Source organism: Pteronotus mesoamericanus, unplaced genomic scaffold (assembly GCF_021234165.1).
Source record: "Pteronotus mesoamericanus isolate MK-2021 breed Mesoamerican mustached bat unplaced genomic scaffold, CSHL_Meso_final contig_24, whole genome shotgun sequence".
Taxonomy (NCBI): Eukaryota; Metazoa; Chordata; class Mammalia; order Chiroptera; family Mormoopidae; genus Pteronotus; species Pteronotus mesoamericanus.
The window spans coordinates 26,013,572-26,301,929 of record NW_026555100.1 but is presented as its reverse complement, the minus strand read 5'-3'; the positions used below and the strand labels follow the sequence as shown (position 1 = coordinate 26,301,929).

Below are 288,358 nucleotides of genomic sequence, written 5' to 3'. Positions count from 1 at the left end.
ATAAATAAATTTTAATTTTCTAAGGGTTGTATTTCTGACACAAATATAATGGAATTTCTTTTTTTAATAAAGATTTTATTTTTAGGGAGAGGGGAAGGAAGAAAGAGAGGGAGAGAAATAGCAACTTGTGGTTACCTCTCACACGCCTCCTACTGGGGACTTGGCCCACAACCCAAGCATGTGCGCTGACTGGGAATAGAACTGGAAACTCTGGTTTGCAGGCCAGCATTAAATCCACTAAGCCACACAAGCCAGGACTATAATGGAATTTCTGCCCCACCTGTAATGGAATAATAGATACCATGTCTAAATGGCCTGAGGGGTGGGCCATAAAGGGATGCAAAGTGAAGTGGTTAAAGCCTTAAAACTGTTTTCAGTGATGGTCCTAGATCTAACCTTGAGTCAATATCACAGGTAGTCTCCTATCATTTAAGGTCCAACAAGGGGAAGAGAAACCAACCTGGTTGTCCAAAGAGAGGGCCTGTGGTGCAGGAAAGGGGAAGAGGCTAAGGGAATAATCAGAAAACAGCGGGCAATGCACAAACTCACCGCCACTTTTAGGATGGCATGGAACAGATAAAAGGTGGTGTAGTCCAGACCGGTGTGGCTCAGTGGGTTGGGCATCATCCCACAAAGCGAAAAGTCACTGGTTCGGTTTCTGGTCAGGGCACATGCCTGGGTTGTGGGTTCGGTCTTCAGTCAGGGTACAAGAGACAACTGCTCAATGTTTCTCTCCCTCTCTTTCTTCCTCTTTTCCCTCTCTCTAAATATAAATAAATAATCTTTAAAAAGAAAAGAAAAAGTGGTGTAATTGGAGCCCAGGAGATAAGATCACCCAGGAAAAGACAGCATCAAGGAGACCCCAGAAGAGGGGCAGCCGCTTTGAAGAGGCCACTCAAGGTAGAGAAGGAAGGAGGAAGCCCCTGTCATTCTCGCACCAGCGCCTCCCATTGACTAAAGCCGGCAGGAAGACAGTGATGCTGGACCGCGAGAAAGCCAGCCTGCAGGGGCCAGCCCTCTGGCCTTCCTGGGCATAGCAAGGGGACAGCGGGCGAGGGATCTGAGCACACGCAAAAGTAGGAGTCACAGAAACTGGTAAAAACAGATGTAGAACATTCTATTCTCAATAAAGTCAAAGCTCAAGTGTTAGAGCAACTTAAAAGAGCATTGCAATCAAAGGTGGGATATTTTTAAAACTTTCCTTGCTTTTCAGAGGTTCTGTTCTAGTTACTGTGATTTAAGTTACCACTTTTTTCATTTTTATTCCAGGTCATGGAAGACCAGCATGTTGGAGGACTTCTTTATTCTACGAAAGTACAGCTTCTTTCTCCTTCAGTTTTTGTAAGCAACTTTTAAGTATTTGAAAACCACAGAGGCAAAAGGCAGAGGAAACTCTGCCTCATCTTTGCAGCAGCTCTATGATATTGGGCGAACCACTTAAGGAACCACTGCAGATCTATTTTCCTCATAATAAAATGGACACAATATCTTACTTATCTCACTGGCTTATTGAAATGATCATAGTTTTTGGTTGTTTTAATGAGACTATGTGAAAATACTGGTATACAGAAAAGCATTATATAATGTTAAAACATTATACATATTAGTATGCTTCCAAATCCATCTCTCTGCAATTCCATCCTTTATTTTCTGGGTTATCTTTACTAAGATATAACCTAAATACAATCAGTTTCATCAAGGGTACAATTCAATGGTTTTGGCCAATACATAGCACGATGTAAGAGCAGTGATTCCCCTGACTCCTTGTTTTGCTCTTGAACCAGAAGTAGCAGTTCCCTTATACCAGTTTCCTTGGTAAGCTAATTCCAGTAAAATTTGGGGAGGCATCCCTGGGAGCCCAGCCTAGAGGCTGTTCCTTTAGTCTTTTTACCTAGTTCCCTCTATTAATTCATTTAATGCTGAAATGAGTTAAAGTAACTTTTATTATTTGCAGCTAAAGAACATTCACTATTCCGAGGGAATTTTACCTGGAAAACAGGGACGCTGTATGACAAATCTGAATGCTCTGAATGCTGGGACCCTAATGTACGACTCTCCCTAACACCGCTAACATGCTCAAAGGCTGTCACCAGCACCCCCAAAATACTGGGACTTTAGTTCTGAAGACATGACTATATATACATACATACCCACACAGATTATATATACATTTTTCCCTCTTTCATATGCTGGAATACTCTTCCAAATAGCTTTACATGACCGTTGGGATCTCAATCTCTCAACTCTCAGGTGCCAGCATCAATGAGGCTTCCTGAAGTACCCCCTTCTAAACTACCCCTGCTTTGTTTTTCTCTTTCACTTCATTTTTCTTTTATTACTTAATAAAGTCTATACTTATTTACTTGTACTTATTTTCTGTCATCCCCCGTCCATGCCCCCAAGAATGTACGCACCATGACGGGAGGGACTTCTTTTGCCTTGCTCACCATTGTAACCTCAGTACTTGAAATAGTAGCTTGCACATGGTAACATCATTTAAGAATATTTGTTGAACAGATATACAAAACAGAGACGGCCATAGTAGAGACTGCTATAGCTAGAACATTTTTAAAAAGTTGAAAAAAGACTCTTGGAAGGATCAAAGATATTAGACTGCAAAAAAATTTAGTGAGAAATAAAGGCACCCAATAATTGTTATGAAAGGCAATGCTACGCAGACTGCAGACTGTTTTACCAGGTATTTGCAACCATGGTGCAAAGTCTTCAGGTAAAGGGATAAGCACCGCCTTCTGGGAAGCACTATAGTTGAGTCATGAATTGTGCAGTTTCTACAGACCTGAGTTCAAATGTCAGTTATATATTTTCTGCTGTGTGAACTTCAGCAAGTTAATGAACCGTTATAAGCTTCAGTTCCCTCATCTAAAATATAAGAATAATAATAGTACCTAACTCACAGGACTACTGAGCTGATTAAAAAGACGGCACTGAGGTGCTCGCTTTGGCAGCACATATACTAACATTGGAACGATACAGAGAAGATTAGCATGGCCCCTGAGCAATGATGACGTGCAAATTCGTGAAGTGTTCCATATTTTTTTGACTGTGGGAGCGGAAGGTGGGATGGGCAGAGGAAGGCAAAGAGGGAAAATTGGGACAACTGTAATAGAATAACAATAAAAATAAAGACGGCACTTAGTGTGCTTAGTGTATGGCATGTAGAGACTCAATAAATATTAGATAGTAACATAATTTTGCTAAACCCAGTTTCATTCCTGAAATTATGCTTGGGGTTACTCTGATTATAGCTTACCAGATTTCTAGGTAGCCATACTCCATCCCCCTTCACCAAATCATAATTAGTAGGTGCTCAAAAAATAGTAGTGACTGACAGGAAGTTTGTTCATGTGGGGTGTGTTTCATTCCTGTACACAAAGTTATTACTGGTTGTGGCAGTTGCTTATGCTATATTTTTCCATCTCTGTTGACTGAGAAAAAAGTAATAAAACTTAAATAGGCAACAAGAATACTGAGTAGAAAATACTTCATCACAAGAGAGAAAAGCAACCGATATAGGACAGTAAAGAGAAAAAGATTGGCCTAACCTTTCTCCAATGGTTTATTCCAGTGAATAATTTCCTTAATTTGATTTGCCCCATTGAGAAGGTCAGAGTCAATTTATTCTTTCACTCAGCAAGTATTTAGGAAGTGCCTGCCATACTTATGATATAGGTCAGACTAAGAATACCTCCTCGATACTCACACCCACTTTAGCGAACTTCTACTCAATCGATACTCAGAATTCAGCTTCCATATCATTTACTCTGCTGAAGGTAAAGACTAAGCCAGGTCACCCTGGTCTGTGTCCTCATGACACTAGGAGCCTTACCTTTTTTGCACTTCACAGATTGTACTCACATCTTTGATTTTGTGGTGATTATGTACGCAAGGCCTGTCTTTACTGTAATCTAGGTAAGGGGTGGCGACTTCATTTTTGCTATAAGAATATCATCATCATATCTGTATTTTTAAAATATATTCCTTTTTAAGGTATATGACCCAGAAAGAATATAAGTAGGTCTTGCTTTTTTCTGCATATTTTATTTTACATGTTAAAACCTAGATGGGCAGGGCTTGCTTAAGGTGAAGGTTAAACCTTTATATGCCTGGGACATGACTACCCACCATGGCCTACCCAGTTAGGAATTTATCATCAGATAACCCTGTGAAGTTACTTCTGGTTAGATTTATTTGTAGCATAGCCCCTTTTTTGTTCACACCTCCCATGGCATAGGCGACATTTTTTTTTGCTTCGTTCATTGTTTCTCCAAGCAAAGATCACCTGCACCATAATCCCATTTAAAAACATTGTAGTTACTGTTTTATTTAATTTAAAAATATATTCTTCTTCTTCGTCATCATCATCATCATCATCACCACCACCATGCAGATACCTATGCTCCAAACCTACTGACTCAGTCTATCAGCCTTGGCCCAGAATCTGCTCTTAAGAAATCTCCTAGGTTATAGGTAATGTTCTGTTTCTTAGTCAGGTGAAGGTTACACAGGGTGTTTATTTATTGCAGAATTCATTGAGCTCTACCCTTAGGATATGTAAACATCTCTGCATGTATTATTTTCACCAAAAAGTTGACCAGGAAAAACTCCCTGGTTTACTCTCATGTACACTGGTGCTGGAGAACCCTTGATTTACTTCTGTCCAAGAATTTTAAGGCCCTAGGGTAGTGAAGGCATCTGTTTTAATGTCTACAACATAGTACACACTTGACAAGTAACTGGCAAATAAATGAGTGATTGAACAGAGGGAGCGAAGTGGCTTGTGGGTTCCCTCCTCCCTCACTCTCTTCCAAACATTACCTGTTCCATCCCCCGCTGGAGCACATGATAACTAACTCATGCTCAAAGTTGTACCCCCCACCCCCCTGCCCAAATAAACCTGTGAGAAGCCACCTGGCTTCCTCCCGGCCACATGTCAGGTGTAACTGATCCAGGATGCCATCCTGACAAGGGCGGGAGAAAGGAAGCAGGGGGAGGACATTCTGTCCCCAGGACCAGCACTTCGGCCCTGCCTGGATCTAAGCCACCTGGCTCAGGCCTTCCTCACCATGCCTGGGAATCAAGTTGGAGGGATTATGTCCTTGGAGATTCTGCATTGCTAACGCTTCTGATGTAAATTGCTACCTAAACTAGTCAGTTTAAATTATGTAGGAATTTGAAAGCTATATATTTGAACATTTACGAATAACAATGGATTTTTTTTTTAAAGCAAATTTACAGTAGAAAGTGAGAGACACCCTGGGTGAGATATCATCTGTCATTTATTCAGTCACAGATAATTACTAAGAGCTCCTTAGGGATACAACGATGGAGTCATTTTCCTCAATGGTGACTACAGTATAGTGGGGGGAGATGGACAAGCTAATAATATTATCTAACTTTTTCATAGTACCTATGATGTGCTGGACACTTCAAAGGTGTATATTTATTTCGTCATTGTAACAACTAAGTAATGTTCTATTATTATCCCCCATTGTAGAGTTAAAACTGATAGAGTCAGGAAGGTGAGTGTAGGGAGCAGGGAGTCCTAATCTAGAACTTAGGGTCAGGGAAGATTTCTCTAAATATAAGAGACTGAAGTGGAGATGTGAGTGAGGATTGAGTTTGAACCCAGTTGAGTTTGCCTGTTGGGTGAAGAGATTTTCAGGCAACGGAAACAGCAGATGCAAAGGGACAATCATTTGAGGAATAGAAAGGCTGCTTTGTAGAGGGAGCACAAGGAGCCCAAAATAAGGCAAGAAAGGTAGGAAGGGGCCAGGTCACCTAGGCTTTTTTTTTTCTGCCTTCAAATATAAGGTTAGGCAGGCGGATAATTAGGAGATTTGGGGCTTAGTCCTAGCTTTGCTCTTTTTTTATTTAAAAAAATATTTTATTTACTTATTTTTAGAGAGAGGGGAAGGGAGGGGGAGAGAGAGGGAGAGAAACATGGCCCACAACCCAGGAATGTGCCCTGAATGGAAATCAACCAGATCTTTCCGTTCACAAGCGGGCACTCATTCCAATGAGCTGCACCAGCCAGGGCTGGCTTTGCTCCTAATAACCTCAGCCATCTCTCTGTGGCTCAGTTTCCTTATCTGAGGGGAAAAAAACCCAAAACTGAGTGGATGGACTCTCAAGTGGGCACTGGTTCTAAATATCTGATTCTAACTAGGTAAGGCTGGGCTGGAAGGCCATCGCCAAATCTGATCGGCAGTCCCTAGCTGCTGCTGAATGCACGGAGGTCTCTGACTCCTCCGTAGATGAAGTACAAATGATGGAGAGCGTCATGCACAATAAATCACACAATAAATATGGATGTATGTATGGTTTGCTTCCCTTGTTTGAAATGAAGGGAGAACCAATAACAATGTAATAAGAATGATGACCTCTTTTGAGCTTTTACCATGTGACAGATTGTAGCAGGTACTTTTAGGTAGATTCAAAAGGTGAGGCCTCAGTGATTACACAATTTAGGGAAGGTCCTTACCACCCAAATTTGTCCTGCCTATTGAACTCACCCGGTCCTGTTTTGTGTGGCCAGGTGTGTTAACTTGAGCAGTGACTTTCTCTGGGTTTGCTCAGTGGCTAAGTTGAAATTTGAACCCAGTTTTGACTCCACAGTTTACGGAGTTCACTACCATTCGATGCTGAAATAGCATGACATTGTCTATTAAAGTCCTTTCTGGATGAGGGAAGTGCTTTTTATAGTTGGGACTGCTTCTGTTTACTTGGTCTCTTCCAGCACTTGTTAATTCTGCCTACAGCTGTGTCCTTCACTGTCCTTACACTGTATTCCTAGGTTTCCTCTCTGCAAAAGACAACTCCACGAGACCACATGGTGCTTGTGTTTGTGCCAGCAAAGAAATTTCACTCCTCTCCCTCTCCAAATCAGTCTAGCCTTCTAAAAATAATCGTTCTCCTCCCTCCCCTCAGGGCTGAGTAGTTTAGTCACTTAACCAAACACAGGCACACTCACAAAGGTTTCAGGGTGGGAACAACGTGAATGACCTTGCAAAGGTATCTGGCCCACCAGGGACAAGATTAACAAACCTGAAAGCTCTACAGATATCTAACGTCTTCCTCCTGCATTCCTCCGGAAGCTTCCTGCTCCTCTCTCGCCCGCCTCGCCCAGTCTCCCCTCGGCTTCCTCGGCTATACAAAGCCCAACCCGCCCATCTCTCTGCAAACCCAGAGAACTTCAGTCCCCATGTTGAAAGTCGTCGGCGGCGGTGGCGGGCAGGACTGGGCATGCTCAGTAGCGGGGACAGGTCTGGGAAGCGAGGAAGCCGCGTTTGAAGTCGCGCGGCTCAGGGATCCGGGGGAGGCGGGTTGCGGGGGCCCCGGTTGGGGGTGCGCGGAGATCCCAGATTCCGCGCCCGGGGCGGGCATGCTTAAGGCCGGTGTCGGGGGGACCGCGTGCGGGGGCCAGGACGCGGAGGAGCTGGGGGAGCCGGTGGGAGGAGGGGAGGAGCGCTCAGCTCGCCATCCCCCGGCGCCGGCTCTGCGGCTGCTGAATCGGAAGCCGCAGGGAGGATCCGGGGAAATAAAGACGTCCGAGAATGACCTCCAGCGAGGCCGTCTGAGGCGGGGCCCGCGCGCTGTCCCACCAGGCTCCGGCATGGGTGACTACGGTGGACAGGCAGAGCGCTCGGCCCCGCACACCCCGGGGACCCCCCCGGGCGCTGGCGCTGCTGCGGTGAACGGGCTGCTGCACAACGGCTTCCACCCGCCGCCCGTCCAGCAGCCGCGCCCCCGCAGCCGGGGCTCTACCGGCGGCGGCGGCGACGCCGCGCCCCCGCGCCTACCGCTTCTGCCGGAGCTCAAGCCGCAGCCGCCGCCCCCTCAGCACGACTCCCCGGCCAAGAAATGCCGCCTCCGGAGGAGGATGGACTCCGGAAAGAAGAACAGGCCGCGTAAGTCCCCTGGGAGGGGAGCGCCGGCTAGAGGCAGGCGCAGCGCGCGGGGCCAGGCACCCCGGGCGGCGGGGCGCGCCCGGTGCGCCTCAGCGCCCACCGCCAGGGGAACAGGTCGGCGGTCGCGTCCGGAACTAGTTTTTTTCCCCCGAGGGATTCTAAGTAGTAAAGCTCGCAGCCGGAGCCTGAGCTTTGCCTGTTTGCATCTGTAGAATGGGCCGATTGGACACGGAGCCTGAGCTGCTACTTAGGTCGATGCTCTATAGAAGGCAAAGGCACTGTCGGGCTTTGTAGTTTGTCGATGGATGGAAAAATGCACGCGTGTGAACATTTGATGGGGTACGGGAGTAAGGATAGAGCTGGAGGGAATGTCGGAACTCCCTTTTCCCTCCTCATAGCTTGTCTTTCTGGGGTTGGCGCTCCGGCAGCCAGCTTGTCCTTTGAATCGTAGAGTAGCCGTCAGAACCTTGGGTCTATTGGCGAGCGCAAGATCTGGAGGCGTGGAGTTTGACAACCCTCCAAATCACAGCCTATAAAACGCTGTTACTTCACAGCCAATGAAAGGACCTGTTGGGCCAGACACACCCACTGATACCATGTGGGCCGGAACTCTGTGGGCCAATGAGGATTGGAGGTGGATTTTTTTTTTTTTCCTCCGGGAGTGGAGAGGTAGAGTTGAGGTTTCTAGTGGTAATGAAACCTGAAATGCATTATTTCACAATCTAAAGTTTGTATATGTAATGTTACTTTGTAGAGCACCTTCCCAGCAGGGCGTTCTGGAATATAAGTTTGTAGGTCGCGTTTAGAACTAGTTTTTCCTATCTGAACCGATCCTCATCCAACTAGTTGCCTCTTTCTGGGTGTCTTTAATGAAGCTTAAAAATGGCAAAAAACAAAGTAAGTAGAATGCATGCTAATAAATGATTGCATTAAAACATGCACCTTTTGCATATAGGTTATTGTTTGATATAGGGAACTTTGCTAGATAAGTTTGGGATGTGCCTGTAAAAGCTTAGTATTTAGCAAACAACTTTAGTTTCTTCTGTGTCTGTTTATCAATTTGGACTCAGCTTTTCTGCATTCAGTTAAAGTCTTTGAGACTTTGGAAAGTATTTTAACCTGATTGGAATGTGGTGACTGATACTGTGTTCTGTAGGTCTGAAATGTTTAGGTTGAATGTTAAGATCTTGCCTTGAACTTTGAAGCCACACGGCAGATTTGGATATGGTTCTAGGGAAGACATCTAGCACCTGAATTTATCTTTACTTTTGTTTTTGAGATTTTTTAAAAGAAAAATGACTTTATTTATGCACTTAATGTTGTTACTTACGATTTATTAACCTGTTTTACTTATTTTGAAACCACATTTCACTCTTCTGGTCTACATTAACAAATTGTACAAGAGTTTGCAATGTAAATAGCTGAAATACAATGAAAGAACTGTATTGAATTTTTGTTTAGTATTGCTAGCTTGAATGGTCTGTGTTTAATTGAGGGTATAACACATCTTAAGATAATTTATGAGGAATTGAAAATACACTCTTGATAATGGCTTGGAGGCAGAGTAAAAATAACCTTGAGCCTTAACTTATGCCTGCAAATCCACAGGAATCATTATTTTAGAATATAAGAAAATATAACTTTATGCCTCTGTGCTCTGTGTCAGAAAGTGGTTTGTATTTTTTACAAAAATACAAATGTTATTTTAAGTTTAGTAATAGCACCTGATACTTACTTACTTACAAACTTTTTAAAAGGATTCATCAAAATTGACTTCTCATTAGATTCCGGCTTGACACACAGAAGTTATTCTGTAAATACCAGCTGTCTTTACCATACAGAACACCATCAACTATTAATCCATAGAACAAGACAGTTGAGCTGGCAGAGACAACCTCAGACTGACTTTCTAAGTTTAAAAAAAAAAAGGCCTAGAATAAGAAAGACCAAAAAGTTTTGTTTGATTAGCTGTAACACTCCTAGTCTCATAATTACTTTATTTTACCCTCCCCCCTCAACTGAATAACACAGAAATACACCAAAAAAAAGCAGGAAAAAGTGCCCATAGTCCTGTCACTCAGAAAACAGCTTAAAATGTGCCATAAAGGTAGTACTAAAATGACATTTTGATTACATTTTTATTTTAAAAATTTTAGCACAAGCATTTTCTTATAGTATTAAAATATCATTTTTAATGATTGCATTGTTTTCTCAATATCCTCTTATATGAATATACCATAATTTACTTACCCTGTCACAGAGCTTTGGGCTGCATTGGGTCTCTATGTCATTACTAGTGCTGCAGCACCACCTTTGTACATGACTCTATCTATCCCGTGTGATTTTCAAGGAAATTGATAAATACATGCATACTTTTTGGAGGAGGAACAGAAATGGCACAAAGTAGTATATAGATGTTGCCTTGAAATCCTGGATATTTTAGACCCCAACGTCACTGTTTGATAAGCACACTGGAGGAGAGAGGAGGAATACGTAAAGAAGATCATTGTTTGAGTTGCTGAACACTGTGCTAACAGGAGGGAAAATATTTTAGCATGTTGACAACGGTGGAGGATAGGAGCTGCCTTCCTCCTCTGTGTTGAAACAGGCAGGAATAAGTACTGGATTAGTGCATTGGCCCTCTGGGAAGGGAAGATCTGACTTCTCAGGTCATTCAGATAGAACACTAGCAAAAAATAGGTGAGAGTTCATTATGCACATAACACACTCAAGGGTGCAAACAGAATTAACCCAAATCCGTCACCAGTTTTAGCGAGCCACCAATGTGTAGGTACCAAGGCTTCAGTTTTCTAAATCTAGGGATATTTAGCTTTGGCACTTGGGTTTTCTACCTCTGAAGCCTTCAGAGTACCTCTGAATCAGGCTAATTAGAAAAAACAAAATACATAGGTAGCATTTTTTGGTTGAATCTGCACTGAGTGTGGATACATGTGCATTTTTAAAAATATATATAATCAGCACTTCTAGATGGATGAGAAGCATTGCAAGTTTAAGAACAAAAGACCAAAATGGAAAGGAAGAGCACACTCAGAGTCAAAGTGGTTAAGCCAGGTATCAGGATCTGGTAGACACATGAACACCGCTTTTCCTCAAAAGATCAGTAAGTGGATTTCAACATTAATATAAAGCATATTTTGTTTGGCATAGTAACCAAAGAAGGAAAGAGTGCTGTTAATTTTTAACATGTGGGACATTAAACCAGCCAATAAAGCAAAATCCATCGTGAGTTTGAAGACAGAATTAGTAGGGAAACACAAGAATATTGGTTTTAATTGAAAGGTTTTTGCGGGGGCGGTGTGTGTGTGAGAGAGAGATAGTGTACCTTTTAACTGTGTGTGTGTATTTTAATACCAGCCAATTAACATGAAAATAAAAATAAATCAAGGTTTGACTTTTGTTGTATTTGATTACATGTGCTTTAGCTTTAATATGTAAGTCAGTATTCACATTGGGATGACAATATTCGGAATCAGGTATCAAAACTGTTCAATGTACTCAACATGGTACACAGAATTTCTAAGTAGACTCTTTCTCTATATAGTGCAGGTGTCGAGCTTGGTATCTCATTACTGACAATTTATGACATTTTTTAGATGCTTAGGGTTGGCTAATTGTGTGTGTTTATGTGTGCATTTCTCCTTGGAAATACATTTGAAAGAAGCAGATGGTTCAGAGTTGAGGGAACATTAGTTTTAAAGGCAGTTACAAAATGATTGGACTTCTACAGATTTATTTATTTGTATTAATTTATTTATTTTTATACAATTATAAAAATATGCTATTACAGTTGTTCCCACTTTTTCTCCCTTTACCCACCTCCACCCAGCCACCCTCCACCCTCCCTAAGTCAGTCACCACATTGTTGTCCCTGTCTATGGGTTTTACATAAATGTTCTTTGATAAATCTTTACCATGTTTCCTCCCATCTGCCCCCTTCCTTTCTGGCAGCTGTCAGTCTGTTTCATGTATCTAATCTTCTGTTACTATTCTGTTGGTTTATTGTGTTCATTAGATTCCACATGTAAGTGCTGTTTGTCTTTCACTGACTGGCTTAATTCACTTAGCATAATATTCTCCACGTCCATCCATGCTGTTACAAAATGTAAGTTTCTTTTTTATTGCTTCATAGTATTCCATTATGTAAATGTTTTGTACCACAGCTTTTTTATCTACTTGTCTATTCCTGGGCACTTAGGCTGTTTCCAAATCTTGGCTATTGTAAATAGCACTGCTATAAACATATATTTTTTGGGGGGGGTCCTTAGGATATGTTCCCAGAAGTGGAATATCAAGGTAGAAAGGGAGTTGCATTTTTAATTTTTTAAGAATACTCCACATTGTTTTCCATAGTGGCTGCACCAGCCTGCATTCCTATCTATAGTGCATGAGGGTTCCCTTTTTTCCACATCCTCACCAACACTTGTTTGTTGGTTTATTGATGGTAGCCATTTTGACAGGTATAAGTGATATCTCATTGAAGTTTTAACTTACATTTCTCTGATGATCAGTGATGTTGAGCATTTTTTCACATGTCTGTGGGTCCTCTGCATGTTCTCTTTGGAGAAGTGTCTATTCAAGTCTTTTGCCCATTTCTTAATTGGGTTGTTTGTCTTCCTGGTGTTGAGTTGTATTAGTTCTTTGTATATTTTGGGATTAAACCCTTACCAGATGTGTCATTGGCGAAAATGTTCTCTCGTACAGTGGGTTTCCTATTTGTCTTGTTCATGATTTCTTTAACTGTGCAGAAGCTTTTAAATTTGATATAGTCCCATTTGCTTATTTTCTCCTTTATTTCCAGGGACTTAGGAGGTATATCAGCAAAAATACTGCTATGTGGAATAGCTGAGACTTCACTGCCTGTGTTTTCTTTTAGGATTTTTATATTTTCATGACTTACATTGAAGTCTTTTATCCACTTTGAGTTTATTTTTGTGTATGGTGTACGTTGGTGGCCTAGTTGCATCTTTTTTGTGTGTACTAGCCCAGTTTTCTCAACACCATTTATTGAAGAGACTGTCTTTTGCTCCACTGTATGTTCTTACTACCTTTGTCAACTATCAATTGATCATACAGGCGTGGGCTTATTCCTGGGCTCTCTGTTCTATTCCATTGATCTGTGTGTCTGTTCTTATTGCCAATACCATGCTGTTTTTATTACAGTGTCCTTATAGTAGAGTTACATATCAGGAGCGATACCCCTAGCTTCTTCTTTTTGCAAGATTGCTGAGGCTATTTGGCGTCTTTTTTGGTTCCATATAAATTTTTGGAATATTTGTTGTAGTTCTATGAAATATGCAGTTATTGCTTTGGGCAGAATGGACATTTTAATAATGTTAATTCTTCCTATCCATGAACACAGTATATGCTTCTACTTATTTGTATCTTCTTCAGTTTTTTTTCAGTGGCCTATAGTTTTCCAAGTACAGGCCTTTCATCTTCTTGGTTAACTTTATTCCTAGGTACCATATTATGATTACTTTTTGGTTGCACAAGTAAATGAAATTCTTCTTAGTTCCTCTTTCTGATAGCTCATTATTGGTGTATAAAAATGCCATCAATTTCTGGGTATTAATTTTGCACCCTCTACATATTTCTTTGTAGTTTGGAAAGAGAATGGAAAACTTAAGACAATAGTGGGTACCTACAGTAGTCACTTTGCTTGATTGAGTAATTGGACTAGCTATTATTGGGCAACAGTCATGTGCCTATTGTTCTGTCTGTGTCTGTACAAAAGCATGAAATTACCACCCTACTCTGCATTTGACAGATGGCGAAAGGGAGGCTCAGAGGAGTGAAGGCTCAGAGAAGTGAAGCAACCTGCCCTAAACCTGTAGTCATTGAATGGCAGGGTCAAAATACAAACCCAAGTCTGACTCCATTGCCAGCTAGCTGACATTCTTTCCTGCCACAGTGAGACTAGGATGTATTTATGTTGGGAGAAAGAAGTATGTTCTGTAAAACTTTCAGAAAAGATATGTGTGTGCGATTTTCACACCTTTGGCAAAAAGCTCACTTATGTGTTTGTGGAAGTAACAGTAGCATCAGACACTCCTAGCACCCTGTGAGATAGGTATTGCTGTAGATTGAATGTGTGTGTCCCCTCAGAACCGATATATTGACAGCTTAACCCCAAGGTGTTGGTGTTAAGAGGTAGGGCCTTTAGGAGGTGCTTATTAGGTCATGATGTTTGAGCCCTTGTGACTGGGATTAGTGCCCTTATAAAAGAGACCCCGGGAGCTAACCAGCCTCTTCTGCCAAGTGAGATCGCGGCAAGACCACGTCAGCTGGCCATCTAGGAAGCCGGCCCTAGTAGGACAGCAAATCTGTCAGCACCTTATTTTGGATTCCAGAACTGTGAGAAAAATTTCTGTTGCTTATAAGCTACCCAGTGTATGGTATTCCTGTAAAAGCAGTCCGAATGGAGTAAGTCAGGTACTATCATGACCCTCCTCTACAGGTGAAGAAACTGAGGGAGGCTCAAGTACTTGGGGTAAAACCATCTAAATTCAGATTTTGACTCTGTTGGGCCACAGGGTTCTAGTGGTTTCCTGGCAATGGTGGGCAATTTCTGGAGTGGAGTCACCAGACCTATATTCAGGTCCTCATTCTACTAATTATTAACATTGTGAGATTCTTAACTTCTTAGAAGCTTTCTTTTTTTTTTTATTTTTTATTTTAAAGATCTTATTTATTTATTTGTAGAAAGAGGGGAAGGAGAAAGAGAGGGAGAAACATCAATATGTGGTTGCCTCTCGAGCGCCCCCTACTGGGGACCTGGCCTGCAACCCAGGCAGGTGCCCTGACTGGGAATCAAACCGGCAACCCTTTGGTTCACAGGTCAGCGCTCATTCCATTGAGCCACGGCAGCCAGGGCAGAAGCTTGCTTTCTTGACTGGAGCTAAATGGTGCCTGTGTAGAAATGTAGAAAACATCAAGTGTATAATAGAATGCCTGGACCCTGGTAAGTGCATAATAAAGGATATTTTACTATTAATACTAGCTACTATTAATAAAGGGCATCTATTATTAATGTTATTGCTGTTAGGCACAGATGTATGTATGTCTGTATTTTAGAGAGAGAGAGAAAAGGAAAGAGAAACATCAATTTGTTTCACTTATCTATGCATTCATTGATTGATTCTTTTATGTACCCTGACCAGGGATCGAACCTGCAACCTTGGTGTATGGCAACAATGCTCTAACCAACTAAACTACCTGACCAGGGTGCTATAGAGGCTTTTAAAACTTTTTTAAATCTCAGGATTTCCATGAACTCATATTGTTCCAACTGTGAACCTTTTTGGGACTGGGTTTCAGCGTATCCTCCAACTTGAGCTGACATCACCGGAACGGAATCTCCCCTAATTCCCTCTGACATTTCTAGAAGGACATCTGACCTGTGTCACAAGTCTTGACCTCATTGTCACTTTCATAGATTGCGCCATTACGATGGCTGAGGCTGAGTACAGCCAGCCTACCCTGCATGAGAGTGATGTTGGCAACTTTGTAACAAGAAAGTATAATTTACATTACTGCTAATCTAGTGTCAGGAGAAAGTTCCTTTTAAAAACGGGATCATCTTCCTTTGATCTGTACTGTTTGATATCTTGAGGGAGGCCTTGAGTGAGGTAGATATGCAAAAAGGAGAAAAGGATTAGAAAAGGGAGCACTTTTCCTTTATAAAAGCTGAATGAATTGAACAGGGCTTCAGAATTCAAAATAGCTGCATCCAGTTCTTGGACCTGAGTTTTAAACCACAGCCTAGCATACTTCGTGGCAGATGAGGACACGGATATTTTGGGCCACCTGTTGCCTTCAAGACCAGCATATGAACCTCTGGTATTCCTGGCCTTGACCCTATGCTGAATATGAGGCCACAGGAACTTTAGATAGCATCTCAGGACAGTCTGGACCTTCGCGAACATCTGTGACCTGTGGCCATCCTGGGCAGTGCTGGTTACTAGGAATCCTTTGAGGCGTCTGGACAAATGACTTATGTCCAGCTTGAGGTCAGTGGTCCAGGAGTGAAAGAGGTTGGGGTGGACTTAGTTAACCTCAAGCTTGATATGTGTAAGCAGTGTGGTGAGACTTCCAGCAAAGCATGAGCACCCAGTAAATGTTAGCTATTGCTATGGTGGTGGTGTTAGGTGTCCTTTTATCAAGTCAAAATCTGCCTCCCCGTAACTTTCACCCTGTGTTCCTTGACAATACAGTATACCTAATGTTTTCTACATGACAGCTCATTAGATATTTAAAGACAGTTGTTTCGTCTTGACTTTTCCATGGGGTCCTACTCTCTGAAGAACCGAGACCCAAGCCCTGACTTGCCAGACCTCATCACCCATGAGATTCGGTGCGGGTTGTGTTGGGTCACTAGAAAGTATTGAAGTGCAGACTGCAGGATGGCTTCTTGGGGTTTTCATAAAGGGATCAGGTCAGTGTTGACCTGGGTGGCCTTGAACACTGAGATTTAATAATCCCTATGGGTTCCACGGCAGCAAACCACGTTTTGTTCCTTTGGGCCAGGCCCCTGGCTAAATTTTGGATGACACACTGAGTTGATGTGGTTCTAAGCTGGAGTGCAGCCTACAGTGGTTACTTGGCTTGATTTTATTCAAATGCTATCTATGATGGTTCCATAAGTCACTCTACTGTGGGTATTTGAGTCAGAGACTTGAACATAGTTGAGAACGTTACTATTTATACTTCCTCAGCTGCCTATGTTTGATGAAGAGATGCTATACATTCAGAGGAAGGAAGGCACTGTCAGTTGGGCCAAGGGAATGTCATATCTTCCTACCTTTTAAGGAAGATTCTTACTATGAGGAAGTGGCCCAAATGTGATTTTATTCTGTGGGGTGACCACATAGTATTTCATCAACACTTTTAAAAGAATGGTAACCCGGGTAGTATGTAGGTGTTGGCTCCTGCAGGCTCTGGGAGCTGGTTGTATGCATTACTTCCCAAGTCTGCATTCAGTGTCCTCGTGTTTGTAGCTTCAATTGGCCATAGTGGGTGCGTGAATGCTATGAAAATTGGCAAATGCTGACTTTCAGAGGGTTTTCTTTTCAGAGAGCCAGTTGTTAAACATTTACCGGTACACCACTGACTGGGATTCAGGTCACATGTCACCCAGAGAAAAGTCCCAGAGAGCATCAGTAATACAAACTGAATTATTTAAGCATTTGAGGCAGAGAAGGGGAGGAAAGGTCAACGTGTCCTCTCCTACCTAAGTGGGACAATGCCAGAAGACAAGTTGGATGAGGGAGCCTCGTTCTCAGGAAAAGACGGTGTTCCCTAAATATTTGAGGGCCCGCTATGGTGTAAAGGTAGACTTTAAATCACATTATCTGCCCCCCTCTCTCCCTCTTCAGTTCCCACCTCAGATGTAGTTCGGCTCAGTGCTGAATTGCCCAATAAGTAGAACAAGCAGGAGTGAGTCAGTGTACCAGCAATGCAGCCGGGACAAAGGAAAAGAGAAGAAAAGGCTATGCTACATGTCTTCATGATATATATATGTGTATATACGTGCAGCAAAGTATTAATCACAGGAAAAGCAGAACTTTGGGTTTCTTTATCCTTATCTCATGATTCATTTTTTATTTGGTAAAAGGTGAAAGATTTATTTGATCTGAAGAGAAACCAGAGTATCACTATTGTTATTTTGAATGACTTGAATTATTTTCAAGTTCATTTATTACTTATGGATTGGGAAGCACCAACATTTTTTTTTTCCTTTCAGTAGGTGTAAATCTGGCCCCAGTTGAGACCTGGCACCTTTCTAATGTATGCGTTGCTGCTGAAATGGCAGGGTGGAGTTGCCAGAATACCTTCATTTCATGTTTCTGGTTAGGACAGGCAAGTTGAAATTTGCCCCCAGCCAAGAGGGGAAGGAGCTTGGTAGGTTTGCTTCCCTAAATAGGATCTGTTAGGCAAAGGAACTCCCCCTTCATACCCATTGGCATTTAATTCCAAAGGAAAACTCGTTGTGCTCCATCCGACCTCTTACTGTCCTGAATGAATAACCAGAGAGTATTGAAATTTAAAAACAATCTTTTAATTTAGGAAAATTTCAAAAGTTACAAAAACCGGAATGTAGAATATAACTAACTGGTAGTTACTCATCACTCAGCTTCTATCATTATCGGCTCATGTTGAATCTTATTTTATCTATTTATTACACAGGACCCTTCTCTTCCCAAACTAATGATGTTGAAGCAAATCTCAGATATCATATCATTTCAGTGGTAAATGTTTTCATATGTGTTCCTAAAAGAATTCTTCTAAAGAACATAACCGTAACCTGTTACTTGATGAAAAAGTGAACACTGTACTGTATCCAGTTGAGAGATTCTAGTATTTCATGATGCACAATTAGATAATAAATTCAGTTATGTAAACACAGTTCATAGTATTACGTTCTGTTTGTTGATAAATGTCGATGATAACCTGATACTGTGTTGTGTCTGAGGATTCATTTTTTTGTCAATACCTGTTACCATTTTGCTTATGATCAGTTTTTAACCATTTCTTCATGGTCTGAGATTTGAAGCCTCATTCTTGGAATTGTATAGTCTTGTGCCAAAAAAAGGTACTTTGGGATCACCCCCAAAGCACTGGGCTAGAAGTGATTAGTATCCCCTCTGTAGTTTTTGTTTTGAGATTGAGAGATTAGGAATAATATGAAAAGAATCCTGCTCCTCTCCACTCCTCAAAAGTCCTTAGTGTGAAAAAGAAACCATTAGTGTGAGCAGGCAAGCGAACACCCAGGGCTGCCTGGGTGCAGGCCTGGGAGTCTGGCAGTGCTGGATCCGGGTGGAACCTGGAACAGAGACAAAGACCAGAATCTATTTAGGATCACTCTTGTTTGTCACGCATCCTTGGGGATCAAACCCATTAAATAAACATCAGTGAATTCGTACCTGTGGAGCTGCCAGAGCTGGTTGACTTGTATTCGTTTCGTGACTTTTTCAATTTTATGCAAAGTGGGCTTCACATGCATTTTATACACCCCTGCCTTCTTTGACAGAATAATGACTATCATTTTCTAATAAAATAGGGACATCACTAATACCAGTTTTTATACCAGATGGTATAAGTAAGGGTGTACAAAATGTTCAGTTTGCTCTTTTGTTTTCTGTCAATGGGTATTTGTTATGCATCAGCTCTGTACACGGTGGAACTTTCAAGGAGTCCAAATAATCCATTCAAAATTCTTTTTTAAAAATATGTTTGTCTATTTAAAAGCTATAATTAAAAAGCATGTAGGAGACCACCTAACTCACATTAGGGTGGGCTCCTTAACCTCTCTGAGTCTCAGTTTCTTGATCTGTAAAATGGGCACAACATTAGTACTTGCCTGCCTCATTAGAATATGAGAATTAAATTAAATATTTCATAGAAATGTCTTAGCACAGCACCTGGCATACAGTAAGCCCTTAATGGTAGTTGGTACATTGTCACTCCTGGGTTAACTCATTATTTATAGACATTGGAATAAGCTTCTGAATTCTTATAAACAGACCATTTATTGGTGAGTTTGTAGTGCTTCATAAAGTCTTTTAAAAAGTTTCACCTGTGCATGTAGGTCCACTAAATTTCACAAGGCAGCACACCACTTCGGCTCATGTGTACCAAACTTGATTAATTTTTAGGCTAAGTGTAGGGATTTATTTGCTTGGCAAATGTTCTCAGTCTGGCTTGGGTCAGTTACGTAATAACAAGTAAATGGGTAACCTGTCAAGTCCTGGTACTGCTGTTCTCAGAATTTTAACACTTGTAAGGGTTAGATGCTTTTTGTTTGATTTTTATATCTACTATAAGCAAAGCAAGGAGTTGTTAGATATTTTTAGTATTCAGCTTTTGTGAAACATTTTCAGCATATCTTTTCAAGCTACTGAATCAGTTTTGATTCAAGAAATCCCTGAGATTGCAGGGAAGGCTGTTTGAAAAACAGGATTTGTACCTCCTCTCTGTGAAGCAGGCTTTCCCCCATATTGTGTAATCCAAACAAAGTGGGTGCTGAAGTTCACGAAACCACAGCTGTCATTTGTAAGTGACAGTTTTCGAGTCCCTTTGTTCATCAGAACAGCATCGTTCTCACTGACTTTACATTAAATGTGATTTTTTTTTTTTTTGGTAAAATAAGCCAATGTAAATAAGATGTTGCTTTTTATCTCTTTCATATGTAAAGTCCACAGTTAAGATGTAATAGAACACAAAATTTCCAGTGCTAAAGAGTTTGAAAATCTCACGTTAATGATACAGGAAGGACATACGCCCCCAAACTAAATGGTGCCAGATAAAAAAAAATTTTTAATGCATATTTATACTTTTACGTTTTAATCTCTTTTCCCAATTAGATATTACATCTAGCTGTGCCTTTGATGAAGGTTGTTATAGCAAAAAAACAAACAAAAAAAAACCCCAACTATTTCTTACTAATTACAGTGATCATCACTCCTGGCAGCTTGTCACTAATAACCCAGAAAGCAGTTGAGAACCCGAAAGGAAGTAAACACCTTTGAGCAACCAAAATCAGTGTTGGAAAATAGGTAAAATTGGATCTACTCATGCATTTTACGCTTGGAATACTTCCTGTACTCTCTCTGAGTCTCTATTCTTATCAAACTCACAGTTTAACAGGCTTGGTTTTTCTGGTTTCTCTGCATTCCTTGCAGGTTTAGGATAGGCGTACTGCGGTAACACCAACAGCAGCAAGAAATGAACAGTTAGTCCAATAGCAGGATATAGAAAGCTATAATAAAGACAAAAGAATACCTCAACCATAGCAACCTGGGAAGCACAGGTTTATGTGGTTTTTGAGAACATCAGCATGGTAGGCACAATAACTGATTCTTATATGACCCCAAGTCATCAGAAAGAGCTAAAATTTTCTTTAAGAATATGGGAAAGTGGATCATACATTTTAGAAAGATTTCCTTCAAAAACTACTATAATTTTGCATATACATATTTTTTAAAGACTTTATTTTTAGAGAGAGGGGAGGGAAGGGAAAAAGAGGGAGAGAACATGGATGTGAGAGAGAAACCTCGATCGTTGTTTCTGGTTGGGGTGCCTCTCACAGGCGCCCCAGCCAGAAGACCGAACCCACAGCTGGTGACCTTCTGCTTCGCAGGTCGACACCCAACCAATTGAGCTGCACCAGTCAGGGCTGCATTTATATTTTAAATGTTATCTCTGAAAACCAGAGCCCTGTATATGTATAAAATCTGCTTTATTGAGATACAACATTTAAAATATTCACTTCAATGGTTTTTAGCATATTGAGTGCAACCATCACCACAATTTTATTTCAATTAATTTATTTTTAATTATGATTGATATACACTGTTGTATTAGTTTTAGGTGTTCCACGTAGTGATTCAACATTTATGTGACTTACAAAGTGAGCTCCACCCTAAATCTAGCAACTGCCCATCGCCATACATAGTTAGTGCAATGCTGGCTCCGTTCCCTAAACTGTACCTTACATATTTAGGACACTTTGGCATCCCCCAAAAAGCTCATTAGCAGCCACTCCCTCGTTCCCCCTAGTCCAACTCCAGGCAGTCATTCATCTTTCTGTCTCAATAGATTTACCTATTGTGGACATCTCATATAAATGGAATTATATAATATGTGGTCATTTGTGGTTGGCTCCTTTCACTTAGTTTGGTGTTTTCAGTGTTCATTCATGTATGTGTTTCAGTATTTTGTTCCTATTTATTTCCCAGTAATATTTCATTGATGGAGATAGCACATGTTATCCGTTCATTCATTAGCTGGTGGTCATTTGGGTTGCTTCCACTTTTTGGCTGTTAGGCGTAATGCTTCCATGGACACTTGCATACAAGTTTTTGTGTAGACATACGTGTTTATTTCTCTCGGGTATATACCTAAGAGTGGACTTAACTAGATAGCAAACTAACTTAGTTTAACATGCAGAACTGCCAGACTGTTTCCCAGTGACTGCACTATTTTTCATGCCTACGACTGGTGTGTGAAGTTTCCAGTTTCTCCATGTCCTCACCTACACTTGTTTTCCGTTTTTTTTTAGATCATAGCCATCCTGCTGGGTTTGAAGTGGTATCTCATTGTGGTTTTGATGTGCATTTCCCTAGAAGAGCTCTTACATCCCTCCAACACTAACATCCTGTGATTTTGAACTTTCTTCAGGTTTGACTGTCATCTCCAGTTTAATTATAATGTCCTTGGATGGAGGGGGTAGCCTGCATAGAGCTGCTGTTTCATAAATATTAAAGGATTGTTTTAATTAAGTAGTGTCTGGTACCAGGGCAATGTGAATTTCACTCAGCAGACTTTTCACTCCTTTCTGGACTTACTGATTAACAGTAAGCCTTTGCAGACTAGACTGTAAGGCCAAGTTCATTGCCACCTCTCAACTCTGCCACAGTACCTCCCACTGTCTAGGAACAAAATAAATACCTGCTCAATGGATCGGTGGATGAAAAAGCACATAGTTGTTCTCAGATTACTTGACGAGGTTACTTCTGACCTCTTTATTTCAGCCTGCACGCAGGCGAGCAGTTGGCGCGTCTTTCCTCGGTCCCCACTCAGCTCAGTTTTAGAGATTTGCCAGACATTCGCTGTCAAGGTAAAATAAATGAACAAACCTTGTTGTTCTGCCTGGCGGTGCCGCCTAGCAGTGCTGTTCTCCCCAAAGCCTCTTTAATTAACCATTCCCTGGTGTTAAATTGTCAGGAGCATCCCTGAAGTAAGGAAGCATGCTCTGGTGGCTTGTCAAGACAGAAAGCTAAACCTCCTGGTGGTTTAAACTGGGATTTGTTTAACAAGTAATGAGATTACCATCCTGGGCCGCAGTGCAGGGTGTTGGGTTGCTGGAGGAGCCGTTCTGGGTTGGAGTTGTGATCGGCTCTGGTGGCTGCCATAGTCACAGTAGAGATAGTCACACAGGTGCACTCGTGTCTCTTGGCATATCGCTGCATAGTCAAATCTATGGAATCTTCTTTTTCGTCCAGGGACTTTATCTCTGCTGAAGAAGGTGGTGTAATTAGAGGTGAGGACAACAGGGAAGGTTGACATCCACCTTCCCTTGCCTCTAGATTTGGCAGGACTGGCTGCTTCTTGGTGGGGAATAGAGATGATGGCCAGAGGTGTCTGTAATTGTGTTTTCCTCCCATCTCCTCAGCCTGAGAACATAGCCTTGAAATGGGAAACAAATTTCATGTGCCTTCCACTTCCCCTTATTAAGACCTGGAGCAGAAACTTAGGGCTTGACTGTAGGGATGATGGGGAGACGATGAGCTCGGCAGTCACTAGAGTGACCCCCTCTTTCTACTCTTGATTTCTCTTGTAAGGGTGGCAGGGAGACCTCCGAGGACCTTGGGAAAGAAACTGCACTTCACTGAGCCGCTCAGGGACTTGAGGAAGAGAATCATGGAAATGTATTTTTAACCTCATGGATTTGACATTTTGGATTCCCTTATCTCTAGCTCCATCTTGCCCCTGCTTCCTCGTGGTGCAGGTCTAAGAATGTCTCCCTGGAAAAGAATTTTTTTTCCCTCTCAAATCTTAATCTTAAAAAACGGGGGAAAAATGTAACATAGCTTTTATGTTGGGTTTTCTGTCTGTATCATGGTCAATCACATGGTTTTCAAATCGAAGAATGTCTGTCTACTTGACCTAAATACATGAGTACTGTTGCCAGAGCTAACTACTACTACTACTTCTTCTTCATTTTTATCCTCCTTCTCCTTCTTAAATTAATTTGAGAGAGAGAGAGTAAGGGAGAGAGAGATGGAGAGAGAAAGATCATTGGTTTGTTCTTTCACTTATATATTAATTCATTGGTTGATTCTTATATGTGCCTTGACTGAGGATTGAACCCACAACCTTGACATATCAGGATGGTGCTCTAACTAACTGAGCTAGCCAGCCAGGACCAGAGCTCACTTCTTTATGCAGGAATGCCTAGTTACCTTTCAAGTGGGAGCCCCTGGGAGAGAGGAGCACAATTACAAAATTTAATTATATGTGGAATGTCTCTACAGTGATAGCCATGGGGTTTAGTCATGGATAGATAATAACTGTATCATCCATCCAAAAGGTGTACTTAAAATTTGAAAATCACCTGCAGCACTCATGTAATAAATTGCCCATAAGTACTTTCATTAACAAGCAATTAGATGTGTTGAAGGCACTCATGGGAATAGGAACGTCACCAGGTCATTTCCATGCCTTGTCCTCGGCTGCCAGCCTGAGTCCCTCGAAGTCACAATCAAGGGCAGCTCACTCAAACTCCAGTTTCTCACTTGTAAGTTGTGGTCCACCTCCTTAAAGTATTCATTTGGATTCAGCCAGAACAGTGGTTTTGAGCACCACCAGAGAGAATTACAGACCCCTCGTTGAAAACGTATTCTCCAGTCCCACTGCATCAGAATCTGCAGGCAATGGTCTGGTGGTCTGGTTTTTATGATGAGGCAAATTTGAGACGTACCGTGTGGATATAGCTAGTCGTTTTCAACATAAATATAATCAAGTTCTTGACTTTAAAATTTAGTTGCACTAAATACTAAAATCAAAATTGCTTTAAGGAACTTCAGTTGTAAACCAACCATGGAGATCCAGTTCAGATTGCAAATGCAAAGTAGACTCTGGTATGGTATCCTGTTGGTTCTCACCTGGGCTGCGTGTGAAGCAGCGTGTGAAACAGGCCAGCTTTCATGGACCCCCTTCCTCCATAAAAAACAAATAAAAATTTTACCTTACTACTGTGTTGGTATAAAGATTACTGTATTGGTATGATATATAGTACATTTTTTTTTTTTTACCTGAAAGTTTATAGGTTTTCTTCTGATTTTACAAGAAACTAAAATATTTTCATGAGCGTTAAAAAAATACCACATGCCCTTGGCACTGAGCCAAGTGTGCCTCACAGATAATTTGGGCGTGGCAACAGTGGTGGAATCCAGGCTTCAGTTCTGGTGGCTGATGTGACATTTCTTGCCTCAGCAGTCCTGAAAGCAATCCTCACTCTTATCTTTTTCCCTCTGGAATATGAGAACATGATCAGCCCTTTTGTTCACACCCTTGTGTGGGTGAGAGGGAGAAAATTGATCAGAATCTAAGGCTGTGTCAGCAGGAGAAGGGCTATTGTCACGCCGGGGTGTGTGGCCTTTCTCACAGTGATCCTTTCCTGAATACATACCTCTGTCCCTTTAAGTGTGTTTTGAAATACCAAGTTTAACATAAGGGTTTTACCTGACAGTAGTGTATGTAGGTGGGTAAATCAAGGCCCTTCCTACCCTAAATTCCTACCTAAGAGAGACTGGTGGTGTGAGCCACCGAACTAGCCAAACAACTCAGATCTTGGGTGTCAGGCTTTCTCTCTCTCTCTCTTTCTCCAACTTACATATTATTTACTTGATTGAAAACCTTCTGATGGTATGTATGATGTTTTATATAGTTGATCTCAGCTTTGTTTATACTGACTTCAGTGAGTTGTATATGGGTTTTCTATACTCAAGACTCTGCTCAATTACGGCTGTTATCATTAATTTGTTTTCCTTCAGGATCAAGGTGGGTACTTTTTAAATCTTGTTTTTAATTCCTGCTCTGGCACTTTTTTTTTTGGATTCTTAGTTTTGCGTAATATCCCTACAGTGGAACCAGCAGCCTAAAGTCATTGAGATAAGGCCTCCCCGACCCCCAGCATCACATGATCTTCTAATTCGGCCTTCCTCTTCCCAGCACTGCTGCGGGACTGGGACTGCTGGGACGGCTGGGACGGGCCCAGCCTTCAGCCCCGCCCTGCCCTTCCCCTCATCCAGGAGGGCTTGAGTCTAAAGGCTAACAGGCTTGATACTGGTAGGGTATTCAGGAGAAGGGAAGGAACGTTGGAGGTGGGGAACGCAAGCACGGTCTTTTCCATGGCCAGAGCCAGAAATCAGCTATCTGCCTGTTGAAGCCAAGTTAAGACAATTTTTTAGTTTGCATCATTACAAAGAAATTTTTGATGGAGGGTTCTAAAATAGCTCTGATTATGAAGATTAAATGTATTGATTGTAAAAAATTGGAAAGCATCATGAGAAAATTCAGCAGAAGAAGAAAAAGTCACCCTAATTCATGATCCAGAGACAGCTGTTAACATTTTGGCCCAAGTTTCTCATGTGTGGTTTTTGTTTGTTTGTTTTTTGCAAATAGCTATTTAATATGTACACAAAATTGTAATCATATGAAGTATACCATTTAATCGCTTGACCTTTTCACTTAATCATACATAGTGAACATTCTCCCATCATTAAATGCCATCCTGCAAAATGGATAGTCAGTTATTTAACCAGCCCTTTATTTTTGGAAAATAAATGAGTTTTCTCATTGTTGGTAAACCTTCGGTGATTTTTAAGGTAAATTTTTGAATGCATGCATAATTATTTACTCAGTGTAAAGTGGAACTAATGTATCAAAGTGTGTAGCAATCTGGAGCTTTTTAATATATATTTTCAAATAGCCCCATGGACAGATTCCAGCAGTTTACATTCCTGTCAGTACTCTGTAAGTGCTTGTGTCCTTGTACCCTTGCCAACACTGGGTATTGCCATGTGACTAAAATTCAAACTAAAGAAATCTGGTATGCATTAATTTGAAAGAAACTGTGACTCACGTTTCTCTGCCCAGAGTATTTAATGTTTAGCAGATTGCTCTGCGTGCAATAATTATGGCTTTTTTTTACAGCGTTACAGAAACCCTTTTATTAAATTTTACATTTACCGCTTTTTTTCAAGGTCCTTAAATAGTTCTTAGGTTTTAACTCTTATTTTTATGCTGTTAAAAATATGGTTCTAAAGGGCTTTGTGTATATGTATTTAGGATGACAGACTAGACAGAACTTTAGTGATCAGTTAGTTCACCTGTCTTGCAGCTTAATTAGTGGCTCAAGAAAGAAACCCACAATCCCTGTACCTGTTGGGATGTTCTCAGTTGCACTTGACAAACAACTCAACTCCAACTAGCCTTGCAAGATGGGGGCTGTATTGTCTCATGACACTGAAAATGGACTCTGATGTTACCTAGCGTGACTGACCTTGGACAATTTCTTTCTCTTTCTAAGCCTTACTTTGTCTGTAAACAGAGTGTGGGACTCTACTGAAGGTCCATTCCAGTTCTTAAATGTTTCTATGAATATATTAGCAAAGAATTACATTATACTATCAACCAAATTTAGACATAGTGAGGGGAAGGCTAGCCCTCAGAGAGCAAGTTTTTAAAGAAGTACAATTCCGTTACACACCTGCATCAAATTTAAGAAAGTTTTTTCATCTTTTTAAAAACATGTACAGGTTCTTAGGCTAGTGTAAAAATATCTCCAAAGTGCTTTAAAAGTCTTTTTTTCAGTTGGTTACACAATCCTCAGACATCTTTTCCACCTATTACTTTGCTTAACAAATCTATTCACAAGTAGTGGGAAAGGAAATTCAGTCCTGCCACTTTCTATTCACAGCACATTATTATGACAACAAATTCCAGCTTGGTGGAATCTTGAGAGATGGATCTATTACACTTTCTGTGATGGCAGCTTGTTGGTGAGTCACATCTGTGCCCAAAGGAGCTAATCTTGAGTACTCAGTGCCTAATTTACATACAGGGAGAAATATTAGTTCTAGGGGACTTAGCCTCACCAAGAAAACCTTGAAACTTTGGCTGGTTGTCTAAGAGGAGGTAGATTTTTTAACGTCAGACTCCATTAGCTCTTTAAAATTGTTTCTTTGACTGTGGTGGTTGCTCCCCGCCTCCCCTCATTTTTGCTATTTGGAGCTCACTCTGTAACCTTTGAAATTCACAGCAGGAGGCATAAGTCCCCTCAGAGACTATTCTAGTGTTCTGAAAAGGTCTTTAAGAAACAGGCTTTGTTTTAAAGCCATGGACTACCAATAAAATTTTTTATTATTTTCACCACAATATTTGGAATATGGATTCATTTCACACTTTTAACTACTACCAGATTGCCAGCCTTGGATTATGTTTAGAGAAATTTTTAGACAGAAATAAATGCAGTAGGACGTCCATATCTTTTTATTAGCACTCAGCTACCACGTGTTTAGCAGCGATACTGGCAGTCCCTGGGTCTCATGCTGCAGGAGCCGAGGGGGTTTTAGGGAAAACACCGGCCAATGATTTTGATGGAGGGTATGTTAGTCAGGATCACCCTGCAGTGACAAATAACCTCCAAATGTTGGTGGCTTAAAATAACACAGGTTTATTTCTCATTCACACTATAAGTCCATTGAGGGGTGGCTAGGGGCTCCATTGTGGCTCGTCTTCATTCTGTGACCCAAATGATGAAGCAGTCCTTATTTTGAATTTTGCTGGTCATGGGAACAGAGAAAGAGTTCTGAAGGAGCTCACATGAGCCCTAAGTGCTCTTGCCTGGAGGTGACAGGCACCGTTTCCATTCACAACTCATTGGCCAGATTAGGAACACTGTTCATCTCTATTATAAAATGGCCAGGAGTTACAGCCTGACCCCATGGGCCTGAAGGAAGATAACCAGAAACATTTGGCCAGCAGCACTAGTGACCAGATAATTGGCCTGCTCTCCCAGGTGCAGGTGAGATACAGCCATCCCCTCCCCAAAGGAAACAACCCTGAGGTTCTACCCAATCACAGCATCTGCATGATACACAGTAGGCTCGAAGTTAAGGGATGATGCAAATTCATTTTGACATCGACTCTTGATCTAGAAACTTCTGAAGGACAAGAGGCAAGTTACCCACTGTTCACCACCCCCATACATTGTATATTATTATATAATGGTGAAACAAAGATTGGAAAACCCAATATACACTCCTATTTAGAAAGGGGTGTGAGAAGGACCTTAGTCATTCTAAATTTGAAGTGTTTCTGAAATCTTCAGGGCGTACTGCCTTGTAGGTGGAGAATATTCCATTGGGGTCCTGATTCTCCTCTCTGCAGGGCTTTCCCACTGTATTGGCGTTTTCAGCCCTTGGCTTTTCCCAGTAGCCTCTTTGATCACTTGATCACATCTTAAGTGTGTCCTTGGTAGGGGCTGAGCAGGTGTCTCTGCTGCTTCCTGACTTTAGAGAATTGGAGGCTCAAGAGTTCTTTCAGGCCTTGAACAGTTTTCCCAGCCATTTTAGGTTCAGACTTTGGTTCCTTAGCTAGTACAACTCTTTTCAAAAGGAAATAGTTCTCTTAACTATTTCACTCTAGTTTATTTCCATATGCCCAGCCTTCCCTTCTTGGTATCATACTTACATTCTCTGTATGGTGTTCTGCTGTGCTTCCAGCCTTTCTTAATTGATTTAGTCGATGACACTTTGAACCTGTCAGGCTTTGGTGGAGAAGCCACAGCTCTGGTGTCTTTTCCCCTGAGCTATTATAATTGAAGGAATTAACTAAGAAGCCACAACCTTAACTGCCTCTTTAGTGGGAGACATCTTAACCGTTTCAGAGTGTTAAGAGTGAGTGCGATGGCCATTTTCTTCCCCTGACCCTCACCCCACAGCTAAGTGCTAATTGATCTTTTTCACTCAAAGTCTCTCTGAGTTTTATCGTTTATATGTCAGGGCAGAGAAGCAGCTGCTTTTTTCAGCCCTGCAAACCTGACTTGATGGACTCTCTTCCCTTTCCTTTTTGTTTGTCAAATAGTCAATTACTTTCTGAGCCCATCTCTCACTCTTTTTTGGGTTACCCTTTCTAAAATTCAGCCAACAGGAGACAAGAGTCACCAACACACGCTACTAAATTTTGACCTTGAACCTCTTACATGAGGTCTCCTAATTCTTTTGGTATCTATCTGCCTTCCAAGTTATCAGACATAATGGTTTTGCCAAATGTTTTGCCAGCCTCCAAAATGTGTTTCCTCCTTGCTGCCTGGCCTCTAAGCCAGTGTCACATTTTTTGTTGCTGTTGAAGCAGCGCGCCATATCAAGCAGCAGTGAGAGTGCGCCGGGTTCTGTTGCAGCAACAGACAATTTCCAAATCTCAGTGATGTGAAGAGCAAAGGCTTATTTTGTGCTCATGCTGTATGTCGTTGAGGATTGGCTGTGTTCTCTCCCATCACTATGGGCAAGTTCTAGAGGGCCTCATGCCTGCACCCTAATGCCCTGGCCTGGAAGCGATGACCTACTCATCAGTTCTCACCATTAAAGCAGATTTCCTTCAGCATTGTTTTTGAGCCCTGTTCATCTTGAGATCTGTAAATCTAGTTATTTTCAACTACTTATCTATAGCACCAGGTTTTGTGAATATCAGCGTCTAGTTTAGATACACCTCATTATGGAAAAAACCATTTTGAATGAGTACATCAGTTTACTTGTTTGCTTAAGTCTTCTTGTGCAGTTTGAACTTCTTCTTCTTCTGAACATCTTTGATGAATATTCTAGAAATTTTAAAAAATGACACCTGGCATAAGATGGAGGAGTAAAGGATAAACGCAAACATTCTCTATTTAGAACTGCCATCACTTCTGGCAAATGTGGAACAGACTCTTATCAGTGATTCCACTGAATTTATCAAAACACCTGGATGTCCTGGATTAAAGAAAAAATGAGTGATAAGTGACAGCTGCTTTGGGATGTTCTTCCTTCCCTTTCTCTTCTGTCTGCATCTGCAGCTTGTGTACGGGAAGCTTAGATTTAGGGAGACCTTGACAGCAGGAAGATAAATAAAATTGTACATTTAAAAGTATGACACTGTTCTATAAAAGCATTAAAATGTGAATACAAGAGCATTCAGTTTTTCATGAAGGTAAGAAAGGAACATAGGTAAGTGAAAGCAATTTCTACCGCCATTTCATCGTATTCCAGTCCTATTCCCTTTTACCTTAACCAAAACTGCTGATTAACACTTAACTGCATTTTTAAAACTTGACACTTTCCCCCCACTTTTGTTGAGTTGCCAAAAAAAAGCTTTGAAATGGCTGAAAAATGAGCTGGAGGTAAGGCAGGAAGAAGAAACCAGGACTCTAAATAACTTATAGGTGTCCCCTGCTGCGTTTCAGAAGGGAGACTTCTTTGCAGTTGCATGTACTTAGAAATACTCGGCCAAACAAAAGGCTGTGCAGTGACTCTTCATCCCAGAGGGCTGGTGCCGTCTGTGGCTGGGTGAATGCCGGGTTTCTGGGACAGAACTAGATTATTTTCTGGGTTTCACGCTGCTTGTTCTGTCCATCCTGTGCTGAGTTATCTCCTAATGTTCATGATCACTGGGGTTTTTTTTAAAAATATTTATTTATTTATTTTTGTACTTCTGAATGTACTGGAAGATTTAGGTGTAGAATTTTCTCCATCCTCTCCCCTGATTTCTAGCCTCCGCCCATACAAGCTGCTCATCCTGCTACCCTCTAACGATAGTAACAACCTGGAGGGGTGGGCTTCTCTACATTTCTGCAGGCTCATATAATCATGAACACACGGGGGTCTTCTTTCCTTGCATCCTCTGTCCCTTCCCCTTTTTCTTCTCTTTCCCCCTCTCTTCCTTACCTCCTTTCTTTTCAAGTCAAGTAGGGTCAATAAATTACTTCTACTTTATGAATCTTTGGGTTTTCTCATTAACAGAAAATGGGGATATCATTCCAGACAGCTAGTATAAGTCTCATTTATTCTTTTTTAATGGGTACACAGTATTCTGTGGTTTGGAAGATACACATTGTATTAAACAGTTTCCTTGTTAAAGGGCATGCACTTCTGTTTCCAGTTTTTGTTTATTTTTAATTTGGCTGCTCTAAAGGGTGCTGCAATGGACATTCTGATACCTATACTTCAGTACTGGTGATTTTTAAAATAAGGTCCAGGAGAGGGATTAGCTGGGTGAAAAATGCATGTGTTCTTTTAGTTTTAATGTATGTGGCCAGTCTTTCCAAAATGCTCATCCTAGCAGTGTTCTGGAGTGCCTTTTCCCCATCCTACCAGGTGTAGGTGTGTGTCTACCCTACTTTGATAAGAATGAATTATAACTGCAACACTGATTGCATAGCTCGGCCACCTGTTGACATGCCATAGAGTATTTCATTAGAGTTCAAAACTAGAGCTCTGGTTAACCTATATGATGAAGGGTGGTTGTGATTATTTTTTATACTTCTTAAAGAATCCATAGAAAATTTATAGTCGGGAGGGAACCGGAGACCACTGTAATGCAATCCACTCTTCACAGCTAAGGGAATTGAGATCCCAGAGGTGGAGGGCTTTGGAGTGAGCTAGCTGTTTCTGGAGGGCGGTGGTTCTAAATCCTGTCTCGCGGCTTCGTTTCTTACCTACACTGGCCCACGCTGACAGCGAGGTTTAGCGAATGGACCAAGAAACATCATTTGTGAGCTGACTTGACTAGTAAGGATGAACTGTTTCCACTGTTCTATTATCTTCTGCTAGAAAGAGCACGCTTCCCTGCCTACAGTAGGCTGTGTGGGATTTGTTTTGCAAAGATAATAAGACATTTGTTAACTTGGTCTCATCAGTGGAATTTGTTGATCTTAATCTTTCAGGAGTTTGGAATTCTGTTTTTCCACGTGGGAGTTACTGCTTACCCAGTGTGGAGCACCCACAGCTAACTGACAGCAGCGATGCACAGGAAAGAAGATTCTGTGTGCAGGGATGGCTTCCTCCCATGTACCGCTCCCTCCTCCCTCCCCAGCATACGCATGGAGAGAGAGCAGTAGGGTTGCTTAGAAAAAAGGAACTTTTGTAGGTCCCACTTATGTTCCTGGCAATGTACTTTCTAAGCATAATATGCACAGTTTCACAAGGGATGTTCTCTAGGGCTACATAAAATAAACTTTTTGAAAACAGTTCTTTAGGTCCCTGGGTCTTATCTCGGTTTTAATATTAAAGTTTCAGATTTAGCCCCTGGTGTCTGCTGAGGGAATGAAAAGGGAGACTCCAGATTTTGGCTACTCCTTTGGGTGTGCTCTCTGCAGAGAATTTGACAGCACAGCATCGACTTTCCAGCTTGCGTCTAAATAAAGTCCGGCTGGTTAGGGAGCTCAGCCAATTCTCTTAATAACAGTAAAAATAATTACAGTGGAGATTCATTCTGTCATAAGCCAACAACTCCAGCAGATTTAAGTACTCATGTAATGTCCACAGTTTCTGTGACTTTAGTGAAATGACGTATAGTAAGCCCAGTTTTACCACATAAGTTCCTGTGGCATCTCATCAACGTTATAACAAAAGGGTGTTATTCGAAGACCCGCTGTGTGTGTACGTGTGTGCATGCGCTCGTTTATATAGTGCAGTGAGTTAGAAGATGGACCACAAAACGTCGTCTGTGAGGTACCCGTGTGTGCCTCCCTCTGAGGCATGGCTTTGCATTGCAGACCTGGCCCGGAGCTGTGCTTATTCGCCAGCCTGCCTGTCAGTGGCTGTGGTTATTCTGGTTTAGCATTTCCCAAGCCTGTAGATTGGAACCACTGGGGAACTTGTAAAAAACAATCATGCCCAGGTCCCACCCCTGAATTACATCAGAATTCATGGGAGAGGAGACCAGAAATTGGAGTGTTGAAGGTAATTGGAACACGCAACTGGATTTGGAACTTCTGGGTGGGCCACTTGAGATGGAACCACTGTCTCTGCTTAATGAAGAAAGAAAGGAGATGTAACAGAAGCTGTTCTCTTTAAAATTCTGCCACCCTGGGGATCCTTGTATCTGCCCATCATCTGACATAGCCCACTTTTTCTCCCTGCCTGCTTCCTGTTTATTCTGTAGATTAAAGCAGTGGAGTCATGCTTTATGAAGTCAGCCCACAGAGGCAAAAGTCAAATGCTGTAAAAATTGTCATTGAAAAGTGCCCTAGGAAGGCACCGTGAGGGTTAGAAATCAATACACTGCATATGGGTGCACCTAGCATAGCTGGTTTTTCCTCTGGCTTTAGAATAAGCCAGTGTTTCTTTGGCTAAGATTCTGATAAACCAGTTAGCCTTTGGGAGCTACGATGTATGCAAAATACATACCATTGAAGCATTGGAGCTTCACCCGTCTTGGTGAGATTTTTCAAGCCCTGAGGAGCTCTGAGCCTGGCTTAGGGAGCTGCAAAGTGCTGTGTCTCACCTCACAGTCAGTCTCGATGCAGACTCTGAGAGGAGTGTGGGCAGGATAAGGGGCACCATTTAACTTGTGAATTTCTCCTTGCCTGTTTTTTTTTTTTGGCACATAAAGTTGAAATCAAGTAAACTGAATGTTAAATGCGCATATAGATGTGACACCATGGCATTTCATTATTAAATATTTAAAAAATGGTGTATTTCCTTCCATGTATAGAGTTAATCAGCACTCTGTCTTTCCGTCCTGTAGCATTTCCGTGGTTTGGCATGGATATCGGTGGAACACTGGTTAAGTTGGTCTACTTTGAACCAAAGGATATTACAGCTGAAGAGGAACAAGAGGAAGTGGAAAACCTGAAGAGCATCAGAAAGTATTTGACTTCCAACACCGCTTATGGGAAAACTGGGATCCGAGATGTCCACCTGGAACTGAAAAACTTGACCATGTGTGGGCGCAAAGGAAACCTGCACTTCATCCGCTTCCCCAGCTGTGCTATGCACCTGTTTATTCAGATGGGCAGCGAAAAGAACTTCTCCAGCCTTCACACCACTCTCTGTGCCACAGGAGGCGGGGCTTTCAAGTTCGAAGAGGACTTCAGAATGGTATGTGTGTTTGTCCTTGTTAATAAAACCACCTCTTGGAGAAGGGGAGGGAGGGAGGGAGAAAAGAAAACTTCTCATATGTCCATAATCGTGGCATCTCATACCAAAGAATTAGGCTACTACTAGCCTTGGGGTTTTGGACAAGTTTACTTCACCTCTCTGCCTCAGTTTCCTCATCTATATGAATAGTTACTACCTCATAGGTCTGTTACATGAAAGATTAAATGAGATAATATGTACCTAGCACTTTGTTAATGCTCAGTAAATATTAGCTGTCATCATCACTTTTGTTATAATTACTGCTGCACAGTACGCTAAAGACAAGTTGATATAAAACTCTCTTCTTAGTTTCCCACAGACACTGCCATTTCTTGAAAAGCATAATCACTGTGTCAGTTTCATAGATACATAGACTGAGGCTCACAGGAAAAGCTTCTGTAAATCTTATTAAAAATTATTACTTCTGTCTACCTATTTGCACTTTTTATTTTTTAATTTTTTAAAAAGATTTTATTTACTTTTAGAGAGAGGGGAAGAGAGGGAGAAAGAGAGGGAGAGAAACATCTCTGCGAGAGAGACATTGATTTGTTGCCTCTTGCGCAACCCCAACTGGGGACCTGGCCCGCAACCCAGGCAAAGTGCCCTGACTGGGAATTGAATTGGTGACCTTTTGGTTCACAGGCCAGCACTCAACCCACTGAGCCACACCAGCCAGGGCTGTCTTTTTATTTTATGAGTGTCACTCAGGTTTTACTCACAAACAAAAATGAACTCTTTGATATTATTTATCGGTGAACTCCTTCCTTAATGAACACAGTTTGGAGAGAGTGGTGCTATGTAGTACAAATAATGCCGTATCCTGACTGGCAGTGCTTTCCAGCTCTGTGGTGCCCGTTGGGATCGGACAAATTTGGCTTAAATGGAAGAAATGAATGAGTGACGTGGAGTCCAAACTTTCTCTTTCATTTCGTAGTCCCTTAACACCAATGTGTTCCAGTTTTCCCATCTCTGCCGGCACAGTAATCTCTGTACTGTCCAGTCTCGTCTCACAGGGAATAAATTGAGAGGAGAAAAAAAGTAGGTGGAGAAAGTAAAGGAAGCTAGATTAACAAAAGTGATTGAACACAGGAGAAGGAAAGGTTGGACAATTTGGGGGTTAATCTTGCCAGAGTTAAAATATAGGAAGGCAAGATATAAAATACATTTTCTCAGAGGCTAGAGTACAAATTACTGGCGTTTTGTCATGGAAGTAATGTATATGTGCTGCTGGAGCGAGCACTGTCCTGGAAGTAATGTAATCCAGTCTTGTCATTATGTCTATCATTAATGAATAAATTAATGAATCAATGTGTTATTCATGGTACTAAGCTGTAAATGAAAATTTTATCTGCATTGTCAAAGCTAACATTGTTTATCGCTTCGATTATATACTAAGTAGTTTCTACTGAGGAGTCCTCCCACAGTACCCTAAGGGAGACGGATTATATTCAGGTTTTGGCTTCTTTCTTCCATGTCCCCTTTCCCTACCCAGCAGTAGAATTTGATGCTGCCACCTACTTAAATGATTCATGGGATCTTTTTCCCAGCAAAGAGGTCCAATGATCCAAGAGTTTTGAAACTGAGAAGGCTGAGATCCAGGAACGTGAAAATTAAATTTGAGTTCATAGTCAAAAAAGAATTGAACCTGAATTCTAGTCCTGTGTCTTCATCTAACTAACTGGGTAACTTCGGGTGAAATACAGCCCAGCCATGGACCTCCATTTCATCATCTGATTTTTAAGGCAACAAACTAGAAGGGATCTCTGGAAAACAGGAAGCGCGGCGTTCTTGTGCTATATGAATAAGAAAACTAAATCTAAAGAGAGATTAAAAGATTCTAGGAGTCCCTCCATTGGTAAGAGCTGGGATATCACCTCATTTCTGATTCAGACAGGAGGAGTGCTAACCAACACTAGTGCTCTAAGCTCCCTAGGTCACTCAGGGACACCCTACTGTCTATCTCCCTTGGGGAGCCGGAAGTGAACCCAGGTGACCTGGAGCATTTATTGCAATGTCTGTTAATGCCTCTATCCCTCCTCTGGGGTAATGTATGTTTTGGGAGGAAGTTACTCAATAGATGTTGGCCATGGGCAAGTGTGTTTCTCTAGGTTCTGAACTGAGAAAGATCCTACATTATTGCATTCAAGGTAGAGAAGCCTCTGCTCCCTCAGGCAGGCTGTTGGAGCCTAATGATAGACTGGAGCAGGGAGCAAGCTTGAAATACAGTCACGTGTGCCGCTTAATGATAGGGATATGTTCTGAGAAATGCGTCATTCGATGATTTCATTGTTATGCAAAAACATCATAGAGTGCACTTAACACAAATCTATATGCCATAGCCTACCACTGTCTTGTATAGTAGCCTGTTGCTCCTGGGCTACAAACCTGTTCAGCATGTTACTGTACAGAACAACATGAGATTAAATCAAGCACAAGAGAAAATGATACAGTCTTGAGACGTGGTAAGCACCGGATGTGTGAGGCTGCTGCTGGCATAACATGGCATACTGTTTATAGCTAACTTAGTCTTTTTAGCAGTAGAAAGCATACACTCTAAGGTGGCAATAAGAGTAGTAAATACATAAACCAGGAACATAGTCGTTTTTATCATTATGAAGTATTATGTGCTGTACATAATTGTGTGTTATACTTTTATACGACTGGCAGCGCAGTGGGTTTTTCTACACCAGCAGCACCCCACAGGTGCAAGTAATGTGTTTTGCAGTAGGACATCACCACGCCTATGAGGTCACTGGGCAATAGGAGTTTTTCAACTCCATTACATTCGTATGGGACTACCATCATTCATGCAGTCCCGCATTGACCAAAATGGTATGTCAAACGTGACTATATTAGCCAAACAGCCTGGCCAGGCGGAGCATACACCTTTAAAAGAAAGTACATGGCTGCCTTCTGTTTCCATGCTCAGTCTTGCCCAAAGTGAAGGCGGAATTGAGGAAGACCGATCTCTTCCCATAGCCTTTTGTCAGTGCACTACGTGATGTGCCCTTATCCTGCCAAAGTTTTTGAGGAAGAATAGGTTTCAGCATCTTTCCTCAGCATTCATTTACTCACTCATCAAGTATTTATTGTGCTCCTATGTGCTAACTACTGTAAAGAACAAAAGAAAACCCCTGCTCCCCTTGAAGTTACGTTCTAGTTTAGGGAAATGAACAATCATCAAATAAGCCAGTGAATATAGAATAAAGCAAATGGCAGTAAGTGGAGGGACAAGCAGGGCAAGAGGGTAGGGAGTTCTGGGATGGCCATTGTGTGATGAGGTAATGTTGCAGCAGGGACGGGAAGAAGTAACAAAGCGACCAGGCCAGAGTCTGGAGAAGAGCAATTTTAGGCAGAGAGAACAGTAAGGGACCCTTAGGTATGCTAAATCCAAGCTCTTCTCCTTTCCAGAATAGGAAATTGAAGGTGCTTACTTAGTTGTAAAGGATCAATGTATACTACTGTAAATATTAAACAGTCTGACAAACAAAATAGCATATTTGTAAAGTCCTGTCATTGTTATTGTATAAAATCACTGTTTTTGGTATAATACAATTTTGTATGTGTGTGTTTTAAAAATCTGAGTAATCAGCATTAACTAAAGATGCTCAGCAGACCCTGAATAGTTAGCAATTATGTCTGATAACTATATCCTTTTCATACGTAGTAAATGTACTTAAAGTTAACTATTCTTCATCCAATTTAGAAGGTACATGAAAGAGCTATAAACCATGAGACAAACATTAAATTGGAATCCCCACCTTTCAGCTGAACAAAGCTACATTTCTTTCTTCCTTTTTCTTTCCTTCTTTTTTCCTCTCTTTTCCTTCCTCCCTCTCTTCCTTCCTCCCTTCCTTCTTCTAATATTTTGGGATCACTATCACAAAAACTCCTGCCTGATGAAAGTTAGCCTTCAAAATTGATAAGACATTGGTAAGCCATGGATAATGCCACTGTTTAAAGTGATCCCCAAGCAGGAGGCCCCTGTGTGGCTGTACACCAGGACACTTAACACCTGGTGCACAGTTAACTTGTGTCTATCCCCACTGCTGTGACTTTTGTTTTAAAGAAGGTACCAGAATATTTTACATACCAAATCTAATATTACCACCCATAACTATACTTTCTAACTTCAATAAAACTATTCTTTAGAATGCAAAGTATTCTAACAATAAAAGAATTATAGAAAAAATTATCCTTTTTGTCCACCTAACTCCTCATTAGAATAGATAACTTGCCTCGTGAGTTTTTCAGTTCAAGACTAACATTAATTAGAAATTAGAAGTTACTTTTTTAATTACTTTAAAAAAAAAAGACCTGCCCTCTGAACAAACAGGATATAACAACAATCTCATTTGTTAGACATGAGATTTAGGGAAGAGAAAAAGATTTTCTGATTGTTTCATTACATTTTTTTTTTTTTTAAGGTGTGAGGACTTAAGAATGGGCCTTCATTGAGGGAACAGTCTAAACACAGTTACTAATGGTAGAAAAATCATCCAGAGGGAATAGGGTAATTGTGGATATATGATATTCAAAATCTAAGTTGACCATTCAAACATATTTATTGGTTTCTGTTATTAATCTGGGAACTGATTTGTGATAGTGCAGGAGCATAAGGTTCGGTAGACAAGGTCCTTTTCCACTTCATCCTGCCTTTATACTCTTGAGCACTCACTTGTGGCCCCTTTTATATAATTGGGTGTGTGAGGAGGAAGAAGCAGTCTTCCGGGATCTGTTCTGTTTCTCACTGACAATAGTATCGAACCTCTTGGGGTGGTTTTTAGCAGATTTATTTATTTCTTTAGGTAGTTATTTTTGACAGACTGAGTGGAAGCGCATAAAGAGAACCCCTTCCAATTGTATCCTGACCATGCTTTGTGTTTGGAGCCCATATTTTTTCGAATTTTAGAATACAGGGAATCACTGATAACAAAGAAAACTAAGCCCAGAGCAAATGTTTCTCTGTAGCTGGGATCTAGACATGCTGTTTTAGGCTTTCCACAAAGTTGGTTCGGTTGACTAATGAACTGCAAAGTCTGAACAGTAATTCCCGTCTTGTTTTGAATTGTAGACGGTGTGTATAAAACTGCAAGTAATAACTGGGCTCATTGCTTACATAGGAAAACCCATCCTTTTACCTGGATGGTGAAGGCTTCTGAGGGAGGTCTCGATGGGTCTCAGTGAAAGTGACTCATATTTCTGCTTCCCAGTTTGGAGATGTATGACCTCAGGCTTCAGAAACCTTCATCCCTCAGTAAAATGTGTAGAAGAGATGTTTGTTGCTAACACTTTCTTTGAAAATGATTTTGAGGGGAAAGGTGAGATAGCAATGTTTTCTTTGCTTAATTTGCCCTGACACGCTTTTCTTTTTCCCTAGCATAGTTTCAGGATGTCCAGCTGGACAGACTTTGTCCATGTTTGTGATGTTGTTTCTGGACATGGCTATCGATATTTTTGACAGACCTGAGTAATTATTAAGCGGGTTAACCTATGATCCCAAAACTGGCTGATGAAATTTGCTGCTCTTTAATTTGGGATGATCCAGGAAGTGAAAGCTTTCCTGTTTCAATTTAACAAATGTTTATTGAGCAATTGTTAGGACAGGCCTTTGAACATGGCACTTAGGGGCACCCAATGAACCAGAAAACAAGCCAGAATGTGACCAATGAGATAAGTGTAACAAAGGATGCTGAGGAATAGAATTTGTACTGCTGTGTCTCACTTTAGTCTTTTGGATCTGCAGGTAATTTTATACTTCCGGCATTACCCCTTTCAATGTATCTACTTGCATGCATCTCACATCAAAATTTCACTTGGTAAAAAATGAAATGTTTGAAATTACGTATGAGATGGATTTAATTTATAACCAGCTATCATTTAGAATGATTTTTTTCTGTTTATCAAGAAAAGTTCTACCACCTTGTTGGTAACGTGTTCTAACTAATTCTGTTCTGCAGGGATAGCTTCAGTGGATTCTGTTGAATGGGAAATTCAGACGAGTGACACAAAGTCAAAAGTTTTCTTCTAGCTGTTAACTTTTGTGATGAAGATGGTGCCCCTTTTGGCAAAATATCTTAGTACTTATATAAGTGGTTTCCAGACCTCAGAAGCAGTACCCTTTGTGAATGAGGACAAGAGAAGAACAGCAAGTCTCTGGGAGATATTTTGCAGGTTGTATCACATGGGGAAAGTTATTTAAGCTCTAGGAGCCTTCACCATAGAATGAGTACCTACTTACAGGGTTTTTGTGAGAATTAAATTATCTAGTACAAGTGCTTGGCATGGAGTAAACAATAAATACCAGTTATTTTCTTAAAGAGATTTTTAAAAATTTAAGTTAGATATTATAAATTATCTATTTTCATTGATTGGTGATTGCTACATTTTTTTTGGTCCATGGAAAATTAGTATCAACCCAGGCGTTTGAACTGGCAGCGATGCCATTCTTGAAGATCATGAATTAGACTTTTGAGGATGCAAAGTGGCCACTCACTCCTCAGGCTAGCCCATAGCCAACTCATTCCCCTTTACCTTTTTCCCCTCTGTACCTAGGAGAATAGTTTTGTCACATAGGAGCATGAAAAGACACTTTGAGACCACCCAGCTATTAATAAAAGAGCTAACATTTGTTGAGTCCCTTGTACATGCCACACCCTATGTAAGCATTATACATATGCTATTATTATCATGTCATCTTCACAATAACACTATGCAGTGGGTATTATTATACCCATTTTACAGATGAGGAAACCAAGGCTTGAGAAGTTAAGTAACATGCCTCACACCCCTCAGTTATGTAAGTATTAGAGCGAGAATTCAAAGCCAGTTCTGCCTCACTCCAAAGCTCAGGCCTGGGGAAAGGGGAGTTGGACTTTGTGGCCTAAGGAGATTGTCCCCTTCTCCCAGGCTCAACATGCCACCCTCGGGGACCTCATGTCCTGCCAAGGAAGTGTAGGATTCCTGATGCTTTCAGAACGTTCTCATTCCTCCCCCCTTGAGAAGCCCCTGTCTCAGTGGTATGTCGTATGTGTTTCCTGTGGCTGCTGTAACAAATTACCACCAACTTAGTGCCTTAAAACAACAGAAATTTATTCAGTCACAGTTCTGGAGGCCAGAAGACCAAAATCAAGGGGTCAGCAGGACCACACTTCCCTTCAGAGCGCCTGGGCAGTTTCCATTCCTTGCCTCTTTCAGCCTCTGGTAGTTATTGGCACTCCTCGGCCTCTGGTGCGGCCCTCCGGCCTCTTCCTTCATCCTCACATGGCCTTCTCCTCTCTGTCTATCAAGTCTTTCCTATGTGTCTCATAAAGAAATGTCATTGGAACCTCAACAGGTAATCTAAGATGTTCTTTTCATCTCAACATCCTTAACGTAATGACATGTGCAAAGACCAGTTTTCCAGATAAAGTAGCATTCACAGATTCCAAAAATTAGGCCGTGGACATTATCTTTCAGGCGCTCCCCTTCCGCCCACCTCACATGCTAACAGGATGCTTTTTCAGCAGCCAGACAAGCTGCCATCCTCTAGCTTGCACTGTGGGCAGACAGGATGGCCGGTGTCCAGCCAAGGCTAATTATCAACAAGATTTTACAACTTGGTATTTCAGGGTGTTTCTATACTTTTAACGTCAATAACACCTTTTAGGTCCAGCTTAAAGTCTCTGGTGCCCCCCTAGGGTTGTGGCAGCCTTCCTCACAGGTTTCGTTCTCTTGCAGATCGCGGACCTGCAGCTCCATAAACTGGACGAACTGGATTGTCTGATTCGGGGCCTGCTCTACGTTGATTCTGTTGGCTTCAACGGCAAGCCGGAATGTTACTATTTTGAAAATCCCACAAATCCTGAATTGTGTCAAAAAAAGCCGTACTGCCTTGATAACCCATACCCTATGCTGCTGGTGAACATGGGCTCGGGGGTCAGCATCCTAGCAGTGTACTCCAAGGACAACTATAAAAGAGTTACAGGGACCAGGTAAACATGGGTTTCACTAGGAGAACCTTTTTTACGCTTAAACCCAGGTCTCTTCCTTGAAGGCCAGTTTATGAAAACGTTATTTATATTGAATACATTTTTAAAAGAAAGCTCTTACTCTCTGTCAACCAAAAAGGATGTATTAGATATGTCATGAAGGTGATTTATATAAAGGTTAATACAATGCAGTCCTTGCCCTGTTGGAAACTGATCAGGTTGAGGGGTGAAAGGTCACACACATCAGTTTTCCCAAAAGGCCGTACATGTTAAGTCCCAAATGAATGGCAGGGACAGTAAGCACAGTCGAATCTGGATGGAAAAGTGCTGGGGATGGTTAGGGGGCTTCCAAAGAAGCTGTTTTTTGGAACCACCTTGGTGCCTAGTTCAGGATGAATTGCTTGAAATAATACATTGTTCTAATCATTCGAACAAACTGGTTTTATAAGGAATGCTTGTTACCCTCAGGTAAATGCTCCAGCTGAAAAGTGGAGTAGTTGGCGTAACTCAGGGAATTTTGGAATGTAATGGACAAGAAAACAGCACTGCCCGCTCAGTTGAGTAGAGGCCTTGTTTTTTAATGCAGACACACCGAAGGGAGGTGGGCTCAGCTTCCTCTTCATGGGGATTCAACATGGGAAAAGGATCTGGGGTCAGAAACCTAAGAAATCCTGGTAGAAACAATTAAAGAGGTTTTTCTTCTAAGAGAACAATTTGGTTTGAATGTTTCTCCAACTTATTGGACCACAGAACCCATTTTTGGGGGGGCAGCTTAAGGAACTAGTGCCATGTGGCATGTGGTTTGGGATGTGGTATTGAAATCATTGTTTTTGATAGATGAAGATATCATGTAAATGCTGTTGGCCCCAGTATCCTCAATTTGTGTCATGAATGGGGTTGTTTCTTAGTTTCTACAGGCTTTCAAGTACTGAAATTCTGTAGTACTATTCACCCATTAGGGTGGTAGTATTGCTTTCTACTCTTTTCCCATGACTTGTAAAGGGTCTATAGAAATATGTGGTTCCCTACTGGGGAAGGGAAGATTTATCTCCCCAGGATATTTCAGCAATTTCTAGAGACATTTTTTAGTTGTCCCAAATGGAGATGGGGTGCTACTGGCAACTCGTAGCTAGAGGTTAGGGAGCCCCCCCACTACAACAACTAAAAACACTAAGCCCTGAAAGTCAGTAGTACCGGTGTTGAGAAAGTGCGACACACACACGCACGCACGCACGCACGCACAAAGACACACAGACATTCTGATTGAATCCTGCTTGTGTCCAGAACATAGGCTTTGGTATGTAAGTTAATTGCCACTAGGCATACATTCTCTCACTGGGAATACAGAACAAAGCCCACTTGCCCACAGAAGAATCACAGCTGACCCCATGGCCTCATAAGGCTGTCAGGTATAATAGAGACAAATGAATGTTTCGATGGAGCTGGTTTTACCTTAGAGAGTGATCTTCTGATAAAGGTATAATTTTTCATTGATAGAGCTAATCCCACTGTAACAACAAACTAAATATTTTCCACAATTAGATATATTTATAATTTTGTTGCTCAATTTTTAAGTTCATGAATTATAACACAGGTAAACTTCCTCAAACTTGGAGCCTCCAGGGATTTGGGTCCTCTTCTTAAATAGCTGCTAATAAACTAATTATGGTGTTTGGCTTCTATTCCATGTGTAATAATGCCTATAAATTTTAGTTATTGCTAAATGCCCATTAATGACCAGTGTTTTGTGATCATCAACAAACCCATCTTGATGTCCAAACTTAGCTACAAGCTCCCTGTAACCAGTAGTTTTGGAAATGTGCCACAGGAGACTGCATGTGAACAGAGAGCCCTTTCAAGGGCTGCCACCAGCAGGAAGGAGAATGAGACATCAGTTCTGGGCTGTAGATCCTCCTTGCACAACCAGAATTGTCCTACCAAAGTTTCCTTTTGATCCAAATTAGAAAAACCACAGATATAAACTATTATGGTCAGCGGTGTACATCAGCATGTGGAACACACTTTGGGAATCACTGATCTAAGCACATGGCTTAAGCTTTAAGTTTTGCTACTACTGTGAACTCATAGATTAACTCCAGCTTGTTGTTATGGTTTTATACCCTGTTTTCTCATTAAGCATTTTTATTTTAAGAAGCTACATCATTGCAGAATGTCAGGTTTCTATTAAACATGATTTCTAATGCTTTGCTTCAGTCTTATGTGTAATTTTATTGCATCCTACATTGGGTAGCAACATTTTTTTTCTATTACACAACTCCAATTTTACTATAGGAGTCTATGAAAAAAAGAAGACTTTACAACTGATATTGTTAGAATGTGCAGAGTTAAAAGAGGAATGTAAAAAATTTTGAAACTTCAGAGAAAGGTGCAGTAAGCTTATCTCAGTGTTTGGGAATCTATTTTAAGGGCACAAGCAGTCAACAACTGAGGCTTTTTCCTACTTCTCCCTAAAATCCCTCACTATAAGGTTGTTGGGTTTAAAAAGAATGATTACATGTAATAGCTATTTCTAGCCATTTGTTTTGCCTCTCATTTGCTGAGGGTCTTTACTGTGTGTCTGCTAAAACAAACATGTGTCTGATCATGAGCAAGAGAATCACTTGATTAAATAATCAAGTTAGCAGTCTGGAGATATTAATAAAGTGCTCTTCTGCGACTCTGCATTCTTTCCTCCTATCTGCAGGTGCCAGCTGTGCAAATGCATGCTTGCTTTCCCCATTTGGCTCCGAGTCTTTGTCTGGAGTCACCTGTCATTTCCCAGTCATGCAAAGCACTTGTTCTTTTTCACTCATACCAACACATCAGTTGATGAGTTGCCTTCTTTCTAAGTCAGCCAATATCTTCAGTTGCCTGTGTTTGGAGTAGGTTGTTAAATGCCTTGACTAATACTGATACCTGATGTTCAAAGAAAGGTTGTGTGGACGAAAAATAAAGCTAGAAATAGGAGCAAAAACTTTTAAAATATATGCTTAGAGAAAACAAGATAAATCCAGCTGGCATGCGCACCAGAAGTGTTCCCATTAAACCACAGTAGCTTTTTGGGGTAGACTGAAACTGACAACACAGCATAACCCACTGTGTTAGAAGTAACTGAAGACAGAACTTTCTTAAAGGAAATCCAAAATCTCTACTGTGACTGTTGTCAAGGCAACAGTATCCATGGAGCTCTTTAATATCCTCATGGCACTGCGCTCACAGTTTGGATAGCTGCTACTGGTGGTGACTAGCTACAAATTTTTCATGAGAACCTTTAATTTCCATCAAGTATGTATTTTTTTAAGAATCATTAGTTAAGAAATATTTTACATAGAGTTTTGCTCTTGATGTGATTTAAAGACCTATGTGCCTGTCTACAATCTGGTACCTACACTTGGTAGTGGTTATGGACAGTAAATATACTTTACCCCAAATTTCCTTTTCCAAATTTAAGTTAAAAACAACCTTAATCTCAACCTGAATTTTCTTAGAATTAGAAGCCAGTATCCAAACACATAAGGGGTTCCCAGGCCGACAGCTCATGGAGCTTCAGAACAAATTGGTGAAAGCAATTTACTCTTCACATTTACTGTTCTTTGTGGCAAATGGAGAGTAAAACCCAGGGTCATGTCAGTGCTCCTTGTCCTACCTGGAGTTCACTAGTGATAGCTTTATTCCAAATCTGCTTTTCTTTCCCGTAGGTAACTTCGGTTTGTTTTTTGTTTTGTTTTGTTTTGTTGGTAACTTTGATATTAATATACAATTGAGTTCATTCTCAACTACCATAATCATAATTTTGTCTGTACAGAGGCTTTTAGAGGAACTCCCCCTACCACAAAACAATCAAAAGCTTTTTTTTTTTCTTAGATTTTATTTATTTTTGGAGAGAGAGGGGAAGGGAGGGAGAAGAACATTGATGGGTGAGAGACACATCATTCAGTTGCCTCTCGCAGGCTCCCAGCTGTGGACCTGGCCGACAACCCAGGCATGTGCCCTGATTGGGAATCAAACTGGCGACCTTTTGGTTTGCAGGTCGGCACTGAATCCGCTGAGCTACACCAACTAGGGCAATAATCAATAGCTTTTAAAACATAGTTTGAACCTGGGAGCCATTTTATGACATTTGTTACTGTTTTTGACTCTGGTAAGAGTGGTAAGTAAAATATTAGTAATTTTTCAGAGTCTACTAGAAAAAAATACAATATGAGACCAATTAGTGGCTCCCTTTCAGGAATTTCCAAAGAGGTTAAGTAGGATTATCTCAGCTAAAGCAAGGTCAGGTGAAAGATCCAGCTTTTGGGCTGGCTCATCCTGGCTGGGTCCTAGATCAGTTTTGACATCAGAGTTTGATTCCATAGATGCAAACTATGCTTCATGTACACACAGTTTATTTTTCTAAGTTTTTGTAGTCTCACTACACACAAGGTGGGGTAAATGTAGGTTTACAGTTGTTCCTATGGAAAATAATGCAATCATTAATAAATAATATAAGAATGAACTTTCACATACAACTGTAAACCTACTTTGCCCAACCCTGTGTGTGTGTGTGTGTGTGTGTGTGTGTGTGTGTAATAGTCATTTCTCTGATTATTTACTGCTTTCGGACCACCCAAATAAGAGCAATCATGATTTGGCCTCATTTTGTAGGTGGGGAAACAGAGTGGAGCCCTCAGGTCAGTAGCTAAGTTGAAGGTCTCACAACAGAAATCAGAGAGAATCTCTCTGGTTTTGCTCTTAAATTCAGGGGCGAGTTTTCCTTGATGTTTCTTTTTAGTCTCTGCCCTCTTATTTATCCAATCTACTCTAAAGCTCTTTTGTACCCTAGCACTTTAATTCAAGTGCCTCTTTGTTTTTTTCTGTTTTTATTAACCTATATTAGTGGTCTTGATGTCACTGGGGACTTGGGTGGGCATATTTAAAGTAAAATTTAAAAATAAACCTTATTATTCCTTCAGTCTTGGAGGTGGAACATTCCTAGGCCTATGTTGCTTGCTGACTGGTTGTGAGACCTTTGAAGAAGCTCTGGAAATGGCAGCTAAAGGCGACAGCACCAATGTTGATAAGCTGGTGAAGGACATTTACGGAGGAGACTATGAACGATTTGGCCTTCAAGGATCTGCTGTAGCATCAAGGTAGAGACGTTGTAGCCTCAAGGTAGAGACTAAGTAGCTAGGAACAGTAGTGACTAAACACAAGGCAACCTCTCCACCTTGGCTATTCATTTAGTTATTTTTAAAGTTCTTAACCCACCAGGTGCAACCATCTATGGGATCGGAGCTCTGATTTGATCTCCTGCCCTTTATGAGATGTTGAGCTCTTGATGCTTATTCTTAAAATAGGGCAGCTTTGAAAGAAGGTTCTGGAAAACTGCAGAAGTTTCCTGTTTCATTCTTGTCCAGATATCTAGAGGCATTAAAAAAAATTTTTTTCCCCATTAATAGCCGTGCTATTTTGTTCCTATTAAGAAAAGAGCAGCCAACCATTCATGCTGTAATCCTGTCTGCTTGTAAACCATGGCAGCGAAGTCAGGTCATTTGAGGTTGAACAGTTACTCATACAGCCTTCCACAGTACTGTGGTGGAAGTATGGGGTCTGCCTGAGGATGATTTTGAACACTCTCGCTAATATTTCCAACATAGCTTTGGCAACATGATGAGTAAGGAAAAGCGAGAGTCCATCAGCAAGGAAGACCTCGCCCGAGCCACACTGGTCACCATCACCAACAACATTGGTTCCATTGCTCGGATGTGTGCGTTGAATGAGGTAAGGCCTTAACCCAGGGAAAGCCATGTGCCATTAATATCCATTACCTCTGGCAGTTAACTGTTGGCCCTTACAAAACTACCACCCTTGGGAAACCTGCCCTTTGTTGTAATCACACCCTGTAGAACTAAAAGGGTGTGTGGTAGGGGAGGAGGAAGAATATGTGTTTTATTTTTAATTAGGCACTGGATGATAACAAAACCATCCCACTATGGAAGAAACGTGGTAAAATATCAGCCCATGCCTTAGCCTCTCGAACCATCATTATTACCATGTACCTACTGAAGTATAAGGAAAAGCTCTGTGCACCCTTGCAAATATTTGTGTGCGAAGCATTCCACTTGCAATATTTGATATTCTCTCTGCTTTCAGCTTCTTTACAGTGTTGCCTTGTGGCATGGAGTTCAAGCAGCATTGTACAGGGCTATCAAAGCACAGAGAGCTTGCTACGGCTAAGGCCAGCCAGAGCCCCAGGCACAAGAACGGGTAGAGCTGGTCACTGACAAAGCTTTGGTAACACGTGTGAAATATTGTAAATTTCCTTTGGGAAAAAAAAATGGAACCCTTTTCTGAAATACAAGACGTGAAAAGTGGACCAGCTCTTACTGAGCAGTATTAGGAAGACAAGAAAGAGAAGTTGGGCATGGAACGAGTGATAGGAGGAGTATTAATCATGGTAGCATCAGTAATAGCTTTTTTAAATATAATTTTTAACAGAAATATCACATACCTACAGAAGAGGGTTCAAATCATAAGTGTACAGTCTGATGAATTATGTAGGCACACCTGTTTAGCCACCACTCAGATCAAGAAATAGAACATTACAGGTACTGCAGAAATTCCTGCCTCGTTGAACAATGGAGGGCTTAACGGCGTGAGGCAGTCTTCATGATAGGTGAGTGCCGGCCCTGCCTTTGAGCTCTGGGGTTATAAGAGGGACGCTCTCCTTATTGAATAGAATGTGTCACTGGCTTGTTGGTCGCGGCCATACTTTTTGTAAATCCCTATTTCAGATGAAGATTAAATGTGAAACTGATACTCTGATGAAAGAATGTAGTCCAGAGACATACCTTTTCAAAGTCCACTTCAGTCATGGGATTCACTGTAACAAGAGAATTTTTTTTTTACATTAATCTTTAAAGAGAGTTGTTCCAAGTAACCATACACGCCCTAAGACTAATATGTGTGTAGTTGGCTGTACTCACAGACTCTCAAAGGTCAATCCAATGTGAATAGAGCAATAGATGCCCTTTCCCCTGCTTTCCACAGAGCTCGAGTGAGCCAGCTGGTTTGTTTTTACAGGTATCATAATCACGCCAGAGGAAGGACAAAAGATTTTATTTTTAACTGTTGATTTCAATATCAATACCGTTTATTTTATAACCTTAGCAAAAAGTGTTCTGCGATAGTTTAACTATTTTAGAAATTTCAGTGGAGTTGAGTGAATGAGAGGAATCACTGATCACCTCAGGCAAAAGCTCTGTTAGCTGGCACCCTGCCAGGGCAGACTCCCCGTGGACACACCAGCCACTGGCAACACCACATGTTCTGAGACCAGTGATGCAAGTGCTTCAGTCTTTGCTTTGCTCCCTAGAGTAACTGATTAGAGAGTCTTTGATTTCAACCACATGCACTAAATCTAAAATATTTGTGCTCTGCTTACTGGAGCGTTATGGAAAGCTTCTCCGTCAACTAAAAATGTTTTTGTTTGTTTTATTAAAGAGAGAATAATGCAAACACATAATGCAGAGTTCTGAAGACACTGGAAGGGTATAGGGAAGTGAATCTCCATGTCCACAGCTGGCCCTCAATGTTACCTCGCTAGAGGCAGCCATTGTTTTTAGCTTTTTTGTTTTTACTCTATATTGAATCCAATATAGGATAAACATGTCCTTTCAAAGGTAGCAAACTCTGTATAACATTCTTTTTTTAACAACAGTTTTATTGAGATATAATCACACATCAAACCATTCACCTATATACTGTTCTACATCTTGCTTTGGTTGGTTGTTCATCAAACTTTTAGCATGAAATTGGCAAATATACATAAAGGAGAGAGAGGAGTATAAAGAATCCTCATGTAGCCATCAACTGAGACTTGAAAGTTATTAAGACTTTGCCATACAGGTTCCATCTATCTCTGTTTTCTTACTCCTCTCTTCTTTGCTAAAATATTAGAAAGTAAATCTCAGACATTATGTATTAGTCTATCCTACATCCTACATACTTTAATATACACTTTGGGAAATGTTGCCTTGTACTTTTTTACATGATCACATATCTTGAGATTATTCATATAGATATATTTAGAATTGCTTTATTTTTTAATGTCCATATAGTGGCCTAACATGTAGATATGCTATTCTAGATTTGTTCATTTTCCTAAATGACATTTCAGTTTTTCTAGACCATGCTACTATTTTTTTAAAATTGATTTTATATATATATCCACATACACACATCACACATGCACCATTTTGCATACATGGAATTATACCTATAGGATAAATTCCTAGAAGCAAAATTGCTGAGTCAAGGATGTGTTGATTGTAATTTTGACAGATAGAGTTGGTTCTAATTAATTTCCCACCATCAGAGTATAAGTGTCTCCACAGAGGGTTATGAAACCTTTTTATTTTTTTCAATCTAATAGGTAAGAAATACTGCATTATTTTTTTTAATTTGTATAAGTGAGGCTGAGCGTTTTGTATCTATTTAATAGCCATGAATGTTTCTCCTTTTGCGTGTATATGAACTATCAATATCAATACTGTTTATGCATTTTTCTATTGAATTGTTGATATTTTTTTCTTATTGATTTGTAGATAATTAATACATTTTATGTTATATGTACTGAAAATATTTTCTGATAATTGCTTTCCATTTGGATTTGTTCATGGGTCTCCCAGAATAAATATTTGATTTTTTAAAATAAATATGTCTTTTTTAATGAATTCTAAGTATTATACCATTTCTACTTCAAAATTATTTTAAAAAGGAATCCTCCCATGTTTTCTTCTAGTCTCTTTTTTCTTTTCTCTCAATTTCCCTTTTAATTTAACATTTATGATTTTCACCTACCTGGGATTTGTTTGAAATAAGGAATATCCATCAACTTTAATGCCACTTCTATTACTCCTCTGGCTTTCTCCTTGAGTAAAGCAGGACTGGGGTTTTTGAGCAAGTCCTACATTGGACTCCCTTGTTTGGGGGGAAAAGGTGAAACCCCCCAAGTTCAATTAAATTCCTCTTTAATTCGAGTTCCTTCCTTTGAGTGTCCTTTGCCATCTCTCCGTCTGGGTGGTTTGTGGCTATAGTTCTTATTTGTGGAAATTTATTAATACAACCTCCCACCCCTCTACCCATGGACATTTTTCATAGTGGTTAATGGGTTAATGAACATGCATTGTTAAAATTTGAGACAGTTAAAAGGTAAAGTTTCCGGATGCTGTTACTCTTGATAGACTCAATAGAAAATAATGCCAGCTTCCAAAACTCTCTTCCCTTGATATGAGCGACCAGAGCAACCAGCTCTGTGAGTGAGTGGTGAGCAGCCTCTGCGTGGTAGACAGGCCTACCTCAGTGCTGTGTGGTGTTCAGGATGCAAGTCTATATCTATAACAATAAAAATATAAATGCATTTTTGTTACTATATTTTAATCCACATATTGACCAAACAGGATATTCTACCACATATTCTGAAGGTAGAGAATATTGTTTCTTTTTGTTCCCAGTGTTTGGTACAGAGCAAACTGAGAAAATGCATTAGAAATAACCCATACCATGGCCATTTTATTTATGAGTTGGTTATAGTAATATTTTATAGTCGGAAGTTTGGAGGATTGAAGACATACACAAGCAAATTTAGCTGAACTTAAATTCCAGTTACAATTTTATACATGAATATTGGGAGCTGAATTTCATATCAGACGTAAGGCAACCTAACATAATACCTGCAAATAAACCCAGTGTCATCTCTGCCTCCTCCAAACAAAATCTCATCCTCTTCTTTTTGTGGAATGCACTATGAGGTTTGCTCAACTCCATCTTGGAATTGCCAAAATAATTCCATATTTAATTAAAAAATTTACTTTGCAAGGTTCTGGGAATACAGTCATGTATAAAACATTGGGTCTTGGCTAAATGCCACTTCATTATGCCATGGTTCAATTATGTTTGGTTGTTTTTTTTCCCCAGAATATTGACAGAGTTGTGTTTGTTGGGAATTTTCTCAGAATCAATATGGTCTCCATGAAGCTACTAGCATATGCCATGGATTTTTGGTCCAAAGGACAGCTAAAAGCTCTGTTTTTGGAACATGAGGTAAGTTGAGCTTGCATGGACTACATTGTGCTACGGGGAAGTTTTTTGGTTTGTCTAGCATATGAGTGGGTCCCTTAGTTTGCATTTATTATACAGAGGATAGGGAAAAACAATATCTAAAATGGAAGCTCTCTTTATAATAATCAGGGTTTGTAATTGGTTAATAAAAAATAATCAGCTAAAATGCATAGTCATTAAAAAATATCTCCCAACTCTAACCATTTTATTTTAACACAAATTTATAAATGTTCATTCACTCACCAGTTTCTTGATGTCAGCCCAAGCCCTGTTATTGGGCATGAGTTCTGATGATTGGAACTGTGTAGTTGTCTTGTCTTTCATAATTTTTTTTCGTATTATTCACCTTTTTGGATTTCAGGTTTGTTTCTTTAAAGCGGATGAAGAAGTTAAGGATACTTATAAAGTAATTTGGTTGTAGAATTGTAGATTGTCCCCTCAATCTTTCATATGCGGCACCCACCTGAAGAGCATTGTTTGTGACTCTCTTTTTTAATATTTGCTTTGTTTTGGTTCCGGTTTTGTTAAGACATAATTGACATCAAAGGACTCGTGGACGTGGACAGCAGTGTGGTGATTGCTGAGGGGAGGGGGCTGTAAGGGGACTAAACGGTAAAAAATACAATAAGGATTTTTTAAAAAGATACAGTTGACATATAACATTTTCTAAGTTTTAGTTATAAAACATAAATATTAGATATATGTATATATTACAAAATGATTATCACAGTACGTTTATTCATCACCACACACTGTAACAAAGATTTTTTTTCCCTGTGATGAGAAGGTTTATGATTTACTCTCTTAGCAGCTTTTAGTATTAACTACCTTTTTCAATCTTTTTCAAGAATTTAACTGGATTTTTATAGAAGTGACCGTTTTATACTCTTTATTACTTGAGTTGGCATATAATTAAATTAGATTATTAAACAAACTATTATAAGCAAATTTGAAGGTAAACACAGCTGACTTTTGGCAAATAAACTACTCAGCTGGTGAGAATGGAAGCGTTTGGGCTAGGAAGGGGAGCTTTGTGGACTGATGGAAGGGTGTACCTGAGCATCAGCCAGCCTGCTTACAGAGGAAATGGAGAGTGTTGGTTACTTCAGAGTCCTTTGTATCGAGTTTATACACTAGTGCACGCCAAAAATTTCTGAGAGGGAGTGAGGGGCATCCCTCTCTTGCCACCTTCTCTGTCCGCACCTTGAAATTCAGTACTGTAGGGAGCAACTGTTACAGGAGGTACCTGATCACTTGGGTATATTGTAGCGGAACAAATGAGGGGGAACCGGTGTCATAAATTTCAACTGTAATGAATTACTACTGTGGCGTTTTTCTCATCGCCAAACTGAATTATTTATTTGGAAAGTTGCTGGTGGATTCGTAAGTGATTTAGAGCTCTCTAAGCCCATTTTGTTTTCATTAAAGCATAAAACAGTAGGGACTACTAAATAGTTAAGGCCTGATGGTAGAAATTAATACTAAAGAAAGCCTTTTTATTTTTTTCTTCTTTTTTTGAAGCAAGCTTAAGGCATGAAGTGATATAACTTATTGGGATGTGAGGGGAATGGAGTTCCATAATTTTCAGTTTCCCTAACCCAAGCAGAGCAGCTCCTTTTTTATCTGCTTATTTACTGATTTTCCACATAAGATTTTATTTGAAAAAGGAAAAAATTACTTCAGCTTTAAAAAAATAATTAAAATGAAAACCACCGTTCCAGGGCAGCTAGTATTGCCATATTTAATGATTAAAAATACGAGACATATTTATTTATCTGGCATTCATCTACCTCTTACCTGGCAACCCTAAGTCCAGATTCTACCCTATCTTGATGGCTGTGTTGATGGCCAAAGCTGTTTCATGCCTGGGGCACATAAAAATAAAAAAAAAGAAAATTACAATACTAACAGTATGCAGCGCTTCTATAGCACACACTGCGTACCATTCTTAAAAGCACTTGTCAACAGTTAACTTATTTAATATGTATACACAAATCCATATCCAATAAATTTTATTACTGTTCCATCATGTTTCATGGCAGAGTAAAGGTTTTAAATTTAGCTACACCATTAGGGGGCAGCATTCCTAGAGTTATTAAAAACAATAGGTATTTGGCTAAGTTTGGTTACACCGTTTTCCCATTGTTTTTGTAGGGATACTTTGGAGCTGTCGGGGCACTGTTGGAACTGTTCAAAATGACTGATGACCAGTAGAGATGAGCCATAGATGGGACAGAGACCTGGAACCACTGCTGGAGAAGGTGGAAGCCGCTGTGGGATGGAAGCCAAGCCATTCATGGCAGATGTACCTGCTAGATTTGTAAATAACTTAAAATCCTTCTAGCTGATCTTTTACTCTTGAGTTTTGAGCTTATGATTCAAAATGGGGAATACAAGAGTTTTTTCTGTATACTGTATTTTTAAGGAAAAAAAACACAACATTTTGTGCAGCGTGGCCAAACCTACCAATTTTATGCATTAACTTTGAAAAGTTGTATGATGTTTAAGAAGGACCTGAAATTTAAGTGCTGTTTATACTTCTTCTGGGGTTTACTGATCAGTGTGGTAATTTTAAATTCGTTTAGTAATTACTCTAGGAGATTTTACCTTTACTTATATTTTTCATGACGTTTCATGATTTGCTGTTGGTTTCAAATGAAACTACAAATCTAGCATGTTTTACTGTGAACACTATTTTGTTTGTTTGTTTATCTTTTATCGTCCTGTTTTTTTTTCTGTTTGAATGTCTTATGGAAAGAGTCTTCCCTCCTGTTTCTGTCCTCGGATGACTCCCCTTCGCCACCACACCTTCCTTTACTGTAATTGTTTATATTAATCAAGGTGCTGTCCAACTCAATACAAAGTTAACCATGAGACCCAAAGCTCTCAATAGTGCCCTCGAAGGGGAAACACTGAAAGTGTTCATGAATTTAAGGAGTCTGGCGAAAGTTGAAAATTATATGCAGTTTTTGTCATAGCCCTCATGAACATGTTCTATGATGAAATGTCCTCATCCACGCACAACATATCATGGCAGCAAATCCTTGTGCGAGACATTGGCATTTACAGGACAAAGTCTCCCAGAAGATTAACAGCTCACGTTGGGAGATTTAGAAGACGTGGATTGAGGTGTAGGTAGTTCATATCTTTTTGTTTTGTACATGTATATACCTAGGAGCTTTGTAACAAGTCATCTTAAATAATAATAAAGTTTTTTCATTTGAAATATTTTAAACTAAAAACTGTGTTTCAATCCTAGTTTCTACAATGAAAAAAAAATTATGATACAGATATGTATTTTTTCTTTTTAAAAGACATCATTGGGACTGATGGGTAACTTTCAAATGTGAATCTTAGAGGAACATTGAAACACATGTGACCTAACAATTAAGAACTAAATAATATTTTGAATTGAGCATATTGTTGAAAGGGATTTTGCAAGAGCATTGCTCCACGATGAAGCTTTCCTTCTCTGCCTTCTGAGCACCACCTTTAATTTCCATATCATCAAGTCTTGAAGTGGATGTTAATTGAAGTATTCACTTGTCTAGTTGAAATAAAGCCTGTTTCTGTTGTGATTTTTTTAGTGTATATGTTATTTTCATTTCCTAATCTTCATGTTCATATTATCTGCTTTTGTACCATAAAATGAATGTGTGTTGTATTTTTGCTACTCTGCATTTCATAACTTGAAGCCATTACATAAGTATGGTAAAGTCCGAAACACTGTGTCTTTAACTGAAGCTATAGCTCTATGCAGGAATTTTTTAAAAATAGTTTTCTTATTCTTATATAATTAACTCCTTATTCCCAAAATATCATCACTATATTTGGTAACTCCAAAAGAGTTTCAGAATTTGGTCATCACAAATACATTTTATCAACCTCCATCAGGCTTTCAAAAATCCAAATAACTAGGATGTTCTGGAAAAAGGCAGATGTAACAATCTATATATTATCTACGACAGTGCCTTTTTTAATTGTTCTTTTCTTCCATTCCTACACTTATCTGTCAGGGAATAGCACACCTTGGATCATGGTTCTGCAAAAGAAATCAGGGCAAGTTAGTGTGCCTAAATAATTTTGTTAACTATTTGGAATCACTTGATCTGTCATTAGCAATGTTTAAAACATTGGTTTAGCTGAGGAAATAAATTATTCTTTTATACAAAAATCAGTTAAATGTTGCCTGCCTAGAGTCAGTCTCTTTTTTACAATGAGGGACTTGTAGCCTGAGGATTGTTATGTTTACTTGAATGACAGAAACTTTCCTTTGTCTCAACATCATGAGGAGGCGTGGGAAGAATGAAGAATTTTTGTCTTGAACCATATGAAGTCAGGAATGTTAGGTGGCCCAGAGCATGGCCTCCAACCACAAGACAACCTGGGTCCAGCTCAGCCGCTGGCTCATTGTGCAGGCGGTCGCTAGCCCTCTAGCACAAGGGCTGATGCATAAGAAATGCTTCATTAATGTTAGCTATACTGAAAAGAAAATGGATGTTTTAAACTAATACATTAAATCAGTGATTTTTAGCCTTCTGGAATGTGGGGAACTTTTTTTTTTTAAAGGTTTTATTTATCTTTAGAGAGAGGGGAAGGGAGGGAGAAAGAGAGGGAGAGAAACATCAATGTGTGGTCGCCTCTCGTGCACTCCTTACTAGGGACCTGGCCCAAACCCCAGGCATATGCCCTGACTGGGAATCGAACTAGCAACCATTTGCTTCATAGGCCGGCACTCAATCCACTGAGCCACACCTGCCAGGGCTTGGAATGTGGGAGACTTATTTTAGCACAGAGGTACTGCACAGATCTCCATATGCTAGTACATATCTACAGCCCTCAGCCACAATTCCAAATCCCAAACTCTTCAAATTTACCTTGATAGCTCACTTGACAGAAAAAGTTACTTGAGCATTATTTTTCACACTTTGTAGAACTCTTCACACATTTTATTGCAAAGCTATTAATGTATTTGATTACACAGTACTGCCCCAGATACTGCTAGGGGTGTTAAGTAGTGAACAATTCTGAATTTTGAAGTTTTTGAAAATCTGGTCTCAAGATTTTCCAATAAACAGATTGTGGAAATATAGTTGTATTCCTCAGTTTATATAGTATGCATGGATTCAGAGTGCCTTTTTTGGGAACTGGCTACAGGTAACTTATACTTAACATCATTCAGTCACACAAGGAATATTAGGAAGTTACTTTGTGCCAGGAAGGAGCTAAGGAGACAGCCCTTGCTGTCCAGCAAGGGGAGAGCAGATGGCCTAAGCCAATACAGTAATAAAGGGTCTCAGGTGTCATTTATTCAGCCATTCACTCATTCACAAACATTTACAGCAGTAAACAAAACAAAGACCCATCCTCACAGAGGTTACATTCCTAGAAGGGAAGACAGATACATTAATAATTACATAATAAAATATTAGATTAGTACTACAAAGAGAAAGTAAGATAAGGTAAGGGGCTAGAGGGGGGTGGGTAATTCTGTTTAGAAAATAAGAAAGGGAGAATCTTTGGTTAGAGTGATCAGAGACATCTCCTAGAGGTGACATTTAAGTAGATTTGAGTGAAGTAGGAAATGCACCATGTAAACACCTGGTAGAAAATACTTTACTCCTGGCAAACGAGAGTGCAGGTTTGGAGGAACTGCAAAGAGGCCAGTGTGTCTGGACAAAACATTGGCAATAGCGGTGGGAAGTGCAGTTTTAGGCATAGCCATGGAAGAGGTCCTATACAAAGTCCGTAAGTGGGGGTAAAAGGCTGCCCTTGAATGAGGGGTTGGTTCCTTCTGGAGGAAGGAACTAGAAAAGTTTTCAGAGTCTTAACCAACATGCAGAGACCATGGAGTGGCCCAGGAGGGACAGGCTTCCCAAGCAGAGAGCAGGGTGAGAAGCATTGCAAGAACGAACAGCCTGGCTTATTCGGGAAGCTGGACACTTCGCACCAGCTGGAGCCTAGTTAGTGAGAGAGAAACCAGATGCTGGGAGAGAGGAAACCGGATTACGGAAGGCCTTGTGTCTCATACTGTGTGATGAAGATTTTGGTCTTTTCTGTAGTCATTGTGGAGCCATCAAAGAGTTCCAGGTAAAGTGAAACTAGAATTAACCTGGCCCAAAAGTGATACTCAAGCAACATGTCCTATTGAGGTCCATGTAATGAACCAGTTACTGTGCTTTTGAATGCATCGCACCACTCCATTATCATGTTTACTTTATTTTCTTTATTGTGCTAAATCTGCTTAGTGGACCCCGCCGTTTCTCTGTAACTAAGATGGTTACATACACTCTTGAGAATTTTCCCACAGGACAAAGGCTACTAAAAGCTACAACTCTACTGTGATTCTATTTGGTGTGTAGAAAGGTGTCAACACCAGTGAGCACCATCAACTCCACAACTCATGAGAACTGTTGGGAAGGAAGGCACTTTTCCTTCTGGTAATCAGAAGATGACCTCGAATTTGTGAGGAAGATTTAATTAATGTGCATTTTCTACAGGCTCTTCCTGGTGCTCATTCATTCACTCTTTATGTATTTAATTTTGACTGGATACCTATAATTTGGGAGGCATTGGGTAACATATAGGATCCATTCCGTTGTGAATAAGACAGCAAGCTCCCTGCTTTCATTGGGCTTACAGTCTCGTGAGGGAGATAGACTTTAAGTACATAAACCAATAAAACACCAAAATAAAAGATAGCGATAGAAGCTATGAAGGAAAAAGACAGGGGATGTGATAGAGAGGAAGAAGACCTCCTTAGATGAGCATGCGATACAAATACGAACAAGTTACGACTTCGGCTTTCGAGGAATGACAAGTTCATCTTGCTTTCATTTCCATCTTAATGAAAATAAAACATTTTGGGGAAACAGTTTGATACTTTATTTTCTTTTTATTTTACTTAGAATATTTAGTTTGCATATGCATTTAAAATTATATATTATGTGAAATATACTAATTTAGTAATACATTTTTGCTAGTCTTTTTATAAAACAATATTTGAACCATTCACTTGCATCTTCATTGTCAATGTCTTTGTCATGATCAGAGTCATTTAGTAGTTTCCAGAGCACACGAAACTTGACACATATCACTTTTGAATCATGTATGATATTGACACGGGATTCTTTTTAACCAAGCCACAAGCAGCTACTCCTATAGTGAGCTCTGTTATTTGTTTCATTTTCCAAAAGGTGTATATTGGTGATGCCACAGTGTAACCATTTATGTGGAGCCTTTTTAAAAGGCTAGTTTACAAGTACTCATCACTAGCAATACAAAAATAAAAGCAAATTTGTATTAAAACTCTTTGCCTCTTTTTATACTCACTCTATAAACTCTAAACACTCCAAACTAGAATTAATTGATGTTTCAGTTAATGTCACCAAACAATTCTCAACCGGTCCTCAGTGAGAATTTCTTTCTTTTAAAGTTAAGTATTTTTTAAAAATTTCAAGAACTTTTACATGCACATGCTATATGAAGTCAAATAGTTCCACAAGACTGAAAAATAGCAGTATCCATGTTTTCTTGTTCAGTTTCATCATTTTGAGCACAGCAGCTTCCCAGAAAAGGGTAAGGTGGGGAGAGAAAATTTTTTTTGAATACTTGCATGTCTAAAAACTTATAAAAATATTTTTATTTTACCCTCTTACCCAATTAATAGTTTAGCAAGGTATAGAATTTTAGAATAGATATTTTTCTTCAGGATTCTGAAGGCATAATTTTATTATTGCCAAGTTTCCCATGTTGTGAGAAAGCTGATATTATTCTGGCTCCTGATCTTTGTGTGTGGGTGACTATTTTCTCTCCTCGAATTTTCCTGGAAGCTTTTAGAAACTTTTGAACTTCTTGTTTCAGCTCCACCATGTGTTTTCAACACTATGTCCTGTCAACAACTATGTCAAATGCTGATCAATCCAGGACTCTCTATTTTTACATTTTGGCAGTTACTGCCAAACTGCCCTTCCAAAAGGTATGAGTATACACACTGTAAATATTAATAGTGCCTATTCCTACCTACTCACCCAAACTAGGTATTATCAATTCTTTTATCTTTGCCAATCTTATAGGTGAAAAATACCTTGTTTTAATATAAATAAAAAGTCTTTAAGATCTTCCTATTCCTGATGTTTTGATTCTAATGTTGGCCATTAAAATGAACTTATTGGATCAAAAAAGAAGCTATCCTGCAGTCTTTGGGAAGGCAATGCAGTTGAAAGAGTTAGCAAGAGCTCTGTAATCTGCTTTGGTTAAGGCGTGGCTATCTTGCAGGTTATCTGTGTGACCTTAGGTTGAGTTTCTTAATCTCTGAAAGCTTCAGTTAGCTCATCTGTAAAATGGGGATAAAATCAGTTCTTCCCTCATCTGATTGCGAGGATTAAATGAGAATGTAAAGAGCTGAGACCAGTGCCTGGCCTAGGTGCTTAGTAAAAGTCAGTGACAAGCAACCCCCAGAGGAAGGCACCGTTCACCCTGCCTCTGTCATTGCCTCCACGAGTCATAGAGGTGACCTGCATATTGTCTTTTGCAAATAATTGTCTTTTCATGTGCAATTATTTTCTTTTCATGCAAGATCTGTAGTTATGAAAATGTGTTAAGTCCATTTAATTTTCAAAATGTCCCATGTATTAGCAGTTTTATCCTATTAGTATCGTTATGAACTAGGAAAACAGGTAGTATATTTCTACAGTTGAGGAAACCAAGTCATATAATTAAGTTGTTCATAGATAAACATACTTCATTCCTAAAATGTCTAATGGTTTTTGAAAACTGCAAAATAAAATATTTTCCTTATCAGTGTATTGGAATTAATATTAGTAGTACATCCATTCTGCAAAGTAATAAAGTAAACTTCCATTCTATTTGTATTATAAAAAAAGCAAGTCAACCTAATTTGTACTGTTATTTAATAGTGAGGAGTGATCCTTAAAAATCTCAAGAGTCTCTTATAATATAAAACTTTCTAAAAACTACCTGTAAGAATTTAGGTAAGAATATATCCACAAATCTGGGGGTACTATTTTTTTTAAATCTAGAGAACACAATAATAACAAAGCCTCAAATTACATAAAACAAAATTTAATAGAATTGAAGTGAGAACTAGAAAATTCAACAACAGCTGGAGATTGCAACACCCTGTTTTCCATAGAGTTAGAATATCAACAAGGAAATATAAGACTTGAACAACACTATACACCAACTAGACCTAACAAACATCTGTAAAGCATTTCACCCAAAAGTAGCCGAATGTGTCTTCTCAAATGCACGTGGAGCATTGTTCAGGAAAGAAAATATGCTAGACCATGAGTTTAAAAAGCTTCAATGAGTTTAAAGGAATTGAAGTCAGACAAATTATGTTCTCTGTTGACAATGGAATTAAGGTGGATAACAATAACAAAAGAAATTGGGAAATTGACAATTTCCCAGTAAAAATTAAACAATACACTCCTAAATAATCAGTGTGTCAAAGAAGAAATTACAAAGAAAATCAGAAAATACTTTGAAATGAATGAAAATGACAATACAACATGCTAAAACTTTATTGGATGCAGCTAAAGCAATACTTAAGAAAATTTATAGCTGTAAACATTATTTGGCCATAAAAAGGATGAAGTTTGGATACCTATTGCAACATGGATGAACCTTGAAAATATTGTGCTAAGTGAAAGAAGAGAGTCACAAGAAACCATATATTGTTTCATTCCATTTATATAAAATGTCCAGATTAGACACATCTATAGACACAGAAAATAGATTAGTGGTTTTCTAGGGCTGGGGATTTGGAGAAGTAAAGAACATACCTATTACTGCCAATAGGTATGAGGTTTATTTTTTGGGTGAGGAAAATATTCTAAAATTGACTGAGACGATGGTTGTACAACTCAGAAATCACTGAAATATATACTGTAAGTGAATGGTATATGAATTATATTTCAATAAAGCTGATTTTCAAAAGCAAGTTAATTTGAAGATCAAAAAATTCTTTGAGTATAGTGCAAAAGAGAAATTATGTATGTTAATTGGGATTTTTTTTTTTTACAAACCTAACATATCATTTTTCAATTTTGTAAGATATTCTACTTGCTCTTTTTGATTTTCTACTTTCTTTCTTTGTACTTTCCTTAAATAATCACATTATTAGACACAACCACCAAGTATATTTAGTTAATTTGTGTGGTCCAAAATTGCTGTGGTTACAGTAGGGGCACTGTGATCTAAATGAGAGCCCAGTTGTCTAAGTTTTCCTTTGTTTAACAAATGGATTTCTTTTTCAATTTTTGCAGTTATAATTTATGAAGAGTTTTTAATTTTCCCTCAAGTTATAAAGCAACTAGAAAAAATAGACTTTTTCAATATGAGACTTCTCTCTTCTCTCCTTCCCCTTCACTCAGTTCATGACATTTTCTGCTATTTTAACCAGGTTTGGCATCTGAAGAATTTATACCATTTGGCTGCCATGACATGGCTAATGAATTATGTCTATTTTAGCGTGTTCCATTAGTGAAGCAGGTGGTTCATGTCTTCTAGTGTATCTTTAAGGGGTACTTAAATTTTAAAATAATGGTTTTCTGTTAACTACTCAAGTTCATTTACCCTGACAAAGTGGTTTTTTTCATAGTATGCCCTCAGACTACGTTTTCTAGCATTTATGTGACGTTTGTGTGTTCATGTATATGTGCTGTGTTAGGAGAGAGAGAGACCCCAAGTTAATACAGCAAGTAATGGATTTAGACAGTTTCTGTGAAAACCATAATTTAGGCAGAGTATATTTTTAAATTTAATATTGAATCACTTGTCAAATGCCACTTTGCTTTAAATATAGGTCAAGAATGTTTTTATATTAAGCTCCATAATTGTGTGGGTTGAAATTAGGCAAGTTAAATGCAAATCAGTTTTAAACAGGAACATTTTATAGCATTCTCCTTTAGGGTTTCATTACTATTTATACTGGATTCACAAATTTTAAAAGCAGTCACTCTTGTCTGTTCACAGGCCAGCATCAATACTGAGTCTGTCAAGTAATTATTTGTGTAATGTTTAGACAAGCAAAATGAAATGGAGAAGGGAGATAATTATCTGTAGATACTACCCACACAGCTTTCAGCAATTGTGGAGAAAATTGTTTGGTTGTCCAGAACAAATTGCGTTTTGTTAGCTATACCCTGAACATTTAGTTAATTACACAGTTCTTCCCGTTCTTTAGCCTGTGCTCCTATAGGTCAAGTCTGGCCTCAACTGTCGGTGGCGCTCGTGGCTGTGGTCATTAACTGTGAGGACTGTCTCAGCAAAATCAAGCTGTCAGGATCCCTGTCCATTATAAAACCTGGTCTCAGAGAACCTTAAGGATCATTTTATCTCTTTTAGTGGCCACCGAAAAGAACATTACCAAGATGTAACCTCATTTGGATGTAAGAAATTAATCTTTTTAATAATGTATATGGCATTAAGATTTGTTTAAAAAATAAATCACCCCACCAACTCCAACTAGTTTTTGGATGTCAAGCAAATTCTTAATATACTGGCATGCAAATATGAAGATGCAGAGATTTATTAACTTGTTATATAATATTAATTATCAATGAGTTAATACTCGTGTTGTAATGTGAGCTGCAAAAGAGACTTTGGAAGCAATGCAGTCTTACATTTCAACTCCAAAGGAGTTAATTTCGATCAGTCAAGTGATAGGTTGCAAAACTATACTAAGAGTCTTGCCCAAAGCAAAGTTACCAAGTATGAGACGTGGAAAATACACTTTTCACTATTATTCTAATTTTTAAATTCCTAAATGAATGCCGAACCACTGTTTAGGGAATATCAGCTAGGAAGGTGCCAAATTATTAGCCTGCTTTGAACTCTCAGCGGTTCTGACTTGGCACTGGATGAAGGGAGAGAGCTTGGAAGAGATATGGCCTTTGACATCCTTTCAAACCTGAGCCTCTGTGGTTCTAATAATTAGGCATTGAGCCTGCCCTTTACAAAGTACCACATGGGAATAAGGGGTGTTTACACAAAAAAAGAATTCATAACAATGACAGCCCTGATGGATTAAGACTTTCATGTGCTTGGCACTCTGTGTACTTCAGTAACCTTTAATCCACCAGACAGTGAATGAGGTGGGGATTCCTATCTACATTTTACAGGAGCAAAGACTGAGGCTTGCAGAGGTAAAAGAACATGCTCATGATTACCTGCCTGAAAGCAAGACACCTGAAATGGCCTTCTGGGGGAAGTCAGAGCTTCTTTGGGTCCATTCGATCCAGATGTTTGCTTCCATTCCCCACGAGGGATTGTGTAGAGAGGCAACATCTGAGTGGGTAGCTATCGCTCCTAGTAGTCATCTCATTGAAATTCCTTCGTGCCCGGACTCAAAATTTCACACTGGCTGCTCTGAGCTTCTAGCTCAAGTGCCTTCCTCCTTTGTTATTTGGTTAATGTTAACATTCTTCCATTTGGCCTTTTCTGTTTTTACCTTCACCGTCTTCCACCACACTCTTCCCAAACACTGATGCTAGACTTGTACATTCCAGGGTACCCATAAAACAACAAATAAAAATATGATTGGCTAAAACCTCTATTTGGCTAAAATAACATATATTTCATCTTGTCCAGGAAAAAATACTGGAGTCTACAAAACACTGACTTGTCACTGCAAAGATACATGCCGAAATTATTTTTGAAAAATAGAATGATTATTAATTTCTGTATCAATTTTCTCTATTATGATTTGAGATAAATAGTTCCTATGCTACTCAATAATTTGTATGTCTTAGTTGTAATATTACTTTTAAACTTTTATATTATTTATGAAACAAGTTCATCTTGATTTTTTTTTTTAACTAATCTTTCAATTTAGATTTTGGAAGAGAGGTATTTGGAAATTATGGTACTTGGCTTTCAGTGTTTCTCATTATATTTAAATTTTTAATGGTGATGCAATTTTTAATTTCAGCAAGTAAACCTCTTTTTTTAAATGACCTATCATTTTGCTTGATTACAGTTTGTATTACAATTTAGAAGAACTTGTCTTCTAAATGCATTGGTTAAAAAGGAATTTTTTATTGAATTATTTTTATGCCTGTTCAATTTTTTTGTCCCTAGAAATAATGTAGATGAAAGGTGGTTTTTTTTAAAAAAAGTAGAATCCTATGTTCGCAATAACTTAACCCAGCACAATTGCTCATGTAATTGTGGCATTTCAGCTTTAATTGAAAAAGATGCTCATAATCCAGGTATCTTTTTAAAACTTAAAAAAATTATTTTTAATTATAGTTGACATACAGTATTATATTCGTTTCAAGTGTACAACATGGTTATTAGGTAAATATATCCCTTATGAAATGTAATACAGAGTATCTTTTTAAAAATAGTTCATTTTTAATTTTTTTTCAATAATATAGAGTATCTTAAAGTGTGGTGTAGGCCAACATGCTTTATCATAGGTTTGCTTCAGATGACTATGTGGGGTCCCAAACCTTCAGAGTCAGAAGTTCTGGGAGAGGGGTCCCAGAAGGCATTTTAAAAAATATCCCCAGATGATCCTTACACACTTATATTTGAGAACCACTGTCTTAAATGTTATATTACTACTGGCATTAAAAACCATATTTGTTTCTGAAAAAATTAAAACTAGAGCTACCATACTACTCAGCAATCCCTCTTCTGGGTATCTAGCTGAAAAATATGAAAACATTCATTCATAAAGGTATGTGCTCCTATGTTCACAGCAGTGTTATTCACTGTAGCCAAGATATGGATTATTGGATAAAGATGTGGCACATATATACAATGGAATAATACTCAGCTATGTAAGAAAGGATGAAATACTGCCATTTGAGACAACATGGATGGATCTTGAGAGTACCATGCAAAAAAAAAAAAGAACAAAAACTATTTGATTTCATATGAGGGATATAAAACAGAGCAGCAAGTGAACAAGCAATAACAAACAAACTCATAGAGATAACACTATGGTGGTTACTACAGGGGAAGGGGAGGGGGTGGTGGTGGAATAAAGTGGGTACAGGGGTTCAAATAGGTGGTGACAGAGGGAGGCTAGACTTAGGCGGTGGGCACATGAGTAATATACAGATGATGCATTAGAGAACTGTGCACTTAAAAAAAAAACATAGCCACACGTAAAATAAACCTTCCTGATTGTCTGGTAGTCATACTCATTTTCAGGATAGTAGCATTGTTTTATGATCAACTACTCATTAGACAAACTCTGTCTTTACATTAAAAAGGATGGCACCCTACAGAAGGCGATCAATCACGGCGACCGCATGATGACCGGCGCCCCTTGAAACAATAGACAAGTGTGTCCTCTCATGTCCACTCTGAGTGTGCCCATCTAGTTTTCAGTTCCTGTTCCACTTCCATGTTTTTCTAACGCCTTCTTTGGCATAAGAAGGGAATGTTCTGAGATTAGTTTGCAGGGGACAAGGAATCTCTTATCTGGGCAGTTACTGGGCTCGAGATTGTCTGAAGGTCATCTCGGGTGAGTGACTACCCTCTCTCCAAGTATGGAAGTGGTAAAAGATATCTTCATAAGGTCAGCCTGCACGTACTTTTGCTGTCATCTCTGATTTCTCAAACACTTTGCATTTTTTTAAGTGCTCTGAAAACACGCTAAAAACTTTAAGGACAATTGCACGGAAACTTAAAGATTCCATTTCTCCCAAAAGACCATTATACTGAATGGCAGAGGCAGCGCCGCGGTGTTATTTTACCACAATGAATTATTATTTTGGGCTATGGGAAACAGCAATCACGCCTTATGATCATACAGTCCTTCTTCACTGAGGGGTCTTTCACATTTTCTCTGACAACAGCAATAAAAATCTATGACCAAAGAAGTCAGTTTCCTAACACAGGGCATGTTTATGAAGATCTCCTTGACAGAAGTTAAACTAAACCCTGTTTATTAATCCCCACTCCATAAAAGACCTACTAAATTCAGCAAGTATTTATTCATCACCTCTCATGAGCCTGGCACATTGTCTAGTCCCAAATCCCATCTCTGGATTGCCAGACCCCTCTCATTATCCCCAAAGGTGTCTTTCCATTTCCCTCACATTTCAACATAAAAGGAAAGTTATCACTTCCTCCTTTCCTGCTCCACCTTCGCCACCTCCTTCACCTCCTCCTCTTCTTTCTCCTCCCCTCTTCCTCCTCCTTCTTCAAACAAGTATTCCAAAAAATTGAGGAAAGGGATTGTTATAAATTCTTCAATTCTCTGGAATGTCAAAATTCCCAAATGACTGAAAATCACTTATTCATTTAGGTACATATTTATTTTACCAAGCTCTATTAATCTCTAGTATGTCCTGAAACCATGTTACTTTGAAAAACCTGAATTATATTAAAGATTATTAAAATAAACATATTTTCTTTAACTCTTACTATATGATTGCTAAAATATTTCTTTCCAGGGTCATTTAATTTATCTAGAACTAGAGACATTTCTTTTCCCCCACTTAATGAGGTGATAATAAAGTGAAAACATAAAGAAAAAAACACTACTTTTTGTGCTCTGTATACACTGTGTTATTTTGAAAATATAAGATCGTTTTGAAAGCTTAAGCTACATGAATCATTTCACTGCAAAGATGTATAGATATACCTATATATATATACAGCTGTTTCATAGACTTACAATGTGTGTTATAGATTGCTGTATCTTATTATTAATGAACATAGATAGTATATTAAAAACTCTACTCAAAGTAAACTTTTATTAATTGTTACATTTCATGCAATTATGACCTAGAGCTTCCTTGTAGCACTTAAACAAAGAGTCAGTGGGGGTGTACAAAATCCCCAAATAATTTTGACATCTGAACCAATCACATCACTTGAACCAAGACTCATTGTTTCTTAACTTAGCTGGCTGTTCTAACAGCTGGCCACCCACCTGGTCCCTGGAGCAGGGCTGTTTGTTAAGACTTTTGAGGTGCACATTCTGCTTCCAGAATCAACACTGCATAGTGATCGTTTCTCTTTCTCTCTTTCTCTCTCTCTCTCTCTCTCTCATTTGTTTTCTCCCAGCCCCCTTCACTTTTCTGAAGGTACTAATATGGGGAATGGGGTAGTAGACAGAGACCGCTTCTTTCAAAAAGAGTTAAACTTGGTATTTTAATCAACCAAAGGCAGGGGCTATAAAGAACATTCTAAAGATATGACCCCACCACATTTTTGTGTTTAAATTAAATCAGGGCTATAATGGTGATTAATAACACACATTGACTAAGAAAGTCAGCTGGCATGATTATGAAGGGCAAACTCTTTTGGTTTTAGTGGAGAAGGAAAATAAGCATATAATTGACCTTTACATTCCATTCTACTTGAGAAGGGCTCTCTAGCCTTTTAAAAACTCTTTATACTTCTGTTACAAATCAAACTTGGAATTATATGCTTTAAAAATGTGCTATTAACAAAATTTCACTTTGGCAGCTGGTTCAAATATTTATTTTAGAATATGAAGCAGTCGGGGCACTCATAATTTAAAACAGATGGCAGGACTTCAGGGGCACTCTGCATTAACAGCAAAGTAGTCCATTTGAGTTTTCTTAAAATGTCAGTGCTTTGAAGTTTGAGGGACATAATTTCCTCTCTTTGACTCTGTCCTTTGGGAAGCACAAAGAAAGTTTGGAATGCTAACTTGAAAACAAGGATTCTGAAGATGTGTTCCGCTGTTTAGGAGAGTGAATGTAAGGGCCATCACCCACAGGATTCTCGCCTCCCAACCCTTACCCGCTCACTTATTCTGTCCTCTTGTCAGGGTGTTTACTTCATTTTCTGGCTCTTTGGAGTTTTAGTGCTGGAACTAAGTGAATTCATTATCCTCATCAGAGAGGATTAAGAAAAGAATAGAATAACGTGTGGAAGCAAAATGCACATGGTCAGCATTTCTCTCCCCACCTCAGCTATTCAAGCCCCCAAAGTCCTTGTCTTGGTAGAACTTTAATGAGTTTAGTACAGAGTCCGGCTTATAGTAGGTACTCAGAAAATCTTGAACAAGTGAATGTTTCCTCGAGTTAGACTTTCCTTGGCTTATTTGGGCTCACTGGTAATTTTTATTTGTTCACTTATTTATTCAGTCTTTCAATTCATATACATATATATTTAAGAGCCTACTAAGTGCCCACTATAATGTTAAGGATTTGATGACTATTTTACGTAGATGCTAGGTTTCTATCTACAAGATTTCATTATAAAAATAAACATCACTTAATTTTTTAAGCATTCTTTCTATTTGGTACTTAGTAGTTTTCTCACAGCACAGGATACTTGTTTTGCTAATGAAGTCAAGAAACATCTAGATGTCTTCAGTCAGTTTAAGTCTGCTTAAATGTATGGTTCTGTAATATAGCCATTGATGGGCATAGAAATCACTTAGGGGGTTTGGTACACTACAAATTCCTTGGCCTTATCTTCAGATATTTCAATTAATTTGTTGGGGAAGGGGTTAGGTTGTCCGTATTTTTAAGTCTCCCTAAATGTTTCTAATTAGGGTTGAGAACCACTGGATTATGGGCAGCAAAGATTACTGAAGGTAAGCACTCATAATATTTCAGCATCGATAAACATTTAATATGAGCGCCTGGCTGCAGGACACTATGTGAGATGAAGGAAACTAGTAAGTTTTTCTGATTAGAAGGATGATGTGATCGATGTTTATTTATTTATTTTTTTGACAATTTAAAAAGAATAAAAGTTACACAACTCTTGGTAACAATTCAATAACACCTAAACGAGAATCCCATTTTACTACTTATTGCATAAGATTTTTTATTTTTAAATTTTAATTGCACTTTTTAAACTTTTCTGTTAAAAACTAAGGCACAAACACACACAATAGCTTAGACCTACACAGGGTGAGGATCACCAATATCACTGTCTTCCCCCTCCACGTCTTATCCCACTGGAAGACGTGCAGGGACAATAACACGCATGGAGCTGTCATATCCTGTGATAACAACGCTTTCTTCTGGACCGCTTCCTGAAGGACCTGCATGAGGTTCTTCTTAGGGAGGTGCCACCCTTTTCAGAAATATATCTGTGGTGGTTTGCTTGGTATGTTTCTTTTTTTCATCATAGATTTGCTCATAAGCAGATAATCCACCATATTGGCTGTGACAGTTCCTCAGTCTACCCTGTGTTTTTGAAAGTTGTAAGTACTGGACAAGCATTTTGCAGAATGTGTCTCACTTGGAATTGGTCTAATGTTTTCTCCTGATTATTAGACTGGGGTTATGGGATTTGGGAAGGAAGATCACAGGGGTAGTGTCATTCTTACCACATTGTATCAAAGGTGCATACTTTCAACATGACTATCACTGATAAGGCTCACGTTGGTCACCTGGCTGAGGGCATGCTTGTCAGGTTTTTCTACTTTAAATTTTCTCTTTTGTTCTTGCCTTTCCATAGTACTCTTTGGAAGAAAGTTACTATGCGAAGCTCACACGTAAGGAGTGGGGAGTTGCACTCCACCTCTTCGGAAGTTATTTGGAATTCTTCTGCATGGGAGATTCATCTCTTCTCTCCCATTTATTTATTCATTCATCATTTATTTATGTCAGTATGGATTCTTGCATTTTTTTGTTTATTCTTTAAGTTCTATTTCAATACTACTATATTGATTTCAGTGCTCAAATTGTTCCTGTTTCGGCCTTTGAGAGCTCTTTCAGATTATATGTTTGGTAATCTGCTTTGAAAAAAACAGCTTTATTGAGACCATTTACAAACCATATAATTTGCCCACTTAAAGTATGCAATTCAATAGGTTTTAGTGTATTCACGGAGTTGTGCGACTGTCACCATAGTAAATTTTAGAACATTTTCATTGCTCCTCCCCAAACCCATACCTATTAATAGCCACTCCCCATTTTCTCCCCAGCTGTTCCCCTAAGCCCTAGATAACCATGAATCTACTTTCTTTCTCCGTAGATTTTGCCTGTTCTGAGAATTACGTATCAATATAATTATATGTGGTGTCTTGTATCTGGATTTCACTTAACATAGTTTTAACAAGTCACTCATGTTGTATCATGCATTAGTACTTCATTTGTTTTTATTGCTGAATAATATTCCATTGTACAGATAATCCATGATTTTTTTTATCCATTTGTTATTTGATGAACATCTGGGCTGCTTCCATTTTTTGGCTTTTGTGAAGTATATGAACATTCTTGTACAAGATTTTGTGAATGGCTGTGGATTTAAGTTACCAACACTATATACCTGTATTATTCTGCATTCTAGGTGTCCCATTCATGCTAATTCCACCTATAGGCTTACACTATTTCATTCTATCTTTTAATGTGGTTATGACTATTTATTGTAGAAATGTTTTGTATTATAAATTTCTGTCTCTTTTTGTTCTTTTGCATTAATTTTACAGTATTATGTTGGTTCTTTTTTAAAATTTGGTAGTAGGTAAGTTATATTCAGGAATTTCATTTTAGGATAGGCAAAGGGAAAGGGTGTTGGATTTGATAAGACGGGCCAACACTGGCCCTCCTCTTTCTCCCAGTCAAACTTAGGTGCCCCCTCGCTGGGCACCACTATACTTTGCATGTAACATCACTAAAGCATTGTATGATAGCTGTTAATAGATCTGTTCTTCCTAAACTATGGGCAGTTGGTGGTCAAGAATGATGTCTTTTCTTAAACATACATATTTTATTGATTATGCTATTACAGTTGTCCCATTTTTTTCCCTCTCATTTATTCCCCTCTACCTGGCACTGCCCCTCCCTCCAACATTCCCCCACCCTTAGTTCATGTCCATGGGTCATACATATAAGTTCTTTGGCTTCTCCATTTCCTATACTATTCTTAACCTTCTCCTGCTTATTTTGTACCTACTATTTATGCTTCTTATTCCCTGTACCTTTTCCCCCATTCTTCCCCCTCTCCCCTCCCCTCTGATCTCCATTTCTATAATTCTGTTCCTGTTCTAGTTGTTTGCTCAGTTTGTTTTTGTTTTTTAGGTTCAATTGTTGATAATTGTGAGTTTGTTGTCATTTTATTGTTCATAGTTTTTGATCAGCTTCTTTTCTTAGATAAGTCCCTTTAATATTTCATATAATAAGAGCTTGGTGATGATGAACTCCTTTAATTTTACTTTAACTTTAACTTTACTTTATCTGCCCTTCTAAGAATGGTGTCTTTATTTTCATATTTCTAAGACCTAGACAGTTTCTGGCACTCAGTAAATATTTGCTGCCTGATAATAATGAGAAATAAATGAGACAATTGCCCAATGGTAACAAAGTAGAAAAAAGTACCAGGTGAGAAGAAGCAATGAGCATTGTAGGTTGATATCTGAATCTAGGTTCTGCACACTCACATCTGATCTGGTTCACCAAGTCAGCCTGCCTGGATCTGAGCTCCGTTTCAATCAGATCAAACTCTCCCAAACCACTGTCCTTCACCATGACCTCCCCGAGTTGTGTGTGACCAGGACTCCATATACTGCCCCTCACTCTCAGTCTAAGTGGCGCATGGTGGGAGTTCTCTTCTAGCTACTGGTCCAGGGCCTGCTAAGTGAGAGCTGCCTTTCAGAATATTAGTGCCTGGACCTCAGTGCTAGAAGAAGCGTCAGAGAGATGCACACCACTGTTTGGTGGGCTCGATGGCTGCATATTTAAATGTAAGCTCAGGTTCTCCACACAGTGCGTTGACTCCATCAGGCTCTAGCTATTATAACCTGTACAGGTATCTTTCCCGCACTGCCACCCTGCCTGAGCCCCCACTGTGAATCCCTTCTAGCCTGCAAACTTCCTGTGAGAAAGCAGCTGACAGAGTGGCCCACTCTTATCCAGTTCAGCAGAGTAGCTGTCTTTTATCTCTCTTCTGTCACTTATCAGGTTCTACCTTCTAGTGTTGTTACTCGACTGTACACCTCTTCACCACTGAATTGTAACTTTTAACGATAGAAACTGGGTTACATATCTTCATATACTCATAGCAGCTAGAACACTGCCTGAGTCAACAAGTAACAGGAAAGATATGGTTTATTGTATGTTTCATGTAAATGTAGATATTATCAATTAATATGTTCTATATATTTATTTTATTAAAAATTTGTCTGAATGAGGATAAATTCACATAATATAAAGTTGACCATTTTATTTTTTTGTTTTTTTAATTATATTTTATTGATTATGCTATTACAGCTGTCCCAATTTTTTCCCCTTTGCCACCCTCCACCCAGCACCCCTCACTCCCTCAGGCAGTCCCCACACCCTTGTTCATGTCCACGGGTCATGCATGTAACTTCTTTGGCTACTCCATTTCCTGTACAGTACTTCACATCCCCATGGCTATTCTGCAATTACCTATTTTTACTTCTTAATCCCCTCTTCTCTTCAACCATTCCCCAACAACCCCCTCCCATTTAGCAATCATCAAAACGATCTCTGTATCCATGATTCTGTCTCTGTTCTTCTTGTTTGCCTATTTTTTAGATTCAATTCTTGACAGGTATGTATTTATTGACATTTTATTGTTCATAGTTTTGATCATCTTTTCCTAAATTAGTCCCTTTAACCTTTCATATAATGATGATTAGGTGATGATGAACTTCTTCAGTTGTTTCTTGTCTGGGAAGCTCTTTATCTGCCCTTCAATTTTAAATGACATTTTTGCTGGGTATAGCAGTTTTGGCTGTAGGTCCCTGCTTTTCATGACTTCGAATATTTCTTGCCAATTCCTTCTAGCCTGCAAGTTTCTTTTGAGAAATCAGCTGACAGTCTTATGGGAACTCCCCTGTAGGTAACTAACTTCTTTGCTGCTTTTAAGATTCTCTCTTTATCTTTAACTTTTGGCATTTTAATTATGATGTGTCTTTGCATCCGTCTTGTTTGGGACTATCTGTGCTCCCTGGACTTGCATGCCTATTTCCTTCAACAAATTAGGGAAGTTCTCTTTCATTATTTTTTTCAAAATCATTTTCAATTTCTTGCTCTTTCTCTTGTCCTTTCTGGCACCCCTATGATGCAAATGTTTGAATGCTTGAAGTTGTCCCAGAGGCTGCTTATGCTATCCTCATTTTTTTTGGATTCTTTTTTCTTCTTGTTGTTCTGATGGTTGTGTTTGCTTCCTTCAATTCCAAAACATTGATTTGATTCTCAGCTTCATCCATCCTATGGTTATTTCCCTGTAAGTTGTTCTTTATTTCGATTAGTGTATCCTTCGTTTCTGACTGGATCTTTTTTATGCTGGCGAGGTCCTCACTAAGTTCCTTGAGCATCCTTATAGCCAGTGTTTTGAACTCTGCATCTGACAGATTGCTTATCTCCATTTTGTTTAGTTCTTTTTCTGAAGGTTTGATCTGTTCTTTCATTTAGACCATGTTTTTTGTTGCCTCATTTTGGCAACCTCCTTGTGTTTGTTTCTATGTATTAGGTAGAGCTGCTATAATTCCCTGTCTTGGTAGTGTGGCCTAATGTAGCAGGTGTCCTATAGTGTCCAGTGGCATATCCTGTCCTATCACTCAAGCTGGGAACTCAAGGTGTACCCTTTGTGTGGGCTGAGTACAACTTCTTCTTGTAGTTGAGACTTGATTGCTGTTGGCAGGTCAATGGGAGGGATTTACCCAGGCCAATCAGCTGCAAGGGCTGGCTTTGACCACTGACCACCAACCTCCACCCTCCATGGAAGATCAGCTGCGTGGGGGCAGGGTGGTGGTGCTCTGATGTGCTGTAGATGTCCACTGCGTGTGCTGGCTCTTGGGTTTCTCGGGTGGTGCAGGCTAAGATTAGTCCCCACCTGTGTTCTGCTTGGGGCCACCCTATCTGATCTATAGAACAATCTGAGATGGCTGCTGTTGTGTTGGGCTTGGGGGTTCCCAGGTGAAGCCAAGCTGTGAATCTAGGCTGGCTGCTGTTAGTGCCCGGCCTGGCACCACTAAGCAAGAGGTACAGGGGCTGAAGGCTCACTGAGGCTGGCTGTCACTTATTTGAGAGGATTTAGGAAGTTTTTAAGCAGGAGCTAAGAACAACCATTCATATGGAAAAGCAGTTTGGGTGGGCCCACAAGTTGGGACAAAGTCTCAGGATCTTCAGGGCAGGGCAAACAGTGTTAGCCAGGTTGACAGAGTCTCAGATGTGACACCAGCCTGCCAGCTCTGTAACTCTGTGGGGAGAAGGTTCAGAAAAGGGACAATGGCCTCTGCCTGCCTTCCTGTCTGTGATAAGCTGTCCCTAGCTCTCACCTTGGTGCCAGACACTTCAGTTCTTCCCCATATGACACTGGTGCCTTTCAAGCTGCTACCCTGGTGCTGGAGCTCAGAGGGAGTGAGCCTGAGTAGGTGAGTCCATGTGTGGGTTCTTTAAGAGGAACTGCTTGGGGTTCCAGAAGTTTCTTCCACTGACTCAATTCCCACTGATTTTTGCAGCTAGAAGTTGTAGGGACTTACCTTCCTGGCACTGGAATCCTGGGCTGGGGGCCTGGTGTGGGGCTGAGAATCCTCACTCCCAAGATATCTCTCCCAAATTTTTATCCATCACACGTGAATGTGGGACCAGCTCATTCTACATCTCTGCCCTTCCTACCAGCCAGGGTGGATGTGGTTTCTTTTATTCTGTAGTTCTCAGACTTCCATTCAACTCAAATTCTGATGGTTCTGAGTAATGGTTGTTTTATAATTTAGTTGTAATTTTGATGTGGTTGTGTGAGGAGGTGAGCCATGTTTACCTCTAATGCCATCTTGACTGAAAGTCCTAAAATTAACCATTTCATAGCAAGTAATTCAGTGGCATTTAGTATATCCACAACCCTGTGCGACAGCTATTTAGTTCCAAAACATTTGCATCACCCCCTCCTTCAAAAAAAATCCCCTGCCTATTAAGCAGTCTCTCCCTAGTTTCCTCTTACCCAGTCCCTGGCAAGCACTAATGTACTTCCTTTCTCTGAGGATTTACCTTTTCTGGATATTTCATATAAATGGAATAATACACTATGTGACCTTTTGTTTTGACTTCTTTCACTTAGCATGTTTTCAAGATTCATCAGTAATATAGCATGTACCAGTATTTCATTGCTTTTTATGGCTGAATAATTATTTTATATATTTTGTTTACCATTAATTGTGGGTACAGTACATCGGCATGATTTTTCCACTAGATGGCATTACTTTCCTAGGAGTTTCCTGGTCATTGCCCATAGTAATTAGTAAAATTAACTAAAGCGTGAAATTCTATCAGTTTGAGGACTGCTTTCATTGCCAAGCCAATTGGTGCCTAATAAATCAGCCATTATGCATGCTTTGATACTACAGCATGCAGTTTGTCATGGACCTAGCCATTGTTACAGGCAACAGTGGCTTCTGGGAAAGTTGACAATACTTTTCAAATTGTTTCAAAATAACTGTCTCATATTGAGAGAATTATCTTAACATGAAAAATTTTAATAAGCTGTCAATTAATAATAATAATCCTGTCAAGACAAATAACAAAATAGAGGATTTGTAATGTCATTGTGAAATCTACACAAGACTTGGTTGGTTTAGACACCTGACTCTACCTATTAGCTGCAGAACCATGGGCAAACTTCACTGGGCTTGCTTAAACCTCTAGAAAGGGATGAAAGTAAATATACCTTTCTTCTGGGGTTTTATGAGTATGAAATGAAACATGTTTGTGGAAATGCATTTTAATCTGGGAAGCACTATTCTAATTGTTCCTAATTTTGAGGATTTAAAACTTTACACTCATAGTTATTTATATCATGCATTAAAATGTTATTCTGCTTAGCCCTGGCTGGTGTGGCTCAGTGGACTGAGTGCCAACCTGCGAACCAAAGGGTCACTGGTTTGATTCCCAGTCAGGGCACATGTCTGGGTTGCAGGCCAGGTCCCTGGTTGGGGGCATATCAGAGGCAACCACACATTGATGTTTTTCTCCCTCTCTTTCTCCCTCTTTCCCTTCTCTATAAAAATAAATAAATAAAACATTGGGAAAAAATGTTATTCTGCTTAAGGTAGTCAGTATAATTAAGCTCAGAGCTTATCAAGGATTTTAACAATTTCAAAAGGAATTCCATTTTGAGCATCTCTTTGAGACTATTATTGAAGAGAGTGGTTTGAGACCTCTGTACTGGGCATTTCTAGTTTATTTAATTTAGTTAGATGAAGTAACTTTGGCTTCACTGAAAATATATTTTAGTGTGAGAAACATTTGTCCTATATAGTGTTAATAGTTCAGAGCTTCTTTAAACGTTTAGGGTACAGCACAGTTTAACATATAATAAGTCTTAAATATATAATGATAAACAAATACATGAGTTCTGTTTCCTGTATTTCTCCTTTATTTGTACTATGTATTCTAAAGGAGTTTCTTTAGAGTAATAATAGTTTTAATGTTTACCTAATTCGCATTGTCTAATAATGGCTGACCTTCAAAAAAAAAACACAAGAAGTATTTGTTAGATATATAAATTAGTAAATTAATAGATAAATATGTTACTCCTAAAAATGGAGAAAATATAGGTTTAGGGCACTTGAAGTTATGTGTTTAAATTAGTTGAACTTGCTGCTTAAAGCTGCCCAAGCAGTTAATATCTGTAAGCATCTTTTAAAAGATAAAACAAAACAAAGAGTTGGTATTCAAAGGTAGGTTTACATATGATTCATGTGACCTAAGTTTCTCAAATGCAAACAACACTTTACAAGTGTACCTGGGAACTTGAAAATAGAATGGGCAGAAGCATGGGGACATGGATTAGTCCACATGGATTAAATGAGATAATTCACACAAAGCATTCAAAATGGTACCTGGCTCCTGGCACTTTTGTGCTATTCAGGTAGAGACCTCTGTGGGGAGACACAGCCCTGTGGGCCTACAATTTGGCAAGCTGAGTGGGGGTTGGATTTCTGTCCCCTAGCTCCCATGGGTGGCATCCTTGCCCAGTGAACAACCTGCAAAATGATTTTTGAAGGGCTAGGAGCTCTTGTCATTGAGAGATGGCAAGACACAGTGGTCAGGCTTCCTCCCAGCTGGCTAGTAACAGAGCAAGCTCTCTGTGCCCTGGTCCTTCATTCATAAAGTTAGATGATATTAATATTGACTTCACTGGATGTTATGCAGACTAAATGGAGAGATGCATTTAAAACACCTAAGAACAGTGCATGGCACATAGACCAGTCCATAAAATGTTAGGTGTTACTATCGATATTACTCAGCCCACTTCTCAATAATGGACAAGACAAAATTGCAGGTACCAACACTGTGATGGCCTGAGGCATGGGATTTTAATGGTGAGGCTTTGAAGGAAAGATCATCCTCTGCACAAAGCTCTGGAATGAAATGCCATGGCAAAGTGGTCTTGCGAAGTAGGAGGAGTTAAATCCTACCAAGAACCGTCCAAGTTTAGGGGAGTGTGGAATTCTTCCTTGTAATTCCATGATCTTATTCTCTATCTCCATTCCAACAACTTCTATTTAGGCATTCAGTACATATTTGTTTGGTGAGTTTATGAAGTAACTGGAAATACCTACAAATCTGTGCTCTCCATCCAGGCCTGCTGATGGAGTCTGGTGATTTGTTAGGATTGCTAGTTTATTCTGAAGTCAGGTGAGGCAGTTTTCTCAATCCCTTCTGAGATGATTATTTACGGGTACTTTTGCCAACTTCTACAACATTCTGAAGCATATTCTCCTGTGTTTCTTGAGTTTGCTATTACCTGCTCCTTATTATCATGAATAATTCTGTGTCCAGAATGGCAAGGAATGCAAACAAGTGCAAGAGTTCTTGGAATGCATTCTGAGGAATTTTGTATAACAAACTTTCTTGTCCTGGGCTTAAAGAAATTAATAGGTTTTAATTTTTAAAGCACTTTAAGGTTCAAAGCAAAATTGAGTAGAAAATAAAGAGAATTCCCACACGCCCCTCCCCCACAACAGCTTCTTCCACCATCAACATCTGGCACCAAAGTTGTACCTTTGTTACAATCAATGAACCAACATCGACACATTATTAACCAAACTCTATAGTTTACCTTAGGGTTCACCTTGGTGTTGCACATTCCATGGATTTGGAAAAATGTGTAGTGACATATATCTTCCATTATATTGTTATACAGCACAGTTTTTTGCACTAAAATCCCCTTGTGCTCCACCTTTTCATCCGTCCCTCCTCAAGCCTCTGGCAACAACTGATCTTTTAACTGTCTCCATAGTTTTGCTTTTTCAAGAATGTCATATAGGTGGAATCATATACTATGTAGCCTTTTCAAATTGGCTTCTTTCACTTAGCAAACTGCATTTAAGGTTCCTCCCATTGTCTTGTCATGGCTTGATAGCTCACTTGTTTTTAGTGCTGAACTATATTCCATTGTATAGATGTATTACTATAACATTTATTTATCCAGTCACCTCTTGAAGGGTATCTTGATTACCCCCAAGTTTTGGCAGCTGTGATTAAAGCTGCTGTGAGTGTTCATGTATAGGTCTTTTGTAAGGATAGTAAGTTTCAGTTCCTTTGGATAAATATCATGAAATGTGATTGCTGGATTGTATGGTACAAACATGTTTAGTTTTGTAGAAACCACCAAACTTTCTTCCAAAGTGGCTGTACCATTTTGCATTCCCACCATCAGTGAATGAGAGTTCTGGCTACTCCACATCCTCGCCAGTATTTGGAGTCAGTGTTTGGATTTTAGTCATTCTGAGAGCTATGTGGTCGTATCTCATTGTAGTTTCAATTTGCATTTTCTCAATGATGTTAGGGTTGACCATCTTTTCTTATGCTTATTTGCCATTTGTATATCTTTTTTGGTAAGGTATCTGTTCAGGTCTTTTGCTCACTTTTTAAATTGGATTCATTTTTTAAATTCGGTCTCATCATAATTCTTTAAGTTGTGGAGACTTCAGTAAACGCAGAAGATCACGGGGAAAAAAAACAAAAACTTCTGTAACTTAGAAAAAACCCAGGCAGAGAGGTCTGGCAACACTTGAGGAGAGACTGGGGATGGAGGCTTTGAGGAGAGAACGGAGAGAGTGGCCAGCAGGATCCCAGTGCAGACTCCTCCCCAATACAGCAGCAACATGAGAGGACCCAATAACCCCGCCCCCAGGAGGGACTCCGCCCCGCCCTGAGCTATCTAAGGGGCCTGCTGAGTGCAGAATAAATAAATTAACAGCTGAAGGAGAAAGCTACAGCTGTTAATTAGATTACTGGAAGTCTCAAACAGATGGCCTAAGGTCAGACAGGGTCAACATCTGACATCATCACAAGCAGATCCAGAAAGTAAAAACAGTGGTCTCCAACCATAGAAGTTCACACCACAGAGTCGGGAAATCAAGACAGATCAACTTAAGAATCAGAAGCAAAAGAGAAGAGTCTCACAAAAAATGGGAGGACAAAGAAATACGCCCCACTCAGGGGGAAAGGAGGAATCCCCAGAAAGAGAAGTAAATGAAATAGAGGCAAGTAAACTAGCAGATATTGAGTTCCAAACAATGGTTCTAAGGAAGCTCAATGAGCTCAGTGAGCTCAGAGAAAATTACCAAAAACTACAGGGAAACTACAAGAAACTTACTGCAAACTATATCAGCATGAAAAAAGCACATCAATTGAAACTATCAATAAGAAACAAGAGGAAATGAAGAATACAATTTCTGAATTGAAGAACACAGTAGAAGGAATCCAAAGCAGGCTAGATGAAGCTGAGGACCAAATCATCGAGCTGGAGGACAAGGTACAAAAAAGCTCCCAGAAAGAGCAAGAAAATGTAAAAAGACTCAAAAAGAATGAAGAGGCATTGAGGGAAATGCAAGATAACCTGAAATGTAATAATATCCATATAATAGGGATACCAGAAGGAGAAGAGGACGAGGAAGAGATAGAGAACCTGTTTGAAAAAATCATGCTGGAAAACTTCCCTAATCAGAGGAGAGAAAAAGTCACACAAGTCCCGGAAGCACAGAGAGTCCCATTCAAGAGGAACCCAATGAGGCCCACTCCAAGACACATCATCATTAAAATGGCAAATATCAAAGACAGAGAATCCTAAAGGCAGCAAGGGAGAAAGAGGTAAGTAACATATAAGGGAGCCCCAATATGGCTGGCATCTGACTTCTCAACAGAAACACTGCAAGCCAGAAGGGAATGGCAAGAAATATTCCAAGTCATGAAAAGCAAAGGTCTGCAACCAAGACTGCTCTACCCAGCAAGGCTCTCCATTAAAATGGAAGGCGAAATAAGGAGTTTCCCAGACAAAAGACAGGTAAAAGAATACACCTCCACCAAACCAGCACTGCAAAATATGCTAAAGGCACTGCTTTAAGATGAAGAAAAAGTTTCTATGAATACACAGTTCCTTTCAGAGTTGCCAATACTTGATATTACCAATATTTTTAATACTTATTAATCTGATTGTGGCAATGTTATTTTAATTATTCCTTTATTATGTGTTGAAACTGAACCTGTTTTAGTATATTTCTTGCCTATTTCTATTATTTTTTTAAAAAAACCTTTAAATTACTTTTTGATAGTCTTTATCCATTTATTGATTAAAGATTTGTAGAACTCCCCCCCCAAAAAAACCCCTATTAACCATGTTTTAGATGTGTTGCAAATACTTTCCTATTCTATTCCTTGTGCTTTAACTTTTTATATATATATATATTACTATATAGTTAAATATTTAATATAGTCTTATTGTTAATATTTACTTTATAGCTTCTGGGTTTGAATATTTTACTTCAGGTCATGAAAAATATTAGTTCTATTTTCTTCTAAAGCTCCTTAGATTCTACATATTGATTTTTAACTCACCTGAATATTTCTTGTATGATGTGTGAAATAGGGCTCTCTATTTGTTTTATTTTAAGTAATAGTGGTCCATGCACCTTATTTGTTGAGTAAGCCTTATTTTACCCATTGATTTGAAATATCAACATAATCATATATTGTTAGACAAATATATATGTTTGTCTCTAGAATACTCATTATATTTCATTGATCTACTTGATTATTTCTGTGCTGGTGTCATGTTGGTTTAATTGCTGAGACTTTATAATGGTTTTAAATTTTTAAAAATATTTTATAATTAACTTTGACATTTTAAAAAAATAAATAAAATCAATCTACATATAAGAAAGAGAGAGAGAGAAAAAGAAAAAATCCAAACACTTTGTTTTATACCCTTTGAGCTTGTTTTTCTGTATACCTATATAAATATAGTTCTATATAATGTATAAAAAAATTAGGATGCCACTCGACAACTACAGAAAGGCCAGGGTTTATAGATGTTCCCCTGTAGAGTTAATGTTTCTATTGGATCCTTGGTCTTCATTTCCTCCTCCTTATTTGATTTCAGTTCCAGATGCTCCCCATGAATTCCCCATTTCAACTCTGCCTACCTCTTCATTGTGACTGAATCACTGACGGGTGAATTTCAATCTTTTTTTCCCTAGAATCGGTGATATCAGGCAATGTAAATACAGAATAGAAAGATTTTCTGTAAATCCTTACAGATAATAATTATTCATAGAAGAATTTGGAAAACTATAACAAAGCAGTTCCTAATTTACATGTCCAATTTACAACTTGGTGTAGTTTTGGATTTAGATAAATCTGGATTTAAATCCTGGCTCTGAGTGGTAAAATTAGCGTTATTTAACCAGTCTATTTTTATCTCTTTTACATTTAAAGATAGTAATGATGAAATCTAATTTGTAAGGTTATTGGAAGATAATGACAGATGATGATAAGCCTAATTCAGCTCATTGTCTGGCACTTAGTGACCTTTCATGATTGACAGCAAGTATTATGCACCAGCACACCAAGAAGGTACAACAATCTGGGTTGGCATTATTATGAGCTATTACCTATGTTATTTATTCACTCAAACATTATCTGCCTTAATTGTCTATCTTTTATGACCATGCAGGTGTTTACACATTGAAAATTTGTGAAAAAATTCTTGCCCTCAAGACACTTATTTTCTAGTGGGCAAAACAGATGAATAAGTCACTGGCTAGAATGCAGTAATGGACTCTAAGATGGAGTTATGCACAAGGTATCAAAGTTTTCTGAGGGGATGCTTGTTGAATCAGGGTAGGGGAGGTTTTCCAGACAAGACCATGATTAAGCTTGGCTTGAAGTGTGAAGAGGAACCAGCTTAGATAGGCAGGGGAGGCAAAGGCAATCTATTTGGAGAACTGTATTGAAATGAATCTGTATGGAGAGTAATGGTGTCTCAGGCAGTGTAGGAAATCAATCCAAAAGGTAGCTTCAGCAGACACCATTTTCTGACATACAATTAGCCTTTACCCTGACCCCACCTTATTTCCTACAACTTCCTCCCTGAGTCACACTGCTCCAATCCCATTGGCCTCCTTGCCTGCCCTCAAATACTGTATATCAAGTAGAATCCCAAATCGGGGTCTTCTCTTTGCCCAGGCTCATTTGGGATGTTCTCTCTGTAGACAGTTACAGATATGCCTCCGTACCTCCTTCATGTTTCTGTCCAAATGCTACTCCCCTGACCACCTGGCCACACAACCATTCTTCCTGTCATGTTTCTCTCCACAGCATTTATCACCAACTGATGCACTAGATATTGTATTAGTTATTTGCATATTGTTTGTTTCTGCCACCTTGCTCCCAATGATGGGTGCAGTGCCTGACCTGTGGTAGGCATCTCATATGTGTTTATTTTTAAATGAGTGCCACATCATTGCTGTTAATCTGAAGTTATTACAATATACTCTTTGAGTGATAGTTTTGTTTGTATTTAACTTATACATTTGATTTTGTTTTATAGTCATATAAGAGCTACCGACATTCAAAGTTCATACTTAACCTTTTTCTATGGACTAAAGCTGCAAACATTATAATTAAAAAAGGTTTATATGAACCAAATCTGTAGACATGCTTAAAAGCAAGATTTTAAAAGATTGAGAAAGTACTTCTGAGAATGGCAGTTTTGCATTTCTTTTTTTGAACTGAGAATCAAATGAGATGATGTAAAGGTTACATGAAATCCACTGGTGGTAGGTTATGGAGGCAGGAGAAAGCAAAGTGGGGTAGTCCCTAGGATTGGGTAAAAATGGAGAGATCCATACTTCTTTTACATTGGCAGATACCAGATGGCTAACATTTAGCATTTACAAAATAATAATGAGGAATTTCATAGTCTTATGCTTTGGTCCTGGATGTTGTGCCCCTCTCCAAATGGTCTGGAAACCAAAATTACTTTGACATATCAAAGCTATGCTATCTTGAATGCATAAAACAACATACAGTGCCGCTTATGGAAAAGACTGACCTTTGCTAAGGAAGTTATAGGCCTGGGAGATGACTAACCACCATCACCTTCCCAGTTAGGAATTTATGATCAGACTATCCTGTGATGTGAATTTTGATCACTTAGTTTATTGGGCCTTCCATATAGCCTCCTGAGCTTGTCAGGTCTTATGTGTTGCCCCTTTTACATTTAAAAGTTGACCTAGATATAATGATGGTAAAATTGATGAGAACTTTAAAAGAGGTTCACACATTTCTCACATTTAAGAAACACTGTTATAGTATCTTGGGTTGCTCACCTTCCCCCCCCCCCCCCCCCCCCCCCCCCAGTTAGTAAGGAATATAGAAGGTAAAAACTTTAGTCCAGGACTTCTGGTCAAGATGGCAGCATAGGTAAACACAACTCACCACTTCACACAACCACCTCAATTACAACTAAACTACAGAACAACCATTATTTATAACCACCAGAAGTTGAGCTGAATGGAAGTCCAACAACTACAGAACTAAAGAGGAAACCACATTGAAACTGGTAGGAGAGGCAGAGATGTAGAATGGGCTGGTCCGACAGCCCTACGTGTGGTAGATAAAAGTCAGAAAGGATATCTCAAGAGCAAGGTGTCCCAGCTCCACACCAGGCTCCCTGGCATAGGGTTGTAGTGCCAGGAAGTTAAGTCCCCATAACTTCTGACTATAAAAACCAGTGGGGATTAAGATTGTGTAACACAGAAACATCCAGAATCCCAAGCAGTTCCTCTTGAAGGACCCACACAGAGGCTTACTCAAACTCACTCCCTCTGAGCTCCAATGATGGAGCAGCAGCTTGAAAGGCCCAGGAACATATGTGGAGGAACTGAAGTGTCTGTCACTGTGGCAAGAACTGGGGGGCATCTTTCTTCTAGACAGAAGTGCTGGCAGAGACTATTGTTCCTTTTCTGAGCCATCTCTACACAGAGCTGGTAGCCTGATGCCATATGTGAGACTCCATAAACCTGGCTCACACTGTTTGCCCCACCCTGGTGATTCCTTGGGGCTCACCCTCAACCCAACTTGTGGTCCCCCATCCAACTGTTTCCAGTGGCTATTCCGTATGAATGGCTTGTCTTGGCTCATGCTTCAGACTTTCTTATATTCTCTCAAACAAGCAACATCTGCCCTCTACAAGCCCTGTACCTTTCACTAAGTGGCCCCAGGCCCTGCACTAGCAGAAGCCAGCTTTGGTTCACAGTTTGGCCTTGCTTGGGCACCTCCAAGCCTGGCACAAGTAGCAGCCATCTGTAGATTGCTTTGTAGCTCATGCTGGATGACCTGGACAGAACACAGGTGGTGGCTCACCTTGGCCTGCACCTCTGGCCTCAGAGCCTGCTTACCCAGTGGACAGCTACAATCCATGTCAGAATACCACCACCCAACCACCTTCACAAGTGACAAAATCAAGGGGTGGATTCAGCAGGCACAAGAGCCTTGCTGATGTGAGTTCTTTTCTGTGGACTGGGCTCCTGCACAGCTGATCCTCCATGATGGTTGGAGGTTGGTAGTCATTCATCACAGTCAGTCGTTGCAGTTGATTGGTCTAGGTAAATCCCTCCCATTGACATGCCAACAGCAATCAAGGCTCAACTACCAGAGGAGGGTGTACACAACCTACATGATCGGTGCACCTAGAGTACCCAGCTTGGATGATAGGGATAGCTGTGTCACTGGATCCTACAGGACATCTACTACATTAGGCCACTCTACTAAGCCAGGGAGTCATAGCAGCTGTACTTAACACAAAGAAACAAACACAGGGAGGCTTCCAAAATGAGGAAACAAATAAATATGGCCCAAATGAAAGAACAGATCAAACCTTCAGAAAAAGAACTAAACAAAATGGAGATAAGCAATCTCTCAGATGCAGAGTTCAAAACACTGGTTATAAGGATGCTCTGTGAAGTTAAGTGAAGAGTACATGAATTCAGAGAGAACTTCAACTGCATAACAAAAGGACATGGAAACCATGAAAAGAACCAGTCAGAAATGATGGATATGGTAACTGAAAGAAAAATTTACAGGGAATCAACAGTAAAGTGGATGAAGCTGAGAATCAAATCAGTGATTTGGAATATAAGGAAGAAAAAACACCCAATCAGGACAGCAAGAAGAAAAAATAATTTTTTAAAAATGAGCCTCTGGGACAACTTCAAGCATACCAACATTTGGATTATGGGGCTGCCAGGTGGAGAAGAGAGAGAACAAGAAACTGAAGATCTATTTGAAGAAATAATGACAGAATTCCCTAACTTGGTAAAGGAAATAGATGTACAAGTCCAGGAAGTACAGAGAGTTTCAAACAAGATAAACTCAAAGGGATGCGTACCAAGACACATCATAATTAAAATTCCAAAGGTTAAGTGCAAAGAGAGAATCTTAAAAGTAGCAAGAGAAAAGCAGTTAGTTACCTACAAGGGAGCTCCCATGAGACTGTCAATTGATTTCTCAAAAGAAACTTTGCTGGCAAGAAATATTCAAAGTGATGAAAAGCAAGCACCCACAACCAAGATTACTCTACCCAGCAAAACTATCAATTAGAATTGAAAGATAGATAAAAAGCTTCCCAGAAAAGAAAAAGCTAAAGGAGTTCAACACCACCAAAATGATACTATATGAAATGTTAATGGGTCTTCTTTAAGAAAAAGGGAAAAGATATGATCAATAGAATAACAATAAATACATATCTATCAATAATTGAACCTAAAAAATAAAATAAACAAACAAGCAGAACAGAAGAAACAGAATCATAAATACAGAGACTATTTTATGGTGGCCAGATGGGAGGGCGGTCAGGGGGAAAGGTGAAAAAGGTAAAGGGATTAAGAAGTACAAATTGCTTGTTATAGAAAAGTCATAGGGATGTAAAGTACAGCAAAAAGAACATAGTAGCCAAAGAGCATGTGTGCCTGGCCCATGGACATGTGCAGTGGTGTAGGCATTGCCTGAGGGAGAATGTGGGGGGGGGGTGGCTAGGATGAGGGGGCAAAAGGGGAAAAATTGGGACAACTATAATAGCATAAACAAAATATAATTTAAATTAAAAAATCTTAGCTTGATGACTTTCTAGCTGTGTGACCTTGTGCAAAATTATTTATCTACACATTACCTACCTGTAATTTTTGAGAGAATTAAATGGGATAATGCATGAGAAATGTGTAACATACTTACTGCTTGGGTATACAGAGTTCTCCATAAATTATGTTATGCTAATTATCTTGGGAGGCAGAGAATAAAGCTGAATGAATGATTAAAGTGCCATTTTTTTTTTTTTTTTGCCTCCAAAACAGTTACTGCAGTTTGAAATTTCATATGTATTTGAATGAGTCCATCATTGATGAGCGTCTCTTGTGAGATCTCAGGAGCTGTTTGTGTTTTGCTCAATGATGCCCTCTAGTGCCTAGCAAGATGCCTGGAGCATGTATGGGTTAACTCTCAGGGCTGTCTGCTGACAGGTGATGTAAGTTCCAACAGTAAACACAAGGGGGTAGTATTCTGTCACCTATTCTCACCTTGACTCCCTTCAGAATCACAAAAGTGCAATTTCTAAACCTAATCTTAATCAAAGAAGTAAACTCTTTATTCCTTTAAGACTTGGGCTTACTGGGTTGGTTTTTTTATTTTTCCAATACTTCCCAGAATACACACCTATCCTTCAGTAAAAATAAAAATACAATATAAAAATCTGACTATAACCAGGACATATTAAAAAACAAATCATTTAAACCAAAACACTTTAAGCTGGCTATCCCTCTCTCTTTGGTAACAGAAAATATAATACTGCAATTAAGGTGATTCTGTGCCCTTTTAAACACTCATTTGCTCTGTTAATCATTATGGACCTTTTCCAAAGGTAATTGCTAATCCTTGAATACTTCATTCCACAAATATTTTTTGAGTGCCTTTTAGATGCTAGGGATTCCTAGAGGATTTAACTGAAGACAGACAAAGTTTGTATCTTTGTGTTTAGGTGGTGATATTCTGTCAGGAGGGGAAGAAATGCCTGCTTGTGGAGACTTAGCACCATTGAAATATTTTTAAAATGTTGAAATTTATTAAGATGGAAGGGAACTTAGAGATTTCTAGTGAAAACTCAGGTGACCAAAAGGGCCAGACAGATAACATACATAAGCAAACAGGGCCAGGTGGGGATGGCCATTAGGTAAGGAGCAGGTGTCCAGTTAAGACTATTTGCTCCCAGCCAGAATAGTCTTATAGGTAGAATTTTCTTCTCTTCTTTTTTATTAAGTATATTTTTAATATATTTAAAAATATTATTGATTATACTATTACAGTTGTCCCAATTATTCCCCTTTTGCCCTCCTCCACATCATACTCCCCATTCCCTCCAGCATTATCCCCCCCCACCTTAGTTCATGTCCATGGACACGTATATAAGTTCTTTGGCTTCTTCATTTCCTATACTATTTTTAATATCCCCTGTTTATTTTGAACCTACCAATTATGCTTCTTAATCCCTGAACCTTTCCACCCATTCTTCCCCTCCCCACTCCAGCTGATAACCCTCCAAATGATCTCCATATCTGTGATTCTGTTCCTGTTCTGGTTGTTTGCTTAGTTTGTTGATTTTAGATTCTGTTGTTGATAGTTGTGAATTTGTTGCTCTTTTAATGTTCATAGTTTTAATCTTCTTTTTCTTAAATAAACCCCTTTAACATTTCATGTAATAATAGCTTGGCGATGATGAACTCCTTTAGCTTTATCTTGTCTGGGAAGCATTTTATCTGCCCTTTCATTCTAAATGATAGCTTTGCTGGCTAGAGGAACCTAGGTTGTAGGTCCTTGCCTTTCATATCTTTGAATACTTCTTGCCAGTCCCTTCTTGCCTGCAATTTTCTTTTGAGAAATCAGCTGACAGTCTTATGGGAACTTCTTTGTAGGTAACTCTCTGCTTTTAAGATTATCTCTTTATCTTTAACTTTTGGCATTTTAATTATGATGTGTCTTGGTGTGGACCCAAGTTTGGGTCCAATTTGTTTGGGACTCTCTGTACTTCCTGGTCTTATATGCCTATTTCCTTCACCAAATTAGGGAAGTTTTCTTCCATTATTTTTTCAAGTAAGTTTTCAATTTCTTGCTCTTCCTCTTCTCCTCTGGCATCCCTATGATTTGGATGTTGGTATGTTTGGAGCTGTCCCAGAGTCTCTTTAAACTATCTTCATTTTTTTAATTCTTTTTTTTCTCTTGCTGTTTTGGTTGAATGCTTATTTCTTGCTTATGTTCCAAATTGTTGATTTGAGTCCCGGCTTCATCTCCTCCACTGTTGGTTCCCTGTAGATTTTTCTTTATTTCACTTAATGTGACCTTCATTTATTCCTGGGTATTTTTTATGCTGTTGCCTTACTCAATGAGTCCTTGAGCATCCTGATAACCAGTGTTTTGAACTGCATCTGATAGGTTGGTTATCTCCATTTTGTTTAGTTCTTTTTCTAAAGGCTTGATCTGTTCTTTCATTTGGGACATATTTCTTTGTCTCCTCAATTTGGCACCCACCCCTGTGTTTGTTTCTGTGTATTAGGTAGAGCTGCTTTAACTCCCTGTCTTAGTAGCATGGCCTATTGTAGAAAGGGCACCTGTAAATTGTTTGGGGTGGAGCCTTAGGTAATTGTCAAGGCAGGGCCACCTGCTTCACTGATTTGTGGCTCTTTGTTTGGCAGAGGGCTCATAGAGGAGACAAGGCTGCTGCCTGGCTTCTGGAGGTTTGCCTAGCACTTGCCCTGTTTCCAGTCACTTCCTGTATTCCCCATATGTGACTGGTGCCCTTCCAGGTGTTGCCCTGGTGCTGAATCCCAGAGGGAGTTGGTCTGCATAAGTTCTAAGTCTGTGTGGCCTTTTAAATGGAGTCTCCTGAAAATCTGGCAGTTTCTTCCACCACTCCACCCCCGCTTCTTTTTTTCTTTTTACAAGAGAGGCAAAGGGATGGAGAAAGAGAAGGAGGGAAATATCAATGCATGAGAGACACATTGATTGCTTGCCTCTCACATCCCCCAACGGGGACCTGGCCCCCAACCCAGGCATGTGCCCTGACCAGGAATCAAACTGGTGACCCTTTGGTTCACAGGCTGGTGCTCAATCCACTAAGCTTCACCAGCCAGGGCCCCCACTGGTTTTTATAGCCAGAAGTTATGGGGATTTATCTTCCTGGTGCTGGGACCCTGGGCTGTGTGGTCTGGCTTGGGGTTGGGATCCCTTGCTTCTGAGGTATCCCTCCTGATTTATACTCACCACATGTGAACATGGGACTGCCCATTCCATTGCCTCTGTGTCACACTGTGTCTCTGCACCGTTCCCCACTGTCTCCACATCTCCACCGTCCCTACCTGTCTGGGTGAATGTGGCTTCTTTACATCATTCGTTGTCAGACTTTCATACAGAGCTCAATTTTCTGACAGTTCCGATTAATTGTTTAAAGGTCTAGTTGTAATTTTTTCTGTAGTCGTGTGAGGAGGCAAAGCATGTTTATCTATGCCTCCATCTTGACTAGAAGTTATTCTTCTTTCTTTTTTTACAACCCCCAAAGACCCACTCTCTTCAATACAAATACTCCTTCTTCTAAGTTGTCAAACAGAAAGAGCTGCCCTAGGTAGAGTCAGAGAACTGTGAGGGGTGAAGCGTTAAGAAAAACTACCTTGTACTCTACCTCACCCCTCCCAATTATTTTTAAGAAATACAAAACCTGTTCAACCCAAACAATGATAAATATTGAACAAGGCAAGACCACAACATGAACCATGACCAAAGACTATGGTCAAGGTGAGGTTGCTTTTTTCCTCTTTTTTCAAAGAATTTTCTAGGCCATTTAGAGAGCTTCCTTTCCTAAATCTGGTTCTTCTAAGTCTCTTGTTGGATTTTACCAGGAAAAGGGCACAGGGCATATCCATCCTCAGGTGCTATCTGGAGAGAAATGAGACGGGCTAGTCACCTCCTTCCCTCGTCATGTGTGAGTGTGAGAACAATGGCTGGCAGTCTCTGAGGCCAGATTTTTTCAAGGGAATTCAGATTTTTATTTTTCAAGAGAAGTCAGAAATCTGGAGTTTTATGGGGAACCTCCCAACTTTCAAAGCTTGCCAATGACTGAGAAGTTTTAAAATGCTGTGAAGGTCAATCCAAGCTTATCTGAGAGCTAACTCTCATTGCCTCATTGCTCAGTGGCTTAACCTAATTTAATCCCCTAATTTTATGGACTAAATAACAGACTCAGAGGAATTAATGACTTGCCCATATTATCACATAATTCGTAGTCTCTCCATTTAGTCATAAAACAGCCAAAGATAATGTGGAGAAAATGTCTGACAACTAGTGAGGTAACTATTGTCAATTTTAATTATGATGTGTCTTGATATGGACTCAAGTTAGGCTTGAAATGAATCATGCTACTTGGCAATGTTGGTGCTGAGACCGAATGATTTATACTAACAATGAATGTAGTACCTAGTGCAAAGAGTCATGATTATTGCAGAGGAACTAGTGAGAAAACAGAGATGCGCTACTCTGGCTGCCATCAATGACAAATAAGCCTCGTGATGGTGCTGTGAAATGTAACTACAGACACAACAGTGTTTTGGAAAACAGCTGCAGGATAACATCTCAAGAGATTCTGGGCAAGTCCGACATTCTATTATTCTATAAATCTAATAAGAGAGGTACATATGGATTTTACTATCAAGTTAAGAAAAAGTGACTCAGTATCACACAGGAAAACACAATAAACATGTGGGCATGGTGAAGCAGCTCAGATGAATGAGAGGATGAAGGGAGCTTCAAGTGAAGAAGTTGGGCCTTCAAATTCTGGGGCCATTTCAAATATAGCCAATGGTCATTGCATGGAACCGGTGACTAAAAATACTTTGGCATCATTCAAGAAAGTGCTATTTCTTTGATTGTTGACTGTATGGGCTAATTCTTGTGTCAAGGTGACATTCTGAGAGGAGAGCCAAGTGCTGATGTTGCCATCTGATTTTGCTGTCTTTTTCTTTCTTCCTTTTAAAGATTTTATTTATTTTTAGAGAGGGGGAAGGAGAGGGAAAGAGAAGGAGGGAAACATCAGTGTGTGGTTGCCTCTCGTGTGCTCCCTGCTGGAGACCTGGCCTGCAACCCAGGCATGTGCCTTGACTGGGAATCTAACCCACGACCTTTTGGTTTGCAGGCTGGTGCTCAATCCACTGAGCCACACCAGCCGGGGCTGATTTTGCTGTCTTTTTCACCTCCCTTTTACTGTGTCCAGATTCTGTTAGAGGAGAGTGAATGTCTAAAGTCTTTACTGCCATGTTCCCAGCTTAGTTCCTGGCACTCAGAAGGCCTGCAGTATGTGTTTGATTAGTTGGCCTGAATTGGCTTAGCTGGAATTGAAGAATCAGAAGTAATTAGAAGGCCCTTAGAGCTAGTTTCCGTCATTCCTATCCACTCCCACCCCTCAGAGGATGACAATGTTCCCTTCTGTAACACATCCATTCATGACAGGAAATCCAAGGTTGTGCCATAGTTGGCAAGCAACCAAATCTAATTCAGTAACACTTCCCCAAACTTCTCCAGATGAGATTGTCATAACGCTCTTGGCCAAAAGCCTATATTGTAAAAATGAGATTATATGAAATTAATATGACTTTAACATAATCATAATAAGTATTAATAATGCATACTGTGTAATCAACTGGCATTCTCCCCCAAAGAGCTCAAATTCTTATTTCTTATTGTGTTATCTTTGTACCTACAGATGAACATTAATAAATTTCTCTTCAAAAGGGAAAAACAATCTGTTAGCTTCATAGAATGTTCCCGGCAATCACGTGATCTAGCTTCACTGGGTTGGTAGAAAATGGGCTTGGGAATTTTAGATCACCAGTCACAAAAATAACTCTGGAATGGAATTTAATTTCAGAATGCACTTAACTCTCACACCACCCAAAATGGAAGTTTCTAACTTGTCTATATCAGGGACTTCCACACCTTGATAACTTTGGATCATTTTGTCCATTCATCCAATAATGGAGTTCCAAATATGTGCCAGGCCTCATGCTAGGTACCACAATGGACACAATTTGTGTGCTCATTGAACTTTTAGTTTAGAGCCAAACCAAACAAAAGCAAACAAAGAATTCATGTTGCGGTAAATGTTATGAAGGAAACAAACACATGCTAAGACAGAGAAAAACAGAGAGAGGGAAGTTTTTTTTTTTTTTTTTTAAGAAAAGATACTTTTATTTATTTTTAGAGAGAGGGGAAGGGAGGGAGAGAAACATCAATGTGAGAGAGAAACATCAATTGGTTGCCTTCCGTACATGATTGGTTGCCTTTAGTACACACTCTGACTGAGGAGTGAACCCACCATGTGGGTGTGTGAACCAGCGATTGAACCAGGAATTGAACCAGCAATCTTTAGGTTTGGTGGGATGTTACTTAACCAACTGAGGTACAGCAGCTAGGGTGGAAACTGGGTTTAAAGAGAATGGTCTTAAAACACAGCTTGGAAGTGACATCTTTGCAAAAAGAATAGCAATGCAAAGTCCTTTGGCCTCCTTGGCTTCTTGTGGAAAAAAAAAAACGGGTGAAGAGAATTATATTAAGACTTGGAGAATGAGATGTAAGATGATATAGAGAAAGACAGAGGTGTGACACACTTATGATCCATGGTCAGAGGAGCCGAGAATTTGTTTTAAAGTTTTGGGAACCATAGAAAGGTTTCAAGTTGTGAGGCAATGGGATTTAGTTTAAGTTTTGAAAACAAAACATTCTTGGTATTCCAGTGAGAATGGACTGAAGGAGGCTAAGAGCAGACACAAGGCAATGGCTTGAAAGGATATTGCAGGAGTAGGCAGGAGACGGCAGCAGACTGGATTAGGCTGTTGACAATGTAACTGGAAGAAAAGGAAGCATTATTTTGAGATATATTTTGCTAAAATGATTAACAGGACTTGCAGGTGGATTGGTGTGGGAAGTAAGGGATGACTCTCAGATTTCTAGTTTGATGACTGGAAGGATGAAAGCCCAATATCACAGAACCATAACGCAGATTTCCCTACTCAAAGAGAGAGAGAAGAGAAAGGGAAAGGCTGGGCTCTGTTCACCGGGGCGCCTTCCCCGTTTCCAATGCCTTTGGGTCTCCCTACATTACCTAGGTCCTGGCTCTCAAATTTTAGGTGCTAAGTTACTTGAAAAGCATGTTAAAATAGCAGCTGCTACGCATAGTGTTGCTGGAGCATAGCACTCAGAGCAGATACAGACTAGAATGGTTAATATGGATGTATCTGGTGACCAAGGATTTATGGCTTCTCTTAGAAACGTTTTTTAAAAAAATAGAAAGCAAGATAGCTTTATATAAAACTGTATGCTTTTCTATTCTTCATACTCTGTTGAAATAAAATATAACCAATGACTATTATTTATATTGCTAGAAACTCTTTGAGTGGTTCTTCCAGTGGTTGGGATGAATTGTACTTTCTTACTGTTGTTATCATGACATCATTTGTGACGATGAGAACTGATCAAGGTGAACGTGTAACTACGTGTCTCTGCTTAAAGAAGAAAAGACAATAGAACCCTGTATGTGTAATTTGTATAGCACTTAAGATGTACTTGCAGCATAGACAGTAAAAGGGGATCTGGCTATTGTTCATGTACCTTGATGCTTTATTTATTGGAGCTAGCTTTCTCCTTATCAAATATTTTCTTCAATTTGCACTTTCTGAATTTATCAAAATGAATAAAGGTGAAGTGGAAATTTGCTAATTAATCCATTAAGATTAATACAGAGACTCAAAAAGAGTAAAGCAGCCCCAAACAAAGCTGGCTGATTTTTCTTTTTACAAATATGGTTCACTGGCCTCCACGGTGTTTCTGTTGTTAACAGGTGAGCTGTCCAGCCAGAACCATGCATCCCTTCGAATGACTTTCAGAAGCCTGTCCTGCTCATTGTCATCAATTTTCTCTTGGAAGAGAATGTTTCTGCCCTGCTGGTGTACACCTCTCTCCCTTCTCTGAATGGTTATCACACATACATGACTCATGTGGCACTTGCTACATCCTGCTTAGCGGTCTACTGTGCAACTTTCTCTCTCTTACTGGACATTGTGGGCATTCCCCGAGGTCCAGTCTACCCTTCTTCTCTGGTTTCATCTCAGCTCTCTTGCACTGAAGATTTTCAAGCCGTATTTCTAACTTTGACCTTTCCCCTTGGCCCCTGACCTGAATTTCGAAGAGCCTGCTGGGTATTGCACTCCCAACTCAAGCTCCACTTGTCTAATAGTGAAGAGTCCACCAGCTGCTACCTCTCAACTTTATTTTTCTGTTAATGATCACCATCCTCCTGGCTGGAGACACACATGCTTCTCATGTCCCTTCTACTCCATATCTAATCGGACACTTTGCCCTATTGATTTTCCCTGTCTCATCAACATGACTTATTTACTCCATCCCAAATACACCTTGCACTTTCCCACTGCTAATCTGTGGTTTTACCTACCAAGAGAACCTTTCTATCTGCTAATTGAAATCCTCTAAGGAGTTCCAGCCTCACTTATGAAGTTAAGCTTCACCTAGGCAGCGTCTCTCCCAGGAATTTTATTTTTCCTCTGTATTCTCCTAGCAAACATTAATTTCCTTTATGAAAATGATCATGCATATTTTCTTTTGGAAACATAGGTTGTGGTGGAATCTAATGGATAAATTGAACTAAAAAGGAAAGTGGGGACAGACTCATACATGGAGAGCAGGATGGCAGGTAGTAGGGAGGGAGGTGAGGGGTGGAGGAATTGAGCAAAACGGAAAGAGGTCTCATGGACATTGACAGCAGCGTAGTGATTGTTGCCGGGAGAGGGTAATAAGGGGACTAAATGGTAACAGAAAAAATACAACAAAGATTAAATTTTAAAAAAGAAACAGCTTGTAGTGAAGGTATTCTTAAAGTATTTTATTGTTATTTGCATGGCTCTCTATATTTCAATTAGATTATAAATTCCTTGAAAACAGGAACCTTGTCTTAAAATACCATTGTACTGTAGCATTGTGCCTGGACAGACAAGACAGTCAAAAGTATTGGTTGATTTGTTTGCACTGAATTTGTCTGATGATAGAAATGGAGAGACTTGCATTATAGTTCAGTTTGCAATTTAGTTGCTCATTAAAGTGGCTCATTAAACAAAAAATAATTTCTCTTCTCTCCTAATATCTTGCTCACAACATGTTTTTTTTCCTCTTGAGTCATTTAAAAGAATGTAATAGCATGATAAAAACTTGAAAAAAAGACTTTTGATAGATGTGTCTGCAACAACTTTTCTTTGTATACCATCATAAAGAAAGATCGGCAGGCATTGTGAATTTATATTATTTACCTTTTGCTTAAATAACACCGCATGACAAATAACCATGACACCTCAACAGGTACGACAGCAAACCTTTATTTTTGTGCATGAGTGTGGAGGCTGGCTGGTCATTTCTGCTGATCTGCGCTGGTCTCAGTGGGCTCACTCGGGCCCTTGGAGTTGCTGTGGGGATGGTAGCCAGCTTTGCTGATCTTGGCTTGGCTCTCATTGTATCTGGGACCTTAACTGGGGTGACTGAGCTGCCTGAGCTCTGCCTCCCATGTTCCCTCACCTTCCAGCAGGCTGTGTCCCAGGCGTGTTCTTAGGGTGATTTAGGGTCCTGAGACAGAGAGCCCCTTAAGATCTAGACTCAGAATTAGCCCACAATTATTTTTCTCTCTACTGGATAAAATAATCATTAGACTATCCCTGATTCAGGAAGTAGGGAAGCAGGTCCCACTTCTTGATGGAAGAAGCTACAAATTCACATTGCGAAGAATACGGAAACAGAGGTGGACAGAGTCCTAGCTGCTTTTGTAATCCATCTGCTCCAGAGTTAGACAGACCTTGTTTCATATGCCAGCACTGTTTTATAGTTGAGCAATATTGGGCAATTTATTCAACCACTCTGAGCCACTTTCCCTCAATTGGAAAATAACTACTGTGAGAATTGAATAAATATAGACACAGGGCCTGGGACATCACAGGAACTCAATAAATATCAATAAATTCTTTACAACTCTCCCTCCAGCTGTTCAGAGAAGGGAAAGAGGTATATACCAGCTCTTAACATGATGGAAATTAAATAATTTTATTTAAATTTAATTTGGAGAAACAAAATGCTAAAACCAAACACATACTGCAGGAAAAAAGACATAAAAGTTTGAACAAAAATTGAAAGTTTTTTAATAAATTAACTGGGAAATGAAACCCAGTGTTATTCAAATCAGTAGGGCCTGTGCGCTGATCAGATGGGATCAAGAAAGGGTAGAGCACCAAGTCTGTGGACCGGACGACCGGAAATTTCTCCCTTTCTTTCTTCATATTCCACATCTGGTTGGGTAACATAAGTGGTAGCTTTTCTCTTTGCCCCACTCTCCAGTTAACACAGATGCACATTCTCCAGATGCACATCTATCACAGATGTTTTCTGAGAAAATGCTGTCTTGGTCAGAGAACGCTCAAGCTGCACAGCAGCTGTCACCTGGGGACACTGCTGACTTCAGGGGTCATGTCTTGCATCAGGTGTGGGGTTACCGTGGTCCTGCCCAGGGTTGCTGACTGACTTTGTCCAGAGTAAATACTGGACAAATTCATAAATACTAACTGAATGAATCTGAAGAGGAAGAACAACAGTGGTGAACAACAGAAGTGACGCAGAACTAACATTCATTCATTCTGCAAAACTTTACTGAAGTTTCTACTCTGTCAGCATTGGGGGGAATAGTATATGAGACAGAGAAGGTTCTGCCATCAAATATGTTGTCAAGAGAGGGGTGTTTGTATTTGATTTATTTTCAGCTAACATTTATTTTATTTTTATACCCCTCCCCGTGTTACTGAGATATCATTGCCAAATAAAACTTGAGGATATTTAAGGTGTACGATGTGATGATTTTATTTACATATATATAGTAAAATGATTACTACAATCTAACTAAGTAACCAACCATTACTTCAGTTATTTTTGTGCGTGCATCATGAGAACTGTTAAGATCTATTCGCGTAGCAAATTTCAGCATACAATACAGTATTAACAATGTCACCATGCTGTACACTAGGTCCCCAGAACTTATTCCTCTTACAATTAAAAGTTTATAATCTTTGACAAACATCTCCCCATTTCCCCTAGCGGTCAGTCCCTGACAACCACCATTCTACTTTCTGTTTCTGTGAGTTTGAATTTTTTATATTCCACGGATAAGTGAGACCATACAGTATTTGTTTTTCTCTGTCTGGCTTCTCTTTGCATAATGTCTTCCAGGTTCATCCATGTTGTTGCAAATGGCAGAATTTTCTTCTTTTTTATTATTAATATTCCATTATAAATATCTGTATGTACATATATAAATATATTACATTTTCTTTATCTGTTTATCTGTCCATGGATATTTAGGTCATTTCCATATATTGGCTGTTGTGACTAATTCTGCTAACATTTAGTAAGTACTTACTACGAGTCAGCTACTGTGCTAGGCACTTCAGAAGTATATGTCTTAGTTAACCTTCACAATGATCCTACAAGGAAGGAGTTGTTATTAAGCTCACTTCACAAGTTAAAAACTTAAGCTTTGAGTTATGTAACTGGCCCAAGGTTACCCAGCTAGCAAGAAGTGGAGACATTTGGTAACGTCTGAAGACAACTGTGATTGTCACGAATAGGAGGGTACTACTGGCACCTAATGGGTAAAGACTAGGGATGCTGCCAGACATTCCACAATGCACAGGCCAGCCCCACCACAGAGAATTATCAGGTCCTAAACGTCGTTAGTGTGGAGGGTAAGAGTATAACCTAATTAGCACAGAAGTTGGGATGAGTACTATTGAGCTTATTCTGTAGGTGAAAAACTCAAGGCTTAGGAGGGTTAAGAAATTTCATTAGTTTATTCTTCTAAGAAATGTCAAAAGTGGGATTTTTACTGAGGTCTTCTAATTCCAAATTCAATGCCTTTCAGTTATATCATGACTCCATGAAGAAGAAAAGTGGATTCAAATAATTTCATGGCTTCATCATATTAAACAAGAGAATTTTAGCACCAAAAACCAAGGAAGTGATGTCAGAGAAGAGAAACTGGAAAGTTTGGGGGGAACTAAGAGCAGATTGTAATTATAACTTTAGTTCCTGAAAGATTAGCACTTAAAGTGATGGGGTGAGGAGAATTTCAGTGACAATAGCCACTGGGGGCCTGGTGACAAGAATTGGAGTTCAGAGAGAGGTCAGACCTGTAAATGCACTGTCTTTGATAGGCAGGTGTTAGCTACACACAGTCACGACAAGTGGCGATCAAGATATGGGTTACCAAGGGAGAGCAAAGAAATAGTGGCTGCGTTATACAAAAATGTTTGTAAAAAAAGAAGTGAGGTTATTTTTTTTTTTTAAAAAGGGAACCAAGAAAGACAATAAAGAAAGTGGAATCTGGAAGGTGCACACAGGTGATCTTTTTTAAAAAATCTGAAGAATGAGAGTTTGAGATTATTCAGAAATCTGTATTTCTTGGTGTGTGGGGAAGAATTTCACTATTTCCCATTCTATGTGTTGTCCTAATCTGTATAATTGACACCATAGAATACATCTTTTTTATATTTTAAAGACTTTATTTATTTATTTTTAGACAAGAGGGGAAGGGAGGCAGAAAGAGGGAGAGAAACATCAATGCATCGTTGCCTCTCACGCGTCCCCTACTGGGGTCTTGGCCCGCAGCCCAGGCATGTCCCCTGACTGGGAATCCAACCGGCAACCCTTTGCTTCTCAGTCCAGTGCTCAATCCTCTAATCCATACCAGCTAGGGCTAAAATACATCTTTTTAATGTTGTTTGTACAACAGTTATCCTTAGAATCTCCATTACATTTTAGGTTTTACTTAGGTTCTATTTAGGTAAAAGCCTGAAGTTTCTGTCCCCAGCTCTCAACCTTCTGGTAGCTCCTAGTCTGACGGGGACACCCCAAATATCACATATTTGAAGCCAATGTTCTGATTTGTCTCTGCTGAGTCTACACACCCTTGTTTGACCAAATAACAGGAACAAACAATTCCTTCCATAATAAATGTACCCTAAGATTTCATGCTTCTGAGAACTGCATCTGCAAATTGATTCCCCTGTATCATGGTGCAACATGATTTTAATGAACCTGCTTGTTATTTATTGGATAGAAATGGTAGGGATTTGACCAAGCATGCTCTGCCTTCAGGCTAGTACAGGTAGGGCCCAACTCCGGATGGGGAAAAGAGCTGAGGGCAGGAGGGTAGAGCACAGCTATAAATGCTTGTGGAGGTACCAGAGCAACTGACCACACCAGCCAAAGGTTATTTGACTACTAATGACGCACTGTAGAACCATGTTGCCCAACTTTTTAAAATGTAAAATGACTATTAATACTAATACTGATTAAGATTTTTTGTGCATTTACTATGTGCATGGCATTGTACTCAGCACCTTCTGTGGATTATCCTAGTTTGACTCTCAGAAGAACTTGAATGATTGAGGTTTAAGTATCAATTCCTCTACCTGCCTTAGGGCAAGTGAGACTCTGACTAGGATTTAGAAAAGCTGGAATATCTGGGCTCACCTTCTTACCAAAATCCTCACCTCTAAGCATGGCTGTCCAATAGAACTTTCTGTGATGAAGGAAATGTTTTATATGCTGCCTAGTATGGTAGATGCTGGCCACATGTTGGCATGAAGCCCTGGAAATGTGGTTAATTCAACAGACTGGCACTGAAAAACATGAACAAAAACTGAATTTTAATCAAAATTTAAATGTAAATAGCTATTTTTGTAGCCCTTTTGAATGTCGCAAATAGTTTTTCTAAGGATAACTACAAAGAGCATTGAAAAAATACATTTCCACCATTGTAGAATGTCCATTAGCACTGTTTAGGAGAAATTCTGCTTGTTCTCCCCCTCCCTGTTGGATTTTAGGGCAAGCAGAAGGGCTTTCTTCTCCTCTTTCCAGCTCCTTCAACCCTCGGACTTCAGAGAAAGGAGGTTCCTTTTCTCTTCCCATCTTCCCCTCCTCCATCCTCAAACTGCCCACCCCAGGGCATCAGCTTGTTCAACAGTGTTGAGGGGAAACCCCAAAGGGTGAAGAGGTGGAAGTGACCCTTCTACATGAGGCACAGCCTGTGAGCATTAGCTTCCTCCTCCTCATCAACGATCTGCAATTACTCAACTCTCAAAAGATGAGAATCATTCTGCCAGAGATGGAATCAGGTAAACTAAATCTGAATACTCTAGGAATAAAAAACACACACACACAAAACCCAAACACAGCATTTAATGATAAAAACAAAATATTTGCTTTGGGCTTTGATAGAGCCCCTGTAAGTGGTGACTTGGAAGGAAGCCTGTAATATTTATTCTATTCTCCAAAATGTTTTAAACAAACTGGTTGTTCTACATTAGTTAAGGGGAAAAATGGGGCTTTTTTTGCCACCCAAAACAGTGTTTAACTAAGAGAAGTATTTTTCTGAATCACAAAAGTATTCAAGCCTTTAACCTAAAGACCTTCACAGATGAGAACTCAGGGCTCAACCTTGCCTCTACATTTATTATTCTATTTTCAATGCTAATGAATTCTTTTACAAGCTGCATGTACTCATTCTTTTGCATCTTTTAGACATAGATTCACTAATCATTACTTGTATATAACTCAAAGTTCTTTTGCAAGTGCAAAATAGGACTTAAATCCAGATTTATAAGTAGGAAATTTAGCAGAGAGAAAAAGACAAAATAGCCAAAGGGTAAAATGAGGAAGGACTGTACTAATCTATTTTAAAAATACCGTAAGGTATTAAGTAACCACTACACAGTAACTTTAGACCCCTTGTCAAATTTTCCAGAAAGTCAACTCATTTTGACACTTTGACGGAAAACCAACCAAATCGTCTAGGGATTTTTGTTAAAATGCAAATTATGATTTAGAGGTTCTAAGACTGGGCCTGAGATTTTGCATTTCTAAGCACACTCCCAGATCATGATAATGCTGTTGAGTAGCAATGATGTAGAAAGCCTTCCTTACGGGAAGGTGAGCCTGGAACCTGCCTTCCACGGGGTACTACTAGCTGGCAGACTCAGGCAGCTCCTTTTTCAGTCCAGGGGCAACCGTTTGGTAGCTGGATCAACCTTCGCAGTCAAGAGTAGTAAATTTTACTGGGGGTACGTTAAGAACGCGGTGCCTGTACCTCATTCATTTTGTCCTTTCAGCGACCACATGAAGTGGACACTATTATTATTTTCGTTTTACAGGGCAAGAAACTGAGGCTCAGAGACTTAAGGAACTTGTCCAAGGTCTTGAGCTTCTCTCTCTCTCTCTCTCTCTCTCTCTCTCTCTCTCTCTCTCTCTCTCTCTCTCTATTTTAGAGAGGGGGGAAGGGAGGAGAGGAAGAGAGGAAGAGACACAAGGTTGCAGGACCTTCTCTACCTGGGGACGAACCTGCACCCCATGCAGGTGCCCTGACAGGGCGTCCATTGGCAACCTTTTGGTTTGCAGACCGGACCCAACCAACTGAGCCACACCGGCGGGGGCGCGAGCTTTTCGGGGGAGCTGAATCCAGGTCCATCTAACTCCCAGAGACAATGCTTTTAAGTAAGCCTCTGGGGCCTCGACTTCCAGTTCTGTGAAAGGGAAAGGGCTGGCTGGGATAGTCCAGACCCACATACTTCTAAGGGAGTCCTTAAATTCTTTCTGGAGACCTTGTTCCTTGACTCTGCAGGAAATGCTCTTTCTGAGAACACCGGACCCCGTCTGCTTGCCTAGGTCAGGGGCACGGGATGGCTGTTCCTTAGGAAGGGTCGGACAGTGCTGGAATAAGCTGGCTCGGGACACCCCGGGCTCAGGCATTGCGTAACCGCGAGGCGTCCCACCCCCTCCGGGCCCCTTACCCCTCGCCAAGCCGCAGCACTTAGAGCGGATCCCAGGGATAAATCCCATTCGCCCGCTCAGCAGAGAGTCCACGACACAGCTGGGGGACTGAGCACTGAGATTTTCCCCGCCATCGCTGCCCGCGGCGCCCCGGTCCCAGCCCAGCCGGCGCCTCCGCCCCTCGCGCTCCCCGCCCCTCGGAAGCGCGGAGCGCGGCGCCTGGGGCCCGGGAAGGGGCCACCGCCCGAGGACACTGCACGGTGGGTACTCCTGGAGGCATGTCCGCGAGCCACCGCCGGGGCTGCAGCGGTCGACGCGAGGTGAGGAACCACCGGGGCCCCGCCTAAGGCCGGGGGTAGGGCGGAAGGGGGAGAGGGGTCTTGCGCGTTCTGGGAGGGCTGCGGGGCGCCCGTGTCCGACCCGCAGGTTGCCCCGCACGCAGTCTCCCGCGGGCAACTCCGGCGCGGGGATCCCCATCGCGTGGGCCAGTGAGCCGCGTTGTTTTACCCTTTTCCCGCTCCCGGCTCACCTGTGCCGAGGGCGCGTGGGCTCAAGTGACCCAGGCATCCTTGGTGGCGGGGCGGCGAGGCTCTAGGGCTGGTCTTGGTGGAGCTGGCGGAGGGCACTCCTTTCGCTGCCCGCTGCCCCAGCGCCCAGCAACGCGCCAGGAGCCCGCCACCGCAACTCGCCACCGCAGCCTGGCTCCCTCGGAGCGCCTGCTGGGTCAGGGAGGGACACGTGCCCACTCACCCGTCGGTTTCGGGCCGGCGCGCCGGCAGTTTCTGGGCAGGTGGCTGGAGGAGAAGCGGCTTTGATCCCCTCCCGTGGTTTTCAAATGCCGATTTCTTGGTGCGGTAAAAACGGCCTTCCTTCCGGATTTGTTTTGGATTTTGTTTTTAGAGTAATTTTAAAAATCTCCCTGCTGCCTCAGGCAATAATGTTTATTTCTTGTGTGTGGTGTTACTGCAAGCAGAGCAGCCCTTCAAACCTTTAATTGACTAAACTTCATTTTCCACTTGCTTCTTGTCCTCAAAGAAAAGCAATGATACCTATATTGTGGACTCGGGGGTAAAGTGTTCGCGGCAAAATTGCACAGTAAGGCACGATTCATGTCCTACGGCTATTTCGTTAGCCTGCCGTTTTCACAGCTCAGCGTTCTGAACCTCTTAAAAAATTTTTTTATTTTATTTATTTTATTTTTTTTACGGTAAGATAGGACCTACCAGCACACTGGGTAAACCCTTCCATTCTGAAGGGACTCTAATTAGTTCATCCCACTTGTTTCTTTGCTGGGAGCTGGACAATCTACTGGCACAGCCAGCTTAACCCAGGGGGGAAAGCCTGCCGCCTGCCACCTGCCAAATTTAGACACACGATCTCCACAGGTCCGCAAAATCACTAGCTTTTACAATCATCAAGTGCGCCTGCATAGTTTATACCCGCCTGCCCCCCCCGCCCCCCGCAAAAAAGTGTTATGAAAAAAAAGGCTAATGGGTCCTGACCCTCCCAAGGTGCCCAACGTATGTCTGTTGAAGAAATAAAGGATGGAAATTAGGAGTAGTAATTAAGTGACTGGATTTGGTCCCTTATAATCGCAGGACCTTGAAAACCGAAAAGAATTCTAGAGATCATCTGTTCAAACCTTCACCTTACAGCCCAGGAAGCTCAGATTCCAGTTGTCAAGGACTGGCTAAGCTCATGCTGTTAACTGGAGATGGAACCAACACCAGAATCCAGGCTTTCTTCTTCCCTTTTAGTTCCATTGTCAAAGCGTATTGCTAACAGGCATTTCGAACAAAAAATTACATGACTAGAATCCTCTAATCACGTCATTTTCCTCTTCTTATTATTTATCTTTTTTAAACCCGTGGGCTTCTGAAATAGATGAGAGAGGTTGATTTAGTCAAATCACCTTTGCAGTACCATTTTTATAAATAGAAACTCTTAATTTTAAATAATATTTACATTCTTATATGAAGATGAATATGCTGATACACCTCAGGTGAACTTTCCAAAAAAAGAGAATTAATCAAAACAGATGGACTAAATTTACCCCATTCTCTCCCTGGTCCGATTCTTAACTCCCTATGGTGAGGACTGGTTAGTTAAAGGTGTGATTTGACTCTGGAGCCAACTTTAGAAAAGTGGTTTGTATGAAAACCATTTGTGTTTGTAATTAACACCATGACCTATAACACAGCTGAGAAAGGAATTTTAAACAAACTTATTTAGCATTTTAGCATTGTATTGCACATTTTTTTTATGTTTTTCAATTGAACAGATACTTAGTGAGTTTCTACTATGTGCCTAGTGCTCTTTTGGGTGTTTGGGATATGTCAGCAATCAAAACAGAGAACTTTGATCTTGTGGAGCTCAGATTACAATTCATTGATTAGAATATTTCCAGGATTTTGTTAGGCAGATAGAAGAGAATTTCAGTTTTGCCTCACGTAGCGAGATAAACATAAATGTTCCAAATTATCTCCCAGTCCAATGCTTTTGCTCATTTTATAATCACCGGAGACAAACAAAGAAGCAAATTCAGATGAAGTTACTTTGACTTTTATGAACTGACATTCTACTGCACAAGAATACGAATTCCCACATTTGGTTATTTTATATATGTTCATTCAGAGTCCCTGAAATTACATTTCCTTTAGTGCAGGGACATCACTGTGGTGACATTAAACTTAATGAAGCATGAGAGGGTTAGTTTTCTCCATAGTGTTATTGCCCCATGTTAGTGTTGCAGTCTGTACTTGTATTAGTTTGTAAGATGTAGCTTCTTATTTATTTATGAGGATGGGGTTTTGCTTTTATTTTATCTTATCTTACATTTTTGTCCTCCATTCCCCTCTATAACAAGTTGTGACTTACTGGTAAATCCGTTACCACAGAAGTTTTTCTTTTTAACCAGACTTTGCAGTTTTAAGCATTTTCTAATTTTCTCAATTGCTTTTTCTTCAAAATGGCACAGTTTGCAAGCTCAGGCCTGTTTATTGTTTTTAACAAAGGCTTATCAAAACGAACTTGGCTGTTTTTCAGTAGTATACAGCCAAAAAAAAGTATTTAGTGCAGCTTTTGGGATTGTTTATGCATTCCTTACCTAACCAATTGCTTTGCTTTTTAAAAGTGCTTATTTGGAAGCTATGTTCTTATCAGTACGTTTCTAGTATATCTATAAACTCACTTATGAACATGATATAATAATTTAATTGAGAGAAAAACAAGTCCACACCGGAAGATGTAGGGAGATTTTTTAAAAAGGTTTTATTTGTTTACTTTTAGAGAGGTGGGAAGGGAGGAAGAAAGACAGAGAGAAACATGAATGCATGAGTGATACATCAACTGGTTTCCTTTCACAGGCCCCCAATCAGGGACGTGGCCTGCAACCCAGGCATGTGCCCTGACTGGGAATCAAATTGGTGACCCTTTGGTTCACAGGCTGGTGCTCAATCCACTGAGCCACACCAGCCAGGGCAAGTGTTCCTGTACAATGATTGTCTCTCTGCCTGTTTCTAATTTGTTCTGCATAAAAGGGCATCAGGAGTTGTTGTCTTATTTGAAAGTGATCTCTATTAAACCCTTGGAGGAGAGTCATGATTTTTGATGGCTGCCAGGCACCCACAGTAATTGGTTTTCTTCATTTGCCCACCATTTTGCTCTTTCGGATCCTTATCGCCCACTTCTTTTACTGCACGTTGATGAATGGAATGAGTTGCTTTAACCAGGTAGGAAGTTATAAATCATTAATTAATTACTTAACTAATGTGCTCATTCATTATTTACATAATAAATGTTTATTGAACATCTCCTTATTAAAGATTTGTGTAAAGATTGTGCTGTGAGCACCTCTTTGCCTGTGCTGGTGGCTGTAGGTGATATTAGGAAACAGAATCTCCCTCTCAATCAGCTAATACCCTGGTATGAAAGAAAAAACATTTTGTGACGAGCTGAAATGCCATTTATAACCACCGTGACATAGATAAATATGTTGGAAATTAAAAGTAAGGAGAGAGGACATATAAGCACTCTGAGGAGTCAAGGCTTAGGGAAGACTTTCTAGAGGGCATGCCTGAGCTGCTCCTTGAAAGATGGGTAGTATGGTAAAGCTTTTATAGAGGCAAAAGGGTACATCTATCTTTATGCGAACACATCTTTGCTTCTTTTTGAAGATATATACAAGACTTCCTTGTGGGGACCAGTAGAAGCTGTGTTGGGTTGTATAATAGAAACTTATCACCTCTATACCTTCTACTTGACTACCCTTCCGCCCTGGATAACGGAGTACCAGCCAACACTTAAATAACCCATTGGGTCAACCAGTCCTTTCCTTTCCCTCTGAAGCACATACTGGTTTTTGCTTAAAGCACATGACACTGTGGCAAATAACTATCATCATAAGAAGTGGCGTACTTTGCTTTTATCAGTTCAGTTGCACACTGATAGTGATGGTTGGTCATAGTCTTGTTTATTCCAGTAGTGCTTGCTATTATAATTTAATTAAATACTGTTTAAATTAATGTAATGTGAATGGCAAACAGAGGATGCTATTTCTATGGAAACTAAGTTGATTGCCATATAGGCTCATAAAAGTAAACCAGGTTAAAAAACAATATCAACACATGCTACAACATAGAGAAACCGTGAAAACATTATGCTAAGTGAGGGAAGTAAGACACAAAAAGTCACATATTGTATGATTCCATTTATATGAAATGTCAACAATAGACAAACCCATAGAGATAAAAAATAGATTAGTGGGTATCAGGGTATGGGCTTCTCAGAGAATTGAGAGTGACTGAAAATGTGTACAGGATTTTTTTGGGGGCTGATGGCTTGTTTTAGAATTAGATAGTGGTGATGGTTTTACAGAATTGTGAAAGTTCTAAAAACCACTGAATTGTACCCTTTAATTAAAATAGCAAATTTTATCTCAATTAAAAAGAAAACTATGAAGCTAAAAAAAGCAACATCAACAAACAAGCTATTACTACTTAGGTATGGAATAGATAGCTGTAAAAGATTGGAAAACTATAGTAAAAAAATCTAGAAGGATTTTGCACTCAGGTGTTTTCACAAGTGACGTTAACTTACAAGTGCTTTTAAGCACTTACTTTGTAAGTAACTGAAGCAGAAGGTAACTTCTGATCACGGCACAGGGGCCGCACAAGTTCCAGGCGCCGAGGCCGGCCAAGAGCGACACGGCAGCCGCCAAGGGCCAGAGGACAGAGGCGGCCTCGGAGCGGAATCGGGAAACGGCTGGAGGAAGGGGGCTGGTGTTACCTGTCACCCTCAAAAAGGCGGGTATTGTGCAGCCGCGAGAGCTCAAGAAGTTATCTCCCGGGACCTGGTGGTCGGCATCCGGAAGAAGATCAAGCAGGATGTGGTGGTGGAACCAGCGTCTGCCTGCCCAAGAAGCTGGCCCTGCTGAAGCCCTCCCACGCCCCTGCCCAGAAATCGGAGGCAGCCTCTTCCTCCTGCACCAAGGCACCTTCCTAAGGACGCAGCCTCTGTCTCCATGCTGGGACCTCTGCAGGTGTTTGTTGAATGAAGGAAAGAATTGTTTCTGCAAAGAAAATTTTGCCTTTCGGTGACTCAGTTAACAGCACTCAATGCATTGTCTCTATACAACACACCCTTCTGGCTGTCTGCTTCATAGCATTAGCATTTCCTTCTAAAGATTTTACAGCTCTGTAAATTGTAAGCAGCTGGCAGCAATATCAAACCACTCTTATTTGTATGTAGACTTGCAAATTCCGGCCCTTCCAGCAGAGGTTCCATTGAACCTTCCAGCAGAGGTTCCTCCCCCATGGTGAAACCAATATGCCTCCATATCACATACATCTGCCTGGATCTCACATGAGTTCAACAAAAATTTTAACACGTGTTCATTCTAAAACAAACAAATGAAAACAGAAATGGAAACTGGAAATCCAGGAGTGGATCACGCAAGAAAGCCATCACAGAACTCCAATCATGAGCCAAAGATAGAGAATGATTTTACTGTTATTTATGTGACTAAAATAGAAATAAAATATTTGAAATCAGTTTTTAGACTCTTACCTTTTGCTGACTTCCGATTGCTTCAATTAAGAAAGCTTTTAATACTTCAATTTCTTAGGGTAACAAGTGTATCTTGAAAATAGTTCATTTCTCTGTATCTGGAGGGAAATTACATGTTTATCAGGCTCCCTTATGGATGTAATATTAGTCATTTAAGACTATAGAGGTGACCTGAACCTAGTTTTCAAGTTCCAGATCACCCTAAAAATCACAATTCTTTTCCCTCCAAACTGTCCATGGCTCCCTAGTTCACGCATGTAAACAAAGTTGTAACATAAAATCTTAATTACACCGATACTTAAATATTTGTTGACATTATAATTTTTCAAAATATTTCTGAGAACAATTAAACATTTTCTGGTTTATTTAATATATTACAGATTATGATTGTGATTTCATATTTTGGGGACCAACTGAAATTGTTTTGTAATTCTACTTTTTTTTAAAAGAAATGCTTTCCATGGACATGAGCTCATATTTATCTGCTGAAAGTAATCGTATTTCTTGAAAAAGCAATTTCAGGTCTCTGAACCTATAACTTTGAAACACCTCACTCATAATCCAGGAAGGAACCACCAATCAATCAATCAGTCAATCAGCCTGAAACCCACACTCACAAGTCAGATCTGTTTGAAGAATGGAGTGCTGCTTCTTCAGTCAGGTATGGGTCCATCAGACAACTAGCAAAAAGCGATCTTAAACATCATTATTAACTAATCACAAATCGGAGGGGGAGCCCAAACTCACAGGCATCACTGCTGTCAAAAAGAAGTGGTTTGTCCAGGTTGATGTCTGACAACTGATGATCCATCACTGAGTTGAATCAAGTCTATACCCATGGTTCTCAGCCCTGGCTACACATTAGTATCACCCTGGGAAGGAAGAAATACTGGTTCCGAAATTCAGGAGGTCTCGCGTAGACCAGGACCTCAGTAGTTTTTAAAACTCCCCTAGAGAATCTCATGCAGGTGGGGTTGCGAGCTGCTGATTGATATAATACTTTTATCTTTTTAACTTGTTTTTTGCAATTTCTTCGTACAGTGTCTACTCAGTATATGGGAAGCTTTCTCAATGGTTGAATGAGTTTTTGCTGATTTTTCCCCCCAGGGGATTCACTGAACTTATGGCTGTACAATATCAATATATCCAAATCAACCAAATTGGTATCATTACAGTCAACCGACCAATCGACCAAATTGTTTCATGTTTTTCATGATTGTGGTATCATAGATATATTTCTTGAAAACAGTAATTTGGTTTTTTCCTCTACAAAATCTGTTTTCTCTACAATGCTTACAGATATGTCCTTGGTTATTATGAGTTCCCATAACTGATTGAGTTGTCAGTCCTAGTGCTCAGATTTTCCTCTGGATAATTTTTTTATTTGATTGAATCAAAATAGATTTTGGAAATGTGAGACCATTACATAAGAAAGCCATTATACAGGACTTATATAAGAAAGAGTGGTTTAAACCTGGCCTCATATGACTTAAAATATGACTAATTTCAGTTTTTTTTTCCTGTCATTAGTATCCACTGTCTTTGAGAAAACATGCTGAGGTGATTGACATAAACATAAAAAACACTGATCGCGCACACTTCTCTATCTGTAACGCCGTTTGTTCTTATTTTTTAATACTCATGGAAATTCTCTCCCACCATTACCACTTAGTTTTCCCAAATTGTGCTTTAACTGTTGATTCTTGTATTAAAAATAACACCTTCAAGGACCCTGATCAATATTTTTGAACTGTGTTTTGCAGATTTCTGGGAGTTTCGCCGAGCTTCAGGGGCTGTTATGGGGACAATGTGGTCGGGGCAAGATGTCTAGCATCAAGCTTAGGGTTCCTTGTGGTGGTTTCTTCTGCAACTGAGCAGGTGTGCTGTTCTTGATTTCACATTTTGGGTTCCAAATAAGATATAATTTGAACAGCCCTAGATGGTGTGGCTCAGTGAATTGCCAGCCTGAGAACCAAAGGGTCACTGGTTCGATTCCCAGTGTAGGGCACATGCCCTATGTTGTAGGCCAGGTCTCCAGCAGGGGGCGCATGAAATGCAACCACACATTGATGTTTCCCTCTCTTTTTCCCTCTTTTCCCCTCTAAAAATAAATAAAATATTTTAACAAAAGGTTTAATTTGAACAGGGGATTTCTTGAAAAAACAAGTTTGTAAATGACTAGGCCACTAGGTTCCTAAGTTTCTACTTCCCTTTCCCTGCCAAATGAGTTCTGGTAGCTCCTAATTGTTTTTAGCTACTACTGTGTATCTATGTTGAAAAAACAAGGAAAGACTTTGGTCTCATTAAGTTTATACCCTCCATGCTTGTAGGGAAAGAAAGCAAAATAAGCAGTTAGATATTCTGGGCAAGAAATACAGATAGGGTGCTATCAGCATAAAGCGTCTGTTTAAGTCATGCATGTGGAACTAATTACCAAAGGAGAGTGTTTATAGAAAGACATGAGCTGCGTCAAAGATAAAATCGTGAGGAAGAGCTATTTGGGGTCAGGCACCCTCCTCTATATTCACACTAATCCAATACACATTGGTCCAGGAAGTTTCCTTTTTTTATATTTTAACTTGCTGTTTTCCCACATGTGCTTGTGCATAGCTGTCAAGAGTGTTGGAACTGGAGTATACATGCGTGGTGGCCGTGGCAGACTGGGTCAGAGCACAGGCCTTTGAAATCCCTACATCCTGCACAAAACTTTAGGGCTCCTTCTACGTGGATGTTTAGGCGTGGAATGAGAAGATCAATTTGAGTGTTTAGCCATTGTAGTATTTTTGGCATAAAATGATTTGTTAAGAAGTACTGTGTTTCCTTGCCTTTTAAAATCCAGACATTTCCTCCATGTTTTTGTCCTTCTTTCTGGAATTAGAGCAGTGACTGCTAAATTCTAGGTGTGGTCCCAATGAGGCCCAGGGGCAAGCAGCATTCCGTGTGGGTCTGAAGCTTCATTTTGTTTCTTGGACACAGACCCTGCCTTCAGTGCTGGCCAATTGTTTGGCAAATCTAGTTACAAGGCTCACCATGCAACAGTGTAGTAACTTAATTTAAAACCACATAAACCTTCTTAGAAAAAGTCGAAGTACCGGGGTAATGAATAAATACATCTTATAAATAAGATACTGTCAAAAATATTTTACTTAATTGGGTGTTCTAATGATAAAAGGAGTGGTCATTTATCAAAAATTAAGCCCCACACATGTTTTTCTGTTCTGTTTACTTCTTTAGGTTGACTTCTTTGATTATCTTACACATTCAAAGAAGGGAAAATATAGGCAAACAAATACTAATTTTATTAGAGATGAAACTCTACTTAAATATTGAGTAGCTTATGCATGAAAATTGTCATTTAGAATCACCCCAGCACATTCACCTTTCTTTATAAATTCTCACGAGATAATACTCCCAATTGGCTGCAAATACAAGCTATGTTAAGGTAAAGTTTCACTTTAGTGTTTTATAGTTTTAATAGTTTTAAGCTGGCGAAGAGGTATTTGAATTAGATGAAATAGAATTAATAACTTTTAAAGTCCTAATAAAAAAATATTGTGATGATATAATGTTAAAATAACTCAGTTTACCCCTGGATGAGGCTGAGTGCCCAGCATGTGTCGCACACTGCCCGGTGCTGAAGGCCCACAGAGAACAGATGGGGCTCTGACTCAAAAGCTACAGTCCCCGGGGAGATGCAGGTGTGTGGATGACAATCACAGCATTGTGATGAGTCCCGCAAGTGACTACTTTCTATAGGGGTTTAGAGCGAGAGTGTATTCCACACTCTGTGTTGGTCAAACTATTAAAAGAATCACAGAAATCCATGAGGTGCACAACCCAGGGCAGCCTTTCTAAGCAGCAGGAGCAATAGGTGCAAAGGCGCTGACCCGAGAAAGTGCCCTGTGGACTGGGAGACCTGTTTGGTTCTTCAGGGTGAGTTGATGCAGGAGCTGGATCATTTGGGGTCCTGTGTATCACACTAAGATACAAGAAGTTTTGATTTTGTTTTGACTGCTGAGAGTGGTCCTTGAAGGCTCTGAAACAGAGAAGTTGGGCAGGAGTCAGGGTTTGGTGATAAAATTAGCTTGTGTTTCAAACTGATAACCCTGAATGGGGCTTCACGATAGGTCCAGGAGGGCAATAAACTAGGGGTCCACTGAAGCGATTCACATGGGAAATAAGGCTAATGTCTCATAGTAAAGACATAGTAAAGGCTTTTGCTTTATTTATTATTCTTGGTGCTTGCTGCGCTCTAGGGAATGTGATAGAGATGTTTGGTCAGCAATTTGATATTCTACGCAAGCAATACAAAATTTGGGCATCACTGGCGAATAGGCTTGGTTGAAATCCTGTGATTGGATATAATTACCTGACTTCTCTGGGAGTGTGTGTAGAAGGGAGTGTGTGTAGAATGAAGTGTGAAATGGGTCAAAAAATTGTGGAGAATAACTAATATGTGTTCACATTCGACACAGAGCGCCCCTTGGTCTTTAGGTTCGCAGACAGGGGCCTGGCTCTGAGCAGGTCGGCCTAGGGCCAGCGGTAGCGTGTGGGTTCTTGACTTCATGCAGGAAAGATTTCAAAACATGAGTCCAGGTGACTAGGAGGGTATGTTTATTAAAGCTGGGACAATGAAACAAGAGAGGGCTTAGCACAGAGGAAGCAACAGGAGAGCCTAGGCTGGGTTGCTGTAGCTCACTGAAAAGTCAGAGAAAAAGGGGTTTTGGGGAACAGGTTCAGAGGATTAGCCTGGGACAAGGCGCCAGCAGCCCACTTGCCTTAGAGTTTAGGAGATGCGTGCCTCTGGGGCTAGGAGACGGGGCAGAAGAAGGAAAAGGAAGTGGTGCCGGCTGCTCAGAGGGAGAGCCAGGGGCACAGCCAGCTGAGTCCTTTGTCTTCAAGCTTTTCTCTCTTTCTTGCAGGCGGGAATCTTAGGGGAGGCCTCAGGGGAGGGTCTCAGTAGAATGTTCATCAGTGCTCCAGGTGTGTCCTTTCAGGGTCATGGTCTCCACTGATTGGTCAGTGACAGGGCAGGGGGTTCTTAGTCATTGCAGTTGGTTCTGGCCTCGCCCACCTGGTTTTGCTGCTTTTCTCGGCCTGGAGCTGAAATACAATTGAGGCTTAGACTTTATCTCCAGGGAGAAAAAGCCAGGGGAGAAGAGGTTACCCTGGGGGTGAGGTCCTTGTTTTTCCAGTTTTGTCCCCTGCCAGGCACTCAGGGCCTTCCATGCTGGTGGCCCTCTGCTCCTGGCTGTAAATTGTTCAGCCACTGTGTTCAGCTCTGTGTCAGTTTCCCCATTCCACTTGCCAAGGAATTTTCCTAGCTTCTTGCTAGCTTGTCTCATATGTTCCGTCCTTTTTCTACTCTGGTTACCTTAGCCTGTGTTGATCTTTTTCACTAGACAAACTGTTAGGACAGGGACTGAGTTTTGTTTACAGCGTCACTGCCATTGCACAACTTCAGAAAGCATCGTTCCTCTGTCTGAGTAGTTGTGTTCCCTGTGCGTGGTGTCCTCTGGAGCTGTGTTTCAGCTGTCCCTGCTTAGGTGGTCGCAGCAGTTATCTTGATTCCTGACATATGGTAAGTGTTCATTATGTTTGTTGAATGAATGCATAAATGACACAATAAATAATGAGCGCTCAGAAGAAGAAGGAACTAACAAACGAAGTAAGAAGCACAGGTCTGTCAGGGAGAAGGATAAGCAGGAGACACTCCTGTCGTGGAAACTCCAGGAAGAAGGAGTTCAGTAATGAGAGAGAGGTCAACAGTGCCAAATGTTACAGAGAGGCCAGTTAATTAAGAATGGCAGAGTTAGGACTCACTGTGCATTATCAACAACAGCTTGAGCTTGAGCAGCATGTAAGGGAGGTAGGAGGGGAATTCCATTCCATTGAGGTGGCAATGAGAAAAGGGAGGAGGAGATAGTCAGCATGCACGGTTCCTTAAGAGGCTGGCTTCGCCGGCGGGGGGGGGGGGGGGGCGTGGAGGGGAAGAAAATAAGTGGTGGTATCGAGAGAGGCCAAAGGGGGTTTTCCTCTCTTGTCTTTCCTTTTCTTCTCTTTTTTTCTACCTCACTTTCTTTCTTCCTCCTTTCAAGATGATAGACATTTGAGTAAATTTATACCAGTGAAAAGGTCTAGGTTCAAAATACAGAGAAGAGGAGAAGGGATATTTAAAGGACATGTGTTTCTTTGAGAAAGGCAAAAAAGATGAGGATACATGCAGATATGAATAAACTGGAGCAATCACTGAAGGAAAGAAAATAGAGGAAAATCCATGCAACAGCCCATTCTCTACAAAATATTAACTACCATGTTTTGGACACCTTTTATGTTGTAAGCATGACTAAAATTACTTTAATTTGTTAACTCATAAATTTCTTGCAACAACCCTGGGAAGATGAAATTATTATTCTAATTTTACAAATGAGACAATGGAAGGACTTAGGGACTAAGCATCTTGCCTGAGGATACACAGTGAGTAAGCCGCAAAACCAGGATGCAGATCACCATCGTGTTATACTGCTGGAAACAATGGGTCTGTAGAGCACTTAAGATTTTGAATAACCGTTGTGTGCGTGAAACTGGTACAACATACAGTTGCTGAGTCACGACAAGAGCTTAGTCTGTGTTGGAAATGATAATTATGTTGCATCATTAAACTGCAAGGTTGAGAGATTGCCTCTAGCAAAACTTGCCTTACCAGTTATAGGAGTGGAAATGTTTGGACGTTTGCATTGATGTGGAATTGGGAATTGGCAACTTGGAAGGAGTCGGGGTGCCAGAGAAAGAGCAATTGATGTGATGGATCATGAAGTCAAGCCTCTAAGGAAAAGGAAATGAGAGCAGGAGAAACTGAGGAAATGGGAGAAAATGCAAGAGCAAAGAGCCTAAGGGATCAAGGAATTTGAAAACAAGGCACATTACTAGTTGAGGAGTTGGAGACTTGTGGAGGCTAGAAAGTTGGGGATAGAGAGGAATACTTAATTCTCTCAACAACCCTAGATTTCAGAAGTGAAGGCTGGCACCAGTGATGATGGGTTGATGATGATGGGGCTTTGAGAGTACATGACAAGTGGACTGGAGGTGAATCCTATGGGATGTGACGAGGTCAACAATGAGGTCTGCAGAGATGTTGGGTAGGTGCTGACTAGAATTTGTCTTTCATTGGAGAATGGGGCCCAGAAGCCCGAAGGTCTGGACTTTAGATAGCTGCAACTCACACATGTTACGGTCTTAGGGAAAGATATGAAAGATTAGCTGACACCTGATAGACAACAAAAATCACTCATAGTCTTGTCAAAGAACTGTTAAATAGCTTATATTATGAACTGTAGTTTTTGAGTAGAAGAACTTGAAGTGTTTATTGGCAAAACAACACATTTCACAAGTAACTTTGGATGCCTTAACCAAATGGTCATTACTGCCCTGGAAAGAAAAGACTGTGTGCTCCGAGAAAATCTCCTCTTCCTCTTCCCTCCCCCTCCTCTTTCTTTGTTCTGGCCAGTATACAATATAGCACTGTCTGGGCAGAGAGGCAGCTGAAGATCATCAGGCTTCCAGATGTAGAGTTTGTTGTCATTTGTGGGGGTGGGGGTCATGGGAGAGGGGCCGGAAACTTCAGTGGGAATCTCTGTGGTGTCTTTGCTTCTATAGATAGCCATGCGATGGGAACTAGCAATATGTTCCCTTCGTACAGCTGTGTGTACGAGTGTCTCCTTTTCTCTCCTGCCTAGTTAGGATTTAAGGAAATCAAAATTTGAGCTGATGTAAGCTTAGCCCCATATGTGAAGACATGGAGCTACTGCATAGAAGTAGGATATGTGTCTGGGGGTCTGATATGTAAGTGGCTTGTTTAAATTATGTATCAGTGGGATATAAGGAACAGAAACTCCAACCTGGACTACCTCCACTAGTTAGGAGAAAAATTCCTTCCCGTGTTAGAAAGTTCAGGTGCAGAATGTCTGGGTTGTGACTTTGCTTCTCTGTGGTTTTTTTGACTCTGTCCCTGCCATGAATTGGGTTCATTCTCAGCCTGATTCCCATCATGGTCCCAAGATGGCTGCAATAGTCTGAAGGGTCACATCGAAATAAGAAACATCCAGTGGAAGGGGAGAAGCCACATCTTCATGTCTCCTTAGTAGCAAGGAAACGTTTTCCCAGAAGCTCCCAAAAGACTTTTCCTCAAGTCATTGGCAAGGATTGAGTCACTGCCTTTTCCATCATTCAGCCTATGACTGGCAGGGGGAACAGGATTGCTGTAATTCTTGATTAATCAATGGGGAAGGACACGATGTTTATTTCCAAGAGAAGGCTGAGGCCATTATTGAGAGATTTCAGCCTTGTCAAGGGAAAAGAGCCTGGGTTAGTGGTCAAGTCCCTGACTTCAGCATTTGCTAGCAGCATTTGTCTGGCAGAACCTGGACAAATTGCCAATTTCTGTGAGTCTCTGTTTTCTGTTCAAGGAATCACTGTGGGACTTGAAAACACTTTATATAAACTTTAAGGAGCTATACAAATGCTAATTATTCATTTATGAATAATAATTATAACAACAACTATAATAATAACAACTTCCATTTACTGAGCACTTACATGTTCCAGGCTCTTTCTATGGGCTTAAATGCATTCTCTTTATTGCTCACTGAACACACATCAAGCACCCAGCATACTCAAGGCACTCTACTAAATGCTCTATTTCTGATCTCAGGTAAACTGAGATCTGGAACAGTAAGGCTCAAGGGAAGGGGCAGGGAATAGATGCGGGCTCAGATTTGTTGGCGGTGAGAACGGCACCAGGTTAGATGGGTGGCGTCAGACCAGACCTTGGTGCAGCAACCTTGGTGTTTGAGTCCTGGCTAAGAAAGAATTCAGAGACAAGACTCAAACTGTAAGAGAAGGTTTGTTTAGGAAGTCACAGAGGTAAAAGAAGTGAGCTGTAGAAGAAATGGGCTCAGGAAACCAGTTACAGAGGCAAAGGGAGGGCCCTCGGAGCTTAGGGGAGAGAGTGGCAAGGAAACCGCGCCTGGGGGAGGGGGCTGGGAAGGATGCTGGGTGCGCCCTAGGGACCTCAGCCTCACCGGGTCCTCTGGCTTGAGGGTATTTATCTGGAGGTCTCAGGGGAGGGTCCCAATAGACTATTCATTAACTTTCCAGGTGTGTCTTTTAGGGTGACGGTCTCCACTGATTGCTTGGTGCCAGGGCAGGGGGCCTTAGTGCAGTTGGTCCTGATGTCCGCCATGGAGTCCCTTGTCTGGTTTTGCCTTTTCTGGGCCTGGAGCTGAAACACGACTGAGGCCTGCATGTACTATTTTATGCAGGTCAGAACCTCATTGTCCTGGGGGCTTAAAGCCAGGGGGTTTAACCCACATAACAAGCAACATGCCAGGGCAGCGAAGGCCAGGGGAGGGTCTGCACTGCATGAACAGCAATATAAAGGTCAGGTTGTCTAAACCCCGTGACCAGCAGTAAGCTAGGGGAGGAAAGGTCACCCTAGGGGGGAGGCCCTTGTTTTTGCAGCTTTGCCTGTTGCTAGGCACCCGGGGCTTTCCGGTCTGGTGACCTTCTGTACCTGGTCTATGGTCCTTGCTCTGCTCAGACCTTGCTATGGTCTGTCTAACTGCCTACCACAGTTTCACACAGAGTTTCCATACTTTTTTAGTCTGTGTGACCAAGTAGTGGCCTCTGACAGTTGCCCTGTATATTTGCCACAGATTGTCTTTAGCTAACTAGTTCAGGGTTCACCGCTCGAGGCGTTTGCAAAACACAAGTTTATATGTACTTTCAGAACACCTGATGGTTTTCTTTCCGTTATTCCTTTATTTCCTCAAAGATAAGATTTTTTTTTTGCATAGTTGTGCTTTTGAAATCGTAGATGGATCTACACATGTTTATTAAGTCCTCATATGTATTGTTTTGTCTGTGCTTCATGAATTAGTAACATTTCTAAATTTCTTCCCTCCAAAGTAGGTTCAACAGTATAGAGGTACATAATAAATATTTTTAAATGAAGTATTGATTATTATATTTGTTATTAATTATTAATATATTGCAGGTACAAGCCAGGATTTTTATCACATTGAGGTTTAGTGGTCAAGAGACCTGCCAGTCAATGAAGTCAGTAAATGATGGGTTGTTGTTGTTTTCCCTTTTTTGGTGTGGTAAATTGCCTTGCTTTGAACAGCATTGTGGAGAGAACTTCTTCCGTATTTTGCTTTATATCCGTCTGATAGTTTCCTTGAAGGAGAATGGCAGATCAAAGGGTTTGTACTTTTTATATTTATTGGCTAGTTGGTTCATGGAAGGTTTTTGAGTGGTAAAAATGACACACTTGCGTAACTATAACAGGGACTGGCAACCCACCCATCATTCTTTTGACATTGTTTCTGGAAGCGTGGACTCTGGCTAATATGTAGCTTGTAGATGAACACACGTTTGTATAAGAATCTTAGGAACTTACTTCAAAAGAGACAGACTCTGACCTTCAGGCATCCCAGTTCCACCAGATTTGCTGACCTTCTTCAACTGTGGAGCCAGGATGACGCACATGGGACCATCACTTGCCTTATCGGAATGGCTTATGCTGGTCTGCACGTACAGAACTTCTCAACCCGCTTCGTTGATCTCTTTGTTCTGTTCCCCTCTCCCTCCTTATAAAAACCGCTGCCTCCACTGAGATGTGGGGATGGGCTTTGAGGTGTGAGTCCCCCATCTTCCAGACGGCTGGCACCTGAAAATCAACCCCCTTCCTTTACATCAACGCCTGCCTCTCCAATGCTGGTTTTCGTAGTGGCAGGCAGCCGGACCTGCATTTGGTTACACTTGTAGCGTTACTCTGCGATTATGCATTTTCTCATTCTTTTTTTAATTTTCTGGGCTGGTGTTTTCTTCATTTATTTTCTTTACTTTTATCATTAATACTATTCCAGATGTCCCCATTTCCCCCACTCTGCCTGCCTCCACCCAGCTCCCCACCCTTCTCTCTGGCCATCCCCACACTGTTGTCTGTGTCTCCGGGTTATGCATATATGTTCTTCGGCGAATCCCTTCGCTTTCTTTCACCTAGTCCTCCCTCTCCTTCCCCTTGACAGCTGTCAGTCTGTTCCATGTGTCCATGGCTCTGTTTCTACTTTGTTCATCTGTTTATTTTGTTCATTAGATTCCACATATAAGTGAGATCATATGGTACTTGGCTCTCTCTGACTGGCTTATTTTATTCTGCATAATAATCTCCAGGCCCATCCATGCTGTCCGTGTTTTCTCATTCCATGGTGTTTCATATGCCTGGGATGAAAAAATATGTCCAGAAAATCTAAACTGTTCTGATACCATGTAACTTCCTTTCCCCAGGCTCCCCTCGCAATTGTAATAAAAACAGTGTTTTTGTGGCTCAGCCTGTACTGGATTTTGAGGAAGTCCAGCCCATGTCAATTATTCCCGATTAGTTCCTAAAGTCCTGTGGAGACATGAAACTTGTGCATTTTTATTCATCTTTCTCTTATGGTGAGGGGCTGCTTTTGAGGCTTCTTGATCTGCATGCAAACACACTCCCTGACGAACCTATCTTTCAGACACATCTGCTTTTTATTCATAGTTCTGGCCCTCACTCTGGGACCTCTGCTATACTCTTAAGGCAATCTTTGTGTAAATTGATGGGAAAAATGAAGGGAGAGATACTCTTTTCTTGCTGACAAAGGATAAATCTGGAGTATTTGTTTTGGCATTGTGGTAGAGGTAGGAAGACTTTCATTCATGTGACTCCACTTCCCATGTAGTTTTTTCAACAATTCCTAAAATACTTCTCCCCATCTCTCTCTGTCTCCCACATGATATATTGGTGAATGCAGCTATGTAGCAATGGAAACTCAGAGGAAGGAACTGCCACTATTCTTAAACAGATTTTTTAAAAAAATCATAGTTGTAACCATAGTGTATGTGATATAAATCATATTTATGTTTCGTTCTGTGCCTGTACATTTCCTCAGATCGTTTTAAACACTAATGTGTCAGGTATGGTAATAAGCAAAAGCAAAAGACGGGGACCACCCCTGCCTTGGAGGGGCCCTTGGACAGATTGACCACAGAGTGTGACCAGGACAGTGAAGAAGATGGAGAGAGTGCTGTGCCAGCAGCTAGGCTGTTTGGGGAGGACCCCCGAGCAGCCCTGTGAAGCAGGTAGAAAAAAGAGGCCCAGGAAGCTACTCCTGACTGCTTACACGGGCACTCACTGGGAAGGCCTGGATGTCCACCCAAATCTTTCTACATTCAAATTGCAGAGTCTTCATTTAGTTTCTTTTTTCCAAATTTGAATTTTCAAACATTTCTAAAATAAGTCTGAATTCACAGAAGGAAATAAAGGGCATTCTGCTCCCCTCATCCCCCTTCCCCCCGGACCTCAGGCTCACACTGCTCGAAGTTTGCTGGGTGTGCTCCCAGGCCACCTTCTCTGTGTGTGCAAATCGCCTAGGGGAACCTCAGGTCTCCAGCCCAGACGGAACACCTGTGAGGGCGGAGGCTGGTCTCAGGGCTGTGCTGTCCTCTCCGGGGCCTGCCTGGGTGAGGTTCATGGCATGCTGGCCTCCAGGAACCAGGATGCCACCAGGTTTAGGAGCAACAGTGTTCCGGCAGCCAGCGCTTTGGGGCAGAAGAGCTGTTTGTGCTGCTCTGGCTTTCCACCTGCCCCTGACTGCCCTGAGCAGGGCCCCTTACCATGTAGAGGCGGGGGGTGGGGGGAAGCAGGGACCAGGGGCTGCCCCTTTGCTCATCTCTCTTTCTCCAGCAGCTGGTGCCCAGCTACTGTTGCATGAAAGGCATGAAGATGCCCGGGCCCTAGTTCTGCAGGTCCAGCCATGGACTGACTTTGGGTAAGTTGCTTCAAAACTAGAAGAGTCCAACCTCAGCTTCTCCACATCTAAGGTGCACTATTTCCCTCCTCATTTTTAATGTTTCTGAAATGAGATGGGGTTGGCATTAGATGTATGTAGTTAATATACTACTGTTTCTTAACTTTTTTTTGAAAAGCTGTTATTAAGTCAGTGGGGTAAGTTACAATTTATGTTATTTTGGGATTGTGGGAATGTGGTAATCTGTCTTTTGGGGAGTTTTTGGAGAATAGAGAATGCCTGATAACCTGCTTTGTGGATGGTGAAGTGCTACATAAATACAAGGCAGACCACTGCCCAACTGCTCCTGCGTGGTTATTTCCCAGAGATACCTGAGAAGAAACTTCTTGATTAAAAAATTAGTGACAGTTTTTTTGTTCAGTTAAGCTGGTATTCTACTTTAGAAGAATGTACATTTCTGATCTCTTCTTTCCTCAATAAGACTCAAAACCTATTTTCATTTTTTAATTAAAAAAAATAAAACATACCTCTTAAACGTTTGAATTTTATTTTATTTTTTTGAATTAGGCCTTGGCAAGAACAATTTGCCTATCATGGATTTAGAGGATTCCTGGCCCTTATTGGAAATATCAGATTGGCCACAAAACTGTTGTAATGGGAACAGAATGTCAATCCAAAGGAAGTGTTGTAGTTCCAATGAAAAATGACAATGTCACTTAATTCCTATGACATGCCTGGTAATATGAGAGGATTAAAACAATTACTTAGACTCTATGCCTGTCTAGAAGAGTATAATTTGGAGAGCCTTCAAATGGTGAAGGCTAGGCAGTGAGCAAAAATTTCCCCTTCAGCTCAATTCAACCAATTAGCCTTAATAACAAGTCTGAAGGAGTTTGCAATGTAGTAGGAAACAAAATGTTTATCTTGTCAGGGAAAAGCAGGGTGCTCACTAAGCAGATACCCAGCAGACACAAGATCACGGAGAGAATATTGATATTCCTACAAGAAATCTTACCAGGTACTTTGACAAGTATGTGGTCTGCCATAGCATTTAAACCACAGGTTGCGAAGTCAGACGTCTTTAGGGGCTCAAGTGTGGGTTTGCCGAGCTGTGACATAAGGCGGGTGCTGGGCCATAGCCAAATCAAGAGGACGCGTAAAGGTTCATTCTCTCACCCTTCAACATATAGTTAAGATCTGTCCTCATTGCAGGAGACATCAGTGAACAGAAATCCCTGCCCTTCTGGAGTTCATATTTGTTGAAAAACAAATAACCCCATTAGAATGATCTCCAAAGTAAAAGTAAACATGTCAGACGCGTTGGTCTATTTCTGTGATTGAATTGTACAAATTTCAATTTTGTTAGCTAATATTTCTGGATAGGTGATTTCTGGGTAAGCAAGATTACTGTATTTATAAGAAGAGGGAGCTTATTTCTGGCACTGTGCTTGGTCTGTTGCCTTAATTTGGCAAATAATCGCAATTATAAAATATTATTAGCTCTACAAGGCAACATCTGGTTTATTTCATTCTAGTTTGATATTTAATTGAAAACAAAGCATTGTGAAAAATCCTATCTGTCCTTGTACTGATTGTGATGACTTTCTACACTTACTTGGTGATGACTCCGTGCGGTGTCTGACCGCCCCGTCCAGGATTCCCTAGTGGGACGCAGAGCCGCCCCTTGAGCTGGGAGCTCCCCAGGGAGCAGTCCTCTCGCAGGCCTGGCTTTCTGCAGTGTGACTCTGATGAGGTCACTAGAATAACAAGCTGGGAGCTTGGACCTGGGAAACCATGTGGGAAAATGGGGATAAGAAGCATTTATAGCTGCACTTATCTCCAATTTCAACAACTGGAACTTTGCTGGGCCTGCAAAGTGAGGCAAAATTGATAATTTCAGAGAGAGAAAATGCAGGCCGCTGGCAGGGAATAGAGCCTTCCGACTCTCACTGTTCTGTTCAGTCTTCAGTGCCCTGGTGAATGTTTTTAGTAAATGGATGGGTTTTAAAGATGTGAATGTCTATGGCTCAGATTCCTGGAACTTCTCTGCATGTGCCCAGGAGCTCCCGCCTTCTCCTGTGTGTGCGGGTGCCGCACTGACAGAGCGGGGAGGCCGTGTGCCAGGCCAGGGTCTCAGCGCTCAACCTGAGAGACGTTCCGCTGGAAGGACCTGGAGTCCTCACAGGTCCTAAGTATTGAAGGAGGGGCTTTGGGTTGTCATAACAAGTCTGTGTTCAGCTGGCCTCTCCTCTGAGCGATTGGTGCCTCTAGTTAAATATTTTGAGTATTGCCCATCGTATCATGTTCAATGAGTAACATTTCTAAGTTTCTTCTAAAGTTTAACAGTGTAGAAGTACTTAATAGATACTTGATTTAAAATATTAATCATTATGTTTGTTATTATTAATATATTAAAGGTTCAAGTAGTTAATATATAATTTCAACAGTGAGGAAATTGAAGTTCTCTGATTGAAGTGCAAGATTTTCAGAATATGTGTGGATGATCCTAGTGAGTCCAAAAGAAGGATCATCAGGAATGTAGTCTGACCTGACGTGTTACGTGGTTGAATCATACAGCATATTTGGGGGAGGGAAAAATCAGAGGCAACCTAACTGTCCAACAATGGACAAAATCAATTACAGTATTTCATACAATCAAATACTTTGCAGTCATTAAAATGATCCAAGTACATTTATTAACATTCATGGTATCAAATTAAGTGAAAAGAGTAAATTATAGATAGAATTACTACAGTTTTGTTCTTTAAATTGTAGCAAGATATATATAGAAGTAAATAAATATATATAGAAGTAAATGAATTTACCTAGAATTCTTACCATTTTTAAGAGCACAGTTCTGTGACATTGAGTATATTCACATAGTTGTACAGTCATCACTGCCATCTATCCAAACCTTTTTTAATCTTCTCAAACTGAAATTCCATACCCATTAAACAGTGAGTCTCTGTTCTCCTTCCCCCCAGCCTCTGACAACCCCCATTCCATTTTCAGTTTCTACGAATTTGACTACTCTAGTTACCTCTCATACGTGGACTCATAGAATATTTGTACCTTTGTGCTTGGATTATTTCACTTAGCATAATGTCTTAAGGTTCATCCATGTTGTAACATGTCAGAATTTCCTTACTTTTTAAAGGCTGAATAGTATTCCATTGTGCACATACCACATTTTGTTTATCATTCATCCAGGCACTTGAGTTGTTTCTACCTTTTGGCTCTTGTGAATGAATAATGCTGCTCTGTACAAATGTCCATTCAAGTTCTGGTTTTCACATCTTTTGGGTATAAACCGAGAAGTGGAATTGCTATATCATATAGTAATTCTATTTTTTGAGGTACTGCCATACAGTTTTCCATAGTGGCTGCGCCATTTTACATTCCCCATGTACAAGTGTTCCAATTTCCTCACATCCTTGCTAACGCTCGTTACTTTCTGATTTTGTTTTTTGCTTTTGTTTTTTTTAATATTAGCCATTGTAATGGGTGTGAAGCCTTAGTTTTGTTTTTAAAAAGATGCATTTCCATACACATATAATACAAAAATAATTGTCCAAAGGATTTACTCCAAATAAAAACAGTGCTTATTGGGTGGCAGGATGTAGATGATTTTTCTTGTCTTTTGCTCTGTTCTCTTTTTTCCCTCTGCATTAAGCATGCATGATACAGGTAATTGAAAAGGTTGGAAACTCAAAATCAAGCTGTACCAGTTCAGAGGTTGGGGGTACCTCCCGTTTGCCCCAGCAGCAGCCTTCGTGGGGGAACTCATACTTGCTGATTTTGGACTTGACGCTGCCCCTGACATGGTGCCACTCTCCATGCCGAGGCCGTCCATGACGTTCCGTGTCTGAAGCCCAGCTGCTTCATGTTCCCCTGCCCCGCGAAACACAACCAGAGCCCCTTGGCAGTGGGTCAGACCGCAGCTACTACTCTAACCAGCATGTGGCTTTTTGGTGCCTTAGTCTACCTTCCACTTCTCTCTCAATTTTTAGCACGAAGAAATCTCCTTTTTGGGTCTGTGTTCTCAATAAGGTTACAGCTGGTCCTCTTAGTTGATTACAAATGAAAGGGAAGGGTACTTTCTTCCTATTCTGTGAAGTTATGGATTCTGTAATTTCCCATAGAGTTTTAAAGCTCATAACAAGTGCCTTTGTCAGCCAAAAAGCAGTCAAGATTGTATATGTACCAGTTTAGAAAGAAAATAGTGTTGTCTAGTTTACAGTACTATAACTTACTCTTTTTTTTTTTTCCAGTTACTATATTTGATCATGTGTAGGCTGAAAGGGTACGTTACAAAACATGTTTGTTTGTTTTTAAGAATTAAGAGAGTAATAAACCAGGGACAGGTGATAAGGAAAAGCATGAGTTAAGGGCTTCTTTACGCATGATTGACTCTTTTATTCAAGGATCGGAGAGGGGCCTTTTGTGGGCACCTTTTTCCTCGGTTTGCTTTGTTTTGACATGATGATTCTGGCCGCCTTGATTGAAGGCCAAGGATTTGAAGCAAAGTCAAAGAGACAGTTGGAACAGTCTGAGCCTGAGCTGTTAGGACTTGTGCTGATTTTCTGCGGATATGAGAAAAAGCGGTAAGACCTAATGACTCGATCTGGGACCTCCTAGAGATAGAAAGAGTTGAAGCTGAGGACAGATTGTTTTGGGGGAAGCACAAGAGTAATTTCATTTCTTAATCATATTACATCTGGATGAAATGCTGCCATTCACTTCATCTCAACATTTCTTCCTCGTGCTCGGTTTTCTCACACTCAGACTTCTCACAAGAGAAGCAGTAGATAACTCGGGGTTTTGGCTTTCTGACGCCTTCCTCCTTTGCTCCCAGCCTTGCAGCATGTCATCTCGTCATCCTCCCCAACCTCTTCAGAGGCCTGCCATCATTTCCATCGCCGTAGCCCCAGTCAGGACAGTTTTTAATAGCCTAAGCTCTATGAAGACAATTGCAAACACCATTGCAAATGCCCTCCCTTCCAGCTTCTTCCCAATGTGATCAGGGGGCTTGGCTTCTCCAATCACGCTGAGCACACCCACCCCTCCTGACTCACCTCGCCCTGTGGTCGTTTTCAGGTCACTGTCTATAATTCCTCTGGTCCTGTCTTCTCTTTCTTTAGGCATATCTACAAGTCCACGTGCTACAGGCACTTATGGGACCTTCTCTCTGTCTCAATGGTGTGAGCTTACTTCATGTTTCATCCCTTTCATCATTCTGTATCCAGGCAGCAAGCTATTAAGAGAGGTCCTTCATGGGTTAATGGGGATTTTACAGAGACCTGATAGAATTCTAAGCAGGATTGGGATAGCAACTATGGATTAGAGCATCCCATTTGTTGTGAGTTGTTGCGTTTTTTTGCCCAAGCAAGTCACCATCTTATTTTAAAAATCTTTTTCAAATCAAAAACATCTGTGTTTACATAATGAGATGAATCAAAGACCTACCACTCCAGTGTGGTATATTTCATGTCAAAGGAAAGTGATGTAGTCAAAAGTAAAAGCCAGTTCTGTGAGAAATAAGTCATTTGATATATTTATAATTTAATAAGATTTGTTATACGAAGAGTGTGGTGCCTTACCCTCTTTGATGCCTGATATTTTGAATGATACGTGTTTGCTTTTGAGAACATACCGCAGAGAAAAATGAGCTAAGGGCTTGTCTGTTTGATGAGACCAAATAAGAACCTCTGTCCTTGATCTCAGATTATAGATTTGATTGTGGGTAGAACACACATTTCCTATCAATCTTTGATAAAGAGATAGAGAAAGCTGACTGCTGGCTTCTTTGGATAGATGGAGGCCTAGTAGATAGGAAGTTGGAAAACTCTTGATCCTCTGCCAAATTAATATTTATAATTATTGGGTTGGCTTCAGTCTGTGGCAACCAACATGATTTGGTAGCTGGAAACTAACTGCATGCTCCTGATGGAAGGGGTATTGACTTTATTGATGCCTAGCAAATGTTCAGCCAAGATGACTGATGTTTATTTGCTTCTACAATCCCAAGGGCTTCAGACACTTGACATATTTTTGGTGGCCTTCCAGTCCATGGCTCTGCAGTGCTGCAAACTCCTGGGCAAGTGGCTGAATTCTGCTCAGGAGCAGCACCTGTTAGGTGGAGGATGCATGCGGGATCCAGTCCTCAGTGGGGTGAGGACTATTTCTGTGGGCATCCCTCTTGGCAGAATTCCAGCATCCAGCAGTGGTTGTACAGGCTGTCTGCTCACGGGGCTGCTTGGGCTGAGGCAGGGCTTTCAAGCAATTATGAAGCTCGGCTGTCTGAGTAGCTGAGCTACATAACTCAAATTAAAAGCAATTGGTGAGGATCAAATTGTCTTCAATTTATGAGGCAATTAATTTTTCAATTTCAGTGAATATTTATTGGGGGCCTGCTATATGTTAGGCATGCTTTAGGTGCTGGGAAATCAGCAGGGAAAATGAGAGACTTGCCTGGCTCGTGTGGTTCAGTGGATGAAGTGCTGCCCTGCAATGCAAAGGGTTGCCTGTTCAATTCCCAGTCGGGGCACATGCCTGGATTATGGGCCAGGTCCCCAGTAGGGAGCACACATGAGGCAACCACACATTGATGTTTCCCTCTCTTTCTCCCTCCTTTCCCCTCTCTCTAAAAATAAATAAATAAAATCCTAAAAAGGAAAAAGAAGAGAGGCTAGGTTTCTCTATCCCATAGGGCTGACAGTTTTGTAGTGAAGACAAACAATACACAAATAGTAAATGAGACAACTTCAAATGGTGATCAATGTGCTATGAAGAAAATGAAACAGCCTAATTTAATAGAGAGGTACTACAGGTTAGGGGGACATGGGACATCATAAGTTATTATGATGGTGAAGGGACTTCTTGTAAGAGACATTTGACCTGAGGTCTGAAAGACAAGGAGCCAGCTGTGTGAAAATTGTGTTGAGAGGCGTTTCTAAGGGACAAGTGCAAAGGCTCTGAGGCAGAAATGAGTTTGGCATGTTTAGAGAATGGAAAGAAGGCTTGGGAAGCTGCTCTACCATGGCTGAGGGAAGAGTGGTAAGAGATTGATGTTTGCAGGGGTCAGCTCATTCAAGGAGGTTGGATGGTATTCTCAGGGCAATGAGGAAACCATTAGAGAGTTTTAAGCAGTGGTGTGGCGTAGCCTGGTCAATAGTGCGCTGTCCACCTAACTTCACATTTATAGTCCAATCAAAAAAGCCCTCCAAAATGTGTCACTGTGCCTGCTGGAAGAATGCTATTGAAGATGTTAGTCTTGCACCACAGCTTTCTCTCTGATTAACCGAGGAGGTTGTGTAGTGGTTATAAGTGACTCTCTCTGAACACCAGCTTCCATTGAATTTGTAGGGACTCTGGAGCCAGCCCTCCAGGCAAGGTTTAACCATCTGTGTGACCTGTGAGTCATTAACTTCTATGTGCCTCTCATTTCCCCATCCGTAAACTGGTGCTAACAGTTTTTAGCAATCCCTTGGATCATTGTTGAGGAGAGATAATGAATGGAGCCAGGCACTACGACAGTGTTTACTATTATTATTGCTAGGAGAAATTGTCTGGCTTTAGGCCAGTTGGTTTGTCTTTACCTTAGACACTACAAAGTATGTAACCAGCTGGGTTTCCCTCTGTAGTCCATGTGCTAGAACTCTTAAGAGCAAGTTTTGTGCTTCCCCCCATAGGAAGTGGATCAGTTTTATCTGTTAACATTTTTTTTGTTCCATTTTACACCTTTGCCTTAGTCTTTCCTTTTTATATCTTACCCTTTTAAAAAATAATGTTCCAGATGTTTTGAAGATATTTTACATATTACACACGTTTGATAAAAGTCAGGTAGATCATGTATAGTTTTGCAACTTAATTTGTCCACATAACTATGTATCTGAAACAACCTCTCTTGTCAGTAATTATACTTCAGTTAATTGTATATAAATGAGAAACCATAGCTAATATAATCAATTGAACTAGAAATGTTACTTTTTTTTTTTTTACTGGTTATAATGGTAACACTTATTTCTTGTTAAATTTTCCAATAGTACTGAAGTAGATAACATAAAAGTTGTACCTACTTTTAACTTTATCTTTTGTAGTCTATGTGCCTTCATACAACCTTGGGGAAATAAATACTCAGCTAACATAAAATGTAGTTCGGCCCTTAATAGGAAAATGCTAGCTTATATCTTTTTAGAAAGGGTGTACTTTAATTAAGAGTAACACGCTCTTCATAAGATCACTTCTCCCTCCCCAGCTCACAAAGGCTCAGGACCTCATGGGGATGCGGGGCTCGAGCTCCCTGACCCCCAGCTGCAGCCACGAAAGGCGTTTCTTCCTAACCAGCAAATAGAGCACAGTTGTGAGCTTAGAACCACAAGGGACCCTTGGAGTGGTGGGTCCCCCAGCACCCCAGATAGATCGGAATACCTGGGCTCCATGCCAGTGGGCCAGGCTCCGTGTCAGAGCATAGCTCTGTGGCTTGTACAACTAGACCGCTCTGAGCATAGGGGAGGAAGGTGTCGACAAGCTGGACAACCTCTGGAGAGTGGCCCAACTTTGTATCTTCAGGGCTGTGTAACAAAGGGCCCACTGGTCTCTGTTCTCATGTCACCGCTGGTTCAGCTGACTGTGTCACCTCTGTGAGTCACTTCGCTGAGGGCCTTGGACTATCTGGGGGGCCAGTCAGGTAATGTGTGGAGGCCAGCTATTGTTGCCAGGCAGCAGTGGGTCTGTCAGAATCTCCCGATTTTTAAAGCAAAGCAAGAAATCTGGATTCTAATATGAAGTCATCTGGTCTTCAAATACTGGAAACAGTTTCTAATTTCTAAAAATTCATCCTGGAGGGTCAAAAAAAAAAACATGTGGGTAAGCCGTATTTGGCTGGTGGATGCCAGCTGGGCATACATTCAAGACCTATTTGATTCCTGGGGTCTCTTCTAATGCTCTATAAATTTGTGGTTCTTATCTTCTGCATGTGTTTAATGCAGCTTTACACGGATGGCCCGGCTTCCCTCCTAGAATCCAAACTCCAGGAGCAGTGGGGAAGAGGTGGGATCGGAGAATGGGCCTCCTTGGGATTGTCCTGTGCCCGACGGCATAAGAATGTGGATAATGGGGGCAAGGAGCCTTTCTGTGGATTGCTCTGTGCAGCTGTGAACACACTCTCCTGTCGAGTTGGGGAGGAGAGAAATAAAACATTCTCTAAATTTTCTTAGCCCTGAGGACTGTGTTTTCACCATTAAAGAGGCAAGAGTCAATCTGAAACATTCTTTTTAAAAAAGTTTCTTTTGGCAATACTGAATGATCAACTGTGATCAAGTTTCCTTTAATGAAGTGAGACTGATTCCTTGTGTGACTTTGTAATAGCATGTTTTAATAAAAATTCTAGATATTCCTTCATTTTAATCTGACAGTGAATGGAAATTTAATACAAATGAATATTTTTACACATAAAAGTAAAAATATTACTTTTTTTACTTTTTACTCTATTACAGTTGATATTCAATATTTTATATTAGTTTCAGGTGTACAGGATAGTGGTTAGACAATTATATAATTTACAAAGTGATCCCCCTGATATTTCAGGTACTCACCTGGTACTGTACATAGTTATTACAATATTATTGACTCTATTTTCTATGCTGTACTTTACATCCCTCTGACTATTTTGTAACTGCCAATCCATACTTCTTAATCCCTTCCCTTTTTCACCCAACCCCACAACTCTCCTCCCCTCTGGCAACCATTAATCTGTTCTCTGTGTCTATGAGACTGTCAGAAACATTCTTTAATGCTGTGGGAGGGGGGTGTGGCGCGGAGGGGGCATAGTTATGTTTTAGAACGAATTTTTGTTTTAGAACACTTTTTTTTGTTTGAATTGCATTGACCATAACCCGAAGTTTCTGGTGCATTATCAAAATGGGCCTATGCACAGTCCTTCTTTTATTGTATTTTGTTATTTTTTTACTTTATTATGTTATGTTCTTTATCTCTTTACCCATTCTCAGTACCGCTCTTTCCTATGTGTTTTTTTTTTTCAAATATATTAATATTAACGATCAGGTTAAATATAGTGCCTAAACTTCTTGCTACTAGTATAATAAATGTTAAATCACTAAAAAACTGCTTTAAACTCATCATACCCCTATACTTTGTAAAAGTTACAGAGTTGGCAGAGTCTTGTTGGTGCCTTTCTATCGCCGTTGACAGCTAACCCTCACTTTGCAAGGTTGGCTCAGACAGAGGGCTCTCCTGCGGCCCTTTATGGAGATGGAGAGGGGAACACGTCACACAGTTCAGCGAAAGCATGTGAGGGATGTGATCCCTTCCGCCCCCTGAACTTTGCTTATTGATGTTCTGAGTTGGCTGCAGTGAGAATGCCTGATCTGGAAAGCGAAGATGACCAATAGTTAAAACACTAGAGGGGCTGGTTACATTTTCAAAGTGTTTGCTCTTTTCTTTCTTCTATGCGGCTCCCACTCAGATGAAGAAATGGAACGTTGCCAATATTTTAGAAGGCACCCCCCCCTTCCTGTGTGCCTCTCCCTGATCACATCCCTCTCCCCGCAACTAGGTAACCAATATCTCATGTTTTGTGGACTTCACTTCCTTGTTTTTCTTTATGCATTTACCATATATGTGTATAGACATAAATCATACAGTTTAAACCGTTTATGGAATTTATGAGCATGAGTATCACTGTTCATATAATTTTGGAACTTGTTTCTTTCACTCATTATCATGCTTGTAAGATTCATCCATGTGGATGCATATGGCTGTAATTCTTTCATTTTCATTGCTACATTGATATTCCTTTGTTCATAGTACTAATATTGATAGACACTTAGGCTTTTCCTATCTAGAGTTTTTGCAAAGGATGCCTGCATAAGCCCTCTCATATGTGTGCTCTGCTGCATTTGTGGGTGCATTTCTGTTGGTATACAACTTAGGAGAGGTCATGTGGAATGCCTGCCTGTAACTTTATTATATGATCAATGCCAAGTGGTCTTCCAAAATAATGGTATCAATTTACGGTGCACTTCCACCAACAGTGTATGAGAGTTCTCATTGCTCTGCATCCTTGCTAACACTTGGTGTAGCTAATCTTATAAAAGTTTGTATCGACCTGGTGTGTGTATAGTGTCATCTCATTGTGTGTATGCTTGTGTGTTTCAAGTCTTTATTTCTTAGAGCAGTGGTAGGTTTACAAAAACTTGAGTAGAAGGTACAGAGTTTCCATGTACTCTTTCTCCAGCCCCCATAGTTTCCTCTATTATTAACATCTTGCATTCGGTATGGTACCTTTGTTACAATTGTTGAACCACTGTTGATACATTATTATTATTATTAAAGTTCTCACAGTAGAGCTCACATTTCTCTCATTGTGTGTGTGTTTTTTTAAAAGATTTTATTTTTTTAAGGAAAAGAGGGGGAAAGAGAAGCATTGATTTGTAAGAAAAACATCCCTTGGTTGCTCCTCACACACACCCCGGTGGGGGACTTTGCAAATGAGCTTGAGTACCGTTTCCTGTGTTCACTGGCCATTGAATTTATGTTTGTGGGGACCTCTTGTCCAAGTCCTTCTTTTATAGGATTGTCCTCTTAATCATATTGCTATCTTGAAAGATATGTCCCAGAGTTAGAAACTTGACTGTTCGTGTGCTGGGAGACAGGTGGGGCTAGGGTTTTGGGACTGGGCTTCACCATCCGTATGATTTTCTTTTAATGTCCCTGTGTTCATATGGTGCCTCCTTTTTGCTTTTTCCCTAGTTGTATCTCTTACCCCTAATAACACAGTGTGTCACATTTCCACAGAGTAAATGCTAGTTTTTTCCAGAGAGGGGAAAAAATTTTAAGCACTTTCCATCAATTCTATTTTTAACCCCATCCCACACTTGCTGCCTTTAGAAGTCCTCCATTCCTTCCTCCCCAAGTGTTTCTTGGATTTTGCCCTTAGCTTATTTCTTGTATTCCTTCCATGTTGGATTAGGTTTCAGTCACCTTTGTTTTGCTAAGTCATCTGTTCATTTACTCCTCAGCTTCTAGAATTTGGTTCACATCTTTTATCTGCTGTCATTATTTCTCCCCTTCTCCTTTTGTGGTTTATTTCTTTTTTTAATTCTCTTAACTATAGGTGGCGCTTTGAGAAAGAACAAAGATAAACTTGTGTGTTCAATCTGCTATATTAAATTAGAAGTTGAATGTACCACAATTTACCCAGCATGTTCCTTGCTAATTCCTTGCATATTCCTTGCAAACACTTATTCCAAACGCACCCTTATACAAGCGTATCTGAGCATTTGGGGGAGTACTACTATATGACAAATTCCTAAATGTGGAGGCATTGGCTCAGAAGTTTGGTTCATTTAATCTTTTGATAGATATTGCCAGGATCACTCCAAAAATTGAAAAAATTAATATTCCTATCAACAACATGAGAGAGAACACATTTTTATTAATAAACTAGCTACATGTCCTATTTGATCCTTGGCTGATGGATTCCTTTGTTGGATTTAAAATATGCTCTATTTAATAATCTTGGCAGGCTTTCATATTACACAATGAAAACAACTCAATACTAAATATTCCTGAATTTCAATTCTTAAACGAAAAAGTAGTCTGTGGGTGATTAATTTACCAGTAAGAGTGGAGTCAATATGATAACTTGGGTTTTATTTCCACTGTGTTCATGTGACTCACAATCCTTCAATTTCATGGGCTTCCAGAACTTTTAGCATTAGAGGAACTGATGACTGATTTAGTACTAGTGTGCTTTGACAGAATTACTTTTGAGAGAACCCTTCATTTGTCTGCTTTATGTTCCTAACGCATTCTCCTGACTCTTGTTTCTGAAATGGCTGCTGGCCCATCTGATTATTTGAGTTTGTGCAAAAAGAGATAAAAATGCACTTTAGTTCTGCAAAACACCAATAGCATACCTGTATGGAATGGAGAAGAGCCATTGATGGAAGCTTTGACAGCCTGGAGTTTGCGTCCTGGCTCAGCCACTTATTACTGCATGACCTTAGATGCTCATACAAGCTCTGAGCCATGTTAATAAGAATAATGATGTTTTAAAAATATTAGTCAGAATTTTTAGGTGCAAGTGACAGAAATCAAAGTCAATGTGACTAAAAGCAAAAAAAAAAAAAAAAAAAAAATTCATTTATTTACTTCACAGAGAACCCCAGGGGTGAGATTTAGATATAGTTGAATTCAGACACACAATTTCAGAAATATGAATTTCTCTACCTCTCTCTCCTTTTCTTTCCTGAGTTGTTGTCACTTTAGGTAGCCTCCCTGCAGGTGGAGATAAAAATGGCCACCTGTAGCTCCGTGCCTCCTCTCTGTGACTTGGGAACTTCCTCCCAATTGATCCAGCAAATGTCCCAGGGTTGACTATTTTTAGTCTAGCTTGGTTCATAAGTTTCTGAATGAGTAATTGTGGCTCTCATTGGCTAGGCCTCTCCAGAAGCATCTAGGTTTCCCAGGTACACGAAATGGGATTAGGTAAGATGCCAAAGGAAAACTGAAATGTTGTTGCCCAAAGGAAAGGGCATGGATGCTGGACAGAAAACAAACCAACCCAAGAGATAATGGTCACCCTTCTCTATTTTCCTGCCCTAAACTGCCTTACCTCAGGCCATGTAAGATTAAGAATAACTTTAAGGGAAGATCATATTGGCCAATGGGAGCCTACGAACACCACTGGCCAGGGAGCATCTGCCAGGGCAAGGTTGGCCTGGCACATTCTGACCAGGACAGAGATGGCTGTCAAAGTCATGAGTAAGCAGGGCTCTTCCAGACAATTTCAAGAAGTCCGCTGCACAAGGCCTTAAATCACCCAAACATCACAAGACTGTTTGAGGTGATTGACGCCAGGGAAACAGTATTCCTTGCTTTGGAGCATGTGAGCAAAGGGGACACGATTATCTGCAGAACCATAGCTGCGTTACTGAGAATGAGGCCCTAGGCACTTTCCGGCAGCTGGTATCTGCTCTGCGGCACTGCCACCGGGGGGCATTGTCCACAGGGACCTGAAGCCAGAGGACGCACTTTTTGACAGTGAACTTAATATCAAATTTGCAGATTTTGGCCTCAGCACCAAGTTTATCAGCCCCAAGCTGAGCATGTCAGCCTCCCTTTTGCCTCCCCAGAGCCCTCCCTGGACCCCTAGGATGGCCCTGCAGTGGACGAGTAGAACCTGGGAATAGCTTTATATAAGAGGGTCCCTCGGATCCCTGCTTTTCATGGGAGAGGACTTTAGGGACTACAGCAGCATATAATACTGAGTGGCCACTACCATGTCCCCTGTTCCAAGTCTTTTGAGTGTGAAAAACTCTTAAAGAAATTAATGACCCTTGACCTCAGTGACAGAGGAACTCTAGAAGAATTAATGAGGGACCCATGGGTAAATCTGGGCCAGGAGGAGGATCTCAGGTCTCACAGGGAGTCACCTGGTGACAACATGGACCCCCAGGGACCGAGGTAATGATGAACGTGGGTAAATCTGAACAGGACCAGATCCAGGGCTCAGTAATACACAGGCGGTACAGCAGAGTGACGGCCACGTACCCAATTCTGAGAACTAAAAAACCGCAAGGTGGAGGGCTACACCCTCACAGTAAGGCCCTTTCCCAGATTTCAATAGCCACAGCCCTTCCCTAACCCCGAAGGTTCAGCCATCAGGCCAGAAAGCCTGCCAGTCCTCCAATCGTCCTGGAATCCAGCACTGCCACTCCCAGCCCAGCCCCGCAGCGTGGCTCTGGGGCCTCTTCCTCCACACACTGCACTAGCAGCAGCAGCAGTGAAGTCCCAGAGCGAACCAACAAGGAAAACCCCCTCCACGCTGGGCAGCCCGAGGGTGGGACCCCAGTCTGTCCTTCTGGCCACAGCCAGGGCTGGCAGGGGTGGCTAGGAGGGTCTTTGATTCTCTTCAGATGCATGCTGTAGCCTGTCCATCAAGAAGCAGCATGGTAAACAGACCCAAGTGAAGCCAGTGTAATGTTTTAAATTGTGGGTGGCCAAGGCAGGGCCACAGTCAAAGACTCTGGGAAGATCAGTCCACATACGCCCTGTGTTTTAAATGCTGAGCTCCGGGAGGTCAGCAACGTGATGCAGGAGATCGGCCAGGGGCTGGACGCAAACAGCTGTGGGTAGGAACAGCACAAGAAGTACATGTTGTGTGTGGAGAGAAGGCTTGGTCCAGCGGATGATGGAGGTGTGCAATTTGCCCCAGCATTCTCTGCACAGAATTCAAATCAGGAGGGTACCCCACATCTTGGAGTACGGCCTGGAGCGCCCTGGGGGACAAGAAGAGAGGCCACCCCTGCCACTGGTTCACCCCTCAGCTCCCATATGGGTGAAACTTCAGAGACTTTTTCCCTGGGGCCCTCTCCCTGCCCCCACTCTTTTTTCTTCCACGTTTGTGGCGGTATGGAGACAGTTATTAAAGCACTAGGTTCTTCCAAATCTTGGAATAAACTGGATACTCCAGAAAGATGTATCTGATACTCTGTTTCGCATCTTTCCTGCGCAGAATTGGGGCTGTGCGTCCTCAAGTCTGAGAAGCATGTAATGATGTAGTACTTGGACTTAATCAGAACAATTAAGGGAGAATGACAATAGAATTTTCACGGGAACTCCCAACGGCAATGAATGCAGTTCCCAAGGGAAAAGGCTGTGAGCCATTAAGTTCCCAGAGGAAGGGGCACACCATACCATTCTGGGCCACACAGGAAAGTGCCAGGATTCATCAAGAGGCAGAGGGAACTATGAGAGGTTTTCCTTCCTGGGTGCTCGATGAGATGGGCAGGAATCATCTCTCTGTGGCTGCTGGCTTTGCTCGCTTCGCTTTGTGCCGGTGTCGTCTCAGCTGGGCTTTCTCTTTATGAAAGCAAGATGGCCGCCAACAGCCACAGGACCCCAACAGAAATAGAACTTCTCCTGCCCCAGGATTCTAACACTAAGGGCTGTGCCCCAGGACCCATTTGTGTTTACTGTAGTTGTACTCAGAGCACACACATTTTGTGTTCTGGTAATGAGTTAGCCCAATGACTTAGGCATTTTTTAGTGCTGCTCCAGTTCTCTTACCTTCCTTTGTAAAGGCTTTGTAATAATCCATAGACTGAACGTGCCATCTGTGTACAATTTAGGAAAACTCATTGAAGAGAGAAAAGAAGATGGACACAGATATTTGGTATATGGATAAGTTGCCTGTAGAGAATTTCAGTGCCTAGTTTAAAAGAAAGAAACAACTAAATACTACAAAAAAGTAAAAATTAATTTAAACGTTCAAGGAGCATGGTATTCCTGGATTGTTTTTCCTGTCATTTTCTCTCTGCCACTCCACCCATTATTTAACACTTTTGTGCTGTCTTTATATCATAAGGGGGAATTGACAGGAAGATGAAGTCGCTAGGTCTCTCTTGGACTTTTTTCTTTTGATACTCTAAGAAAATAAGTATGGGTACATTCAGCTATAATTAAGATATTTATTTACTCATAATTGCTAGTATTCGAATTATCTGAACTAGTAACTGGTATATATTTAACTTAGCTAAACATTTTCTGAGTGCCCGCTATATAGTTATCAAGTGTGGAATCGCTTTGCTTTTAAGTTGGGAAAATTATTGAAACCAACAATTGAAGATGAAAATGTATCTCCTGATATTAGAGGGAAAGAAATTAATATCTGTTCATATGAATATTTTAATAGGTATCAGGGGCTCTAAGAACCCCGGTGTACATAGCAGGAGGCTGAGATGCAGCCAACGAAATCATTGCCAAAGTCACACAGCACTTAATTGTCTGAGCTGGATTTCAAAGCCAGATATGTGTGACTCCATGCCCAGGGCACTGTTCTATGTGCTTAAAAATGTAATGCAGCATCCATGTTCATAGCATAACTTTAGAGGCCTTAAAGAGCAGTGGTAAAACTGAGGGGCGCTGGGGAGCCCTGAGAATTCTTTAGAGAGGAGTAGCCTGTCAGAGGAATGGGGCTTTCTTTTTCATTTTTAACAGGTTTTTTTTTTTTTCCTTCGGAGCTGTGTTAGGTCACTGTTCAGAGCTGCATCTTGGCCTAAGGGCCTCCTGTCAGCCCCTCCCCAGAGGAAGGCTCTTCCAGGACCCTGTTCACACCCAGCCTCCGATCACAGGCTCACGCCTCTGTGGGACATCTTTGGGGAGGACATGGTAATAGACCTTGTTTTGTAGTTTATGAAGTTCCACTTGATGTAACTGTTATTCTCCCATACTATCTTGATATCAAATATTATAATAATCATAAGATATTAAAATTTTAAATGCTTTATCTCTTTTCTAAAGCTCATGGAGGCAGTCTGCAACAACAGTAATAGTAATAGCTAACATTTATTTTATTTGAATGCTTCATATGGGAAGATTTTATGCTTTGTGAAAAAAAATGGATTACCTCATTTTATTTTCTTAACAAGTCCATGAGGGTAGGAATTGAGATCTGAAAAGATCAATAAAAACACTCATTTTCTCCCTCAGTTCAAAACCAGTTTAGAGGTAGAAATGGGTATCAAACAGGTGAGGATCGGAATGCCACCTTCAGTGCTAATAATGCTGAAAATTGGGGACCAAGGCTTAGAACCACCGGCCAAGTAGGAATGTAGTACTTTCCTCATAAAAAAGACAGACTTAACCAGCTGCAATCCTTCCCAGCCCCCAAACAGCCACAGGCCCACTTGCAAGGATGCCCGTCCCTATTTCATGTATAACATGGAAGAGCTGAGAAGGATGAACGCTCTCTAACAGGCAGGCCCCAGGTGAAAAACAAAAAAAAAGGAAAAGAAGGGCTAAGCAAGCCTGTGCAGGTGTTACTCCCAAACCCATGAATCAGAAAACTACCTCTGTCTCCCTATGGAGAAAAGTGAGGAGGTAGAGAAAGGCCAGGGATGCTAACACTACTGGAGCTCCTGCCACATGGCGTCACTGGGAAGAAGGTCTTTGTCTCCCATTGTGGGTACTATGCATGGATCTATCTGACGGCTAAGGAAACCACTGAGACACTAAGTAAGAACTCACAATTAGTAAGTGGTGTAGAAGTCTCAGTAGGGTCACTGTGTTTGTGGCAGAGTCAGGATTGAAGCAGGCGAGCTAGGACAGGCCCTGACTTCGTGCAGGTACAAGACAATGGGAAATTTTTTTAAAAATTTAAAAAGGAAGGCAGATGTGAGAGGGCTACAAGTGGAAGTGGTGAGAGTTGGAGTCATTATAAAAGTTGGGAAGTTGTCAAAAGAACTCAGTGTTCTAGCATGCCTAGTGGGAAAATAGTGAAATCGCTTAAAAAAATTTGTGTTCAGGAGAGAATAGCCAGGGTGCTCTTTTGGGCATGTGAGGTTGAGGTATCTTAAAGGCTGTTGGAAATTTGAGTCTGCATCTTGGGAGGAAGATTGGCAGCAGAGATGCAGATTTTGGAGTTGTCTGTTTAGAGGTGAGAGTACAAAAAGAGGAAGTTAGTTTCACAGTTGAGTTTTGTATTTGAAATATGCCAACAGATTTGTGTCGATAACCTTGAGCAACTAGATCTAGTTTAAAGGCAAAGCCCAGCATTGGCTCAGAGCTTAACCTCATTTTTCTACCACAGCCCTAGTGCAATAACTGCAAGCTTACAGGTTATACTGGTGTGCAGGACAGTTTCTATTTGCCCCTCGAAGGTCACTGTCCATACCATTTCCACCGTCTTCTCTGCCCTGAGTTGTTGACATATATGGGCTGTATCAGCTGGGTTGCCTTGGGTTCAGACTTAGTGGAACTTGGAAGGCAGGAAGAGTGTGAAGTTGATGCATTTATTGCCTTGCTTCTTTTACTGTCAGAACCTTGTGGATCCTTACTTTTCCCAAGACTCTCTACAGTGACTATGTAGAAGGTTCTAGTAGCTGCTCTCTCCCTTTGCCCCTAAGGCCTAAATGTGGTAGTGACTTCCAACTCTTACTAGCTTTAGAAACTCTACTGACCTTGTTAGATTTGTGAACACACTTGACACCTTTATAAATAATGTATTTGTTGAAGTCTCCCCAATTTCCCAGTTCTTACTGGGACCTTGAATAATTGATATACCTACTAGACCAGAAGGAATTTATGTTCGCCAAGGCATCGCCCTACCCTTAATAAACGGAGAGGCCTTCCAATCTGGGAGTCTCAGACCTGGGAGGAGACAACAGAATTGGTACAGGGTGTGCAAATCCACATGTACATGCAGCATGGTCAGTGGGCAAAATAATATCTTACACAGTTATGACTTCAAATGTTTATAAGTGCCTTACTAATTCATAAAACAAAAAAAAATTGAAAACAATATGAAATTCATTTTAACTGTTGTCTTTATATATTGATCAACAGATAACATATTAAAAATATAACTACTGCTGTGTTTGGCTAAGGGAATATTTAAATATGTGTAGAGTGAGCTCACATGCCAAAAAAAAAGTTAGGGAGAGTTCTGAGTCAAGATGGTGGAGTAGGTAAATTCTATACTTGCCTCCTCCCATGACCATATAGAAATTACTGTTAAATTACGGAACAGTCAACCTGGAGAACCATCTGAGGACTAGCTGAGCAGAAGTCCTATAATTAAAGATGTAAAGAAGCCACATGAAAACTGGTAGGAGGAACAGAGACATGACACAGGCCAGCCCCACACCCATGAGTGGCAGCTGAGAATCAGGAGAAACATCTCAGCTGCAGAGGTCTCCCCTGAAGAAGAGTGGAGTCCCAGCCCCACACTGGGCTTCTCAGCCTAGAGCACCAGTGCCAGGAAGCGGAGCACCCATAACATCTGGGTGTGAAAATCTGGGTTTTTTTGTTGTTCCACCCCCACTCCCCCCCGCCCCCCGCCACCTGGGTGGGATGGAGGGCTTCTGGAAACCCAGGCAACCTCTTAAAGGGCCAAGCATAGACTCACTGGCTTAAAGCCACTCACCCTGGGTTCCGGTGGAGGGACAGAAGCTTGGGAGGTGCCAGGGACACACAGGGAGAAGCTGAGTGTACAGCTCCAGGGTAAAGGCTGGAGGGACGGCCGCCATTGTCCCTGTGTTGAGCTCTCTTCCCACACAGCCAATTCTGAATCTGCATTACTCTAGTGAACTTTACTTGCTCCATCCTGGTGACTTCCTGAGACCCTGCCCACCCAACTCACATATCCACATACCCCCCCAGGACTGTTCAGCGTGAGGCACCTGGCTTTGGCAGTCCAAAAATAAATAAATAAATAAAACCACTCTCAGAGGTCCACAGGCTGTAGGCAGGCAGTGCCTAGCCTGAGTGTGCCTGGTGACTTTTGCTTAGTGGCCCCAGATTCAGCACTGGTTCCAAATCTAAATCCATATTAACCTGGTGATTAGCACTTGCCCTGCCCTCGTGACTCCCTGAGCAGCTGCCTCACCCAACTTGCACACTACCTGAGGCTCTTTCTAGCAGTTGAGTCTTAGGGCAGTGGGCAGGCAGTGGCAGGCTTTTGTGTGCTTGGTGTCAGTAGCTGAGCTGCCCCAGGCCTGGTACTGGTGGCAGCTGACCTTGGTTTGCAGTGTGGCCCCTTCCATGTAAATCTGGGTCCTGCACGGGCAGCAAACAAGTGTAGATCACCTCAAGTGACCTTGGGTCACTCACAGCCATCCAAACAGGAAAGGAAGAAGTAAAACTGTCATTATTTGCAGATAACTTGATACTATATGCAGAGAACCCTAAAGATTCCACAAGAAAATTATTAGAACTGATAAATGAATTCAGTAAAGTAGCAAGATCCAAAATTAATATTCAGAAATCAGTTTCATTTTTATACACCAGTAATTAACTATTACAAAGAAAAACAAACAGTCCCATTTACAATTGCATCAAAAAAATAAATACTTAAAAGTATATTTAACCAAGGAGGCAAATGGCCTGTACTGAAGAAGTTATAAGACATTGAAGAAGATAGAATAAATGGAAGCGTATATTGTGCTCATAGATAGAAAGAATTAGCATGATTAAAATGTCTGTACTACCCAAAGTAATTTATAATTTAGTGCATATAATTTAGTGATATGGGCTGTATCACGGAACTTGAACAAATAATCCAAAAATTTATATGAAATCACAAAGGAACCAGAATAGCCACAGAAATCTTGAAAAAGAATAATAAAGTCGGAGGTATCATGCTACTATATATCAAGCTATATACTATAAGGTTATAGTAATCAAAACAGCATGGTACTGGTGTAAAACACACATATCAATGAAACAGAATAGAGAGCCCAGAAATAAACCCACACCTATTGATCAATTAAAATATGACAAAAGAGGCAAGAATATACAGTGGGGTAAAGGCAATCTATTCAATAAATGGTGTTGGAAAAATTGGACAGATACATGTGAAGAAAATGAAACTAGAACACCTTCTTACAAGCTATACAAGAATAAACACATACTGAAGACTTTAAACCACAAAAACTCCAGAAGAAAACATATGCAGTAAAAATATTCTCAGTAATATTTTTTTTCTGATATTTTCTTTGGGCAAGGGAAATCAAAGGAAAAAATAAACAAATGGGACTACATCAAACTAAAAACTTTTGCAGAGCAAAGGAAACCATCAACAAAATGAAAGGCAACCTACCGAATGGGAGAAGATATTTGCTAGTGATACATTCAATATGGGGCTAATATTCAAAATTTATAAAGAACTCAGACAACTCAACCCTGCCCTCCAAATAAAACAACCAAACAATCCAATTAAAAATGAGCAGAGGGTCTAGATAGATACTTCCCCAAAGAGGACATACAGATGGCCAATAGGCATATGAAAAGATGCTCAACATCACTAATCATCAGAGCAGTACAAATTAAAACCACAATGAGACATCTGCTCATACCTAAAAGAATGGCTGTCATCAATAAATCAACAAAATAGCAAGTGTTAGCGAGGGTGTAGAGGAAAGGGAACCCTCATGTGCTATTGGCAGAAATGCAGACTCGAGTAACCACTGTGGAAGACAGTATGGAGGCTCCTCAAAAAATTAAAAATGGAACTGCCTTGTGACCTAGAACTTCAATTTCTAAGTTTATATCCAAAGAAATCCAAAATTCTAATTTGAAAAGATATATACACCCCTATGTTCATTGCAGTGCTATTTATAACAGACAAGATATAGAAGCAACTCAAGTGCCCATTAATAAATGGTGGATAAAGAAGATGCGGTACATACACACAGTGGAATATTGCTTAGCCATGAAATGAATGAATCTTATCATTTGTGGCAACATGGATGGACCTACAGGGTATTATGCTATGTAAAATAAGTCAGAGGAAGACAAATACCATGTGATTTCATTTATATGTGGAATCTAAATAGCAAAATAAATGAGCAAACAAAACAGAAACAGACTCATAGATGCAGAGAATAGACTGATGGTTGCCAGATGGTTGGGAGGTTGGCACTGGGTGAAAAAGGTGAAGGGATTAAGTATAAATAGGCAGTTATAAAACAGTGATATGGATGTTAAGTACAGTATAGGTGATATAGTCAATAATACTGTAATAACTATGCTTGGCATCAGGTGGGTACCAGAATTATTGGGGGATTACTTTGTAAATTATATAGTTGTCCAACCACTATGCAATATACCTGAAATTAATACAAAATATTGAATGCTAACTGTAATTGCAAAAAATAAGAGCACTACAAAAAATGATATTATCGAATGTCAACTGTAACTGAAAAAAAAGTTAGGAACTATTTCCAAGGCCTTGGAAGTTCACCACCCCTTTCCTTGGTCCACAACTAGAAGGATGTGGAATGAACTGGTTCACTCCTAACAGCTTCAACTATCAGGCTACAGACGAAGGTGACCACCCACATCTTGAAAGAATTTTTATGAAATTGTTTCTAACATTTTCATTTGCAGGAAGAAATTCAGGTCCTCAGTATTGCACAAGAGTCCACCACATTCTCAGCCTTGGCAACACCTTGTCCTTTCTGTGACCTGCTGTGTGGCTCAAGCAGTGAACAGTGTCTACAGAGCACAAAAGCAAACATCTCTCAGGGCCTGTGGAATTTGATGGCCTCTGCAGTGTGGGGCAGACGGTGGGCTGAGCGCCAGGCCCTGTGGGTGAGCCCTCCAGCAGTCCATGCACATTTTTAGCCACTCTGCAAACACAAGGAGAGAGGGCCAACCTGGCAGTGGAGCTCTGTTTCCAGATTTGGCCTGGTCTCGGGTCAGGGCCTGGCCAGGCTGCGGTGTACTGAGTGAGATATATTCACTTAGCACGCTCTTTCTCAGATGCTGGGAATGCTGGTTAATTTGGTGTGACAGTGTATAAAAGGAACAAAGATAGGCTGGGTCATTTCCTGCCGCCATTCCTCATGTGCCCCGTACCCCTTCCCGTGTGATTTGGGAAGCGTCCGGAACTTGAGAGTTGGAAGTGTTCATTCACTAAACACTTATTGCATACATCTTATCTTTCAGGCACTCTCCTAAGCACTGGGGACAGGGTCGCAATTGGGAGCATCAGGGGTGCCCCGCTCCTAGGGAGCTCCCAGTCTTCCGCCTGCACTTTCCCTCAATACCAGTCTCCACAGCACTCTGTGATGTGCGTGGTTAACTTGAAACACTTGACTGAAATACTTGACTGAAATATTTGACTTGCTACCCCTCCCATCTCAACAACATGGCGGGAGCAGTGATCACACAGTGAGGAAAATGTTGCGGTATACACAGGCAGCACTGTTCTTCAATAAAAGGCTCTCTATTGACTAACAAAAAGACTCTGTGACAAGCATCTCAAACCCCAAGTGTCTTCTCTGCAGCCCAGAAGTCTGGAATATAACACAGTCTGACCTAACAATTCCATATGCTGTGAAAGTGCAAAATTAGAAATAGAATTGTGCGAGGCCACTGAGTTAGACACAAAAGTTTATTCACTGATCCACACATTTTTTTAAGCACCAGCTTTATACTGGACATTGTGCTAGGTACTGAGATATTTGACTACATGTCATATTTTTTTCAAAGAGGGTTACAGCTCAGGCCTGTCACTTCTTTTACATGTACTTCCAACGAGGACAGAAAAGACCTCTATTACTGCGGAGAGTGGTAGCGGGTGGCAAGCTCCTGGCTATGAATTGTACTGTCAACAAACTGTTAGACTCAGAAGTAAGCATTTTTCTGATGTTGCCTAGAATCAGTGGCTCTGTGGATGAGGAGCTGACAGGGTGGGAAAGAATCTTGCTTTCTATTCTTTCTGCCAATTCTGTGAATCATGAGTGGTACCTTTTTCTCTCTTTCTGTGGACTAAATGCCATATAAATCACCGCTGTTTATTCTAGGTCTTATGTAAAGTATTCCTGTCCCAGAGTCTCATGCACAATGTAGAAACATTGGCAGCTTCATTAGCGAAGGTCAATGTTTCAGTTTAGTGGCCCAAGGTCCCTGAAAAACATCCAAAAATTTCTGGTTGAAGTCAGTAATCATTTACTCCCCTGTTACCAGGATTCGTCTGAGGACTGAACAGAGAAAACCAGAGTGTTATAAAAAAAAAGCAAATCACTAGGTTTCTTCATTTTAGGATAACATTTTCCCCTTAGCACACGTGTAATGTCTTTGAGTAACAAAATAAATAAATCCACAAGCATTAGAAGGCATCCCCAAGACCCAGACTCCAAGTGGAAATAACAGCTGGGTCCGGAGGCCAGAGACTGTGCACCTGAGCAGAGAGAAGGGGTCTCTTTACCCTCCCTCCAAGGTTCAGTCCTTTTCAGAGTTTGTCCCCAGGAGAGAATCTGCAAAGCAACCTGCAGGAACACCTTGCTCCACTGCTCTCAAGGCTGTGCAAGAAAGTGTTGGAATTCCCTCACGGCATACCTGGAAGATTGTCCTTCAATACACACGGTGTCCCCTGGGATTCCAAGCACAGGCCAGGATGTTAATTAAGGCCTTGAGTCCCGGGTTGGGGTAGGACCAGCAACAGATACACCAGGAGATATTTCAAAAATATTATCTGTAGTACAGGAATATTTTAGAAATGAGTAAAAAAGAGACACTGGAAAATTCCCTGATTCTTAGGTAAAAACAAAGAGGAGCTGTCTCTTCCTTCAAAGAGGTATTAGGTAATGAAGAGTAAAGTCAGAGTATACTGAGCATGTCCAGTCTACCAGGTAATTTACATATTGGGTAAAACACACTTAATAATCAGTCACCTGGTTTAAAGGATAGATGTCAGTAATTCGATGCCCTGGTTTTGAAGATGAAACAGTGGCACAGAAAAGTGACTGACACAGGGTCATACAATTAAATAGTGTCACTTGTACCAGTGGCCTTGATTACCACTCTTCATATCTTTCTGCCACATGCCTTTGCCTCTTTTGGGGATGCAAACAAATATAAATATGTATTTTTTATATATAAAAACATATTAATACATAATAAGATATAGTAATATATATTAGAAACAAACATATAAACAAATATATAAAGTTAAAGGTACTGCTAAAGCTGAAGGCACTGGAAATGGACAGATGGAGGAAAGACGAGCGGGAAGAGTGTTGGGAGCCTACCAAAACTAGTGGTTCTACGACCGACCGCTGTTGCTTTGTCTCCAGCTGTGTACTGGCATTTAGAAATGAATAGGTTTTCTACCGATAGCAGGGATCGCTTCAGAAAACTTTACTGCGGGCAATGTGGAAGATTTTTCCCACACATGGAATGCTTTACTGGAAGGGTATTGACTGTTAGCAAGAACTCTTTGCAAATGATTAGATTTTTAAATGTTTCTTGGCTTTTATTGGCACGTATTAAAGTCATATTATCCAAACACTGCCTGAAGAACATGTATTGTTCTGCAAAAAGTGCTCAAGGAAAAAAATGAGACTTTAAATCAGACATTCTTTTCTAGTTCATGAATTTTTGGGTTATAATGAGGGCACAAAAGGAGAAACAGAATACAGTATTAGAAAGATCAAGAAGCTTAGTTAAGAACTTGGGGATACAGTGATACTGAGGACATATCCTGGCTTTTACTGTTAAGGAGTCCCCTTAGAAGAACATTATAATATAACATAGCAACACTTGTTTCGAAAGAGTATTTCTGAATCTAGAATGAGATGCAGAATTCAGTTTTATGTTTTAGTGGTTGGATGTCAAAATCAAATAAACTGGAGGCTGGTTAGTAGAACGAAGAATTTCATGGTGGTAACATGCTTGCTTTACTTATAGTTTTAGGTATAGTATCAACTCGAAGATTTTACCGTATTTGTGTTCTATGAGGTGGGTTAATTATTCCCAAGGACACTCAGGCTGTTATTCTAGAGGAACTGCAAGCTGCTGCAAAGTCTCTAGGAAATGAGGTTAGCCCGTCTGACTTGTGCATTTCTTTTGAATACATCTGCATCTGCTGAATAACCTGTTTTGAAAGAGACTCACAGCAGTTGTTTTGTGAGCAGTTATATCCCTGTGCTAACCTTGGGGGCTGCCCTGCTTCCTCATTTTGTGGTCACTCACTGGAATAGGGTGCGTAAGCTTTGGCATTGCTCTCATGGCTTGTTGAAGTGCCCCATAGCAATTTTGAAACCCGGAGGGCAGACAGTCAAGCACACTCTATAAATTGCCCAGAGCTGCTTGTCTCCATTTGGGTTCAGATGCAGCGATATCAGGCAGGTCCCTTCCTTTCTCTGAGCTTCAGCTTCGTAGTGGTCAAAGGGGGACAGTAGGGGGCCCACCTCTGAGGCTTGTGAGGCACTGGGTGACTATTCATGAATAATACCTTCGCATACCAATGCTTTCAGAGAAGTTGTTGGAATCCTGTGAGGATGTTCCCTGTTCTGTGGTTTAACCCAGGTTGACCCGAACTGACAACAGACTTTTGTTCATTATGTTGTCATCACAGCCATGCTTGAGAGTGTTAAACATATTTTTTATTTGGACTTACGCCATTGCATGTTTTTGAGAGAGCCTCACAAATCAGTTCTTAACTTATAAAATGTGGGAGTGCCAAAGAGAGGTTGCTCAACTAAAATTAATGAAAATGGAATCATCTGTGGACAGCAGAGGCAAAGTAAAAATTAGCGATGCTTAATATTTTTGTAAAGAAACAGAACATTTTATTTTGCCAGGGACTTTTACCTGCAGTGTATCCTCTACAGTTCGTCTGCCTTTCCTTGTGCAGTATTAATTAAGTGATATGATATGGTTATACAAAGAAGATTTTTGTGCTTAGATTTACCCTGCAGGAGGAGACCTGAAATATCTAATAAAATTATATACAATTTTGAAAATGAATCATAAGTTAATTATATAATCCTGGTGATATTCCTTTTTGCATACTCTGCATATTCTTTGTGACAGTTACAAGTATACAACTTTTGCATGGTTTTATATAGCTTCTTTTACAAGATCTCACAATTTTAAAGACTTCTTTTTCACTTTAACATTGTGTCATAAATAGTTTTCCATATTCCAATATTATCTTCTTGTTTATAATTTTTACACAGTTGTGTACTATTCCATTTGTTTAATGTATCACAACTCTCTAAACACTTCCCAGTGGTTTAACCCTGAGGTTTTTTGTGTTTTACATATTAATCATAATGCAGCTTTTTTTTTTTTTTTGGCCTATACCATTGAGCTTCTCTTAAATTGTTTACTTAGGATAACTTCTCAGAAATGAGATCACTGTTCAAAGAATACAAATAACTTTCTAATTCTTGTTTCATTGCACTGTATTGCTTATCAAAGGGCTGTTGCACAGTGTTTCACCTTCCTTCCTTCCTTCCTTTCTGTATATTTTATTGATTATGCTATTACAGCTGTCTCATTTTTTTCCTCCCCTTTATTCCCCTCAGTCCTGCACTCGCTGCCCCACCAGCATTCCTCACCCCTGAGTTCATGTCCATGGGTCATACATATAAGTCCTTTGGCTTCTCCATTTCCTATACTCCCCCTGTCTATTTCGTACCTATCATTTATGGTTCTTATTCCCTGTACCTTTTCCCCCATTCTCTCCCCTCATCCCCTCCCCACTGATAGCCCTCTGTGTGATCTCTATTTCTGTGATTTTGTTCCTGTTCTAGTTGTTCGCTTAGTTTGGTTTTGTTTTTTAGGTTCAGTTGTTGATAGTTGTGAGTTTGTTGTCATTTTATTCTTCATAGTTTGATCTTCTTTTTCTTAGATAAGCACCTTTAACCTTTCATACTGTAAGGGCTTGCCGATGATGAACTCCTTTAACTTTACCCTATCTGGGAAGCACTTTATCTGCCCTTCCATTCTAAATGATAGCTTTGCTGGATAGAGTAATCTTGGATGTAGGTTCTTGCCTTTCATGACTTTGAATACTTCTTGCCAGCCCCTTCTTACCTGTAAGGTTTCTTTTGAGAAATTAGCTGGTAGTCTTATGGGGACTCCTTCATAGGTAACTCTTCTCTTGCTGCTTTTAAGACTCTCTCTTTAACTTTAATCTTGGGTAATTTAATTATGATGTGCCTTGGTGTGTTCCTCCTTGTGTCCAACTTCTTTGGGACTCTCTGAGCTTCCTGGATCTCCTGGAAACCTGTTTCCTTTGCCAGATTGGGGAAGTTCTCCTTCATTATTTTTTCAAATAAGTTTTCATTTTCTTGCTCTTCCTCTTCTCCTTCTGTTATCCCCATGATTTGGATGTTGGAACATTTAATATTGTCCCAGAGGTTCCTAAGCCTCTCCTCATTTTCTTGAATTCTCATTTCCTCATTCTGTTCTGGTTGAATGTTTATTTCTTCCTTCTGTTCCAAACCATTGATTTGAGTTCCGGTTTCCTTCTCTTCACTGTTGGTTCCCTGTTTCTTTTTCTGTATTTCACTTTGCATAGCCTTCACTTTTTCCTCTCTTTTGCATCTGTACACCACCGTTTCTGTGAGCATCCTGATTACCAGTGTTTTGAACTCTTCATGTGATAGGTTGACTATCTCCTCGTCACTTAGTTTTTTTGAGTTTTGATCTGTTCTTTCATTTGGGCCATATTTCTTTGTCTCAGTGCACCTGTTATGTTGTAGACTAAATGTTAATTTCCTCCCAAAATTCATCTATTGAAGCCTAATCCCCATATGATGGTATTTTGAGGTGGGGCATTTGGAAGGTGATTAGTGCCCTTATAAAGGGGGTGAGCCTTAGGTATCCACCAGGGTGGGGCAACCCGCTTTTCTGTGTTGTGGTACTGTATGTGGGGGAAAGGTCAGAGAGGGAACAAACACTGCTTGCTCGGCTCTCACCCTACTTTTAGTCACTTCCCCTGCTACCCACAAGGAAATTGGGCCCTTTTGGTGCTGATTCTTGAGTGGGTGGGTTTGTGTACATTCTAGGACCCTGTGGGTCTCTCCAACGAACTCTCTTGTGAGGCTGGGGATTTCTCCTGCTGCTGCAACCCCCAGTTTTTACAGCCAGGGGTTTTGAGACTTTGGTTTCCCATGCTGGATCCCTGGGTTGTGTGGTCTTTGGCATTCTTTAATAGCACTGGGTAGCACTAAGCAAGGGTGGTCCCATACTGGACATGTATGGGTAGGTGGATTTAGAGTCTTAAGTTGGAAAACAGCTTAACCTCAAGAGTTATTTTAATAGAAAAATCTGTGAAGAGGATAGGACTATACCAAGGCAGAGGTTTCTGAACTTTGGCTTTTTAACTTACATAACTGATTCTGTCATTTCCTGGCACTTGGCACCTAATTGTGTCCATTTGATGAGTTATTCCATCGTGTGTATGCAGGTGTAGGTAGAAGCGTGAATGCTAGTCCTGTTGAATTGTGAGAGTGCTAGGTACAAAGCATACACCATAAACATAAATCATGTAATCTGTGCAAAAAACTGATGTACAGCAACATGATATAGGCAGAAGTTGAGAAATTGTGACCTCTAGACGCCAGACAGATGCCCATGAGAGAAACAGCACTTAAGGAGACTGGACAATACAGGATGTCAGGGACAGATGGAATGGGGAGTACGGGTCTTTTTCCTAAGGAAGGTGCTGCTACTTGACTACAGCTGATGGCTGTAGTCAAAAGAATACTAGCCCAGTATCTTCAGTGCTTTCAAATTTTCAAGAGAATTTGGAAATCAGGATTTTTAGGAGCCTTAGTTCATTTGGGTTTCTATAACAAAACTACTGCAGACTGGATGGCTTGGACAACAAAACCTTCTTTCTCACAGTTCTGGGAAGTCAAGATCACGGCACCAGTAGATTCACTGTCTGGTAAGAGCCCCCCCCTCCTGGTTCCTAGATAGCAGCCTTTTCACAGGGTCCTCATATAGCATATGGGACAAGGGAGCTCTCTGCGTTCTCTTTATAAGGGCACTAATCACCTCCCAAATGCCCCACCTTAAAATACCATCATACGGGGATTAGGCTTCAACTGATGAATTTTGGGAGGATATTAACATTTAGTCTATAGCATTAGGTAAATCTCATATTTACATGTGGCAGCTAATTTAAATATTAAAAAACAACACTGCTGGCCTAACAAAAATGTCTTTAAGTTAGATTTGTTCATTGCTGCCAGTTTGTAACTATTCTTACCTGCCTTTAACTACAACCCAGTGAAGTTAGCAGAGAGTTTTTTGGTTTTTTTTTTTTTTAATAAACAAGGAGGCTGAGGCTCAGAAATAATTGTTTAAGAGTTTTTTGACTGCATGCCCCACAGGATGTATGCTTTATCAAGGCAGGGCTGTTGTCTGCTTTCTTCACTGCTTTAAGCCCTGCTCCTCAAGTAGTTCCTCATGCATAGTGGACACACAGTAAATATTTATTGAATTAATGAGTGATGAATAAATGAAAAGAAGTTAAGTAACATGGCAAATAATACCTATGTTTTGGTACCAGATAATCCTCATGTTTTTATCTCACTTTAATCTGCACAACATTCCATGAGAATAAGATGCCCCCCATTTTATAGATGAGTAAACTGAGACTCAGATAAAGTAAGTCCTAAGTTCATAAAACTCATGAGGGGGAGGGTCAGGACTAGGACCCAGATTTTCCTTTGATTGCTAGTTCTTTTCACTATTTTGAACTGCTGCTCTACCACCTAAGTCATAAATGTTGATTATCTCCCCCATCCCCTCCCAAATATTGGCATTTTAATCTGCAGACCAATGCATTAGATCTCCTGAGAACAGGGAGACTCTCTGAAAAGAGAGTAAATATTTTAGGTTTTGCTAGGCATATATTCTGTTACATCTACTCAGTTGCCATAGTACATGAAAGCAAAGACAAAATGCAAATGAATGAGTGTGGCTGTGTTTCAGTTAAAATTGTATTTACTAACAGAGGCAGCAGGCCAAATTTTGCTTGAAGGCTGTAGTTTTCCCATCCCTGCTTAATAAGACAAACAAACTGCCTTATTAAAACGGTGACAAGCTACCTAAGTTGCTAGTTCTCTGTATAGATGTTTAAATTCTTTCTTAGTTCTCTGGCTTTTCCTCATATGCCATAGAATTGATTACTGTATACATCTTAAATTAATCTGAGGTTGTAGTGTGCAAATAATTGTATAATAACTGGTTTTCTCAGAGGATGTAAAAAGTCTTATGTGTCTTTTGCCAATGTATGATTTTTGTGGGGTAGACACTCCACATGGCCAAATACTAGCCATCAATATGTCTTCACTGAACATGGCATGAGGATGATGAGATGCAGTAGGAGCTGGCTCCAGCACACCGCCCTTGGAAGGCATGTATCCATTTGGATTATTTTGGCAGGAGGGACAGAAATCTCAACTAGTTCCAACCATAGGTAAAATGTATTATGTTATCTTACAGACTAGATATGGTGGCTCCAGAACTGGTTAATTCAGTGGCTTAGTGACATCACTGAAGTCCCACGTTCTTTTCATCTTTCTGCTGTGTTGTCCTTGGCTTACCTACGTTGTCCTCAGGCTTCCATCGTGGTTAGGAGGTGGCTGCTGTAGTTCCATGTATCACATCCAGACTTGAAATGTCTTCAGGCATAAAAGGGGCTTGTTTTCTTTGCTGTCCGTTTTCTTAAAAGCAAGAAAACCTTTCCCAGAAGATGTCTGCCCATAGCTTATTGGTTAGAATGACTTCATATACCATTCCTAATCAGCCACTGACCTGGAAAAGGGAAACCAATCAAAACCCATTCCTTGAAACAATGGCTTGGGCCAGCCTTCCCTGAAGCAAATGGGTGCTGGAATGAGAACAGATAGAGTAGATACCTGAAAAAAACCCCGGGGTTATGGTAGAATGGAAGAAGGGTTCATGAACTATAGATTTGGGGTAGGCAACCAGCTCTGACTGTTGTAGTAGGTTTTGCATATTAAGGCAAAACTACAAGTATGGTGGATCTTTTAAATGGATTTTTTATAGTTTATTTTTTATTGTATTTTCCCATTACCATTTATCTTCCTCATATCCTCTTCCATTGCCACACACCTCCTCTGACCCCCGACCCCACAATTACCACACTGTTGTTTGTGTCCGTAAGTTCTTTTCCTATTTTGCTTGATCCTACTACCCCCCAACCCACACCCCCAAGAGCTGTCAACCTGCTTTTTATCTATGAGTCTGCCTCCATTTTGCTTGTTAGTTCAGTTTGTTCATTAGATTCCATATGTGGAATATTTCTCTGACTAGTTTATTTCATTAGCATAATGGTTTCCAGGTCCTTCCATGCTATTGCAAAGAGTAAAATTTTTTTTTCGGCTGAGGAGTATTCCATTGTGTAAATGTACCATAGTTGTTTTATCCACTCATCTACTGATGGACACCTGGGCTGCTTACAAATCTTGGCTATTGTAAATAATGTTGTGATAAATATAAGGGTGCATATGTTCTTTTAAATTAGAGTTTCAGGGTTTGTTTTTTTTTTCAAATAAATTTCCAGAAATGGAATCGCTGGGTCAAAAGAGAGTTCCATTTTCAATTTTTTGAGGAAACTCCATATGGCTTTCCACAGTGGCTGCACCAGTCTGCATTCCTACCAACAGTGCAGAAGGGCTCCCTTTTCCTCACAACCTTGTCAGCACTTTTTGTTTGTTGATTTATTGGTAATAGCCATGCTGACAGGGGTGAGGTGATATTTCAGTGGTTTTAATTTGCATTTCTATGATGATTATTGATGTTGAGCATCTTTTCATATCTCTGTTGGCCATCTGTATGGTCTCTTTGGAGAAGTGTCTATTCAGGTCCTATGCTCATTTTTAATTGGGGTGTTTGTTTTGGTGTTGAATTTTATGCATTCTTTATAAATTTTGAATATTATCCCCTTACCAGATATATTGGCTAATATGTTCTCCCATTCTGTGGGTTGTGTTTTCCTTTTGTTGGTGGTTTCCATTGGTGTAAAAACACTTTTTAGTTTGATGTAGTCCCATTTTTTAATTTTTTTCTTTTGTTTTCTTTTGTTTCTAAGGAGATATATCACATAAAATATTGCTATGAACAATGTCTAAGATTTTACTGCCTATATTTTTTTCTAGGATTTTTATGGTTTCGGGTCTAACATTTAAGTCTTTAATCCATTTTGAGTTTATTCTTGTGTGGCATAAGAAGGTGGTCTAGTTCCATCTTTCCCAACACCATTTACTGAATAAACTATTTTTAGCCCATTGTATGTTTTCGCCTCCTCTGTCATAGGTTAATTGACCATATAGGTGTGGGTTTATTTCTGGACTCCCTATTCTGTTCCATTGACCTATGTGTCTTTTTTTTATGTCAGTACTATGCTGTTTTGATTATGGCCTCATAGTATAGTTTAATATTAGATAGCATGATTCCTTGAACTTTTCTTCTTTTTTCTCAAGATTGCTGTTGCTATTCGGGGTCTTTTGCTGTTTCATGTAAATTTTTGGAATATTTGTTCTAGTTCTATGAAATACATTGTTGGTATCTTGATAGGAGTTGCATTGAATCTACAGATTGCTTTGGGTCGTATGGACATTTTAATGATGTTAATTCCTCCTATCCATGAACATGGTATGTTTGCATTTATTTTTATCTTCTGCAATTTCTCTCTTCAGTGTCTTATAATTTTCCAAGTACATGTCTTTTATATTCTTGGTTAACTTTATTCCTAGATATTTTATTCTTGAAGCAATTGTGAATGGGATTGTTTCTTAATTTCCCTTCCTGATTGTTCATTATCAGTGTATAAAATGCAACTGATTTCTGGATATTTTTGTATCCTGATACTTTCCTGAATTCACTTACCAAGTCTAGTAGTTTCTCAGTGGAATCTTTGGGGTTTTCTATGTACAGTAACATGTCATCTGCAAATAATGACAGTTTTACTTCTTTCTTTCCAATTTAGATGCCTTTTATTTCTTCTTCTTGTCTGATTGCTGTGGCTAGGACTTCCGGTACTATATTTAAAAAGAGAGGTGAAAGCAGACGTCATTGTCTTGTTCCTAATCTTAAGGGGACATTGTAGTTTTTGCATATTGAATATGATGCTGACAGGGAGCTTATCATATATGGTCTTTATTATGTTAATTATGTTCCCTCTATTCCCATTTTGCTGAGAGTTTTTATCATGAATAGGTGCTGGATTTTATCAAATGTTTTTTCTGTATCTATTGATACGATCATGTGGTTTCTAGTCTTCATTTTGTTTATTTTGGGGTATCACATTTATTGTTGTGAATATTGTACCAGACTTGCATCCCTGGAATAAATCCCATTTGACCTTGGTGTATGATCTTTTTGATGTATTGCTGTATTCGGTTTGCTAACATTTTTTTTGAGGATTTTAGCATCTATGTTCATCAGGGACATTGGCCTGTAATTTTCTTTCTTTGTAGTGTCTTTAAATGGTTTTGGAATTAGGATAATGCTGCTATTGTAAAATGAGCTTGGAAGTCTTCCCTCCTTTTGACTTTTTTGGACTAGTTTGAGGAGAGGTGTTAGAATGTTTGGTAAAATTGACCTGTGAAGCAATTTGTTCCAGGGTTTTTGTTTGTTGGTACTTTTGGGGGTTTTTTTGGTGTGTGTTTGTTTTTTATCACTGCTTTAGTGTCACTAGTTGTAATCTGTATATTCTCTTCTGTGATTCTTCCTGGTTTAGTTTTGGAAGATTGTATGTTTTTAGGAATTTATTGATTTCATTCAAGTTGTCCAATTTGTTGGCATATAGTTGTTTGTAATATTTTCTTACAATCCTTTGTATTTCTTCCGTGTCTGTTGTTACTGTTCCTTTTTCATTTCTGATTTTATTTATTTGGGTCCTCTCTCTTTTTTTCTTGATGAATCTGGTTAAAGGTTTGTGAATTTTGTTTATCTTTACAAAGAACCAGGTTTGGGATTCATTGGTATTTTGTAATTTTTTTTAGCCTCAATTTCATTTATTTCTACGCTGATCTTCATTATTTTCTTCCTTCTACTCAGTTTGGGCTTTGTCTGTTGTTCTTTTTCAAGTTCCTTTAAGTATAGAGTTAGATTGCTTATTTGAGCTTTTTCTTGTTTCTTGAGATTGGCCTGTAAACCTATGGATTTTCCTCTCAGGATTGCTATCCCTGTGTCCCACAGATTTTGGGTTTTTGTGTTCTCATTTTCATTTGTTTCAAGGTATCTTTTGATTTACTCCTTGATCTCATCGTTACCAATTCATTTTTCAGTACCATATTATGTAGTTCCATGTCTTTGCATATTTTTCAGTTTTCTTTTTATGATTGATTTCAAGTTTCATAGCATTATAGTCAGAGAAGATGTGTGATATGATTTCAATCTTTTAATTTTATTGAAACTTTTTGTCTGCTAACATGTGGTCTATCCTAGAAAATATTCCATGTGCACTTGAAAAGAATATACATTCTGCTGCTTTGAGATGAAATGCTCTGAAGATATCAATTAAATCCATTGATCTCATGTGTCATTTAAGGCTACTGTCTCCTTGTTGATTTTATGTTTGGGAGATCTATCCATTGAAGTCCATTGGGTGTTAAAATCCCCTACTATGACTGTATTTCTGTCAACTCTCCTTTTACATCCATCAAGATTTGCTTTACATATTTAGGTGCTCCTATATTGGGTGCATCAATATTTACTAGGGTTATATCCTTTTAAATTGTTCCCTTTATCATTATGTAGTGTCCTTCTTTGTCTCTTACTATAGCCTTGGTTTTAAAGTCTATTTTGTTGGATGTAAGTATTGCTACCCTAGCTTTTTTTCCTTCCTATTTGCATAAAATATCTTTTTCCTACTCTACTTTTAGTCTGTGTGTATCTTCCATTCTGAGGTGGTTCTTGTTTTCTTATCCATTCAGCTACCCTATGTCTTTGATTGGAGCATTTAAGCCATTTACATTTAAAGTGCTTATTTATAGATACATATTTCTTGCTATTTCATATTTTTAACTACTTTCCTCTGTTTTTTTCTTTCTATTCTTCTTAAAGCAACCCCTTTAACATTTGTTGCAATACTGGTTTTGTAGTAACAAACTCCTTCAGCTTTTTTTTCTGTACAGCTCTTTATTTCTCCTTCAATTTTAAATGATATCTTTGCTGGGTAAAGTAGCCTTGGTTGTAGGACCTTGCTTTCCATCACTTTGAATATTTCATGCCAATCCCCTTTGACCTGAAATATTTCTGTTGAGAAATCAGATGACAATCCTTTGTGAGCTTCCTTGTAGGTAACTAACTGCTTTTCTCTTACAGCTCTTAGGAATCCTTGTCATTAAGCTTTGCCATTTTAATTATTATGGGCCTTTGTGTGGGCTTCTTTGGGTCCACCTTGTTTGGGACTCTGCACTTCCTTGTCTTATGTGTCTTTTTTGTTCACTAGGTCAAAAAAGTTTTTGGTGATTATTTCTTCAAATATGTTTTTGATCCTTAGCTCTCTGTCTTCTTCTTCTGGTGTCCCTATGATGCAGATATTGTTACACTTCATATTTTCACTAATGTTCCTTAAACTATCCTTACTTTTGGAATTATTTTTTGTTGTTGTTGTTGCTCTTATTGTGTGTTTTTTTCCTATGTTTTCTTCCAAATTGCTGATTTGATCCTCTGCTTCATCTACCATACTGTTTATTCCTTCCAGTATATTATTTATTTCAGATATTGTATTCTTCATTTCCAACTAGTCCCTTTTTATGGATTCTATGTCTTATTTCATGCTGTTGAGTGAGCATCCTTACAGTCATTACTTTGAGGCCTATATGTGATAAATTGCTTGCCTCCATTTCAGTTAGCTCTTCTTTTGGAGAACTCTTGTTCTTTCATTTGGGGCCTGTTTCTTTATCGTCCCATTTTAGCTGCCTCTTTGTGTTTGTTTCTATGTATTAGGTAGATCTGCAAAGACTCTGGTGCAGACCTATGTCAGATGTTGCTTGTGACTGACCCTGGGCGATCTTTTTGGAGCTCTCAGCAATCTACACTTGTGGCTCCCTCTACTGGTTTGGGTGAGTGCATAAAGGACCAAGCTGTGCACCAAGGCTGGTTGTTACCAGCACCATGCCTGGGGTAGGACCAGCTGAAGTCTCAGAGTACCCAGAGATCTGTCTCCACCTGCAGGCTGTCTTTTAGGTTTAATTACTGAAAGAGCCTCCAGCTGTAGTCCTCAGCAGGGCTTAAGCTCTACAGGGTGGGGTGAGAGGGATTCCTGCAGGTGGGGTTATTGCTTCCCCCCAGGGTGGTTCCACATGAAGGGGACTGCTCTGCCTGAGAAAGATGGCTTCTGCAGTATGGGGAATGACTGAGCATAGGGATCCTTGCAGCTGACCCTTCAGCTCTTTCCCCAGAGCCACCATCCCCAGACTATCCTCATGTGGCTCTAGCCAACTCTGCCCTCCCTCTGCTGGAGCCCAGGGTAAGTGGCTGCAAATGAAACTTTATGCATTGACCATTTAAGCCGATGTCTGCATCTTTAGGTGTCTCACCCTGGTAGATAGAAATCCACTTCTTTCCATAGTTGGATATTATGTGGGCTTGTTTCCCAGTTCTGGCACTCTAGGCTGGGGAGTCTGGCTTTGGGTTTAGACCTCACACTTCTTAGGGGGAACCCCTCCAACTGCTGAAATATCCCTTCGAAATGTCTGTTGCCATTTCTGGAGCCCAGCCAGCCCTGTTGTGGCTTCACACTTCTTACCAGTCTCAGTGTGGTTGTGTGGTTTCTTATGTAAATTCTTGATTATAAGGCTTTTCTCCAGCTGGTCTTCAGTTTGTTATTCAGGATGATTTTTCTGGAATTTAGTTGGAATTTCAAATTGGTCCTGGAAGGAGGTTAGTGTAGCTTCCTCAACTCTGCTGTCATTTTGGATCGGATCCTAAATGAGTTTTTCTTTGAGTGTTTAGTTATGGGGAAGAAAGTGGTTGAATATTAAAAGTACTTCCCCATGACACAAAGTTAAGTGTTGCAGGGATTGACCCTGGAGTTCCAGAGTGTTGGAGAGTCCTTTTGAAAGTTGGTTTTGCTTTGAAATTAGAGATCATTATGTGATTGATCAAGTCACTGACTCTCAGGTATGTTTTAGGAAAATATCAATTGTACTGTTTAAGAGCTACATTTTTAGCTGCATTAGGCTGCAATTAAAGTCATCTTACTGGTGTGACATCAGCAAGAATTTAATGCACATGACTAGACAAAAATGTATATGAACTGATACAAGGAAATAAGGAAATGCAGTGGAACTAGTGTAGGGCACTGGTTAGGAAAAGTGGCCTTGCAGTATGACTAAGGTTCATACCCTGTTTCTGCTGCTGGGCAGTGTTATAGTAACTGGGCAAATAACTTAATCTCTCTAGCTTGAGGGATAATTATACCTACATCTGTGGTTGTTGTAAGGCATAACTGAGATACTATCTATATGCTATAAAGATATAGAATATCTATATGCTACTTAATAGCATATAGATAGTAGCATGGTCTGTGGGAATTGCTCTGTAAAAGGTAGCTCTGTGTTATTTTCACTTAGTGTGGAGACCAGGGTTTTGGCAATTACTCAGTCCTTAGGCCAGTGATTAGCAATAATATCATTTCAAATAATAATTTTGATTTTATCCTAATCAGTAGGTTAATATTTATACCAACACTACTCTTCTAATACATTTGATAGATTTATACTCTTCAGTTGTATTCCGTCTCCTTTGTCAGTCCCCTCATAATCACAGGATGGCTAATAAGATGAAGAGGGAGGCAAACCTAGATGATCTATGTGGGAATCTCCACTAAACCCCCAATGCCCTGAAACATGGCCTAACACATATTAAACACTCAATAAATGTTGGTAGTTGAATGAATTAATGTTGTTAATGTTTTTTTCCAAGTCTATGGTTTACCTTTTAGTTTTATTTATTATACATTTTGATGTATAGAAATAAATTTAAATTTTAATTAGACATATCAACAAAAATTTACCTTGTTTTTTTACATTAATTTGCATCTCAAGGAGTCCTTTTCCTCCCTAGAGATCCGACAAATACTTGCCTATAATTTCACCTATGTTTTAAAGATTTTTTTTCACATTTAACTCTCATTTATCTAGAAGCTCAAGACCTAAATGGAGAGTTGTAACATAATGTAGGGAGTAATCCTTTATTCTTCACCAATCTTTGCTACCTTATTTAATTATATTGAATTTTATGTACTGGCGCTTGATCTCCCTCTTCTGTTTCATTTATTTGTTGTTCTCTTCTTGTTTCAATTTCACACCTTACAGATAATAGCATTCTTACTCAGAAATGCCAAAGATGTTACAGTCAGATTCATTCAGTATAATAATTAGGACATTACCTAAGCTGTTGTAACGGAGAAACTCCAAACTACACAGGTTCAAATACAGATTTTATCTTTCTTCTAACAGTATGTGAAGTCCAGAGCTGGAGAGGCAGCCTTCGCCAAAGAGTCTTTTGGAGACCCTGATTCCTTCTACCATGTAGTTCTGCTAGCCCTAAGGCGGTGTCCTGATCTGTGTGGGTGAAGCTCTCCTGTCTCCACATCTATGTTCCAGTCTGAGAAAGGGGGTGAGGGCCATCCTGGGAAAGTGCCTTTGTCTTTTCTCTGAAGGACCAGAAGTGGCACATATTACTTTTTCTCGCATCCCTGTCATTAAGACCAAACAATGTTGCCACACCTACCTTCAGGAAAAGCGAGGGAAAATGGCATCAAACTGGGTACATGTGGATTTGGCTAAAATTTGAGAGGATCTATTATGAAAAGAAGGGGGATGGGCACCAAGGACAACTAATGGTCTTCACCCCAGTCCTGTATTCTTAGTTACAAATAATCATATGTAACAAGAAAGTATTAATCATTTTTGCCCTATGAAAAAGCAACTTTTTAAGATGTCAATAAAATACAAATATGTTCTGATTTTTGGTTTTAGATGGCCTACAGTAATCCTCGTGCCAGGTAGCATTTTATGCCAATCTTGAATGCCAACAGGAAGTCACTGGACGGGAAACTTCTAAGATCATAACTGGGCTGTTGGAGTAACTTGGAAAAGAAGCAAAAAGAATTGAAACCATGACAAAAGTTAAAAGAGTTCGGTCCACCTCCCCTCCAGATGGAGGGTGGGGCTGGATGATTGTGGCTGGCTGTTTCCTTGTCACCATCTGTACCCGAGCAGTGACCAGGTAGGTGAGATTGTCTTCTCGATGTATTAAGATGATCTGGCTTGTCTTTTTTTCTAAATCTGCTTCATTCTATTTCTGAACATGTCATTGTGAAAATATGTATGCATTTGTATGGTGTGTGTATGTGTGTATTTTCTTGGACTAACCAGGTGTCTTTTTCTTTGTAAGGAATGTGATTTTCTGACACCTAAAAGTCCTAGATTGTGGTCTCTTCTATAGTAGCTGATGTATAAACCCAAAGTATTAGGACATTTTTAGACCAAATATTGTGGCTATTCCAAGCCATTTGTTTTCATAAGCAGCTCATCCCCGAAAGGAAAAACATAATGTCAAAATAGTCCTTAAAACCTCTTGGGTCACTAGATAATGAGCTCTTGGAAGCTTAAAGATTAGAATTTAAATTCTTTTGCATCATTTTGAGTTTGGCTGTATTAGAGGAGACCGAGTTCTAAATTGAAGGAGAGAGCAACAGCGTAAAGACAGGGATTCTCATTTGCTTATGTCTTTTTTTCTTTTTGATATGTTTATATTTTGAGAAAATTTCTTGTTTTTTTAATTTCATTTTTCAATTACAGTTTACATTAAATATTATTTTGTATTAGTTACAGGTGTACAGCATAAAAAATATGGATGCTTCACGAATTTGCATGTCATTCTTGCTCAGGGGCCATGCCAATCTTTGTATAGTTCCAGTGCTAGTGTATGTGCTGCTGACAAGAGCACATCTCTCTCTCTTTTCTTTCATCAAAGGGCATAGAGTTGAAAATGCTTAAATTAAACGAGTATACGTTGAGACTCATTGGAACAAATACATACTTGAAATCTGCCTGTGCCAGCTCTTTCCTCTACAGGTGCTCCCGTTCAAGCTGAACTCTTTGTTCTTCTGTGGCAGCTCCCACTTGGCAGCGAAAGAAAACAATTTGCACTAAAAGCGTTATTTGATGGTAGTATCGATAAAAGCATTGGCATTAGCTTCGTAACAAATACATAATGCAGGAAAGAAGCAAGATGTTTGTTTTCATTAATTATGTGTCATAATAAGCTTGGGATTTGTTTTAAATTATATGATTGGTGTTGAGTTTGCTTTTGCTCCCATTTGTATTAGGGAGCTTGTGTTCTGGGTGTGAGAAGGTCATGCAGTTAAAAGGAATCTTTCATCTTGGTTTTTACATGTGAAACTTCCATCATTCCATGACAGGAAAGTTTTGGAAATGAGCTCAGTGCTTCATAAGGAAGGGCAGCGGGAAGCCAGAAAAGAGGATTGTGGCTGGCAGTGAAGGCCTATTAGCAGAGGTTACTGGGAGTGGCAGAGAGGAAGACACCTGAGCAGAATAAGCTTAGAGGAAGAAATGTGTGAAGATGCAACCTGCATCAGAATTTAAATGTCATAAACCAGGAAGCAGCCAAGAACTCCAGAGACAGACAAAGAAAGCAGCCGGCAGGGTGATTTGTCAATTCAGAGAATCAGTGCCTATTGGGTGTTTCTTTTTCCCCAGTTTTATTGAGAAATAATTGACATACGTCGCTGTATAAGTTTAAGGCATACACCATGATTGTTTTATGTGCATATATTGTGAAATGACTAAAACAGGTTCAGCAAACAGCCATTTCTCGTACAGATACAATGAAGAAAAGAAATAAGAAGAAAGGAAAAACAGGTTTTCTCTTTGTGATAAGAATTCTTAGGGTTTACTTTCTTAACTTCCCTATATATCATGCAGTGTTATCTGTAGTCATCATGTTGTACATTCCATCTCTAGTGCTTATTTGTCATGTAACTGAAAGTTGTTACATGAGAACCACTTACCCCTTACCCCTCCCTCCACCTCTGGTAACCACAAGGCTAACCTCTTTTTCTTTTAGTTTGGTTTTTGTTTGTTTTTAAGATTCCACATATAAGTGAGATCATACAGTATTTGTCTTTCTCTTTCTGACTTATTTCACTTAGTATAATACCTTCATGTTGTCCAAATGATAGGATTTCCTCATTTTTATGGCTGAATAATATTCCATTTTTTATACACACACATGTGCATGCACACACACACACACACACACACACACACACACACTTCTTTATCCATTCATCTATGGATGGACACTCAGGTTGGTGCCATGCTTTGGCTATTGTAAATAGTTCTGCAATGAACATGGGGCTGCATATATCTCTTCAAATTAATATTTTTATTTCCTTTGGATATATTCCCAGCAGTGAAATTACTGGATCTTATGGTAGTTCTGTTTTTAATATTTTGAAGGTTCTCCATACTGTTTTCCATAGTGGCTATACCAGTTTGCAGTTCTACCAATAGTGCACAAGGATTCCCTTTTCTCCAGCATTTGCTGACTCTTGTATTTTGATGATTGCCATTTTAACAGATGTGGGGTATTATCTCATTGTGGTTTTAATTTGCTTTTCCCTAGGGACTAGTGATGTTGAGCATCTTTTCATGTACCTGTTTACCTTTTGTACATCTTTGGTGAAATGTCTACTTAGGTCTTTTGCACATTTTTTAAATTGAGTTATTTGGTTTCTTACCATTGAGTTGAATGAGTAATTTATTTGTTTTGGATATTAACCTCTTATTGGACATATGCTTTGGAAGTATTTTTTCCCATTCCATGAGCTGTCTTTTTACTTTGTTGATGGTTTCTTTTGCTGTGCAGAAAGTTTTTAGTGTGACGTGGCCTCACTTGTTTGTTTTTTATTTTGTTGCTTGTGCTTTAGGTGTCATTTCCAAAAAATCCTTGCAGAGATCCATGTCGAGGAGGTTTATCCCTATGTTTTCTTTTAGGAGTTTCATAGTTTCAGGTGGTACATTTAAGTCTCTAATCCATTTCAGGTTAAATTTTTTGTGAGTGGTATAAGATGTGGGTCCAGTTTCATTCTTATACATGTGAATATTCAATTATTTCAGCACCATTTATTGAAGAGGCTGCCTTTTTTTAATTGAGTATTCTTGGCTCCCTTGTCAGTTATTGACAGTATATTATATATTTAGGTTTATTTCTTGGCTCTCAGTTACGTTCCATTGATCTATTTGTCCGTTTTTATGCCAGCACCATGCTATTTTGATAACTATAGGTTTATAGAATAGCTTGAAATCTGGAAGTGTGGTACTTTTTATTTTGTTTCTCTTTCTCAGTGTCTTTGGCTATTTGGGATTTTTTTGGTTCCATTTAAATTTTAGAGGTGTCTATTCTACTTCTGTAAAAAAAAATGCCACTGGAATCTTGATAGAAATTGCATCAAATGGATGACTTTTGATAATATTGACATTTTAACAATATTAATTCTTTTAGTCTGTGAACACTGGGTACTTTCCCACTTATTTGTGTCTTTTTTAATTTCTTTCATCAATGTCTTGTAGTTATCTTGTAGAGATCTTTCACCTCCTTATTTAAATTTATTCCTAATTATTGTATTGTTTTTGATGCTATTGAAAATGGGATTGATTTCTTTATTTCTTTTTTCAGAAGTTTTGTTGTTAGGGTATAGAAATGCTACTGATTTTTGTATGTAAATTTTATATCCTGTAACCTTACTGAATTTACTGGTTAGATCTAAGGATTTTTTTTTTTGGTTGTGCATGTAGGATATTCTATATATAAAATAATGTCACCTGCAAATAGAGACAATTTTACTTCTTCCTTTCCATCATACCTTTCCTTCTCTTTCTTGCCTGGTTGCTCTACCTTCCAGTACTATGTTCAATAGGAGTGGTGAGAGTAGGTACCCTTGTCTTATTCTTGATCTTAAAGGAAAAGGTTTCAACCTTCCACCATTGAGTATGCTTTTAGTTGTGGGCTTGACATATCAATACTTGGCCTTTACTATGTTGAGATACGGTCTTCCATGCCTACTTTGTTAAGGGTTTTTTTTTTAAATCATGAATTAATTTTGAAGCTTGTCAAATGCTTTTTCTGCATCCATCAAAATGATATGTTCCTTTTCTTTTACTATATTAATGTGATGAATCATTGATTGATTTGTATATGTATAACAATTCTTGCATCCTAAGGATAAATCCCACTTGACTATGGTGAATGATCCTTTTAATATGCTGTTCAATTGACACCTAGCAGCAACTGGAGAGGAGGAGAGTGAAATAACTGGTTACTATGGGCTACGGAAGCATAATGAGTTGGAGTGTAGCTCTATCCAAAATGACTGATAACCTCCTATCTCATCCCTGAGTAACAAGGCCTTATTTCTTCTCCTGAGCTCTAAAAGCTTCCTGTGCTGAACTGAGACATCATGCTAATTTGTATTAGGTTCATTCCAAGTTCCATGGTGATATAAACTATTGCTTCTGGATTACTTATGTCTTGTTTTTCCTAAGTAATTAACTGTTTTACAACATAAAAATGTCTCGGTCTCTGTTTCCATCTCTGACTCTGTATGCGTACCCCTGTCTCTGAAAAACATATATAGGTTTACGTATATCTTACATATATAAATATATATGTGTATATATATACACACACATATATAAAAATTCTGTCCAGAAAGTATTCAGCCATGTACTATGAAAAAGAGACATTTATTGAAGAAGATACAATGTACTAGAAACATTGTACATAGGACAATGACAACTCAGTCCCCTTCAAAGTAGGCACCTTGAGACCGCACACAGTTCTTCCAATCACTGTCAGCTGTCCTGCTGTATTTTCCTGAATTTCATTGATACTCTGAAATCTCTTCTCCTTCAAAGGTGATTTTAGTTTTGGGAAAAGCTAAAAGTCTCAGGGTGCCAAATGTGGTGTGTAGTGGGACTGAGTCACCTGGGCGATTTGATATTTTGCCAAAAAATTCTGCAACTTATGTGATGCATGAGTGAGTGTGTTGTCATGATGAAGCTGCCAGTCACCAGTTGCCCATAGCTGTGGCCTTTTGAATCATCAAAAGAGTTTCCATGGAGAAATGTTCAAGCTTAATGCAAAATTTGATGGAGATTTGTTGCTTTACTCATTAAGTCATTTTGAATGCGACAGCCACAGAGTTACACATGTTCACTCACTGGCTTCACCTGCCCTTACTGACTAGTATAGTGAAGTCATCATTGTTCACACATGCGCATTCCAGTCCACTCTCCTTGGCTTCCAGGTTACATCGATGTCACAAAAACCATACTCGTTATGTTAACAATGGCTGGACTTTTTCCAGACAGACCTTATATGTGTGTGTGATGTGTATATATACATGTATACGCACATACATATGTGTGTATAAGAAATCATGTTCATTGAAAAATAATTCAAAATGCAGAATAAAGACAAAAAATGAAATTATAATCTTACTTTCACATATAATGACTGGGTCCTTTATGGTTATGTTTTCAGGCTTTGTTTAAATTACTTGAATACATTTTTTTTTTATAAAAATAAGCCCTTACCATACGAACTATTTTGTAACTTGCTTTTTAACATTTTATCATGAATTTATTTCCAAATCACTATTTTTAATACCTAATAATATATCATTTTTATGATATGCCAATTTTTATTTAACCAGTTCCTTATTGGACAAATAAGTTGGTTACAATTTGGCTGCTGTAAATAATTCTCCAGAATATCTCCTGTTATGTGTATCTAATAGCATCATCATTGTGTTTATTACCTTTGGTTAAAACCTAGAAGTGAAAATGCTGGGTGGTATATAACTTTATTGTCAAGTTTTGACTTCTATAACAACCTCTTACATGTTACAGATGGTAGCTAAATATTAAGATGAATAAGAATCCATGCTTTGGCCTGCCATCTTTTTCATAAGACTTTTGTTACAGCAGTGATCTTCATATCCACTTGGCTTCAAAAGCTTCTCCAGTGGATGAAAGCTTGTTCTTACCTTTAGAATTGCCCAATGGCCAGATTCTGATTTCCCACTTATTATGGTCCAGCAAAATTCCACTGAAAACCAATTTAAATTAATGGAGGCTGGCACAGTTGATTGAACCAAAATTTTAAGCTCTGATTCAAATTCATGCTTATTCCTTTTTTCTTTTTTTTTTTTTTTTTGTATAACATGGACTCACTATATTTTTCAGATGTATTTCAATTTTTTTTGTGGAGTTCCAGACATACTTCACTCAGGATTATGCACAAACAGCATGGATCCATTCCATTGTAGATTGTGTGACTATGCTCTGTGGTAAGTATCACTTACCAGGAATAGACAATTACTGGCTCCTCTCAAACAGTACATGACAATGACCTTCTACTGCTTTTGGTTGTCAGTTTTCCTTAATAGAAGGACTATGGTAAAATTGCCTAAGACTAAAAGAAAAGGTTCATCCTACCTTCAGCCAAACCCAATCAGACACCTTGGAATTAACGATTTTGGCTGATATCAGATGGAACGGTGGTTAATAACCCAGAAGGATACATACCATTTGGTTCTTCCATATAAAGATAGGATGCTGGGCATCATAGAGCTTGCCTTGATTTTGGAAGCAGCTAACCATACAATAATATGCTTGGCTTCGTTCTTCTAAATGCTGTGATCCCCTCCTTCTCCAGTCATGCAAACAGTTCTTGGGTAGCACCGTGAGCCATTTCTACTTGATCTACTTAAATGAGTACAAACAACATGTGCATCACATTTCAGGTCTTGTTTTCATTCAAGTCAAGTTTTCATTCAGTTCCCTTCCCAGAGGTTCCAAACTTTGTCTCATAGATTTTGTTGTTTTTCCTGCATACATTTTTATTCTTAGACAAGTATTAGAGAATAGGATGGTGCAATCCTGAGATGAATACATTCACCATATGTAATTTCATTCAAGAAACCCCAAAGGTGTTATATATAGGGTCAATAGAGTATCCTCAAAAATAAATGGAATCTCTCATTCCATATATATAGTAGAGGAAAACTAACCTTGAGTTTGTTTTTTTTTTTTTTTTTTTACAATTTTCAAACCAGAGTTATTAAATTAGTGGCTTAGAGAGTTTCTGAGATTGAGTCCAATCAATAGGATCTATTTTCAGGCTAGACGAATTTAATCCTTTCATTGTGATGAATCCTGAGTATTTTAGAAAACTGCTCTCTCTTCAGCCATGTCTTTGTGGTAAAGGGTAATACTATATTATTAAATATTTGGTAACTTATAAATAATGCCATCTGATTCCATTCTAGGTGCTGGTTTATTTTTAGAAAAATATGTACATATTCAGGAATCAATTGAGTTATACTGCAATTTATTTCTTGGTTGGGAGGAATTTGAGAGCAATTCCAGTACTAAAAGGAGGTTTTGTGATAAGGTTAAACTGATTCTTCCTACTGATAACACCGGAAGGTCTTAAGGGATCAAAAAATAACATCTTTGTGTTTTCTAGCATATATTGAATCAGCAAGACAATCACCGGGTTTTCAGGGTAACATGATTAGTCACAACCTTTGTATGAACAAGTCAAGAGAGCTGTGTTTGCTTTTCTCAAAGGATACAGGTGACTCATTTCTCCCATTGTTATCTTTTGGAGAATATTTGTAATTTCCAAAAGAGGAATAAATGACCTTCAGTGACCAATATAGTCACAATGATTGTGTGAGACACTGAGCCAAAGCAGGGTCATGTTAACATAACCTTAAATATGCAGCATATTTAAATTCCATGCAACGACTTGAGGCCTGTTGTACCCAATTACCATATACATACTTGCTTACCTGGTAGCATTAGTTTAGTGAACAAGAGGCTGTAGAAGCACATCTACAACACTCATTGGGAACATATCTGCCATATGATAAACAGAGAAGTGAACATTTTTCATTGAAGTTGGTGACAATTTTGTCTCTTTTCCAATAACTATAGCAGCCACAGCCTGGAAGAGTAGACATGTTCAGGAGATTTGCTCATTCCTATTTCCAGAGGTTTTAAAAAGCCAGTCACTTTTTAATGAGACAGCAGACATCAGGCTGATAACTGATTCTATCATGTACATTTGAGTCAGACCCAGGTGTCAACCTGATCAGTAGAGAAATTATACTCCACGGGTACCTAGAGAACTGGCTCTTTTGATTTTGTTACTAGGATTACTGATGTCAGCATGAATTGTTCCTTAGAAAGAAATTCACATGCTTTCCTGAACCTCTCTTGCTGCCGTCAGCTTAGGAGACTCAAGGAGCCAGAGGAACCAGATTTCTCATCTATAGGGTTCCCTAAAGCCTGAAAACAGTGCCAGATTGTGACCTTTGTCTATTATTTCTCTCTCTGGCCTTTCCTGCATAACACTCCTGGCCTCCTAGTATTGCCCACTTTCCTTCTTCACCAGTCGACTGTCATGAATATTGCTAATGGTGTATGATCAACACTGTATGAAAAATATGAGGCATATCCCAGTGCAAGTGACGTGTAGTTTAAATAAGGAGTTCTCCCACTAAAAAAAAATCGTTAAAAAAAAGAAATCTATTGGTTTTGCAAACCAATGTCACACCAAAACATTCGATTAAAAACGGAAAAAAAAAAAATCTTAAAGTAAAAAACCCCCACAGTCCTGAGACTATGATTGTAGTAGAATGGAGAAGTGGAATGAGCACTGAAATGGAAGTCAGGACACTAGATCCTAATTCCAGCTTTGCTACATATTCTCTGTGTGACCATGGACAAGTCATGTCTTCTCAGCTTCCAAATCTGTAGGATGAATGTGTAGGAGGGTGGGGGGAACTTGATGCTCTAAAGGTCAGTTGTTTTCTACTCTGCCTTTTCACAGTGCCCTCAAGGCCCTTCTGTTGAACTGACTTATTATTGTTTTTGAAGCTCCACTTGGGAGTGTCGTCAGTAACCATTTATCTTGTCAAGTGGGAATCATGCTGGGTGGCTTGCTTGCATCTACTGGTCTGATCCTTGGCTCCTTCGCCACCAGCCTGAAGCATCTCTACCTCACTCTTGGAGTTCTTACAGGTAGGGGCACATTGTATTACTTGTCTCGCGAAACCTCATTCGGGGGGTTGTTAAGCACATCAACAGAGCAATAATTCATAAATCATTCACTTTGTTAGATGCGTAATTTAGCTTACCTAGCTTATTAAATAAGAGTTGGAATTGCAATTGATTGTACAACTATAGTGAAAATACATTACTACTTTAATTCAGTCACATGATAAAAGTGACTTCTGGCTTTCCCTTTGGCAGCAGTGTATGGCTGAGATTCTATACTAAGAAGCCATGAGCTGTTTGCCAGGGCAACATAAATTTTCAACAATGATCATTCTCCCAATATCCTTTACAAGACATTAAAATACTATCTGCAGTTGCCTCAAGTAGCCTCTGCTTCATAGTGAACACGACTGTCCAATAAATGGGGGTTTCCAACTTAAAAAAGAAAGCCCCCTGTTGTGAATCTTCTCATATTATACACACACTCTCAATATTATGGAAGTAAACTTTAGAGAATCAAAATGAACCTCATAGAAAGAGAAACAGCATATGTGCATTCCATAAGGGGACTGGGTTCAGGATGGGGTCGGCTGGCGGGACTGGAGTAGCATTTTGCCCCGTCACTCAGGGGTGTGGAGAGCAGCGCTGACTCATGTCCAGACACTGTGCCCCACTCTAGTGTGATCAGGCCAGTAAACGACATAATTCACAGAGAGGCTATACGTCTAGCTCTGTCAGCACAAAAAGGTGTCTGTCCCATGTAACCCACAGGGCCTGCCTGCTAGGCTGTCCAGTCATCCCAGTTTACGGGGGGCTGTCCTGGTCTTAGCACTGAGTTTCACATCGCGGGCACCCTTCAGTTCAGGACAGTTGGGATCATTGCTCACCCTGCACTGCAGATGGAAGCAGGAGCTGCAGGGAGTTCTCTTTTTTCCTTCTGTGACATTAGATGCCATGAATTCCAGGTTTAAAGCCCTTCAGATTTTCCTGATTTAAAAGGAATAGATGCTGAAGATCTTTAAGAGGCTTTCTGCTGACTTTAACAGATATTTTCAGGTTACTTAGGTGTACATGTGATATTCATGTATAAAATTAGCATGATGTTTTCCCATGATGTGAAATTACTCTGGGACTTGCATGGGGTAATATGTACTATTTACACCCAAATTCCAGAATGGTACAGATTAGCAGACTTGTGTGTTCATAGGCAGCAAAGATTTGAGGCAATTTTCTGGATAATTTTAAGTTAAAAGGAGGTGTTTGGGGAGAGAATAAGTTTCTTAGATCAGCATTATCCTGATTTTTTTGTTGTTGTTAATTCAAATTTAGTTTGTGTAACAGTTTTTAAGTTCTTCATTTCATTTGTTTTAAGAAGTCACATTTCCTTAAGGCTTTTCTTCTCAAGAAGAAAATCATATATATGCTATACTTTCCAAATGTGCAATGACTGGTGACGGGAGACTCCATTTTAGCCTGGTGTAGAACACAGTTTTAAAAGGGCTAATAGAAGGCCAGATTCTCTGTAACACACATAACTTCATTCTGAGATTATTTTCTTTCATTGGCGCCTCTTGGTACACCAGCACTGACAGAGTTCTCTTTATCCCCAGGCCTTGGATTTGCACTTTGCTACTCTCCAGCCATTGCCATGGTTGGCAAATATTTCAGCAGACGGAAAGCCCTTGCTTATGGGATCGCTATGTCAGGAAGCGGCATTGGCACCTTCATCCTGGCTCCTGTGGTTCAGCTCCTTATTGAACAGTTTTCCTGGCGGGGAGCATTACTCATTCTCGGGGGCTTTGTTTTGAATCTCTGTGTCTGCGGTGCCTTGATGAGGCCAATTACTCTTAAGGAGGACCCTACAACTCCAGAGCAGAACCATGTCTGTAGAACTCAGAAACGAGACTTTAATCGAGCGTCTCCCTGTTTAATTTTGACTAAAGAACGAGTGCAGACCTGCCTCTGTTGTTCTCTGCAGCAGGAATACAGTTTCTTACTGATGTCAGATTTTGCTGTATTAGCCACCTCTGTGCTGTTTATGGCTTACGGCTGCAGCCCTCTCTTTGTGTACTTGGTGCCTTATGCTTTGAGTGTTGGAGTGAGCCCCCAGCAAGCTGCTTTCCTTATGTCCGTGCTTGGGGTGATTGACATCGTTGGCAATATCACGTTTGGATGGCTAACCGACCGAAGGTACAATTTGTGAAACCACAATTGGTTCCCCATCAGGGAACTGCAAGTTTTGTGTTTTCTTCATCCCCTTTTCCCTGTCGGATACCTAGGTCTGAATAATGTTAACAAGTTTTCAGTGTCTGAAGGCAACTCCTCTGCTGGTTCTTAGAGGCTGGCAAACTTTCTCTGTAAGGGGACAGATAGTAAACATTTTTGGTTTCACATGTTCACCTGATCACAACTACCCAACTCTGGTGGTGTAGCCCCAAAGCAGCCATAGATAATACATGAAAATGGAAGTGGCTATATTTCAATACGGCTTTATTTTTGGACACTGAAATTTGAGTTTTTCATATAATTTTGTCAAGTTACAAAACACTGTTCTTTAGACTTTATTCCTCCAAGTATTCAAGAGTAGAAAACCATTTTTCATCCACAGATAGTGCAAAACAGGTGGTGGGCTGGATTTGGCCATAGTTGGCCAACTCCTGCCTTCAATGGTTTAGGATGGTAGGAATCTCTAAATTTGCAAACACTAGGGCAACTGTAAGTTCTGGTGATAGATTTAATTTCATCCTAAATCACGTTGGTCCTCAGGTAAGACCACTTATGGATGGGTATCATGGGTTTAGTTTCTTTGGAACCACTCCACAGACTGGCTGGCAGCAGAGAGGGGAGCAGAATCCAGAATAGGAAGGAGGAACAGATGCAGTAATAACCCTTATCTGAGGCCACATATCTATGTTTGACAGTGCAAATAGCAAATACTTACATTATAATTTTTGGATTAGAAAACCAAAGTTAGAAGAAATCTACTGAGTAGTTTTTTCAGCAATGCTTGTCGGTTTGAATTGAAGACAGCACATAACTCATATTCTCCTAAATGATGGACTCTTCACATTTGAGCTATGACCTATGACCTATGAGAGCTATTATCTATGAGGGCTTCTCTCACATATGTCTTTGGTAATTAATTAGGATCCCACTGCCATTCTGCAGTGTCATGAATATAATACTTAGGATTAATTCCATAGTTTTACCAGTTAAGGAAGAGGGGGAGAGCAAGGGGTATTTGTTTTTAGAATCAAGTAACTCAAGAGGAAGCAGCCTGGTGTAGGTCTGATAGAGGGATCTCTTGTCTGATACATATAACACCCAAGCTCTTGGGCTGGCGCTGCCCATTATTATCTCTGGGACCTGGGAAAATCACTTAACCCTCATATCCTCAAGGGTCTTCATCTGTAAAATGGGCCAGTGCAATATGTGCCTGTAAACCTCGTGGCATTTTGTGAGGCTCACATGAGACTCTGGGTAGAAAAACATTTTAAAGCATAAACTGCTGGTGCTGATAGTACACAGAGTCTTTGGAATAATTAATATCATAGATGGGTTTGGAGCTACAGTGAGAAAAGATTAGTGAATGTACCACTGGGGAAGTCTTGAAATAAGACTTTGTCCTAGTACAAGACCTTCATAGTCTCTGGCAAATCGTTTATATGTCTTCATATTGTATCTTTCTCTTTGCATAACCACTTGGGTTGTTTATTAAGTGTATATGTTGTGTCAGATACCCACAGATAACATATCTGAAAGCAACTAGTGTGATAGACTGCTAGAAAATATTAGTATCTTGAAATTCTACATGTTATTTTATGACTCTCTTTGGAGTAACCCTATTAAATAGGTAACTTTGCCTTTTTATTGCTAAGGAAATTGAGGATAGAATTAGGCAGCTAGTAGGTGACAGGACTGGATTCAAACTTCTTCCTAATTTTAGGGCACATATTATTTTCTACCACACCATGCTTCCTGGGGAAATAAATCTTACATTTGCATATGTAAACAGAAAGACACGGATACACCTGAAACTGATAAGAAATAATACTGAATGTCAGCTGTAATTGAAAAATAAAATAGCAAAGCTAGAAAGATAACATAGATAATGCATTATGGTGAAGACATCTCTATAAACAGCTGCAGTGCTTGCAGCTGTGCGGCCTGGTCCTAAAGTTCTTTGATAGAACCTGTGCAAACTGCACTCATTCTTGTTGTTCACATGCACAGGTGTCTGAAGAATTACCAGTATGTTTGCTACCTCTTTGCCGTGGGACTCGATGGGCTCTGCTATCTCTGCCTCCCACTGCTTCAAAGTCTACCCCTGCTTGTGCCTTTCTCCTGTACATTTGGCTACTTCGATGGTGCCTATGTGACTCTGATCCCAGTAGTGACTGCAGAAATAGTGGGGACCACCTCTCTGTCGTCAGCACTCGGTGTCGTGTATTTTCTTCATGCAGTGCCATATTTGGTGAGCCCGCCCATTGCAGGTAAGTTTCCAGAGAGAACGCCCAACCACCTCTTCTCTTTGTTGTATTGATGTGGAAATAGTGAACTCAGACACAGAAAATGAGTTGGAAGTAAGATGAAGAAGAGTGAATGGGAAAGGGATGCAGGAGCCGCAGGAACATCATGGTCTCACCTCAATCCTTGTTTTGTAGTCTTCTAACCAAGTAGGGACCCTAGCCTCCTTGGAAAGAAAATGTCCCAAATTAGGGTCTTGGTTCCATTCCACACTGAAGATGAGAGCAATGGAATGGAGCAGCTGTTCAGACTTACATATCAAGTTGGGCACAAGTCTGGCAGGAGTACAGAATTCTCATAGGAGACGGGTGGTGAGGCTGAAATAAGTCATAGTCAAGTGTCTTGAGTGCCAGTCAAAGGGGCTGGGGTCCTATGTTCTTTAGAGACAATGGGTAGTTTTACAGTTTTTGTGCAGAGGAGTAATATGGTAAATATTTTAGAAAATGTGATCTAGCAATTGATCTGGTCATTCAGGGGAGCAGCAGTTAGGATTCCGTTCTCATAGTTCAGGGGCAAACTGATAAAGGCCCAAACTAGGGCTGCTGCAGCAGAAATAAAAAAGAGCTCTGGGGGCAAGGAGGAAGTTTTGTAAACAACTACAACAGCAAAGCAACTGAATTTAGCATATGAGGGTGAGGCAGAGGAAGAAGTCCAGAATTATTTAGAAAATAATGGCATGGTTAAAAGAAATAAGGAAGTTGGAGGAAGTGGTCTTGTCAGAAAAAAAAATAACATTTAATGTTTAGACATATTGAGACATATAAAATACCCAATACAATGACCAGTAGAGCTTTTTAAGGATGAAATCTAAGCTTTTAGAAGAAGGCCGGATTTGACATACAGATTAAGGAGTCATCAGATAAAGCATCTAGAAGGTTTTGCAAACTGTAAAGTGCTATAAAAGTTTAAAGGGTGATAAAACAAGTGATTCAATAAATATCTGTTGCTTGGGGACACCACCACTGTGCTGGGGCTGTTGCTATAGCAACAAATGAGTCAGAACCTATTCCTCCTTCCTTGAGTATGTGGTCTAGACCAGGTTTCTCAGATTGAAGTCCTGGGGACATTGTGAAAAATGCAGATTCCTTGACCCTCCCTTTGTGATCTGAATCTTTGGGGGTAAATTTCAGGAGTCTAAACTCTCAGCCAGCTTTCTTGTGATGCTCAGTCTTACTCGATGGACGCTAATACGTCCGGATTATTACCTGCCTAAATTAAAGCCAAGAGTATAAAGGTCTCTGCAGATAGGCAAAAACAAATAAGCTGAACATTTGCGTAGAAGGAAAGAAGGGAATTTTTAAAAGAAGGCAGCATTTCTCCTTTTGCTGCTGTGGTGAGTAGATAGTTTAGGGTTATTTCCAAACCCCAGCAATTGCTAAAGCAGCAGCAAACAAGGGGACTCTGTGGCTGTTTGAAGGTTGCAGATGAAAATTCCTGGTCAGTTTCAACTCCATGATACAGGACTCTATGCTTAGTGTTTCTTTTATGAAAACTGTCCCCACGATATTCCTGTCCTCCTCCCTGCATAGCCGGTTTTTGTTTGCTAACCCTTAGGAGCAGTGTAATTCTGTTAAAAATTCATAGGACATAAGATGAAACTGGGATTCCAAGATCCTTTTTTCAGTCTAGGGTGTTTATTTGGCTAATCAGACAATTGTACTCATTGCTAGATGTTAGAGGATTAGCCTGTGAGTTCTTATTGTAATACTCCTCTTACTCAATTACCTTTAAAATGACAGCTCTACTCAGTAAGTCTCTTCTGTTTGGTGCTACAGAAACGCACAAGTAAATCACAAGATAACTAGAATATTTGAGAGCACTTTGGATTGCAGGAAAGTTTGCGAGGCTTATAAAAATTCCTACGTACCATTTTTGACTAATGGATTTGAAGTGGGTAAGAGGAGACGCCAACATATATATACATATATACACTTCTCAGGTGGATTTTTCTTGGCATATAAGTAACACTTAGAGAAATTTAACTTTTTTAATCATAAAATAATTGCCCACCAAAGTCTAATTTGACCCCATTGGTTCTCTGATCATTGCAGCCCGTATATTGCATAACTATGCATACCCTGGCTCTCCTAAAATTTACAGCTGGAATAGATGTTGCGATTAATCTTTTATAACAAGAATTAAAAAAAAAAAAAAGCTGTGAGAGCAGAACTGTGCTTTGTGAAATTTGTATTTGCAACTTTCTAAAATGGCCCAAAGTTCTGGTTTTCAAACTGGATGGGTACAGTGATCGGAACCAATTGAAAATTTGGATTCTGCTTTATCCAGAAGCATGTATTGAAGAGAGACATATGGCTGCTGGGAGTACTACTAACATTTTGTATGATTTTTTTCTCCTAACACCCTAGATAATTGATCCCAGTATCAATAATTGGAATGATGCTACTTTTATCTTTCTACCACATTTTATGGGATTAGTAATAATAAGTAATATTTATTTTGTGATTACTAAGAATGTGACACTCTTCCAGGCACTTTACATAATAACAACAATCCATTTTAGAGGTTTCCCTAGAAAATAGAATGCATTTTTACAGTTGCTGCACAATATTTTTAGGATATCAGCTTTTTGTGTCAAGATAATGGTAGCAATCCATTGTTATTATCCTTACAAATTACTAGATTTCAGAGTGGGTAATTGAATTTTCAACTCAACAATGTGATTTTGCTGTTACTTGTTACAGGATGGCTGGTAGACACAACGGGCAGCTACACTGCAGCGTTTCTTCTTTGCGGATTTTCAATGATATTTAGTTCTCTGTTGCTTGGATTTGCTAGACTTATAAAGAAGATGAAAAAAACCCAGCTGCGGTTCCTTGCCAAAGAATCTGATCCCAAGCTGCAGTTGTGGACCAATGGATCGGTGGCTTATTCTGTAGCTAATGAATTAGATCAGAAAGATGGGGAATCTGTGACTATTGCTGGGCCTGGTTACAACCCCACATGACCAATGGCCTTGAGCCGGGGAACCCACAGGGCTGAGAGAGGCGGGACCGCTGGATTGTACATATTGCTAAAGCCTTTTATTTTGGCAGAAGCATTGCCTTCCAAGGAAATTATTGTTATTGTTTTGTTAACATATTTATAGGGGGAAATAGCAAATAACCAAGCAAGCTGGACTAGCTGAGTTTCCTCATTTGGGGTTTGTATTCACAATGGAATTCACATCTTTCAGGCAGTGAGCATCACTCCATGGAGAATATTAGAACATAGCTGATACAATAGTTGTAATGAGGAGTAATTTCAAGGCATGACCAAAGCAATGACACTGGGCAGCAGCTTTGTCTCAAGCTGTGTGTCCCTCCATCTTCCTTCTGTAGTTAGAAGGATAAAAGGAAACATTGATATGTAGGTTTGCTTACTTTACGCTGTTTGGAGAAGGGGGTCAGCTTGGGTGTGGTAGTGGAAGGTGAAGATTCCAAACCTTTTTCATAGCAGAGCTTCTCATTAGGGTTTTAAACAGGGTTGTTGAAGAATACTTTAGATTCTTCAGAAGGCAGTGATTAATACCGAATGGGAGTGACTTTCTCCCCCTTCTTCCCCTGCCTTTACTCCTTAGCCACTCCTTGCTCTTGGCAATGGGTAGCCACCACTTCGAGAATCCAAAGAATCATGGAATGCCATGGTTAGAAATGACCTTAAGGGTGGCTGGTAAGATCTTCTATTTGAAATTGTGAACTGGAAACTGAAAGCTTTTTCCTGTTACTATCACATGCAATACTTAGGTCAAATTTAGCATAACACACCAAGTTGCAAGGACAGTTTTTACCTGAAATGTCAACATCAACACTTCCTATTTTTTTCCCCTTGGAAAAAAAGCTCTTACTTAAATTGCAGACATATTTCTGTTAAGGAATGGAAAAATGTTGGCAGTATTCCAACTGGCCAAGAGTTGAATTCTTGAATCAGCAGGTCTCTGGTGTTTTCTTTACAGATGAGACATTTAGGTCCATCATTACCCAAAATAGGATTTGGGGGTTTTGCCTGAAAAATACTATTCTAGAGATATTCTAAAGGTGAGACTCCTATCTCCTGTGTTACTTCCTGTTCATTTGTCCACTATTCATCTCTTCATGGATAATTATTAGAAACTTGGTGGACCTTTTCATCAGAATGGTAAGGCAACGGGGGTCAACCTCAGCGCCACAGCACTCTCAAAAACTATAGTTTGGTCAGGGGAGAGGGAGGAGAAGGTTAAGAAGGCTAGAAGTGTGATATTTCACTGGCCCTGAACAGGGAGCTCAGTTAGTTAGAGCATGGTCCTGATATACCAAGGTTGCAGGTTCGATCCCTGGTCATAGCACATAAGAATCAACCAATGACCGCATAAGTAAGTGGAACAACAAATCAATGTTTCTCTCTCTAAAAATAAAAAAAAAAAAAATCAATAAAAATTTATTAAAATAAAAACAAGAGAGCTAGTAGTGTGATATTTTACAGTTTGTAGAACACTTTCACATACCTTAACAGATTAGAACAGTTTACTAATTCCCAAATACTCTACTTTCCAGTGGTCTGTGATAACTTCTGAGTCTTCAGATTGAAGAGGGAAGGCATGGGGAGAGAAGAGATGGCCCGATCCCCCAGTCTGTCTCTAACTATTTTAAATACACAGAATGATAATCCTGAACCCCAGATTATGTTGCACTTGTATATATGGGCATGTTCTCCAATTGAAAGGAGATTTTAATTATTTAACATATTTAAATCTGAGTTTCAAGGAAATATTTTGTCCCCAAAGGCCTTTTAATCCACTGTCCCCCAAGAGGCCTCACAAATGCTATGCCAGGGGTGAGAGAAAAGCACAGCAGTGAGGAAGCTACTAGGTTGACTAAGCGTGTTCAGCAAGAGTCTTTGTCTCTACTGGATTATTTCATAAAATTACATATTCATATGTGGCTTTCAGAATGAAATACTGACTTGATTTGATAGGAGAAAACTAATATTTCATAGTTGTTTTCCAAAGAAATTTGGTTACTTTTTATCTTTTTACTTAGTTTGAAAATTTAGTTTTGAACTTTGTTATTTGTAATTTAAAACAAATGAAAAATATCTGTATTTGGAAAATATCTATAAAAAGTCAAAGTTAAAAATGAAGCTATGTAGGTTTAGAATAGCACTTTACACTAAATGTCATTTCTTACAACTTCAAGTCTAAAGATTTTTCGAAATCTACACTGTTATTAATATTATTTTACATACTTTTCCTAGTAATGATCATAGTAAAATTTTATCTGATCCTGAAATATAATTTCACTAAAGTATTTTAAATATTTATGAAAAATGATAGATCAGAGCTTTTAAGAAATTGTATAAAATATTTGGGATATTTTGACTTTATACATGCATAAATTTGTCTTTTATTTTCCTTTTGGGGACAGTACTTTTAAAGAACCAGTAGGAAAATGGAGATACTAGAGACTATCAGTGTCATCTACACTAAACTTCACTATTAAGGTTACATGTGCCTAAACTGTGTATTCTAAAATGGAGGAATTCATGAGACTGATATGTTTTGTAGAATCAAGGACAAAATTGTGGTGGAATGATCCTAGATCTTAAATATTTCTTTATAGCACTGCAAGCTCTACTCTGAAATTACCTGAATAGGAAACAAAGTACTGTAGATACACTGAACCATTCGGCCTCTTTTTTAGATTGTGATTTCTCTCATCAGAAATTTGTACTAATATTTTCTTATTTAAAAGCTTAATAAAATGAGTTTACAGTTATATTTGGAACGTTTTTTCCCCTGCATAGGGGTTTGGGTTGGTGGGTGAGCGGGCCGGCCTGGATCACACTAAGACACGGCTGGTACGTAAGGGTGTGGTGGCAGTCAACTGTAGGCTCTGGCACAAAGAGTGTCCCTTTTTCGTTACAAAAATCTTTCATTATAAAATCATAAGCACGCAATCCTGTAATAGAACAATATCACGCTCAAGCACACCCTATGGCATTTTAGGTGAAATGTTCAAATTAAAACTATAAATTATTGCACCCATATTATTACTCTACCAACCACACTGAAGCAGGCCCTCTGCCAGACCTTGTATTTCACAAAATTCAAACCATTTATTGAGCACTGCCAATGTGTTGGCTTCTGTGCTAAGCATGTCCTATGCATTGTCTTATTCAATCCCCATGATAATCTCCATCATCACCACTCTATTCTATAGGTGTGGAAACTGAGGCACCAGGTCCTACAGCCAGTGCCTCAGTAGCCACTGCACTCCAGTACTTCTAGTGAGATCCTGTAAAACTAAGAAGCTGTGTGATGCTGGAGGCTGCCTCCTTCCCTCCTGCCCACTTGGATTGTTGTCTTATGTGGACTTAAGAAACCATAGCCTAAGTTCCCATCAGTAGATGAGTGGGTAAAAATCAATGGTACGTTTACACAGTGGAATACTCCGGGCCACAAAAAGAAGGCAATTTTATCTTTTGCGACAACATGGTTGGACCTGGAGATTATTGTACTGAGTTCAGTCAGTCAGAGAAAGACAAATGCCATATGATCTCACTTATATCTGGAATCTAATGAACAAAATAAACTGACGAACAAAATAGAAACAGAGGTATGGACATACGGAACAAACTGAGAGCTGCCAAAAGGGTGGAGTGGGGGGAGGGGATAAAAGAAGGTGAAGAGATTAGCTAAAGCACAGGTATGCATGGCCCATGGACACAGACAGCAGTGTGGCAATGGCCAGAAGGAAGGGGGCTGGGGGCTGGGAGGAGGAGGGAAAAGGGAGGAATGGGAACATCTGCCATAGTGCCAACAAACAAATAAATAAATAAATAAAGAGAAGCCACTTGGAAATCAGGCCCTCCCTTGGGCAGATAACATCTTTTGGACTATACTTCAATCTTCCAATTAGTACAGACAGGAAGATTCCAGGCTGGAAATTTCCAAGAGTTTTCTTGAGGGTCTTGTCCTATGTATGAAGGACCCATGGACACAGACAATGGGAGAGGTAGGGAGAGGACTGAATGTGGGAGGTGGGGTGTGGGTAGGGCAGGGGAGGGTCAAGGGGGGTAAATGGGGACAACTGTAACTAAACAACAATAAAAAAAAATCCGGTTCTATCAAGATCTCTTCTAGGATAAATGATTTAATTTACTGTCTGTTGACCCAGGTTTCTCTTTGGAAACGTTTGTGTGGAAGGAGCAGGGAAACAGTTGGGGAGCACACTTTGTCACAAAGGGAGTTCCACTCTCTGCAGCCTCCTCACTCAGGAGTTGGGTTCTTTCTGAAGCTCCCACACCATTGCCCAGGGATGATAAAGATGGTACTGTCAAGTTGGTACTCACCTTCCTGGTTCCAATAGGTATAATTCTGAAATTGTTTATTGAAATGAAATAGAGTGAATTCAACATAGATACCTGAGTTTCTCTTCTCATACTTCAAAGTTTAAGTCATAAGAAAAAACAAAACTCTCCTGAACGATCGATTTTTATACCTGTTGCCAAAGCTGCTACCTGATTGAGAGCTGATGTAGAAATGATACAACTGTGTTCAACCCAGACAAACAGGCTTAATTAAATAGCTCTGTTGTACTCAAATGGAGTGCAGGGCTTGGGGATGGGGCGCTGCTCCCTCAAGGAGCTCTGAACACTGGGAAGAGATGGAACGCATGTGCCTCATGCATGCAAAGATGCAGTTTCAGGTATAGGCAGGCACCACACGTGTTTTTACTGTGCACGAAAACTTTATTCTAGGGTTTGGCTAGGAGCAGAAGTCCCTGACTAGAGTCTTTTGCCTAGTCTATGCGGGCCTCTCTCATATAGGGCACTACTGATAATTAGACAGCATGCTAACCAACCAACAGCTACCTATTAAGCACCTCCTCGGAATCCACCACCTTGTTGTGTATGTTGGGGAATTCAAAATACACATAGTGCCCCCTCGCCAACCTCAAGTTTATGCCTAATTGGTAAATTGAAACTAACACAGGTGAGAGCAACCTCAAGCATTATTAAATGCTGAGGCTAAGAGCAGCGCATACTCTGGGGGTTAGGTGGGGAAGAAATCATGTTCCAAAGAAATTTGGGGAGATTCTGAGGAACCTAGGCCAGGTATGGAAATCAGCCTCTACTCTTTTTAGGGGAAGAAGCTGGGAGTAAGGCAAAAAGATGTGGGGCAGCCACTGTATGTGGCTTTCTGAAGTGAGGTTCCAGCTAATACCGAAGGTCAACGCGGAACAAAACACAAGTTGACACTAGTAAATGTTCTGGTGAGGGGAGCCAAAAGGGTGCCTGGGACTTTGGGGACTGCTGGGATTTGGGGGTTGCACTTGGCTTCTCTAAATTGAAAACAGGAAATTTCAGGACATGGTATTATACTCCCATATTTACCTCTCAACACTAAAAAGGGATCACTTGTAAGTTTTCTTTCTCTTTTTTGGTGCGGTTGTTTTTTTATTGTTTGGTTTTTTTTAAAGATTTTATTTACTTTTTAGAGAGAGGGGGAAGGAGGGAGAAAGAGGGTAGAGAAACATCAATGTGTAAGAGATACAGAGAGATACATAGATCAGTTGCCTCTCACCTGCCCCCAACTGGGGACCTGGTGATCCACGCATGTGCCCTGACTGGGAATTGAACCGGCGACTTTCCGGTTTCACAGGCCAGCACTCAATCTACTGAGCCACACCAGCCAGGGCTGTTCTTCGTTTTTTATTTAAGTGTAGTTTGCACACAGCCTTACATTGGTTATGTTGGTTTCAAGTGTACCATACAGTGATTTTGACACTTTCATACCTTACAATGGATCACCCCACTAATTCCAGTACTCATCTATCACCATGTGAATTTATCACAATATCACTATATTCCTCTTCTCCTTGTCATCCCTCCCCCAGCTCCTCCATTCTGGTAACCATCTTTTTGGTCTCTGTTTCTATAAGTCTTTTTTATTTTGTTGGTTTGGTTGATCATTAACATTCCACATACAAACGAAACCACATGGTATTTGCCTTCCTCTGCCTGACTTATTTCACTTAGCATAATACCCTGGAGAGCCATCCATGTTGTTGCAAATGGCAAGATTTCATTCTTTCTTTGTTGCTATGTAATATTTCATTGATTTTACATTGTGTGTGTGTATCACATCTTCTTTATTTGTTTTTCTATCAATGGACACCTAGGTGGTTTCCATATCTTGGCGATTGTAAATAATGTTGGGTGCATATATTTTTTCAAATTATGTTTTTTCCTATGAATAAATACCCACAAGTGGAATTGCTGGGCCATGTGGTGTGTCTATTTTTAGTTTTTTTAGGAATCTCCATATTAGTTTGCATAGTGGCTGAACCAATGCGCAATCCCACCAACAGTGCACCAGCATTTCCTTTTCTCTCCATCCTCACCAACACTTGACTTTTTGATAATAGATGTTCTGACTGGCTTGAGGTGGTATCTTATTGTGGTTTTGATTTACATTTCTCTGATGATTCGTGATATTGAGCAAGTTTTCTCAAACGGTCCGGGAATTCAAGAAGTTTTTTTCTTCTTTTTCTTTTCTTTATTGGCACGTTATGCCGCACTGCCATCTGCTGGAATTAGTGAGACCACCTCCCAAAAGTCGGTGATGCTTCCAATTATAGTTCAAATGGACAGGGCCAGCCTTACAACAAACATTAATGTTTCCTGTTGTTTCATACTCTTCTCATCCCCAGTCCTGCTCATTACCCATCCCTCGTTTATCTTCTTCGCCTTGCAAGTAAAAATGTGGGAATAAAGATGCTGTATGGTGTTTTTGAGTAGCTTGCCCAGGTCTTTACCTGGAGTATCAAAGTTAGTATAATGATGATTTTGGTTGACTTGTCTATGAATAACCATTGGTAAAAGTTAATGGAAAAAAATTTTTGAGCCCTCTGCCTTCCTTGTCAACCCACGTTGCCATTTTGGGTCACATTCTTGGCCTCCCGCTAATGTGTTAATTGATTTGCTATGAGTAGACAAAGGATTCAGTTCAAGTATAACGCAGAATCTCAAACACATCAGAATTCAAATTTTGAGAAATGTTGAAACAAAATGACATAGGGGAATATGTTGTGTCAATTTAGAAGCATAACGTCATTCTTATACTATACACAAATCATAACATTGAATTTACTTTAAAATATGTAATTCCTGTGAAATTACAAGGAGATGCTATTTACTTATAACAATTCCCTTCAAAGGAGAGTATATCATGTTCAAATAAAAGACCTCTTTGTTGAACTAAGCAGTTTGATGCATTTGGTTATGCATAGATGGGTCCGTGGCTGAGTATGAGGATGAGAGAGAACTGAATCGCTGTTTAAGTAAAATGATGGAATTGCTTTATATTTCAAGAGTACAGCTAAGAAAAGCAGTAAGGCCTAGAATCATGGAAAGAGGCAGGAACATTAAAAAAAAGTTTAAGGGTCTTACCTTTTCTCTGTCCTCCTCCTTCTTTCCTTCCTTCCTCCCTCCTTCCCTCCCTCTCTCCCTCCCTTTCTTCCCTTCCCTCTCAGTCTCTCCTTCTATGCAGGCACTCTCTCTTTCAAAAGAAAACTACAAATTATCTAATAAGCTTTAAGTTGTAGATTCTCCTCTCCCAAAATCTTCTCAATAAAGGGTTTTTATACACACATTACCTATGATTTTTATTTTGGGGTTTTTTAGGTTTTGTTGTTTTGATGAGACTGAAGCACGAGGTTGCTGGAGTTAATGTGGTATGGAAGAGGGAAAGCATGTAAAGAGGGGTGAAGCTACTCTTAAACTCAATTAATATTCAGTGGAATTAGGGGCTCAGAGGCACTTTCGAAAGACACTGACTTGGAGGCTCGAGGCAAACCCAGAGGATATGAAGAGGCAGGCGATCTCAGCCTCTCTAGTGGTTACGGGTGGCACAGCACTCACACCCGCCTTCTTGTGCTGCTCCCCAGCCTGGCCAAATCCAGCTGTGATTGTGGTTGGTGTGTGCATGGGAGGTATATCCTTTTCCGTAAAGACAAAAGGCTGGGTGTCCTGGCTTCTAATTGTTCACTGGCTCCTCAGCCTTCCAAAGGAAGTTTGAGGAATGTATTCCAAATCTCTGATTTCCAACATCCAACTCTTAAGACAGGCCTCTTAGATTGAGTCCCTTGGTTTCTTAGGCCATTCTGTCCAGGCGCTTCGGAGCAGCTTTAACCCCAGCATCAAGGGTCAGCTGATGTGGACAGCTAGCTCCCTTTCATGTTTCTTCCCAGGGGGGTTTAGGGCTGTATGTAAAACAGCGTTGGGTGATCTATGATTGTAGTTTGTCTAGGCTCAGTGTGATCTTTTTTGCAGCATTCGCCTAAAGTTTCTTTAAAGACTGATCCAATCTTTCCAGTCTTCATTCAAAATTTTAAGACTATTTAGAAAATATCGCATAGAGATTAAATGCTAGATTTTAGCACCAGACTCCAGGGTTTAAATACTTTTCCGACTTCTCATGAGCTGTGTCTTAATCTAAAATTCAGTTTACTGATATGTAAAGGGAAACAATAAAAATGTCTATAGGACTTTCATGAGAATTTTATAAATTTGATCCATGTAATAGTACACCTGGTACATATATTATATACTATGTAAGAATTAGCTGTTTATTCATGTGTCACTAGGATCTATAGACGTGGCTGAATTAGCTTTTCCTCTAAGGGCTTTGCTTCAATCTGGTGGTGAGGTAGAGACATGTGTACATAAAGGGAACTGGTCTACAAAGCTCACTTCTGAGCTTCTTAGGTGTTCATCTCTATACCTTCTCTTTTACCCTCTGGTATAGGAATAGCTTTTTCTGAAGGCCAGGAAAGGCCAGTGTGCTCAGTGTTCAATCCAAGTGCCATCAGCCCATGCTTGTCCTTCAGAGTTTATCCATGAGGCACCTGTGTGCTCCCATAAGCACACATCTCTCTTTCACTATCTTGTTGCTCACTCTGCCTACATGCCACTGTGAAAGATGTTGGGAATTCTAGTCAACACTAGAGGACTATAGGGGAACCCTAGGTTTAGAGCAGACACGGGCACACTTGCATTTCTGTGTGTCTTCTGAGGAATTAGATACTGTTTTTAAAATTTACTTGAAATACAACAAAATGCTCAAAGAACAAATTTTTCTCTGAAACTGACAAAGGAGGTAGTAGTTCTGTTTGGAGAAATGATAAGGTGCAGGTGGATAGCTTGTTCACAAGAAAAAGTAAACTAAGGAAAAGAAATCCCATCTCATTAATCCAGGAACCTTGGCTAAGGAGAGAATGGGAGAGGAATGAGAGATTGTGGCCTTGGGAGAGGAACAGGGGAAAGGAGAATAGGGAGTGTTACAGTTAACTCATAAAAGACCGTGGCCATTAAATACAAACTGGCTCTGCTGTTCTGTGGGGAGGAGAAAGGAAGAAAGGTCGGGTTTTTGGGAGGATGCTATCCCAACTTGCAATGGGTGTCTATGGGGTGCTTACAATGCTCTTTCTTCATCTATTTATTGATTTCCTGCTAAGTGAGGATTAATTATTGAATTTAAGGAACTCATATCCCAATTCCTCCCATTTTTTACTTTCATTGTTCAACTTTTATTATTTATAATGCATAAAATTTTATTTCATCAAGTTTTAACTATCTCTTGACTTCCCTTTTTGTAAGACGAGTTTTTGTGGTCTCTAGCCTTCCCTTAACCTCCTTCCTCCCTTTCTTTTTCAAACATTATCAAAGTTGGAAAGATTGATGTTCTGTTCTTTAACCATAAGTACCCAAAAAGCTGAAAAATAAATGGCGTTTATAATATGTAAAGATTTAACGTACATCTAATGAGTCATCTAATTACATTTCTTTCACTAGATGAGTCAATTTGACCTCCAAAAGCAGACACCAGAAGAGTATTAATTAGAGAAAATTTATTGTAGCAACACCCGTGAAAGGAAATGGAAGGGGGCAGGGAGAGGCTGGGGGAGCCAGCAGACTGTGATGCAGGAGAGAGAGAAGGAAGAAAAGTTAGGTGGAAGCATCTCAGACCACAATATTGTTGTAAGGAAAATATGGCAAGGCCGGTGGGGAATCCTTGAGCACAAGTCACCTGTCAGAGGAATCCTGCCTCTCGCGGGTCGGGGCCTGAATTCACATCCCTGCCATGCTGGGAAGCCTGGCCTCAGTGCAAAATGCAATGATGGATGTCAGCGTGGAGCAGATGGGACCCTCGGTCAATGATAATCCTTGTTGCTGCAGATCTGAGAGGTGCTTCTCATGGCTGCCACATTAGGGTTACAAAGTGCTCCCCTTGAACTACTCAAAGGAGACTATTCTAATTTTCTAGGCCAATGGATTCTCATTTCTTATAATCCACCAATTGTAAAAAGAACATGCCACGTTTTAACGTTTTATATTTGTCATGTTTTTTAATCTCAATAAGCACACTCTATAAAAGAACCATCCTTGGACCTGCTTGTGTCACGGCTGATGTCACGTAGCATAATCACATCGTGACCAGATAAACTGTCAATTAAGGTTGAATTGGTGCAACAAATATTATTGATTATAGGTAGAAACTGTCAAATAGGGAAGTGATGCTGAACCAGAAGAAGGTAGTTAGTTATGAAATCTTAAGTCACATCACCAACCTGGATTCCAGCTTTTTTATCACAGTTGGCTACAGCAGGCATTTTCTCAGGGTTCTGCTCGTTCTGAAGTTCTGTGGGTCTACGCAGTTTTTCTTAAATTGAGATAATTTTCAAGGACTTAATCTAGAAAGGAACAGTGACTGCTTATATTGCCTTTGAAATTCTAGCAGAGAGCAAGTGATCAACTGCCAAGACTAGTTCCGCACCCAGGGGGGACAGACAGTATGATGAAGGGCTCCACTACTCTGAAGCCAGCTTTCCTGCCAGGTGATTCACTTGATGAAAGGATTTTTCTTAGCTTTTGTGAGGCTTGTAGCATAGCTTTAACTGTTCAACAAAAACAGTTTCCAAGATCACCTTGGAGATTTAAGAAAGAGGAACACTTCTCTAAACAGAAGGGTGAAATTATGCCGAAGAGCAACTATAACCACTTCCCTGGGCATATTTTTGGTTTGTCTAAAAAAGATTAGATCATTGAGGTACCTAAAGACAGACTAAAATATATAAACTTCAGGCCATAAGTCTTCAGTTAAATGGTGGAAATACATTTCTAAGAATATGGACTATCTAAAGATGAAAGTATCATTTATGAAGATAATTCAAACCATCAAAACTTGACGTTTTGATGGTTAATTGATAAAGGTGAACTCTGAGGTCTTTTTTAAACCCAAAAGCCTATGAAATTATTTCTAAATAGTTATAAACTTTAGGAAGATAAGTAAATTAGTGACAAAATTTAGTTATTATAAACATCACTTTTTGTTCAATGTTTATAGTTGTTTGTTATATGCTGATTTTATACTTTCTTAGCATAACTTCTTATACATTTCAATATTTTAATATCTAGTAAATTTTAAAATCATTTCATAGACCTCAAAGTCTAATCTTTAGATATCGAGGCTTATAGTTTTATCTTTGTTTTGATACCATAATTGTATTTTGCCACATGTCAAATGCCTACTTGGGAACATAACCTTGATTACAACATTATACCCAATGAGGGAAAACGACTTCTGCAAAATAATATATGCTAGTCTTGAATTTCTAAAATACTTAAAGATAATTCCCTTCCCTGTTTTCCTTTTCGAATGAACAAATGAGCAAAATAAACAAAACAACGGGGACTTAAAACAAACATTAAACAAATTTAATTCATGAGCTACACTGCAGTATATAAGTATGTTTGTGCATAGAAAAGCTATCTGGAAAGTATGTATCAAATTGTTACGTTTACCTTGGGGGTGCAGAATTGGCGTAGGGTGAAGGGAGTGCTCGTATTTTTAAATTCATACACTTCTGCATTGTTTGAAATTTTACAATGATAATTCACTACTTTTATAATAATGAAAACCGTAATAGAAATAAAAAATAAAAATAGCAACAAAAATTAAAACACACACACACGTTAGTTTTAAGAGCTACACTGGAGGTATAGAGAATTAAGTAACATGGCACACTTTTCCACTAATACTGGTGGTAAATATAATCAAAGAAACAACATCAGAGAAGTCACTTTAAGCAAATCCCAACTGAAAAAGTCCCTTGGGATAAAAGCCCTTCAACAGTGATCCTTGAAGGGAGATACTGAAACTGAAAGCTGGGCTTACCTATTCCCGGAGGATCAACAGGAAAATATGTCAACCTGAAGACTTCAGACAAAAGAGAAAGCGTCACAGAAGTAACCTGGAATTCTAAAACAGTTAACCAAAGGCCAGAAATGAGGGGTATAAGAACTCTACCCAGTCCAGACCCAATACTAAATCACTAGACTAGGGACTTTTATGCATTTGCTTGTCTTTCTTTCCAATTTCTCAACTGGTCTGATTTTTAATCTCAAATGATTATAACCTAAAAATACTGCAATTCTAATTTGAAAAAAAAAAACTCCATCTTGATTCAGTGTAAGTTTATTCTTCCAGTTAAAGAACCAGAGAAACTCGAGACTAATGATTTCCCATTCTTCATTTTTCCCCTCACATCTGTTTCTAGCTACTTAACATTTTGGGAGATAATACTTCTGATTTTTCATGGATCCCAAAGCTCTGTATTTGAGGAAATCTTTTTTTCTCATGTTCTAGTTATTTCTTTTATTGCAGTCATCAGAGATGACAAACTTTATTATGAACTTTTTTCTTCCAACAAAGAGGATTCTTTAGGTTAATGGTTAAATATCCTCTTCAAAGTCAGAACATCTGTAGCTGGGAAGATTCCATCTTTTACATGCTACATAATTAAGAACTTAATATAAATGGGCACCCCTGAAACAGTGTTCCTGAACTAGGTGTCAAAGATTTATGTAGGATTATTCTCACTGCATGAATATGGGAAATTTAACAAAACTTAATCAGAACATTATTATAAATAGCAGAGATAAAGGGGATACAGTCATAATGGCTATGCCATTTTTAAAAGTTACAACAGCTGGAATGTTGCTGTTCCTTAAAGAATTAGAGTATTTTAATTAAGAAAGTAGAAAACAGCCAATGATTCATCATAATGTATATAAAGTAGTTAACATAATGCCTGGTACACAATGACCATTCCCTAAAAATTGACCCTATAATGAATGGATTAAAACAATAAACAGAAATATAAGAACCCAAAATAGAGGGAAGAGCTTTAACACTGATTTCTTAGAGTATGTAGTTAAATGGAAAGTCGAAGCTCACAGAGAGCAGAGAGGAATTCTGCATTTTCTGGATCTACCTTTTGGGCCCTCTCATAGTACTCAGCAGCTTGCCTCTTTTCTCCCTCCAGCTTGTAAACAAACCCTAGGGCACTTAAACTCTGCACGTCTGAAGCATTGTGACTAAGTCTCTTGGTAGCCAGTTTCTTCAGAGCACTCGTCAGTTTGGTACGTAGGGACGACCTGTCTTTGACCTTTAAGGCTTCTAAGTAATGGTGGATGGCAGTATTTTCTGATTTACGGTGAAACTCCTGGAAACGGCCATAGTGGTAGTGGATCTGATGTTTGTGATCATCGGTTATGTTCTCCAGACGGAGGGCTTTCTGGAAAACGTCCTCAGCATCGCTATCCTGGCCTCCCTCAGCATACATGTTGGCCAGGTCTGTGTAGGCAAACGCAAACATAGAGTCTCGTTCCACAGCTGCCTTGAAGTGAAAAATAGCAGAAGCGATCAGCCCATCGACTTTCAGTTTGTCTTTTCCTTTAGGTCTGTTGCGCGTGGCCTTCTTGATTTGGATCATTTGTGCCCTATAGCAAAGTCCCATTTGGTGATGCAGGAAAGAAGAGGTTGGTGTCACCTCCAAGGCCTTTTTCAAAAGTTCCAGAGCTTTGTCCCAGGAGTTTTTTCTCCTGTAGAATTTGGCTGCATAACGGAGGACATAAGGTTCAGAAGATATCTGGTCCAGGATTTCTTCAATATACTTTTCCCCTTCAGCTTCTGCATGTACATCTTGAAGCTTCAGTGCCAGGAAAACCTTAATGTAGGTGTTATCTGGGTTCAAGGTAACAGCCTTCCTCAGAGGGCCCAGGGAAAAGCTCTTTACAGACCCTTCTCTGTCAGAATCATCCAGCCTATATACTGTAATGGCATAGCCGATGTTAAATTCTGGATTGTCTGGTTCCACTTCCAGAGCCTTCTCAAAAGCTGCTTTAGCCTTTTGGTAATACTTCCCTCCAAATTTCAGGAGTGCCCACCCTCTCTCACAGTCAATCTCAGGACACTCCAGTTTGTAGTTAGAAGGACTGGACATTTTCTTGCAGACGTTCCCTACCTTCTCTGTATACTTCTGCGCTTCTTTAAGCTGGTCCATGTGATAATACACCCAGGCGTAATTTCCCCAAGTGACCAGACTTCGTACCTCTTCTTTGTCTGAGTGTTCCCGCTGGATGATTCCTTCTGCTTGTTCCAAGCACTCTAGGGCGTCTTTATTTTGGCCTTTTAGGTGTTTCACATAGGCCAATAAGTTATAAAGAGTGAGTCTAGATTTTGTGGTAAGAAATTCAAGCTGTTGCCCAATTGTATCTTCCACTTCAAACAGATCAATGTCTTCCTTAAGCAGATTCCATGTAAAGTGACATTCTAACTCCAACAGAACGGCCTTCAAGGAGTCCTTAGGAATCTCACTGTCAAAAGACAAAATCCTTTTTAATTTTTGAATAAAGGAAACAATCAATTTTAAAACGTTAAATACTGTTCTTTGCTTAATAACTGCTTTTATCTTTTATTTGATCTTATAGTTAAAGCATAGGCTCCTATAACTTCACACTAGTTTCCTCTGTGTGCAGTTCTGTCCTAGAACATTTCATTAAATTCTCATTATTTATTGCAAACTCCTGGAGATGACAACATCTCCAGAAGGTTCCTATGTTACAGGACATCTATTTCCTTTTGGCAGTCACTATCCCACAAAGACCATGTGTTTTTAGAGAGGGGAATTTAAATGTTTGATTTACTAGCCTTGGAAATGAAGAACAATGAATCTATACACAAAAATTTCATTTCTGTGTTATGAGTAGTGAAGGGAGAGAAAAAGAGAGGGTGAGAAAGAAAAAAAAGTGCACTGAAGGCGACAGAGAAACCACACAAATATATCATTTATGAAGAAGAAAGAAAGAGAGTGAGTGAGAGAGAGAGGAAAGCCCACAGAGAAAAGGCACAGAAACAGAAAGGAACAGGCATGCCAAGAGATGGGCGAAAGCCTATGTTTGAGAGAGACAGAAAGACAGTCACAGATATAGAGAAAGATGGGAAAAAGGCAAAAGAAAACTTAGTAGGTTTTCATGTGAGTGCCACATCATTCTGACCTCTTAAGAGTTGTAGGCAACAATAAAGGCTGACATCTATTATTTACTTGTCATTTCCTTTAATATTCAAATATCTTTTGAGCTCCCTCTGTGCAAGGTGCAGTGTAACCTCGCAAGGCCCACTGGAAACTCTGCCCTCTGAACTAGGAAGACAAAGGCGGAAGGAAGAGATAGGAAATGTTTATTCCTGAGTGCCTTTTCTGTGCAAGATCTTCTGAATAACCTGAGGATGTAACTGTGAACCAGAAGACACAGCCCTGCTTATGCAGAGTTTATATTGTAAGTCAACAGTCAATTACATCTCAGCACTCTGATGAAGTTCTGCGGACACGATCCAGAAAGGGTGCACAGCCTAGTGCTGTGGCTGCCTGTGGTTTTTCCTAGGGGAGGATCCCTTCTTTTGGTTTTCCTTTGTGGGACAACCTCCCATCCTACTCTCAGTCCATGTGATTTGAGACAGGTGTCCACCCTTCACTCCACCTGCGGGAAGGCACAGATACTCCAGCCATTTCTTGGTCCCAGTGATTTATTTGAAGAATGAAAAATATAATTTTGCTAAAATGGGACTTTGCTGAAACGATCTCTCTTTCTTGTAAAAATTTTTCACTGATAGAATATAAGCTTGGAATGGCCATCTTTCCAAACTCTTGGGAAGGGCCTGCCTGATAAAGACTCTAACATAGAGGAAAGCAGAGCTTAGACAGGAAAAAAGACAGATGGGTAATAATACTGACTAAATAGGCAGATTCAGTCATGCCTGGATCACCTTATCTACCATGGGCTTCTATTAAGCAAATAATCCCTCTCTCTCTTTTTGCCTAAGCCACTTTGAATTGGGTTTCTACTGTGTGCAACGGACAAAATCCTCATTAATATACCTAGTTTTATTTGTTTCTTTGGCTGATGGTGATAGTGAGGCAATCAGGAAAAGTCTTTCTAAAGCTACTATGGGCCATAATTAAAGGTCAGAAGGAATGTACAAAAAATTACTTAGGGTTTCTCTCAAAAATGCTCTCATTAGGGGACGAACAGTATGTAGTATGTATTCCTTTTCTGCTGTACACAGGACCTCCCCTTGTATGTACAATGTAAGTATGTATTTGTATAACTGTCTATGGGAACTATCGTAGTATTTCCATGAACAAACATTTATCGATCACCTCATATCATACATGCAAGGCAGTATTCTAGTTGTAGTGGACACAGTAGTGAGCAAGACAGAAAGAGGCCCTTTCTTCATGGTAATTCCATTCTGGAGGAGAAAGGAACAGAAGGTATTTACAGAAAATAAACATGTATACATATCAGTGGACAACATAATTCCAGATAGTAGTAAGTGTTAAGAAGGAAAAAAAATCAGAGAAATGGGATTGCATCCTGGTGGGGGTGGGGGTACTTGAGTTATGGCTGTTAAGGAACAGCCCTTGTAAAAAGGGGCAACTAAATAACATCTCAGCAATGAAATGGAGGCAGTCATGACAGATCTGAGGGTAGAACGGTCTAAGTCAGTGCTTCTCAACCAGGGTGATCTTGCCTCCCCGGGGACTTTTGGTCATGTGTGGAGATAATCTCGATTGTCACCACAGAAGGAATGGCTACTAGCTTCTACAGGGTCAAGGCCAGAGAAACGGCTGAATATCTTGTAATGGACAGGTCAGCCCCAGCAACCAAGAACAATACACTCCAAAGTGTCAGTAATGCTGAGATTAGAAACCCTGGTTTGGGCTGAGGTGTCAGAGAGTGCAAAGGCTCTCATGTGGGAACAGATCCAGCATGTTCAGGGGATGGAAGAAAGTACGGCTAAAGCATAAACAAAAAAAGAGAGTGGCGGGAGAGGAAGAGGAAGCGGTAGGCAGGGACAAATGATTTAAATTTCACTCTAATTGCCATGGGAAACCATTGGAGAAAAATTTTTAAGTAGGGAAATGAAAATGTTTGATTTAGGTTTTAAAAAATCCTTGCGGATGCTCTGTGGAGAATGGACAATAGAGGGTCAAGAGAGGAGGCTGAGAAACTAGTAGGAAAGCTATTCAACAAATACTTATTGAGAGCTTACTATATGCAGGGCACTGTTCTAAGTGTTGGGGATAGAGCAGTGAACAAAACAGAAAAAAATGCCCTGACTTTGTATAGTTTACATTTTCTAACAGAGGGTGGGGTATGCCATAAAAAGACCAAAAAAATAAATGATAATACAGAGTATGTGAGATGGTAATAAGTGTGAAGGAGAAAAATAAAGCAGGAGAGGGAAATGGGTGGCTGGCAGAGTGTCCGGGAGATAGTTAAAATTCACACAGCACGGCCAGAGCAAATCTTCCTGAAAGAGACAGGAAGGCAGCTGTTGAAGGAATCCAAGGAGAAATGATGTGAGCTCACTCTAAGGTTGCAGCAGTGGGTTAGTGAGGACTGGACGGTTATCTTTTGGAGGCCGGGCTGACAGGTCTTGCTGACGGGCTGGGTGTGGTGAGGGCCATGAGGGAAAGAGGGGAGCAAGGATGATTCCTATGCTTTTGACTTCAGGAGCTGAGTGGATAAACCAAGAGGACCATTGGAAATATTAATTCTGAGACGTCTATTAGACAGACAAGTGAAAATGCAAGTATGAAGCTGGATATTAATGAAGAAAATTCTGGAGATGAGGAGGAATGAAGGTAGAACTTGGGACCTAAAAACTTAGTCATAGGCATGCAGGTGAACTTTAAAACCACGAGATCTAGAATGAAATTACCTTAGGAGTGAGCACAGACAGAGAAAAAGGTCAAAAACTAAGCTGTCAAGCAGAAGAGAGGGACCAGGAAAGAATAATCCGTGAGAAGGCAGGAACTTCAAGAAACGTGGTCTCATGACAGCCTGAGGAAGAAAAGTTTTATTTCAAGAAAGATGAATATTCGATGTGTACAATGACTCTATAAGGTTAGAAAAGATCACCTTTTCGGCAGGCGTAAAGTTACAAGGGACAGAGATAAGTGTTTTAATGAAATGGTAGGGATAAGAACATTCCTGGAGTGGGGTGAGGGTATAATGAGAGCAACCAAGTGAATATGGGGAATATAGGCCCCTCTTCACAGGGAATTTTACTATGAACGGAGTAGACAGATAGGGCTGCAGCCAGAGGGAGGCTGGGGGAATTGTCAAAAAATTCAATCATGCTATTTTAAATGACTTAATGATATACCAATGGGAACGATGTAGTATTAAGGGAGAAAATAATGCTTCTAGGAGAGAGGAGGGATAATTACAAGAAAGGTGGAATATAAAGGAGAAGCGAAACTATTTATTGTTAATATTCAAATCTTTATCTCCAGACCCAACACCTAACCATGGTCGCTGTGCCCTTCATCATCCGGCCCGCGGCTACCTCCCTGACTCACTGTATACTGCCCCCTCTCACACACTGCACTCCAGGCATACTGGCCTTTAAAAAATCTTTATTGTTTATTATTTCTTATGCCAAGGGTGTACCTACCTCAGGGCAGCTGTACCTTCCTTTTACTCCTTTACTCTGTGAACTTTTCCTAAGAGAATTCTAGGGCTTCCTTATTCTCATAATTCTGGTTTTGGGCTCAAATCTCAGCTCTCTGAAGAGGTCTTCCCCTGCCTATCTTCGATAAAGCTGCACCTCCACCTGGCCAGCCATCCTGAAGTCTAACCTATCATATTTTCGTGTTCTTCATAGCCCTTATCGCAGTATTCGTTGGGGGCTGACAAGGAGAGCGCTTTGAATCAAATAAGAGATTACTCTGAATTGGACTGAGTCTTTAGGAATTGGAAAGGGACTACCCTAGTAGCCAAAAGTGATTAAAAAAAAAAGAGAACTGGATTAACTATACAATTAGCGGGAGTGATTAGAAAAATAAAACCATTTCATAGTTCCTAATGTACTACTCTGCAAAATGTTATCCAATTTTTATAAATACCTAATGTAAACATTAATAGTTAACTTAATGTATTTAGTAGACATTTAAATTCGCTTATTGTTAATTTCAATTTTATAATTTTTTCATATTCTCTTTCTCTCTGGGTATATAAATATACACATACTATATATGCAGATCCCACCTTTTAGTGATTGCAGGTTATGGGCTAAAGCTTTCCAACAGAACTTCCTTCCACAATGGAAATGTTCTTATCCATGTTGTACAATACGGTAGACACTAGTCATACAGGGCCACTGATCTACTGAAATGCAGCTAGTAAAACACAGAAACTGAATTTTTAGTTTTATTTATGTGAATTAACTTTAACAGTCCCATAGGGCTGGTGGCTACTGTATGAGACAGAGACACTGGGCCTTAGGGCTTAATAGATGAGAAGGCCACTAGCCCAAGTGGTTAGAGTTCCCATTTAATTTGAAATTTCTGCTATTTCATTCAAGGTGAAGAGATAAATTAAATGGTAAACTAGGATATATTTGAAAACAACTTTATGCCTATGGCCTGGGTTTACTGCAAATTCAATTCAACAGTATAAAGATACACTATGTATAATATGTAAGGTCCAGCAGAAGTAATGCCTGCTTGAGTGTAGTTGATAGGGTAATAATATGGGTGTAATAATTTATAGTTTTACTTTGAACATTTCACCTAAAATGTCTTATGGTGTGGTTGAGTGTGATATTGTTATGTTACAGAATTACATGCTTATGATTTTGTAATAAATACAGGGTGTAGTTTGTGCTGGACCTTGGATACTGTCTAGAATCATGAGTACTCAAAAAAATAATAACTAAAGCCACCATTCATTGATGGTTTACTACATGCCAGGTAGTGTGCCAAGCACTTTATCTAAATTACATTTTATTTTTATAAAAATCTTTTATTATTTTCACAATTTTGTGGATGAGGACAGGCAGTTTAAATAACGTGTCTAAAGTTACACACTTATAAAGTGGCTGATTCAAAAGCTATGCCTTTCAACCATTATAGTATACTACTTCTAATATACAAACTGAAGGGTTGGCATTTTGTTTTTTGTTATTTTTTAAAAAAGAATAGTTTGCTTCAAAACACAGAATATATCTAATGTATATAAAATTCGCTTTGCCTCCGGAGGACCCAAAAAGAAAACAGGAAGGGATTTTAGAGCAGCTTAAAGAACAGGGAAGAGGTCTGTGGGACTGGCTATTGGGAAAAACATGCCAGATAATTTACGGTCTCAGATTAAGAAAACAATTTCACGTATGAGCCCTAAAAGTCATAACATTCTACCTTGTTGGAAGTGTTTTGAGATGGAGTTACTTCTCACCAGGATGTGCTTCACAGAGTGTTTCAGATAGGGAATGGCAGAGAAAGAGATTTACTTAGGAATAATTAGTGATTCTCTCAAACAAGAGAGCTGTGTAAAAATATGTTAGAAGTGATCCAAAGGAAGTGCAAGAATCTTAATTAACAAAGATATAATTAGTATTAAGAGAAGCGAATTAAAATACTTCTCTCCACAATCCAATTAAAGATTTTCTATTGTACATGCCAATGTCCTCCCGAAGTAGTTATTCTATCTCTAATCTATCTCCTGAATTCCAGACTTATCTAATTTTTTAGTTCACACATTCAATTAGAAGTCCAACTGGCATCTCAAAGAAACATATGCAATGCAAAAATTCGGGTCCCTTGAGTCTGTTCCCCCCTCAGCCTTCCCTATCTTTTTTGGCACCTCTTAGTTCTACAGGTCAAATAACTGGAGTGATCTTTGATTCCTCTTCTCTCAATCCTTCACCCACATCCTGTAGGAAGTCCTGTTAATTCTACCTCCCAGATACATCTCAAATCCACCCACTCTTCTCCATTTCCACTACTATTTATCTAGTTTTATCTTCACCTCGTCTAAAGGTAAAGTGCAATTACCATTCCTTTGCACTGGGGCAAAAATCTGGTCTCCCTGCTTCCTCTCTTGGTCCCCATACAGTATTAATAAACTTTTGAAAATATAAACCAGATGATGTCTTAAAATCTCCAAATGGCTTCCTGACACTCTTAGATACTCATCCAGGCACATCCTCCAAGTCCCTAAAGGAGGTGGCTCTGTTTACCCATCCAACCTTCTCTCCTGCTACTCTCTCTCGTCATTCACTGTTTTTGACATACTGACCTTCCTCCAATCCTGAACATACCAAATTCAAGGACTTTTCTATCTGTTGTTTTTACTTTGTTTGGAATGCTCTGGCCCTAAATCTCTGAGTAACTGCCTCTTTCCTGTAACTCAGCTGAAATATTCCCAAGTTAAGAGGCTGCCTGAGGCAGAGCTACCTAAAATAGCCTTCCATTCTAGATACCTCTCTTAGGCCATTACACTGTTTTATTTTCTTTATAGCTCTTGCTACTTTCTGAGCTATGTGATTACTTACTCACTTACCTAATGTTTGTCTATTTCCCCCATTTAAATGTAAGCCCCATGAGAATAGAGACCTTATTCCGACTTTTTAACCTCTGTGTCCCTCACATCTATTATTCCAGGCATATAATACAAGCTCAATAAATATGTATTTGTTGACTGAATGAATGAATGCATTTACGTACTGGTAGCTTCTGGCATGTCCAGTCCAGAGGCACAGGCTTAACACAAAAGCACCTGAATTCCACATGAAGGAATTCCTCAGAGTTCTTCCCTTCCTGCTAATGGCTCCAAGCATTTTTCCACTTCAGTCTTCCCTCTGCTATCTTTTTATCTTGGCATGCTCTCTGTCTGGCTCCATGTTTGGGTTTTGAAAATGGGTTTTGAACTGTTTCCTATGGTTCTCACTGGGAAGCCTGGCATGATTCCCCTTTGGTTCTTGGTCCTTTTTCTGGTGTTACTGTACCAAAATCATGGGCAAGACTTGCCATGTCCTTACCGGCCTGCCTAGATCCACCACAGAGTAAAATGAACACTGGCCTCTGTTCTGAGGGTTTCTATCAGCCCAGCTCAAAGGCCATGAGGAGGGCTGCCGGGGGTATTGTGAACGTGGAGGTGAGGTCCGAAAGGAGCCTTCCATCAGCCACTGAAGTGCTCTGCCCATTGGCTGCCCATGAGAAGTTTTACTTTTTAAACTTTACTTAATTTTTTAACTTTGGAAAGCCAACAGAGACTGGCTATTTTACCTAAAGAAGCAACATTTATCTTTCAGTAAATTTTATTTCCAGGAAGATGCAGTCTTTCATTGTCCTTGGGAGACAGGTCCCCGTGGGGTCCACTCCTCCACCACCACACCCTGCATATGTGCACATACGGTGCACCCCCCTTTCCCTCCTTGTTTCTTCAGGCCCTTCCTGATACCCCCCTCCCTTCTTACAAGTGTTACAGGTTAGGGACTTAATATTACTACTTCTAACAATAGTCAAATACCATTTGCTAGGCAGTCAATGAACCCTTTCCACAGCCCTCAGAGATGGATGCCATTAGTTTTTTACAGATAAGAAACAAATTCACATATCTTTTAAAAATCTGCCTTGCGTCACCCAACTAGTAGAACAAAGGGTTTTCTGCTTCAGGAGCTCAAGATCTTAACCTTTCATTCCTTAGCTTATTAAATGCACATGGTTCACTAACCACCTACAGGGTGGGATGCTAGCCCGGGGGATACCAAAGAGGGTGAGAAAAAGCCACCATCACCATAAATTAGTAAAGGAGGCAGATAAAGAAATTCTCATAAAATAGCCGATTGGGTAGAACAATAAAAATCTGTACGTGGATCTAAGGTAGTTCATTAAAGGGAAGAACTTAGACCCAGAAATCAGAAAGGCAAAATGGCAGAAGCGGACAAATGTTCAGCCTGGGGCTGTGGCCAAACTGCATCGGCCAAAATGAGGGAATGGCAGCTGCAGACTTGGGAAGCGGAGGAAGGCGACGGGCCTGCAGAGACCTGTGCCACGTAGACACCCCGTGGAACGGCCGTGGGCCCTCGGCCCTCCGTCACCAAACTCGGTCACCTCCGGGGCCTCAGGGTGAGGACAAGCTTCCAGGGCGCATCGCCTGGACGCACGACCCAACCAACAGCCCCAGCTGCGGACGCCTAGGAGAATCGGGACTCCGGGAAGGGTCCGTTCAGACACCCTCCCTGAGAGGCCCGATTTCAGATGCCCGGGACCTGGGCAGGGCTCCGGTGGAGCTTCCCAACCCAGCTGCTCGGTGCGTGGGGCTTGGCCTCGTGATGGGCCGCGGCAGCGCTGCATTGGAAACGGAATAAAAGAAACACACCAGTTTGCAACAAAGACCTACGCAGAGTTTGGGTGGAGAAGTGGTGAAAGCCCTTACCTCATGGTGGCTGGGCTCCGGGGGTCGTCCTGGCAGGCAGCAGTCTGCACTCCCCTCGGGGTTCCTCCTTAGGACCCGGATGATGCGCTGCTGAGCGGCGGGGAGCCGAGCTGCAGAGCTTGTGCGTGTGCGCAAGGGTGCTGATGGGCGGGCCCGCGCTTCCCACGAGGATACGCAGCGCCTCGGTGCCAGGGCGTTTGTCTTTGTTAAAGGCAGGACTGGAGCTGGGGGAAAAGGAAACTAGAAACTGAATCCGACCCCGACTAGGCGGAGTCCAGCTCCAGGAAACGGAAACTTGCTGGAAAGGATGAGTGGGAACACCCCCACCAGCTTTTCGGAGCTGGACTTAGGGGGCCGCGGAGGGGACCTTTGCAGACCTCTGGGTCGTTTAGAGTTGGATTTGCAGTTGGGCCTCTGGACGTTGGTCTGCCTGAGTCCCTGTGCCCCTCAATTAACCTTTTCTTTTCTTTCCTTCATTCTTTTCTTTTCTTTTCTTTTCTTTTCTTTTCTTTTCTTTTCTTTTCTTTTCTTTTCTTTTCTTTTCTTTTCTTTTCTTTTCTTTTCTTTTCTTTTCTTTTCTTTCTTTCTTTCTTTCTTTCTTTCTCTCTCTCTTTCTTTCTCTCTCTCTTTCTTTCTCTTCCCTCCCTTTCTTTCTTTCTTCCTTTCTTTCTAAATTTAAATGAAATGAGATTGTTCAGTGTTATTTTTGTCTTAAGAGTGGCAGTGATGCTCTTTCCAGCTTTGTGCATCCTAAGCTGCAATGGAAGTATCTGCTTCCAGTCTTCATTCAATAAACATTGCAATGATATGCATCTGTGCTATTATTCCCATTGGGTAAATTTAGATAAGTTTTTGGTTCAAAATGTATATGTATTTTACATATTGGTGGGGACTGCCGAATTGCTTTGTAGAGAGGTTTATACTCCCTCACTCATAATTGTATGGTGTTTGCCTTCTGTGTCCTTGTCTAAAGTGCTTCCTGTTATAGGTCCAGTGAAGATGGGGGTGGTATTGGCAGTGTAAGCAGAAAATGCCAAATATCCATACACTAAAATTTTTGTCCCCTTCGACCTCCATCACTTGTTTAATAAACATCACTGAAAAATTAAAAGCCACACATTGTTCAGGCACTGTTGATAATAGCGATGAATTAAACAGAAGAGGGATCTACCTTCCTGTAGTTAGTTTCTAGTGTGTGAGATGAGGATAAAGAACAAATAGTGTCATATGTCAGATGGTTCTATGGCAAATAAAAATAAAGCATAAAGAGGGTAGGAGTTCAGGGTATTTTGCTGCTATTTGTATGTGAGCGAGGGAAGGTTTCAGCAAGAAAGTGCCAGCTGAGCCAAAGAGTGGTAAATGAGTGGATATGGGGCTAGGGAAGTGTGTGCCAGGCAGGGGAAACAGGAAGTGGAAAGGCCTTGAGGTTGGAGCATAGTTGACCAGCGCAGATGGTGTGCTTGGAGTGGAGAGAACAGAGAAAAGTTGTAAAAGGGATCAGAGAGGCAATGAGTGTGTGGTGGCTTATAGGCTACTGTAATATTTATCTTAAGTAGGAAACCAGATTTTTTAAAAAAGGTGCTGAATGGTTTCAGTAGAAAAATAAACCCAGAATTTTCTTCTTACCAAGGATGTAGAAAAATTTAATAGAGCTCCATTGTTTGAAAACAATGAAAACAATGTCCAGTGCCTTGGTCATGTTTTTTCTCCCTTGTTCCCACTTCTTTCCCTTATTTTTTCTCCGCTGTATGTGAGACAAGAGATAGTCTCTGCTTATTAAGGTTTAAATGGATAACAAGTAATCAATGGTAAAAATCAAAGGAAAAAAACCCTCCTAGTTATCTACTTATATGTTTTAGAAATTCAAATTCAGAAAGACAAAAGCCACCTATAAAAATTTTAAAGAAATATACATTTTCACGATTGAAAAGAAACAAAGACCTGGCTGTTGAGTAGGTGTTTAACATGCTGAAATCACTAGCTGGAATTTTAGTATCAATCTTTTTTTTTTTTTTTCCACAGACTCTTGGATTAGGTGGGTCTTGGGCAGATCAGTAGTGTATTATCTTTTGGTTTTCTTCTTCAGAACATGTAAAAACCAGCAACTAGAGAAAAAGGGAAGTTTAAAGTAAAACATGGCCACTGATCTAAATCTGCTGGGGAAACTGAAACTTAAATAACAGGTTGTTACTTTTCAAGTTTCAGAATAAACACTCAGTTTCAATAACTCTTCCAGGAGATGGATGTGAATCAGAGTTTCTCAGCCTTGGTACTACTGATACTTGGGCTGGATAATTCTCTGTTGTGGAAAACTGCCCTGTACGGTGAAGGTGTTTACGCAGTATCCTTGCATATACCCACTAGATGTCAGCAGAGCCCTGCAGTGTGACAACCAAAAAAGTCTCCAGAAGTTGCCAAAAGCAATTTCTTTTTGCCCTGAGGGGCAGAATCCTAATCTTCGCTCTTACAAGGTAAGGTGAAAATCACTGCTACAAGTAATACCCCCATGTATAAGCCCAATTAAAAAAAATTACTCCTCACAGCACATCGTGCAAGAGATAGGAGGTAGACTTAGGTAGGAGAGGAAAAGTTGAACAGAGATGAAGTTGGTACTGGAATTCAGGAAGAGGCCTGGATGAAGGAAAAGACGGACATCAAGGAAAACGTCAGAGAAGGCATCCTCCCTTCTGCACGGGACCGCAGAGTGGAGGTGTCTGAATCACATTTGGTCTGGCTGGGAACAAAATACAGAGCTGTGGATAAACACTGAGGGTGGGTAATCCAAGCAGCAGTATATAGAGTAGAGGTCCTGAGTCCCAAAGCAGTTTCACCCCTAGCAGCATTATGAGAATGGAGACACCGGTGGCCAGGGTGATCCCCAAGGAGCTGGAGCCTGCAATACTCTGTAGCTAGCAATTAGAGCAAAGACCGGGGCTAGAATGTTGGGAAACTGCACTGTCTGGTTTCAGGAACTGTAGCCTCGCAAGAGGGCCCCAAGGCTGGAAGTAATCAAGGAGACCTTGGGAAAACAGGCCACTGAGGAGATGAAACCTGTCCCTCATATCACCCTGCTTGGCCCTGTGATGGTCGGTTGTTGATGACAGGTAAGTTCTCCCGTGAGGAAAGACGACCTAAGCCAGACATCGGCCCCAGTATAGGCAGCAGGACAAGGATTTGGGAGATACGGAGAAACGGCAAAGAGGTCCGCGCCCCTCCCCGTCCCCCTCCCCCTCCAGCTAGGACGCAGCTGGAGTCCTCATTCTACCTGAAAGAAGTCTCCTTATCTCTTGGTGGCTCTGCCCCGCCTGCCTTGGCTCAGGCTTGAAACAATACCAAAGGCAGGTACAACCCCTAAACTGGATCGTTTGGTTCGTGGGACAATCAGGCCTAGAAGTAAGTTCCTCTAAGCGTGCTTGTTCTTTCCTCAAAAGCAATAATAACTAGCTCAAACTGGGAAAGAGATTTACATTATTCATAGAGCCTGGCCTGATCTCTTGTGTTCCTCCAATTGTTATCTATGCTCTCTGTTTGTTTTCTGTAAACATAGCCTTTTGACATTGATTGATGAGCTTTGCATCCATACTCCTTTGCCTATGGTTCTCAAAGCCTTTGGACAAGGGGGTTTGGGGCCTTCTCCCCTAGAGGGAAGAGCCATGTCTCCTCTCCTGGCAAACAGAGAAAGTGCGACTGCTCATGTTTATTCCTCTTATCCGTTACAACCCCAGGACAGGGTCTGTGGGATTCAGAGCCCCACTCCCTCCTCACCTGGCTCTGGACAGCAACCCTCAGATCCAGGGGCCCCGCGTTCCACCGGGGCGCTCCCTGCAACGTGTTGCTCCCCCTAGATAGACACTAGGATATCTATCACAGTGGTGAATGGCAAGAGCTGTGGCATGACCTGATCCCTGAGCACTTGGGAGAAATTATGTGCTGGGAACTCTAAATAAGGACACCTAAGATAGTCATTTAAATAGGAGTGACAAGCTCGTAAAATTCAGCTATCCATTTAAAGAGACCTCTTGGTAATAATACCTGGATCTCCTCATGTGTAAATTTGGCAATGGTATTTCCAGTGCCAAAGAGCGTCTATTTTTCTGGATTTGCTGCTTGTTGTTTCTCTCTGCAAGCATCCAGGCTATCACACACTTTAATTTTACTGAGCTCTGGGAAGTGTAGAGATGTATTGCAGAGTTGGGAAGGATGGGACAAAGAGATGGTATTAGGTGATAAAACACACTAAGTAACTGTGATCTCTGGAGCTTGTCAAACGAATACATTATATAATCCAGAGACTTTGCATTAACAAGATGTGCTTTCTGGGTGCAAATGATGCACAGTAATGCCTGGGAAGAGTTGCCTAATAGTCAAGAGCATCAACCAATTCAACAATTTCTTACTTTTAATATTTCTGACACTGGGAGAGTTGACAGTGGTTAGACTTAGCACTACACAGCCTCCTTTCCCAAGCACAAGCACTTTAAGGTATTGTTTTTGTGAACTCTAATAGATCTCTTGTTTTAGCGATAAGAAAATTGGAAAGATTCTTTCTATGTAATTCTATACCTTCCCTCAATAGGATAGATTTTGCTTACTCCAATGCCTATAAAATTTCAGTAGCAATCCAAAGCCCAGCCCAATATCCCTGAAAATTCCTTGGGGAGTTGCATTCTCATGGATTTAGCAGTCTCCACCAAGAAATGCAAAGCGCCTAGAAGCTGGTTGATATACAAAAGGAATATCCCCGAGAGCAGGGGTGTCCACCCCGTGGGTTGCATGTGGCCCAGGAAGGCTATGAATATAGTCCAACACAAGATCGCACATTTACTTAAAATATTATTTCATTTTATTAGTAAGTTTTATATGAAGTTTTATTACTTAGGTGCATTTTCTTTATTAGTGATCACAAACTTGGGATCTGCTCAATGATTTTAACAGATTATCGAAAGGGCTACTGCACAGTTAGGATCATTATATGAGTCCTTTTTTGCTTATCTGTGGTGGCGGATATCATGAAAATTATGCACAGGCCTTTCTAGTTTTGCTCATCAGTTTTTGTTAGTGTTTGTGTATTTAACGTGTGGCCCAAGACAACTCTTCTTCCAGTGTGGCCCAGAGGTGCCAAAAGTTTGGACACCCCTGCCCTAGGGTCTCTGGAGGAAGTATGGCTGTGTCAATGCTAATTTTGTAACAGGGTGTGACTGAAGAACTTGGCCTGCATTTTAATAATATTAAAACGCCATCGCGCAGAGCCAGGGAGATGGGCATGACTCTAACCTGCGATGCAACATAGCTGTCACGGGTGGGGGGCAGGGTGGTGGAGGGTGGCAGCGGGGGGTGGCGGGGCGCTTTCTGGGCTTGTGAGAGCAGCTTGGAGGTGGCCTCTGCGACAGACTAACAGTGGCAGCCAAGAAAGGAACATGGAAGAAACTGGACTACGGGCAGGTATAGTCCAGTATGGGAGGAGTCGGAAATGGGGTTATGGAGGAGGTTCCAGGCTGGGATTTAAACAAAAAGGTGGGCCGCCATGTGGGATGGAGACAATGTGGGACAATATGGGACCCTTGCAGGACCATGAGGCTCAATAGTGGGTAAAAGGTCTCTTGCCAGCCGGTCGTGAGATGCCATGTGGTTTTGGATTAAGAACTGGAGATTGTGCGACACAGCTGATGGTACTGGGAACAGAGGGAGGCCTGCCCAGCAGAGCACCATTACTGGGGGGAACCTGGAAAAGTGAGCTCTGGACTTCTTTCCTTCTGGAAGGTGGTACGTCTGATTGGCATGCTCTGAGACTGGACTTACCGGGCAAAGGAGAGGAGGGCAGGACTGTGTGTTTGTGGGTATATCTTTGTTTCTAAAGGGAGTGTGATTTAATGGCAGAATTCCACCATTATTCTGAACCTGTATAACTTCTAATTAAATAATTCCTTTCTTTTTTACCAAACTCTGGCATTGAGAGCCACAGTTCCTAACATGGCAATAGGTATAAAGAACCTACAGTAACAAAAGACCCTCAGGGGCAGGGGGCTGTTTCTGTAACAATTTTGATCCAATGAAATCTGTTTCAGACTTCTGACGTACAGAACTTTCAGATAATAAATTTCTGTGTTTTTAAGCTACCAAGTTTGTGATAATTTGTTATAGCCACAATAGGAAATTAATATAGCCTCCCCAAAACCACACAGCAAAAACAGTCATATCACTTTCATTTTTTAAAGATTTTTAAAAATTTATTTTAGAGGGAGAAAGAGAGAGAAACATCAATGTGTGAGAGAAACATCAATCTGCTGTCTCTCACATGCCCCTAACCAGGAAACTGGCCAGCAAACTGGCCAGCAAACTAGGCCTTGTGGCATTTTGTTTCTGGAATGACACCCAACCCACTGAACCACACCAGTCAAGGCAATATTACTTCCTTATTTTTTCCTTTAAAAATATTTTTTGTTGTTCATTGACCTTTAATAAAATGTTGTAATCAAAGGTGATCGCCACAAATGGCTTCTCAGATCATTTTGCGTCTGTTGCATATTTTCTGATCTAACTATATCAATATTAGCAAGTGGCTGAATACATAGTGCTTCAAATAAACTGGCACAAAACAAGAGGAAGTGTTTGCAACATTAACAATGAACAAAATTTCAGGCATCTTCATGGAGAAAGCTGACCTTTAATGGACTATGTCCTTGTTTTACTGTCTGTCTCTCACTAGATGGTAAACCGCATGAGGTTTCCACAAAATGTCCAATTGCTTCACCAAAGAAAAGCAGAATTTTCCACCCCCAAATATACAACATTATTCTGACCTGAAGTTTATGTCTCTCTTCCTCTCTTTCACACACAAAAGCATACATATCCTGTTTCTGAATACAAATAATATTTTATCAAGTGTAATTGCTCAAAAAATACATGTTTCTAAAACCAGCAAACAGAAAAGATGGTTAGTACACAGTAACCTAAAATCAAATGAAATGTGAAAGTGGTCTGTATTTTGGAACCTAAGGAACACTTCCCAGCAGAGTTCTAAAAGCCAGCAGCCAACCTCAGGGCCTGCTCATAGTACTCCAGGGCTTTGTTCATTTCTCCTCTCGATTTGTAGACGAACCCAAGGATGCTCAAGTTTTCTATGTCTGCTTCATTTGTTTGAAGTTTCTTTAAAACCAGTTTCTCCAAAGCACTGAGACTTTTATCTCTTGAAAATGATGGCTTTTCTATTGTTATTGCTTTTAAATAAGAAATAATTGCATCATCTTCAGATTTCCTTTGGAATTCCTTAAATCGGCCATACTTGAAATATATCTCTTGCAATTTTTCTTCTCCATATGATTTCATGCTCAACACTGTTTTATAAGCATCTTCGGCTTTACTGTAGTTTCCTGCTTCTGAGTACATATCTGCTAGGTGAATATAAGCAATTTCCATTGTTGGTTTTTGTTCCAGAGCAAATTCTAAATGAGATATGGCTAATTTTGTTACTCTGTCAATATGTTCTCTATCTCGTCCTCTAGGCTGCCCCTTTGTAGCTTTCTTTATTTGAAAAATTTGTGATCTATAGCAAAGCCCTGCCTGGTGATGCAGGAACGCAGAGCAGGGTGTTGCCCGCAAAGCCACGTTTAAGAAGTGAAGAGCTTTATCTACAGAGCCTTTTCTTCGGTAAAATTTGGCTGCATATCGAAAGACGTAGGTTTGAGAAGACTTGTTGCTCAGTGCTTCTTCAATGTACTTTTCCCCTTCAGCTTCTTGTCCGATATCCTGAAACGTCAGGGCAAGGAGAGCCTTCATATATGCATCTTCTGGATTTAGTCTGATGGCCCGTTTTAGGATGTGCAGACAAAATGTCTTGTCAGTCTGCGGTGCTGTGTTGAATCCTTCCAGACGATACACAGCAATGGCATACCCTGTGTTGAATTCTGGGTTTTCAGGGTCCACCTCCAGAGCCTTTTCAAAGCAGGCTTTAGCCCGTTCATAATTCTTTCCTCCACATTTCAGCAAGGCCCATCCTTCCTCACAGTCCATCTCTGGACTCTCCACTGTGTAGCAGGAGGGACTGGCAAGCTGCTTGCAAGTGTTCTCCACCTTGTCCAGGTAAATCTGGGCTTCTGCCAGCCTGCCCATGTGGTAATACAGCCAGGCATAGTTGCCCCAGGTTACCAGCCTTCTCACGTCTGATTGTCTGGCGTGTTCTGTCTGGATTAAGTCTTCAGCTGCTTTCAAGCTCTGCAGGGCTTCCTTATTCTGGCCTGTCAGGTGTTTCACATAGGCCAGGAGGTTGTGTATCGCCACATTAAATTTTGTGTCTAGGAAATCAATTTCATCGAAGACCCTGTTTTCTAAATCAGGCACTTCAGCGTCTTCAATTACCAACTTCCATGTGAAATGGCATCTCAACTGCTGCAGTCTATCTTTGACCTGATCTTCATCAGCACTCTTACTGTGAAAACACAAGCAGATTTCCTTTGTTAGGTGAGGCACCGCCAATGGAAACACTCCTCCATTGGAAACGAGGGATGATAAAACACCCCTTGTTGTATAGCTTAGCCTTCAAAAGGTCACTCCTGCCTTGATTTTTTTTTTAATAAAGTTTCTCTATAGTTAACCCTTGAGAGACATAGGATTAAACTGTCTGGGTCCACTTATACCTGGATTTTTATAAAATTTAGTTGGTTCTTCCTATCTGGTTTCACATGCAGGGATCCAACCAATTGTGGTTGGAAAAAACTACTGTGTATGATCTATGGTTGGTTGAATCCATGAATATGAAGGGCTTACTATAGAGCTTAAAGTTATAGTGAGTTTCTGACTGAGCGGGGACAGGGGATGGGCAGGAGGGCTTGGCATCCTCCCTTCTGCGTTGTTCAAGGGTCAACTGTATTTCTAAGGTCTGTATGGAGTTTGAATGCAATTGCTTAGTTCCATAGCCTGGCTCCAGCACTTTCTCTCCAAGTAACCTCTTTGTGCCTCGATGTCCTACTTATAAAATAGGGATAATAGTAGTTCTTATCACACTGGGTTTGATGAAGATTAATAAGCCATATGTGCAAAGCACTGATATCATATTACATGGTATATAAGAATTTCCTGGCCCTGGTTGGGGAGCTGAGGTGGTTAGAACAATGTCTGGATACATCAAGGTTGCTGGTTCAGTCTTTGGTCAGGGCACATACAAGAAGCAATCAATGAATACATAAATAAGTAGAACAACAAATCAATGTCTCTGTCTCTCTCAAAATCAATAAATAAAATTTTTTTAAAAAGTTTTCCATTTTCTTACTAATATACTTTGGACAGAGCCCAGGTAGAAATGCAGAACCTCAGGACCTTAGTCTGCAGGTTATGCAACAAAATAAGACCACCTAAAAGAGATAATTTTGACCAATTATTTTTTTCCACTGTTTTTTGAAAATAATGATAAATTCACAGAAAGCAAAGAGAATACATAGTTTCAGTGTACCCTTCACCCAGTTTCTCCCAATGATTACATTTTGCACAATTATATATAGTATGAGATCAAAATTAGGAAATTGAAATTGGTATAATATGTGTATAGTTCTATGTCATTTTATCACATGAATAAATCCATGGAAACACCACTTCAATCAAGATACAGGGCTATCCTATCTGCACAAGTATCTCCCTTATATTATTTCTTCATAGTCACGTGTCTCCTCCTTCTCTCCAAAAAATCCCTAGTCTCTGATAACCACTAATTTGTTCTTTCTTTCAATAATTTTGTAATTTCAAGAGTGTCATATCAATGGAATCATATAGGATATGACCTTTTCAGATTGGCTTTTTTCACTTATCATGGATACTTCAGTTGTTTCAAGTTTGGGCCTATTACAAATAAAGGTGCCATGAACAGTTTTGTATAGGCTTTTGTCTGTACGAACATACAAATAAAGTAAATTTTTATTTCTCAGGGATAAATGACCACGGGTGCAACAGCCAAGGCATATGAGAGGTATGTGTTCACATTTTTCAGAAACTGCTAAACGTGGTGGACTCAAAGGGAGAGGTCGACAGCAGTGCAGCCCCAGTAGGGGACTTGAACAGCCCCCTGACCTCACTGGATAGACCTTCCAGACAAAAAATCAACAAGGAAACAATGACCTCATACAACACACTATCCACTTGCAAAAGAATGAAGTTGGACCCTTACTTTACAGCATAAACAGAAAAAAAGAAAGGAACACAGAAGGGATCAAAGACCTAAATATAAGTTCTAAAACTGTGAAAATATTGAAAGAAAACATAGGGAAAAAGCTCCACAACATTGTATTTGGCAATGATGTCTTGGAAATGATACCGAAAGCACAGGCATCATAAATGAAAGTAGATAAGTTAGACATCATCAAAATTTAAAACTTTAATGCATAAAAGGACAATATCAGTAAGGTGAAAAAACTCACATAATGGGAAAATTTATTTGCAAATTATGTATCTGATAAAGGATTGATATCCAGACTATATAAGCAACACTTACAACTCAAGAACAACAGCAACAACAAAACATCTGCTTAAAAAATGGGCAGATGATGAGAGAAGACAATTTCTCCAAAGAAGATATAGAAATGACCAGTAAGTACATGAAAAGGTGTTCAGCATCACCAATCAGTAACAAAATGCAACTCAAAACCACTTCACACCAATTAGGACAGCTATTATTTTTAAAAAACCAAAAAACAGAAAATAACGTGTTGGTGAGGACGTGGAGAAATCAGGAACCTTGCAGGTAGTGGGAATGTAAAATGGGGCACCTGCTGTGGCAAATGGTGGTGACTCCTCCTCCAATAAGTAAGCATACAATCGCCATAGGATTCAGCAATTCCATACCTGGATATATACCCAGAATAAGTGAAAATAGGAAATTGAACAGGTATTAGTATACTTGTATTCCTAACGGCATTACTCACAATAGCCAAAAGGTGGAAGCAATGCAAGTGTCCATCAATGGAAGAGTGAATAAACAAAATGTGGTGTATACATAGAATGCATATTATTCAACGTTCACAAGGAAGGACATTCTGATATAAGCAATAACATGGATGATTCTTGAAGACATTACGCTAATTGAAATAAGCCAGTCACAAAAGGCCACATATTGCATTGCCATGTATATGGAATATCCACAAAAGGAAATCCATAGAGACAGAAAGCAGATTAATGGTTGCCAGGGCCTGGGTCAAAGAAGGAGTGGGGAGTGACTGCTTAATGCGTGTGGAGTTTCCCCTCAGGGTGATGAACCCATTCTTAGAGTGGACACTGGTGATAGTTGCGCAACATTGTAAATGAACTAAACACCAGAAAATTGTGCATTTAAAAATAATTGAAATGGTAAATTTTATCTTACATGTATTTCATCACAATAAAAAAACATATTACTACCCAAAACAGAAATTCTTCAAATTATATATGCCTACTTTCCTAATACATGTTGAAATAAACACAAAAGGCATTAAAACATAAAAACTAATTAGTAGGGCGTCTGAAATTATCTCATAAAACCCCTACTGGTACCCTTTATGAAACATTGGTTTAAAGGTTAAATTAGGTGTCATTGAATAGAGACTCTGGTTCTTGTCTCAGCTCTATCACTTATTACCTATGTGATCTTATCCTTTTTTAAATCTAAGATTTATTATAGCACAACCAGTATGAGCACCTGCCTCCCAGTGTCTTTTGAGGGTTAAATGCAATTATTTACACAATAATATTAGAAGCCAGCTAGCACTTAATTAACATTCAGGAAGTGATGGCTACTTTTATATAATAATAATAATAATAATAATAACAACAACAACAATAATAATTATCAGTGATGACCCACTCTGTCTGTAGATCATACCTGGAGCGAGGGTGGAGGGAAAGAGGAGGAAGAACACTTGATCAAAGTCCTGTCATTGTACCTTTTCTGAAACTTTTGCCCCTTCAAAATGTTACTGATTGGAGCACTGAGGGGAAATTTGCAGATCAATATTGATTGATTAATATCTTTTCTTTTTACTCTGCTGATATCAGGGATTATTGGACTGTAGATTCAGTGTGGACAGTATAGAAATTTCCACATTATGTCCTTTAGTCAAGAAAGATAGGGATGTCCCCAGTGGAGGAGATCAAGGATCCTGCAGACCACCTGGCAGCTAATCTTAAATGCAGCCGGACTGGACTGGCCTGACAGGAGGTCAGCAATGCAGAGTGAGACCAGAAGCCTACAGAAGGCTTTGTTTTCTAGGTAGTGACCTTCTGCTACCACAATCCCACAATATTTCCCTCCAGACATCTGAGAGACCTCAAGATTGTCAGTCACATGGCTGTGTGCATCCTGCATTTCCTCCATGGTGAGGAACCAGCTAAAGGCAATGTCTCTACCCAGACAAACTGGGCCTTCCGTCCCTATGTGAGTCAGAAGTCAGTTTGGTGGAAAATAATGTCAGAGATGGGATCACCTTCTCCTGCAAAATTATTCTGCTGTATCTCTCCTTTTCTTTAGGCTTTAACATGAGGTAAACTTCCTCAGGGCAATGCTAACAAACATGAAGTTAATCAAACAGTTTATATGTGTGTATGATTGTACACAGACACACACTCAGCCCACAAGCCAATGCTCAAACAGAAAAGTGAGGAAACTTGACATCATTGAAACTAAGTCTGTTGAGATAGTAATGATTAACATTTTTTCCCCAAAACCTTAGAAAGGCAGAGAAGCAAGAAACTCCTACCTCATTGTTGCTGTGAATCAGGCAACAGCTCCACTACCTTTTGCTTAGCTGGATAGGCTCCGCTGAGATCTGCCAGCCTGCCAGGGAGATTTTCAAGTAAATGTAACTCCCGGACAAGGCTTATATAAGGAAGGTAAACAGCAACGAATTAAAACCTGTAGTCCTGTCCTTGCAAGAACAATTCGAAACTGATCTATAAACAGAAACTGGAAAGTGAAACTGACCGTGGTCAGAGTTCCTAGCCCTACTGAGACAAAATGAAACTAAAAAAAAGACTGCTTTCTTCGTTTTCTTTAGAAACGATTGAGGAAATGATGGTGAAGAACAGTTTTACTGATAAGCAAATTCCTCTCTCAGAGTATATATCTGGCCTTCCAGAGCCCTAGGAGCTAGGAGGTGCCAGTTGTGCTTAGCTCACTCAGCCCAGAGGCAGGGACACCTGCCACGACTGGCTGTGTGAGCCAATGTCCAGCGAAGATCTGCCTGTTTGCTCCTCTGGAAACCGAAATTGCTCATTTTATGGTATAAAGTCTGCAAATCTCTAAACTGGAGTCTCAACCCGACTTTGCTCCTATCTTCTGAGCGCGGAGTTGTGTCTTCCTCATTATTCTGTGCCTTGCGTACCCTTCTGGAGAATCAATGACAAGAAGAGGTCTATAACCTCTTCCTTATAGTGAGGGACAGAGAAATGTACGTGCTACCAACTCCAGACTTTACACAAAACATGTTAGTCCCGAATGCCAACAGTTTCTTACCTTTAGTGTTCTCCCTCCTAGATACATATGTTCTTGTTCACGTGTCAGTCGCCAGACACGACTGTTGTACCTGTGTAAGAGCACTGTCCAGTCCCCTTGGTGCCAATGGCACCTGGGCTTGGCCTACCTCAACCTGGACCAGGTCATCTTCTGTACTCGTGGTGTTTCCAGTAAGAGGTGGAGAAAAATAAGTGCTAGGGTGGGATCCTGCGTACAGGTTAGTCTCCTACTACGGGCGCCTGCTGACCTCCTAATTTCTCCCTAGTTTGGACTGGAAATGGCCCCACTTTCCCGATACTGTAAAAAAATGGTAATTCCCTAGTAGGTTGGCTTAGCAAACTTCTACTTAGCTAAAGTTAATTTAATCAGTTGAAGTGCCTATTGAGAGGAGACCCTTAGATTTGCTTTTCTGCAAAACCGACACTAGCAAGACTTGGACTTGTAGCATAGAAATATATGTACGGTCGTCATCCACGTTTTCCCATGCGGACTGTAAATAATAAAGTAAAGGAATTTTAGTCTCGGGAAAGACTGTCCAGTGACTGAGCCAAGAAAAATAGGGCACTTGAGAAAAGAGATGGAAAGGTGTAACGGCATCTCTCGTCCACAGCGTCACATGAAGAGTCAAGGGATAAGAACCAAGTGTTGCGTCCTGAGGTGTCCAGGTCAGGTCTGAGTTGTATGAAACCAGATCACCACTGACTAGACCTGGGGCCATACTGAAGGGCGTCCCTAGTGCTGCAAAAACCCAGTAAGTGGCCAGGGTGTGCAACCAGATCAGCCTCAGACCCGAAAGGACAACGTCGGCTCATTCCTGCTCATCCTGAACTTTGGTGGCAGAGTTCCAAAAGACTGCCCAGAAAAAAGGAAGACTTAAGGGAGGTAACCCCGATTTTAGTTTGCCTCAAATATGTGGAAGGACTCTACCGTAATATAAATATGTAATATGATATAAAGCCACTTCTAATACAGTGATCAGGATACTGTTACTTTGGGTTAGAGCTTCAAAGAAAGAAACAGTCCACCTTGATCAGGAATGAAGCTTATGAGCCAAATAGCAAGAGAACCTCTTTTACAACATTTTTCAAAAAATGTGTTTATTCATCGTAGAGAGAGAGAGAGATGAAGGTAGAAAGAGAAACGTTCATATCTTGTTCCACTCATCTGCACGTGCAATTGTTGATTCTCGTATGTGGCCTTGTTAGGTGGCAGCTAGGAATGAGCAGCAAGAGGGGAAATAAAATCATGACTCTCACAATCACAGGCTAACAAAGAACTTGCTACGGAGACATAAGCAAAACAAAGACACGTGTGACTGACTCACACTCAGCAGTCCTGAACTCAGCTTGAAAAGATTGCCACGTGTCCCGAGCATCGAGCATCACAGCAAAATGGCGCAGGAGGATGGGAGAATGCTTGAGACTGTGCTGAGAAAAGGGACTTCGGTAACAATCCTACAAAGACTGCGGGGTATTTTGAACATCACAAGTGAGAATTGCACAGGAGAAAGCAGGGGGCCTATGCTGGCAAAGGGAACCTCTGTAACAATGTCCCTAAGACACAGAGCCTTTACTAACTGAGGAAGAAAATGTGTGTAACTCTACAATATCCCCACGGTTTAGAAGCAGGAGGAGACAGGGGAACGCAGAAACTGAGTGAAGTATTTACCCCTGAACCTAGTGGTCTGCACACAGAGATTAGCTCAATGCTCACTAGTAGCCTTGGCTGAAGAGTTTGGAATACAATTACTAACAAACTTACTACCTGAGCTCCTCCATAGCTCATAACTAAACTTGCTATTTCATTCCACTCTGCAATTTGTCTTGCTTCAATTCATGCCTTCCTAGCAAGGCAGGAACCTTGGTCGGGAAGTCCCAGACTCGGGTCTCCCTGGTAACATTCACATTCTCCCTAACTGTAATTCACAGAACTCGAGTTTAAACATTAGGAGCTCCCCGGCACATAGAAGCATGCAAACAAGAGGTGATCAGGTACCGATGATGATGATGATGATGATGACTTTAAGTCTTCAAGTGAAAGTGAGGATTTCTTTTAAAGAAAGTTACCTGTACTTTGTCCCTTAAAATGAGACAAGAAAGAGGAACAGCTACAAGAGTATTTGTGGCTTAGAAATCCTTGATGGGACACATTGCCAGCCACGAAAAGCATCTTCTGCTCAATCTCTCCTACTCAGTTCATGTCTCATCTCAGCCCTCACCAAATCTAAAAGCTTAGTTACTGACACATTGTTACTGAACATATGGGTTTCATTTCTTGTAGCCCAGAGAATGTCCATCAAGGCAGCATATGAGCAAAGGAGGTTTATTGTTGGGAAACATCCTGTCTGGTTTCAGGAACTCTAACTGGCTGACAGGCTGGAGGGCCCCAAGGCTATAAACAGTCAGGGAGGCTTTGGAGAAACGGGCTCCTGAGGAGACAAAACCTGTCTGGCTGCAGGGGCGTGGCTCCTGCCTCTCTGCTTTGCCATGGAGGATTGGTTAATCAAGGATGGGTAAGTTACCTCAAACCGAGGTACAACCTAAGACAGATGTCAATTGGTTATTGGCAGCAGACTAGAAATTGGGGGACATGGAGCAAGGGCAGAAAGGCCTGCACCTCTCGGCTCCACGTGGACATGGCCGGAGTCCTCATTCTGTCTGAAAGCAGTCTCCTTGTCTCTTGGCAGCTCCCTCTCCCCGCGTGGCTCAGTCAGGCTGAAACAATACAAACAATCAGCCCCAAACCAGATCTGGCCTTTCCCGGGGAAATCGTGCCTACATGTAAACTCTTTAAAGTGTGCTTTCTTCCTCCCTCAAAAGCTCTAGCCAGCTCATGCTGGGAAGGAAATTTACATTTTTCTCACACCCTAACCCTATACCCTTGGGCACTCTTACATTTCCTATGCTCTCATGTTTAGTCATCTCCCTTGTTTACTAGTCTCCTCTTGGACCCATGGAAATCAATGTGTTCCTGCCATTTGTCTTCTTCAAAACATCACTTATTCTCTGTGAACATTAACATACTGATAGAACGAGATAACCTGTGCATTCCTGTGAACCTAGCCCCACCGATAAGCTTTTCAGCAAAAGCCTTTGGACAAAGGGCCTCAGGGCCTTCCCCACGAGAGGGCTGTGCCATGGGCCTTCCTCACTGAGAGGGAAGTGCCACGTCCGCTCTCCCGGCAAAGCGAAAAGTGTTCGCAGCAGCTCGTGTTCACTCCCCTCAGCCGCGACAACCCGGGCCGGGCTCTGCGGAATTCAGAGCCCTGCTCCCCGCTCCGCTGGCCCCTGCTGGTTTCCCTCAGGTTCAGGGGGCGCCGCACTCCCCGCGGCTCGCTCCTTTCCCCACAGCAGGGCAGCGGCTGCCAGGGCCTGGGACAAGTGGCGACCTGAGCCGCGTGGCCCTGCTGCGGCGTGCCTGCCTCGCCGCCCTGCAGCGCAACAGTGTATTACTTGCAGCAGTAAAGAGAGCCCTGAGGATGTCTCCCAAAGCAGCGTTTCCCTGAACAGAGGAGGGGACTCACCTTTACTGGGATTGGTTACACATACTCCTCAAAACAGGGTGGGCCACTGTATGCAGAGGGTGCGACATTCTCGCACAGGGGGCAGTCTGCTGACCCGCGTTTCAGGACACGTGCCTCTCCAGGAGGACAGCTCAGCAAAGACTGGTAGTTTCGCAACTCAGCAACACCTTGAACCTTACTCTGCTCGCCACAGCCTGATCCAGTCAGAAAGTTCCGCTAAAAAATTTCAGAATATAGAAAACAAGTTTATCCCTGTACTCTAATAGATATCAAAGTGTAAGCAAATGCGGAAATAAATGAATTAGAAACTCTCTCCTCTTGGGGAACACGGTGTCTTTGGAATTCTAGGGGACAAAAGCAGTTGGGGTTGTAACTTTCCAAAGCATTCGCAGGAAGTCGGAGAGGCAGACAGACTGCTTCCCTCGTCACCGCTGGGAACGGGCAGCGGTCTGGGTTCCACGTGGCTCAGGCTGAGTCGGTCTCAGAATCTTGCCCAGCGCCCTCTTGGGATCGTGAGTGACCCAAGATACAAAAGCACTACTGAGGGAGAAAAAGGACACAGAGTGAGAGAGAAGTGAGAGAGAGAGGACAGGAGAGGGGAGGGGAGGGGAGGAAGGGAGAGAGATGTGTGTATTGACACTTCGAAAAGAAAACAAGAAACTTTTAGACATGAGAATCAGCCCAGGACTGAGCGCAGTCCCAGGAGTCCAGCTAGGCCCCGCCCCCTGCGTGACTGACCAGTAAGGATCAGCCACTTCACCTCCGCGAGCCTCACCTTCCCCACCTGAGGAGCCCCTGACTTGGAACAGGCTCTGGGATCTCACCGCAGCCGCACACCAGAATCACCGAGGGACGTTTTCAGAGTAACGCTCACTAGGCCCCATCCCAGGCGAGTTGAAATCGCCTGTGGAAATGGGCCCCAGACCTTAATATTAAAAAGAAACCCTCAGGTGATTTTGAAGTTCAGGATGGCTGGCACCAGGGCCTTGCTGATCCCTGGTATCTCTTGTGTGACTGAAATTCCCTGAGTGAGGGATCTGGGACTCAATTCCTGAACATACTTCCCTTTCTCTGAGGCCCAGATCCAGGCCCTTCACCATGTTTCCTCATGTCCTGAGCTGCACAGTGTCTCTTTCGGATCCGCATGTTTAGGAAAAGAGTGGAATCTGGAGTGCTTTGACTACTCTAAACAAAGTATGCAGTTAGCTTTTGTGATTATTCCTAACTATTTCCAATCACATTCATGTAGAAGGGCTCAAAGATACCAGGAGCCCTTTGTGACAAATGGTCTGATGATTTTCATACCTTCTCCTGGTTCTTCAAGTGTGCCCTCAGCCCATCTTGACCCACAGTTTGGCTTACTGAAACATTCTAGTACTAAGTGAATTTTTATCGTTCCTTCTTCTACATTCCAAACATATTTTGAAGCAGTAATAGACTTAAGAGAAGTTTTGGAAGAGTCTTGTGTACCTTTCACTACTGTCGAATCTAGCCCGGCAAAAGTGACAACTTAAATAACTGTTGCAGAATATCAAAATCAAGAAATGACTTTGGTACTGTGTGTATAGTCTAAAGTTAAAACTGATCATGAGTTCATCTTACAGGTTCAAGTTTACACGATTTTTATTGAACCTAATTAAACTTACATCTGTGTATCATTTCTCCCAACTGAATTTCTCTTTCCTAAATGATATCAACATTCATATGATCTATTCCACCATATAATAATAACAGTCTCAAAATAGCAAAGTCTACAAAACACCTTCAAAATGATTGCTGAGTAGAGTTTCAGATTTTTTTTGCTGGTTTTTTTCGGGGGGGGGGGTTCAGTAAAAGTTACATTCTTCTAGAGACTCATTACCAACTTACAATGTATGAAAAATAAACTGAAAAACTTCCTGGCTGTATGGTTTTATCCTCTATGCCATATATATTTTCGTTTATTTGCTTTGTTTCTTATTTGCTTTCATTTAGTTTTCAGATATCGTTTTGACCTTTGCACTCTAACGTTTTATTATGAACATCGTCAAACACAGAAAAGTTGAGAGAATTTTACAAATGCTCATATACTCACCACCTACATTCTACAATAATATTCTACTAATTTGCTTTATTAGATATCTAGTCATCCATTTTTTTCTCTGTCTTTCCTACAACTTACGTTTTTGTTGTTGGTACATAAGAAGGCAGTCAGTACAATTGATTGATAAAATATTTCAGCATTCATGTTATGACTTTAGTCACCCCTTGTTTCCAAGGCAAAGAGAATATTCCTACCCTAGTAGTTTTCTACTGGTTCAATCAAAAGCCTGAGGTTTGGAGTCACAGCATTTTGCTCTCATAAATATGTGGGTGAGGAAAGGTTTCATTAAGAAAGGGTCAATTGACTGGCTTGCCACTCAGGGCACATGTCTGGTTTGCAGGCCAGTTCCTCAGTTGAGGATATGAGAGAGGCAACTGGTTGATGTCTCTCTCTCTCGTCCCTCCTCCCTTCCCATTGCTCTCAAAATAAATAAAGAAAATCTTCAAATAACACCCCTGGATGATCCAGCTCCTCTTCCAAGATGCCCTTCTGAATTGCTCTGCCACCAGAATGAGGTACTGTTTGCAGAACATGCCTTTCAATTTTTTGCTGTTGTTGATAATGCTCATAGACAACCCCTTCATCGCGGATCTTCATCCCAATATCGAAAGGAGGTTTCTCCATCCCAAAACCATTTCTTTATATTTAAAGTATATTGTATTGATTATGCTATTACAGTTGTTCCATTTTTTTCTCCCCTATATTCCCCTTTGTCCTGCAGCCCTCATCCCACCAGCATTCCTCACCCCCGCTTAGTTCATGTCCATGGGTCATACATATAAGCTCTTTGGCTTCTCCATTTCCTACACAATTCTTAACCTCCTCCTGGCTAGTTTGTACCTACCATTTATGCTTCTTATTCCCTGTACCGTTTCCCCCATTCTCCACTCTTCCCCTCTCCACTGATAACCCATGTGATCTCCATTGCTGTGATTCTGTTCCTGTTCTAGTTTTTGCCTAGTTTGTTCTTGTTCTTGTTAATTTTAGGTTGAGGTGTTGACAGTTGTGGGTTCGTTTTCATTTTACTCTTCATAGCTTTTATCTTCTTCCTTTTTAGGTAAGTTCCTTTAACATTTCTTATAATAAGTGCTTGGTGATGATGCACTCCTTTAACTTGACCTTATCTGGGAAGCGCTTTATCTGTCTTTCCATTCTAAATGATTTCTTTGCTGGATAGAGGAATCTTGGATGTAGGTCCTTGCCTTTCATGACTTTGAATGCTTCTTGCCAGCCCCTTCTTGCCCGTAAGGTTTCTTTGGAGAAATCAGCTGATGGTCTTATGGGAACTCCTTTGCAGGTAACTGTCTCCTTTTCTCGTGCTGCTTTTAAGATTCTGTCCTTATCTTTAATCTTGGATCGTGTAATTACGATGTGCCTTGGGGTGTGCTTCCTTGGGTCCAACTTCTTTGGGACTCTCTGAGCTTCCTGGACTTCCGGGAAGCCCATTTCCTTTGCCAGATTGGGGAAGTTCGCCTTCATTATTTCTTCAAACAAGTTTTCAGTTTCTTGCTTTTCCTTCTCTCCTTCTGGCACCCCTATAATGCGGATGTTGGACATTTAATGTTTTCCCAGAGGTTCCTAAGCCTGTCCTTATTTTTTTTTGCATTCTTCTTTCTTCATTCTGTTCTGGTTGAATAATTATTTCTTCCTTCTGCTCCAGGTCATTGAATTGAGTCCAGGTTTCCTTCCCTTCACTGTTGTTCCCTCTGTGTTTTCTGTCTTTCACCTTGCATAGCCTTCACTTTTTCCTTTATTTTGTGACCATACGCGACCATTTCTGTGAGCATCTTAATTACCATTTTTTTTGAACTGTGTATCTAATAGGTTGGCTATCTTTTTGTCACATAGTTCTCATTTTCTGAGTTTTGACCTATTCTTTTATTTTGGCTATATTTCTTTGTCTCCATTCACCTGATACTTTGCACGGGGCAGAGCTTTAGGTATTTGCCAGCGCGAGGCAACTCATGTCATTACGTTGTGGCGCTCTATGTGGCAGAGGGGTCAGAGAGTGGACAATGCTGCTTGCTTGGGTATGCCCCTGTTTTCAGTCACTTCCCCCACTACCCACAAGCAAATTTGGCCCTTCTCGTCTGATTCCCGGGTGGGGCGTTTGCGTGCATTCTAGGACCCTGTGGGACTCTCCAATGTAATGCCTGTGGACTGGAGTTTCTCCCGCTGCCACAACCCCCACAGGTTTTCACAGCCAGAGGTTCTGAGGCTTCCTTTTACCGAGCTGGAGCCCTGGGTCGCACAGTCTGTTTTGCTCCCCTGCTGTTCCTTCCAGTTTCTGCGCATGCAAATGTGCGACTGCCGGGCACCACCTTGCTGTGTGCCCCTCTGCCATGGCTGCCTGTCTCCACTCCTCTTATTAGTCTGCATGAATGTTTCTTCTTTAACGGCTCACTTATCAGGCTTCCATATTTTGATTTCCTGGCAGGTCTGGTTGTTATATTTTTAAGTTTGTTGTTGTCTTTCTCTTGGCTGTGCCAGGAGGCAAGGTGTGTACCTACCTACACCTCCATCTTGGCCAGAAGTCTCAAGCCCAAACACCATTTCTTTGAGCCAAACAGTGAATCAGGCAGTTTCACTTACAGCAGCTTTTAAGGCCTCCTAACTCTGGAGAGCTTTGCCCAGGCTATTGCTGCAACAGGGGAAGACACTGATACAATTCTGGTAGGATTATAACATCTCTGACCACATCAAGACTTTTCGTTGGGCTTGCTTGGGATGATGTCCCAAGAGAGTCGGACTGGCATTTGAAGAAGATACTGAAGAAATTCATCCATTTCTTGAGAGGATTTGCCCAGGATGAGGAGCTTGGAAAATCAGCAAGACGATGGTTGAGAGGGCAAGCAACTTTAACCTGGGGAGGGATGAGAAGGACCTTGAGGAACTCCTAGAGGCGGCTCCTGAGCAATTGCCTAGTGAGCAGTTGTAGGAACGGGAAGAGGAACACGGAGCTGAAGAAGCCAAGAAAAAACAAACTGCAGGAGAAGAAAAAGAAGAACGGCCCAGAAAATTTACTGTGAAGGCTTGAGCAGAAGCTTTGGCACACCTCAGCAAGCTCCTAGACTTTGAAAACATGGACCCTACAAATAAAAGGTTTTTATTAATAGACAACAGTGTTCATGGTGCATTATCCTTTCCATGGAAATCTGTGGTGAAAACAAGAGACAGTCCAAGCAAACCACCGTGAACATATTTTTGAATGGAGTGCCATCTCCTCAAGAAGAGCCTCGTGCTAGGTCCTTCGGGAGGTATGCCACAGGAAGGCAATGCTATCATTGGAGACGACAGCTCCACGCATCTTTTTGTCCCTGCAGAACTTCCAGTGAGACAAAACATGGAGGAGAAGTCAATGATATTGGTGATCCTGCCCCTGTGTAGGCGTAGGCTGATGTTGTGTCTGTGCCTTAGTTTTTAACAAAAAGTTTCTTAAAAGATTAAAAATAGAAGAAGCTTACAGAACAAGGATATAGAGACAGAAGGTATTTTTATAGTGTTTGTGTTTTAAGCAAAGCGTTACTATGCAAGAGTCAAAGTTACAAAAAATGAGAAGTTTATACAATAAAGAACAGAAGTCCCAGTAGGCTACGGTTAATGTATCATTCAAAAAAATGTATTTTCAAAAAGTGTAGCCTAAGTGTATGCTGTTTATAAAGTCTACAGTTGTGATCAGTGATGACTTAGGCCTTTTATTTACTCACCACTCAGTCGCTGACTGACTTCCAGTTCTGCAAGCTCCACTCATGGTAAGGGGCCTCTAGAGATGAAAGTTTCTTACCTTTTTTCCGTATTTGTACTGTACGTTATCTATATTTAGATATGCTTAAATGCATAGATGTTGACCATGGTGGTACAAGTGCTACAGTACTGAGTACAGAGTCATTCTGTGCAGGTGTGTAGCCTAGGTAGCAATGGGCTGTACCACATTGCCTAGGCGTGTAGGAGGCTGTACCAGCTGGGCTTGTGTGAGCGCATTCTAATGGTTACACAGGGATAAAATCCCTCAAGAGTGCATTTCTTAGATCTAGTCCCACTTGTTTATACTTAGAGCTTTATTTTATTTTTTAATTTTTTATTACAACTTTTTCCATCCCCATTTCGTCCCCTTATGCCCCACTCCCCCAACAATCGCTGCACTGCTGTCCGTGAGTCCCTTCTCCTTTTTGCTCAAAATTCCACCTCCTAACTTTCCCGCCTTCAGCTTTCATCCATGCCTCCATCTAGGAGCCCGTGTCTATTTTCATTGTGCGTTCAGTTTGTTCATTAGATTCCAAGTAGGAGTGAAATCACACGGTATTTGTCCTTCTCTGGCTTGCTTATTTCACTTAGCACAATGATCTCTGAGTCCACCCATACCGTCACAAAGGGTGAAATTCTCTTCTTTTTTATGGCCAGAGTGTACTCTACTGTGTAAATGTCCCATAGTTGTTTATCCACTCATCTACTGAGGGACACTTGGGCTGCTCCCATGTCTTGGCGATTGTAAATAATGCTATAGTGAACCTCGGGGTGCTTATGTTTTTCCAAACTCGTGTTTGGAGTTCCTTCAGATATATTCCCAGAAGTGGGAATCCGTTTTGAGTTTATGCTTGTGTGTGGTGTAAGAAGGTGGTCTAGTTTCATTTTCCTGCACATATCTGCCCAGGATTCCCAACACCATTTCTTGAATGAACTGTCTATAACCTATTGTATGTGCTTGCCTCGTCTGTGGAGTCTTGATTGACGAAAAGGTGTGGGTCGTTTTGTAGGCTCTCTATTCTGTTCCATTGATCTATGGGCCTATTTTTACGCCAGGCTCATGAGGCCCGTGCTGATTTGATCACTATGGGCTTATAGTATAGTTTGATATTAGGGAGTGTGATTCTTCCAACTTTGTTCTTCTTCCTTAGGTATATTGTTACTATGCAGAGTCTTTTGTGATTCCATTTCAACTTTTGAAATATTTCTTCTAGCTCTAAGAAACACATCATTGGGATCATGATAGGAATTGTGTTGCATCTACAGAGTGCTTTGGGTACTATGGACATTTTAATGGTGTTAATTCTTCCTGTTGATGACCACAGTATGGACTGCCACTTATTTGTATCTTCTCCAATGTCTTCCTTCCATGTCTTATAATTTTCCGAGTACAGGTCTTTTACATCCTTGGTTAGGTTTATTCCTAGGTATTTTATTTTTTTTGAAGCCACTGTTGATGGGATCTGTAGGGTACATGGAGGCGGTCTGGCTCCCTCACTCAGATGTGTGGGTAACAGGAGGGAGCAGCTCCTCACAGCCTGGAAGGAGTCTGATAAAGCAGCTTTCCCACAGCCTTGAGCCCAGGTCTCACAGCCTTGAGCCCGAGTGTGCTAAACTGCCCTGCAGCCTTGAGTAGGCTCACATGAGCGGCTCGTGATAGTTACTTCACCTTCTGGCCTGGAGCCTGCTTTGTTTAGGGCTAGTATTCAAGGAATACTATTCATGATGTGTCTCAGGGCAGGCCTCCTGTGTTCAGCTTGTTTGGGTCTCTTGGAGCTTCCTGGATTTGTGTGTCTTTTCCTTCAACAGATCAGGGAATTGTTCAGTCATCATTTCTTCAAATAGGCTCTCGATGCCTTGGTCACTCTCTTCTCTTCTGGTATTTCCACGCAGATGTTGTTACCCTTCGTGTTCTCGAAAATCTTTTGTAAGTGCCCTTCATTTCTTAAAACTTCCCTTCTCTTTTTGCTGCTCTGCCTAGGTGTCTTCTTCCGCCTGGTCCTCCAATCACTGATTCAGTCCTCTGCTGCATCTAACCTACTGTTTATTCCTTCCAGTGTATTATTTATTTCAGATATTGCACGTTTTATTTCTGACTGGCCCATTTTCATCGTGTCTATGTCTTTTTTCATGCTGTCGCATCACCTTCTAACCAGTACTTCATATTCTCTATCTGATAAACTGCTTGTCTCCGTATCATCTAGTTCTTCTGGAAAATATTTTTGTTCTTTCATGTGAGGTCTATCTCTTTGTCTTCCCATTTTGGCTGCTTGTTTGCCTTTGTTTCTGTGTTACTTATATCTGCAAAGACTCCAGTGTAGGTCTCTGTCAGAGGATTCTTGTGACAACCTCTGGGCAACTGGTTTGGAATTATCAGCAAACCACAGCCTGTGGCTCCCTCGGCTGGGCCTGGGTTTGTGTAGAAAGAACCAGGCTTCACACCAAACTGGTTTTTATCGGCACTTAGCCTGGGGAAGGGTCAGCTAACGTCTCAGAGCTTCCAGACATTCGCTTTCGTTTTTAAACTAACCAGTAAATTGCCTCAAGCTGTACTCAGCAGCCTGGCTTAAGCTTCACAGGGTGGGGCAGAGAAATTCCTGTGGGTGGGGCTGTTGCTTCCCCTCAGGCTGATGCCACCTGGAGGGGAGTGCTCTGCCTAAGATGGCTTCTGCACCGTGGGGGATGGCTCAGCACAGGGCTGGTCCTTCGGTTCTCTCCTCGGAACCACCAACCGAGACACTTCTTAGACATTTCTAATCCACTCTGCCATCCCCCTGCCGGAGCCCTGCTTAAGTGGCTGCAAACAACGTTCTGTGCGTTGGCACTTTAAGAGCCTCTCTGCATCTCGAGCAGCTTCTACCTGGCAGACAGAAATGCCACTGCTTTTCACAGCTGGATATGATCTGAGTTCCAGGTTCGGTAGGCCGTAGAGCCCAGCTTAGGGTTTAGATCCCCCACTTCTCAGGGGGAACCCCAGCCACTGAAATATCCCTCTGGCACTTCAGTTGCCACCTGTGGGAGCCCAGCTAGCCCTCTTGTGCCTCCCCCATACTCCCTACCAATCACGTGGGGGTGAAGTGGTTTCTTCTGTCTGTGTTTGTGTTACACTGTAGCTAGGAATGAGTGGTGAGAGGGGATATAAAAGCAAGGCCCTTACCATTGCCATCTGACAAAGCACTTAATACAGGAGGCTAAGAGCAAAGGAAGACGTGTCTCAGCCGTTGACCCAGCAGTTCTGAGGCTGGTTCGAATAGACTGCCAAACATTCTGAACAACACCAACAAAACTATGACAGTGCGGGGTGGCAGGGCGGCCCTTGACGGTTTTTGTGTCATGTGCGCTCGCTGGGAAAAGGAAAACCTTAAGACTGTATATTCATCCCAAGGCTTGGAAGGGGGACAGGGAGGAGATCCACAGGGAAGCCCATAAAACAACTTTGGTTAATTGCCTGCCTCCTGTCATGCATGTAAAATGAACAGATAGAGTCTGGAGCAAGATAAGGATTCAAGCTCTCATACCTCACACATAACTACATATGCGTAGCAACTTCACCCTGGGAAAGATGGCTCCACCATTACCTGTTAATCCATATGTAACTTCTTCACTCGTCTGCCATCCGCTATGTAAGTCCTCAGAACAAAGCACCTGGTCTCTTGGATCTTTTGCCCCATGGGTTGCCCATGGACACCTGGCCTCCACCAACCTGCTTTGTTCACCTGCCCTTTCCACCCTCGCTGTTGCTCTCCCATTACAACTTACCACTAAATAAACGTTACTTGCATGCTAACACGCTTGCTGAAATGTACTATTTTACCGTGTCAGCAAGAAGAACCAAGTTTCTGGGAGCTTCTCCCATAACATTTGGTTATAAGGCTTCTCTCCAGCTAGTGCTCAGTTGGTTCATTCAGGATGACTTCTGTACAAATTCGTTGTAATTCCAGGTTAGTGCTGAGAGGAGGTTGTGTAGCTTCCAGTTCTTCCTCTGCCACCTTGGGTCTGGTCTATGCTCATGTTACGCAACACATGACTGTACACGTTCTACTGTCTGTCTCTCTCACTAGGCTGTAAGTTGCACGAGCTTTGAAGAAAATGTCCGCTTTGTCCCCTGAAGGGGAGCAATATATGCCACTCCAAAGTTTGCCACTTTGGCCTGAGGACTATTTTAAGCGGAAGGAGACTGAGGAGAAGCAGGCACAGGTATCCCCGCTTTTCAAAAGTTCTCTTCGTGCTATTCATTTTTACAAAAGACTTATGTTAGAACTTGTTTTTGCTCATCGAACGTTTCAAAGAGGGCTTGTGCTTTTGTGCAAAAGGCCAAAAAGAATAGTGTTCCTCTTTTGTTTTGCCCAGCGTCTTTATAGGGGCAGCGCCCTCCCCCAGCAGCTACGCTCCTCCCCCGCTCCTTCCCCGGCAGGCACACTGGGCACCTCCGCGGGACACTGCCAGGCTTTGCACCGCGTCTGTGGGCCTCTCTGCTCTCGCTCCATTTCTTTTGCAAAATCTCTCCTAAGGTAGTTGCGTCTTTGCTATGGTGCATTCTTGTCTTACAAAAGCTTTCGTAGGAATGCTTTCCTTCTGGAGTGGGTTTGGGGGGCTACAGAACACAAGCTCTGCCATCTCCCTTTGTCCCTAAAAATCAGGGCATAATCCCCTAAAGTTGTTCCTCTTCCCTCCGTTCGGACAGAGGGGCCTCACCTGAAACTACTCCACGTCTTACCGGCCCAGAGTCACAATCAAAGGAATCTGCATGACAGACCTTAGTAATTAGAGACTGTCTTCCAGTAGTTCCCCCATATATTTGCCTTCCTATATATCTCCACCCTACATGCTCAGACTTTTTTCCTTTATCTTATCACTTCTATAAAAATTGGTTGTTTTTCTATTAAGACGCTATATATGCTATATATATAAGCATGCTATATATAAAAGTATATATATAAAAGTATATAAGTATACATATATAAGTGTATATATAAGTATATATAAGTATGTTGTTTTTCTATTAAGATGCTATATATATATAAGTTCTAACTATCTATCATCCAGTGATGACTCACTGCCATGTGATTTGAAATGCACATGTTAATACACTTTCAGTTGTTTCTCTCTTGTTAATTTGTCATTTCATAGTCTAAATCAGTGGGCCTCAGTGAAGACTCGTAAGACGGGTAAACAAAAAAATAAACTTCTTACATCACCATAGTATGTTTGGTATCTAGCACTGAAAACCGTCTGTTGACAAAATGAATGAATCATTTTACTCTATGCAAGCACAGTGTTTTATTTGTACCAAATCGACTTAACAGACTGTTATTTCTACTACATAGCATTCTCAGAGAAATGGCTTATGCCTATGCCTCTCTTACACATAGAGCCATAGGATTTTGTTTCACTGTTTTCTGGATTCAGGTAACAAGTGAGTATTCGCTCAAAAATAACATGAGTTGGAAATCAGCAAACAGAAAAGATGGCTAGAACAAGTTAACATAAAATCAGATGAAATGGGAAAGCGGTCCACATTTCTTTCAGCACTTAAGGAACATGTCCCACGGAGTTCTCAAAGCCAGCAGCCAGCCTCAGGGCCTGCTCATAATACTCCAGGGCTTTGTTCATTTCTCCATTCAATTTGTAGACGAACCCAAGGATGCTCAAGCTTTCCACATCTGCTGCATTTCTCCAGAGTTTCCTTAAAACCAATTTCTCCAGAGCTTTGAGACTATTATTGCCTGTAAAGGATGAGTTGTCTATGTTTATTGCTTTTAAATAATGGATAACTGCATTGACTTCGGATTTCCTGTGAAATTCTTGAAATCGGCCATAGCGGAAGTGAAGGTCTTGCTGTAGGTTATCATCATCAAGGACCCCCATGCCCAACAGTTTCTGAAAAGCGTCCTCAGCCTCCCCGTGGTGGCCCAGTTCTGCAAGCATCTCAGCAAGGTCAATACACGCCTGGTGAAATATGGGCCTTATCTTCAAGGCTGTTTCAAATTCATGCATAGCCATCTGAACTAATTTGTTGACATGTTCTTTATCCCATCCCGTCACCTGCCAATTGTTAGCTTTCTTTATTTGAATCATTTGTGCCTTGTAGCAAAGCCCTACCTGGTGATGCAGGAAGGCAGAGGACGGTGTTGCCCGCAAAGCCGCGTTTAAGAGCTGAACAGCTTTATCTACAGAACCTTTTCTTCGGTAAAACTTGCCTGCATATCGAAGCACGTAGGTTTGAGAGGACTTGCTGCTCAGTGCTTCCTCAATGTACTTTTCTCCCTCAGCTTCTCGTCCTATACTCTGAAGGGTCACAGCAAGGAGAGCCTTCATATATGCATCTTCTGGATTTAGCCTGAGGGCCTGTTGTAGGGTGTGTAGAGTCTGTGGTGCTTTGTTGAAGTCATCCAGGCGATAGACAGCAATTGCATAACCGGCGCTAAATTCTGGGTTTTCAGGGTCCACCTCCAGAGCCTTTTCAAAGCAGGCTTTAGCCCGTTCATAATTCTTTATTCCACTTTTCAGCAAGGCCCATCCTTCCTCACAGTCCATCTCTGGACTCTCCACTGTGCAGCAGGAGGGACTGCCAAGCTGCTTGCAAGTGTTCTCCACCTTGTCCAGGTAAATCTGGGCTTCTGCCAGCCTGCCCATGTGGTAATACAGCCAGGCATAGTTGCCCCAGGTTACCAGCCTTCTCACGTCCGATTGTCTGGCGTGTTCTTTCTGGACTAAGTCTTCAGCTGCTTGCAAGCTCTGCAGGGCTTCCTTATTCTGGCCTGTCAGGTGTTTCACATAGGCCAGGAGGTTGTACATTGCCACAATGTATTTTGTGTCTAGGAAATCAATTTCATCGAAGACCCTGTTTTCTAAATCAGTCACTTCAGCGTCTTCAATTACCAACTTCCATGTGAAATGGCATCTCAACTGCTGCAGTCTGTCTTTGACCTGATCTTCATCAGCACTCTTACTGTGAAAACACAAGCAGATATTCTGTGTTAGGTGAGGCACCGCCAACGGAATAAGCCTGGTAAAATACTTCACATTTATAACTAAGCCTTGAAAAGAGCACAGCTGCCTGGATTTTCCTCCCTCCCTCCCTCCCTCTCACCCTCGTTCCCTCTCTCCTTTCCTCCTGTCCTTCCTTTTTCTACCTCTATAGTTTACCTCGGAGCAACACAGGTCTGTACTGGCTATGCCCACTTATATCTACTTGGATTTCTTTCTACATAGTCAGTCCTTCCTATGAGGGGTTTTGGCTCAAGCAATCCAACCAATTGTGGTTCAAAAATACTGTAGTGTTTGATTTGGGCCTGCTTTAATCCGTGGATGTGAAGGGCTGGCTGTAGACTTTAAAGTAATAGTGAGTGTTTGACTCTGAGGGGAGGGGAGTGGGGGATGGGGTTGGCATCCCTACCTTCTGCATTGGTCAATGATCAACAGTATTTCTAAGACATGCTTGGATTTTGAATGCAATTGCTTAGCTCCATGGGCTGGCTCCAGCACTTTCTCTCCAAGTAACCTCTCTGTGCCTCAATGTCCTATTCATAAAAATAGGAATACTAATATTTCTTATGACACTGGATTTGGTGAGGTTTCATAAGCCATATGTGCAAAGCGCCTACAGCATATTATGTGCTTTTCCTAGAGCATATTATAACATTTTCTTGGCTCTTTGCTGGGTAGCTCAGGTAGTTCGACCAGTGCCTGGATACACCAATGTTGCTGGTTCAAACTCTGCTCAGGGCATATTCAAGAAGCAACCAATGAATGCATAACTAGCTGGACCAACAAATGGATGTATCTCTTTCTCTGTGTCTCTCTCTAAAGATCCAGAAATATGAAATTCTTAAAAAGATTTTTCTTTTTTCCTCTTAATATAACTTTTAGAGAGTCCAGGTAGAAATGTAGAACCTCAGGACCTTGGTCTGCAGGTTATGCAACAAAATAGGAGCACCTATAAGAGATGATTTGACAAATTATTTCTTTCACTTATTATTTGAACAGAATCATAGAGTCACAGGAAGCAGAGAGAACACACAGTTTCAGTGTACCCTTTACCCAGTTTCTTGCAATGGTTACATCTTACACAATTAGAGTATGATATCAAAATGAGAGAATTGAAATTGGTTAAATACGTGTATAGTTCTATGTCATTTTAATGCATGAATAAATCCATGGAACCAGCACCTCAAACAAGATACAGAGCTATCCCCTGATCATAAATATCTCCCTTGCACTATCCATTTGTAGTCACATTTTTTGTCCCTTCCCTCCAAAGAATTCCAGAGACTCTGATAACCACTAATTTGTTCTTTATGTCTGTAATTTGTAATTTCGAGAGTGTCACATAAATGGAATCATATAGTATGTGACATTTCAGATTGGCTTTTTTTTTTTTACTTCTCATTAGTACTTGAGTTGTTTCGAGTTTGGGCCTATTACAAATAAAGGTGCTATGAACAGTTTCGTATAGATTTTTGCCTGTACCAACATACAAATAAAATAACTTTGTATTTCGCAGGGATAAATGACCAAAGTTGCAACAGCCGAGGCATATGATAAGTGTGTGCTCACATTTAAGAAACTGCCAAACTTGGTGGACTTAAAGGGAGAGATCGACAACAGTATAGTCATAGTGGGGGACTTCAACACCCCACTGACTACACTGGATTTACAGTCAGACAAAATACCAACAAGAAAACAGTGATCATCAACAACACACTAGATCTCATAGATTTACTTGATATTTACAGAACATTGCATCACAAAGCAGCGGACTGTACTTTCTTTTCAAGCACACACGGAACAGTCTCACAGAGAGAACGCATGTTAGGACACAAAATAAGACTTAATGAATTCAAGAAGACTGAAATCATGTCAGCGTCTTCTTGGATCATAATGGCATGAAACTAGAAATCAAGTCTGCTAAAAAGAATCAAAACGTTCAAACACACGGAGGCTAAATAGCATGGTATGAAACGATGAATGGGCGACAAATGGGATCAAGAAGAGAGAAGAAATTACCAGGAAACAAATGCAAATGAACTCACATACAAAACCCAAAATATACGGGACACAGTGAGAATAGTCCTGAGAGGGAAGTATGGCATTACAGGCCTATTTCAAGAAGCAAGAAAATATAATATAAACAATCTAAACCAACCCTTAAAAGAGCTGGAAAAAGAACAAGAAAAACCATGAGTAGTAAAAGAAAGGAAGAAATAAATATCATGGCAAAAATAAATGACATAGAGACTAAAAAAAGCAATACAAGCCATCTTGGGTGTTTGGATTGGAGGGCTTGTACTGTGAAGATGCAAATACAACTCAAACACAGTCTCTAAACTCAATGCAATTTGTATCAAAATCTCAATGACTTTTATTTTTCCTAGAAATAGAGGAATGACTCCACCTTAAAATCCATATGGAATCTCAAAGAACCTACAATAGTCAAAACAGTCTTGGAGAAGAACAAAGTTGGAGGTCTAACAATTTCTAATTTCAAAACTTACTACAATGCTACAGTAATCAAAACAAAGTGGCACTGGCACAAACACAGACATATATTGAAGTGGAAGAGACTAGAGAGCCCAGAAATACACCTTCATATGTATGGGTGTCCTAGTCACTAGTCAGTGAAGAATACCATAGCAAAATACCATAGAACACCTGATTGAAGCAAAAGAAATGGGTGTTCTCATAGTTTGGGAGTCTGGAAGTCTTTGATCAGGGTGCCTAATGATTCAGTTCTTGTATGAACCCCCTTTTTGGCCTCTCCACATGGCCTTTCCTCCATGGAGTATGGTGTAGGAAAACGAGTGCTCTTCCTTTTCTTACTGGGACACCAGACCTGTGGGATTAAGGTTCCATCTTTATGACCTCACTTAACCTTCTTAACAGGCCCTGTTTCCAAGCACAGTAATATTGGGGGTTAGGGTTCCAAAATATGGATTTGAGGGGACACAATTCAGTCCGTAAGAATGGTCATATCATTTTTCACACTTATGCCAAGACCATTTAATGGGGAAAAATCATTGCTTCAACTAATGTTTTGGGAACACTGGGTATCCACATGCAAAAGAGTGAAGTTGGACCCTTACTTTACAGCATATATACAGAGAATAGAAAGGAACTCAGAGGGGATCACAGACCTAAATGTAAGTCCTAAAACTATGGAAAGAGTGAAAGAAAACATAGGGGGAAAACCCCATGACATTGTATTTGGCAATGATGTCTTGGATATGATACCAAAAGCACAGGCAACATAAGTAAAAATAGGTAAGTTAGACATCAGAATCTAAAACTTCAATGCACAGAAGGACACTATCACTAGGGTGAGAAAACTCACAGAATGGGGAAATTTATTTGCAAATCATGTATCCGATAAGGGATTGATATCCAGACTTTATAAGCAACACTTACAACTCACGAACAACAACAACAACAACGACAAAACATCTGTTTAAACATGGGCAAATGATGAGAGAAGACAGTTTCTCCAAAGAAGATGTACAAATGGATAATAAACACATTAAAAGATATTCAACATCACCAACCAATAGCAAAATGCAACTCAAAACTACAGTAAGATACCACTTCACAGCCATTAGGACAGCTATTATTAAAAAAAGAAAAACAGAAAATAATGTGTTGGAGGAGAGAGGGAGAAATTGGAACCGTTGTGCATGGTGGGAGTGTAAAATGGGGCAGCTGCTGTGGAAGATGGGGTGAGTCCTCAAACAATTAAGCGTACAATCACCAAAGGATTCAGCAACGGCATTCCTGGGTATATGCCCAACATAAGTGATAATAGGAAATCAGACAGATATTTGTATACTTGTGTTCCTAACGGCATTACTCACAACAGCCAAAAGGTAGAAGCAATGCAAGTGTCCATCAATGGATGACTGGATGAACAAAAGGTGGTATATACATACAATGCAATCTTAGTCAACCTTCTGACACATGCTACAACATGGGTGAATCTTGAAGACATAATACCAGCTGAAATATGTCAGTCACAAAAGGCCACACATTGTCTGTTTCCACTCATGTGGAATATCCACCATAGGCAAATCCATAGAGACAGAAAGCAGATTAATGGTTGCCAGGGCCTGGGTCAAGGGAGGAGTGGCGAGTGACTGCTTAATGGGTGTGGAGTTTCCCCTCAGAGTGATGAAAACATTCGTCAAGTAGACACTAGTGAATGCTGCACAACATTGCAAATGTCAGAAACGCTGCAAAGTTGACTATTTAAAAAGAGTTTAAATGAATAGTTAAAAATAAGTTGAATGTAAATTTTACCTTACATGTATTTTATCACCATAAAAAACATATGACTAACCCAAACGAAAATTCTTCAGAGTATATGTGTATATTTTTAGGTACATGTTGAAATAAGAACAAAAAGCATTAAAACATACTTATTCGGAAACCAACTGAAATGATCTCACCAGCCTCCAGAGGTCCTATAAAGCACTGTAGAGCAGGGTTCAAAGAATACACCACTGCCTGTGTATTATGCCAAATGAAGTAAATTATTTTGAATTACATTTAGAGACTTGTATTTGTATTATAAAGGAATTTTGGTGTTTATTTCCGAACATACCGATATAATTATTGCTTTCTAGAGTTACACTTGTAACGCATAAGCAAAAATAAAAGAATCAAAAACTTTTATATAGCTATGGAATTCATACTATCCATGTATCATATGCATCCTCATTTTTCCCTCAAAAAGTTGAGCACATAAGTGGTTTTTTTGCAAATACGGCAAAATATGGCTCTCCATTATCCATGGTTTGGGGGATTGGGTGAGTGCTCAAGAGGTACTTTTGTATCACTAGCATCTTGGCTGGTTTAACAGTTATGTTCGCTGCTATGCTGCCACTAAGGGCCCAGGAGTCGGGCATGACTTTGACTCATGATGCAGCCGTGTGCTTACAGCACCTGCACGAGGAGCACGGAGGCTGTTGCCCTGCCTCCTGGAGGCACGCCAGCCCTGACGAAGATGGCGGCACAGAGAATGTAAAGTGTACAGAGGACTGGCAGAATGTAGCCCATTGTGGGAGGAGTTAGGGATGGGGGGACATAGGAGACTCCGGGGTGGATTTAAACGAAGACGGGCAGCCACGAGAGGGAATTCGGCCACGCGGCTTGGAAGGGAAGAGCAGAGATATGGTGTAGCTTGTCGTCAAGGTAGGAGCCATGCGGGTTCTAGGAGCTGTTCTGCATGGGCTGGTAAGAAAGCAGGGAGGCCACTTTCATCGTGCCTGCTCTGGCAGACCTCGAAGCCATCAAGGACACTTCCTTGCAAGATGCTGACCTGCTGCCGTGCAAAGCAGGCTTCATCTGGACTTCTGAGACCTGTGCCTTTTCTGGACTTCACTATGATCCAGGGAACCACAGCACACGCTTTCCTGGGCTCTCACGTGGAGGCTCATGATGACACACCCCAGAGCCCGAAGGGGAGAGCTGCTGCGCCAGAATGGCCGCTGTGGTACCTCCCAGGGGGGCTGGAGAACTGTTTGCGCAACCAGCTTAAGAAAATGGGAACTCTCGGGTTTTCTATTAGCTTATAGCCCTTTGGGGAACAAGGCAAGTGCTGGGTCTTGTGGGAAAGAAGGGCTCTGAGCAGCCCGAAGACTGGAATAGTTACGATACAGACCTGTTCGTCCAGCATTAAATGTTGGGTCCTATACCAAAGCACCACGTGAACGGGCTCCTGTCTGCTCCCTTACAGTAGCCCTGATGAAACATTGGTTTCAAGGTCCAATAAGGCCTCATTGAATGGAGACTGTGGTTCATGTCTCAGCTCTATCACTTACTACCTGTGTGATCTTTCCATTTTCAAATCGAAGATTCATTATAGCAGAATCAGTTTGAGAACCTGCCTCACAAATGTCTTTTGAGGGGGAAATGCAATTACTTACACAATTTTGGAAGCCAGCTCGCACTTAATAAACGTTCAGAAAGTGATGGCTAGTTTTATGTAATAATAATAATGAAAATTATCAGTGACAACACACCGTGTTTGTCTGTGGACCGAAATGCAGGGAAGGGGAAGGAGAGGTAAGGAAGGAGAGTCGATTAAAGGCCCATACTTCTGCATATTCTGAAACTTTTGCCCCTTCAAAATTTTTCCGATTGGAGCACGGAGGTGAATTTGGCAGATCAGTATTGATCGAGTAATGTCATTTTCAAAAATCTGCTGATATCAGGAATTATTGGAATGTAGATTGAGTGTGGACTGTATAGAAAATCCCACATTAGGTCCTTCAGCTAAGGAAGATATGGATGTCCCCAGTGCAGAACTGCAGCCATGCTCCAGGGACAGGAAGCGATCAAGGCTCCTAACCTGAAATGCAGTCACATAGGATTGGCCTGACATAGGAGCTCAGCAGTGCAGACAGTGAGACCAGAAGCCGACAGAAGGCTTTGTTTTCTAGGCAGTGAGCTTCTCCTACCACGTTCCCACAGCCTTTCCCACCAGACATCTGCCTGCCTCTCCAATGTGCGTCACACAGCTGTGTGCATCCTGCATTTCCTCCATGCTGAGGAGGCAACTAAAAGCATTGTCTCTATCCAGGCAAACTGACCATTCCCTCCCTATGTCAGACAGAAGTGAGTTTGGTGGAAAGTAATACCAGAGATTGGGATGATCTTCTCCTGCAAAAGTCCTTTGCCATTTCCCGCTCCCCCGCCCCACCCTCTTCTTTAGGCTTTAACAGGAGGTAAGCTTGCTCAGGGCAATGCTAACAAAAGGGAAAATGCCTGAATTAATGAAACAGTTCATGCATGTATGATTGTACACAGACACACACTCAGCCCACGCGCAGATGCTCAAACAGAAGAGTGAGGGAACCTGACATCATTGAAACGAAGTCTGTTGAAATAGTAATGATTAGTAATTTTTATCAAAAACTTAGACAGAAAGAGAAGCAAGAAACCCTTACCTCATTGTTGCTGTGGTTCAGGCGGCAGCCGTGCAGTGTTTTCCTCTCTGGGTGGGCTCCTCTGAGATCTGCCTGCTTGACTTGGAGATTTCCAGATGAATTTAAGCCCCAGGGCAGCGCTCTGTAAGGGAGGGAAACAGCAACTGCTCTGCAAACCTGTGGGCGTGTCCTTGCAGGAACCACAGGGAAAAACTGGAAAGTGAAACTGACCTTGGTCAGAGATCCTGCTGCTGCTGAGACAACACGAAACTAAAAGTGACTGCTTTCTTTGTTTCGCTTTGAAAATGTTGGAGGAGAAGATGGTGAAGATCAGTTCTAATGACATGTGAATTCCTCTCAGAGTCTGTACCATGCTGGCCTTCCAGAGCCCTAGGAGCTAGGAGGTGCCAGTTGTGCTTAGCTCACTCAGCCCAGAGGCAGGGACACCTGCCACGACTGGCTGTGTGAGCCAATGTCCAGCGAAGATCTGCCTGTTTGCTCCTCTGGAAACCGAAATTGCTCATTTTATGGTATAAAGTCTGCAAATCTCTAAACTGGAGTCTCAACCCGACTTTGCTCCTATCTTCTGAGCGCGGAGTTGTGTCTTCCTCATTATTCTGTGCCTTGCGTACCCTTCTGGAGAATCAATGACAAGAAGAGGTCTATAACCTCTTCCTTATAGTGAGGGACAGAGAAATGTACGTGCTACCAACTCCAGACTTTACACAAAACATGTTAGTCCCGAATGCCAACAGTTTCTTACCTTTAGTGTTCTCCCTCCTAGATACATATGTTCTTGTTCACGTGTCAGTCGCCAGACACGACTGTTGTACCTGTGTAAGAGCACTGTCCAGTCCCCTTGGTGCCAATGGCACCTGGGCTTGGCCTACCTCAACCTGGACCAGGTCATCTTCTGTACTCGTGGTGTTTCCAGTAAGAGGTGGAGAAAAATAAGTGCTAGGGTGGGATCCTGCGTACAGGTTAGTCTCCTACTACGGGCGCCTGCTGACCTCCTAATTTCTCCCTAGTTTGGACTGGAAATGGCCCCACTTTCCCGATACTGTAAAAAAATGGTAATTCCCTAGTAGGTTGGCTTAGCAAACTTCTACTTAGCTAAAGTTAATTTAATCAGTTGAAGTGCCTATTGAGAGGAGACCCTTAGATTTGCTTTTCTGCAAAACCGACACTAGCAAGACTTGGACTTGTAGCATAGAAATATATGTACGGTCGTCATCCACGTTTTCCCATGCGGACTGTAAATAATAAAGTAAAGGAATTTTAGTCTCGGGAAAGACTGTCCAGTGACTGAGCCAAGAAAAATAGGGCACTTGAGAAAAGAGATGGAAAGGTGTAACGGCATCTCTCGTCCACAGCGTCACATGAAGAGTCAAGGGATAAGAACCAAGTGTTGCGTCCTGAGGTGTCCAGGTCAGGTCTGAGTTGTATGAAACCAGATCACCACTGACTAGACCTGGGGCCATACTGAAGGGTGTCCCTAGTGCTGCAAAAACCCAGTAAGTGGCCAGGGTGTGCAACCAGATCAGCCTCAGACCCGAAAGGACAACGTCGGCTCATTCCTGCTCATCCTGAACTTTGGTGGCAGAGTTCCAAAAGACTGCCCAGAAAAAAGGAAGACTTAAGGGAGGTAACCCCGATTTTAGTTTGCCTCAAATATGTGGAAGGACTCTACCGTAATATAAATATGTAATATGATATAAAGCCACTTCTAATACAGTGATCAGGATACTGTTACTTTGGGTTAGAGCTTCAAAGAAAGAAACAGTCCACCTTGATCAGGAATGAAGCTTATGAGCCAAATAGCAAGAGAACCTCTTTTACAACATTTTTCAAAAAATGTGTTTATTCATCGTAGAGAGAGAGAGAGATGAAGGTAGAAAGAGAAACGTTCATATCTTGTTCCACTCATCTGCACGTGCAATTGTTGATTCTCGTATGTGGCCTTGTTAGGTGGCAGCTAGGAATGAGCAGCAAGAGGGGAAATAAAATCATGACTCTCACAATCACAGGCTAACAAAGAACTTGCTACGGAGACATAAGCAAAACAAAGACACGTGTGACTGACTCACACTCAGCAGTCCTGAACTCAGCTTGAAAAGATTGCCACGTGTCCCGAGCATCGAGCATCACAGCAAAATGGCGCAGGAGGATGGGAGAATGCTTGAGACTGTGCTGAGAAAAGGGACTTCGGTAACAATCCTACAAAGACTGCGGGGTATTTTGAACATCACAAGTGAGAATTGCACAGGAGAAAGCAGGGGGCCTATGCTGGCAAAGGGAACCTCTGTAACAATGTCCCTAAGACACAGAGCCTTTACTAACTGAGGAAGAAAATGTGTGTAACTCTACAATATCCCCACGGTTTAGAAGCAGGAGGAGACAGGGGAACGCAGAAACTGAGTGAAGTATTTACCCCTGAACCTAGTGGTCTGCACACAGAGATTAGCTCAATGCTCACTAGTAGCCTTGGCTGAAGAGTTTGGAATACAATTACTAACAAACTTACTACCTGAGCTCCTCCATAGCTCATAACTAAACTTGCTATTTCATTCCACTCTGCAATTTGTCTTGCTTCAATTCATGCCTTCCTAGCAAGGCAGGAACCTTGGTCGGGAAGTCCCAGACTCGGGTCTCCCTGGTAACATTCACATTCTCCCTAACTGTAATTCACAGAACTCGAGTTTAAACATTAGGAGCTCCCCGGCACATAGAAGCATGCAAACAAGAGGTGATCAGGTACCGATGATGATGATGATGATGATGACTTTAAGTCTTCAAGTGAAAGTGAGGATTTCTTTTAAAGAAAGTTACCTGTACTTTGTCCCTTAAAATGAGACAAGAAAGAGGAACAGCTACAAGAGTATTTGTGGCTTAGAAATCCTTGATTGGACACATTGCCAGCCACGAAAAGCATCTTCTGCTCAATCTCTCCTACTCAGTTCATGTCTCATCTCAGCCCTCACCAAATCTAAAAGCTTAGTTACTGACACATTGTTACTGAACATATGGGTTTCATTTCTTGTAGCCCAGAGAATGTCCATCAAGGCAGCATATGAGCAAAGGAGGTTTATTGTTGGGAAACATCCTGTCTGGTTTCAGGAACTCTAACTGGCTGACAGGCTGGAGGGCCCCAAGGCTATAAACAGTCAGGGAGGCTTTGGAGAAACGGGCTCCTGAGGAGACAAAACCTGTCTGGCTGCAGGGGCGTGGCTCCTGCCTCTCTGCTTTGCCATGGAGGATTGGTTAATCAAGGATGGGTAAGTTACCTCAAACCGAGGTACAACCTAAGACAGATGTCAATTGGTTATTGGCAGCAGACTAGAAATTGGGGGACATGGAGCAAGGGCAGAAAGGCCTGCACCTCTCGGCTCCACGTGGACATGGCCGGAGTCCTCATTCTGTCTGAAAGCAGTCTCCTTGTCTCTTGGCAGCTCCCTCTCCCCGCGTGGCTCAGTCAGGCTGAAACAATACGAACAATCAGCCCCAAACCAGATCTGGCGTTTCCCGGGGAAATCGTGCCTACATGTAAACTCTTTAAAGTGTGCTTTCTTCCTCCCTCAAAAGCTCTAGCCAGCTCATGCTGGGAAGGAAATTTACATTTTTCTCACACCCTAACCCTATACCCTTGGGCACTCTTACATTTCCTATGCTCTCATGTTTAGTCATCTCCCTTGTTTACTAGTCTCCTCTTGGACCCATGGAAATCAATGTGTTCCTGCCATTTGTCTTCTTCAAAACATCACTTATTCTCTGTGAACATTAACATACTGATAGAACGAGATAACCTGTGCATTCCTGTGAACCTAGCCCCACCGATAAGCTTTTCAGCAAAAGCCTTTGGACAAAGGGCCTCAGGGCCTTCCCCACGAGAGGGCTGTGCCATGGGCCTTCCTCACTGAGAGGGAAGTGCCACGTCCGCTCTCCCGGCAAAGCGAAAAGTGTTCGCAGCAGCTCGTGTTCACTCCCCTCAGCCGCGACAACCCGGGCCGGGCTCTGCGGAATTCAGAGCCCTGCTCCCCGCTCCGCTGGCCCCTGCTGGTTTCCCTCAGGTTCAGGGGGCGCCGCACTCCCCGCGGCTCGCTCCTTTCCCCACAGCAGGGCAGCGGCTGCCAGGGCCTGGGACAAGTGGCGACCTGAGCCGCGTGGCCCTGCTGCGGCGTGCCTGCCTCGCCGCCCTGCGGCGCAACAGTGTATTACTTGCAGCAGTAAAGAGAGCCCTGAGGATGTCTCCCAAAGCAGCGTTTCCCTGAACAGAGGAGGGGACTCACCTTTACTGGGATTGGTTACACATACTCCTCAAAACAGGGTGGGCCACTGTATGCAGAGGGTGCGACATTCTCGCACAGGGGGCAGTCTGCTGACCCGCGTTTCAGGACACGTGCCTCTCCAGGAGGACAGCTCAGCAAAGACTGGTAGTTTCGCAACTCAGCAACACCTTGAACCTTACTCTGCTCACCACAGCCTGATCCAGTCAGAAAGTTCCGCTAAAAAATTTCAGAATATAGAAAACAAGTTTATCCCTGTACTCTAATAGATATCAAAGTGTAAGCAAATGCGGAAATAAATGAATTAGAAACTCTCTCCTCTTGGGGAACACGGTGTCTTTGGAATTCTAGGGGACAAAAGCAGTTGGGGTTGTAACTTTCCAAAGCATTCGCAGGAAGTCGGAGAGGCAGACAGACTGCTTCCCTCGTCACCGCTGGGAACGGGCAGCGGTCTGGGTTCCACGTGGCTCAGGCTGAGTCGGTCTCAGAATCTTGCCCAGCGCCCTCTTGGGATCGTGAGTGACCCAAGATACAAAAGCACTACTGAGGGAGAAAAAGGACACAGAGTGAGAGAGAAGTGAGAGAGAGAGGACAGGAGAGGGGAGGGGAGGGGAGGAAGGGAGAGAGATGTGTGTCTTGACACTTCGAAAAGAAAACAAGAAACTTTTAGACATGAGAATCAGCCCAGGACTGAGCGCAGTCCCAGGAGTCCAGCTAGGCCCCGCCCCCTGCGTGACTGACCAGTAAGGATCAGCCAGCCACTTCACCTCCGCGAGCCTCACCTTCCCCACCTGAGGAGCCCCTGACTTGGAACAGGCTCTGGGATCTCACCGCAGCCGCACACCAGAATCACCGAGGGACGTTTTCAGAGTAACGCTCACTAGGCCCCATCCCAGGCGAGTTGAAATCGCCTGTGGAAATGGGCCCCAGACCTTAATATTAAAAAGAAACCCTCAGGTGATTTTGAAGTTCAGGATGGCTGGCACCAGGGCCTTGCTGATCCCTGGTATCTCTTGTGTGACTGAAATTCCCTGAGTGAGGGATCTGGGACTCAATTCCTGAACATACTTCCCTTTCTCTGAGGCCCAGATCCAGGACCTTCACCATGTTTCCTCATGTCCTGAGCTGCACAGTGTCTCTTTCGGATCCGCATGTTTAGGAAAAGAGTGGAATCTGGAGTGCTTTGACTACTCTAAACAAAGTATGCAGTTAGCTTTTGTGATTATTCCTAACTATTTCCAATCACATTCATGTAGAAGGGCTCAAAGATACCAGGAGCCCTTTGTGACAAATGGTCTGATGATTTTCATACCTTCTCCTGGTTCTTCAAGTGTGCCCTCAGCCCATCTTGACCCACAGTTTGGCTTACTGAAACATTCTAGTACTAAGTGAATTTTTATCGTTCCTTCTTCTACATTCCAAACATATTTTGAAGCAGTAATAGACTTAAGAGAAGTTTTGGAAGAGTCTTGTGTACCTTTCACTACTGTCGAATCTAGCCCGGCAAAAGTGACAACTTAAATAACTGTTGCAGAATATCAAAATCAAGAAATGACTTTGGTACTGTGTGTATAGTCTAAAGTTAAAACTGATCATGAGTTCATCTTACAGATTCAAGTTTACACGATTTTTATTGAACCTAATTAAACTTACATCTGTGTATCATTTCTCCCAACTGAATTTCTCTTTCCTAAATGATATCAACACTCATATGATCTATTCCACCATATAATAATAACGGTCTCAAAATAGCAAAGTCTACAAAACACCTTCAAAATGATTGCTGAGTAGAGTTTCAGATTTTTTTTGCTGGTTTTTTTCGGGGGGGGGGGGGGTTCAGTAAAAGTTACATTCTTCTAGAGACTCATTACCAACTTACAATGTATGAAAAATAAACTGAAAAACTTCCTGGCTGTATGGTTTTATCCTCTATGCCATATATATTTTCGTTTATTTGCTTTGTTTCTTATTTGCTTTCATTTAGTTTTCAGATATCGTTTTGACCTTTGCACTCTAACGTTTTATTATGAACATCGTCAAACACAGAAAAGTTGAGAGAATTTTACAAATGCTCATATACTCACCACCTACATTCTACAATAATATTCTACTAATTTGCTTTATTAGATATCTAGTCATCCATTTTTTCTCTGTCTTTCCTACAACTTACGTTTTTGTTGTTGGTACATAAGAAGGCAGTCAGTACAATTAATTGATAAAATATTTCAGCATTCATGTTATGACTTTAGTCACCCCTTGTTTCCAAGGCAAAGAGAATATTCCTACCCTAGTAGTTTTCTACTGGTTCAATCAAAAGCCTGAGGTTTGGAGTCACAGCATTTTGCTCTCATAAATATGTGGGTGAGGAAAGGTTTCATTAAGAAAGGGTCAATTGACTGGCTTGCCACTCAGGGCACATGTCTGGTTTGCAGGCCAGTTCCTCAGTTGAGGATATGAGAGAGGCAACTGGTTGATGTCTCTCTCTCTCGTCCCTCCTCCCTTCCCATTGCTCTCAAAATAAATAAAGAAAATCTTCAAATAACACCCCTGGATGATCCAGCTCCTCTTCCAAGATGCCCTTCTGAATTGCTCTGCCACCAGAATGAGGTACTGTTTGCAGAACATGCCTTTCAATTTTTTGCTGTTGTTGATAATGCTCATAGACAACCCCTTCATCGCGGATCTTCATCCCAATATCGAAAGGAGGTTTCTCCATCCCAAAACCATTTCTTTATATTTAAAGTATATTGTATTGATTATGCTATTACAGTTGTTCCATTTTTTTCTCCCCTATATTCCCCTTTGTCCTGCAGCCCTCATCCCACCAGCATTCCTCACCCCCGCTTAGTTCATGTCCATGGGTCATACATATAAGCTCTTTGGCTTCTCCATTTCCTACACAATTCTTAACCTCCTCCTGGCTAGTTTGTACCTACCATTTATGTTTCTTATTCCCTGTACCGTTTCCCCCATTCTCCACTCTTCCCCTCTCCACTGATAACCCATGTGATCTCCATTGCTGTGATTCTGTTCCTGTTCTAGTTTTTGCCTAGTTTGTTCTTGTTTTTGTTAATTTTAGGTTGAGGTGTTGACAGTTGTGGGTTCGTTTTCATTTTACTCTTCATAGCTTTTATCTTCTTCCTTTTTAGGTAAGTTCCTTTAACATTTCTTATAATAAGTGCTTGATGATGATGCACTCCTTTAACTTGACCTCATCTGGGAAGCGCTTTATCTGTCTTTCCATTCTAAATGATTTCTTTGCTGGATAGAGGAATCTTGGATGTAGGTCCTTGCCTTTCATGACTTTGAATACTTCTTGCCAGCCCCTTCTTGCCCGTAAGGTTTCTTTGGAGAAATCAGCTGGTGGTCTTATGGGAACTGCTTTGCAGGTAACTGTCTCCTTTTCTCGTGCTGCTTTTAAGATTCTGTCCTTATCTTTAATCTTGGATCATGTAATTACGATGTGCCTTGGGGTGTGCTTCCTTGGGTCCAACTTCTTTGGGACTCTCTGAGCTTCCTGGACTTCCGGGAAGCCCATTTCCTTTGCCAGATTGGGGAAGTTCGCCTTCATTATTTCTTCAAACAAGTTTTCAGTTTCTTGCTTTTCCTTCTCTCCTTCTGGCACCCCTATAATGCGGATGTTGGACATTTAATGTTTTCCCTGAGGTTCCTAAGCCTGTCCTTATTTTTTTTTGCATTCTTGTTTCTTCCTTCTGCTCCAGGTCATTGAATTGAGTCCTGGTTTCCTTCCCTTCACTGTTGGTTCCCTCTATGTTTTTCTGTCTTTCACCTTGCATAGCCTTCACTTTTTCCTTTATTTTGTGACCATACGCGACCATTTCTGTGAGCATCCTAATTACCAGTGTTTCGAACTGTGCATCTAATAGGTCGGCTATCTTTTTGTCACATAGTTCTCACTTTTTGAGTTTTGACCTATTCTTTTATTTTGGCTATATTTCTTTGTCTCCATTCACCTGATACTTTGCACGGGGCAGAGCTTTAGGTATTTGCCAGCGCGAGGCAACTCATGTCATTACGTTGTGGCACTGTATGTGGCAGAGGGGTCAGAGAGTGAACAATGCTGCTTGCTTGGGTATGCCCCTGCTTTCAGTCACTTCCCCCACTACACACAAGCAAATTTGGCCCTTCTCGTCTGATTTCGGGTGGGGCGTTTGCGTGCATTCTAGGACCCTGTGGGTCTCTCCAGTGAAATTCCTGTGGACTGGAGTTTCTCCCGCTGCCACAACCCCCACAGGTTTTCACAGCCAGAGGTTCTGAGGCTTTCTTTTACCGAGCTGGAGCCCTGGGTCGCACAGTCTGTTTTGCTCCCCTGCTGTTCCTTCCAGTTTCTGCGCATGCAAATGTGCGACTGCCGGGCACCACCTTGCTGTGTGCCCCTCTGCCATGGCTGCCTGTCTCCACTCCTCTTATTAGTCTGCATGAATGTTTCTTCTTTAACGGCTCACTTATCAGGCTTCCATATTTTGATTTCCTGGCAGGTCTGGATGTTATATTTTTAAGTTTGTTGTTGTCTTTCTCTTGGCTGTGCCAGGAGGCAAGGTGTGTACCTACCTACACCTCCATCTTGGCCAGAAGTCTCAAGCCCAAACACCATTTCTTTGAGCCAAACAGTGAATCAGGCAGTTTCACTTACAGCAGCTTTTAAGGCCTCCTAACTCTGGAGAGCTTTGCCCAGGCTATTGCTGCAACAGGGGAAGACACTGATACAATTCTGGTAGGATTATAACATCTCTGACCACATCAAGACTTTTCGTTGGGCTTGCTTGGGATGATGTCCCAAGAGAGTCGGACTGGCATTTGAAGAAGATACTGAAGAAATTCATCCATTTCTTGAGAGGATTTGCCCAGGATGAGGAGCTTGGAAAATCAGCAAGACGATGGTTGAGAGGGCAAGCAACTTTAACCTGGGGAGGGATGAGAAGGACCTTGAGGAACTCCTAGAGGCGGCTCCTGAGCAATTGCCTAGTGAGCAGTTGTAGGAACGGGAAGAGGAACACGGAGCTGAAGAAGCCAAGAAAAAACAAACTGCAGGAGAAGAAAAAGAAGAACGGCCCAGAAAATTTACTGTGAAGGCTTGAGCAGAAGCTTTGGCACACCTCAGCAAGCTCCTAGACTTTGAAAACATGGACCGTACAAAGAAAAGGTTTTTATTAGTAGAGAACAATGTTCATGGTGCATTATCCTTTCCATGGAAATCTGTGGTGAACAGAAGAGACAGTCAGAGCAAACCACCATGAACATATTTTTGAATGGAGTGCCATCTCCTCAAGAAGAGCCTCGTGCTAGGTCCTTCGGGAGGTATGCCACAGGAAGGCAATGCTATCATTGGAGACGACAGCTCCACGCATCTTTTTGTCCCTGCAGAACTTCCAGTGAGACAAAACATGGAGGAGAAGTCAATGATATTGGTGATCCTGACCCTGTGTAGGCGTAGGCTGATGTGTGAGTCTGTGCCTTAGTTTTTAACAAAAAGTTTCTTAAAAGATTAAAAATAGAAGACACTTACAGAACAAGGATATAGAGACAGAAGGTATTTTTATAGTGTTTGTGTTTTAAGCAAAGCGCTACTATGCAAGAGTCAAAGATACAGAAAATGAGAAGTTTATACAATAAAGAACAGAAGTCCCAGTAGGCTACGGTTAATGTATCATTGAAAAAAATGTATTTTCAAAAAGTGTAGCCTAAGTGAATGCTGTTTATAAACTCTACAGTTGTGATCAGTGATGACCTAGGCCTTTTATTTACTCACCACTCAGTCGCTGACTGACTTCCAGTTCTGCAAGCTCCACTCATGGTAAGGGGTCTCTAGAGATGAAAGTTTCTTACCTTTTTTCCGTATTTGTACTGTACGTTATCTATATTTAGATATGCTTAAATGCATAGATGTTGACCATGGTGGTACAAGTGCTACAGTACTGAGTACAGAGTCATTCTGTGCAGGTGTGTAGCCTAGGAGCAATGGGCTGTACCACATTGCCTAGGCGTGTAGGAGGCTGTACCAGCTGGGCTTGTGTGAGCGCATTCTAATGGTTACACAGGGATAAAATCCCTCAAGAGTGCATTTCTTAGATCTAGTCCCACTTGTTTATACTTAGAGCTTTATTTTATTTTTTAATTTTTTATTACAATTGTTTCCATCCCCATTTCGTCCCCTTATACCCCACTCCCCCAACAATCGCTGCACTGCTGTCCGTGAGTCCTTCTCCTCTTTGCTCAAAATTCCACCTCCTAACTTTCCTGCCTTCAGCTTTCATCCATGCCTCCATCTAGGAGCCCGTGTCTATTTTCATTGTGCGTTCAGTTTGTTCATTAGATTCCAAGTAGGAGTGAAATCACACGGTATTTGTCCTTCTCTGGCTTGCTTATTTCACTTAGCACAATGATCTCTGAGTCCACCCATACCGTCACAAAGGGTGAAATTCTCTTCTTTTTTATGGCCAGAGTGTACTCTACTGTGTAAATGTCCCATAGTTGTTTATCCACTCATCTACTGAGGGACACTTGGGCTGCTCCCATGTCTTGGCGATTGTAAATAATGCTATAGTGAACCTCGGGGTGCTTATGTTTTTCCAAACTCGTGTTTGGAGTTCCTTCAGATATATTCCCAGAAGTGGGAATCCGTTTTGAGTTTATGCTTGTGTGTGGTGTAAGAAGGTGGTCTAGTTTCATTTTCCTGCACATATCTGCCCAGTATTCCCAACACCATTTCTCGAATAAATTATCTATACCCTCTGATATGTGCTTGTCTCATTTGTGAAATATTAATTGACTAAAAGTTGTGGTTTTATTCAATAACTTCTTATCTGTTTCATTAATCTATGTGCCTGGTTTTATGCCAGTACCATGCAGATTTGGTGAGTATGGCATTATAGTTTAGTTTGATATTAGGTAGTGTTATTCCTCCAACTCTGCTCGTTTTTTCTCGGGATCATTCCGCAGAGTCCTATTTGGTTTCATATATATTTTTGAAATATTTCTTTTATTTCTGTGAATCACATCATTGCGATCATGATAGGAATTGTGTTGAGTCTGCAGATTGCTTTGGGTACTATGGACATTTTAATGGTGTTAATTCTTCCTATTGACGAACATGGTATGTACTTCCACTTATTTGTATCTTCTTCAATTTCTTTCTTCCATGTCTTATAATTTTCCGAGTACAGGTCTTTTACATCCTTGGTTATGTTTATTCCTAAGTATTATTTTGTTTGAAGCCATTGTGAATGGGATGATTTTCTTATTTCCCTTTCTGTGCATTCCCTCTGGGCATACAAAAATGCAACTGTTTTCTGGATATTAATGTTGTAATCCTGCTCCTTTGGTGAATTTATCAGTACTAGTAGTCTCTTTGGTGTAATCTTTGGGGTTCTCTGTGTACAGTGTCATGTCATCCACAAATAAAGACAGTTTTACTTCTTCCTTTCCAATTTGGATACCTTTGATTTCTCTACTTGTCTGATTGCTGTGGCTAGGACTTCCCATACTGTGTTGAATAAAAGAGGAGGAAGTGGACATTCCTGCCATCTTCCTGATTTAAGGGGAACGCCAGTAGTTTTTGCCCATTAACTATGATGCTGGCAGTGGGTTTGTCATATATGGCCTTTATTACATTTAGGCATGGTCCCTCCATTCCCAGTTTGCTAAGAGTTTTTATCATAAATCGTTGCTGGCTTTTATCAAATGCTTTTTCTCCATCTACTGGTATGAGCATATGGTTTTTACTCTGCACTTTTTTTAGATGGTGAATCACATTTATTGATTTGTGAATAGTATACCAACCTTGCATTCCCAAAATAAATCACACTTGACTACACTGTGTGATCTTTTTGATACATTGCTTGTTCAATTTGCTAATATATTGATGAATATAGACACTATTTTAGTGTCTATATTCATCATAAATATTGGTGTATAATTTTCTTTCCATGTAGTGACTTTAAATGGTTTTCGAATTAGGATAATGCTGGCCTTGTTAAATCAGTTAGGGTGCGTTCCCTCCTCTTGAATTTTTTGAAATGTTTGTGATAGAGAGGTTAGTTTTTCTTGTAATGTTTGGTAAAATTCACCTGTGAAGTCATCCTGTCCAGGGCTTTTGTTTGTTTGGAGTTTTTTGATTACTGTTTCAATTTCACTATGTGTAATCTGTCTGTTTAGATTCTTTGAATCTTCCTGGTTTAGTTTTGGAAGGTTGTACAATTCTATGAATATATGCCATCCATCCAGGTTGTCCATTTACTTGTTCATTATATTTTCTTACAGTCCTTTGTATTTCTTCGTTGTCAGTTGTCATTTCTTCTCTTACTACTCATTTCGTTTATTAGGGTCCTATCTCCCTTTATTTTGGTGAAGTTGGTTCAAGGTTTGTCAATCTGGTTTCTTTTCAAAGAACCAGCTCTTGGATTCATTGATGTTTGTATCACCTTTTTAGACTTTATTTCATTTATTTCATCTCTGATCTTCCTTATTTTCCTCATTCTAGTCACTTTAGGCTTTGTTGTTCTTTTTCAACTTCCTTTAAGTGTTAAGTTAGATTACTTATTTGAGCTTTTTTTTTTTTTTTTTTTTTTTGAGATAAGCCTGTAATGTTATCATTTCCCTCTTAGGGTTGCTTCCCCAAAGTACCACAGATTTTGGATTGTTTGTGCCCTCATCTTCATTTGTTTCAAGGTATATATTGATTTCTTCCTTGATCTTATTGTTAACCCATTCATTGTTTAATGACATATTATTTAGCTTCCATGTGTTTGTGTGTTTTTCATTGTTCTTGTGATTGATATCATATTTCATAGCATTGTGGCCAGAGAAGATGCTTGATATGATTTCAGTCTTCTTAAACATTGAGATTTGTTTTGTGTCCTAACATGTTGTCTGTCCTAGAATACATTACATGTGCACTTGAAAATTATATATATTCTGCTGATTTGGGGTGAAATGGTCTGAAGATATCAATTAAACCCATTTATTCTAGTGTGTCATTTAAGGCCACTTCCTGCCTTTTGGTTTTCTTTGCGGAAGATCGAGCCATCGAAGTCAATGGGGTGTTCAAAATCCCCGACTATCACTGTATTTCTGTCGGTCTCTCCCTTCACGTCCATCAAGATTTGTTTCACATAGTTAGGTGCTCCTATGTTGGGTGCATAAATGTTTACCAGGGTTATAGTCTCCTGTTGGGTTGTTCTCTTTATCATTATGTAGTATCTTTTCTTGTCTCTTATTAAAGTCTTGGTTTTAAAGTCTATTTTGTCAGATATAAGTACTGCTATCCTAGCTTTTATCCCCTTTCCATTTGCATGCAATATCTTTTTTCAACCCTTTACTTTTAGATTGTATGTATCTTCTGAACTGAGGAGTATCTCTTGGAGGCAGCATATATATGGGTTTTGTTTTCGTATCCATTCAGACACTGCATGTGTTGTGGTTGGAGCATTTAAACACTCACATTTTAGGTGATTATTGACAGATACATATTTAGTGCCATTTTACTGTTAGACTATTTTCCTTCTTTCTTTATTTCTTCTTCTTTTTAAAACATACTCTTTAACACTTGTTGTGGTAATGATCTCTTGTTAACAAACTCGTTTACCTTTTTATTTCTCTTTATGTTTTAAATGATAGCCTTCTTGGTAAAGTAACCTTGGTTGTAGGTCCTTGGTTTTCTTCATCTTGGATATTTCATATCACTCCCTTCTGCCTGAAATGTTTCTGTTGAGAAATCAGGTGAGAGTCTAATTGTTGCTCCCATGTACATAACTACCTGCTTATCTCTTGAGACTTTTAGAATTCATTCCCTGTCTTTAAGCCTTGCCATTTTAATTATGATGTGTCTTGGTGCAGGCCTCTTTGTGTCCAGCTTGTTTAGGACTATTGGAGCTTCCTGGACTTATGTGCCTTTTCCCTTCACCTGATTAGGGAAATTTTCAGTCATTATTTCTTCAAATAGGCTCTCAATCCTTTGGTCACTCTCTTCTCCTCTGGTATTCCCATGATGTAGATGTTGTTATGCTTTACGTTCTCCACAATGTTTCTTAAGCTCTCCTCATTTTAAAAAAATTCTCTTTTCTTTTTCCTGCTCTGCCTAGGTGTTTTCTTCCACTTTGTCTTTCACGTCATTGATTCGATCCTCTGCTTCATCTAACCTAACTGTTTATTCCTTCCAATGTATTCTTTATTTCAGGTATTGCATGCTTTATTTCTGACTGGTCCTTTTTTATGGTTTCTATGTCTTTTTTCATGCTGTTGAATATCCTTATAATCATTACTTTAAATCCTCTACCTGATAAACTGCTTGCTGCCATTTCATCCAGTTCTTTTTCTGGAGAGTTCTCCTGTTCTTTCATTTGGGGTTTATTTCTTGTCTTCCCATTTTGGCTTCCTCTTTGCATTTGTTTCTTTGTACTAGTTATATCCACAAAGACTCTGGTACATGTCTTTGTCAGACGCTCCTTGTGACTGGCCCCGGGGCAACCAGTTTGGTACTATCAGTGATCCACAGCTTGTGGCTCTCTCTGCTGGGCTTAAGTGTATTTAGAAAGAACAAGACTTCACAAGAAACCTGGTTTTTATCAGCACCAAGCCTGGATACGGGTCAGCTAAATTGTCAGAGCTCCCAGATAGCTACCTTAGTAGTTAAATTGGTACAACTTCGATATGTATTCAGCAGCCTGGTTTAAGCGTCAAAGGGTAGGTCAGAGAAATTCCTGTGGGCGGGGCTGTTGCTTCCCCTCAGGCTGATGCCACCTGGAGGGGACTGCTCTGCCTAAGATGGCTTCTGCACCGTGGGGGATGGCTCAGCACAGGGCTGGTCCTTCAGTTCTCTCCTCGGAACCACCAAAAAAAGACTCTACTCAAGCATTTCTAATCCACTCTGCCCTCCCTATACTGGAGCAGTTAATTGGGGGCAAACAAAATTTTGTGTCGGCACTTTAAGACACTCTCTGTGTCTCTAGCAGTCTATCCCTGGCAGACAGAAACACTGCTATTTTCACAGCTGGATAGGACCTGAGTTCCTTTCTTGACTCTGGTGCTGTAGCTGTGGCGCTCAGCTCAGGGTTTAGACCCCACACTTCTCAAGGGGATCCTCCAGCCACTGAAATAGCCCTCTGGCACTTCAGCTGTAACCTGTGGGAGCCCAACTAGCCCTCTGGCGCCTCCTCCACACTCCCTATTAGTCACACTGTGGTGAAGTGCTTTCTTCTGTCTGTGTTTGTGTTATACTGCAGCTAGGAATGAGCGGTGAGAGGGAAAATAAACACAAGGCCCACACCATTACCATCTAACAAAGAACTTAACATAGGAGGCTAAATGCAAAGGAAGATATATTTTATGCTTTGACCCAGGAGTCCCAAGCCTGGTTTGACAAGACTGACAGGCATTCTGAACAACACCAGCAAAACTATGGTAGAGCGGGGCGGCAGGGCAGCCCTTGAAAGTCTGTGTTATATCATCGCCACTAGCTGGGGGGAAAAAACCCTTTAGGTTGTGTGTTCATCCCAAGGCTTGGAAGGAGCAAGGGGAGGAGGTCCACAGGGAAGCCCATAAAACAACTTTGGTTAATTGTCTGCTTTCTGTCACGTATGTAAAATGACCAAATAGAGTCTGGAGCAAGATACGGATTCAGGCTAACATACCCCCACACATAACTACATATGTGTAGTCATGTCACCCCAGGAAATCTAACACTACATTTACCTGTAAATCAATATGTAATTTCTTCACCCCCGTTCCACCAACTATATAAGTCCTTGGACAAAAGGACTCGTGGTCTGGCCCTTTGGCTTCTTGGGGTGTCCTTCAACACCCCGTTTCCGGCCAACCTGCTCTTGCCATCCTTGCTGTTCCTCTCCATTAGAACTTAGCACTAATAAACTTTACTTGCACTCTGTTAGGCTTGCTGATGTGTAATGCTTTACTATGTGAGCAAGAAGAACCAAGTTTCTAGCAGTTTTTCTCATGACAATTGATTATAAGGCTTCTCTCCAGCTAGTGCTCAGTTGGTTAGTCAGGATGATTTCTCTACAGTTTTGTTGTAATTCCAGTTTGGTGCTGGGAGACAGTCACTGTAGCTTCCAGTTCGTCTGTTGTTTTGGTCTGGTCTATGCTCATGTTAAGCAACACATGACTGTACACGTTCTACTGTCTGTCTCTCTCACTAGGCTGTAAGTTGCACGAGCTTTGAAGAAAATGCCCGCTTTGTCCCCTGAAGGGGAGCAATATATGCCACTCCAAAGTTTGCCACTTTGGCCTGAGGACTATTTTAAGCGGAAGGAGACTGAGGAGAAGCAGCCACAGGTATCTCCGCTTTTCAAAAGTTCTCTTCGTGCCATTCAGTTTTACAAAAGACTTATGTTAGAACTTGTTTTTGCTCATCGAACGTTTCAAAGAGGGCTTGTGCTTCTGTGCAAAAGGCCAAAAAGAATAGTGTTCCTCTTTTGTTTTGCCCAGTGTCTTTATAGGGGCAGCGCCCTCCCGCAGCAGCTACGCTCCTCCCCCGCTCCGTCCCCGGCAGGCACACTCGGCACCTCCGCGGGACACTGCCAGGCTTTGCACCGCGTCTGTGGGCCTCTCTGCTCTCGCTCCATTTCCTTTGCAAATTGTCCCCTAAGGTAGTTGCCTCTTTGATTTAGGGCACTTTGCCTTAGAAAAGATTTCATAGAAATGCTTTCCTGCTGGATGGGGGTGGGGGCTGTAGAAGAAAAGTTCTGCCCTCTCCCCATCTGCCTAAAGAGCAGGACAGAATTTCCTAAAGGTGTTCCTCCTCCCTCCTCTCTCCAGGCAGAGGGTCTTCACCTGAAACAATTCCAGGTATTTATCAGCCCAGAGTCACTATCAAAGGAATCTACAGTTAAGCTTTGCTAACTAGCAGCTATTTCCTCACATATTTACCTTCCTACAGGTAAATAAATATAGGAAGATAACAGTTTGAGAAACTCAAACTTTTCTTTTACCTTATCACTTGTCTAAAAATTTATGTTCTTTTGTTACGATGTCATATAAGCCCAGATTCTAACCACCTTTTCATGTTACTGATCACTGGGTATTGTTATGTGTATATGAGATGCACATGTTAATAGACTTTTGTTTGTTTTTCTTTTGTTAATCTGTCTTTTCTTAGTCTAATTTATAGGCTTCAGTCAAGAAACCTAAGATGTATAGAGGAAAAAAAATGTCCTTACATCACCATAATATGTTTGGTATCTAGCACTGAAAAGTATTTGTTGATAAAATAAATGAATCGTTTTACTTTATGCAAGTGCAATGCTTTATTTGCAACAAATCTGCTTAACTAATTTTTATTATCTACTATATAACACTCACAGAGAAATGGTCTATATCTCCCTTCCTCTCTTTCACGCAGAAGCATGCATATCCTGTTTCTTTATTTTCTGAATACAAAGTAGTGGTTTATCAGTAGTGAATAATTGCTCAAAAAATACATGTTTCTGAAAGCAGCAAACAGAAAAGGCGATTACTACAAATAAATGTAAAATCAAATAAAATGTGAAAGCAGGCCATATTTCAGCACTTAAGGAACATGTCCCACGGAGTTCTCAAAGCCAGCAGCCAGCCTCAAGGCCTGTTCATAGTACTCCAGGGCTTTGTTCATTTCTCCATTCAATTTGTAGACGAACCCAAGGATGCTCAAGCTTTCTATGTCTGCTGCATTTCTCCGGAGTTTCCTTAAAACCAATTTCTCCAAAGCACTGAGACTTCTATTTTTTGTAATGGACGAGCCGTCTATGTTTATTGCTTTTAAATAATGGATAACTGCATTGTCTTCAGATTTCCTGTGAAATTCTTGAAATCGGCCATAGCGGAAGTGAATCCATTGCTGTAGGTTATTATCATCAAAGACCCCCATGCCCAACAGTTTCTGAAAAGTGTCCTCTGCCTCTCTGTGGTGGCCCAGTTCTGCATGCATCTCAGCAAGGTCAATAGATGCAGTGTGGAATGTGGGCCTTATCTTCAAGGCTGTTTCAAATTTACATACAGCCTTCTGAACTAATCTGTGGATATTTTCTTTATCCTGTCCTCTATGCTGCCAGTTGGTATCGTTCTTTATTTGAATCATTTGTGTCTTGTAGCAAAGCCCTACCTGGTGATGCAGGAGGGCAGAGGACGGTGTTGCCCGCAAAGCTGCATTTAAGAACTGAAGAGCTTTATCTACAGAGCCTTTTCTTCGGTAAAATTTGGCTGCATATCGAAGCACGTAGGTTTGAGAGGACTTGCTGCTCAGTGCTTCTTCAATGTACTTTTCCCCTTCAGCTTCTTGTCCGATATCCTGAAACGTCAGGGCAAGGAGAGCCTTCATATATGCATCTTCTGGATTTAGTCTGATGGCCCGTTTTAGGATGTGCAGACAAAATGTCTTGTCAGTCTGCGGTGCTGTGTTGAATCCTTCCAGACGATACACAGCAATGGCATACCCTGTGTTGAATTCTGGGTTTTCAGGGTCCACCCCCAGAGCCTTTTCAAAGCAGGCTTTAGCCCGTTCATAATTCTTTCCTCCACATTTCAGCAAGGCCCATCCTTCCTCACAGTCCATCTCTGGACTCTCCACTGTGTAGCAGGAGGGACTGGCAAGCTGCTTGCAAGTGTTCTCTACCTTGTCCAGGTAAATCTGGGCTTCTGCCAGCCTGCCCATGTGGTAATACAGCCAGGCATAGTTGCCCCAGGTTACCAGCCTTCTCACGTCCGATTGTCTGGCGTGTTCTGTCTGGACTAAGTCTTCAGCTGCTTGCAAGCTCTGCAGGGCTTCCTTATTCTGGCCTGTCAGGTGTTTCACATAGGCCTGGAGGTTGTGTATCGCCACATTAAATTTTGTGTCTAGGAAATCAATTTCATCGAAGACCCTGTTTTCTAAATCAGGCACTTCAGCGTCTTTAATTTGCAACTTCCATGTAAAGTGACATCTCAGTTGAACAAGTCTATCTTCAATGAGATTCCCATTTGATTCATCACTGTAAAAATAGACAATAATCATTTTTTCAGGAGCGTTTGACCCAATGGAAATTAGGCAGAACTTTGAATATTCAAATATTACCCCCACATGTTTTTGATCATTTTCTCACTCCTCCCCGGGCTCTGTGATTGTGTCTTAGGACAGAATGCAGGTTGACACACAAACCTTGAAGAAATGCTAATTACCTTATGGTTCCAATATGAAAGTTATGAGAAAGCAACCTGAAGGTGATTAGTCCTTCCCATGTCAAATAATTTCAGCATTACCCTCAATGTTGCAGAAACCTTTTCTCTTGTCCCTTCTCAGCATTGTAGAAAACCATTAACGTTATCTGAAGAAATGTGAAGGTTCACAGAAGGGTAGGTTCTTTACTCATCTTTTCCATATTCTCAACATATAAATATGCTTTGGTTTTCTTACTCCCAGGAAGGGTTCTGAGCAAAATATGAGAGCCTAATATTGTTTTGAAAGATGGGTTTCATAAATGCTTAACCTAGGGTGGAGAATGTGGTACCATCCTGATGTCTATGCCTGAATGAACTTAACCAATTCCAGAGAGATTGAAAAGTGGGTAGAACCACCTCACAGAGACAAACTTACTGTACACGCATGGGTCAGAAGTAGGGGAATGAATGAACATTGCATGAGGTTAGATGTGTCTATGCAAGGAAGCAGTAAGTCCTATTTTTCAAATTCAATGAGCTTTATGTCAGGCAATCCTGTAGCATAGTTATTAACATGTACTCAAAATCTCAACAATTATAGTGATCTTAGCTACCAATGGGGAAAGGAGAATAATAATGAGTCAGTGGGACAAGACATTTTTCTTTCCAGTATTTCATCCTCCTGTGAAATAGAACTGAAGTTCTATTCTTCCTCCAAGAACATGGGAGGAGAGAAATAAATGTCTCTAATACTTGAGAAAGTCATCCTCACATCTTACGTAGGTATATTTGCATCTGTGCCTTCAACCGATCACTTTATACTCTATACTTAACATCTATTCCACCCATTAGTCCCCAAGGAAAGATCCCAAAGGGAGCCTTATGAAATTTTTTTTTATTCCAATGGATAGAAATTTTTATATAAATCTTACCACCCTGACTCAATATCTGACCATAATCTAATAACAAAGCGGATTATGAAACATCCTTTTTTGAAAATAAAGGAAGAGAAAAAAAATTCACAAATCCAGGTGAGCAGAGGAGTCTAAGGCTCACTCTGCAAATATGGCTGGCAGCTTAGTAAAGCTCTCTCATTTTCCCCCAAGTCTTACTTCAAATACTCCTCACACTGACAAGGCCTAAGAGATGATGTCCTGTGTGAGTCTGTTCTTGCTTAAATGCATAACTGAGTGTTTGACCACTCAAGTGAGAACACGCAGTGGCCTTCCTTTTCATGACCTAACTGTGGTCAAGAAACGTTACCCAGTGAAGTGTACATGTAGGTGCGTGCGTGTGCGCATGCATCGTATTGGAAGGGGTGAGATTAGGGGTGCGTAAAATCAACATGGTTCCTAAGAATGCTCACCGAAAACACTTACCACCTCCAAAGGAAATAAAATCAGGAAGAGCTTTTAACCCAAATGCTCCACTTCTGCCCACTGCAGTCCATGGTATGATGAGGACAGACATTGAGCCAGGAAGCTTATTCACACAAAGTGACATGGCCTGAGAGAGCTGCTAGAATATTTGTGTATGAACCATCCAGGTTTTCTGGGTTTTTTTAAATTAATTTATTTTCAATTATAACTGACATACAGTATTATATTAATTTCAGATGTGTAACATAGTGACTCAACATTTGTATACCTTATGAAGTGGTCAGCACAAAAAGTCTAGTAGTCACTTGTCGCTGTACAGAGTTATTACAATGTTATTGACTCTGTTCCCTATGCTGTACATTATATCCCCATGACTTAAACATGTACCCCAATCTCTGCATTTCTGCCCAGCCAGAGCCTTTGTGAGAAGTCAAAAAGCTGGGTGATCTAATTATGGCCAGGGTGCCATGCATTAACAGGTGGAAATTATACTGTATTTCAGCCTTCTCCAGGACTGCAGAGCTTCAAGTGCACAACTTGAACAACCTTACAGGGCTGCCCTGGAACCTTCCAGAAGAGAATTTTTGTTCTTCCCTCTAGGTGGTTATTCATCAACATGTCATCTTTTACCTTGTTCGAGGCTTGGGCCCTGGAAAGACTATGGAGTAGAATGTCATCACAGAGGTATCTCACTGTCTAAAATAGGGATGTTGAGAACCTAAAGTCCTCCTGTTACCTAGTGAGCACACAGAATATACTGTCATTTGTAGTGTAAGTACTATTATCAAATTACAAGTATGTGCGTGTAATTTGCCCTCAAAACCCCTGACTTTATTTATAAAAATGTGTATTTATTCTCACATGTTCAAACTTCAGTCACCTTCAAAGTACTCTCCATCTGATGCAATATACCTACTGAGATGTTTTCCCACTGCTCCAAACAGTTTTTGTACTCATTGATTTTGATGCTTCTTAGTGCTTCTGCTGTTTTTTGTTTGACTTCTTCCACATAGGCAAAATGTTTCCCTTTGAGGACATTTTTCATTCAGGAAAACAAACAAACAAAAAAAAACGTTGCACAAGGTGAGATTGGGTGAATAAGGAGGGTGGGACATGGAGGTCATGCCATTTTTGGTCAAAAACTGCCGAATGCTCATAAATCACCATTATGAAATAGACAAATGCATTGAAAAGGTCTTCAAAAAAAGTTTGCTGAAGCCAAACACAGCCTCTCACAACAACACCAGCTGGCCCACTGATACAGATGGGTTCCCAGAACAGATACAGATAGGGGAAGCCTGTACTCCAAGGGGGCTGCCCTACAGAAAATGACTCCATGTTGGGGGGGGTCCCCCCTCGTACGTGGCAGATACACATTTTAATATGGGTTTTATTCAGTGTAGGATAGTCCAAAGCACCCTTAGGCTGCCTTATGTCAGGTGGTTCTACAAACATAACTATAGGCCACTGCAAAATGACTTAGAGAGCCTCACTCCTAGGGCTGGGGGAAAGGGAGGACTTGCTTTCTGTCAGCCCTATAGGTACAGACATCGCTAACATCAGTTTATGACCAGCAGTTAGTTATATTCAAAAGAGAGACTTGGTTACTCTAATGACAAACTCCATTGAAATCCCTCACTTGCAATCTTTTCACGGGACAGGTATAAGTATAGATGTGCACTGGAGAAGGAGTCCCGAAGGAGGGTCCCCTTTTCCTGCAAGCTCTTCCTCTCCCACCAACTGCAATGGCAGATGGGATTACTGCTGCAGTGAGAAAACTTTGGAACACAATATATTTGCCAGTTCTAACCAAACCAGAAATGAAAGGAACATGTACTCTTTGGAACAAAAACATCACAACACTGATAAGATTTCTTACTTTCTAACACCTAGCAGAGAGGCCGAGTGGCTTCTCAAATTTGAGCTTGCATCGTGATCACCTGGAAGACTTATAACACACAGATTGAGGCCCTCTCTCCCCTCCACCCTGAATTTGAGACCTGGGAATCTGCATTTAAAACAAATTCCCAAATGATGGGGATGCTCATGATCAGGAGACCACACTGAGAACAGCTGATTTAGCGAAGAGCAAATTTCCTAGTAATCACAATTGCATAGTTTCATGGTAATCACGAGGCTTTGCATCAATAAGAACAGAAAAATGACCATTGTAAAAGTAGCTGTTTCTCCTTTCCACCTGGAGATAACCAATGTTGCCTGAAAGAATCTAAATGCTGACTGGTCCCCACGCCGGTCTCCCTCTAGGCCCAGGCCTCTGTTATCTGGTGAACATTCTTTCTCTCAGTGTCCCTGGGAAACAGTCATGCATTTAGAGTGCTACACAAATGACTGTTTCGGAATTAAGATAGCGCTCTCACTGATTCTCTTAAGAGCACTGCTGCTCTTACTGAGCAAGCTCGGTGACGGGGCAGTTAGGAAATGTGCCTCTGTGCATAACGTCCATCTCACCTCTCTAGGCCTACCCTCCTACATTCTTTCCTGCGCTGTTTGCTCTCGGAAATGGACAGGATGGATTTCATTATCGGGACCTCTTTAATTGTTGACTTCCTTTTGGGTTTGGCCCACTGGCAGGCATCAGCCAGAAGTTAGAGCCCAGAAGGAGGGGAAGTTCAGGGTCTTAATTCCGAAATTCCCAATGTGCCAGGCTTTGGGTTGTCAGTGGTTGAGTGTTGCACCAAAAGCTTCTTGAGAAGCACTTCCCTACAGGTACAGCTGAGGGTCTGAACAGGCCTGGTGACTGCTTGCTCCCTTCTCCTGTCCTTGTGGGCCTAGAGGTGGTAACACTGTTGGGAGGCTCTGGGTTCAGTGCCATCTTCTGCTGATTTCTCACTCTGTCTTAAACAGCCCTCTTATTAAACTCTCCTCAGTTACCAGGTTATTATGAGTGCCTGTCAGAGTCAGAGGCATGAGTGAATTAGCTCCCCTGGAGCTAAGAACTGGTCCTTTAGGAAAGTCGGGGAATTTTAAAAGTCACAGGAACAAGATCAACAAAGCAGAGAAAGTCTTTACCTCATGGTGCCACAAAGCCACAGGCGCGGTGCTCAGGAGGAGAAGGGGCTGCCTGGAGATTTGGTCCCCACAGTTCTAACTCTTCTCAGATAAGCACAGTATTTATATATGGGAGCTATACCTAGGCGATTTTGCACTCCCTGAAGACCCAATAAGATTGGCAGGTCTCCATCCTGGTGAAAATGGATCTTAGAAAGGGGGGCTGTCTCTGCTTCGATCAGGAGTACATGCTCAGCTTTGGCAATTGGGAGGATGTTGGTGAGAAGCAGTTTTGTTGTGCAAACTCTCTATAGCAAATTCAATGTTGGCATAGAGCACAGAGAATACCTGGACCTTATGATAACTTCAGTATTGAGGAAAGATCAATGGGAGACAGAGATCTAGATTTTTGTGTGACATGTCCAATTCTTGTCTAGTCTGTAACTGTCAATAATGTACCCCTTGATGTGATTCGAGGGACATCTGCAATGGAAACTACCTGGACAAGAGTGAGTGGCTTATGACTAAAGGGATAATCTAGAGAGCCACTGTTAGTTAATTTGTGGGTATTGAGAGGTGCCTCATGTCATCGCTCTGACTGTGCAGTTGCTGGGGTGGGGTGCTCTGTTGGGAGCTTTGGTCCTGGGCAACCTAGATGATCCCATTCTAGGTCCCAAGTCAGGAAGCTGTGGACATGCCCACACCCAGAGCCTGGCATCCAGCCTTCTCCAAGGAAGGACTGACCTGTGGAGTGGGAGAAGACGTTTTAAAAGGGGTCACTTCCGGTCACCTATCACCTAGTCCTGTATCATTTGGAAAGCTGTTAGCAGGCTAATTGAGTTTTCAGGTGAAAATATGTTCTGCAAGACACCAGTGCTAACCTGGTTCTGAAAGAAAGGGATGGAAGTGTAAGTAAGTACTGAGTGAAGGATGGGAGGGCCGTTTGCACACACAGGGGTATGGTTGTGTGTCAGGGAAACAGAGCAAGTGCCCATCCCATGACATGTGTGAATTTGGCAACAGTGCTGACTCAGTGCTCAGTGCTGACTCAGGCTCAGCTGATTAGATATTTAGAATCTTGCTCAGTGTGTCTTTGACATAAACAGACCCATGAACCACACCTGGACAGAGAAGCATTAAGGAGAGACGCAACAGCCAACAAAGTCTGTAAATATGTCTGTGGGTGTGTGTGTGTGTTTACAAATAGAAAAGAGCAATGAAGACTAGAAAGAGCAATTAATTTCTAATGGACAGGGTTCCTTCCTGAGGAAATGAACCTTAAAAACTGAACTATGAGTTTAATATCTGGAGTCAAGGACCAGCTCTGTGTTTGACTGACAAGCTGGGTGAATTTGATTTAATTTAAAGTCTGTGAGTTGCTTTAACAGTTAAATAGATAGGTTGGCCTTGGATAGTAGTTTGCAACCCTGGCTGCAAACGTGAAAATTCCCTGAGAATCTTTAAATACATGTATGCCTGAGCTAATCTCTCATTCAATGAATCAGAATCTTTAGGAGTGAGGCCCAAGTATCAGAATTATCAATAATTAATGAAAACAAACAAATAGAAACCCCAACTTAATTTTGTTGTGCAATCATGGCTTAAAACCACTGAGCTAGATTTTTGCTACTCAGACTGTGGTCTGTGTACCAGCAGCATCAGCATCAACTAAAGCTTATAGGAAATGCAAAATCTTAAGCCTCTCTGTGCACCTACTAGCCTTCCGCTTAAAAAGATGTTCAGGGGATTTGTTGGTATTTTAAAGTTTGAGAGGTGCTTTCTTAGCTGAGTCCTAGGTACGTTTCAGGTTTAAATGCTATGGAGGGTGGACAGGGATTCATTCCTACCATATACCTATCTTTCTATGAGGCTCTGAATCAGTAACTTCATTTCTCTGTGTCTGGTGACCCAGTGTGCACCTTAATAACCCACATAATATGACAAAGGATGTAGGTGAAAGTGTTTTTACCTCTACACGGAGTGCCTGATGTTTGCTTTTGAGATTACTCATGTTTGCAAATAATGTGACAGTCAGCCACGAAAAACTTCTCTGAAGGTTTCAGTAATTTTCATACCACCTCTGGGGTCTTGGTAGCTCTCTCTGGCCCACCATTATTGACATTTCTGACTCACTGCTATATATTCCAGTTCTAACTGAATTTTCATGACTTCATTATTACAAATTAGATTTGTATCTGTAAGCAGGACATCATCTGAGACTCTGTTGACATCCTGAAGTGGCAGTGAAGTGATGTGTAGAGGTGCTTGGTCTTTCAGTGACATCTTAAGTCTCCTGCTCAGCCAGTCTCTCTGGATTGGGGTCTAGGGTATCTCCTCCTGGGAGGTGGTGCTTAGCCAATGCATGCTGGGGCTGGTCATTGCTCTAGAAGAGAGATTCTCAGCAAGCAGTGATTTTTGCCCCCCCAGGGAGGCCTTGGCAATGTCTGGAGGCATTTTTGATTGTCACAGCTGGAGATGGAAAAGCTACTGCTATCTACAGGTTAGAGGCCAGGGCTGCTGTGAAACGTCCAGCAGTGCACAGAACAGCCCGTCACAGCAAAGAATTATCTCGCCCCAAATGGCAATAGTGTCAAGACTGAGAAACATTAATTTGTTCTGAAAGAACTCTCTGCAGTGATGGAAATGTTCTAAACCTGTGCTGTTTAATGTTGTTGCCACCAGCCACAGGTTAGTATTGAATACTCGAAATGAAACTAGGGTGTCTGAGGAATTCTTTTTAGATTTTATTTTAATTAATGTAAATAGGTATGTAGTGGCTACAGGATTAACAGCACAGCTTTCAATAAAGGCCTTCACTGTAAGGTGCTTGGCTTGCTTCATTCACCTGGATGGAAACAGCAGATGACTTGGGAAACTGATTTCTTGAGTGTGCAGCTTTCACATCCTATGCAGTTCATTAAGTAATGGCCCATATCTTCTGGGTGCTGTGATATTTGGCTGTATTGTGGGAAATACACGTATGTATCCCTGCTAAATAGGAGATTAGTAATACCATTCTCTCTGCAATTTCTTCCATGTGTATATCCCAATGAGTATCCCGTTAAAACAAACAAACAAACAAAAACCAAAAACACCTAAAAGATCTGTGTTCTTGTGTCTCAAGACTTCATGTTCCAGGTAGAACTTGCTTAGAAGTAACAGATGATTGCAGTAGAGAGCACAGGCAGCTCACTTTACTTACTGAAAAGCATTATCTGCCATCTGTTGTTCATGGTATTCCCTAAGGCTTATTCTTTAACCTCCTTCCTTCAGCTTTTTCATAAACTTAAGTTTCTTGACAAAGATAACTTTAACATACCAGTTTTCAGAACTCAAGTCCATGGCCCAGCTTCTAGGGTTCCGGGGAACTTCATGGGTATATTAACCAGATTGTTCTTTGGAATTGCCAACAACCTGGGTTGTTGAGCTTCTCTTCCGGAACTTTCTTGAAACACATCTTAACACTTTCACTGTACTTTCCTCCTCATTATTATTCTGCCAATTCTTTCTCACAAGCAGTTTCTAGATGCTGTATTCTTTGACTTGAAAACATACTGCTAACTTTCTGCCTTGGCTATGTGAGTCTGTGTTTCTGAGGTCATATTAATTGATTTCGGAAAAGCAAAATCCAACATCTACTCATGATAAAAACTCTCAGAAAACGAGGAACAGTAGGGAACTTCCTCGCCTTGATAAAGAATGACTACAAAAAGCCTCTAGCTAGCATCATATTTAGTCACACTTACACATAATAAGGAGAAGGTAGATGCTTTTCCCCTAGGGTCAGGAGCAAAGCAAGGATGCTCCTTCTCACCACTCCTATCAATATTGTACTAGAATTCCTGGCTAACGCAAGAAGACAAAAAGGGAAATGAAAGATATACAACTGGGGAAGGAAGAAATAAAACTGTCTTTGTTTGAAGATGACATGATTTTTATACAGAAATTCCCAAACTCTTGGACCTAATGTGTAACTATAGTAAAATTTTAGGATACGAGTTTATTATACAAATGTCAATGACTATCTTATACACCAGCAATGGACAATTAGAATTTAAAATTCAAAACAAAAACATTTATATTAGCACCAAACAACATATGTACAAGGTGTGAATGAGAAAAAGTACAAAACTCTGATGAAAGAAGTTGAGAAAGATCTATTTCCATATTTATTGGCAGGAAGAGTCAATATTGTTAAGGTACCAGTTCTTCCCAACTTGATTCATAGATTTGAGGAAATCCCAATCAATATCCCAGAAAATTATTTTGTGGATATCAACAAACTGATTCTAAAGTTTTAGTAGAAAGGCAAAAAACCTAAAATAGCCATCACAATATTAAGAAAAACAACAACAACAAAGTCAGAGGTCTGATACTACCCTACTTCAAGCCTTGCTATGGAGTTATAATAATCAAGACAGTGTGGTATTGGCTAAAGAGGAAACAAATGGATCAAGGGAACAGAATAGAGAGCCCAGAAATAGACCTGTGCAAATATTGGCAACTGATCTTTGACCAAGGGACAAAAATAATTCAACGGAGAAAGGACAATCTTTTTAACAAATAATGCTGGCACAACAAAACATCCACATACAAAAATAAGAATCTATATACAGCCCTTCTACCATTCACAAAACTGAACTGCAAATGGATCATATACCTAAAGCTAAACACAAAACTATAAAAATTGTAGGAGATAGCGCAGGGTAGAATCAAAAAACCAATTTGGATTTAACTATAAGACTTTGGATACAATACCAAAACCATCATCCATGAAAGCTGGTGATAAGCTGAATTTCATTACTGATGACTTAGAAGCTATTAGAATTGAGAACTTCTGCTATGTGAAAAACACTGTTAAGAGAATAAAACCACAATCTTCAAGCTGTGAGGTTGTATATGCACAACATGTACCTGATGTAGGACTTGTATCCAGAATACACAAAAAATTCTTGAAACTCGATAAGAAAACAAAACAAAACAAAATTTTAAAATGGCCACAAGATCTAAACAGACACCTCACCAAAAAAGATATACAAATTGAAATAAGCATATGAAAAGATGTTCAATACTATATGTCATTGGGGTGTTAAAAATCAAAACAGCGGTGAGATATAACTGTACACTTCTCTGAATGGCTAATACCCGAAACAATGACAACATCAAATACTGACGAGGATGTGGAGCAACAGGAACTCTGATTCTTAGCAAGTGAGAACACAAAAGTGTCCAGCCACTTTGAAAGACAGAGTGGCAATTTGTTACTAAGCTTAAACAAACGTACCCTAGCCATACAATCGAGCAATCCTCTTTCCAGATATTTACTGAAATGAGTTGAAAAGTTATGTTCACACAAAACATGCACATGAATGTTTGGAACAGCTTTATTCATAATTGCCAATACTGGAAGCAATCCAGATGGAAGCAAAGCAGGTGAGGGGATAAACAAACGGTGGTGTGTCCAGACAGCAGTAAAAAGATATGAACTATCAAGCCTCAAAAAGACACAAAGGAATCTTAAATGGATATTGCTAAGTGAAAGAAGCATCTTAAAATGTTACATACTATATGCTTTTAACTATATGACATTCTGGAAAAGGCTGAACTATAGAAATAGAAAAAAGATCAGCGGTTGCCAGAGAGTAAGAGGGAGTGGAGAATGCATTAATAGGTGGAGCAGAGCGCATTTTTAGGGCAATGAAACCCTTCTTATGACAGTGTAACGGTGGGTACATGATGTTACATTCAAGACAAAAGTGAACCCTAATGTGAACTAGGGATTTTAGTAATAATGTATTAATACTGGTTTTTCAGTAGGAAGTACTACAGCACAGAACACAAGATGTTAATCAGAGGGGAAACTGCAGGAGGGGTGAGGGTGCGCAGCAGGAGATATATAGAACTCTGTACTTTCTCAGCATTGTTTCCATAAGCCTTAAAGTTTATTAAGCAGGAAAAAAAAAAAAGACTTGCAATAAGTTTAGGCCACTATTGCAAAAGAGGGAGGGTGACTGTGGCAATAGGGAAGTGGCCTTGATTGTAAAGCCTACAAATGTCTCAAAGATTAGTCAGAAAAAGGCTTTTCCTTTCTATAGAGGTGTAAACAATCCTTGAAAGAACTGGATGTGGGAAAGGAGGGAAAGGCGTAACAAGGTCTAAAAGCTGAGCAGGAAATGTTTTCCCTTGTCCTCAGCCAGATTTTGAGAGGGACTGTTTGGCATTCCAGTGTGTGTTTAATCTGAGGGCTCTGCCAGACTTCAGGGTCTGGTGGGGAAGGAGAGAAATTCAGTCAAGTTAAATGTTCAGGCATTTTCTTCACATTGATTAGTGCAGACAGATCATTCATCTAATCATTTATGAGACGCGGAACAGGAATTTGGAGGGTCTGTGTTTGGATTTGTCACAGGTAAGTAAAGAGGGCATGACCAGCCTTGTCTAACAGGGGAAGAGTATTTTGAAGTTTAACAAAAGAGCACGAGAGAAACTGAAATAGGGATGTTGATTACAGTAGGTCCTGAAGTTACGCAGGCAGGGCCGGGCCGTCTGCAGGGAGAGAGTTGGAGGCAGGACCTGGGGGTACAATGTGAGTGTAAGCCCTTTAGGCCTTCCAAGGGCTGCTTGGCCAAACAAAAAGGAAACCTATGCAGCAAAACCGTGGATTAGCTGAACAAAACTCTCAATATGTACAGTTGGGGGAAGGTGGGTAAATATTTTGACCATAGTTGTTTTCCTGGAGCACAGGGCTCAGAGGTAGTTCAGCATTGTCAACATCCCTCCAAATTGTCAGGTGCTCGGTGCTGCCTCCTCCGTGACCCCTGGCCTCTCTAGGATTCATGTGTTTGTGGAGGCAGGAGATACCACACTAGGCTCTGAAGCCTCAGAAAATATCGTCGTCATGTCAACAAGATCATTCTGTCAGGTTTGAACACCAGCCAAAAGGGATTAGATCCACCAGGGATTTGTCTACACTGCCTGCTAAGCCTCACTTGTCTGGTTGCCTCTGGGAGCCACTGTTTTCTTTGTGAACTCCTGTGTCTACGTATGCAATTAAAAGTATGTTTTTTTTCTCTCTCGTTAATATGTCTCTTAGCAGTTTGATTCATGTCCCCAGCCACTGAATCTAGGAGGGTAGGAGGAAAAAAGACTTTTCCTCTCCTATACTATCTAAAAGCCCCAGTTCTCTCAACTCCTTTGAGTTGCTCATTCCTAGTTCTCCCACTACATGTTAATAAACTTCTGCTTATTTTTCTGTTGCTAATCCGGCTTTGTCAGTTTAATCCTCAGGGCCCCAGGCTGAGAACCTGGTAATGAGGCAAGATAGAAAGAAATTAGGGGAAAGCCCTGACAAGTGGACTGAAGAAGTAGGAGCGGACATCGCAGGGCCAAGAAGCTGCCAAGTTCTTTCACCTGAGCCCCCACCTCAGCCATGATCAAAGGGAAACAGTCCAGGACAAGAAAAGTCCTGCCACGGTGACACAGGTCAACGATAGCAAGAACTGGCTAAAACCGTGCCAATCCAAGATGGAGGAAAAATGGACCAGAGAATCAATTCCAAAGCTCATTACTCCTTCATTATAATGAAAACTGACACCACAGGTAGAAGGCGGGCCAAGGCGAGGTGAACACCATGACACTTCCTGAACAAATCATATTCGGAACTAGGACACTCCCAAAAAGAACACAGGGACAGGATTTGGCCAGCACTGCCCTATTTCCTGCCTTTCTTGGCTGCCACAGTTAGTCTGGTCAAGCCTCGCCCTGTGGGGTGGAGTGAACCATCTCCAAGCTCTGACAGTCGTCATGGTAACTGGGGGAGCTGCCTCCCAGTTATATCCTAGGTTAAAGTTATGCATACCTTTATGCATAACTTTATGAAGTTCAAAGACCAGGAACAAGGAAAATCTAGGCACTGACTGATCACATGTGCAACTGACTTGGGCATTTGATTGCATCCACTCGGGTGTGCGCTTTCCCTTCTTTTACATCGGTGCCCTGTGAGACTTGGCAACCACATGGGCAGTGGGTGCTGGCAGCCAGTCTTGAGCTCAACCCCTGATCCTGTCTCCAGGAACCTGTGTCCTAGCCTCTTTTATTTCCTCTACCCGAAAAAAACCTTACCTGTTCTCCTTCTGACCATTCTTAAATTTTTTTCTGGGCAAGTTAAGAGCCTGGAGGTCACCTCCTATGAGGAAAGTCCTAGGCCATCCTGGGACTGAGCCAGTCCCTGACACAGAACCGGTTTCGTAACAGGTTAGAGAATAACTTTTTCTCCCTTACACTATGATAAATCTTGCTGATGATTATTACTACATGCTGAGCCTCTCAGCCTTTTTAGCAAATAAGCAAACCTGAGAGTGGTCTTGAATCGCCTTACCCCCATGTTAGAACCCTGACTCATGAAATATACTGAAGTATTGTTTTGGAAAAGGAAGGATGAAGGGGCTAGCAGTGACAAAACTTTGGTGCCTGGTGGCTCTGGAGTCATTTGTGGTATGCAATAGCAGCTGAGCTACTGTCTGTAGGTAATGGGGGTGTTGGTTAAAAGGGGCCCCAGCCTCCCCCCAACCATATACCTAGCTGGGGGAGAGGGGTGAAAAACAAGGAGCAGGGCCACTGAGAGTTACTTTGCATAACAACAGCAGGATAGCTTCATACCCCACAAGCGTGAATGGTTATTTTGCATATCAACAAGGCTAGACAGAAAGGTATGCATAACTTTAACCTAGGATATAACTGGGAGGCAGCTCCCCCAGTTACCATAACGACTGTTAGAGCTTGGAGATGGTTCACTCCATCCCACTGGGCCAGGCTTGACCAGACTAACTGTGGCAGCCAGGAAAGGCAGGAAATAGGGGAGTGCTGGCAAGTGTAATCGATTGTGGGAGGAGTCGGAAATGGGGTCACAGAGGAGGTTCCAGGCTGCGACTGCAACTAAAGGCTGGCAGCCACAAGGGATGGGGTAACAATGCAAGACCATGTGGGAAGGAAATGGGTGAAAGGACTCTTGCTAGTGGGGCCTGAGAAGGAGCCATGTGATTTTGGATTAAGAACCGGAGATCACGGCCACCCAGCTGCTGGTGCTGTGGGCAGGAGGCCTGCCCAGCCAATCGTGGATTACTGGGAGGGACTGGGAGGGTGAGCTTCGGACTCCTGGGTTTTTTTTTCTCTTTTCTTCTGGAAGGTGATACTTCTGACTGGAATGCTCTGAGACTGGCCCTACTGAGCAAAGGGAAGGCAGGTCTGTGTGTGTTGGTGGGTGTCTTAAAGGGACTTTAAAATTTAATGGTGACATTCTGCCATTATTCTGACCCTGTGTAACTTTTGAATAAAAATAGCTCCTTTCCTTTTCACCAAGCTGAGGCATTGAGAGCCATAATTTCTAAGGGTGGTGGGCAAAGAATCATAGTAGAGAGACCCTGGGGGCGGGGGCTTGTTCTGATAACCGACGGGTTCATACTGTAGCAGGTTGATAAAGAGGTTTAAGTTACCCATGGAGTTTGAAACGGAGGTATCTAACCACAAGAGAGTTGGCTTGAGTATTCACTCTCTGGCTGCTTTTGGCCCTGCTGGATAGAGTGAGGGGAAAATCTTGCAGCCAATGAAATGGTTTGGTTTTTATTCTCTCCTCCCAGGGGGAGGAGAAAGGGCTGGAACATTTCCTAAGGGGGAGCTATGGATGGACCAAAAATATGAAAAGTTTGTATTGTTCCTTCTTCCAAGTGTGAGGAAAAAAAAAAAAGATGAATCAGTTGGGGGGCTGAAAGGGGACTTTTTCTAGTAATTTCTTCAGCCTGGTGGCTGCTACTGTTGTAATAGCTTCCTCCTTCCCCGCCCCAACCCTTGCATTCCAGCCCAGGGCTCCCTTGCCCTCTAATGTTAACTCTTTAATGCAGAATTTACTGAGAGGAGTTTCAGTGAATATGCAATGGGAAATCAAAAAAGAAGATGGTTTCATTAATTTGTGGCTATTCCATCGGAATTATAATAGGTAGGTAAGTAGGTGATATTAACGGAAGAGAAGGGAGTCAAACATCCAGTTAGGCTGGATTAATCAGAAAGAGGCATCTTCACAGTTATTCCGGGCATCTGAGTGGACAGGAAAGACCAGTTTCCATTCTCCCCAGAGAACAACCAGTCTGTAGGTCTGCATTACTAGGGGGAGGGATAAACAGCTGGAGAGAAAGTCCTCTGCTGAGACATGCGCAGTAGAAGCCAGATGACGAGGCAAAACTGAGGTATGAGCATAGGAGTCAAAATGGTGACCCTAAGGGGAAGGAGTCTAACCTGGGAAATGCTGGCGGGGGGGGGGGGGGAATGGACAGAATAAGGAGTTGAAACCCGGGCGGATCCAGGAAAGGGATCAGGTAGGAGGCAGGCCCAGCAGAAGCCGGCAAAGGAGTAGGAAGATTGGTTAGTTTGAAAGAAAGCTTACACTTTCCCAAACTCAAGGAGACAGAATAAAACTTTAACAAAGGCCCCCGTGGTAGCACCCTCATGTGCGTGCGCATTTTCTCTCGCAGTAGCAGTTGCCTGGGCCTGGGTGTGGCAGCTGGTTGGTTGGATCTCAGCCAGGGTACCATTGGGCCTTGGTGGTGGACGTGCACTTGGGGAAATGAGACACAGAGACATTTTGCATTTCTGGGTCCTGGTCCTCCTGGACTTGATGGGCGTGGGTACAGGCCTGTGGGCAGAGGTTGGACTTCTTCCCTGGTAGTGATGGACCTGAGCCCCCTGGTTGCAGATGAGGTGCCATGGCAGCCCCTTCAAGGGCATCTATGCCCTCTTTGCCCCTCCAACAAGTATTGCTAATACAGCTCATATTCTCCTATGTGTAAGTCCCTGGAAGTTCTTTTCTCGTGTCTTTGTGAGAACCCGTTTCCAGGCCAGTCCAGCGGACCTGCTGAGGTCCTGGCCCACACCTGACAATGCTGGGATATATGATGAGATTAATATCAACTGTCATATGCTTATCATTTCAGAAATCCTAGTGGGATCTTATCAGGGAAAGCTTCCATAATAAAAGAAAAACATGTTAGTGGGACACCAGTTTTTCCCATTTTGCTGCTTATGCAGGGGCTGGAGTTCAAACTTGTTGAGTATTGAAAACAAAACAAGTCCCCTAAGGCATGATTTTTGCTATCATGCTCACCTTTGGTAGCCTCTGGAAAAAGGGAGACCATCTAAGAAGAGGAAATTTCCAGGAGAAAGCGGGTGTTAGTTGCTAATGAGCCCTTGTGAGATCAGATGCTGACACCTGGAGGCTGCTGATTTTCCAAGCTGATATGCGCATTTTTGAGTGAGCCAATTAGAATTCTAAGACTGACAAGACAGAAACGGCTTAGGAAAGCCTTGGAAGACCACGGCAGGCTGGTCCAGCCTTGTCCAGGCTTTGCTGCTGCCGGAAGAAAAGCAGTTGACTCTTGCCCTGACCGGTGTGGCTCACCTTGTTGGGTACGGTAGTGCAAAGCGAAGGTCGCCCTTCAGAGCACATGCCTGGGTTTCAGGTTCAGTCCCCGGTCGGGATGCCTACAAGAGGCAGCCGACCGATGTCTCTGTCTCACATGATGTTTCTCTTCCTCTCTTTCTCACTTTCTCCCCCTCTCTCTAAAAATAAATAAACTCTTTTAAAAAAAGAAAAAAAATCATCTGCCTCTTGGAATCTGGAACTTACAGATCCTAACTGCCTGGACTGGACTCCAAGCTAAAACCTGGGGGCTGTTGCTGAGTTGTTTTAGCTTTAGATTTTGCTGTGTTGACCTAAAAGAGGTCTCAGTGAACAGAACCTGACTCTGGGACCTTTGCACACATAGGACACCCCTCTGTGGAGCCCTAATTTATAAAAACATCAACTTTCTGGGACGATCAAATGTCCACAGGAAAGGACACTGCTCTGATGGACCATCTGAAATATAGCAGCAGATCAGCTCTCTATTTTTTATTGTAGGGAAGGAAAAAAATATTTTCCCTCTATCCATCTGAGGTTCTTTGATGGGGCCTGCAAATTAGACTGACAAAAAACACAAATGAACAAGAGAAAAACAAACAGAAGTTCAGTAACATGTGCATCATCCATATTCATGCAGGTACCCAGTGATGAGTCTCTCGGAGGCCTGCTTAGACCTTGAGCTTATATAGTATTTTATCAGAAGGACAATACACTTGTAGAAAAGTGACAAGACAAAGGGAAGAGACTTTGAACTACCAGGGGCTGCAAATTGTGGGAAGGTAAGCATATGGAGGAAATTATGGAACATAAGAACTAGGAAGATAAGGTTCGTTTTTGTGTATTCTTTTTGGTGCCATCTCCTGTCTGGTAATTAGACTGTTATCTCTTCCTGGTACAGAACTGGGCAGGGCAGGGCACATTTACATGGGGAATTGTTGGGAAACGCCCTGTCTGGTTTCAGGGACTGTAGCCCTGCTCACAGGCAAGAGGGCCCCAAGGCTGGAAATAATCAAGGAGGCCTTGGGAAAACAGGCCACTGAGGACACAAAACCTGTCCCCCTGGCAGGGGTGCAGCCCCTGCCTCCCTCACATCACCCTGCTTGGCCCTGTGATGGTCGGTTGTTGATGACGGGTAAGTTCTCTCAAGAGGAGGGAAAACCTAAGCCAGACATCGGCCAGTATGGGCAGTGGGAGAAGGGCTTGGGGGACACGGAGAAAGGGCAAAAAGGCCTGCACCCCTCAGCTCGGCTTGGACATGGCCGGAGTCCTCATTCTGTCTGAAAGAAGTCTCCTTATCTCTTGGTGGCTCTACCCTGCCCGCCTGGCTCAGGCTTGACACAATACTAAAGGCAGGTACAGCCCTAAACTGGATCTGGCGGTTCCCAGGGGGACAATCAGGCCTAGAAGGAAGTTCCTCTAAGTGTGCTTGTTCTTCCCTCAAAAGCTATGATAACTGGCTCATACTGGAAAGGAGATTTACATTATTCATAGACCCTGACCTGAGGCAGATCTCTTGTGTTCCTCCAATTGTTATCTATGCTCTCTGTTTGTTTTCTGTAAACATAGCCTTTTGACATTGATTGATGAGCTTCACTGTATACCCCTGTGCATATTGTTTTCAATAAAAGCCTGTGGACATGGGGATTCAGGGCCTTCTTTCCCCTAGAGGGGACGAGCGACGTCCCCTCCCCTGGCAAACAGAGAGGTGTTTGCAACGACTCAACTCATGTTTATTCCCCCCATCCGTGACAACCCCAGGACGGGCTCTGCAGGATTCAGAGCCCCGCTCCCTCCTCAGCTGGCTCTGGACACTAACCCTCAGATCCAGGAGCCCCGCGCTCCACTGCGGTGCTCCCCGCAACAGGTCGCTCCCTGCGACAGGGAATTCATCTGCTTTCAGGCAGACAGGGAATGCAGAGAGCTCATCCTGTGTCTGCTTTTTCTCAGGTGCTTTCAGCTCAACATAGGCCTCATGATACAGAAGCTAGCTGATTTCTGACTAGTGATTCTTCCTGAAAGCTGCAAGTTGGGAGAGGACACACTACAGGGAGCATGACCCTCTCCTCCCACTCCTGACAGATTAGGCCACGGACCTCTCTCCAGGCTCTCTCATTGCTGTTGACTTGTTCTTTTCAAATTCTCCACGTAGTTCTGGTCTGTGAGAATGGAATGATAGCTCAACTCCATGTCCCTCGCCTTTGTCCTAGTATGCGCACCCTAGTAAGGCACGTAGTCTGATTATTAAATGTGAGTGACTGCAGAAAGGTCACTCTTTTCTAGGTTCACCATAAAAACGATCAGGACAAAGGGTGGGGAGTGATATAAACCCATTCTGAAAATTTTGAAAAATTCAGGACTTTGGGCTCATTCCTAAACACAATGCCTCCTTCTGTTTAGGTTGTATAAAATGTTTTTCTGTAAAAACACTTTTGTCCCTCTTGCGTATAGCCTGTGCAGCTGAAAGGCCTGGGTGAAGGAGAATAGGGGATAATTGAAAGAGGATGAAAAGTTATGACTGTTGAACAAGATAGTTTGATTTATAACAATGAAGGAAAACAAAACTTCAGCAACTGGGGAAGCACGAGTCATTAATGATCATTGCTTAGGGAGAGCACCCCCATTCCGCCTTTCCAAACTCTGCTAGTGCTTTGAATTCGGACTGCTGAGCCAGTGAGCATAGCGGGCGGCAGTGCGGTGGCAGGGTGGGGGCCAGCTCCCGAACTTTCCACCCAGAAAACCTCAGGTGTCACCTTCACTCATGAGGCAGATGAACTGGTGTCAGGGATGAGCACATGTTTGGAACTAACTGTCAGGCAGTCCTTCTAAAACCAAGGACTCACCTGAATTTCTCTGACTGGACTGAAAGCTTTCCAGTGGAATGCTGCACCTGGGGAGCCTATTAACCTGTACTGTCCGACTAAAGCATGTTTTGCCTGGGATAACTGAACAACTGTATATTCTGTCTCCAGAGGCACCATATGCGTCTTCTGAGATTGTACTTATGTGTGCATCTGACGATAATGATAATGCTTCAGCCCAGGAAGAGAGCCAGGTCAGCTTACTGGCCAGAGCTGTGCTGTGCCACCAGGTAAAAAGGTACAGGGATTCAAAGAGGAAGTGACTTAGATTTCCAACATAGACCTTATTAATTAGTAGAATGACTGAATTCAGGATCTGTAAAGGGCAAAGCTGAGGTCCGTACTGCAAAATCCCACCTTCACATGGGAGATCCTACTGATAATACTTTGGCTTTAAAGACACCTTAGCTAAGGTACCAAGGGAATGAACTGTGCAGAAAAGCATTAGGCCAGAGACCATGATCTTTAGGAAGGCGTGCGTGCAAGGTTGGCCCTTAGCTGGCATCCGGGAGCTTGGATGTTTGGAGTGTTTCTACTGTTCCCTATCCAATAAGCATCGATATTGTTTATGCAAGTGCTATGGCTAATGCTGACACCTGCTAAGCATATAGAGGGTCCCTATAAAATTAGTCTCCAATGAAACCATTGGCCTTGGATCTCTAAGTAGCTTCACAAGAGGTGTCGCAATTTGATGCTGGCGGAATCAGGGAGACCCTGTATGACCCTCCCAGGAGAGGGCCTGGGTAACTTGCGCCTCATTGTCTTTATTCTCAGTCCCGTGAGCCTTTTTTCTGTGCTGATTTTGCTGTGTATTATTTTGTTGTCATAAATCTTAGTTGTGAGTATGACTCTTTTGAGGCCTGTGAGTCCTTCTAGTGAAACCTACGAGACCCTCAAATTGTTTTGGGGACTCCTGATGCTGACTTAGACTTTTCATTGGAAAAAACAATGCAAGAGCTATTAGGAGATGCAACTCCATCTGGAGGAGTGAAGGAGAGGAAAGACAGGCAAAGACTGGCCAAGTGTGGACCTCTCTCCAACCTACCCAATTTCTTGTGAGGATTTTCCTTTGTAAGAATCCCCTTCCCCAAATGGCTGCCCTTAGATTCCCAAACCATGGGGACACTGGCTAGGAACAGAGTATCATTCTTGAGCATACTTGGGATAAGAGTCTACCTCCTGGTAGATGCCAGTTGCAGGTATGTTTCCACACGATTTAGTACAGAGAAAGGAGCAGGGACATCAAAACTCTTCTCTTTAGTACCTCAAATTGGAAGTCAATGTTTCCCTATAATCATGGTAAGTTTGAGGGGGGAGCAGGGGGGCTGTGAAATGGTATTTAGCAAGGAAGCAATTGCCTAGATATTCCTGGGTGCCCCAAAACCCACATCTAGAGCAGCAGCTGCTAACTGTGCCCTGGGCTTGGGTGAGCTTCCTGAACTAGAATGAGAGTCACAGTTCTCATAGCCGTACGATGCGCTGGCTACAGAGTGAGAGTGTTAGTTCCAAGGAGGAGCTAAAATGGACATGGTGAGAATAGCATGGCATGGCTGTAGCAATTACCCACCATCTCAAAGAAGAGAAACTTGGGGAATTAACATCACTCTTAGTCACACATGCAAACCACACAATTACTTCTATTGTGAGTTGAAATTTTACAATTTATTGTAGCAATACTATCACTGATATATATTTATTGTAGTAATTGCTATCAGAAATACAAATATACACACACACATACATGGCTGAAGTCAAGAGCAACATGTAAAGAATACAGCAGGGTTAATCAAAAGCTAGTCTTTTAGGAGGCCGAGGAGGTTCAATAGTAATGGGATGAAGGATGTGAGATTCTGTTGGTAGGCAGTCACCAGCTGTGACCCTTGACAAGAAGGGCAGAAACGGGAGATTTCTGGTGAACTGAGTGCCAACTGGTAAATAATCACACCTTGAAGGTCTGAAGTGCTGGTTCTAGTAGTCATTTCTTATAAGACCTGCAGACTAGAAAACTGTGTGCGGCTGGCATGGAACTGGCGAGACAAGCATGAGAAAAGAACTAATTAACGATGTACCTTAAAGCCTCATATAAACAAAACCACCTCACTCAGCAAGCTCATCCTTCCTATCCTTCTTCCCCTCATGGCGGTTGCAGGCTCCCTACTCTCCTTTCCTTTCCCTCCTCTCTGTTTCAGCTCCGGAGTTGGGGAGCTCACAGAGAGGGGAGCTGTCTGTGCTCTGGCCCACTTCTGCACTGCCTTCTTCAAACTCCGATGCTGGCAGGAAAATCCTGCTTATGCCTGAAGGGCTGTCCTTCAAAAGGTGGCCCAGTTCCTTCTCAAAGCATTCAGCTGCTTGCTGCAGATCTCCATTCATCTTGTGAGTTAATCCTTGGAGATACCAAAAATTGGGTGTATTTTGTGGAAGCTGATTTCTGGCTCCGTTCTGTGGTTGGTATGCCACCTTCTCCTTCTCAGTCGATTTTGTGCTTATGGTCAAAGCATTTAAATGATGTAGGATGGGAGTGTCTTCAGGCTTCCCCTGATACTCCTGAAAGTTGGAAGGGCCCTGGAGTTGTTTCCTCTCAGCCTCGGGGAAAGATGAGTTATAACATTCTTCTGCTGCCAGCTCAGTGAGATCAGAAAATGCATATAAAGGATTTAGTCCCTTTTCAATAGCTTTATTTGAATAATCCCTAGCAAGTTTCCTTAGTTCTTCAATCTTCTCTTTATTCCTATTAGCTTCCGAGTCCTCTGCATTCTGAATTTGTTTCACTTTTGCCATATAGCAGCATGCAATCTGGTGATAGATGTAGGCATTGTTTGGCAAGGATTCCAATGCCTTTTGAAAGAGTTCAATAGCTTTGTCTAGATCACCTTTTTTTTGGTAAAATTTGGCTGCACTGAGAAGGACATCTGTTTGGCAAGGGGCTTTCTCCAGGGCCTCTACCACCAAAAGCTCCCCTTCGGCTTCTTTATTTATCGCTTGCAATTTCTGGGCCAGGAGAACTTTGACATACTGATTGTCAGGACTGAGCTCAATAGCCTGCTTCAGAACACTGACAGTGAACTGATTTGGTGGTTTCTCCTCCAGACGGTACATTGCGATTGCCAGCCCAGAGGCGAATTCTGGGTTGTTGGGTTTCTTTTCCAGAGCCTTCTCAAAACATACCTTCGCCCTTTCAGTTCGCTGTCTTCCACAACTTAGCAGGGTCCACCCTTCTTCACAGTCAAGCTCAGGACACTCAATACTGTAAGGATTGGAATACTTCTCGCACACCTGTTTGACTTTGTCTGTATAAGCCTGAGCTTCTGAGAGCCTGCCCATGTGATAGTAGACCCAGGCGTAGTTTCCCCAGGTGACCACACTTCGGATTTCTGCTTGGTCAGCGTGCTCTTGCTGGATTAACTCTTCGGCTTTCTGTAGGCATTTCAGAGCTGCCTCGTTTTGACCGCGTAGGTGTTTTATATAGGCCAAGAAATTGTACATCGTAGTTTTGAACTCAGTGTTTAAAAACTCAGTCTGGTTACACACTCTATCTTCTAGATCAGGCAAGACATCTCCCTTAAATAAGTCCCAGGTGAAATGGCATTTCAGCTGTGTGAGGATTTTCTCCAGAGAGTTCTTGCTGACCTCACTGTGGAGAAAATAAACATAGTCACTGTGATGAGCACACTGCACTCTGTGATGCAAATACAGGTTAACTGTGTGCGTCACTTTGAACGGGGCAGGGGATGCCAAAATACCTAGTTACACATAAGTCCTGTGTGTATCTCTGTTCCCAGAAGAGACCGGCACTTGAGTTGGTGGACTAAATAAAGCTGGTTGCCCTCTGCAGCATTCAATCTGTTGGGCCTGAGGTTGGGAGGCTGGGAGACAGGGGAAGAGGGAATCTGCTTCCTCTGCATGGCTGGTTGGGCTGGAACGTTGGTTTTCTCCTTCCCTCAGACTGGAAATGACACCATTGGCACTTACGGTTCTCGGGTTTTTGGAATAGGACTGGGACTACATCTTTGGCTTTCCTGTGTCAGCAGCTTGTAGGCAGTGGCTTGTGGCATGTCTCAGCCTCCATAATCATATGAGCAAAAGACTAATAATAAATCTCTCTCTCTAGCTCATTTACATAAATATGCATACCAGTGTTAGATGAGAATTTTTTACTGGAAAAAGTAAGGGTAGCATTTAAAAAAGCAGGTAACAATGAATGTTTACAAATTAGGTAGAAATGATACAAAAGAAGGTTAAAATTCTCAAAGAGGAAAACCAAAATGTCCAATAGTATAGAGCCTCTTCTTCCCTTGCAGGAAATGAGCATAAAGCTGAAGATCCAGTTTGGTTTCCCTGCTGAAAATACAAAATTACTTAGAAAAATCGGTCAAGGTCACTCGCTGTGAGCCCATTACTAGTATTCAATACCTGCCTGATTTTGGAGAATCCAAGATGGCTGCAGGGTAGGGGGCAGCTCTATCCATCTGCTCTGAGACACAGACCAGGTTTGAAGTCAGAACTCAGAGCAGAGAGCGAGTAAAAGTGTCTGTGAGGGAGAGCGTACGCGGAGGAGAGTGTGGCCAGTACAGGACTATGCAGACACCGGCCTGCCTGCGGGGTGCCGGAGGCCAACGGCCCTGGGCTTTCTAGGCGGACTGCCATTGCTGCCCAGCCCAGCCCTGCTGGCTGCACCGAACTGGGGTGGCTGCACATTGGCTCAGGACCCAGGAGCTACTGGGGGAGCAAGAGAAGGCCTGGGAGGTGCGGGCTTCAGGAACAGGCAGGCCTGAGGCTAAAGACCTCTCTAAAGAGGAGGAAGCAGGGACATCACCCTGTCATTGCCTTGTACGCTGTCACTGCCTTGTGTTATAGTAGAGCTGAGGGGATCTTCCCAATGCCATCTGAGAAAGACTCAGAGATAAACTTTATCTAAAATGGTCAGAGGCCCTCTAAGGAGGTGGCCGGCAGTGACTGTGGGAGACTAATTTTGGGGGGAGAGGGAGCACATAGAGAACAGGACCCCTGGGGACCCTCACTACAGCATGGGGCCGTAGAAACACTCTTTTAAAAAGGGAGCTGAGACGTACCCAAGGCTTAGCAGGGACCCGGGGGTGCAAGCCAGTGCATCCAGGCAGGATACAGCAGCTTTACTAACCAACATTTGTACACAAATGTTGTATAAAAATGGTGTTGGGAGATCTGGGCAGGTACACACACACACAAAAATGACACTAGACCACCAACTTACACCATACACCAAAATAAACTCAAGATGGATAAAAGACTTAAATATAAATCATGACACCATGAAAGTCCTCAAGGAGAATATAGGCAGGAAAATTTCAGATATTCCATGCAGCAGTATTTTCACTGATACATCCCCCTAGGGCAAGGGATATAAAGGAAAGAATAAACAAATGGGACTATATCAAATTAAAAAGCTTCTGTACGGCTAAAGAAAACATCAGCAAAATAAAAAGGGAACCAACTGTATGGGAAAACATATTTGCTAATGAAACCTCACATAAGGGTTTGATCTCCAAAATATATGAAGAACTTACATGACTCCACACCAGGAAGACAAATAATCCAATTAAAACGTGAGCAAAGGACCTGAACAGACACTTCTCCAAGGAGGACATACAGAGGGCCCAGAGACATATGGAAGGATGCTCAGCATCACTAGCCATCAGAGAGTTGAAAATTAAAACCACAATTTACATAATGTAATATTACACAGCAGAAAGAAAGAAGGAACTCCTACCTTCCACGACAGCATGGATGGAACTGGAAAATATTATGTTAAGTGAAATAAGCCAGGCAGTGAAAGACAAATATCATACACTCTTACCTATCACCTATGACCTAATCAACACAACAAACAAATGGGCAAAAGAGAACCAGATACATGGAAATGAAGAATAAACTGACGGTGACCAGATAGGGGTAGAGGGGAAAAACAGGGGAAGGAAGGGGAACATGTACAAAGGACCCATGGACAAGGACAACGGGGTGGGGATTGTCTTTGGGAGCAGGTGTTAGATGGGGCAGGGGAGAGCAATGGGGGAAAATGGAGACAACTGTAGCTGAACAACAGTAAAAAAAAAAAAGAAAAGAAAAAAAGAGAAAAACAATCAATACCTGCTTACTTTTGATCTAAGGAAAGGTGATGACCACAGTGCAAGGCCAAACCGACAGTAGAACAGCCAAGAGTGTTCCATCCTCCACTCACGTTCAACGGCAAACTGAAGAAAAACCAGCCCTCGTGAAGTAGGAGTTCTGCAGTTGCCTGACTGTAGCGCTCAGGATAAGTTTACTTGCTAGCCAGCAAAAACATGGACGAGTCTGGAACAGCATTTAGCAAATCGCTTTTGCCTCTTCCCGGCCTTTGTGGCTTAGGCCTGACACTGACCAGCAACATGTCTGTGTCTCTCCTGTTGATTCTGTTTTTCTGGAGAGCCCTGACGAATGCACACCCTTAACTCTTCCCAGACAGAAAAGCAGGTACTTTTCTCTTGCTTCATGGACTCACCTTTTTGTAGCTGTGGTCTCTGCAAGAACCCACAAAGCATATCACTTCCATTGTGTGAACATATATGCAGGAGGTAAAGTGAGGCGGATGAGACTGGAGCCCTGCAGTGAGAGCAACTGGGATTTCTCCTGCCCTGCTCAGTTCCTGAGTCAGGGCTGAGGCCTCACACATTCTGAGGAATAAGTTTCATTTCGCCTTCCAGTGACCTTTAGAGGGCTATTTTTTGTGTGTCATGTTGCTAGCTTTGCGGATACGAAGAAAAATAAAGATTGTCCTGACCCTCTCTGCCCTCGGACTGCACGGTCTGGTTAGAAGGAGCCATGAAAAGAAATGAGAACCCAAGAGATGTGAGCCACCATGCTATGTGACTAGTCCTTTGTACTTCATCTTCACCAGCACTTCCTACAGTCACACTCAGACCCAGGGAAGCTTGGTTTGAAGCAGTCTCCCTGACAGGCCAGATCCCCAGGGAGAATGAGTTTATTTCAAAAAACAAACAACATAGACACATTTGTGTTTTGTAGTTGGAAGATACCAAGGGAGGTCAGTTGCCTTACTAGTTGTTAGGTAAGTTACACAAGATCTCAAAGTCCGCTCTCACACCTGTATTTGCCTAGGCCCTGGGGCATGTTTACTGAGTTTGTGCTCCTCCTTTCTTACCAGCAGATGTTTGGCACCGTAAGATTGGAGAGAGCCTCCAGAAATTATTAATCACACCGTTGTCCCTATTTTTTGATTTCACAGACTGGCACGATTTCAGAAAAAAAATTAGGAACCAAATAGGGCTGCCAACTTATTTGGTAACACAATGACATGAGGAGAAATGTCATCCCAAAAGATACCAACACCAAGTCTTACCAACATTTTATTAAAAAGAGAGCAAAACAGCATTTTTGTTATCATTGACAACAGTAAATCCATAACTATCAGTACATACTTTCAAAATAAATGGGCTAAATTCTCCAATTGACAGATATACAGAGGTTGAATAGATTTAAAAAAATATGCAAGTATATGCTGCCATCAGGTGTAAGGACACATACAAACTGAAAAGTTAGAGAATGGAAAAAGATAGTTCATACAAACCAAAATAAAGCAGGGGTAGCTGTTCTTATACATTGAAAAAAATAAACTTTAAGCCAAAGACTGTAACAAGAAGCAGAAAAGGTCATTTTATAACAATGAAGTGGTTAATCTAAGAAGAGAATGTCATACTTGTAAATATCTGAACCCAATACATGAACACCTAAATATACAAAACAAGTACTAATAGACCTGAAGCAATACAACAAGAGCAGGGCCTTCTACACTCCTTTTTGACAAAGGATACGATCACCAGACAAAAATCAATAAAGAAACCTTGTACTTAAACGACAGGTTAGACCAAATGAAGTTAAACATTTACAGAACATTCCATCCAACAAGAGCAGAGCATATACTCTTTTCCAGCACACATGCAACATTCTATAGGATAGATTGTATATTAGGCCACACAACAAATCTTAATAAGAGGTAAGAAGAGCAAAATCATATCAAGCATTTTTTTCTGACCACTATTAGTCATAACAAAGACAGAAATGCTGCTATTTGTGCATCACCGATGCACCTTGAGGATATTAAGCTGAGATAAATAAGGCAGACAGAGAAAAAGAAAGACTGTATGATATCTCTTATATATGGAATCTAAAAAGTAAAAGTCGAACTCATAGAAACAGAGTAGAAAAGTGGTCACCAAGGGCAGAAGGAGGGGGAAATCAGGAGAAATGTGTATGTAAAAGGGAACGAGCTTTCTGCTGTGAGAGAGTAAGGGTCGAGTGCATCCCAGCAGGGACTACAGTCAACACCACTGCGCAACCGGAATTGCTAAGAGAGTAGAATTGAATGTTCTCACCAGAAATAAATGAACGACAAAAACGGGTAAGTATGTGAGGTGGTGAATGTGTTAATTAGCTACATGGGCAAGGGAATCCTTTCACAAAGTGTATGTATATCAAATCACTACAATGTACATTTTAAATAGCCTTACAATTTTATATGTCAATTAGACCTCAATAAAGTTGAATTTTACAAAATATTTTCTTAGGAATTCTTGTCACTTGTTCTTCTATGTAGTTTAAGTGCTTGAAATACTCTGCTTTTTCTTTTTACCTTCGATTTTCATTATATATTTGTTATATGTCAATTGAGGTATTTACATATTCATGTGTAATAGACATTTATGATAACATTAAGATTTAACTGAGTAGATTAAAAATAAGACGTTTGGAAATAATTCTAATTTAATTAAAAAATGCTATTGCCTTTCTAAAAATCAATACATTTGCCAAGGTTTCTTTACTTATTAGTTTACATCATGTGTTTTTGAAAGTTGCTCTAAATACTCTCTACATGTATATGCGTAAAATTTAATAAACTACTGAGCAATACTTAAATGAGATATTTGAAGGGAGGACAGCAAAAGTAGGTAGAATGATGGCTGCAGTAACTTGACACAGAGAATATCTAAGTTTAGGTGGAACGTGGGGAGGTGAAGGCTCTTCCTATCTGAAGACTGTGTATCTAGTAGAAAACATTGTGGGGGGATGGAAGTCCCTCTGGTCCCGGAGGAGGTTTCTCATGGCCTCAAGCTGCAGCCTTGAGGTTTTGCTAACCAGAAGCAGATAAAAGCAGCACTCCGACTTCTTAGGAAATGCCCAGAATCAAGCCACTGAGAGTATTTGCTCCTTCTCCTGCTCACCTACCTGGATGGGGAAAGACAGCCTTTTGATGCTGCACACAGACCTCAGCCTCATCTCCTCCCAGGGCCTAGTCAAAGCTATTACTAGATTAGTCTTGAAATTTTCAGAAATAGTTCCCATTTAAATAGAAAGGGTAGGAGTCCCCAGGGAAATCCCTGAGGCAGCTTGTACCACAGATGCTGTGGTATATGCACCAGCTGACATGTGAAGGAAGAGGCAGAACTCATGCCTGGTTATTTGGTCAGAACAGGCACAATCCAAGGAGCCCATCCCTTCAAGGAACTTTCCAGAGCAGTGCTTCTCACACTTCAGTGTGCCCATGGGCCAAATCACCTGAGGGTCTTGTTAAAGTGCACTTCTGAATTCAGCAGGTCTGGGTGCTGCCTTGATAACAACCTCCCTGGGGTGTTGGACGCAGACCACACTGTGAGTAGCCAGGGGCCAAGAAGACATCACTTTTTGGAAGTGATTTCCCATCACCGATTTCTCATCCCTAAATAGCCCTTGGAGCGTCAAGTCTATGTCAAGGTCCTTCCCTCCCTTCTGACTTGCCGCCGGCTCTGGGCTTCCCCCACTGACATTCACACACCTATAAGGCAGGGAGCAGTGCCTAGAAGTATCTGTGGTCCTCTTTAAATATGTATTTTTCCCCTTAGGCGTTATTTCCGATCAGGATTTCAGAACGCAGGGCCCAGTAATTTGCATTCTAATAGAGCACTCCGGGTTGGTTGTCAGAGGGGCTCTCTGCAACACAATTGGAAACTCTGCAACACTTTCTTCCCTGTTCACCGGGGAGGTCTGGCAGGTCTGTAAGAGGACATTTTCCTCAATTCTGAAAGGACAAATTGCAAGGTAGAGGGGACCTCATTAAAGATGGGAGTTTTGCAGTGCTGAA

The 288,358-nt window shown here is 41.0% G+C and overlaps 7 protein-coding genes and 2 non-coding genes across 19 annotated transcripts in view; 3 read left to right on the top strand and 6 right to left on the bottom strand.

The window, feature by feature from the left end:
* Positions 1–2,950: 2,950 nt before the first annotated feature.
* LOC129070045 (U6 spliceosomal RNA) lies at positions 2,951–3,057 on the top strand. Its single transcript, XR_008529064.1, has one exon. It is a non-coding gene; the product is annotated as a U6 spliceosomal RNA (small nuclear RNA).
* Positions 3,058–6,952: 3,895 nt separating this feature from the next.
* On the top strand, positions 6,953–58,455 carry PANK1 (pantothenate kinase 1). Of its 4 annotated transcripts, none has more exons than XM_054572825.1 (7): positions 6,953–7,928; positions 34,239–34,591; positions 42,350–42,603; positions 47,553–47,729; positions 48,237–48,360; positions 52,558–52,683; positions 54,856–58,455. In XM_054572825.1, exons 1-7 carry the CDS (start codon positions 7,223–7,225, stop codon positions 54,913–54,915), a joined length of 1,800 nt encoding a protein of 599 aa, XP_054428800.1. In that variant the 5' UTR covers positions 6,953–7,222; the 3' UTR covers positions 54,916–58,455. The 4 variants fall into 4 exon arrangements, with proteins under 4 accessions (XP_054428800.1, XP_054428803.1, XP_054428802.1 ...); XM_054572828.1 differs by having other exon boundaries at positions 6,959–7,032; XM_054572827.1 differs by lacking the exon at positions 6,953–7,928 and adding an exon at positions 7,935–8,825.
* Positions 58,456–104,122: 45,667 nt separating this feature from the next.
* Positions 104,123–181,601, top strand: SLC16A12 (solute carrier family 16 member 12). Of its 7 annotated transcripts, XM_054572818.1 has the most exons (10): positions 115,469–115,542; positions 122,743–122,824; positions 160,064–160,179; positions 162,580–162,688; positions 163,102–163,351; positions 169,399–169,502; positions 172,102–172,245; positions 173,832–174,411; positions 176,455–176,714; positions 179,451–181,601. In XM_054572818.1, the coding sequence occupies exons 5-10, from the start codon at positions 163,242–163,244 to the stop codon at positions 179,711–179,713; spliced, it is 1,461 nt and encodes a 486-aa protein (XP_054428793.1). In that variant the 5' UTR covers positions 115,469–115,542; positions 122,743–122,824; positions 160,064–160,179; positions 162,580–162,688; positions 163,102–163,241; the 3' UTR covers positions 179,714–181,601. The 7 variants fall into 7 exon arrangements, with proteins under 7 accessions (XP_054428794.1, XP_054428796.1, XP_054428795.1 ...); XM_054572819.1 differs by lacking the exons at positions 115,469–115,542; positions 160,064–160,179 and adding an exon at positions 104,123–104,215; XM_054572821.1 differs by lacking the exons at positions 115,469–115,542; positions 122,743–122,824; positions 160,064–160,179 and adding an exon at positions 104,129–104,215.
* LOC129070056 (U6 spliceosomal RNA) lies at positions 163,971–164,074 on the bottom strand. Its single transcript, XR_008529074.1, has one exon. It is a non-coding gene; the product is annotated as a U6 spliceosomal RNA (small nuclear RNA).
* Positions 181,602–191,327: 9,726 nt separating the features above from the next.
* IFIT5 (interferon induced protein with tetratricopeptide repeats 5) lies at positions 191,328–203,586 on the bottom strand. Its single transcript, XM_054572817.1, has 2 exons — positions 203,356–203,586; positions 191,328–194,445 (listed from the first exon to the last, which is right to left on the bottom strand). The coding sequence occupies exons 1-2, from the start codon at positions 203,358–203,360 to the stop codon at positions 193,002–193,004; spliced, it is 1,449 nt and encodes a 482-aa protein (XP_054428792.1). The 5' UTR covers positions 203,361–203,586; the 3' UTR covers positions 191,328–193,001.
* A 6,421-nt stretch (positions 203,587–210,007) lies between these two features.
* On the bottom strand, positions 210,008–240,231 carry LOC129070000 (interferon-induced protein with tetratricopeptide repeats 1-like). Of its 2 annotated transcripts, none has more exons than XM_054572815.1 (2): positions 240,114–240,231; positions 210,008–211,780 (listed from the first exon to the last, which is right to left on the bottom strand). In XM_054572815.1, the coding sequence occupies exons 1-2, from the start codon at positions 240,116–240,118 to the stop codon at positions 210,373–210,375; spliced, it is 1,413 nt and encodes a 470-aa protein (XP_054428790.1). In that variant the 5' UTR covers positions 240,119–240,231; the 3' UTR covers positions 210,008–210,372. The 2 variants fall into 2 exon arrangements, with proteins under 2 accessions (XP_054428790.1, XP_054428791.1); XM_054572816.1 differs by lacking the exon at positions 240,114–240,231 and adding an exon at positions 216,069–216,146.
* Positions 231,579–240,242, bottom strand: LOC129069999 (interferon-induced protein with tetratricopeptide repeats 1-like). The gene is made up of 2 exons (XM_054572813.1): positions 240,114–240,242; positions 231,579–233,125 (listed from the first exon to the last, which is right to left on the bottom strand). The coding sequence occupies exons 1-2, from the start codon at positions 240,116–240,118 to the stop codon at positions 231,706–231,708; spliced, it is 1,425 nt and encodes a 474-aa protein (XP_054428788.1). The 5' UTR covers positions 240,119–240,242; the 3' UTR covers positions 231,579–231,705.
* Positions 240,243–257,918: 17,676 nt separating this feature from the next.
* On the bottom strand, positions 257,919–259,376 carry LOC129069759 (interferon-induced protein with tetratricopeptide repeats 1B-like). Its single transcript, XM_054572407.1, has one exon. It carries the CDS (start codon positions 259,374–259,376, stop codon positions 257,919–257,921), a length of 1,458 nt encoding a protein of 485 aa, XP_054428382.1.
* A 20,571-nt stretch (positions 259,377–279,947) lies between these two features.
* The window catches only part of IFIT3 (interferon induced protein with tetratricopeptide repeats 3), a 12,386-nt gene continuing 3,975 nt past the window's right edge, over positions 279,948–288,358 (bottom strand). The window contains exon 2 of the mRNA XM_054572811.1: positions 279,948–281,842. Within this exon, the coding sequence (XP_054428786.1) occupies positions 280,366–281,842 (1,477 nt within the window). The 3' untranslated portion in view covers positions 279,948–280,365. The remainder of the gene's footprint in view (positions 281,843–288,358) is intronic.

Bases quoted from the DNA above. Each gene is read 5' to 3' on its own strand.
- LOC129069759 (XM_054572407.1), bottom strand. From the start codon at position 259,376: ATGATTATTGTCTATTTTTACAGTGATGAATCAAATGGGAATCTCATT.
- SLC16A12 (XM_054572819.1), top strand. From the start codon at position 163,242: ATGACAAAAGTTAAAAGAGTTCGGTCCACCTCCCCTCCAGATGGAGGG. The intron at 172,246-173,831 runs GTAGGGGCACAT...CTTTATCCCCAG, and splicing joins CACTCTTGGAGTTCTTACAG to GCCTTGGATTTGCACTTTGC. The intron at 174,412-176,454 runs GTACAATTTGTG...TCACATGCACAG, and splicing joins GGATGGCTAACCGACCGAAG to GTGTCTGAAGAATTACCAGT.
- PANK1 (XM_054572825.1), top strand. From the start codon at position 7,223: ATGTTGAAAGTCGTCGGCGGCGGTGGCGGGCAGGACTGGGCATGCTCA. The intron at 42,604-47,552 runs GTAAACATGGGT...TTATTCCTTCAG, and splicing joins AAAAGAGTTACAGGGACCAG to TCTTGGAGGTGGAACATTCC. The intron at 47,730-48,236 runs GTAGAGACGTTG...TTTCCAACATAG, and splicing joins GGATCTGCTGTAGCATCAAG to CTTTGGCAACATGATGAGTA.